The following is a 281,167-nucleotide window of genomic DNA, read 5'->3' on the forward strand; positions in this document are numbered from 1 at the left end:
TCATATTTTAAGTGACTTTTGAATGGCATTACCAACACATCAATGCAAAGGAAACCAGAAGCCACATCGAAGGACTGGTGATGTTTGTACTGTCTTGTGACAGCAGTGCGGAGCGGAGAGCTGCGGCACGCTGTAAACTCAGATTCCCTCCAACTTTCACTCAGTTCATCTCCATCTCTCTGCTCCAGTGCCTTGAGGTGGATTGTTTTGAAGGAGGATTTGACTCACAGTGTTTTTCTGTGTTCAAAAAGGGCATCTATCTATATGAGTCAGAACAGACCCTTGCGCATTGGTGGTCGAGGTGTCAAGGTTAAAAAGATATCTATGATTCTATCTTGTGTGTCAAGACAAGACACAGCAGGATGTCTCTGACTTCAAAATGGGGTTTACTGCTAAAAGGAAATGGTGACATGGGGCACTTCATCCTTTGAAGGATGCAGTACATCAGGACATGTCATCATAGAATCATAGAATGGTTAGGGTTGGAAGGGACCTTTAAAGGTCATCTAGTCCAACCCCCCTGCAAGGAGCAGGGACATCCCTGACTAGATCAGGTTGCTCAGAGCCTCATCCAACATGGCCTTGAACGTTTTCAGGGATGGGGCATCCACCACCTTTCTGAGCAATCTGTTCCAGTGTTCTACCACCCTCAGCATAAAAAATTTATCCCCCTCCATTTTGGAACCATTACCCTTGCCATTTAGTTCCTCTTGATTCTCCCCTCTTCCCAGAACCTTTAAGTCGGTTGCACATATCAATTAAGTACAGCTCACACACCCTATGAGGTAACTAAGTGCTATTTTACTTATTTTATTACAGATGGGGAAACAAACGTGTAGAAAGGCCTACTGACACATGGCTTCAAAGCCTCTGGCAGAACACAAAGTTCGTCTGTCTCTACTGCGTCCCCCAGCACGTCCTCCTCTCATGTTGCTCCTCTGGGTGAGATGATCTTGCTCCAGCACCTTCCCGCTGCAAACCTGCCCGTCTCTGGAGAGTGCTCTAGGTCCTTCTCACATGGCCCTGGCTGAGCCCAAAGCATGCCCTGTGGGGTCTCACACAGTCTGCTTTTGCAGAAAAAGGCAGAAAAGCAGCATGTGCCGGCCAAGCAGCCTGTGCTAAGGTCTGTGCCCGGCTGGGGGCGGGGGACGGAGGGCGAGGGGGCTGGTAAGCACTGGTGTTATTGATAGGGGCAGAATAATTGCTTGTAATGATTAATTCTGGGTCTAGTGGGGATCACATATTAGCGATAAACTGGAAACGCCAACTAGGCTGCGTTCATGCTTGATGGATGCGGCATGTTTTAATTAACCCAGGCTCACATTTGAGCATTGCCCATTAGCATCCAGTATTAAAAACTCTCCGGACTGTCTGAGCTTAGCAGCTACCTTAAGGAAGTTATTTGACTTCTATTCAGGAGATTTAATTGTGCTATTATGTGCCTAGGTACAGCACTGAGTGCCATTTAACCATTGCCCTTGCTAGTTGGCTAATTGCTAGGCTAGGCCTGAGTAAGTGTGGCAGCTCACCGTGTCGTTCTTCATGGCTGAAACAGTGACGATACCATGTGCAAGACAAACGCCAGCCTGGTTGTGGCATGCGATGGATGAGTTGAGATCTGCAGGCAAAACCTGTTTGTAGGAACTGGCATGAGCCAGAGAGGAGCAGCGCATGAGGTAACCCAAGAAGCTTTCCTGCTCCAAGGCTTTTTGGAGAAAGAGTCTCGCACTTAAAATAGCTAATGCAAATGAATTTCAACATCAACAGACTATCCCCAGGGAGGGGGAACATTTTAAACGACATATTCCTGTGAGCCTAGACTGCCAGGATGTCTCTTCCCCCTTTGCTTTCTAGTCCTGGGCTCCCAGGGTGAATGAGATGGCTTCATTCAGCAGCCACTGCTGGGACTGAAGATGCTCTCTGTAAAGTAATGATGGAGACCCCGCCTGGGGAGTCAGGCAGAGGCTCAGCAAGCATGAGTACGGCAGAGGGACCCTCCGGTTGCAAGCCGGGAGCTTTCTTGCCATGGCTGTTATTTCTGCAGGCAGCCCCGTTCTGTGTTTCACCCTTAAGCAACGCAGTTGTAGGAGTCTGTCGAGGCGGTGGCCTCGGCAGGTGTCCTGGCATTACTAACTGCCGCCCAGCGCGGGGTAGAACCGGCTGCAAGGCACCTCTGCCAAACGTAAGCAGGTCCTGCCCCGGGCACGTGGAGGAGCCCAGGTGGCTGCATGGGCTGTGGGGGTGACGGGAGGGAGTGAGGTGCAGCACCTCGGGGCTGGGGCCATCTGTGGAGGTGCTGGACGGCGCTGACAGCCTCCCACTTTGGGCATCTGACCCAGCACCTAATGAAGAAGCACAGGCTGGAGTTGGCGTGTGTATGAGAAAGGGGTGAAATTTAGCAGACTCCTGCAAAAATAGGTACATATGCACGCTCCTCTGCTGGCCTGGACACCTCCTCCCCATGGGGAGAACGCTACTCCTCATTTAATTTTGCTGGAAGGAAGCAGATAGCAATTTGGCAGGTCACAAGAGAGCCCAGCATCTCTGGGAGTCTTCAGCAGCCCGTTTCCGGCTGCGGTTTGATCAGGTTTCTATATTCATTGCTGTGTTTCCTGTGGGGGCCTTTCTGATAAGCTTTGCACTTCGCATCCTGTGGTCCCCCCTTCGCCTCTGCTGCTCACAGGATGTTCGCTACACTACGAGCAGCTCGAGGCTGCTAAATCTTCTGTCAAAAATGAGTAATTGCTGGGTGTCGCGGGCGCTGTCCCAAGGATGGAGTGAGCAGCGTGAGCTGGCAGGCAGGGTGGGCTCCAGGGGCTGGGGGCTGGGGGCTGGAAGCCATGCCAAGGAAGTGCTGGGTATTTAATGACGAAGCCCTGTGGACTGAGTAGAGGCTCGGGAGATGGTGACTTCAGCCCAAATTTTGCTCAGTCTCTCCTAGATATCCCTTTGGCTTGTCTCTGTGGAAGCACTCCACTCCTGCTGCAACTGAGGATGCGCTGAGCTGAGGTTTTCAGCCTGGGCCACTATTGTACAAAGGCAGAGGCAGAGAAGTGCAGGAAACGGGGAAATAGTGCAAAGAGAAGAATTATGACCACATTTTCAGATTAACCCCATTCTCTCCTGGCAGGTCCATACATCACTGAGTACCACTGATTTCCTCTCATTGCAATTCCAGCAGTGATATTTAACAGTGCAGCTAGAAGTCATCTCCAAAGGGAGATTTAGGAAATTGATGTGATTCCCAGATTGAGGACTGGGGAAAAGCATACTACTTGCTCACTTTATTGACTTTCAGTACAAACTTTTAGTCCTCACTGGTCAAAGACTATCATCTTCCTTTGACATCTATTACATTTACATGGTATTTCCTTGCCGCCTTCTTTTTTTAATCAAAATCTGAATTTTGTTCTGTTGTGCCAGTGTAAATCCAGGCCAGCTTCATTAATGCTCCCAGATTTGTCTAAGGGCAGTGGCTTGTATGTCAGTGACTCTACCCATGTCTGCAGCCTTCTGCAAATACTTTGCTATGTACTTTCAGGGTCTGAAACGAGGAGTGGGTTTTATCTTTGCGAGTTGCCTAAGAAAGAGTTTCCCAGATGGGGACCTCAGCAATGGGGCTCAGTTTTAGGCTGTGGCTGGGAAAGAAACCCAGGCAGCAGTTTTGGGTGCCATGCTCTGGGGCAAAAAAGAGCTTAATAGGATGGATGTGACCAGAATTTGCCACAGGCTGCTCTCAGGGGCAGAGGAAAGGGCATGAAAAGGACCTGGCACTTTTTGTTTTATGAGGCTACAAGTAGCTGCCGTTCATCATAGGTACTATGGTTATGGGCTCATATGAGAAAAGTCACGTCAGAATTTGTAGTTCCTGTTAAAAAAGGAAAAGAAGCCTCGTCAAACAGCTTCTTGTTTGCCAGAAGAGATCACGGGAAGAGTCCTGTGAAAACAACCGCCGATTTCCAAACAAATGCAGTCTCCCACTTTTCCAGGGTGTAACGAATAGCTGTCACGCCGCCCAAAATCTTGGCGCAGAGAGCCAGGGACCTAGCAAGTGCCAAATATTGTAAGCATTTGTGGAGGAGTGCACCTTGGCCAAGGGAGCCACCCCTCCAGATGGGAGCTAGGGTGCGGCCGACTCCGGCACGGCTGCGGCTGAGAGGCCTTAGCCACAGCCCTGCCTTGATCAGCACGTTTCCAGCCCAGGCAAACCACTTGCACCACAAACCTGCCAAAATCCAGGAGATGGGACCTGACATGACCCTCAAGCTGGCTCTGGGTCAGAAGAGGCCCTGGACCATGCAGCGGTGGACACGACTGGGCACAGGCAGAGGCTGGATGCCTCGCATATGTCAGGCATGAGCACCTCACCATCCCGCCGGACCCTGCCAGCACCCCGAGCTGTGTCCCACACGCTGAGCAGGTGTGCCCAACCTCGCCTCCCGGCTTGCCCGCAGAGCATGGATTAGTGCGCAGGCACCAGTAATTAGGGCCATGTGCACTGAAAACATAAACAGGCCATTTCATCAGCACCCAGGCCCCAGCCCTCGCTGTGGTCAGATGCCCGGGAAGCCGTTTGCTGGGATGTGTGGCCTCCTTCTCCCACGTTTTACAGCCTGTGGGCAGCAGCCAGGTTATTTGTTTGCTGGCTCAGTTGCTCACAGAGTTGGCCAGGTGCTGTGGAGAGCCAAAAGGAGGTGCCGCTTTACGGCTGCCCTGCTGTAGGGGTCTGGGAGCATATTTGGGGTACACAACGGGCTAGGTATGGCCGTGGACCTTGTACAGCTGTCAGCAGCTGGCTAGGGGAGGTTTTTAAGGCTAATGCTAAATGGCCTCCATTCAGCATGAGCGGAGCTGGAGCTGGAGCTGGGTCTGAGACAACCTGGATGTTGCTCTCTGTGGGACAGGTACTGAGCCAAACTGGGCTTTCGCAGCCCTAAATAGTCCTCGTATCTTTAGCAGTCAAACCCCTTTGAGTCCCCACTTCAGTGGAGTGCCCCTCTTTCCCCTGAGAGCCTCGCCGTGCCCTGCGGGTAGGCTTGGGCTTTTTTGCTGCCCTGCACCTGAACCACAAAGATCATAGCCATTGGCTTGAGGTGTTGAGACGCTTATCTGAATTTGGGATCCAAAGTGAGGGACTGCAACAAAGCCTGGTGAGAGGCAAGCAAGCTAGGGGCTGGACGTAGGTAAGAGGGGCCAGGCATGAGCTCTTTCAGGCAGCCACTGAGATACAGGAGTCAGAGGGAGAGACAGCCACTCAAATAACTCTAAGATAGCTGAGGACGGAGGAACAAGCCCTGCCTTACTGGCCAGCAAAAGGAGGTGAAAGCGAGTCATGATCTGGTTGCAAGGCAAGTCCCCTGCAACATCCTTCAAGATGTGATGGCTGAGAAAATAGGAAGCACAATGAGCTGGACATGGAAAATACAATTGGGATGGACATTTCACCCCTGGGAATTTTCCTCAGGCAGTGGAAAAAAAAAAATTCGTGACACCATCATGCACAAAGCGGAGCAAGCGCATGTCTATTTATATTGCCGCCCTGGGCTGTTCCTGTGCCTGGGATGCTGTTTCTGCTTTCTGCCGCTGATCTGTGTTTCAACTGTGGTTCAAAACACTGCCGCTCCTGGTTTTGGAAAAGGAGAGGTCCGTGTCGGACACAGCACTGTGGAGGCAAACAGGCAACTGGTGGGCACGGTCATCTGAGCACCTCTGAGAGACGCTTCTCTTTCCGGCCGCGCCAGCGTCCTGACTCATGACGGTACCTTTCCACAGAGAGGAGCGACGCAAATTAGGGAGCAGCCTGCTGAAACCCATTAGCAGGCGAGCAGAACGAGCTGTCCCATCTGCTGTTTATTCCTTTTGGCTTCCCCAGGGGGAAAGCTAACGGCTCCACAGCCCAGGACCCCCAGGCTCAGCTTGGAGCTGCAGGGGGTCAAACTTCCCTGCAGCAGCTGCACAGAGCTCAGGCAAGGCCCCCACGACCTCCCCACTGGAGTCTGGATGATGGTGGCCTGGGATGGTCATCATTTTATGCCTTGAAGGGAAGCCCAGGGCTGAAAAGCTCTCCCGCTTCCAGGTTATTTCACAGAGGAGAAGCCCAAAGCGTTGCAGCTCCGCGGCTGTGCGTATGTGCATCCTAGAAACAAAAGCTCTGCAGTCAGCCCCGACAAGCCAAAAGTGGGTCAGGTGGAAATGCGGGAGACCAGTGACTCATCTTGTGGCTGACTGGGCAATTTGGGAGGAGGAAAAAGCGGATGCCTCTAGGAAATGGAGCGCGTTTCCAACCCTTTCTTTCCTCTGCCCCTAATCCTAACATCTCTTCCGCCAATAATAGGATAATGCTGGAGAGTCGGCCCTTAATGCCAAAGAGCACTGACCCTCAGAGGGAGCATCTAAGAGCCCGAATATGCCAGCAGGGCTGAGTATCTGTTTGAGTTGAAGGGTCTGAGGCCCTCCTGCCCCACTCCTGAGTGAGATGGGCATTAAATTGGTCTTGGTGGGTGGGTGTCTGAGCTTAAGCACATGCATCCCTGCACCACCACATGCTGGGGAGTGGATTTGAGAAGCCATGCAGCAGGTATAATAGCTGCTCTGGTTTGGAGGTTGCAGGGCCAAGGGAAGGGGGAAAGGGGCCATATTGGCTGGTGCATCTCCAGAGAGCATCTCTGCTGGTCCTGGGCTGCAAGCACACAGGGTGTCAAAGAGGGAGAAGCCGGCCTTGACACCCTGATGTTGCCTCTGCATGTGGAAAGGGGGAGGGCTTAAAGCCAGGTGATTACAGCTGCTTGTTAACAATATTTGCTCATTACATCGAGCAAGCAGCGGTCACTCATTACCCTGGCCAGCCTTCCCCACTGGGACTTTGTTTCTCATGGCCAGAGGCCACAGCAGCCACACAACCTCCCTGCCAGCACCTGCGGTCATTCCAGAAAACTTCCCACCAAGCCATGGACAATGCAGGATAGCATAGCTTCTGGGGGAATAGGGACAAAGAGGAGATGTTGCCTGCCAGGAATTTCCAGCTAAGGAAGGGATGTGGTGGGAAGGCAGGTGCGCAGCCAGCATTGCTGCGCAGCGAGGAGCTGTCTGTGCTGCTGTGATGGTTAGATGAGGATGAAGTGGGTGTGTTGCAGACAGGGCTGACCCTTGGCGCTGTGACAGCAGGTTAAAAGCTGAGCCTGACATGCTTCGAGCAGATGCTGTGGCGAAGTGGGCCTCCTCTGCTCCCTCCCCTCCGGCCCCGGGGCCCCCTTCACCGGGGACAGCCTTCAGAGAAGGGGATGTGGCCACCACCCACTTCTTCCTTTCCAAGTGGGTAGGAAACAACGCTAATGCAAGACAAATTTCTCCCGTGTCAGGGAAGAGGAAATACCAAACTACTCCATGCTGGCTAAGGCTCCCCATGTAACAGGTACTGGCAGTGCTTAGGCATGTGTGTGCCCCAAAATACTCAGCATTGAATTGGGAAGATTTGAAATCTGAGCAGTGCATTCAGACCTGGGTTGGCTCCACCAGCCTCTATTCCAGAGAGCCCTGAGGATGCTGAGAAGTAGGATGCTCCGAAGGCGGTGGCTGGAGCTGGCCTTCCCAAAAGGGGTGCCAAGTCCCTTCTTTGCATAAGGAAGACTAGAAAATATTGGGAAAGAGGTGGCTATCCCCAAGGGACCCCTGTGATTTACGGACAACCCCCTTCCCTTTGCAGCAAGGTGTGTTGGATCAGAGGCAGGCAGATGGGATTCAGGTTTGTGGTACTAGTGAGGGCAGTGCGTCCCAAAAAGGCTCCCAGAGGTGGCACAGAAGGGCTGGAGCAGGCAGCTGGGAGGCCCCCAGTCACCAGCTGGCCACACGCTGCTGGATAATGTGCTCTGGGGACTTGGTCTTGGACACCTTCCCCAGGGAATGCCTGATGTAGGGCTTGCAGTTCCCCATTTTTTTCTTTTGGTTCCTCTTTTGTGCACTTCGTCACCATTGCTCTGCCCTTTGGAGAGCCTGTGGGGCCACACTGTCTGCACCCCTTCCTCCTCCTCGTTGCGTTTTCCTATGTCAGTCTTTCCTCATGCCCGACACTGTTACTCACCATGCTTTCCCTCAGCCACTGAGTAATGGTCACATCAAGGATACCAAAAGGGGGGGGGGGAACCTCCATTTTTCAAAAGAAAATGGAAAAAAAAAAGAACCCAGGGAAAGTACACCCAGGGGGAACAGCCCTACCGTAGATTCTCCCTGCTAAAATGTAGGGGGTGAAAAGAGATGTGGCTGGGGACCTCTCCTGCCCCAGGACCTTGCTGCCCTGCAGTACAGGCAGGATATGGTGTGAGGCCGGGAGAGCCCAGTGCCGTGGTGCCCACGCTTCCCCTGCCTCTGACCAGGGCAGCAGTTGGCTTTCATCTGGCACAGCTGAAATTGCTTTTGTCAGTGAGTTTGGCGGAGCGCTGGCTCCAAAGGAGGCAAGCTATTCATGCTGGCTTCTGCTAGCTGCCAGCTGTCATGGCAGAACAGATGGCCTTGTCACTGGAGCTGTGTATTGGGGACTTATGGCAGGGATGCTGAAAACAGACGAGAACAACCCCCAGGCCCGACATGCCTATTTGTGTGTGTACACGACTTCTCCTACCCCTACATTTTTGCCTCCTATGCGAAGCTTGCCTTTAGAGGCACAGACCAGTACAAATGGGTGCGGGCTCCCACGTCACGTGAAACTCTGCAAAAACACAACTTCCTCTCTGCTAATCATGCTACACCCCATAAACTCAGTGAGCTGGAGTGGAGCTCAGAGCACAGAATGATGGGGCTTGAGTGACTAGCAACCTGGGGAGCCCTCACCTCATAGAAAGGCTTTCATAAATCATTTCCATCACTTGAGAAGAGCACGGTGCTACATGGTGTCATTCACAGAAAATGATGTCCTGACAAAGTGATTTAGTGAGTCTTGATGGTGAAGAGATGAGTAGAAACCTATCTATGCATCCTTTGTATGACAAAGAAGATGAGCTGCAAAAAAGGCAATATCTTCCTGAATTGGTTGGGCAGAACTACAGTTTGCTCTTATTAGTTAATTCAGGGCAACACTGTCAGGTCCCCAAATAGAGCAGCAAGTAAGATGCCATTTCTTCTGCCCCCGTAGCTGGAGGGAGATGGGATTGAAATGACTGTCTCTTCCAGGACAGAAACGGAGAGGAGCAGTGAAACAAGGAGATGGCAGGTTCAAAGCAAGCCCAAGGAAGTGGCTCTGGCATAATGAAGTAGTGGAACTCCTCACTGCAGGATGCTGTGGGTGCTCAACATTTGCATGAGTTCAAACAGCACCGGGGCCTATTCATGGAGGAAACATCTATTAAGGGTTATTAGGGGCACAGATCCTAGTGCTGGCTCAGGAAGTCCCCCAGGCACATTGGACGAGACGGGAAGAGTTGCCTGGGAAGCGCGGGCTGGCTTGCTCGCTTGCCTGGGTTCGTGCTGTTTCCGAGGTGCCTGAAGCAGGTTAGCTGCACTTGCAGCCGGGTCATTGATCCAGCTGGGCTTTTTACATCCCTTCATTATGGCTGGAGCACAAACATCCTCTCCCGGTGTTGTCGGACTGGCTGGGACATCTACTAAATGCATCTCTTTAGCACGTAGTGTTACTGTTTCTGCTGTTCCTGCCTTTCTACTGCCTCCACTGTTTCTTTTCCCTGATTTCTTCTGAGCCAGTGCTGCTGATGCTCGACATCACTCCTGGGGTTAAGCCCTCCAACTTGGGGGTGGCTGCTCAGAGAGTCAACAGGTCAATGACAGGCTCTGGCTGGCCTGGACAGCGAGGAATCAGTCAAAGTGTTTCCTGTTCTGCTAGGGGTTTTCTTTTCCCTTTAGTGAACTCATTGGGCAAAGCAGAGTGGGCTCCTGGGAGAAGTTTTCAAGGGCATAAACCCTTGCCAGCCAGGCTGTGGCACGTGCCTATCTGCCTGCCTCCCAACTGCTGCAGAAGTTGATTTCAGCCACGAGGGCATCTGCTTGGCAGCAGCCTGAAAGCCTGCGCTCTCTGCTGCTTCCCTCCGTCCCTGCTGGGGCTACCGAGGGCTTTGTCACGACTGCAAAGGCAGCAGGATCAGGCCTTTCTCAACTCAGGTCTTTTTTTTTTTTTTTTTTGCGAAAGAGTCCTCACGCTGGCACAGGACATCACAGAGGAGGCTGGGAGAATTGTCCAGCCCAGTTCCACGTTCCCGTGGAGGCCCAGACCATTGCCAGCAAAGGTCACCAATCAGCTTCCCCCTCCGAAAGAAGGCCCAGCTTCAAAGTTCAGTGGGGACGCGTGGGGCAAAGTCCATGAAGCCCTTCACAGTTGCAACCATCTGACGCATTTTGGATGTGAGTCAATGCCTGATGCACCAAGGCAGGAGGTGAATCAGTCACAGGGCTCTGGTGGGGGTGTCTAGGAAAACATCACGGCAGCTGCGATCACTCCTGACCCCCTGGGCCATCCACACTTGACCCTACGGCTGCTTCATCTCCAGTGGGGGACAGCAGGGCATGACAAGCCAGGGCCACGTGTCCCCCAGGATATGTGTGATCAGGCTGCAGCGGGAGCCAAGATCATCTGCGAAGCAGGGAAGGAAGATTAGCTAGAGGCACAAAGGAGCCCCACAGGGATTTCAGACTTTCTCCTCTCGCCATGGCCTCCCACGGACAGCTGTGATGCTCAGGTCTCCGGGGTCCATGGCTGCTGGCACAGGGGCCAGGAGAGGGGCCCTGGGGGAAGCAGCAACATGCCATTTTTTGCCATGCTGAGACAGTGCTCAAGGTAGAGCCCAGACTGGGAGGCGATGGAGAAAGAAAAAGCCTGGCTTTAAACTTGAACCTGATTTGGGGGTTTGTCTCATTGCAGTTTTGACAACAGCTTCTCTGTGTCTCAGGATCTCCTTGCCTCATAACAGGGCATGATCCTCTTGAAAGAGCCTCCAAGGAGCCCAGCTCCTACCTGGCCCACTGCCTGAGGGACAGGAGCCCAGGTTTGTCCCAGGAAAGGCGGCAGGTTTCCGTTCCCCTGGTGCCCGCCATTTGGGCCTTGGGATCAGGAACAAGTGCGAGGGAGCTGCCTGAAGCCAACTGTGCCCATTGTGCCAGTATAAGAAGTGCCAGACACAAGTCACCCCTCCCTTGGTGTAATTTGGAGGCGAGTCCCAGTTACAGCTGACACAGAACAACATGCATTTCCACTGCTTTTTCCAAACTCAAAAAGGTACTGCTGTTACATTCATAGAAATTAGCGGGAGATTTGTCATTCATAGCCTGATTGTATGAGCCTGGCGCTATGTATAAATAGGTTATAGTCACACTTACATAACGCTGCCTTATTTATGATCTTAAGCCCAAGGGAGAAATGTCTCTTCCCCAGCCCTTTCTTCCTAGCAAAAAACGTCATTCAAAGCTCAGCTTCAATCCTATCACGGAGGCCGGATGCTTAACCAAACACTGGGAAATTCAAGTGAGGCATTTCTCTTTCAACTGGCAAACAGCGATGTCCCCAAAGAAGGCAGCTGCTAGGATCTGCATGCCTGTGATTAAACACTGTGCCAGGGCTGGAGAGCGGTCAGGAGTGAGCTCTGGCTTCACAGCCACGCGGGATCCAACGTGTCAAGGGGAAAATGTCACGGCCTGTGTTAAAGGTTAAAATGCCACATCCCTTACTGGCTCCAAAGCGGGTCCCATACACCGAGTCTGTCTTACAGCAAACTGAGAGGAGGGGATCAACTTGCTCCCACAGATTCGCTTCTCTGGCTCTGCTGCATCCCCAAATCCTGCAGCCAAAGGTATTACTCTAATCCCCATGGCACTTGAAATTTTGGGATTAAGGGACCCAGGTGCTTGTTTTATCCACCTCACTTATACATCTGCTTTATAATCCATGGCTGTAACAGCATGACCACAGACCATATCTGTCCTGACACTCGGGCTGGGGAAAGCTTCAGGGCTTTTGGAGAAGGCAGGAGGCTGGAGGGCATGGGCACAGGCTACTGATGGGGTCTGACAGCTGGCACAGCACCACAGTTGCATCAAAAATGACAAAATATCAGGGACAGCTCATGCAGATTCTTATGTCAGGAAGCAGCTTAGCAGTGTGGCTTGTGCTTGTCCGCCAAGGCTGTGGAAAGGTTTAGCCATGACCTGGCATCCAGCTGGCCACCACTCAAATTGAACCACATGCTGGAAGATCCTTTGCCGAGGGACAGCCAGACTCTACCTGCTGGGCCCTGTATCAAGGTTCTGGTGATACCGAGGGGCACATCCGCCATGTCTGTGGGACCACTGGGCTCCTAAGTCCTTCAGAGCTGGAGTGATGCATCACATCCATGGGCCCTTACCCACCATCCAGTCCTCGGGAATGCCACCGGCAGCTAACCTCCAAACCCTGCAGCTTGTGTCCCCTCACACTACCCTCCCAAAACCAGCCAGGCCAAAAAGAAACAGATTGGGGATTTTGGGGAGGGAGCCTCCCTGTTCCCTTAAGCCTGCTGCGGATCACCCCTCCCCACACCACCAGCCCTAATTAACCGCCTGAGCTAACCATCCAGCGCAAGCCATAGATCTTCTTAAAATCCGGCTCCTGTGCACCGACTGTCCTGGATCAGACCTCACGTTTCTCAATTGGTGTGGTTGGAGACAAGCGGATTTTAACAGGCAGTGATGAGACTGTGGCAAAAGGCAAGGGTGGGGGTGAGGGAGAGAGAGGAAATCAAACCTGCAGCAGAAGATGGCCTGGGCCACTTTGCATCCTGCGAATTTGAGTAGGTCCTGCCCCAATCACATTTGCATGGGCACAAACCAGCTGCAGCTGTCGGGGTACACGGGGCGCCCCATTGCTGTTCTGAAGAAGGGCTGCTCTGCTTTCTGGAATAAAGGCTGCTTTGTCCATCTCCTCGTCTAGAGGAGATCAGGGGCCCAGTGATTAGTCTCCTATCTAGTGATTTATAGCTGATTTCCTCGTGACTATAAACCCTCGCTCTATCTGCCATGGCAGGGCAAGAGCGCTAGATTATTTGTCCTTCTTGAGATAAAATCTGTGGGGCAGCTTGCTGGAGTGGGGATTATAAACTGAGGCCTCAGCAGAGAGCAGAGAAAGCAGACCTGGCAAAGCTCCTGGCGTTTTTCATGTGCTGCCAGAGGCTTTCGGGCTGGTGTTTGGGGCTTTGGGGCAACAAAGATTGCGGCAGGGTTCAAGCACGCGCTGCAGCTGCGTGCAGGCTGGTGTGTAGGAGCAGGGATGGGAAAGGAGGCATGCGTCAGCCCAGACTGGCCCTAATCCCCTTCCCTGCCTCCACTGCCCCCTGCACCAAGCAGAGCGCTGCTGAAAAGCCCTGAGAGATCCTCCTCTCTGGAAAACGAGGTAGGGATGAGCTGCTCTGCTGACGGCCCACCCAGAGCTGCATTTTATCTAGATGCCTCGGGAACAGGGTGATGCTTTGGGACACGCTTGCTGAAACCTGCTGTTGTGGCCCTGGGTTTAAAATAATGTCTGGGCAAGGTGAAGCTTAGCCACGAGAGATACAGGTGGGTCCAAACCTGCACTCAGGTGTTCCCTCCACTCCCAGGGTGTCCCACGCTGGGCAAGGCGCTGCCCTGGCGCGCAGGTCACTCATGTGCTTTTGCAGCTGAGGGGTTGGAAAGCACTGGAAATGAACAGTTTCCCCTCCTCCACCTTCTCAGCCAACCTTGCATAATTTTTCCTTTAGCCTCCCTCGACAGGTTCGTTACAATTCCCCTCCATTAATATGCAAATATGCCCTAGAGGAAAAGAGAGCCTGAATTTATTAACATCAATCGGTTAACTCTTTCACTGCTGCACTGCCCTTTGCAGAGAGGAGGATGCTTTCCCCAGCCTGGAAAGCTGTGAAAAAGAGAGATGCCACGACAGGAGCACCGGAAGGTGCTGCACAAGGAGAAGAAGGGAGCAGTGACCCTGCGGCACTCGGGGAAGGTTCAAGTTTTGTGCGTAAGCGCAGCCTTGCAAGTCATGAAGACCTTGATTCCGCCTTTCATTCCTGCCAAAGGCTTCCCGCGCATGCCAGGGCAAAGCACTCAACCCTTCAGCTAACCGCTGGGAGCTGCTGGGGGAAGGCGGCGGCATTCTTACGCTGCAACCTCTGCCACGCGCCAAGAGTAGCAGGGATACGGCGCTGCGCTTCGTCCACCTGCAGCCGCACGGCCGGCTGACCAGAAGGACGGAGGGCATCAAGCTCTTGAGAAAACTCCAACAGAACAAAATCCTGGCGTGTGCTCCAGCCCAGGTGGCACAGAGGCAGGCACATCTGCCGAGTAGCTGAGACCTGCGGTGTGGCACAGCGCGCCAGGACCCCACGTGTGCACAAAGGATCTGGGGGGGAGCAGAGCCAGGAAAGCCTGGAGGAGCCCAGAGGGCTCGCTGAGCTCAGCAGGTGACCAGCTGCCCACAGCAGCCATCGCCCACCGGGACAGACTCAGGCTTCAGCACTTCTCTGGGCAGGAAAAGCACTTAGAGAGACAAATAAATTGGTATCTATGGGCTGGCCAATTTACAGCCTGGCTCTAATTTGGTTTTCGCTGCCACAGTGAGATGAAGTGTAAATTCCTTTTCCTTAATTCAAGGTACATATTGACATTTAATCATCCAAATATGCGCCTCCTTTGACAATTCATTTCCCTCCAGCCTCCTTCCACAATTACCGCTTCTGGCCAGGGCCCTGTGAAAAAGGATTCTTTGAATCTGTTGTGAAGGAAATGAACAGCTCCTGCTCTCTCTCTCTTCTTTTGGTTGCTTGTTTTCCAGCAGGATATATTTCAGTTTGTGCCATGCAGACACTGTTTGACAGGAATATTCGCTTTCACGCTTCTCCAGGTTTGCAAAGTCAGGACATGAAGCCGTATGGCCTTCTCCCATCCCCATCCCTCCCCCTTTCCCCAGTTCGGGGAGGGCAGGGTTCAGGCACGTGGAAACGCCTGGAAATCTCCATCGGATGCACATGCACACACATCCATCCATGCTCCATCCCAGAATAATGTCCTCCACCAGTGCTCACGCAAACATCCAGTGACAGCAGCCCAAATCCCCCCTCCTCTACCCATGCCAGTGTTGCCTTCCTCTCCCAGTTCAGACTGTTCTGGCCCAGTCATACGCTGGTCCAGAAAGGGAAAAATTAGGATGTCAGGCTGTGCCTCTGAGGACGCTCTGCGCCCCTGGTCAGCACATTTCAGTGTAAAAGCCGGAGTGCACAGTGCAGAAGGCAGCAGGGTAGCTCATCGCCTGGTGGTGGCCAACATCTGCTGCCCAAGAGAAGCAAAGCAAACAGTGTGTTTTGGCATCAGCTCTTGAGTAAAACCCCCTAAGATGTTTTTGATGGTCCAGCTTGAGCTCACCTCACGTAGCTACCAGAGCACGATTTTTAATTAGCTTGCAATTGGCTTCTCAGTTTGAGGTTTTTGGTCTCTGACAGCAGTCTCTAAAGGAAGAAAGCACATGGCTGAGTCTTAGGTTTCATCTTTTCTTGTGTCTGATGCAGGCTGGAAAGGGAGAAAACCAGCCTTCCGCCCCTGTTGTGTTAGGCAGCAGGCTGCTCCAACACATCCACGGAGCGGGGTGTGCTGCACAAATGGTGGCTCTGTTCAACCCGAGCCGGCGCGGCTGGCAAAGAGTTGGCACAGCACACAAAAGCCAGGGGTGCAAAAATCTGGCTAATGCAGACGGTGGGGAGAATTGGGCAAGGTAAGGGAGAGGAGGAGTGTCACCAGCCGCAGGCCTCGACTCTGTGTGGTGGGCTGGGTTCCTCGCAGGCAGGCAGAGCTCGGTGTTACCCTGCCTGGCCCAAATAAACGGGTACTGGGTGTGCAGGGGAGGGGAAGTCTGTCTGGCCAAATGCTGCCCTCTGTGGAAAGTGGTGACCAAGGCAGATGGGCTTGGATTAACCCTGCGTCCAGGTCCACGTCTGGGTGGCCGAGCGCCTTCGAGCCTCCGGAGTGGACCCAGCTGGGCCCGGCCAGCTTCTGTTCGCAGGAAAGGCCCTAAGCGCGCAGCCGCCGGTGCCTGCAGCGTTGCTTTAGTGAACGCAGCCCCAAAGGGGCCTTCTGGATGAAACAACTGCGTGGTGCTCAGGCGGTGGTTTTGGGGAGACCCTCTTAGGGTCACACTTTAGGGCTGTGACTTTGCTCCCTCGGCTTCTAGCCGAAAACAGCGTTCCTCCATGTGAGGACTCGAATCGGAGAGCCTTGCGCGTGGGACGCGGTGGTGCGTGGAACACTCTGCAGCTGGCGAGCTGTCATCCTCTTGTCGGGGAAGCCGTGGCGGCAGCAGACGCGGGGCCCGAGGGGCCCGGCGGGGCCTTTGGCCGGCCCGGCTCCGGGACCCGCTGCCGCCGCGGGGCCCGACCGGCAGCTGAGGGGCGAAAGAGGGGAGAGGAGCGTGTGCAGCGCGCCCGCGGGGGCGCGCCCAGCGGGGTGGGGGTGCGTGTGCGTGAGTGCGTGTGTGTGTGTGTGTGTGTGTGTGTGTGTGTGCGCGCGCGCGCGCGCATATGTGTGTGTGCGTGCACGTGTGCGCTCCACACTCTGTGTGCATGTGTGTGCACGCGAGCGCGTGCCCCGCCGCGTGTGCACAGGCGCGTGTGCGCCCCGCGGACGCCTGTGCTCGCGCGCGCCCGCACGTGTGCCCCGCGGTGCGTGCGTGGCCCGGCGGGGGGGTCCCGGCGGGGGGTGGGGGGGTTGTGACACCGCGCAGGGGCAGGGCGCTCGCGGGCTGCCCCGCCGTCACAAAGGCGCGGCGCCGCTCGGCTCCCCATTCACAAACCCGGGAGAACATGGCCGGCTGCCGGCGACACCGGATTTAAGCTTTTTTTTTTTTTTTTTTTTTTTTTTTTTTTTTTTTTTTTTTTGTGAATGGAGGCGGTGACGTCGCCGTTCCGTCCATTCATGCGGCCCCGGCGCGGGACGGAGGGGAGGGGCGGGGCGGGGCGGAGGCGCGCGCGCCGGGGCGCCGGCGGGTAGTAAAGGCGGCGGCAGTGGCGGGCGCGCGAGCGGCAGCGGGCGCAGGGGGCCCCGCCGCTGCCTCGCTTCCCCCTCTCCGACCTCTTCCCGCCGCCGCCATGGTGGCGGCCGGCGCCGAGGGCCTGCGGGAGATGGAGGGCAGCGCCCTGCGGCGCCTGGTGTGCCGGGAGGAGGGCGGCGCGGCGCGCTGCCTGCTGCTGGACTGCCGGCCCTTCCTGGCGCACAGCGCCGGCCACATCCGCGGGGCGCTCAACGTGCGCTGCAACACCATCGTGCGGCGGCGGGCCAAGGGCGCCGTCAGCCTGGAGCAGATCCTGCCGGCCGAGGGCGAGGTGCGGGCGCGGCTGCGGGCCGGGCTCTACGCCGCCGTGGTGGTGTACGACGAGCGCAGCCCGCGCGCCGAGGCCCTGCGGGAGGACAGCACCGTGGCGCTGGTGGTGCGCGCGCTCCGCCGCGACACGGCGCGCGCCGACATCCGCCTCCTGGCAGGTACGGACCGGGGTGGGGACCGGGGGGCGGGGGGCGCTGGGGACGGGGGCGGCCCGGGACACCTCAGTCCCCTGCCCGGCAGCGCGGCCGAGGGGGACAAGGCGCAAAGCCCTCGTGGCACGCGGCAGCCCCGGGGGAAGCGGGCGGCAGGGGGGTAGCCCCCGTTTTTGTCCGAGTGCCTCCCCGGAGGAGGTGTTTGCGCGGGACCGCGTCCCTGGTGTCACGCCGATGCCCCTTGGCGGTGACCCCCCACCCCCCGGGGCGCCTCTGCGCTCCTTTGGCGGCTGCAGCCGCCGTCGGGGCTTCCCCCTGCCGTCGGCCTGGGCGAGGTGAGGTGCTGCCCGTCCCGGGAGTTGCCCTGAGACCATTTAGGGGAGTGGGATGCTCAGCTGGGCTTCCTGGATGAGCTCTGCGGGATTTTCTTTTTTTTTTTTTTCGTTTTTTTCTATTTTTTTTTAATATGTTTCCAGCCTGAGAGCTAATTTATCCCTCGGTTTGCTTACAGCAGGGGTGAGGTTGCATGTGTGGAGTAGCACATCCGATGAGAGGCTCGATGAGAGGAGCTAGCGCTTCTGTCGTTCTGGATACAGTAAAACCAGCAGGAGCTGTTCCGAGGATGCCGTACGATGCGCTGCTGCGGGAGTGCCTGCGCAGCAGGGGCTCGCTCGGGAACAGGCTTTTGGGTCCTTTGCCCCGAGCTGCGATGGTGCCAGGAGCCACACGTGTGGCAGGAAACGCTGCTGTGCTTCAGGGGTGGCCCTTTGTCAGCCGAGGGCTGCTGGTGCCCCTCTGGATTTCGTGGGAGGCTGTTTGGGGTTTCCAGTCCATTATTTTTAAGGAACAGGGTCCTGGAGACTCAGTCTTGGTCCCAGAGACCTCTTCCTCGCTCATCACAGAGCTACTAAAGTGATTGAGCACGCTCTGGTTTCCCGAGAGCCATGCTAACCCGACACCGTGCCTGTCCAGATGCAGACCTGTTGGGCACAGGCCACGGTGAGGACCCGCATCTGTTTTGTGCAGATCAGCCTGCAGCTGGGTTCTGGGTGACAAGGCCCAGCTGGGTGTTGCTTGGTGATGGGCACCCGCATGGCGTGGTTTGGCCCTGCGCGCCCAGCCAGGAGCTGCGTGCCAGTGGATGGGGCTCTTGGCTGGACAGGTGTTAGATCTGATGAGAAATGTTGACAAGAAACACCTTTGACTGTTGGAAAGGGTCGCTTTGCCTTTCCAAGGAGGGGAGTCCATTTCCCCCCAGCGCCCTGGGCAGCTTCTCCCTCTCTGGGATGGTGTGATGGCCTCTGGAGTGGGATGTGGTAGGCCCAGGGATTTAGGAGCAGAGCTCCTGAAGATGTCTGGCAGGATGGCGAAGGGATGTCAGGTCCTGGAAATGTAGCGTCTGCTAACTGTCCTGCTTATGTAGGGAGGGACAATGCAAATTCAGTGATGAAGCTTCTGCTTCAAGGTACTTGAGCCTGTCCTTGTGAAGGGGGAGGAAACCATAAAGGACACAGTACTGGTGGTACTGGTCTCCAGCTGCCTAGGGATTCCTGGGCTGCTTTGCTGGAGACACTTGCCTCCGCTGGCCTTCTGAACAGCCAGCCTCGTTCAGGGCAGTTTCGGAGCTAAGGCTGGATGAGGAACACGCGTCCTGCTGTGTGTGTGCTCTGGCAAGCCCAAATCTGCAGGCAGAGGTCCTGTGGTTGGGGTGAGCCTTCAGGAGCTGTCCTGGGGGTCAGGGCTTGGTCTAGTTAGATTCCTATGGTGATAGTAAAAATACTTGATTTCCATTGGTTTTGAGGCTCTACAAGGATGTTAGGGTTGTTGATTTGGTTTGAATGAGAGAAGGAAATCTCACCAGAAGTGTTTATGTGCAGCCAACACTACAGTTTCCCCGTCCTGGGAAGTCGATGGGGTTTGCTTTTGTTTTGCCTGCCGTTAGGAAGATCTGAGGGCGCCTTTGCTTATCCCCCTGGCACCCAGTCAAAGGAGGAAGCTGCTTTTCCGCAGAGTGCTCACCTCCACATTCAGCTGACAGCCATGTCCTTGAGAGGCAGTGGACACCTCTCTCTGGAGAGCAGCTTTACTCCGGAGCCAACACTGGGGCTTCCCTAGCCTGCTCTTTTGGGACCTCTGGGCTGGAGGGTCAGGCTGGGAGACTGGGAGACCTCCCTGCGCTTTGTGGCAGGATGACGTGTCTGGGAAAGCTGGGAACTGAAGAGTCTTTGTCCTGGGAGCAGCCTTTCCCGTTCAAGTTGGAGGATGCGCTGTCTTAGAGAGTGGCCCTGGCCTCAATCTGGGGTTTTGGCAGGTGGCATGTGGGGGACTAAACCCTGGGATGGAGACTTGGGGCAGCCAAGAGCGTTGCAGAGCTCTTGGAGCTCTGGCTCCAAGGGAGTGGAGGATTCCGTCCTTGCTGCCGGGAGCCTGGTTGCTCATCCTGGGGCAGGAGACCACGCTCCATCGCTGTAGCATCATCTAGTGGCGAAGGGCACGGTGAGACGTGTCGGCTCGGGCTATGGTGTTCTGTGATGCTGTGGAGGTCGCCTGGGATAACGCTTCGTGCCTCTCTTCTTGCAGGGGGTTATGAGCGTTTCTCCTCAGAGTACCCAGAGTTCTGCGCAAAAACCAAGTCTCTGAGCAACCTGTCGCCCCCCACCAGTGCCGAGCCCCTGGATTTGGGCTGCAGTTCCTGTGGGACCCCCCTTCACGACCAGGTATGTCTAGAAGCCCAGTGCTGAGCAGTTTTGACTGCTCCTTCCAGCACTGCAGCCTGGTTCTGCTGGAGTCTTGCTGCTCTCCCTCTGCTGAGGCCTGCAGAGCCAGAGCCCTGCTCCCTTCTCTTGTGGGAGAGCACAGCGGTCCTCCTGATCCCAGGGCATTTTTGCTCCCTGGGGAGTGGGCAAGCCCAAATCCCGTTAACCACACCTGCCTGTCTGTTCCTGAAGGGGATGAAGACAAGGAGAGCTGAAATGACTTCTATCAGCTCAGAAAGGAGGTGCCTGCTCCCTCCCTCCTCCCTGCACTGCTCAGGGTCTCCAGACCACCTAGATGTGTGTCCTGCCCGCTGCTGTCCCCTAGTCACCCCCACATCTGTTGTTTTTCTCTGTGACAGGGTGGCCCGGTGGAAATCCTTCCCTTCCTCTACCTTGGCAGCGCATACCACGCTGCCCGGCGGGACATGCTTGATGCGCTGGGTATCACAGCCCTGCTGAACGTCTCCTCAGACTGCCCCAACCACTTTGAGGGGCACTACCAGTACAAGTGTATCCCCGTGGAGGACAATCACAAGGCTGACATCAGCTCTTGGTTCATGGAGGCAATTGAGTACATCGGTGAGTGCCTGCGCAGGGGAGCCACGTCCCTGTGTGTGTGTTTCGCCACGGGGGAGGTTCCTGCCTCAAAGACCTGGAGCCTTTGGCTTGCAGGGGACAGGGCTCCAGCAGAGCCCAGGCCATTCGTCACGGTGGTGGGAGGGGGGTAAGCCACCACCTGCAGGTTTGGCACGGGGCTGGGCTCTGTTGGAAGGGCATTGGTCTCACGTCTCATCCCCTGTTGCCCTCCAGACTCAGTGAAGGAGTGTTGCGGCCGGGTCCTAGTCCATTGCCAGGCTGGTATCTCCCGCTCTGCCACCATCTGCTTGGCTTACCTGATGATGAAGCAGCGTGTCAAGTTGGAGGAGGCTTTTGAGTTCGTCAAGCAGCGCCGGAGCATCATCTCCCCTAACTTCAGCTTCATGGGGCAGCTGCTGCAGTTTGAGTCACAGGTGTTGGCCACCTCCTGCGCAGTGGAAGCTGTCAGCCCCTCAGGGACACTGCGGGAGCGGGGCAAGGCCACCTCCACCCCCACCTCCCAGTTTGTCTTCAGCTTCCCAGTCTCAGTTGGTGTCCATGCCACCCCCAGCAGCCTCCCGTACCTGCACAGCCCCATCACCACGTCGCCCAGCTGTTAGCTCAGGGGCAGATAGTGCCAGGCGTGGAGGGGGCAGGCGGGCATGGAGCCCTGGGATGTTAAGCAATAGTGCTGGACACTGCCGTTCACCCTGGACTCAACGTCTTTTTCGTAGAGAAATTTCTTACCTCATCTTGGTTTTTTTTGCTTTTTATTTTTATGTTTTGGAAGCACGAAAGTTGTAAAAGCCACAAACCCTGACATTGTCCAGGCTCTTTGAGGGAGGAAAAAAAACAGTATACTGGCTTTCCTCAAGTGCCTGGTCTTCATTTCTTTCCATCCCTATTTTATTGTCTGCTTTTCTAAAAAAAAACACACCTTCCCCCTATTTCTGCCCCTAGCTCATCTGGGTTGAAAAGGGAGCCCACCCTCTTCTGATGGTGCAGCAGTCTTCCCCCTTGCACAGAGAGCCGGGGGTGTGAGGTGGGTGCTGCTTACCTGAGCCAGTGACGCTGGGAGACAAGCGGAGCTGCAGGCAGGGCCTTGGGGCGAGCAGGGGTGGGGGCATGGGACTGCCTGCAGCCAGCCTCGCTGCTGCCGGTGCTTGGGGAGGCAATGCAGGAGCTGGCAGGGGCTCCTGCCGAGTCACCAGCTGAGCCCGTTCCTGTGAGAGAGAGCAAGCTCTGTGGCTGGGAGGCAGTGCGGAGGGAGAGATGGAGCAGGAAGGAGATTCCAGAAGGAGCAGGATGGGACATGGTTGGGCTGTAATGGAGGAGAGAAGCAGCGGGGTGGAAGAGGGGTTAGCCCAGAAATGTCATCCATCCAGCATTTTTAAACTTCTTCCACCTCATGGCTGGCCCTTCTGCACCTGAGCTGGGTCTTTCTCACTGCTGCAGCTTTTGGTCCAAGCCTAGAAAATGCCTCACCTTCAACCCACCTGGAGCCTTATTTCCCACCCTGCCTCTCTCCTTCCCCTGAGTCCCACCCAACATACAAGATGCCTTTGTGGCTGATGTACATATGTATGGTTTTGTTCCCTTTTTTTTTTTTTAAGAAATTAACTTTTTATTTATTGCCTGAGGGAGGGAGAAAACAAATTGTTTGGAGAAAATAAAAATAAAACAGTTTTCAACAGCTGTGGCTGGAGCAGGTTTGTCCTAAGATCAAGACAGAAGAGCAAGTTTGCAGAAACACTCAGCTTTCACAGAGCAACTGTTAAAAATGTATTTATTGAATTTTAAACTATTACAAGTATTGCAGATCAGACATTTAGCCAAGCACATTTATAGATCAAACTCGGTTGTTACAGAGATGTTGCCTGAAGTCCACCATGTAAGTAGGCTGAGAACCTGCCCATTGTCTTCTTTGAGAGAGAAGGTAAAAGAGGAAATAAATAAATGATATCCCAGCTCCAGGTAATTATCAACCAAGAGAGGAAATGTACAGGGCTAGTTATGAAAACAAGTTGCACTAAAAAAGGTCTAAAAGCTCAACCCCCAGGTACGTTACCATTTGGGTTGGCAGAGAAAGCGATTGCGAACAAAGACGCACAAACTCACGGGACTGTGGCACAGAAAAATTGCCATTTCAGTTTCCAAAGCTGAAGCAAGTTCTGCAGATGTTAAGAAGAAAGTGTCAAAATCACCTTGTAATGCAGAGACTCTAATGGAACTACATTTGTAATTAACAGAACTGACACTAGAACTTGCCACCAACAGGTTCAGTAAGACAGAAACAGACCTATCAAGACCAGTTGGATAATACGACCTGACAGGCATGTATTAGCGTCATGGGAAATGCATCTGTTTCTCATGTTCCCTACTGATTCATGGGCTCATTCACCTTGCTTCAGAAGTTCTAACACGCATATGCTGTCCCCTGCTCCTCTAGGTTTCACATCTACTATGTGTTCAGATAGGTGGAAGCGCTGCCACTCCACCTCTGTGCACGTGTCCTGCCTCTCTGAAGGATCAGGAGCGTGCTCTGGACTGCCAAAGCCACCACCTCTGATCATCACTGGATTCAAGGCTATGGAGGTTCACCAGCCCCTCGCGACCTGTGGCTAGAATGAAATCTGTACTGGCCCATGTCTTCCCCAGCAGGGCTGCAGCATAGCTTAAAATGACCGAAACCTGCATTAGATGCATCTCCTTTTAGATTTCTGAGCTAGATTTTCTGTGGCGAAGCAGCATGGAAAGGAAGAAATCCCATGAAAAATAAATTCACACATTTCTTGACCTTCAGCTCTGAGAATGATTAGCAATTTTCACACAAATCTGTTTTGTGGTTGGATCCTTCCTTTTCCCCCACCTTTTGGAAAAATTTGTCCTAGGTAATTTCTCTAACAGTCCCAGATAGAAATTCTAGGTAGCGCATGTACTGTGCAGGAGTTTTGACTTCACTGCAGGGATGCAGGAGCCTTTTTTGAGAAGATTGCCACTAAGTATTTCCTGCAGGCCATGCAGTGGCATGACGTGTTAGCATCCCTCAGCACTTCACACATTCACCGGGAACAGACGCCTCCTCTAACCTGCATGAACAGTAGGATCGGCCGCTTTCCAGAGCCGAGGAAGCGCGCTTCTCCAGAAGCTACTCAGTCTCAGAGGCCCCTTCTGTGTCTGCTGCCCACCCAAGCAGAACATTTTGCATGGCTTTCTTTTTGCTTCAGGGAAGAATTTTGTTTTGGGGTATTCCATTATCAACAAGCACAGTATAAAAGTTTGCAGGCAAAATAAATTCCTGCTGCATAACGCAGTGGGATTCCATTGCATCACATGCAAACATTCAAAACAGAGGTTAGAAAATACATTGCTTATTTCTCGGACTACAGACCAGTAGTGACGGCAAAGTGGTGGAACTAGGACAAGAAGTTTCTAACAGTCTCTGTGGAGCTGGAATCAAAGCAGACTGGCAGATAAAAATAAGGATGAGAAAATAAGATACACCTTATTAAGGTACTGTACTCTCTGCTTTTAATCCTAACAGAAGTTTTGTTGACAGCGTTCAGACTGCAATGTCACTCTGCATCAGGTACCCAATTCATCTGTCTCATGGAAACAATTTCAGCACTGGAGAGCAGAGCCCCTCCCTTCTCCCTTTTGTGAAGTTTCTTTCTGTTTTGCCTATTAAGATCCTGTCACAAACTGCACAGACGTTTCAAAATGCTGCCTGAAAGGGACCTGGACAAAAATCAAGAGGCCTGAGAGACAACTGTCCCTTTCCCCAGCAGGCACCACGCTTTGTCCTAGTGGGAACAGCTCTTTCTGGAGCCAGTGAGGGTGCCCAGGCTCCCAAGTCTATGAGATGGCTTAGCCCAGCGTGTTCTTGCATCCTCAGCTCCTACTGTGCCCCCACGGGTGACCCAATGCTGCAAATGAGCATCCCATTGTCAGGGGACTGCCCTTCTCAGGAAGCCGAAAAACTTCATTTCTCAGGAGGCAGCAGCTGCCTGGTTATGGCGGCATGCTATTTTTAAGGTCCCATTCTTTAGAACTAGGAGGCATCAAGTTAACTCCTTCAGCTAAAGCGGCAGCATCTGTACCATAACAACCTGCCAACTGTGGCTCGACCACCAAAACCATGACCAGCTTTTTCATGGGTAACTTTGAAAATGATGGGCAGATCCTCACTTTGTTTTAAACTGTAAGAGGAACTACAACAACATATGCCAGGAGAGGAGGATGCTACTCCTGCACAGGTTTCTACGACACACAGATGCATCATCAGGCCTGGGTGTTCCTCTGTGTCTGGCCACAAACGGATATGAGATCGTGTCATTACAAGACAAAAACCACTGCAAAATTATTTCCTCACACAGCACCTTTACTCTGCACAGAACATCAGATACATTAACACTGGCAGTTCAAAGATACTGGACAGTATTTTTATCCTCTAGAAGTTCAAGGCTGCAGAAGAAATCCAGACGAGCCATTAGTTCAATCAGCACACAGGAAACAACAAGCAAGAACAGAATCTGGTGCAGGCTTGATGGGGTTTTTGTTTTTAAATTTGTTCTCATTTTTGAAAGATGTAAAGCTTTTAACTTCCACACCCACATGAGCCATTTTGCTCATCTAAGCAGCACAACTGTTTAACCATTTACAACTATGTCTAAGCGGGGATGGTGAGCAACACTCACTCTCAACACTATCTGAAACCCTAGCGTAGACAGGCACATCCCCCCACTCCATTATTAACTAAGTTAAAAACAAACCCCAAACTTAAGTGATGAATACAAAGCTTCAAAGCCTAGTGGTGATCTTTGCAATCCTAACGCTATTAAACAAGTAGCCAAAATACAAGCACCCAATTTTATCAATGAAATTTGATTAAAAGGACAACTAGGCTAGAGCCTGGCTTGGACTTCAAAGCTACATATTTAATCAGGTCACAAAATGAAGCGAGAACCATAAATCCACTGCCAGCTCAAGAAAAATAAAACCCGAAGTTCAAGATCTGTTGGAGTATTGCTATTTCTAAGGTCGTCTTCGGAGATATTACAAACAGATGATGTGCAGGTAGCCAGATTGCATCAAATGACTGATTTTACAGTGGGCAAAGTTCCTCTGTGAGGATAACTTAGTTCAACATTAATGGCTTAATGTTAAAAACAAAAAATTTGTGTCTTAATGCTGAAAGTGAAAAGCTCTTCAGGTTTCAGTTTGTTTTATCCAAACACATCAGCAAAATCCCACTTGTGGGGAGGACATACATTTTTGTAAACTAAAAGTACACCATTCTATTGTTTCCTTGCTTTAAGAGGATAAAACCTGAATGCATGAACTGGATCATTGGATACTAAACAGTGCTGGCTGGTCGGGAAATGTACTGCATGTTGTGTTGAAAGGAACATTTTTTTCTCCAGTCATTACATGCTCAACATTGAAGCACATCTCCTGGTATGGGTTGTTAAGAAAAAAATTCACACGGCTCCATTTTCAAACTTCCCTGAAGTTGTAGAAACAACACAAAAAAGAAATCAGTTTCTGCTTTTGTTAAATGCATATCCTCCATGAGGGGGACTTTTTGTTGAAATTGTTTGATGCTGTGCTGTGCAGTGCTTAAAATTAAACCTTCTCCTACCCAGTGAAATAAACCTGGGAACTTGCGGGGAAGGGGATTAGAGTGAAAAATCTTAGCTTTGTTCTCTGGTATACCTGCAAACAAATCCACTTGCCAACTGATATTTTAAAAGTTCATCCTCATCAAAATGTAAAATTAATATTTAAAAAAATTATTATTTTTGTAAATCCCTTAAGCTCTTCAACTGTGTTGTCACACAAAAAGACGTGACATGAAACTCCCATAATAAACTCTCCGTTACCAGTTTGAAACCCATTTACTGGGTCTTGTATTACAGAGGGGCAGGAACCAGATATGCCCTCATGTATGCTACCTTCTGACTTTTCATGTGCTATCTCCCAGCAAAACCATAAGCCACTGTATCTGGAGAACATTTCACAAACTGCATGTACTAAATAGGAGCCTTATAAAACGTTCTTTTAGAGATACCAGCAGAGGGCATTGACCTGCTTGACGAAGTTCTTCCAAGCACAAGAGCTGGTTTTACCCTTGCAAATACTTCCTAGGGCTTCCCCCAGAAAACTCAGACAAAGCACCGAACTGACGTATTTGTTTTCACGCTAAAGTTACACTCACTCATATTATCATTTGCTCAGAGGTGTGCAAAAAAAAAAACCCCTGTATTGAAGAACTGGACCTAGCCCCTTCTCAGATGAAATTCATATTGCATTGTTAATTATTTTAGTCAAATCGACTTTGTGCAAAATATCTTTAAGAAGGTTCCGGCTCAACTTCAGAATACAAAAGGAAAATAAATAGTTGACTAGGATCTCTTGAAAACATAAGATGATGTATGCTGAAAAGAAGATTATGGGCTTAATGCAATTTATCTGCAAATAAAATAACTAGAATAGTAGTGTCTGAAATTTTAACACGTGAGATGGCATTGATAAAGATTTCCACTTGCAGAATAATGTTCCCAAAGTCTGGATCAAAACAACATTATTTTACACGTGTTAACTGCAGAGACTAAGAGCCTGAGATATGTTATTAAAAGGCAGTCCCTTGTAAACTTTCCTCAAAAGGAACAGGAGCAGTTGAGTATGCAAGAGTTACTCATATCGTATTCATCGAGAGACCAATGCTTTATAAAAGACATACAGCTTATTTCCGGGTCGTTAAGGATTTTATATGATACTGATTTTATGAAACATGTATCCATCCAGTCCAAGATTGAAGTCATATGCTTCTTCACTGCTCTGTAGCTACTAGGTCTTTTGCTCTGCTGCTGTTGCTGTCTGTGAGGGAGCTTCTGGTTTCACAATCTGGTACGTAATGAGATATTCTGGGTATGCCTGAAAGTTAAGTCAAGAAAAAAAACCAACGTATTACGCAAGGGTATGCTCAGCAAGTTCACATTTTTGATTTCACTAAACAGTCATCAGGAAGAACAGCTCTATGTTTGCAGAGTGCAAAACAAAAAGCAGATTTCAAACCCAGTCAGCACTAAAGTGGGAACTGCTCGATGTAATTAATACCTTTGTTAATAAACTAGTAGAAAGCAAGCTGTTTCTTCCACGTAGACACTGTCAGAAAATGTGTGTGCAACAGGAATTCACAGTTACTCTCCTTGTTAGCTAATTCTACAGATCAGTCAGTGCTTGTAAGTTATTAAAAAATCTCAAAATGACCAATGTAGTCAGACCCTAAAACGCTCACTGACTTGCCATGTGATCTGTAAATGCCTTTACTGGCAGTAAAATACTTGGCACACCCAAAGCGTGGAACCAAGATGTCTTCCCAGTTTTCTCAAGACAGCTGGTAGGAGGTTGAGTCCCAGAACAAAGCTGAAGTTGCTGGAAGGCAGGGCCTCATTCAGAGGAACGCAGAGAGATGAGAGACCAGGCCTACAGAATCCTCATGAATCCAGCAAGGGCAAACGCACCTGGGATTAACTAATTCCTTATAGCATTGCAGGATGGAAAGCAGCTCTGCTGAAAGGTGCTGGGCTTGTTTTGGGCTTTCTAATACAAGAAAGATGGCAACAAGCTGGAGCTAAGTTCAGCGAAGGACCAGTAAGACAGTCAGGGGAAAAGAGTACAGGATACACAAGAAGAAGCTGAGGGAGATGGGCTTGTTCAGTTCAGAAAAGGGAAGGCTTTGTGGGACCTCATAGCAATCTTCCATCATGTATGGAAGGCTACTGAGAAAACAGAACCAGATTCTTTTCTGAGCTATGCAGCAGAAGAATGAGATTAAGAAAACAGGGGAGCTTCCTATTGGATAAACAGAACATATTCTTTGCTCTGAGGGTAATTAAACAAAGGAACAAGAGGGAGGCTGTAAAACACCATTCTCTGAGGCCTTTGAGACCTGCCTGGTCAAAGCCCTGAGCAATCTAGTCTGAATTCAGCATAAACAAGAGGCTGGCCTAGGTGACCTCCTGAAGGTTCCTTCCAACCTGAATTTATGATATAATCTTGGAGGCATCCAGGGTAGTAAGCAAACTGCTTTTCTAGAGTAAGAGTCTAGCTGAGTTACTCAGATTAAAAATAATCTCCTGAAGACTGTTGTGTTCCTTCAGCTGCCATTTAAAGGTAGTCTCTGGCAGACAGGGACACTGTCACTGCTGGGGATCTACAGATAAAAAGCCCAGAATCCTCATTATCTACAAAAGTCCTAGAAATACACATGTTCCTCTTACTGCAGTAATGCCAGTAAAATGCAATGGGAGAACCAGTGCCTCCCGAGAGAAACTACAACTCTAAACAGACTCTAGCAGTGCTGCACAGGGGGAATTAGGCAATTCTGCATGGTGTAAATCAGGGCAGCTCAGTGGAAAGGAGTAGCATTTTCTGGCTTGATACAGTTCCCTGTTTATTTCCACATTAAATGAAAATAAATCTAATCAACCAGCTTATCACAGCACACCTGGTATTGAAACCAGTCATATCCCCTCTCCAGCTCCAAGCTCTGCCCTTCCACAAACCCAGTCCTTGCTAACCCACATACCTGTTCTCCTCTATAGATAACATATTCAGCGTACGCAAGTCCATTCACGCTTGGTCGGCCAATAACGGAATGGTGCCCTGGAGGGGCATGAGCCATTTTCATCGTGCTGAACTGAAGAAAGGATTTTCCAAGGGTCACTCTACAGAAGAGCATTTGTCTAAAAGGAAAAAAAACAACCATCATTTTAAAACATCTTACTAGGAGTTGTATGTGTCCAGAATTATTTCAAGACTTTTAAGCTTAATTTGTTACAATTAATTTCTCAAGGCTTTTTCAAGAAACACTTTTAGAAACCAGTTCTAAGGCTGTATAAAACCTGTCACAAAAAGTCTTCCTTGACACAGGCAGAAGTGAAAACACACACTCTGTTTAGCCCTCATATGGTGGCCTGTTCTACTTCATTTTATATAAAGCTGTTGAATCAAGCTGAAACTCTGTGTTCCTACCAGCAGGGTATGGACAGCGGTCAAAGGGCAAAACGCACATTGATCTACTCCAGTACAAAACAAAGCTGTGATTAAGTCCTGTTCACTACCTCCAAAATTATCTGATCCGTAGTACAACACTGTACCGCTGACCACCACTTTGCACTGCAGCGGTTTTGTTCTGAGAGTGCCTGGAGTTTAATTGCTATTTTCCTCTGACTCTTCATTTTCAAACTTGCTGTTTCAAGCCTCTTTCCTGAGCCACAATTCACTTTGATTTATACTCACTGTATACTTAGATGTAATTTTTGACCTTTCTGTGGGACTCGCTGCATTTATATCCTTTTTGTTCAGCCTTGACAAATGGAAAACTGCATTTTTCCTCCCAGGAGCAAGCTGAAGTGGCTATTCTTTCCCTGCAATTCATCCCGTGCCAGGACCGTAAAAACCAGGACAGCCAGAATTACATACAGGGGACTCTGCTGGACTTATACCTGTGACAGATATAACAGGATCTGTCTTTGTGTGTGGGACAGCCTGTTCCTCCCCCTATCCCATACACATATTGGTTGCTTTTTGAGGAGTTCTCAGCAAAGTAAATTCCAGCTCCAAACATTCCTCCAATGTATGCATGCCTTTCATCAAATCCTTTGTGAATGATAGCGTTAATAAAAGGAGACCCTAGAAAAGAATGACACAAAACAATGTGTTATCATACATACTTATTAAGGTCTATAGTAATACAGGACTCATGTCAAGAGGAGCTTGTGTGCCTCAAATAGACCATTAAATATCAGAAAACGTGCTCAGTAAGCTGGAAGGGGGCGATACCCAGCAGGATACAGTGATGTGTGGGATTTATCGTTATATACCAAGATCCCACGTGTGACTCATATTTCTTACTCATTTCACAGATCTCATTAAGCGGCTTTCCCCCCACTTACATTTCAGCGCAATTTATCTTGTCAATGCACACCTTCTCCAGCAGCCAGTACTGGTTAAGATGGAGCAAGATGTCAGGACAATCATAGCCAAAACCAATTTCCTACGCAGAGTCATAGAAGGATGTGGGGCAGGAAGACCCTCAGGCAACTGTCATTTGTAGGTACTTCTGGATGCTCCCAGAGAACATCTTGCTAAAACTCATGGCCGGTTTTGATTCCTTTCCCTGATGGTTGCCTGAAGCACCAGGGTAAAATGCTTTTACTGTGTGCTGCTCCCCTCTTTTAGAAGATACTCTGTCTTTCTCACAGCAATGTAACATACTCCCAGCAGCCTTACTGGAAATGACTATGATATGGCTTAGCAAAAAACTTTTTTTTTTAAATGTATTTTTTATCTAGCATAGATTTTCGGATTGCAGTAACCACACAGACTAACTCCACCACTCCCACATCCCTGCATTTCTAGTGTTGAAATACAATTACCATACAGGATGGTGACACAGCAACATTAACATTGCCTGTGGGTCCAAAATCTTTTTCCTTTTTAAAATACCAGTACATACAGAGATTACTTCCTTACCGTGAAACAACATGCGCTCATTGTGATGATTATGATTCTCCTCTGAGACCTCCTTCTGTCTGTGACAGAATCTCTCCCGTAACTTCTTGTTCACGACCTTTTGAATCTGCAGTGGTACAACAGGTCAACCATACTTGAATTGGAATTCAAATGGAATATGATTTCACAGAGGGAAACCACGAGTAAGATCAATGAATGGTATAAAGAATACCCATAGCTGTTCTGCAGGCAAGGCTGAAGCCTTTCAAACAAGCTGGTAGCACACACACTTACAGATGGTTAAAACTATCATGAAATTGCAGCCTAAGTTCTCAGGGTTAAGGAAGACTTTCAGGCTTCTTCCCTCAGAGCTTGTAAGACCACCAAGAACTACAAACTGTCTGAAACTCCTTCCCTCTCTGCTTTGACCTCTGCTGAACAATCTAGGCTAGCTTTTTGAAGCTTGCTGTCTGGTTTAGGTTGAGTTTTTATGAAAAGAAACAACTTCCGAGGAAATAAATTAGGAGATGTGCTGTTTAATCTATCTTGAGATATCATTCCAGCCACGTGCTCTAATATCCCTGTGGTTTCTGTAAAGGACTTCACCTTTGGTTGGGAGCAGGATGGAAGTAAAGGTTTCCTGCAGGCCGTATGATCTACTGGGACAAGTTGCAAAGGCTCTGCACAGGCTCACTTTTCAAACAGATACACAGCAGGGGTTTGCTGGAGCTCAGGAACCGAGTTGTGTTCTGATTTCCTGTATTTCCCCCTCCCTCAAAAAAGGAAGCAGAAAGTGTACTTTCCCTCAGAAAGACAACACTCCACTTTCTGATAGGCCAGGCCTTGTAAAAGATATTTCTCTACCTGGCAGAGGCAAAGAAGGTGGTGTCAAGATCCAACATAGCATAGAGAGACAGAAATTCTCAATAAGAAGTCATGCTCATCCTTTCCCTCATCCTCAAAAATCTCCTTTAAAAAGGCAAGAAAAGACTATGCTGAGAAAAAAAAAAATCTATGCTGAGAAAAAAAAAATCTATGCTGCGACGTCAAATACAGAAGTTACAGATCTCTGATATTAAATCAGGCTGGGAAACATAAGTCAGGGTCTTCACCACTTCTGCCTTCAATATCAGTTCTTCAGACTCCTTTAAGAGCACAAGTGGATATTTCTTCCTCATTCCACATGCATTGCACACGATCGGTCTTAATTTTAGCATTTAGCACTTGCTTTAACTCTGCTCCTGATATTATTTCAACAAAGAACTTTAAATATAAGGTGATCCATTAAACCAATCCTGCCTGCTCGCATAAGTACCATCTTATTCTACCACACAGAATTAAGAGGTTTTGAAACTTACCCTGATGACATTGTACCTGTTGAAGATCCCGCCAGCATTTCCACCATCCCTATGCTCCCGGATTGTACTTTGCATCTGTATAAATGAACACAATTGAATGTTCAGCACGCAAAGCTTGCTAGCAAGTCAAAGTATTCATGCACTATCTCAGTATAGCACTGGCAACAACAGACAATCTTAATTGAAAATTTATTTAAAGGTGTTAAAAATAAAACAAAACCAACTCAATTTTAACCTGAGGTACAGCCTCATTACTCAGGCACTTAACGCACTATGCTGTTCCACAATAGATCAGTGGAATGATGCAATTATCTAATCTTGTAACAAAAATCTACATAGGAGAAAGAAGAGTAGGATTTGCTATCAAAATTATACACAACCAGAAAATGTGCTTTAGATTAGAAAAAACTCCAATCTTTGAAAATGAATATACAAAAAGATCATTTTGAAGTAATAACAAATGTGTTTCTAATAAGTACAGTTTGTATTTCTTAGTGACAGGAAAATCCTTGCACTGTAAATTTTCCTATGTCATTAGCAGCCCCTTAGAATTTCAACAGTTTCATCGCATCTTTTCCAGAGGTATTTATAGCTACAGCAACAACCTTTAGTAACAGTTCAAATATCCCAATTTACTAGAGTAGACAAGTGACCCTTTCTGTCAGAAAAGTTTAAACAAAAGATCGCACAAACTCCAGTTTACAGAGCTACTAATCAAAAACATTCCAGGCTAAGCTGGCAGCAATCCTGCATATTTAGACTTTTAAAAAGACTCCAAACACTTCTGTGCTACAGTGTAGTAACACCAGACAAATAGCAAGTGCACAGTAAAATGGAGTTTCTTCCAAACACAGCTCTTTAGAAAGTCTATTTTCTGTTACGATGTTGGTTTCCAAATGGTATCTGCTTGTAGTTTACTTAAATAAAAGAGCACGTGTGTGTGGGAGGCAAAATTACAGTCAACTCTCAATTATCGAAGAGCTGTTTATCTGGGTTACAGATTAACTAAGCCACTGAGACAAGGGAAAACAAGTCGGTTCACATGCAGGAACAGCCTGAGCACAGACAATGCCTACAGATTTGCAAGGCCTTCATCCCTTGGTCTTCACTTATGGCCTTTGATTTCACAGGTCCACCTATCTCCAGAAAGCTGCAGAAACCCTTGCTGTGAGATGACATCCAAAACACAACAACAAAAAGGCAAACTGGGATAACACTAAGTGAGCAAACAGATCACTTATTAAAAAAAAACAACTGGCAGGACAGCAAAATCACTTTCATCATTACTCTATATAAAAAGACAAATGAAAAGCCCTATAATTCATGTCAGATCTATGCAATTCATACACCAAAGCATGCTTTATCACTTCCAAGATGCATTGCATGCTTTAGCTCCGAGGGTTTATAACTGAAAAGAGAAATACACCGCCACTGGAGCATTAAGAAAGGTACTTGCAATACCTCCTCTTCTACGGACTGATACTCCTTATCATCAGGAGCAAGGTCAAGGAGAATGGTCCCCTGACTCACGCAGTGGAAAGTCAAGTAAGGATTGGTGCCTGCAAAGAGAAGGAATTAAAGGAATAAAAATCAACAGGAGAAAATAATATCAGTTCTATTTATATCCAGCATCATCATTATTCTTCTTAAACAACCCCAGTACAGCAGAAAATGCAAAATAAACACAAGGCAGAAGCACAGTCTTGAAAAGATAAAGTGCTTTCGTTAGCAGCAGAGGCTTTAAAAGAGAGAAGGAAAATGCATGTGGGACATAATTGCATTTTATAATTTCTGCTTTCAAAAGAAGCATCTGAGAAGTGTGCGGCAGCAAAAAACTCCATCAGGTCCACCCTTCAGGATACAATTGGCCTGTGGATAGGTACCTAGGGCAAATCAACCCAAAAGCTCCTGCCTGGGTGAAGCCGAGTCCCTGGAAATCAGTGTAGCCTCCACAGCTGCCTCGGAGGCGTCCGTTCTCTGGAAAGGCAAGTGATCACTCAGTTCTGTACCTCCTCCATATATTCTTTACCTGTCACAGCCCACCTAGCCACCAGGTCTGCCAACAAGTACATTTTCCTAACATCCAGATTCTTTCGAGTCCTGATGGCATTGCCTACATTTACAGAAGGTGACTTCTGGGAGCCTGCTGTATGCCACACTTAGACTAACCAGTAGAAGTGTCATACTTACCTTGCTGCCCTCCCAGAAGCCTCTCCACACCTTTTATTAATTTGTGGCGGTGTCCATATGCATTGATCCCAATTTCTTTAAGCTCCTCATGCCCCATGTCTGCCAATACATCCAGGGTTATCTGGAAAGGTGAAAGACCACAAAAATCACTTGCCAACCTGGCCTGATTCCTAAGGGTGAAGACCTATCGGTTCAGGAAATGGAAGGTATTTGTGGTGCAATTAATAGAGTACACATAATTTATGCTTTGCTGCACTTCTAATTGCTGCCACCTTCTGGCAAGCCTCTCCCTCTCGCAGGACCCATACCCAGCTGCTACAGCCTGAAGCTGTGCAAAACTTTTACTTCTCTTACAGCAATTAACAAGAGCTGGCTTTCACAGGAGGTTCTCAAAAATATTTTTAATTTATGTAGAAGGAGGATACATGGAAAAGTTGGGGCAAATCTGGGCGTATTTTTGAAGCATTCAAAGTTTCACATTGTTGTGCAATTCATTATTTTCACTACACAGACAGAAATTAATATTCTACAAGCTCACCAATAAACGTCCCGTGTGTTTCACATAAACATTGTTATGCTGTGTGCTATTACTGTGTGTATATATCCTCCTCTGCTCTTGCACATGTATCAAACCAGTGGGTCAATTATGCTAAGTCATGCTCAACTGTTCCACTATTTTCAGAAACAATTAACATTTTGAGGACACATAGAACTATTCCTTCGGTTGCAATATATGAATACATCTATAATCACCTGACAAGGTTTTAAATTTGAAGGTTATGGAGATCATTGGTGGAAGCAGAAAGGTAAAAAAAAAAGTATCAAATAAACTTTTTTTTTTAAGAACAGGAGACGAAAGCTAAATAAATTACACATTTTTATTACAATAAAACAATTGTGCACTGAGGTGATTCTCTGAAAAACAGAAAGATTTCATCTGGAGGAGACAATTATATAAAATCTACTTCCAGATTTAAACATTAAACTAGAACAGGAATCTCAGCAAATAACAGGAAACCATACAACTTGATTCAAAAGAAACTGGACTGTTAGCACAACTGGACTCGCAGGTACGAACTTTGTCTACTACAAACTGATTATCATTAATTCAAAAGAAAGCAACTTAAGCAAGGAATTAATAGCTACACTGAACATCTGTCCAGTTGAGCAGAAAACAATCCTTCTGGGATTGCTGAAGCCACTGAAGACATTAATCATGTGCAGTGGAACATTAAAAAAAAATACCAAGAAACCCAGATATTAGAAAGCATCAGGAGGAGGCTAGAGCCAAGGTGAGAACAAGTGCACATGAAGGTACTGCAGTACTTGGAAAAAGCAGCTCACAACACTAAGCTTAAGGAAAATGTCCTTGTTTTCACTAGAGAAAAACTTACAAGAGGAGCTAAACAGTTTCAAGTTTATGAATGAATATAGTGAATCCGATTTGCACTATTAAATCTTACTCGCAGGTTAGGAGTTAAGGAAGCCAAAGCAGAATAAAACCAGCACGGTAACAGGAAGATGCGAAAAATAATAAGAAAAAACGAAATGTGAGTAGAATATAGGCTGGTTTGCTTCTTAACAGAAGTAGTTCCAAATTAAAGAAAAGAACATACGCTTCATATACAAGAAGGGAAAAGAAAAGATTATGTAGCATTTTAACTTTGGGGAGATACCTCCTGTAATGTTTAATGGAAACAGTTGGAACTTTTCCTGCAACACATTACATTTCAAACATTTGTTTCTTGATCCCTCATAAAAGATTAGCAGCAGAGGCCTGGGAAAAAAATTACCATCAAATCCAGGCTCTTGTACCTTTCACTTCCACTGCTGTGTCCATCTTGCCCAAGCGAACAAATAATCTATTTAACTGTAACATGTTAAATTCAAGAAATGGTACATAAAATGAGTCTACAATACATTAGAGGTACTTCTGCTCTAAAAAGTAAAATAAGCTTGAGAAACTGTTACATTAGTTATTAGTTATATTAGTATTCTTTTCATATATTGCGAATTATTGAAAAATCTGCAGGGTTTTTTTCCCATCTCTCAATTCCATTTGAAACTTGTTAGCCCTGCAAAATCCAGTTAATGCTACAGTCCTAACCTATTAGGAAATGTGGTTTCTGCATTCTCTTGTGTGACTACACCCTGCTAAACTAGATTTTTATTTCAGCTTACAGTCAAACTGGAGGGTTTCCTAGATCTAACCACAGTGTCACAAGCAGCACTGCAGGTGGTGAAAGGCTTGCTTGCATATCAAGACTGCTGAAGGACAAGTGCAGGTGGTATTCCAGCCTAACTTTATTACAGCCATCATGTTCTAAGTTCACAACTCTCAGAATATAAGCCAAATTGTCAGTCGTCATGTATGTATAAGAAAGTGAAAGACACTAGATATCTGAATCAAACAACAAAAGAGATTTTCACAGTTTCTCAACTTCCCCATAAAGGATCTAGTGACTCATTTGCAGTTTTCTTGGATATACTTGTTTTCATGTAGATGTGAAGTTGTTTTTTTATTTCCCTTTTTCAACTAGGGAATTAAAATGTCACTCAAATTCATTATATTAGTCCATCTTTTAAAATGGACATACAGAGATTAGACTTGCTACTTACCTGTTCCGTCTCAAAGATGTCTCGAAGGTGTTCAAGACCCAGGCTTTTTAGGAACTGGGTAATGTTCATGTCAAGACCAGAAACTATAAGAGAAGAAACAAGTCATTATAACCTACGCATTTGAATTTAAAAAAACAAAACAACCAAACTTAAAAAAAAATAAACCAAGCAATACCACCGATTCTCTCAAAATTCCAAACTCTGACTCTTTTTATAATCCATTTGTCTGTGTCGATAATAAACAATTCACTTCCACTGTGTGAAAGCTCCACGGAAAGCTCACCACTGTTGCCTCCTCAGAATCAACTATCAAAAAGCACAAACGATCTGTGGCAAATACAGGCTCGTATTGCAAAGAGGAAGAAAGGAAGGGTGGGTGTATTTTCGCTATGTAATCACCTAGGAGCTGACACAAAGTATGCATTCCAGATACTAACTGAAGGGTTTAAAAACCTTAGAAAAATCCCCCGGCCATCACAATCATAATTCTTGCATCAAAATAATTCTCATTGGATTTTCTGTATAAAGTCAGCAACAAATATCTGGGCACCTATTCAGACCTGCCTTTGCTGTCAGACCTAATGACTGCTAGCAAACAAAGATGGACAACCAACAATCCTCCTAGCAGAGCACATGGAAACAGAACAGGCATCAGACACTTGAAAACGCAGATAACGGTTCAAGCTGTACAATATTTTCTGGCTAGTCAGAAATGCTTTTCAGATAAAGCAAGGCCTGTTGTGATACTAAGCTACTGTACTTCTGGCAACGAAAACTTGTCCAGCAGCAAATGCACCTTCTCCTTCCTTCCTTTCAGTTCCTGCTGCTCCATCGCCAGCATTTGATGCTCCTCCTACAGCTAGTTCTGTCAGTGGCCCAGTGAGGTTATCTATACTGCTGGCAGCAGAGAGGCAGGATGGCGTAGATGCTGGTGAGATCAGGGAGGCACTAACAACAGTAGCTTGAGGCTTAAAGCATGTAGGCAAAGCTTCTGGAGGCATTGCATCTATCAGCAAAGCTCGGATATCATCAGCCTGAAAAACAGAAAGAACATTCAACATGAGGTTTTATTATAAGAAGTCACCAATCTCTGGAAAGAATTTTTCATTGAATTTGTTTTAACTGATGGCTCTGTTCCTCCATTAAAAAGAAAACTGCCAACTTTTTTTAACATGGGAATTCATGGTTGCAAGGACATTCTGATTCACTGCTCAGACATAGATGAATCATGTTCTCCCCATTTCTAAAGGTATTTAAGAGGGTACATATAATTTCCATTCTGGCACACTGACTTCAGAGGTGTTAAAGCAAGGCAGAGCAATGCAGCAACTTTATCTGAAGTCCTTCACAACCTAGGGCAGGCAATGCCACCTCGTAATTTCTCTGTCAGGCTCAACTTCTGGTGAAGCATTTTGCACTGGATCAAGGTTTCAACGGAAAGACTACCCCTGCCTTTACTATAATCACATCTTACAGTTTTATAATAGGAAAAAAAAAAAGATAGAAGCTACAGGAGAATTATGAACTTACCTAACAAATGGATTTAGCCTTTGTTGACTAAACTAAGCAAGACCTTCATCTTCAAGAATTTCCTCCTTGCACATTCTTGTAGAAAGTCATTAAGACATCCTTATTTTCCCTCAGAGAAATCAAATAGTTTCATATCCCTCATCACAACACAAAGTTTTTTAGACCTCAGATTATTCTGAAGGATATTTCTTGAACTCTCCAGAAATCATTCAACGGCCTTAAAAGATACTTGCACTATAACTAGACACAGCATCCAACTTGGTTTCATTACCTACTCCATCAAGACTGGTTAAACCTGGGACATACCTGTTCATGTAATCTCATTAGGCTTTTTAACCAGTCGTCACTGCCACCACTAACAAGAAAGTTTCCAGATGCCAGTTTTAGAAAAAGTTTGATAGCCACCTGCAAATCTTAGAATATTGTTTTAACGTTAGACAAAAAAGAACCAAGGTAATATGCAGGCACTGAGCATAACCATCCTTCTTTCCTCTAAAGGCCCATCTGATTTTCCTCCTAAGTTCAAAGAATCACCAATAGCACACAGACTGACCATCACTGGGGACATTTCAGAGAGGTTTCTTTCTGGTAATGAGGAGATTGATCCCAGGAGTGAAATCTTAAGCAGCAGCAAACCTTAAGTCACAAGTCATGTTAAGATCTCAGCCAAAGGAAAAAGCCTGGACGCACAGGTAAAAAGTCACAAACAGGCACCCTGGGGATGCTCTTTTCCCTCCACCTCAGCACAGTGAAAACTGAGGAGCGCTGATGCCATGGAGCCAGAGAAAGCTATTTAATATGCAGAACAAATCCTCCAGAGCAGCCTGTGGCTGGCATGCTAACAAGAACTTACCGTTGCCAGGTCTAGCGGTGTCTGACCCTCTTGATTCTTCATGGTTGGATCTGCTCCATGAGCTAACAGCAGAGCACAGAGCTGTGTCCTTCCTTTTTGTGCAGCTTCATGCAATGGTGTGAATGCCCATTTATCTGTTGCATTTACGCATGTGTTGTATTTGATCAACAGCGCTGCTATATCCACATGCTGGAAAACACAAGAACTTCTTAATCAACGTGACATCCGTAAAACACGTATTTCCTTTTTTGTGCCGGAGGAAATGGTGCCTACAGACCGCTGTAATTTCTCTTTCCTTTAACTCACTTCTCTGCCTCCTGTGTCTACGTAGGCACGCATCTCTTCAGGTACCACTTTATACTGCAGCTCCACAGTCACCTGTACCTGTGTGCCACCAGATCATCCACCAGCACATGTATAATTGTGGTCAGGCACAGAATTATATTTCCGCCAAAACACTCCCAGTACATAGCATGAAGTTTCTGTCAACTGCAGAAGACCTGATACTTGATCCAGCATAAAACTGATAAGAGTTAACTATCAAAATATTTGTAGACAAATTTGAGCTGGCAACACAAGTTTACAGGGCTGCAATATTTGTGATGCAATACTAGAAGCTCTAAAGATCAACGTGTTGTACTGCTGAGACGCCACTTAAATGTCTGTACACAGAAGTCTTTGTCATTCTTTCTTTCTAGCAATTTCTTGCAAGACTTTGAACACATCTGTGGCAGCACAAATTTGTTCTTTCTCCAATCACATTCTATGAGTGAACTGTAATTTATAAAATTCATTATGAGTGTCATAAGGGACAACGGTTTTACATGGGCTATAAAAGTCCCACACTTCCATCGATATCCCATCCTTCAAATCTCCCAAGTTAAGAGAATAAAAAATTGGCAAATAAAATTTTTGGCTGCCTCTGATCAGTAAAGCTACTTGTGCAATGCAGCTAAGAAATAAAAAAACAAGTCATCAAAATGAGTAGGAAGGAGCACGAAGCACAGAAATTGTAAGCAGATGCGCAAGGACTTGCCAATGGATTTCATTTTACCTCTTAATGGCAACTAATGACTCTCAGCAGCTCTCGTAAAAGGGCTTGCTCTCTGAATAACTGTGATTTGAAAAGACTGTCAACTTGATTTTTCCTCTATTCCAAACTTTTAAAGCAATTGTTGTTCCTGTGACTTTTCTGTCACATGAAACCCTACTGAGGGACACACAGCATGAAGCGCTGGGTGTGAGAACTAACGATAAATACTCTGTGTGGAAAAGGTTGAGTCTGTGAAACCTGTTAGCTATGAACTTATTAAACCAGCACTCATATCCTCTCTGCCTCCAGTTGCAGAGATCTGGATGGGCTGATGACAGCTCAGAGAGAAGCCTGGTCTGCCACAGGAACTCTTAACTAAATAAGCTGAAGGAAAAGCACCAAACACTGCCGCATTAACTTTTCTTAGGGAAAGTAAGGCAACCAGATTACATTGCCATTATGATTTTTTAGAAGTGATAATCAGCTTGAAGCAATCTCTAACATTTCCCTGTGCCAGTAAGGAATGGTTTGCCTTCACTTAAAATGTGGATTTTGGTTTCCTGTGTTTGAAAAGAAAGAACACAATCTTTGCAACAGAATATATCTCTAGATCTAAGCAGCTTGAAAAGAAATAATGTAATCTTTGCAACAGAATATATCTCTAGAACTAAGCAACGTGCTGGGAATTTAATGCTTATGAACCATATTGCTTGGTATTAGGACCCAGTATCATAAAAGAATACTGTGTCGCATTTCTAAACCTTCAGCAGGATTTGGAGCTTTTGCTCTTCAGAACATTGTGATCCTAGACTCACGTAGAGAACCCATGCAAATGATGCAACCTGAGTTTCACTGATATGTTCTCCTTAAAAACAAGGTGAACACTACTTTTTATTTCATTTGACTCTCAAACAAAACCAATGATGGTTCGATTACAATCATCTCCCCCAGATTTTGCTCTTCTTGTGCCAGGGCCAGTTTCATGTCCTCTGTCTGACCATAAGCACACTGCTGGGAGCTTCTCAAGCACTGTCTCTGTACAATTATTTGCAACAGATGTCTTTCTCACATCATTCACAATTAGCAGCTGCTTATAAGCAATCTATCAGGCATCTGTGCAACTGGTATGCACACAGATGCTTCCTCCTATATGGAGGAAGGAGGGCCTGCCTCATCCAGAATGGTTTCAATCAGCCACTGCACCCCCACTGCAGTAGACAGCTTGCCCAGAAGACACCCACACTACAAACTCAGTAGCCCTTCAACACTTCAGCTTTAGCAACAGCTCCCCACCAGAGACCAGCTGTAATAGATATAATCCCCTGGTATGGTTCTCTTCACTCCACCCAAGTATTTCAGTGACACCTTGAGGCCTTTTCTGTTTCAACAGTCACCCCAAATTTAACAGTGTTCAATGCTGTGCATCTGCTTGCCTGCATAAAAGCAATGGTCTAGTGATCTTTCCAAACTGGAGCCTTTAACTGCTACAGCACACCTGGACCTGTGTCTTATTTAGATCTGCAGGACTGCAAACGGGACTCAGAACAGCAACTTAGCCCAACAAGTATTTCATGCCATCAAAACCTGAACTATGCTCACAGCAAGACAGCTGCAAAATAACTGACTTTCAATGTGACTTTAAGGACTTCCTTGTTGGTTTACTCATGGTAAGAATGTGTGTACCTACCCCATAGGATGCTGCATTGTGTAGGGGGATTAATCCTCCTTTGTCCTGGGCATTCACATCAGCACCATGCTCAAGCAGGTATTCAGCCACTTCCAAATTGTTGTAACCAGCTGTAGAGAAGGCACAGGAAAAGAAATCAGATATTAGGAGAGCTAAACCAAGGAAAAATTATTAGAGAGAAAAGGTAAAGCAATTTTTTGACTGCAAAAGCTCCTCTTTTCCTAGTATTACCTCCTGAAATACAGCTGCCATAGTTAACAACTCTCTGTACAGGACTGTGAAACTCTTATACCAATCCTGGTTTTGGTGATTAACTTCTGTAGCTCTATCATAAATATACAAGCCTGCAAAACGTGGTGAGTCACCCACCTGCAAGATGTAGTGGTGTAGAATTTCTTCCCTGGGTGTCTCTGCAATTGATATTTTCTTGAGTACATAGCTTCTGCACTCGTGCCAGGCAGCCCTTCTTGGCAGCATCTAGCAAGGCAGCGTCTCCTCGCAGTAAGTCCTGGATATCTGTGTCTCCTTCTTTCACCAAATCTAGAGGAGTGTTCCCATCTCGATTCTTTTTTGTTGGATCAGCTCCATGCTACAAAGAGCAAAGTGGAACGCTACCGTCACAACCAGTGCACATAAGCGTGTCACTATTTTGTGGCACAAGATAGGAGGCAGGGCATTTTGCCGACCTGCCATCAGAAAGTAACAACTGCATAGATCAGTAGGCACGTGGGAATAAATCCAGGAGGGTGAGGCCTAAAGTACTAGTATGCAACACAGCTGTGTGAATCTCAACTCCACAGGCAAGAATGGCAGCCCTCTGTGAGAGCTGCCACTGCTCTACTTGCAACTGAAGGAGGTTCAGGAGCATACCCTGCATACAGCTGTACCCTACTGTCACAGCAGGTGCTAAAGACAAGCCAACTGCAAATACCTTGCTGGCTGCTCCTTCCTTTCTCCCACAAACTGGTTGGCAGAGGTTATTCCTCAGCACACCTTTTGGAGCCTTTCTATTGAAAGGCACTTGTTTCAGAAGGGAACTAGAAAAATACTCATTTCTACACTTTCCAATAGATAACAGCACCATCTTAAGCAGTTTACAGGTCCTGGAAAGCAGTGAAAAAAAATTTTGGTGGGCAAGTGGAAAAAGTGGATTTGGATGACCGCTGGAGTACATCTGTGCTGGTAAAACATGCAGATCAGCCACTGCTAAGAACAGTACTGAGGCATGGGATGAGGAAGGGAACAGACATCTACATAGAGCATATGGTGTGAGCCATGTCCACATACAATTTTGTGAGAGGACAGCTCCTTCCCTGTTCCCTCTCAACAGCAGTGGGGGGAAAAAAAAAAAGATAGATAAGGCAGAGGAAGCTGCTGGTGCTATCGGTCTCTGGCTGGGTCCTTCAGAATAATCACAGTGCTCCAACTCCTGCCAGCAAGTCTTCCCCACCATTTTTCACTGGGGATGCCAGCAAAGCTGTGTTAGCGTGAGCCACAAGGAATGAGCTGGAGATGGGGAGAGCAGAAGGAATTTACTGCCTTGTATTTGGAAGCAGTACAGCAATGCTCAGGGTGTAAAGGGTAAGCAGCAAGGGACAGAGTATTGTTTACACAGAACTAGTTCTACAGCTGTGGTGCTTTTGGGAAGACAGCATTCTTTGCACTAAGCCTTTTACACTGCAAGACTTCTCCAAGATAAGATAGGACCTTAGATCCCTTGATTTAAAACTCATCAAAATTGGAACTATTCAAATACTCTACAGAATAAATATTTAAATGAAGAGGCAGTGTCTTGTGAGACACATTCAAAGGCACAGAATTAAATGAAGGCGGTAATTTTAAATAAAGGTGATGAAAAGAACAAAGTCTTTCCAAAATGTCTGTACATTTTTGTTTCATTCTTCAAGCAGAACAGGACAGAAAGAGCCCAAGTCAGGAGGAGTCAAGCTCAACATCTGCAGCTCAGCAGAAGTGACAGCACTGCCAGCTGGCATAAGAGACACAGCAGGAGAAGCCCTGAACAAACTGCAGCGTGAGCACATATCCACGGACACCCAGAGCCTTTACAAAACTGCGTCACCCTAAGGGCACATTCAACTCTTGCGTAAGAGAGATTTCAAAAAGAAAGATTTCAGCACTTTTCTATTTCCTGTAGTACGTTCACTCAGGACCTTTCAAACACAAAAAAAAATGGCTACATTCCCAGTGGAATGATCAGAAAACTCCAGAGACCTCTGGTGTCTATGAAGTAATGTTTTATTTGAGAGATTATGAGTGTTCCTAAAGCTTGAGCTAACATCAGTATTCAGGTGTTACTACCAGGGCCATCATTGTGCCTACTCTGAATATCTTTTAGTTTCTACTGCAGATGTGTTTCAAATTTACATGCTACCCCTTCTGAATGCTTTTATGGTAATCAAGTGAAATAATTAATGACATAGGAGAGAAGGGATTTGCAGCAGCAAATGAAAAGAGAAGTGGATGGGGAAGAGCCTCATAATTTTAAGACTATCCATATTCTGACTTATTCTTATTTTAAATGCTGTGCTTGAAGTAGGCAAGGCTGAAACAGGAGAAAGGATTTGCAAGAAATCATACTCTAGCACCCTCTTTTACCCGCCCACAGCAGGATATGACCTTATATTAAGAAGTCTCTCAGACTCATGTTTCTCGCTGGAAATATGTTGGCATTACCTCATGCTTTTACACGTTCTTTCACTAACTATAATGAATATTTATTGCACAGTATATTAATATGAATTTCCTCCAGGAGCCTGATAAATTATACATTACCATAACAGTTTTAAATTTCTTACATGCCAGACACCATTTAGGACACATGTTCAGTTACTGCTCTGTAATACTCTCGCATAATTATTTACAAAGGTTTACTTAACTACAGTAACTGCTCCAGAAAGTGATGAGTAGGTTAGAGTGATTTTTTTTGTATTTTTACACAAATTCTGTGCCTTTTTCCAGATTGAGAATCTTGTCTTCCTTGGCTAATTGTATTAATACATGTACTAGAGAAAGAAACTGTACTGATGATTCTTTGAACTGACATTACACAAGAAACCATCTGACAATTCTAAGATGAAAATAGATTCAAAGACACTATAAAGAACTCACTGAATGCAATTAACTTTGCATTAATTAATCTTCAGCAAAATTAAACATATACACATTTAAAAACACATCTGAGAACTCCAGATCACATACTTTTAAAAGCAGCTTGCAGATTTCATATTTTCCTTTTGCTGCTGCTTCATGTAGAGGAGTGAATTTCCACAGGTCTGCCACGTTGACAGAAGCACCGTGCCTCACTAGAAGTTCAGCCACTTCGTAGTGTCCATATGAACAGGCATTGTGTAGGGGTACTAAGCCACTAATCAAAGAGAAAGTATTAATAGCTACAGAAAACAAAATTCAATATACAATCATACAGTGTTCCAGTAGATAAAGCTCCCAGTTCCACCAGACATTATTGATATCTTTCAGTCTTTCCAATTTTCACAGCTTTATTTCCCTGCTATTAAAACACCAGTTAATACTTCATTATTCTCCTTCAGCTCCCATCCATGAGACTTTTTAACACTCAACAAGCACGAACATTACTACTTCCACAAGGAAGTAACTTCAGTGCTGTTAACAACAGCCAAAAACTAAATTGCAAGAGTCACTGATATTCCGACTTTGGATATTTGAGTGTAAGATTCAGAAAATGTCTAACAGTATACAATGAGCTTGAAGTGCAGTTACTAGTAAGCACTGCACACCTGACAGATACAGCAAGGTACCCAAGCATTTCTTTCAGGGAGAGGCTGAAAATTCAGTATTGGAAATGTTTCAGTAACAGTAATGTTTCAGCATTGGAAATGAACTAGCCTACACTCTGAACCAATATATTGGAGTGAAAGATCAAACTTAATCACGCTATACTACATGACTGCTTTGCCAATCATGCAAAAGTCTGTAAACAGTTAATATAATTTAACTGAACATTAACTGAATAAATAATTGATAATAAAAGCTAATTAACAGACTTAGAAAAATGGCCAGAGATAATCCCGGTACTTTACCCCATGCAATTCAAAACTAATTATGTATCACCTGAAATAACATGAAGACTGCTTTGAGGCACAACAAAGTTTCCAAAATGGGCAAAAGGGGGAAGAGAAAGATCATGTGTTACAATGCCAGATACCTACTTGACAAGAACTTTGCCAGAAAGCGAAGTATGCCTTAATGGTCTATAAATCTCCCTACAGCGGTGTCATGAACAATGTAGAACAAGAAAGAAAAGTGAAAAATTTTTAAGAGAAAAGAATATGATGGTTGCTGAAATCCGAAGTAAAATGACTAGAGGGGGGTAGAAGTCTCCCAGCAATAAAAAACAACGGAGCATATAATGGACTGAAATGTACCCTTTATCTTTGGCATGCACATCTGCCCCATGGTGCAACAGATACTCCACCACTGACACACGGTTATATCCTGCAGCAAAGTGCAGTGGCGTTGAATGACGGCCTTCCAAATCTCTACAATTCACATTCTGAGGGCTGCAAAGTTGCTGCAAAGACAAAAGAGGAAACCAAAATCTAGAACTAAAACAAACTAAATAGAACTAAAACAAACAAATAAAAAACACCCAAAACCAAGCAAAACCCAGTCAAACAGACAAAAAAGCAAAATGAAACCTCCAAACTACCACCCCCAAACACCCCAACACAAAATTTGATCAATTTATTATTATATACAAATTTTTAGAAGTTAGGTTTCAGGAAAATTATTTCCACTTAGGTGAAGTTAAAAAAAATAGCTGCTGTAAATTTATGGCTGAAAGTACTTCTGTAACAAACAAGACTTAAATGATGGAAGCAGTATGAAGACATTCCTAATGTATTAGAAAGGTTGATACTAAATCATCAAGCACCAGTTTCAAGTCCATGTCACTTTCTCCAAATATATTACCATTTCCAGCTTATGTTGTCTTCAGAAATCTAGAAATCTAGCTTGGCAGTCAAAAAAAATATTGAGCTTGCAGCTGCTGGTGCAAAAACCTGCTGCTGTTTGAATACTGGTATGTATCATGGTGAAGTTCAAGGTGAGGATGCATGCAGAATGGTCTATCTGCAGGCTGTTTTGCCACAGACCAAGTATGAAAGACAAGATCAAACCTTCCTGTGACGCTGCAATTCCATAGCCTGACCCTTCACCTTCAGATTAAGGATGGCTTAAAATGTGAAGTCTGCTACCTGTTAACACTTGTTTGCTTGCCTTCTGATTGAAGCACGCTCCTGAGGCTTGTTTCCACTAAACTGTGATTCTGAGGCTCTACTTCAAAGAATTACAGTTGCATCTGCAACATTGCATCTGAGTCCTCTGAAGACATGACTGTGTGAAGGACTGGGAGAATGAACAACTGAAAACTCAAAGAGAAACACCTCAGCACATCTTAATGCACTACTTTCTAGAAAAAAAAAATTAAGACGTTTGTCTTCTCATTTTTCATGATTTACCATCCACTGGACACTACTTCCAGAACTCTTGTAGCAGAGGCTTCCACAAGCCTTGCACAGCAATACAAAGTGGAAAATTAACATGAATTGCTCAAACCTACCTTCACAGTTTCCAAGTCTCCAGCTTTGGATGCTTCCAACAATCGATAATCCACATCAGATGTGCGCACAGGCGTACTTTCTACGTAGGGAAAAAGATATTTTAGGATTACTTAGGAACATTAAGTTACATTAACTTATGCTCAACATATTTTCCAAACTGGGGGGTGGTGGGGGTCAGGGTGGAAGCCTGTCGTCATTCGTAAAAATGCAGCTTGAGTTGCGATGTTCAAGTTCATATTGCCTAAATGACTGAATAAGAAGCCTTAGTTTCAGTGTAAACCAGACAGATTTAGACTCCAGAGCTGATGTTATTCTGCCAAATGGAATTTCAACGCCTTGTTAATTCTATGTATGGTAAAAATGGCCATTTCTGCATGTAAGAAATCTATATGCTCACTGGGACAGATTCAAAGTTTTCCTGAAGTTCAGAAGTACCTTTCTCAACAATTTCAGCAAACTGCATTATGCAGTTCAGTGTACAGCCAGAGTTAAACGGGCTCAATTCAGCATCTGAATTAGAGGTTTTGCACTGTACTTGTGAGTTGTGAAGCAGTGGCAAGGGGATGGGATTTTTAACGTGGCTCCGGCCACATGGTGACTGCTTGCTGTATGATGCCCCAGTTGCATACGGCACTTCATAGCAATGAGGTCTGTCACTTGTTATAAACACGGGGTGGTTAAAAATAGAATCAGAAGTATGATGTATGATAAAAAGGAAACCTTTAGAGAGATACCTTTTTTTTCCTCTTGAAATGACTGTAAGACAATGACAGGTTTGGCCTCAAAACTCTTTTTTACCCTACTTCTCATTAGAAATATGTCTGTGAGAAAGTAAGCATGCACTGAGACAAGAGGAAGAGGTGGCTGGATAGGAGGAGAGGACTGGAGTCCCTAGAGATCTCCAGTGTTGCTCAGTAAGGAGCTGAAAAGATAATCACTGAATTTTTAATAGAAACTGCTTTCTATTGTAGAAGCCACTCCTCTCAAGCTCAAGGGTTTATGGAACAGAAGTTTCGGCAGCATGTTGCCTGATAAGCAGAAATGACTGCCTGGTGCAAAACAAACGGGGAAAGGTGAACTTGGGGTTGCAATCCTCTGTAAGAAAGTAAGTTGTAACAGGCTAAACTCATTCTAGATGGCCATGCAACTCCATCAAAAATACTTAAAAGACTTCTTTAAATGTAGAGAACTGGTACTACGTTCTGAGAGGAAACTGCAGAGATGTTGTGAGAAGGTGCTTCTTACAGACTAAGACAGTCTCTGCAGAATTCAGTCAATTCCTGACTTTGCAGTGTAATCTGTGACTATATCACAGGAGTGGAAAATGGGTCGAAAGAGATGTTTTTTTCTTAACTAGTCATCATCCTTACAGAAGGACATCAACTTATCAATTCACTTTGAGGTAGTATTTCCTATTACAGCCCTATTTTTCTTCTTGATCGATGTTTTGTGGTCGTCTTCTGCCTCCTTGCCTCCACAGTCACTGCAGGAAGAAGAGGAAGTGAGAAGAAACTCCTACAAGCTCAACTGTTATGTGAATAAATGCTCTCAGTTGAAGGAAAGGCTGAGAAACCTCAGGGAAGAGGGACAGTGGCACCTTTAATACAGCCCAAGCTGTCAGCTCCTTTCCTCGAGTCTACTTCAATCCTCTGGAGCAGTTCCACTAGCTGTCTTCAGAGTTTAAACAGCACCCGTCCCAATACTGACCCCTGAGGAACACCACTTGTCACTAGTCTCCACTTGGATATGGAGCCATTGATCACAAATCTGAGTGCGGCCATCCAGCCAATTCCTTATCCACACAGAGTCGTTCTTCTGTCAAATCCATGTCTCTCCAGTTTAGAGGCAAGGATGTTGCATGGGACAGTGTCAAATGCGTTGCACAAATCCAGGTAGACAACATCAGTTGCTCCTCCCTTATCCACTAATGCTGTAACCCTGTCATAGAAGGCCACCAAATCTGTCAGGTACGATCTACCCTTAGTGAAGCCGTGTTGGCTGTCACCAATCACCTCCTTATTTTTCATGTACCTTAGCATGGTGTTCGGGAAGACCTGCTCCATGACTTTGCCAGGCACAGAGGTGAGACTGACTGGCCTGTAGTTCCCCAGGTCTTCCTTGTTCGCCTTTTTAAAAACAGGGGTTATGTTTCCCCTTTTCCAATTGGTGGAAACCTTCCTCAACTGCCCTGACTTCTCAAATAAGATGGACAGCAGCTTGGCAACTTCATCTACCAGTTCCCTCAGGAGACGGATGCATCTCATCAGATCCCATGGACTTGTGTACCTTCAGGTTCTTTAGATGGTCTTGAACCTGCTCTTCTCCTAGACTGGGCAGTTCTTCATTCTCCCAGTCCTTGTACAATGCAGCTAAAGCCCTCACTGCTGAAGACTTAGGCAAAAAGGTCATTGAGTACCAAAGCCTTCTCCATGTCCTGGGTAATCAGCTGTCCCGTTTCCTTCTACAGCCCATGTTCTCCCTGGTCTTCCTTTTATCCCCAATATACCTAAAGAAACTTTTCTGACCGATGTGCAGGACCTTGCACTTGACCTTACTGAACTTCATGAGGTTCTCACGGGCCCACCTCCCCAGCCTGTCAAGGTCCCTCTGGATGGCAGTTTTCTTGGGCCCCTCTTCCCTCCAGGGCTTCACCCCATGGTACTTTGCCCAGCAGATCCCTGAAGAGGCCAAAGTCTGCTCTCCCAAAGTCCAGGGGAGAGAGCTTGCTGCACATCCTCCTTGCTGCCCTAAGGACCTTGAACTCCACCATCTCATGGTCACTGCAGCCAAGGTTGCCCTTGAGCCCCACATTCCCTACGAGTCCCTCCCTGTCAGTGAGAACAAGGTCCAGCATAGCACCTCTCCTTGTTGGCTCCTCTGTCACTTGCAGGAGGAAGTTATCATCCACGCATTCTAGGAACCTCCTGGACTGCCTGTGCCCTGCTGTGCTGTCTCTCCAACAGATATCAGGGTAGTTGAAGTCCTCCATGAGGACCAGGGCTTGTGACTGTGAGGCTGCTCCTATCTGTCTACAGAGGGCCTCATCTGCTCAGTCCTCCTGGCCAGGTGGCCTGTAGCAGATCCCTGCTATAATGTCACCTGTCCCTGCCCTCCCTTTAATCCTGACCCATAAGTTCTCTGTCAGCTCCTCATCCAACCCCAGGCGGAGCTCCATGCACTCTAGCTAGTTGTTGACATAGAGGGCAACACACTCTCCTCATCTCCCCTGCCTGTCCTTCCTAAAGAGCCCGTATCCCTCTATTCCAACACTCCAGTCATAGGAGCTATCCCACCAAATCTCCATGATGTCAACAGGGTTGTAGCCCTGCAAGCATTCACATATGTCTAACTCTTCTTGGTTGTTCCCCATGCTACGTGTGTTAGCACAGAGGCACTTAAGCTGGTCTCCCATTTTAACTTTGGTTTCACTGGTTTAGCAACTATCAGTACTTTTCTGCCAGTAACACTCGGCTGATGACTGCTAAGTATGGAGTACCTAACAGAGTGGCTGATGAGAGGAAAAAGGTTTCTCACACGTTCAGCAATATTCCATTTGCCTTGGAACTTGTTACCAAAAAATCCCAAACTCCCCACATCTGCCTTCCTACAATCTCCCTGAACAGCAGCATGCTCTAAATCCACAAGATGTTTATTTTCTTCCTGGTTTGCACAAAATCACTGAATTGAGCAGAGCTTTTTTTGTTTTGTTGTGGTTTTCTTCTGAAAAGTATTGCACACTACATACTGTAGATGTGTGCACATGCCGACAGAAGGGAGGGATGATAAAACTCCTGCAAGTCTCTTGCATTGAAAGAGTAGTAAAACCTACAGCTGTAAAGAAAAGGGAGAAGCTGAAGTTCAAATACACAAGCCTTCATTTTTACCCACCACTTAGAATCTGTTGCACTGCTTCATTTCCCATCTGTGCCGCTGTGAAGCCTTGTAAAGAGATGATGGAGGGATCAGAGCCGTAATTCAGCAAGAGTCGGCAGGTTTGCAAGTGACCTGCTAACGCAGCCCTGTGCAACGCTGTTTGACCAAGTGTGTCCAGTGCATTCATCTGAAAAATCAGCAGCAATATAAAATAAAGCATTGTTATAATTAAAAGCCTGCACCTGTCCCTGCCCTTAATAAGAGCAGCAATAACAAGTTTTCTGGCATACAAATTTATTTATCAATCCCTCTGCATTGCAACTAAACAAAACCAAGTGACAAAATAGGTAAACACTCTAACATAAAGACAATTTACTGCAGATGCTCTCCTGTCTTTTAACAAGGCAGGTTATTTGTTTACATGGCTAACATACAGCACAGGATCCCCAAAACCATACTTAAAATAGTGATCAAGCTTTAGACAAATTTGATGAAGATTAACCTTGTGCAACAAAAGCAAAAGTCTCACAGAAGAAGAGAAAGAGGTCAATAATTAATCAAACAATTCAAAGATCTTCCAGCTTTAAGGAAATTACCATCTGTCATCCTCAAAAAGGGAATTAACTCAACATTACTCACTACCAAGAATTAAAGCAAAACAAAGATGTCAGATTAGGAATTCTATGAAGGAGTGGGGGAAAAAAGAAGAGGCTGGATACAAACAGTCCATTTCCTCCTCACTTTTTTGTACTTTTACAGAAATGTTAAGTATACCTGGATAGAATTCTACACAATATAAGACTGTATAAACAGGTAAAATGGAGTATCACTTTCAAAGAGCATGATATAATGGAAACCTATCTGTCTGTCAAGATCTAAAATAATGAGAAGCATCTCCACGGGTTCACTATCAGAGAAAGCAGAATAACAGAGAGCTTTAAAAAGCAGAAAAAAAACCCTCATGAAAATAACCTTTCAAGAAGATACTTTGTACCTAGCAGCGATTCATGACAAATTTAAATGCAAATGTCCAACAGCTTTTTTACCACTTTATGAAATACAGAACTACTCTACATTCTCTGCAAGCAACTCAGAACCTGTTATCTGTTTCCAAGCCTACAGATTGCAGGCTGTGAACCGCATGCATAAATAGACACTGTTACTGTAAAAATCCACCTTTTTACCTTCTCAGAATCTTTGTGGTACCAGTGAACAACGGTTTTGCTTGTTATTTCTCACCTAAAACGCAGCCTGCAAATCCTACTACCTTTCCACGAAAACTAGTGAAAAAACCCATGTTGGTTAAGATGCATATTCTGTAACTAAATAAAATTTAATTAGAAGGATAACTATGTAGAAAATATCTACTACCAGATAGGGTAAAAAAAAAAAAGTAAAATACCTGCAATACAACAGGTATTTGTATATCAAGCCACAGGGAAGAACAAAGAACTACCACACAAATAAGGCAGAGTGTGACTCGATATTGTCTGAAATTCTCCTATATCCCTGAACAATTCTACAGTCTGATAAAGCAGGAATTTATCAGATCACAAACCTCTCTTGCAGGAAGACGTACAGGAGAACAGTTCTGCTTTCCTCTAACCATGCTCAGCTCATGCCACTCTAAACAGGATTTCCCTAAAAATTTTGTTTTAAATAAAAACTTACTTCTATCATGAATATTAACTAGATGCTGAATGTCCTAAATCCATCATTTTGTTCAGATGATGATCCTCATCTGTTTCAGGACACCGGATACCTTTCACCACTGATAAGGGCACAGAGAAAAGCAGAAGTCTCGGGCTGTACAGGCTTAGAAATGGTAAAGGCAGAATGAAATGAGACTTGTGGATTCTCGAAGTAGCTGACTGAGAATCATAACTAATGTCTTCTGTAACACTGAATTCCTATGTTAAACATGCCTGAAAAAATTGTTGAAGAACAGCAGCAAGGCATTCATGCTGCATAATTCGATACTAACTGCGTACCTGGAAAAAATGTTAATATTCATTTGAAATGAATACTAGCAGAGTCATCAGATCCGTCATCTCACATGTCTTACGGAGGTCTCCTTTCACCTCCAAATAATTATCTTTGCCAACAATCAAGTCTTGGGACAGAACACCACCAGTCATTTGAAGAAATGTCTGTTTACTTCTGGGACAAAGAGGGCTGCAGCTGACAGAGGGATGCACACACCAAATGAAGCTGTTCTTTCCCTCTGGAGCAGAATTAGGCTTTGCAGGGCAATTTCATGGGGAATATGTGCACTTTGAGGCAGACCTGCTCTTACCAATCATGAACCACTTGTCTAAAATCAACCCAAGAATGTACTGCACTAAGGCTGAAAGCAACAGGCTTTATTTCCAAATGAAAATAAATTTGAGCATTACAAGTTGAAATATAAACTGAGATTAAACTCAAAAATCAAACCTTGTAAGACATACGCCTGGGTTAACCACTGCTCAATACTAGGTCTAAAAACATATGCCCTTTCAAATTCAAAGCTGAAGTTTAAACTCTTTTTGGCAAGATGTAAAATATCCAAGGTGTAGTGCCTTATTTGTGTGCTGAGAAAGCAGATTGTTCCAGCTGCGCTATTCAAAAGAAATGAGAAATATTCAATTGGTCCTCTTTAGAAGCAGTCTTAAATTAGAAGGTTGCAGCTCTGAATTACTTTACAGACAAGCTTTCTGCAAGGAGTTAAAAAGGACAGATTTGACAGCTTTTATTCCACAGCACACTGGTTCTGAATCTGGTTTCTTCATCTTTTGGCATGAAAGATGCTCAAATTGCAAAATAAAAGGAGAACACAGTTATCAAATGAAGAGTGTTTTTAAGTAAGGATTTTCATGGAAAGATATCGTCCTGTGCCGTATATCCCAATGCAGAAATTCCTTCTGTTCCTTCTGTTATCTCTTTAATTTTCTTTTCCTCATCCTGGATAGATGCACTAGAAAAATCAAAAGGGTCATATATCATCAGACACTGAAGAGATTTTTTCCTCCCTGCACTGCTGCTGTCTTGGAGCAGAGTACACAGTTACAGCAACATTCCCTTGGCTGCCAGGCACTTGTGGCAGCTCAGCAGCTGGGATCTGTTCAGGAAACTTTTTTTCCAAGACTTCATAAAAATATCAGCTTTCTGCTGGTATCAAATGCCCTAACTATCCTCCTACTCCCTGACCCTACAGCAGCACAAAATGCAATAGCTTCCAAGCACTGCAATTTTCTTTGAGAGATCTTTCTAAAAGATACACATTCGAAAAAATCACACGAGAAACCTGTGCTTTGCCAGCAGTTCCAGTACCATGGCATCCTTCCCTGCAATGCAAGTGTTCTAACTGCTTTCCTGCTGCATTTATTCTGAAGACAACTTGCAGTATGTCTTGTGTCTTTGTGCATCACTAACAATAAACAGTATAGGAGTGAAGAGGCACTGGTGGCAATTTCAAGCTGTCAGAAGGAAAAAAAATGAAAATAAAGAAAAAGGTCTGATTTCCCTCTGAAAGCTTCTACATGATCCAGTCATACGTTCCACAGTTGTCCCTTTGCATAAAAGCTTCAAATTAATGTCACTAAGTTGGATGTCTAAGCAGTGAGAAAAGTTGAACCACGCAATTGGAACAGATAACAGTTCTTCACATTGTTAACCATCACAGTCTGAAAGCAAATAAGCAAATTTAATTTTTCAATGCTTGTCCTCTCCTCAGAAAATCATACCTCTATCCAAAATGTTGGAAGCAAATGTATTGCACAACAAGGTTATTCAAAACCATTTAAATCTGTTGCGTGGGTTTCAATAGATGGTGACCATTTTCAAATCCATGATCATGAAAGGCTGGCACAGAAATAACTGTATTATGCAAAGATCCATAAAGCAAGATCATTCTAGCAGAGTAGAATGAAGCCATTTCTGCTACCATCATGAACAGGGACACTATCTGTCTAACATGACCTTAGAAAGGCTCATTTTCTCTTGCAGATGAATAGTTTTGACAGTATCCTTTAGAAACATAAATAGCATTCATGACATCTCTACACTTGCACAAGATACCAGTGAACTTGCATGCTTGCAGGTCTGTCTTTCCAACAATCATTTCAATTCAGAAAAGTGTTTAATCCTTTTACTTCCACACTGCTAGAAAGCCAAATGTCTCTCTGAACATACTAAATTTCCCTTGTATCTGTAAATTCAGACAGGAGCTACTTACAAGAGGTATCCAACTACATAGCAATACAACAAAACAGGATGAAAGCCACTTTTTCATTAGTTCACCATCTTCAAATTATTTTCTTGTAAAACAAAGTATTTTGACCATCTTCAAAGGTACAATCACGGCACCTGAAAATTTGTTCATGGGTCTAATAGGAAGTTTATGTTTAAGGATTCTAAAGATGCTCTGCTTTTATTTTTCATAAGATACTTTGAGGATATTCAACATCAAATAAGCAGTGGTGTGAAATGCTGTCTCACACTGCAGTTCAGGCAAACAAGTGAAAACTGGATAAGGCTTTTAAAACTACAGACATTTATGATAAACATTCTTGAAGAAACATCTAAGAAACCCCAAGGTTTCTCACCTGTGCTTTAGATGTACAGCTGACAGTCCATTTCTGCAAACTCAAGTAACAAGCTAATGAAAATATCTTCACTGACCATGGAATGGGTACTGCTTAGACATAACATGCTGATGTGCAAGTGACGCGCACCAAGGGCTTCTTCACAGCTCAAATTACAAATCTAGTCTGTGTCATCAGTAATGGCCAGCAAGACACAGAAAAATAAGCAATTTGTGAGTGTAGGTTGACTCTTGCCAATACTAATGTTCTTAGAAATATTTATGTAAAATAAGTCTAGATGAAGCATGTTATTCAAGTAGTCCTTCACTTTTTATTACCATCTACCATACTTCAAACAGCAAATTTACACAGTGATAAAATTATGGATAAGTAAATCCAGCTCCAAGACCATGAACTATCTCTTGTTCACACCAAGCAAATTCCCTAAAGCAGTCTTTACCATGCTTCAGCCCATTCCCCAAAACAAGAAAAGCCTACTCAAACACGCATGCTTCATGTTATCTCAGTTTTGCTATCTGACCAGATCACAGCTGCTCCTCATGAAAACAGCACTGTCCTCTCTACTGCTAAAACAATCACAAACAACTTTTAATCTACAAAACTTTACATGATTGTCTCCAAATCCACTACTGGATTTTTTTTTTTTGTGGATCAGCTGTCTGCCTTTCGGCACTGTATTTCAGAAGAAGAAAGTTCCACTTTCTTTGAAGCCCCAGTTACACATCTTTTTCAGATTATTACTCTCTCTATAATCAGTAAAGGTCTCCAGAAGGTAGATTAAAGCTGACTTATACATTACTGTACCTTTGTTAGAAGAAATGGTTGCAAACTAAAGAAAATATGGTAGGTCTCATCCATACACACTTCAGCAAGCATTTGCTATGTGATCACATGGGAAATTTTTATTTACTTTACATGGAAAAATACAGAACGGTTGAAGAACTGAACATATTGAAAGGGGGAGGGCTGCTCAGTGATTGGATGTTGTGGGATAATTTTGTTTTAATATTTTCATTAATGATCCTGGCACAGGAGAATTGTGCTGAAGGTCATGAATACGAAAAATTAGCAAGAAAAAAAAAAATTAAGATTCTCGGTCTACTACAAGAATACAGGAAGGGTGTGAGTACTACTGTGTCATGTCTATTAAAAAAGCAAACGTGATCCCAGTATGCATTAGTCCAGGATTTACATTAGAGATATGGAAGTGTCATCATGTGCCCCCATGTCATCATGGGGGAACGAATTCCATTCTTGTTGCCTGAGCTCCAAGATTTCCTGTGGTGCTAGCAGAGAGAAAGGTTATAAGGGTAATTAGGAAATGGCAATATCCCCTTATGAGGGAATACTAAGTGTTTGAGGCTTTTAGCCTACCAAAACAAACGCCAAGAAGAATCTCTTTGTTCACTGCAAATACCTCAGCAAGGAAGCATCAAAATGGAAAAGTAGTATTTAAACTGCAGAAGAGTGCTGTTTGAAGAACAAATGGATATTCACTGTGGCTGCTGTTGCAAGGGGACTAGATTCATGAGCTCATGAGAACCCTGTCTTGTAAAAAATACTAGACAGGATCAAGGAGCTTAGTACATCTGACTGCATCTTATGAAGTAACTAAAATTCAAGGTGCAAAAAGAGTAAACAGGAAGAATAAGTTTCAACAAATTGGAAAAATAAAAAACCTGTATCATGCTTCATGGATTAAAGCTGCTATCCAACAATCAGAAACAAAGAAATATCAATGTTAAGAGCCTCTGATGAACTGAATGTCTACAGTGAAAGCATGAGCAAGAGGTCAAACGATAATATAAAAGCAAGGGAAACATTTTAGAGTGATTAAATATGCCTAGTTAAGTAACTAATACTCTAGAGCACATCCCATCTGGGAACTTCAAAGTGCTTCATAAGCCTTAATGACCTACCTCTCACAAAAAAAAAAAAACATTATTGCATTAGGTACTGTTTTACAGCTAAAGAATTTTGGACACCCACAAAGAAAGACTTGATCCATTGCAGTATGGAAATATATGCTTAATTTTAACTACCAGTGGTCTCCTGCCATGCACTTAAGTGCTTTACTAGATCATAAATGTGAATGGCTATCCTCAGAATAACACAGCATATACCAGGATATGAACGAAGAATGAGTTTTAATGACCACCATGTACCTCTATTTGCATACTGTTAACAGAAAAAACAATGGAACGCACCACTCAGCACAGTTCTCTAGGTATCTGTGGACCACTCACCATCATCACTCAGTCCACAAGTGACTCATGGGTCATGATTTAGGAACCTCTGTTTCAGGATAGAAAGAATTGCAAGCTATTGTCAGAATGTGCTACTGACACAAACAATAAAACCGGGCCATTCCAGCAAGGATGATGTCTTTGAGCTTACTCCAAACCTGGCTACACAGAGCTGGATTTTCAAGGGAGCACTAATTTAAATACCTACAGTATAGTAGCAGGCTTTTCAGAAACCCTCAGCACACAGAAACTCCTTGTATTTGAAAGCAGGTAGTACTTGGGTATCAACACACTTGAAACTGCAGCACATCCAGTTCAATACCTACCCAAATACCATCAGTACTGAATTCCTGTGCAAAATCAGATCCATAAAACCAAGAGGATCTATTCCTATGGCAATATGAATTTTTTTCACTTTCAGTGCATAGGTACGCCACTAGGAGGGAATCCGGGAAAACGATAATGAATGGTTTTAATGACTATAACTGAGACCTCTGGCCCTGCTTTCCCCTCCCTGGGAAAATCTTGGTATGTAACCATTGCATCAGGATTCTCAAATGTGATAACCTCTGATGTGGTATTGATGTCAAGCTATTTAACGATGCTGTTGAAGTACTATGGAAGTGAATCAGATACTGAAATCTGGCAATGAGCTCTCATCCAGGCTTAGAAATTACAATTCATTGTTTCAAAATAAAAAGACTTAGTATTAACCATGCATATAACTACATTGCTCACACCTCCTAGCACATCAAGAGTGACACGCTAGATTATTATTACAGGTATATATCTTAATTTCTAGCTATCTGAATGAAGATGAAGATGCAAAGAAAGTAATGCAAGCCCCCTTAAAAGTAAAAATATGGAGATAATTTATATTTTAACCAATGCAAACAGAGTACCCACCAAAAAGAGTTTCTGAGAAAATTAATTAGCTAAGTATATCATTACCATAGACATCAAGTTTGCTGCTAAAACTCAGAGAAAGATAATTCTGAAATACTTCTGAGAGATGCTTAAAACACATAATAAATAAAGTTATGCTTTCCTCTGCCTTTAACTAATAACTTGCTGAACAGGCATTTCTAAGCAAGCCTCACCATAGGCTCACAAATTACTTTGGTCAGCACCCATCAATGGCTAACAGGCACGGCAAAACAATTTGACCAAGAGAGTAAGAAGCAAGCAAGGGCTAAGGGATGCCCAGTATTAGATTACTAAACTCAGTGTCAGCAAACTCAGACATTGGATATTTTCAAGCTAACAAGATAAAGCAACAAGAAGCACCTAGATGACCACATTTATTAGAATTGAGAAGCAAGATCCATTGAAAATGAGTAAACTAGAGTCCTAAAACCTGTGTTCAGTTACTTGGAGAGAAGACCTTATTTTCAAATGGTATTCCTGAACATCATGTGCTGATTCAAGACAAACACAATTCAAGGTTAACACGACAAGTACAAGGTATACAGAAGAAAAACCAACAACTATCATAAAAACTAACACTGTACGTGTATTTAACCAATATAACCATTCCTCTTAGCTTTTGCCTTAAATAAAATATACATAAGTATATTTACCTTCGCTCCATGTTTATGCAGAACTTCCATGACATCATTATGAGCTTTTTCAGCTGCAACATGCAAAGGTGTCATGAAACTAGGGGGGGGAGGGTGGGAAGAAGATAGAAAAAAAAAGGAATATATTAATTTTATATTCCTACTACAACACAGTCCTTTGGAAAATTAAAAAATGTCAGAAACCTACTCTTTGTTTTTCTCATTAACATTTGCTCCTTTCCTGAGCAATAGTTCTGTAACTTGCTTCCGCTTGGGATGCACAGCGGCCACAGCACAGTGCTGCAAAAAAGTAAATATAAATTATATTTCAACTACACAGATGACAAAGAGCTTTAAGATCCATGACTTCATCTCCTAGTTATTCTGCTAAACATTAGACTACAAAATTTACAAACAGAAACCATATTTCTGCCGAAACATATAACATACTGAACAAAATACAATGAGCAATGCTAAATTATTCTACTCAGAAAAAAAACCATTTTAAATCTACTTGTCACTTAGAAAAAATGCAGTTTGTTCCCAACTACACTAACTAGATATCAGGACAAAAGCAGCGCACAATGCACAAAGCAGGTAAAGACAAAGGGCTTGTAACAGTCCAGTTTTCTACAGAGGGACTCCAAAGCGGCCCATTAAGATTCTGCTGCTGTGTCAGACTAACGTGACTTTTGAATGTTGCTTCTGCTGCTTCTATCTCAAGGGGTACCAAACTTGTTAACCTCATGGCAATTCTGTTATGCACCCAATTACAGATTATGTAATAAAAATGGGCAATAAAGTTCTCTCAGACTATATTCTTTATTCTATGAGAAAACCACATCTTTCACACAGGGCTTTTCAACGCTCAAGCCTGCCGTTGTGGGAACACCATACAGCCCCTTGCTAGGTAGGTCTGCTGGGGTCTGTAGCTGGGGTCTGCTTGTTGGTTTGTCTGCACACTTGGCACCCAGAAGTGAGTACTTTGTTCCCCCTTTTTTCTTTGATCCTCTGCATAGAGTAGAGTCAATCCGTCTTGACGTTTTCTCAACAGTGGCTCTATCAATGCAGTGAAATTACAAGCATGGTTCCAGATAAGCTGAACACCAGGCTTTAAAATCAGTCCAGAAATGCTTGTCTCAAGTTTGGATGTCTCAAGATAGCAGACTATGAGAAACAGGAGACACTTCTGAATACTTTTGTTTATATTTTAACTCATGTTTTAAACCAGGAACCCATAAAAAGCAAGTAGTCTCCTGGAACAGAGTTCTCAAACTTTGCAATAGCAAAACAACAGCCTTTACAATGAGATGGATCCCAAACAGAATCCTAATAAGCAGCAATAGTACTGATAACCACCTTTTGCCCAGTTTCAGCCTTCACTATGAAGTTACTGCCACTCAAGCTGCCATACTGCTGTTAGTTAGCAGAGCATGTCCAGGTTTTTCAAAGGCAAGCTTTGTAAATAAACACTAAGATCAACTTTTGCTCTGAAGAGTGGCAGTATTTTTGAGGCTTTGCAGATAATAACCTATCTGTATTTCCTGCCAATATGATAAACCAGCACTAAAAGTAACACAAATGCTGAAATATTGCCAAACCTCAGAGCAACACTGAAACTTAAACCAGATGCTTGCTTTGGCCTTTGTGGGGTAACAGCGCACAGACCCCAGCGCCCCATGGTAAAAGACACTATGCTTAGGCCAGGAATAGCTCAGTTTGATTGTATAAAATCTCAACTGATCCTGGAAGCTAAGTCTTGCTACTTGTATGGGAGACCTCCTCAAGTATGGGAGACAAAAATTGAGAAATCAAAAACACTTACTGAGCAGTGAACCAAAGACCCCAATAGAACTAAAATATCCCATTTTGCCTAGCTGTTTCTGCAGAATGAGCAGGCTGAGAAGAACAAAGAACACCACAGGACTGTGAAGCAGTCATTACACAGCTAAAGTGATACCACATATCAGCAGCTGACACATTCAGGAAGAAAAGGATAACATTATCCTAAATTTCCTACTGTCTTCAAATTCAGTCTCTCTTCTCTGTCTTGCTTCTAAGTTCAGGCTAGGATGCTGAGTCCTCCATGGAGAGAACAGAGCATATGGATGCTTGGTACTCAACACAGAGTGTTCTGATCACAATCAAAATGTTTCTAACACTAAATATGCAGTCGTACGCCTGCAGCTGAGACCTACCACTGTGAAGAAAATGTTCCATTGGAATAAAGTATCATAGCTATAATAGTTTTAATAATACCAGCAGTCCCTCTCAACTGCAGCATCTTCACTGCATCTGGGATACTGGCTGGGTTCTTGCCTCCACTGCTTCTTCAAACAATGAAATATGAGCAGGATACTGCCAGGAAAGTCTCAAAGACCCGTGTTTCCATAGCTAATGTGGTATTGTCAGTACTATTCCAACCCTGTAAGATCCTGACATACACCTAGCATCTATTTTCACCAAAATTCTACGTACCCTATGAAGAAAATTTGTAATTCAAGTTTGCCCACCTAAAATATTAAGGAAGCAACAGGCTACTGGAATACAATTTAACACCAGAAAAAACACAGCAACTGACCAACAAAAAAAGAAGATGATGGAAAAAAAGCAGAAAAGACGTGAAAAAATAACAGGGGATGAGTGGCTGGAGGACTTCTGTAGCCTACCAGGATGAAGAAAAAAAGTAATTAAAATATTATATGGTGTTTTTCTATATTGGTGATTTAATTTTTATGTATAAAGTGTTTGATGGCAAATCCTCTATCTCAGTTGACGAATATATTTCCAGTGTAGAAATAAAACTCCTCAGCTAGTACAAACTACCACATTTATCATAAAACAAATGGATTGACTCGATAATCTCACCAATGCAGTCTCATGTGACTGTGGCTGCTTAAAATTAATGATCTCCAAAGCAAGCGTCTTCTTCACTTTGGCTAGGTCTGCCTCTCTGGCTGCCTGCAGTAAAGAGTGTCCTTTGAATTCATCTGTTAGAGGAAAAAGATGTATTTAATATTCAGTAACATGTCACATCTATAAATTTTACTGAAGAAAGGTAACTATACTCAATTAAGAGGAAATAATGCATTTCTATACATCTTCAGATAGTAGCTGCCCTGAGACATAGAACATGAAATGTGATTTACTGAAACCAAAGGGACATTAAAAAAGAGGGGGAATTGATTCCTTGAGTAAAATCCTTATAGCTTTTCTACCTCTTATCCTTCATCCACTTGATACTAAATGCATACACAACCTCAGAATTACTTATGTATGTGTTCAAGTGAGGACAATGTTATTACTTTTTTTTCAGAAAAAAATCATTACCATTGCTTTTCAAAAGCCTTATTGTATTTAAAAGTTCAAATAATTCAAGGTCAAGTCTGAATAAATAGATATATTTTATATGTAATAATAAATATATAAAATAACATATATATACAGATAATTTAAATACAAAATACTAAACTGTTGGTCTTAAAGCCTACTGGCTAAGCATTTGAAGTCAGTCTGCTACAAAGATGAAACAGGTTTTCACGGTAGCTATATCTTTGCAAGTACAGAGAGGTAATTTTGTTATCTTCAGTGTTACATCTTGTTCAGTTCAGCAAACAGTTCATTTCAGTTTTAAATTATTTCGAATTTGAAAAGGACTCTTAAAATGTACAAATGAAAGGCAGGCTAGCAAGAATTACATCTGAACCTGGGAAGTAGAAAAAAAAAAAAAAGCTCAACAATTTCAGTAAAAATATCAGTATTTTTCTTTCACAAGCAAGCTTGAAATGCTAAGCTTGTTAAGATGGGCCTTCTTCTCCTACCCTTGTTTTAACACCTAGTGCATTTGTGGATTTAGAAATAAAAATATGTATAATAACTTTTCAGTTCTCATTGCAAGCAGAATTCAAATTTCTTTGTAAACAAAGTATTACTCAAAGCATAATTACAAATAAATCTTGAAATAACAAATAAATGTAATATTATTCCTAAAGTATAAAACCAAAGAACTCAAGAATGTACTAAACATGTTATTTTGGGTATGCAAACACAGGATGTTCCATCAAGATACTATCAAATTTGGCATAACGCTCACATTTGTGTACACATTTCAGTGGATATTAGTGGACATGAACCTTTCCCCACTCCTCTCCAGGAACTACAAATACAGAAACAAAACAAAGTTTAAATTGATTTTTTTTTTGCTAGCTAATTTAAACAAATGGTAAATTAACCTGCCTCAAAGCCAGAAGCATCTCCCCAGTTAGCCCAGATTAGAGAGTAGAGAAGTAGCTAAAAGATATTAATGCCCTCCTCTTCTTCTACAGCAAAGTTTTCTGCTGGACATGATCACACCATCTTCACATACAAAGAAAAATGACAGATGACAACCTGACTAGCTGTGATTGCTAGTAGTGCAGGATCACATTCGTAGTGTGTCAGGGGGCTTCTGCTATACTGGAAAGGTATAATGTTTTGTTTCCATACTTGTCTCATTTAATTATCTTTTACAGTTTATAACAACGAGAAAACAAATCCCCAAAAGGGGGCAAACAAAGGCAGATAAATTCAAATCAAAGCTGAAATATTGTTTTGTAAGCAGCATAAGAATTGCAAAGACTACAAAAAAAAGGTGCTGGAATTTCCGTCTCCAAGTTTGCACACTGAAGCTACCTACCTTCTGGAAGTTACTCTTCAAGTGTGGTACAGACCCTCAATATAGAGGCTCCTATGTGACTTAACTGAACTTTAAGCATAAAAAAAAAACCCCACTGTTACTGATTCAGCAGTGCCTTAAACATTTTAAACCTAAGAAAACCAGAAAATATCATGAATGGTATATTAAAGGTATTTGCATACTTCAAAGTGAGAGGTACAGCTGCAGTTACTCTGCTGCTCTGCATCTCCTTGTGAAATATGAGGAAGCTGGCTTGAAAGGAAGCACCCCTTTACACCCACTGACAACTGTTTCCAGTCTGAACGCACTTACAGGTCAGTCTCTCCCTTAGCTCAGGTGTTGGAGCCATATCGACCGCACTCTTGCCGTGGCAGTTGACTAACGTGGGATCTGCACCGTGACTCAGCAGGAGGGAGCAGACCTCTACACGGTTCTTGGAAGCAGCTTCATGCAAGGGGGTGAATTGCCAGAGGTCCATCGCGTTCACACAGGCACCATGCTAGCACAGCAAAGAAAACCTTCTATTAGTAAGAAACCATCTTCAACAACCAGAAGTTCACAGATTTTAATTTCATTCTAAAAACTGGTTCCATTCTTTCACATGTGAACACATACACAAAAAAAATATTATAAAAATACTTGTATATACAAAAACACTGTTGAATCCTCAAAAAAAATAAAAAAGGAATTTCTGTATTAGGTAGTTTTCCAGCAGAATAGACTTTTCCACAGAAAAATGCAAAGAAATGGAACTCTACTGTGTCCAAAGAAATTAGGTGGGGGGGAAAGACCCACATTTACTGTACCACAGAAAGGCCTGAAGTTGCAAGCTCCTGAAGTGACACACAGGATGTTTGAAACCTGTTACTATAGAAAAAAAAAAAAAAAATCTTTCTTTTCAACTCTGGTATAAACAGTTCATACCTCACCTAACATCCAAATCTACAGTAATTACTTTCCGTCCTTCAGCTTACCTTAAGCAGCAGCTCTGTAACCTCATAGTGTCCATACGAACATGCATTATGAAGAGGCACAAGACCACTGTATGGAAGAAGGCAAATGATAAATGTATTTAAGTAGTATTTTTAAAGAAGGAGAAACAATTTTCTCTCTACTGAGAGATGAACAGAAATAAAATTAAATCTAAAATATTTAAATAGTCAAAGATTTAAGATTCACAAACTAATGGAAAAATCTAACCTTCCCAAACAACACGTTACTTAAGAGAGGCATTAAGAGCAGCACTAAAATGTCTTTTTTTTTCCTGTCCTAACAGGCAACAGATGTTTAATCTACTACTAAGATTAGCAATAATTGGCTTTGAAATGATCTTTCTTGAAGCTGTTAACGGGAGGGAAGTCCCATTCCACGTTCAATCTGCTTAAGAGAAGTCAGTGTTCTGTTTCTGCCTAAATATGAACTCCTGTTTATTTGAAATGCTATGTGAAAGGCAAAACTCCACAGACAATACTAACCTAACTCCTGGGTATATTATGAAGATGTACAAATATCCATAGAAAGTAGACTGAAATTGTTTCTCCAGACTGTGGAATGACCTGATTTTACTCCGTTTTCTACAGTACAACATATCTAACTGTGCAAGATACTTCTAAGAGAGTCTCTGCAATTTTTGTACAGCTATATTACTGGAGCCCATACTTAAAAATGACACTAGCAAAGTAAATAACAAGGATCTATTTGTAAGCACAAGATGTAATAAAAATGTCACGCATTGAAAAAAAGATGAGAGAGAGAGAGAGAGAGAGAGAGAGAGAGGGGGGGGGGGGGGGAGAGAGAGAGAGAGAGAGAGAGAGAGAGAGAGAGAGGGAGAGAGAGAGGGGGAGAGAGAGGGGGAGAGAGAGGGAGGGAGGAGAGAGAGAGAGAGAGAGAGAGAGAGAGAGAGAGAGAGAGAGAGAGAGAGAGAGAGAGAGAGAATCCAGTCCACAGAGCAGTTAAAAAACCTGCCCTCTTCCCAAATGATGGTCATCTAAGAGGAATGAGGCCTTCAAGAGACAGCCACTGCAGCAATCCACCTGGCCACTTCTGCAGCATACCCTCCTCTTTTCTCTTCCAGTACTGTGTCTTTGCGCGTAATAGCAGTAAGGCAAAGACAGGACCAGTGGAAAAAAGAGCTGCTTCCTTAGCTGTGGTCCTCTTTGGAGAGTAACAAGAAGTGATGACCATTTTGAAGACGCATCACAGTTCCTCAGGACTCTCTCTGAAGTAACCCCATTGAAGAGAATCTAACAGGTCTATAAAATCAATGTAACCTAATTTAGCTTCATAAATGATAACTGACATTTATTTATAGCCTATTTACTTACAAATTATGTATCAATAAGAAACAGCAAGAAAAAACAAAAGACCACACTGACCGTAAACATGTGATGCCGCTAAAGAAAAAGGGGGAGCTTACGGGACTGTCAAACATTTCTAAGTATGTTTGAATTGTTTTTAAGTTTAATACAAACTAAGTGCATGGTTTTCTTTTCCTTCTTTCCCCTCTGCCCCTGGTCTCCTCCCTGCCCCCTGCTCAAGTTCAACATAATTACTTTTCACGCCTTTCATACTTTTCAAATAGACCAGTCAAACCTCATTAAAGCATCCACGCGGCAATTTTCTACCAATTGGTGGAAAAGTCTCAAATGTCAGAAAGGTGTGAAATGCCTAAAACTTGCTTAACTAACAATGCTGCATCTACCTGAACAGATATTACATGCAGCTTTACTGTGGACTTTGTTGACTTACATAATGTGTCATCACGAATTTCACAAAAATTCCGATCAAAAAAGCCATAAAGGGTGAACATATAGACAGAAGTGCTATAATTAGTCAATGTTCAAGAGTTCAGGTATGCTTGGGAGTGGTTTTGGAAAGAAAAAGAAAAAAAGAAAAAAGCTAAGGTTGTAATTTATAATTTCTTTTAACACTAGGCTGGACTCAGCAGAAAATTAAGATACAGGAAGTGCCTCAGGTTTGCTGATGGAGACAGAACACACACTCATTAATACCTCACCTCTATGGACTCTGAATACAAAACGCATGCCTTTAACCAGAGGCCCAATTTCTACAATGTTAGAACTAAGTCCTCCTATCAGACCATCCTGAGAATCATCACCTTAGAATTCAGAAACATATAGCTGAGAACAACATACATGTATTGTTCCAGATTTCTGACTGCTGTGCACTTTTTGCTGTGTCTTATGTAAGTACCATCCTTAATGCAAAAAACAGAATAGTTCAGCTTCTGCTATATCTTGATTTTTTGCTAGCAACATCCATCAAAATAGGTCTCCAAGGACCAGTACTTGTGAGCACAAGTATTACTGATATTACTTGGAATTACATTCATTTATATGCAACAACATAATAAGACTATAGAGAAACTTTTCAGTGCACTTTTTTTCACTAAGCCCATGTAGCTTTTCCCCATTGCCTTCCCTAAAATAATTCTAGAAGACTGTGCATGGAAGCAAAGAATAAGGCTTGGAAAAAGAAATAAAGGTGTAAAGGACTGTAAAATTGTAAAAGTACTATGACAGCTATCTGTTATTAAGGTTCTAATAAAAGTTTACTTATGATGAACCACACTCAGATTTTGGAAGCCAATGTCACATTCTCAGCCAACTATTTGAGATTATGCTGCAACAAGAAACAGAACTAATTCCTTGCCTTGATTAATACAAAACCACCGCTGCAAACAGATAATAAGTCAATTCATTTTACATACCCTTTATCCTTTGCATGAACATCTGCACCATGCTGAAGCAGAAGCTGGACTATTCGAACTCTGTTGTAGCCTGCTGCTAGGTGTAGAGGAGTGGACTACAAAATAAAACAAAAAAAAACAAGATGAAGAATGGGAGCTACATAAACTTCAAGTCCTGCAGTTCATGCCATTTAAGTTTCTCATTTCTCTTAACACATTGAATTAAGACAAATTATGTTTCCCTTCTGTGATTAGCCAAATTACCAAATACACAGCACATGCATGCCCTTCCTGTTGTCAAACCAAATGTTCCTTAACATGAGGAAGAATTCAGGTATCTCCTAAGGCAATAACAAGCTCATGATTTAAAGTTAATTTAAATAACAGCCCAACTTCGTTTTGTTTGGATTTCAGGGATTTTTTGTTTGTTTGTTTTGTTTCAGGTTTTTTGGCCTTTTTAAATGCTAGAATTTTTTTTTGTTTTAATTCAAAAGCAAATTTATGCAGTTCAGGCTGCAAGCTCACAGGTTATAAAACTTTTTGTATGTATGCTTGTTGCTACAAGCGCACAGGAGGCAGACTGCAGAACAAGAAATAATGCATTTATCCCATAGCAGGAATGTTTGTCTTCAGCGCTGCACCAAACAAGTAGTCGTACATGTTCTGTACAGTGCTGTGCTCAGACAGGTGGAGCAAACCGTATGCAGTTTGCAGTTTCCTGCAAAACGCGCATCTTCAGCAGTAATGCACCTTGCTGCATCATAACCCAGTAATAATAGCACCTCTCTCCATAGCTAATTTTGTAAGAATTTTAACTGAAAGCTTTTGAAGCTGACAACAGCAATTCCCCTAGAAATTTATTTTAAAAGCTTTTTATTACGAAACAAATTTTGTATTCCATCTAAGTCTGAAGGAACTGATTTCTTACATGAATGGATGATGATGTTTCCTCCTCTCCCAGGCTGAGAATCAGAGGATTTTACAGGGATCTTTGCTGCAATTTATTTTGTGGAGCACAACCAAACAACACAACTTTATTACAGTAAAACCCCGTACACAAACCAGCTTGAACACACAGGCAGACTCTCATATCTCATAGTATTAAGCCAAGTACAGATTTACCATCAGCATTAAAAGATCATTATACAGTATCAGAGGTGAGACATCATGTTCTCACTATTACCAAGATGTAAAAACCAAAAATTAAGACAAATGATCTCATCTGTAGTAAACAGCAACCGGTGCTATATATCCATAAAAGGTACGGATGTCCAAGAATTAATACATATTTAGTATGACCATAACTTGGAGTAGCCTGTATTATATTTTACAATAGCCTCAACACTTTGCTACTTTGCTCCGGAAAGAGTAACTACTTTGACACCTACCAAGTGTTCTGCATACCACAGTGAGGACACAGCTTGTACTGTCAGAAATGACAGCACATGGCATCTCTAAAAAAAACATCTGGGTAACTCAGTTTATTTAGGGAAGCAGTTATGCAAGTTTTCATAAGGCCCATCTTCAGAATCATCTATACTCAAAATAAGGACCTCCAACATTCCTCCTGAAGAACCCTAAAGTATCTCCAAAGTATAAAATGCCACCACAAATCAAATGGGTCAAAACTTTTAAGTGTTTGGCCTTTCAAATAATTAGTATGTATTATTCTGTTTCAGAAAGGCTTCTACTACCGAATTAACAATTTGGTCTGATCCAGAAGTTATTATACTCTTTCCACATTTGCCCTATTATAAAATAGCTGGCTTCTGCATATTATAAACACGAACGAAAACGTGGATAAAGATTATACCACTATTCACATTAGCAAAATATTTCAGTACTGTTTATTCTGACAATAGCCTTGGTTTAGTTAATCAAGTTTCATCAACTGAACTAGTAACTCAGAAAGCCTGAAAAGAATTTGAAATGGACTGTGGAAAAGTCAGTCTATTGAAAGGTCTAAACTCCAGAAGAAATTGGAGCAAACACTAAATCTTTGGATCACTGCGGGATCCTTTAACTTCACTGCAATTAAAGTACATCCATTCTTGTCTGCATGGTACTTCTAAAACAGTGATGGCAGACTTCCAAGATTATGCTTTAGTCATATTAAGCATTATTAATAGGAATGTTCTCAGTAAAGATACATCAACCCTAAAGTCTTGTTCACTGCTTAAAATTAAAAGAAAAAAACTATTAGGACTCAAGCTGGGACTATGCATTTTGTATTTCTAGGGTTATTGGACCTGCATTTTCCAAATAACTTCATTAAAGAAACCCCAAACATTTCAAGCTTACAGTTGCAAGACAAATGATTTAAGCAAAGCAAACCACTGTCATCCCAAATCTTCAGACAATGTATATCCCTGTCTTTCAGAAAGGAGAAGGATGCACCTCGAGCAAGGCCACACAGGCACCACAGTCCCATGAATGAACACAGAATACCATGCCTTCCCCAACACCCCAGGAATTAGTTATTTAGCTGCAGCCAGGTGCCTGATCTTTGGGATGCGTGCCTTCTGATCCACAGCAGCTTCAGTGAAGCCACATGCCGTGCTGCAGCTGCCTCTCCAAGGAGGAGCTAAAATGATGCTCCCTGTGACCATCCCTGGAGCTGGGGCTGAGATCTCTGCCAGTCTGCATGCTTTGACTCTGCAATCGCAAACTGTATAACCTGGAGGATGACGCACTGCTGGAGACACAGGCAGTTAGAGGGCCAGAGAGGCCACCTGACCGAGGGGAAGCACGACTGAACACCCAGGGCATGCAGAAGCAGAAATCCTGGAGGGCTGCTCCCCCTGTATCCTGGCCCGATGTATCAGAGCCCACAAGCCAGAACTGCCAGTTACTCTTCAGGTTGGCTGAAAGGCTCTTATAAATGCTGCACTTACATACGCTTCAGGAAGGTCCTACCTCAATGATTTTTTTAAGGACTTACTTCCCTTTCTCATGAGAAAGAGCATTCATTAATGCTACAGATTTAACAGTTAAAAATACTAATCTGGCATTACAAGCCTGTATGCTAATTACAGAAACTAAGTACCCAAAGATAATGTTGTGCTAGATGAACTACTCATTATATGAGACTATTAGCTCTAAAAAAAAAAAAAAAAAAAAATCAAGTGAATGACAGTAGTAAAGACACTGCTGTTTAAAATTAACACGCTGTTTATACAGCACTAGGAAAGTGGAAACTAGCTATCACAAACAGCAGTATTGTATACTGCGCCTGCAAGGTATGTCAAACTAATCACTTAATATTAAGAAAGACATTTAATTGAGCTATCAATTAACCCCTCCTCCCAAGTCTTGCAATACCTGGCAAGAGACTTACTAATAAGAATCCCTAGAGGGCACTTACCTTCCAAGGCTCACATTCACCATTACCAAGCCAATCACACTGTCTTACTTGCTGGTGTAATTAAAAAGAGTACAACTCCACTTTTACTAAGTGAAGTAGAACCTCATGTGAGATGCGGACACTATTCTCAAGTTTTATGGCAGCTGTAACTGAGTCAAAGCAGGTACTGTGCACTTCAAGGAAGATCACTGTACACAAGGTGGCAATCAATGTCAACCTGTACACCTACAATTTATACTAAAGCGGGTATTTTCGCCTGCAGTCTTTTTGAAAATGTGTTGCCTGGGAATATGAGAAATGCATTTTTTAGATTTAAAAAACATAGATACAGCAGTTTGATACTATTTTCATGAAGCCTTAGGTATTTTCACACTGCTTGGTTACCAACAGCTGATTTGATGATCCCTGTTCAAAGTCAGCCGCCTTGGACTTGCTGTCCCCTGTTCACTTGCATCAAACAAGTGGGGCCTTGAGGAATCACGAGAGCTGCAGGCTGCTGAGCTGTTTCTACTGAAATCAGAAAACTGATTTCAATAAACTGTCCGCAGGCAACATGGGAGTGCTGGCTCCAAGCACCATTCATTTTCCTTCCTAAAGAATCTTCAGCAGCTCTTAGATGGTAACACTGCCACAGCCTCAGAAGAAAGCTGCATTTTCAGATTCAAATTATGGATTGTCCATTTTATGGGCAACTTTAAACTGAGGGATCTTACGTAAGGATCTTACATCAGGCATTATCTGCATGCTCAATAACAGCTCCAGGAACTGTTTCAAGAACTAATATTACCCCTTCTTGCTTTCCGCTGCCAAAGTCTCTATTGAATGCTATCTAACAACAATCTTAATCAATGTGTTTCTCTCATTTTCAAGCTGTCATCCTGAAGGCTATTAAAATCAAGCAACAACCTTCTTATCACATATATGATGTCTCAACACACATCTAATTCACAACACTATACAGTGCTTTAGAATTATAATTTAATTTCATCTTCTACAGGAAGGGTATTCTTGCAATAAAGAGGCAACACCCTGATTTTAAGAGCCAGCTCTGGCCTTGACATACTATGGCTGCTCTCATGTTCAGAGGGTCCCCACATGGATAGACACCAATAAGGGTGGTTCTTACACAGACAGACAATCAGGTATGACTTGGCAGAAAATATCTAAGAAAAGATGCCAAAAAAAAAAAGGAGGGTGGATGAAGGATTTTAAAATGTTTCATGTGCACTTTAATAAATGGGACTTTTGAGCCTTGTCTATAATTATCTTCAGGTTTGGCAGATTTGGAAATTGCAGGTACGCCGCAAATTCCCATCTAACCTTTGTCAAACAAAACCTTTATTCTAATCAGACCATACTGCCTGTAGAGAGCAGATGCAATAAAAATAATACCAAACCTGTAGTTTGTCTTACAAGCTCCCTTCAAAACAATGTTTCACCTCCGCTGAATTAAGGGAGCAGCAGAGAGGTTTCTAATCGCAGAAGGGGCCATTGTTTCACAGTTTTGCATAAAACTGACTGTTTTGAAAGATGTCCTGACTCCCGGCAAGATGACTATTTGAATCTGGCATACTAAGTAAAAACCTCTGAGCAGGCAAACAACTCTCTCTTCACTGGGTTAGAATTTATGATAGAATCTTTCTTTCCAGTTGCAAAAGTCTGTGTCTGCTTGATACTGCTCTTTTACAGACCTCTCTAAAACGAACTGCATCAATCATGAGCGTACATCGGGAAGACATTCTGGAGGTGAGTGAAATACCTCCTGTCGCCACTTTATCATTCTGATTAATGGGGTAGGAAAACAAGTTGCAACAACATCACCATCTTGAAGAGTCTTTCCCTTGTGGAAATGATCAGGTTTTTCCTTTGCTGCTTGGATACCAACTTGCATTCCAATTTTAAGCAGTATGCCCATCTTACACCTTAATATTTAGACTCAGTTGTAAGCTTTCTTGGGAAGGTATCTCATTGACTTTTGTTTGTATGGTGCCAAGACTGGACATATCATCAAATAAAAAAAAAATTCTAGAAATGCGTATTTCAAATAACGCAAAATAATTATTTTATATTCATGCCACAAATGCTACTGCACACCAGGTACTACAGAAATAAAGGTCCCTAACCTCAGCTACAGAATGATGCTCTTAATGAGCAAGAAAAGGGCTGTGCTTCTGTTCCTCAGCCACGTGGCTTGTAAACTTCAGCCACCCAAATTGTGCTGCTTCCTTAGTCATTTTATAGCAGTACTGAGTTATATAACTTCTCAAGTGACAATTACAGTTCAGGGACAAACTTATAGATGCTGCTCCTGGAAAACAAGTTCTCAGACTGATGACTGTAGATGAGCTAGCTGCAACAAGTTTAAACTCTAGAGACAAATAAGCATAAGGATGAAGAGCTTAAACTATTTGTCTTATGTAAACAAAACCAAACCACAAAAAACAGTTCCTAAGGACAAGGATTACAAAATGCATAAGGGAGATATTTCTCACTCCACTGCACTTTCAGTGGTAATTTAACTGCTTCATCTTCAGAACACAGCCAGTAGTACTTAACTACATTGTTGAAACAGGACAGACTTAGTACAGTAAAATGTAGAAAACCATCGTGTCACAAATTTCACATAATGCTTTCTAACAGCTAATAACAGGGGAAACAAACTGAACAGCTCACCAATTAAAAGCTGCAAGTCACACAGTATCTTAATTTACAGCTTGAATATATCAGATTATCTCTTGGGGACGGGGGGGGGAATCCACTGTTTTGAGCAGTAAACTAGTGAAGACAAAATCAGCTTAATTTCTCATACACAGTAGTGTTAGGGCAGAGCATCATTCAACGAGAATGAGGATTACACGAAGAGTAAAAGAGAAATGTTTGCATTCCTCTTCATTCTGTCACTTGGCAGAAAGAGAACAAAGAAGTAGCCTGCTTTAAAAAGAAATTCTTCCTTGCAATTGAATACCTTTCAGAAATTTATTCAGGTATCGCACCACCTGGGTTGTGGTACAAAGCCCAGAGCAGGTCAGATATCAGGAATGGCATACCTCCTAAAAGTATTCAGAAATGGGTACCAGCTACAAAGCATTGCTTTGTGGAACACAGATTGAGGAAACATTCCTCTCTGTATTCAACTGTGCAGAAACCAGAGCTGGACTATTATTTTCAAATCAGTGTTTGGCATCTCCAGACCAGGCAGATGTTCATAAACTGGAACAAAAGATAAGGATGTATAATAAAGGTGAAAGTGAAAGAATTATTAAAATGGCTGGAGAGTTAAAAAGCACAGGAAGGGCAGAACAAAAATACTGCAAATATACTGACAGAACAAGCCCTCATTTGGAATAGGTTTTCTTGGGTGACAGACCAAAGACTTTTCTATTCCTAATCTCCAGTGAGTATTCAAACTGTTCCTCCTCAGAGGGTTGTAATGTCCAAACTACTGACTACTAAATGTTTCTCTAGTAGATCTGACCTTTCACAGACAATACAAGTTCCTGACTCTACCTCTGAGCCTCAAGACTTGGCAATAAGGCTTGGCACTACTTCTACACATTAATACAGCCACCCTGTTGTACTGCAAGTTGGGCTAAGTGTTGACAAATAAGGGGCAGGAGATCTATGAGAGAAAAGCTTTTTCAATCACATAGATGCCTGGGGTAAGGAAGGACAGAAAAGATGAGAAGCATCACCTTGCACAGAGGCAGACAAAGAAATAATCAGTGTGTCTGTCTCTTAGATGTTAAAAAGAAGCAAGAACAGGAAACAAGTGTTCTCACTTTTCAGCTCAGGAACTCCTGCTAGCATAGAAACAGTGCCATCTCAGAGAAGGTAGGTATGTGGAGGCAAACAAGATATGTCCAAAAGCAGAAGAGGGTAAAGGGTAAAGAGATGTTTCCTGACAGGAGAGAAAATATGCAAGCACTGCAGGGCCACGCAACAAAGAAAGTTTAATCTGCAGAGGCAGGCTTAAGATGGATGCTTGAAGATGACCATGTAAAAGCCTTATTAAATCCCAAAAGAAAAATGTGGTCTCCCTGCCTAGCAGGTGTCTCCAGACAATGACACTTGACTTTCAAAATTATGGAGATTATAATCTTTGACAACAGGAAGGCAAATCCTTAATCCATGTAGATGGCTCTGAAAGCTATTCTCTTAACAGTAGCTATATAAAAAAGAAAATAATTCAAAATTATTACTTCAGAGAAAAGAAAATGAAGCTAAACTTGAAAAAGCATCGTTACCTGCTAGGAAAAGGGCTAAAAGAAAGGCCAGAAGGAAAAAAAAAAAGATACTGTGAGACAGAAGGCAGCAACTATGTTTGGAAAAAACTTTAAAAGCAAAGATCAAAGTCTGATCCACAAGAAAAAGCAGGTATGGCAAAGAGATAAACAGGATCTCAGCTCCCCAGATATTAATTAGGAAGCTTAGTTCCCCAACAACTCCATACCCCACTGCTGCCATTGCTGACCTAGAAGCAGAGACTAAGTGGGAAATGGTAAAGGGCTGGGAGAAACACTTAAATGTTTAAATGGCAACATCACTTTGATCCCTCATCTTAGGATTTCACAAACAGCAGGTCTCATAAATGGGGTACTAGTGATTCTTGACTTCTTCCTAAAGAATAATTAAAATTCAGCACCTGCTCCTCCCCAACTCCTGAAACTCTTTTGTATTTGTATGTATCTTAACCTACCACCCATTTGCTAAAAATACAGAGGATATGTCAGAAAAACTGAGCAACATCTCTCACAAACTCCTGATATTCTCAGAAAACTGTTCCTTACAAGAATCTCTTCCATTTCCACATGCAGGTGAAGGTTTAGGGATGGAATTGCAATACGAAAAAGCAATTTTGGAGCTTCTACCATGAAGCAGCATTTGCAGTTTTCCCAGATTCAGAAGCACAGAACAGATCTCTGCCAGCACGCACTCAGTGACATGAGGAGACAGACTTTGAGATGGATTATCAGAGAAGCAGAAGAGTATACGCTATTTCTTTGGTGATAGATGCTGGCACCTGAGGGAACAGTGGCTTGCTGAGCTGCATAAAGAGGAAATGACAATAAAGACCCACTCTTGTCTCCTACGGGAATGCTGCTAATGTTATTTAACACTGAAAGGAGATGTACACTGCCTTGAAAGATACGGCAGAAGACTACACAGGAATTACTTACAGTATCATTGGGTCCAGGATGGCCATTTTTGTTGCTTCATCACCTGGAATCTGTCAGCAATGCAGCCAAAAATGGACAAGTCTGAGGTGAGGCACTGAGGCACAACTAGCTCTTGCAGAGGCAAAGGCGAGAAGAAACTGCCCCCTTTGACATTATTAACTGAAGTCAGAGAGTATTCAAGCCTCTAGGAGCAGCTGGCAACAGCTGTCAGCTAGAGAACAACCTCATCTGGGCTGCTGGACTGAGCACACAGGCATGTGGAATTGTCTCATGTCAACAGCTGGATGTTTTATCTGTTACATCACAAGCTGGAAGCTGTGATTCAAGCTCAGCACACGATGAAGAACAGATGCTACTGCTGCTGGTCTGAGTAACGGGGCATTGATAGCCAAGTTTCTGCAGAGTTTTGGAAAGCATCCTTGTTCCAGCCAGCACAGTCCACAGCCCAAGACTCAACTTGTCAATCTTGGCAAATTGCAAGCTGCAAATGCTTATCACTCCAGGAGAGCAGGATGAGACAACAAATATTTTTATCTGTCCTGTCAGCCAGTATCAGAAGCTATAGAACCCTGTTCTTTAATTATTTGCTCAGGCTGCTGTTCCCTCTTTTTAATGAAATATTTTGGTGTTGCTCTGGCAGCACAAACAAGTGTTAACAAGAGGCTCCCCTCCAAACAGCCATGCCAGATGACTGGGGAAGGCCAACATACAACATTAAAACAATCTGAAGAGGATGCACACTGGAACAACAGAGAACCCAACCTGCTGGTTTTTGCTGTTTCAGTCTCTTCTTTTTCCACTTGTTATAAAAATATTTTTCCTACTACGGTTAATTAACATTATTTTATGCCCTTCTCTTTTTATCTCTTATTATTTTTATGACTTCTTCCACTCCATCTTTGTATATTTACTTTGCTTCTCCTCCTTCCCCTTCCAAATAGAAGCTTTACAGGCTTCAGTTCATAAGATTTTCACATTGTTAAGAATGAAGAAAAGCTTCTCAGAATATATTAATTTGACTGTTCCCTCTGTTAACATGACATCCAAACTAGCACTTCATTCATTTTACTGAAAGTGGGGTCAGGATGAACTCTGCTAAGAACAATGCTTGCAAATTAATTGCATTTCAGCTCTGGTGCTCAGTGTGAAATAAATACTCTATGCCTTATATTTTGAAATTAAATTAAACCACAAAATATAAAATAATTGACAAAATTAAATATTAAAAATGCTCTTTTTGCATTACAGTGATAATTTGCAAACTGTAGAATTTAATGCCTTTATAATCCAATCAAGTAGACTGCACCGTTCCTTTGAAGAGGAGCCTTGAAAAACACAGGAAAAAAGGCAGAGAATTTATCTTGTACTTTCCTTCAGTATGTTTCAAAATTGAAACGCTATAGTTATTAGAATATGAATATTCTAAAGAATTTAATCTGTAAGAAATAAGTCTTTTTCATAAGTAGAAGTGTATTATGTTACCTAGAAAAGACTAATTGAATAACCTCAATTTTCTTGTTCATCAGTGACACATCCATCATCAATTACAATGCCATATTTTGGCATTTTCTTCCCCTTTTATTGTTCATCTGCTGCCTGCTCAGTCAACTTACACAACAGTGTTAGAAATGGTTATGTAAATATACCTCTCTTTGCATGTAAGTATTTGTGGTTCTTTTCATTTAGAATTAAACTGATCGCTCTGAATTATCCAGCCAGCCTATGAAGTCAATCATGGGGTTGTATTAGCAAGTGGTAACTGATGGGCTGAGAGAAATCAGAGAGGCAGTAAGGGGAGAAAACAGAAGGGCTTGGAGTGACTTAAATTACTGCATATAGACTGGACAAATATCACACAGAAATGTGCAGAGGTGAAATGTTTGGATGCCATCAGGGATTGTTTTACAGAGAAGTTAGCTAGGGAGGCCACAGGAGTAAATGCAACTACTGCGCTGGTACCAAGTAACAAGCAGTATCTGGTGCAAAACCTTGCACTAGAAGTTGCTCTTGCATAGTGACTATAACATACTTATCTACATTGGAAATGCTTGCTAAAATAATCCAGCATGACTGCGCTACCCTTCAGAAAGGGAAGCTATGAAAAAATTGGGAAGTATTTTAACAATTAGCTAAAAGCGGTAGCTAAGGGAATTAAGTCCTTACAGACAGCATAAAGATTTCTAATGGAGACTATACTGGATAAGTCATGCTCACGCATACCTTCTGTCAGGAAGGGCTTGATAAACTGAAAGAAGGCAGTGTGACCAACAGCAAATTAAAAGAGATTACTAGAATTAAGAAGGCGTCATTCTAAAAGATTCATTTACAAGCTGAAGAAAATCACCAGGATCATAAACCCCAGCAGATTAAAGGTAAAAATACAATTAGACAGGCAAAAACAGTTTAAGCAGTGACTAGTGAAAGGAATTGCAACCAGCTATAAATCCTTCTTCCAACCCAGCAGGCAGTCCAGTGGGACAAGGTGATGCTAGGGCAAGAAATGGAGTTCTTGCAGGCAAGAAGTCATGGTGGAGTAACTAAAGGAACTCTTTGCATAGCATACATCTTAGAAGAAACAGGTAATTCTCACCCCAGGACCCTGACGAGTGAGCACGTGAGTATTTGGGAGCACGGTGAAGCTTGGCAAAGGATCTGTCTGAAACCAAATGAAGTATAAAAGAGGTAATGATACCCATAATCAAAATTAACATCAACAAATTGCCAGGATGGGACTCCATTCACCCAAGAGAGCACTGGAGAATGAAAGGGGTGAATTACTATGGATATGTGACCTTCACTTAAGATTATCTTGGTGCATGAAGACACGAAAGTTGCAAACCAATCATTAAAATATGTTTCAGGGAACTACAGGCCTGTAATCTTGATGTCTGTACCAGGACAAATGTAATATAATAACCACTAGAATTAGTGAACCACTGGATAAACATGACCTGCTTGGGAAGAGTCAAATACTGTTAGGGGAAGTTTCACCTTTAAAACTCTTTGAGTTTTCTGAAGCGGTCAGCAAGCATGTGCATAAGGGTAATCCAACTGATACAGTTTACAGGGGCACTCAAGAGGTTTTTTACTTAATCCTCACCAATGGTTTCTACTAAGGAAGATGATATTAGGTCCTGAGATGGATGCACGATAGCATGCAGAGATGGGAAACAAAGGGTACAACTAAATGATAGGTCTGACAACAGAGGGAGGCCACAAAGTACTCTAGTATCACATTCAAAAGTGAAAAGCAACAAGAAAGCAGAGCTGTTTACTTCTCAGTACTTCTTGTGCTCACATGCAGTGATTTTGAGAGGCAAGTGACGTCAAGGACAGAAATGGCATCTACAGCATTCACTGTAGTCAATCATATGCAAAAATAAAAAGCATACAGTCCATGAGCTGCCACCTTTCAACTCAAATATAACCTCAGCAAGCTCTGTGAAGGAAAGGACTCCACTCTCAAGATCACAGTAGAAGAAACATCATCAGTACTCAACTTCCGGATGCTCTGTGAGCTGATAGAGCTAAATCCAAACCACAGCATTTAGTTAACGTGCATAAAATATTAAATGGCAACTCTGTCCAAATCTGCCAGCTTGACTTGTTTTCTCTTGACAGTAGATGGATAGCAGCACAATGTAAGAAGCTGTCCTCTATGTCAAGCTAATTATCAAGGGGAAACAGTGCAGGTATTAAAAAAAAACCCTCACACCTTTAATACCTTTGACATTTCTTGAAGAGCCCATTGATTAACACCTAACAAATGAGATTTCCTGACTTTTAGAGAAAAATACAGAGAGAATTACTACACAGTAAACAATTTCTTTCCAGTCCTTCAAGTGCACAATTTCTATTTGCAGACATGACAGACTACACTTCAAATCACTTCTGAAGAAAATGAAAACAGGTGAAGGGATACTTACTGAAACTTTCTGGGGAAAATATTTAAGATCTCATAACAGAAGCTTATAGCAGGTAGATCAGTTTTACATTTTATTTAAAAGATATAATCTTGGGCTACAGAGGGTCTTAAGTGACACCAGGGACAGAAATTAAGCCAAGAAATCTATACTATACAATGCCAGAGGAGGGATTCCTGTCTCATCCACTCTGACCATGCTTGGCTGATGAACTAAGATGGGATCACAGCATAAGAAAAAGAGTAACTCGTCACTATTTCTGACATATATGAATCCTGGGAACTATCTTTTCAAACAAAAAAAATTATGTTTTAAAGGCAAAATACAGTTGTGGTCATTTTTAAGCGTTCTTTTTGTGTGTACTGCATTGGGCACTTCTGCCCCAAGCACATAACAAACATTATGGCATTTACTTTGTAACCCTTTTGTAACATTGGCAATGTAATCTTTTTCACAGTGCTCCATTACTTAAATCCAGAAGGACCCTTAATTTTGAGTGCAGACTTTGATTTAAAATATTTAACTTAATTACAGAGAAGTATAGCTATAACTAAAAAGAATACAAAAACATCTGCATCTGATGTACAGTACTTATTTTCACCACTGAGGCACATATCCACTAACTGAAGAGATGCTTAGAACAACTTTAGTCCATCATCTTCCCTCGGATCAGTCCCCCTAATTACAGCATACACAAGGATAGGGTCTAAGGTTGCGAAGTCCTCCATTCAAATAAAAGTTGGGAGCATGTACCATACAAGTGTAATGCCGTGTGGTACCAAGGTATCACAGAATAACTGAAGTTGGAAGTCAGCTCTGGAGATCAACTCGTAGTGCAACCCCCAATGCCCTTTTTCATTCAGTTTACTCAGGTACTGTGAATGACTTCATATCTGAGGTGGGATAAGAGCATATTCTGGTCAGTTGTCACGGAGCAGCTGGCATTTGATGATCTGTTCTCCCACGCCCAGACCCAATATGGGTCACTGGTTGAGCTGCAGAAGCAGCACAACTGTAGCACTTGCAGAATGCAGCAGCCATTGACTACAGAAAAGAAGTCTTCAGAATAACATCTTTGTTTTAAAGAAAAATAGATGTGCTCTCCATCCTCCCTCAATCCCCAGAAAATTAGCCTGCAGAAATAGGGGAGTGCTGGCTCATATCTTCTCCTAGGCAAGCACACTACTGAGCTCTATCTTTGAGATACACACACACACACACACATATATATAAGTACACATAGCTAGGTATATATGACAGTGTATATGAATATATATGTGAGCATATATATACTTGTTCATTTTTTAATATATATAAAAACACACACACTCGCACCCCTAGATATACCTTTGATACACATGCATTTCATGAAACACATCCAAGATCAGTGTCAACAAAGACTACAGTGTTTAGAAGCCATCAACCAGGGCCAACTTTACCCTAGCACACACTAGCTAACAGAGTACACTGTTACCACTCATTTCCGTAACTGCAGTTCCAAAAAGCTGTAATCATGCAACATGAAATTTCTGGCTAATCTTTGCAGCACCACAAAGGAGGAGCCCAAAATCTGTACACTTCCCTCCCCTCCCCCAAAAGTGGTTTTATAGTACTTCATCAAAACCAGACTGACATTTTATGGTAGTAAGGAGCAAGTGAGCAGATTCAGCAAGGACTTGCCTACCCAGTTATTCTGGAATAACTATTTTGGATCTACTCCATGTGGAGCTGTCTTTTTTTTTTCCTGCAATAAAATTACATTTTCTAGTTAAACAAATTTAATATAGTTTTAACTATTTTAATTTTATTAGTCTAATCAAAGAGAAAGCACTTGTTCTGAACCAAAAATATACATAGTCAACCATTAATCTGGTTTCAATGTATGATTCCTTTGCTCCTCTCCTCTGCACAAGTTATTTTTTGTTGGAGATAAACCCTGAGACTAGAGACTTTTCTACAAACACCACAAACAAACAATGTATACCAGCAGAAAAAGTTCATAACATTTTTGGGAAGATAAAATGTAAATTGTGACACCAAATATATTACATGTGACCAAAAAAAATGTACATATGTGTAGAGTACACAGAGAGATTCAGACATACCCTTGGGTAGGACAAAAATGCCTTGCATCAGGTATCTGCTCACAAATATTTTGCTCAAATATGCAGCTTTTGTCTGCAGAAAAGCGTGTGTTTTCATAACATTTAAATAACACTTTTAATTATAAGTGAAATTATTTCTCCCAAAAGATGTTCCATACTCATCTGAGTATAATCTGTACACCATACGTTTCTAGAACAAACAGACCTATAGGTTTAAGCTCATTTTTATTACTGTAGCACAAGAAAAATGCACACAGTCGTAAAGGTTTTTAGTGTCACTAGCACACAATTTTTTCACAAATCTTGCAATAGATGGCATTTTTCTTCAACCCTCAGCTCCTAGAGCCACGATTACAAGAGAATCTAAACCTCTGCTTGAGTCTGTAGGTTTAACAACTGTAAAGAAAAAAGCTTGTGAAAACATGGATCGATTGTTCCATATAGACTCAGAAACTGGAAGGCATACCAGTATTCTTTTGAACTGCAGGATTTTTCATGAAAACGCCTGAGAACAACCAGAATTCTGGAACAGAGGCTGGCAAATCCACTTACGAGCAGCAAATTGGAGACTCCCTGGTAACAGGAGACATAACTCACCTGATCTTGTTAGAATTCAATTTCTATTTATCAGCCCTTTGTTTACAGGCTGATCAAGGCCGATCTCTCAAGAGAGAGAAAGAAGCAGAGGAAGTAAGAGAAGGGATCTGCAACCCCATCCAACAGGACATTACTTGGTATCAGAGATGTCCCACAGCAGAAGCTGAAGGGCATGCCACCCTCTCCACAAAATGCACACATGCAAGATCTTGTGCAGTGGCTGCTTCAGGCCAAGGATGCTGGTACTCAGCACTGCATTGCAGACCTTCTCAGAGTTGGATTTCTTACATCTGTACCCTGCATCCATGAACCTGGATGATGCCACGCACAAGAAAAAAGAACATCTCTACGGCACGATGGAATAAACAACCTCAATCAAACCCAAGAGGCAAGTACATCTCCTTTCACTCACAAAGTTTAACGCAAAGGCCTGCTACTGGTATTCTGGATCCAAGGGTGTCTACATCTGGTTTGGAAAGGCATAACGACAAAGACATTGGAGAGGCATAATATCGAGTATTAAGGACTAGTACTGGAAACTGTTAAGGACTGAAAACTGGGAATAAACAAAGAAAGGGTCACTATAAGCCAGAAGACTTCAGTGAAATAAAATGAAGTAGGACCATGTGCATGCTAGAAATGGCCTTTTAATAAATAATTGCCTTTTTTTTTTCCACACGAGATCACTGCCTCATCCACAGTGCTGCATGGTCCTGTCCTAGGAAAGAATGGAGGTGCATTACCATAGAATCATAGAATGGTTAGAGTTGGAAGGGACCTTCAAAGGTCATCTAGTCCAAGCCCCCTGCAAGAAGGAGGGACATCCCCGACTAGATCAGGTTGCTCAGAGCCTCATCCAGCCTGGCCTTGAATGTTTCCAGGGATAGGGCTTCCATCAACTCTCTGGGCAACCTGTTCCAGTGTTCTACAACCCTCACTGTAAAAAATCTTTTCCTAATATCCAATCTAAATCTACCCCCCTCTATTTTAAAGCCATTACCCCTTGTCCTATCACAACAGGCCCTACTGAACACCCTCTCCCCATCTTTCTTGTAGGCCCCCTTGAGGTACTGGAAGACCGCTATCAGGTCTCCCCAGAGCCTCCTCTTCTCCAGGCTGAACAGCCCCAACTCTCTCAGTCTGTCCTCATAGGAGAGGTGCTCCAGCCCTCTTATCATCTTGGTAGCCTTCCTCAGGACCTTTTCCAGCTGGTCCATGTCCTTCTTATGTTGGGGGCTCCAGAACAGGACACAGTACTCCAGGTGGGGTCTCACCAGGCCAGAGTAGAGGGGGAGAATCACCTCCCTCGACCTGCTGGCCACGCTTCTCTTGATGCAACCCAGGATGTGGTTGGCCTTCTGGGCCACAAGGGCTCATTGCCTGCTCATGTTGAGCTTCTCATCCACCAGCACTCCTAAGTCCTTCTCCTCAGGGCTGCTCTCAATCCATTCCCCGCCCAGCCTGTATTTGTGCCTGGGATTGCCATAACCCAGGTGCAGGACCTTGCACTTGGCCTGGTTGAACTTCATGAGGTTGGTACAGGCCCACCTCTCCAGCTTGTCAAGGTCCCTCTGGATGGCATCCCTCCCTTCCAGCGTGTCAACGGCACCACACAGCTTGATGTCATTGGTGAACTTGCTGAGGGTGCACTCTATCCCACTGTCCATGTCACCGACCAAGATGTTGAGCAGGGCCGGGCCCAGCACGGACCCCTCAGGGACACCACTCGTGACCGGTCTCCACTTGGACATTGAGCTGTTGACCACCACTCTCTGAGTGCGGTCATCCAGCCAACTCATTATCCACCAAGTGGTCCGTCCATCAAACCCAAGTCTCTCTAGTTTAGAGAGAAGGACGTCATGCGGGACAGTGTCAAAAGCTTTGCACAAGTCCAGGTAGATGATATCCGTTGCTTGTCCCTTGTCCACTGATGCTGTCACCCCATCATAGAAGGCCACCAAGTTGGTCAGGCACGATCTGCCCTCGGTGAAGCCATGTTGGCTGTCACCAACCATCTCCTTGCTCTCCATGTGCCTTAGCATGGTTTCCAGGAGAATCTGCTCCATGACCTTGCCGGCCTGTAGTTGCCCGGGTCCTCCTTGTTCCCTTTTTTAAAAATTGCGGTTATGTTCCCTCTCTTCCAGTCATTGGGAACCTCACCAGACTGCCACGATTTCTCAAATATGATGGCCAGTGGCTTGGCAACTTCATCCGCCAGTTCCCTCAGGACCCGCGGACAGATCTCATCAGGTCCCATGGACTTGTGCACCTTTAAGTTCCTCCAATGTTCCCGAACCTGCTCTTCGAGTACAGTGGGCGGTTCTTCATCCTCGCAGTCCCTGCTTGTGCCTTCCACAGCTTGGGTGGTGAGACAAGAGCCCTTATCGGTGAATACTGAGGCAAAAAGGGTCATTGAGTACCTCAGCCTTCTCTATGTCCTGGGTAACCAGGACACTGTTTTCCTTCTGGAGGCGGCCTACATTTTCCTTGGACTTTCTTTTGTCCCCTACGTACCTATAGAAGCTTTTCTTGTTGCTTTTTATATCCCTGGCCAGATTCAATTCCGTCAGGGCTTTAGCCTTCCTCACCCGATCCCTGGCGACTCGCACAGCCTCTTTGTAGACCTCCCAGGCTACCTGTCTCCTTTTCCACCCTCTATAGGCTTTCTTCTTCACTTTCAGTTGGTCTAGGAGCTCCTTGCTCATCCACGCCGGCCTCCTGGCCTTTTTGTCCAACTTGTTCTTCATCGGGATGCACCTCTGCTGAGCTTGGAGGAGGTGCTCCTTGAATGTGGACCAACTTTCCTGGGCCCCTCTTCCCTCCAGGGCCGCCTCCCATGGCACTTGGCCCATCAGGTCCCTGAAGAGGCCGAAGTCCGCCTTCTTGAAGTCTAGGGCAGAGAGCTTGCCGTGTAGTTTCCTTGCTGCCCCGTGGATCTTGAACTCCACCATCTCATGGTTGCTGCAGCCAAGGCTGTCCTTTAGTTTCACATCCCCCACCAGCCCCTCCCTGTTGGCGAGCACAAGGTCGAGCATGGCACCCCTCCTTGTCGGCTCCTCTATCGCCTGCAGGAGGAAGTTATTGTCCGCGCATTCCAGGAACCTCCTGGACTGCCTGTGCCCTGCCGTGTTGTCTCTCCAACAGATGTCAGGGTGGTTGAAGTCCCCCATGAGGACCAGGGCTTGTGACCGTGAGGCTGCTCCTATCTGCCTATAGAGCACCTCGTCCGCTCTGTCCTCCCAGCCAGGTGGCCTGTAACAGACCCCCACCGTAACGTCCCCTGTCCGTCCCCATCCTCTAATCTTGACCCATAAGCTCTCTGTCAGCTCCTCCTCCATCCCCAAGCGGAACTCCACACACTCCAGCCGGTTGCTGATGTAGAGAGCGACACCCCCTCCTCGTCTCCCCTTCCTGTCTTTTCTAAAAAGCCTATACCCCTCCATGTTGATGCTCCAGTCGTATGTGTCGTCCCACCACGTCTCTGTGACGCCAATGAGGTCGTAGCCCTGCTCGTGTGCAAGCATCTCCAGCTCTTCCTGTTTATTCCCCATGCTGCGTGCATCGGTATAAAGACACTTCAGCTGGGCCCCCGACAAAGCCAACTTGCTGGAGTTCTTGCAAGGAGTTCTTTTGGACCACAGTTTAAGTTCATTTGCATGTACCTGCGATCCTTCCTCAGCTTCTGGACCCTCGGTGCTGGCACTGGCGCCATGCTGACAGCAGTGGGCTGAACTGTGCTCCCCCTCCTCCAGCAACACTAGTTTAAAGCCCTCCAGACGCGTCTGGCAAGTCTTTGTCCAAACACACTCTTCTCCTTCTCGGTTAGGTGCATGCCATCCACCCCTAGCAGCCCGGGCTCTCTAGTTCACTTGCTGTAGAAACTTGCACATTTCTGGTTTCTAAGGAGTGAGGCAGGCAGGGGAGGCATCGGAAAGAAAACAATGTAGCTGTGGAGGAACTGCATCCTGTGTTGTCTTCTGGTAGTAATTCCTACCTCATGCTGAACAAATACCTGAGACCGAGTTGTTCACAGGCAATGTCATGGTATTGTCTGTTTTTCATATGGTTCATAGAAAATGTAAATACAAAACACAGCTGCAACAGATCAATGAAAACTATACTTTCAAAATAGGAAGGATGCATTTTATTTTACCAAAGAATAATTGCTCTGTGCTCCAGAGAGCTCAAAATCACAGATATCTGCTCTACTTCAGAAGAGATGAACTTTGAAAAAAAGCTGCAAAACAAACTGTTTTTTGAGTAACTCCTGACCGGTGGAGTTGCATTCTCTTGCACGAAGAGAAGGTTTTATTCAAATGACACCTGAGTGTTTTAGCACTGGCATAATCTGAGCATGCATAATGTACTACAGGAGCAGGATACTATACACCAGCAAAAATCTAACTTCAAAACAAAAATGCAGCCCCCCCATCGCTAATAGCTACCATTTCAGCTGGATGCAGTTCACTTTGGAAAGCTGTCAAGAAGTGATGTGGGAAGTTTGCCTTGTAGAGTTCTCCTCATCTGAAGTGCTAAAACCAACATTTCTTTATTACCTCAGATACTTCTATATTTCAAAAATGGAGGCAACATCAATTTCTTCCTGAAACGCCTTTCAAGTGTCCACAACAGCTTTCCAAAGGAAATGAGAGGGCTAAGAGATGGCTTAAACTCAGCCTGCAACCATGGTATTTTAAGCCTGCCCCTTGCACTAACTACTGGATTAGGTAAGCTGTGACTGTTCTAAAAAGTCAGAAATCCACCTTCCATGACAAAATAATACAGCTTTAGCTTACAGTAGGAGATAGGAACCTGTTGTTTTAAAACAGTCACAAACATTTTTTGAAAACTCACCCACAACTGAGTCTTGAAAAAGACACGCCAGAGGAAAAGAATATTTGAAGGAAAATAATAGGGGTTGTAAAGCAAGTCTCCAGAATCTACATACCTTTACTGGCCTTTTTGGCTTTTTAACAGTGTGAAAGTTCAGTACCATCTGTTAACTTGAATACTGTATAGCATGCCTTGTAGAAGTCACTACTTCTATAGATTACTTAAAGACCAGTTTGGCAGAGCTCAGAGCCTGGACACAGTAGGCAATTTCAGACTCACTGGGAATATGGTGCCGTGCATTTTGTCTACGTTCAGTTTCAACAGAGCAAATACTTTGTAAAGCAACCTAAACAGAAGCGATGTAACACACAAATTTTATGTTACACACCATACTGCACGCTAACAATTCTATGATTCTCCAGTTTTCTGTCAAAAAAAATCAAAATAAGACTAATCGGCATGAAAAAAATTACTATTATATTTCAGCTCAGGCATTACTTTTTAAAAAGTAAACAAATAGGACAGAGTTTAATAAAACAAAACAAAACAGTTCTTGTGAAATTTTACCGTTCCATAACACTCTAATTTGCATGCCCTGTACTGCACAGCTCTACACTCTATAGCTCAGTACTTGTGCACTATTATTTGTGCCCTCATGTATATTCAACAGGCACATAAGCCAATACTTACTCAAAAATCAAGCATTACCTAGCTCAATGAAATAATTGTTTCTCTGAAATACTATTGTTGATTTTCCTTTGTCATTAAAACAAAAGCCGATAAACTACCTAGATCTTTGGTATGCAGGAATGCTTTAGCTGATGTATAAAATTGCTCTTTTGCATACACTCCTTCATTTTTCACTCCAGAAAATAATTGTAAGAGTATCAACAGAGAATGAATTCCCTCTTCAGGCAACAGCTGAAGAGCTACGGTAATGTGAAATTTCTACAACGTGCATAATCTATCTAAATTGTGACTTTGAGGGGAAGAAGCAAGTTCAGTTTTCACTCCTATTCAGTCTTTGACCTCTATGCTAAAAAACCAGATGGAGTGATGGTTATCAGCACCAGCTGTAACTGTTTTAGCAGCATAGACTCCTGTCCAGTAGGAATCACACTCTGGCTATCAATAGTTTTCAAAAAGGCTGCAAGCAGCACACAGAATGGAGTTAAGTCTTTGTTATATACAACCCAAGCTGGTTTCAAACCATGAGCTACTGTCAGAGTTTTCCACCTCTTTCATGTATTCTATGAAGCACAACCTCACAGCCAGATGCAGCGTTTGGGAAATCCAGTAACTCCAGAGGTTAGCATGCATGGGACACAGAGGCTATTCAGTTCTAGTGCAACGGGTGTTACCCCAAAGTATGAAAAAACCACTACCACCATCTGCTATACAGAAAAAATAATCACCCATTCCTTACTTGGACTCAATCTCCTACCTACAAAGAAAAATGTTGCCCTTATCAGAGTAATGCTGGACGCCTCAGAAATGTACAAAGCTAAGGAATGCGCAAACTGGAGAAACTTGTACACAGGACGTTGTAGATATGTCTGTATGGCAGAGTAAGCGTGATGCTAAGAATCTCAGGTCACTCCACAGAGTCGGCATTTCCTGGCCCTGACAGCCGCGTTAAGTCTGTGGCCTTAACACAGTGATAAGTTTGAGGCTTGAAAACTCAAGGGATCTGCAAAAAATAACTATGAAAAGCATCAAGGAATGCAAAAACCAACTTCTCAGCTAGTGTACATCAGTGCAAGTCAATCAGAGGCACCTACACCAGTGGAGACTTTCATTCACAAGAGTGCTGTGCTGTAGGCTGAAAAGTTCACTTCATTTGCAGCACAGCTTAGAATGATTAAACTCCAAGTGATCTTGTGCTAGTACAGAACCTGAAAGCTTTGCCTTACAAATGAAATACTTAACAGTTATACAGCACATTTGCTACAGAGATTTACTTCACCTTAAACAGTCTGTACACAAATAGCAGGGGAAAAAAAAATCTAGTAGATATCATTTTTAAAAGGTAATTAATAAAAATGGCAAGCCATCTTAAAAGGAGTTTTAATAACCAAAATGAGTTTTAATAACCAATGCATTTACCAACAATCAAACACACAAACAAATTATCAGTGTCCACACCGATTAGCTTTAACGGCAATATGCTTTCTGAGCTTTTGGCATAAATTTTCAAATTCAGAAGCTTAATAATACATAAATATTTTCTGGTAGCTTAATATGAATTTTAAAAGCTAGGGGTTTTTTTAGTGATAAATATTCTGCATAACGTATCTGAAAGGGGTTATTCGTCTCCATATTGACAGAAATCAAAATCCTGCCTTTGGCCTTAAATCAGTAGTGATGGGGACTCAATTACTCAGTAATGCACTGCTGTATACCACCATGATAAATTATAACAACACAGTGCACTATTGATAACTAAATACAATCTCATTTGAAAGGCAATGTCTTAAGAAAAGGGAAATTAAGAACTATGGGAAATAGATTTAATCTTAAAATATGGGGAATATTTCACCAATTCTGAGACAATTGAACTAAATAAAGCCCTTGTTCATGTGCCTGCCCTCAGATTATAAAATTGTTTTAAAAATCTGTAAATTCATAAACTTTCCATCAGTGATAAATGTAAACGATTAAAAAACTGGCTGGGTTTTCTTTCACATAGTAGGTATCACAGGCATTACAACTAAGAAAACGTTTTAAAATGTGTCTTAAAAAATAGGAATTTTTTCACAATGGAGCTACATTTCTTATAATCAGTAACAACATGTCTTCTAATGAAAAGGCAGCGTAAACTGGTCTATCTTCATTGATTTCAGTGGAACTGGGCTGTTCCACAACAGCTCCAGAATGGGCAGAGGTTTTATGCTATGCTGTAACACACTCCACCAAAAATAAAGAAAAATACAAAGGAAAACACTCCCATGCCTTTCTCTCCAAGAGTGAGATGTACTGTTACATGTGAGAGATGTTTTTAAGAGATGTAGATTAAGAACATTCTGGTACAGAGTTAAAAAAAATTAAAATAACCAACATTTGTAAATCCAACAGTCTAGACAGACCATCATATTCTGTCTACAACATAAAAAATCATAGGCTCTATTTCTCACTCCGTATGTTCTTCCCTCCTCCAGTTTCAGCCTAATCCTTATTTTAACTCATTCAAACATCCCTGCTAGAGAAAGTAAAAACAATAATGTAAAATTTAAGAAAATGCAGAAGCATTTCAATGCAGTGCCAGTCTACGTGGCAGGCATTAGGAGCTAAGCTGAATACCAACCACCTCACCCAGTTAATGTTCAAATACAAATAACAACTTTCCTGACTTAGTTATTTTATTCATCTGCAACAGTATATTTTGGGTTTTTTTATAAAAGGCCTTAAAGTTTCACTTTACGTGTATGCCAGGGTCTGACATTTCAAAGAAAAGACACACGCAAAATCCACGTCCACCGACTGTTGATCTGTACTTGACATTTGCAGTTGTGACAACAGCATTTAATTTTATGGTGAAAAGACATCACGGGTCCGTCCCCGCCCCCCCCCCCCCCCCTTGGTTTGTACAGCTATGCTTCCTAATACGGTTAAATCGGCCTTTCTTGAATAACAGAAATAGAAAGCAGGTATTAACTTACCTTACGCCCATCACTTGCATGGCAGTTCACATTTAAAGGAGTCAATAAAGCCATCAGTTTTTCTTCATTACCACTCCTGTAAATGGAGAGGAGAGGATTACAGAAAAGGGGAAAAAAAGACATAGCTCTTTGCAAAACATTTGCTAAGGAGCTGGATATTAAAGTATAGCATATTGAAATTTGTACTCTGCCAGGGCGAAAGTCAGATGGCTAAAGGATCTTCTGAACATTCCAAAACCAAGGGTAAATACAGAAAAGAATATTAAATTTGCAGTTAAGTGCATTACAAAAGATCATGCAAAACCACTTCTTAATTTCTTTCCTTAACCTCATCTTGTATTTCCTTTATCTAATTTTACAGATGCTCTGAAAGCCCATCTTGTATTTCCTTTACCTAATTTTACAGATCCTCTGAAAGCCATTTGCTGAATTAAATGTTCTGAATTAAATACATTTTCATAGCATATGGCTCATAACATTTGAAACAACTGCATACCAATTTTCAGAAATTTTTAGAAGGGTTAACGGTCTATATAAAATGGTCTTGTGCTGTCAGAAGGAAGGATGAAAGCATCTTTGGAATATACGACTGAACTTTACACCTTTTGTATAGGTTTCCTTACGCTCTGTTCTGATAAAGCCTATTTTCAAGATATATCTTAAGGTAGCAGTAAAAACCAAAAGAAAATAAAAATTCCAGTATTTAAATTGCCCCCAAAAAGAACAGTCACAAAACGATAAAAAGGCTTTAAGCAGCTTAAAGCAAAAACTCAATATTAACCTTATCATCACCATAGTGGGGGATTTCAATTACATAAACAGGCTTTTCCATTTGTACCAGACTGTAAAGTCCAAAGAGATTTATGCTAATTAAGTGGTTTGTTTGCATCATTTCATGGAACGGCAATGACAAAATATTAGTGTTTTAAAAATCCCCTCTCCTCTCCTGCTTCCACCCCCAAAATATGCTTTATATTCTAAGCAGCACTCACCTAGCAGCTTCCAGGAGTTCGTCCTTCTTGTATTCACCTAAATGATTGCAAAATATCATGCTGTTAGCATTTGGCAGAAGACAGATTAAGAAATGCAGTATGAAGCAAATACAGAATTAAAACAGGAGAGGAGAAAAAAGCCCACACCCCGCTGGGTGATGGAGCTGTGACGTTAGCCAGCTTGTGGAGGCAGCATCACCAGTACCTTGGAGACGGGCAGCAAATTGACGCATCTTCTTGTCCAATCCTCAGATGGAAAGGCTTTCTTCGGACAACCAATGACTGCGAAATCTTGTGTCCAGAAACACAGTCCCGCTGATAAACAGCATGTCAGCGGAAGACAATGTCCCCACCCCCTGCCCTATTCAGTATGTCACATTATACTTGGGAAGCATAATAAATTCTGAGACAAAAGCGAGGCAGTGCAGCTTTTTAAAAGGTACAGATTACCGATCTCCAAAGCTCTCACCTGCCTATTTGAATGGTAATTCTGACTTCACCAAGTTCATCAGAAGAGCAGTGATTATTTTACAAATTCCAAATATTATATCATCAGCCACTTCCCAAGCAAATACGCATTTGAAATAAAAAGCACAGACAAAAGAGTATGAACTCTCTGAGAGATTCTGTTACGAGACTCTGAGATTAGAGATAACCACGAGAATGTTAAAGCAACATTTACATTTGAAATTCTGAGTTACAACAGAAAACTCAGGAGGGTTGTTGCATCAGAGGACTAAAATTGCATGTGAGTATCCTAAAAAGAACATGGAACAAGATGACGTGTGGAAGTAAGACGGTATTCTACAAAGCTGAATCATTATGACATTGTACAATACAAGTGTAAGGGAATTTAAATTCAAAAATTAGAAAAATAGCTTTTAGCAGCTTTGTCACAGAGCAGAGGGTATCCTAACAGCCAAAAAGATGCAGGGCTTGAAAAACAGACCATCTACCACCCGCCAGAGAATTAAAGCCTCTAACCACAACGCTTTAAGAAAAAAAGGAAGATGATAAAGTCCTGCAAGAAAGAAAAAACCTTTGTGCTGCCTCCTATGTGTATTTGTTATAAGCCTGCAGTGAAACTCTCATTACAGGTGAAGAAAGCCTTCGGGCCCTGGGAAATGCCAGATTGGACCACAGGTAAACCGGAAGGTTCCTCTGGAGACAATGTCCCTCAACAAAGAGCTTCTCTAGGCTGCAGGCGGAGGGTCAGAGCCTTCATCCATTGCAAACAGCTTAGTACTCCCCCATCATGGCTCCTCCAGTTATCAGCAGGGTGGGGACAAGAACCACAAGAAAACCAGCCCTCTCCAGGGCCCCGAGGAGCCCTGTTTAGTTCAGCATCCTGCCTTCAACCAAGGGCAGAGAGGAAGCAGCCATGCACCTCCCACCCCATCCCCCTGGCTGTCCCAGAGGAGTTCTCAGAAAAAAGCCATATCTGCATCTCATCATACTGGCGAATTTTCCTTTCACAACTGTGCTCAATTGCTTTCTGAAACATATCCAGCTTTAGGAATTCACAACAATCCACAGCAAGGAGTACCACCACACAACTGCCTCTTGCATGACAGCTCTCCTAACTGAGCGAGCTGGGCTGTGTTGCTGAACCCCAGCGATGGAACAGATGAGTTCAACGCAAGGGTGAAGAACTGAAATTGGCATTTCAAATACAGGCCAAGAAGGTTAATTTAGCTTTTGGAAGAATTTATATGTCTGTCTAAATGAAAATGTGATCATGAAACAAGCAAAACGACACAAAAATAAGATCGCCTTTGTCTTGCCCCGACTCTCCAACTTCATCAGAGGAGGTTCCTGTCTACCACAGGCAATTGTCTGTTCAAACCATGGTGCATGTTCCTCTTCTTTTATCCTAATGAAGATAAAATACTGGGCACAATTGTGAGTGTTTCAAATCAATGGTGAGTGAAAAGCTCTGGCCAGCATGCGAGGAGGAAAAAAAAGACACTTTATTACTACTGCATTACTTGTGCAACAATCTCAAACAGCTGGATTTCCCGCAGGAGAGTTATTGGCCTGTATTATATCGACACTTTAGGGACCTAATCAGATTAAAAGACCTGTTTGCACATTCTGGTTTGGCAGTGCATCTAGCAGTCCTAACCCGCCTTTTGAATATTCGGAGGTTAGACAAGTGCAATAACGTTTTTCCTTCATGCTCACTAAGTTGGTATTTTAAAACACAAAAGCCCTTTCCTTAAGTACCTTGAATAGCAAAAGCATTACTGACCAAGAGAAACGGAAGGCTGTAGCACTTGACTTAGAAATGTCCCACTGTATGCCTAAGTAAGTCAGATACTTGTACTAGGTGGTACTTTCAAAAAAAGGTATTTACAGATACTGCTGAAATTCATACAAGCAATTCTTGAAATTTGTCACAACTCTCCCACACTGTGATATGGATTAGGAAAATATTATCTTGTAATTGACTAACTTTATTACTACCTCAAATTATACAGACACGTACAGCACACCATCAGGTTTGCTAAAAAAAGGCAAAAAAAGCGGGCTCCATGGGGCTCTGCTCTCCTGGCTGGGAACCTGGCGAAGGGCAACCCCTTGGCCACTGGAGTGAACAGCTGGTGGGATGCCACAGAGCAGAGAAGGGGCTGGCTGATGGCATCTGGGAGAAGTGGGTGGCACTGCCCGCAGGATCGGCTTGTGCTGGCACAGGCTGCGTTCCCACCAGAGGGCTCTGCCAACACAGCTAAAGCCGCTTGGCTACAAAGCGTATCAAAAGCCATCCTGCAGCATTTGGCCACAGCTACCTAATAAAATATTCATCTGCAAAGCATTTGAAAACAAACCATGCGTGCTCGTGACAGAAATGAATTTCAAGTTCTGCGCTGAAGTACAGGAACACAGACCATCAACCTCACATAATGCTTCTCTTTAAAGAATGTCCAACTGTTTGACTTGAACCCAGCTAGTAACATCACTTAAACAGCTCCTTTGGGTAAGTTAGGATTTATAGTTTTGCAAAAGGGCATCTGCAGAACAAAGCACAGGTAACAGTCTGAATTACTCTTCCAAATCTCTTAGTAGTTGCTAGCTTTGAGAAAAACATCCTTCCAATCACTGTGTCAATACAGAGGATTTTTGGCAGCAATATTTTTGGTTAGCACAAAGCTTGTGTGATAGAGGTGTGAAAGTTAATGTTGGTTGTCTGTGGCAAGGTCTAACAAAACTGAAATAACAAGACTGCAAAAAATTTTCATCTATTTGCTATCTGGCCTTTCCACCATATCTCAGTTCAACCTATCCTTTCTGTGTTTCACGACCACAGCACCAGACACATCCTGCCACACTAGGCAGGTGAGAACTTGCTGGCCGTGCCTCTCTTCTCCATGCAAGAGAGCCCAGAGCAACAGCCCAGAAAGGCTGCCACTTCTCGGCCTGGCAGCCCATGAGAGCAGCACTTGCTCACCTCTACATACTGGGTAGTCCAGAGACAGTTGGTCTGGGAATTTCTGAAGGCGAGGACAGAAAGGGTGTGAAATGGGGAGCAGTGTGCTATACTGAAGCAGTATCCCATACAAAAGCTGGTAGGTAAGCAGAAACCGCTGTATCTGGTGTTCACTGCATCTGATCAAGTTCATTGCTTACAGCTAGCTCAGCATCCTTTAAACCATGAATTTCTCTACTTGCTTCTAGGTCTAGATCACACCACTGCTGCTCCATTTATGCTGGAACTAGGGAGGTCACTGCTGGTAACCACAAATAATCAGGTTTTCAAAACACAGCTACCACCAGGCAGCTAACCAGTCCTACCTCTGTCCCCTCCCAGGAGAAAACCAGTTATCTCCAAGACGTCTGATCAGCTGCTGTCAACTACAGTGACCACAGCTCCACTTGCTCTGCAGCCACTGCTGTACCCGGCCCTTGCTGCATTTTGCAGTAGCTGATCAGCAGCAAATGCTTATTAACTGTCAGACATCAAGTAGATCAGTAGCTGGAAGCTCAATTGATATCTCAGTGGAAAACAGGAGACCTTGCCTTGCACCGAGACAACATGCTGATCAGCAGCCACTTTGAATCCAACTGGAGTAGATTAAAGTAACTGAAATAAGAGCAGAGTATTGAGCTGGAGATATATAGAGGAACACGGTACTTGGGAGAATGAAAGACAGGCATACACCAACAGTGACAGGCTGAAATCTTCATGGGCTCTTAATGCACTCCTTGAATTTGTGCTTTCCAGCTTAATGATAAAAGCTGCAGGCAGAAAAGCACAAACAGCCTGTTGCAGTTAGTCTCTACGATCCCTCCTCTACCATCAACCTGTTCTTACTCCTTCCCATCTTCAGGGTGCCATCTTCCTATGTTTGTGGTTATTAGTGCCACGTGATTATGTGATGTTACACTGAGTCTCACTGAAAATCCAGGTGCAGCATAAATCAATTCTGTTGTTACAGTTACAAAGAATAATCAGCAATCCACTTCTAACTTGAATTCACTAGGAAACTTTAAATTTTAAACTTACTACATGAGCCTGTGAAACATGATTGTTGTGGTTTTGTTTAGTGAGGGGGGCCTAAGGTGGCAGCTTCCGTAGGAAACTGCTAGAAGTTGCTCCTCTTTGTTCAGTGGACTCAGACGGGCCTAGGGTGGACCCGCTGCTGGCCAAGGCCGAGCCAACTGGCAGCAGAATGTTCCATGATAATGCCTCTGCGATAACGTATTTAAGAAGGGGAAAACAGGAAAAAAGAAAGAAGGAGAAGACGTGAAGACGCTGAGCAGGGGCAGAGAGGGGGAGGCGCGAGCCTTGTGGGCCTTGCAGGCCTCAGCCTCTGGCCTCCCGCCGGGCGGCCGACTGGGCCCAGCCCGGCTGCAAGAAGTGGAGAGGAGATGAGATGTGAATGAGATGTAAAAAGATCCTGAGAGGTGTCTACCAGCCTGTTGTGAAGAAATTTTCTTGTGAGCGGAACGGCTGCAGACGCCAAGGTCAGTTCAGAAGGAGGGGGAGGAGTAATGCGGCTCCTGGCCAAGATTCCCCTGCAGCCTGTGGTGACGACCATGGTGGAGCAGGTTGTCCCCCTGCAGCCCATGGAGCTCCACAGAGGAGCAGAGATCCACCTGCAGCCCGTGAAGGACCCCACACCAGGGCAGGTGGAGGCCTGAAGGCGGCTGTGGCCCATGGAGGGCCTGCTGGGACAGCTGTTCTAGAGGGACTGCACCCTGAGGAAGAGAGGACCCACGCTGGAGAGGTTTCACGAAGGACTGTGGCCCGTGGGAGGGACCCCAGGCTGGAGCAGGGGAGGAATGTGAGGAGTTCTTCCCCCGATGATGAAGCAGCGACGTAAAACAACAGGTGATGAACTGACCGTAACCCCCATTCCCTCTTCCCCCCTGTGCCAATCGGAGGGGGGGAAGGTAGAAGAGATAATGTTAAGCTTGGGAAGAGGGAGGGGTGGAGGGAGATTATCTTGTTCTGTCTCATTGTCCTGCTGTTTTTAGTAATAAATGAATAGTTTTCCCCAAGTCGAGTGTGTTTTGCCCGTGACAGTAACTTTAAGGATTTCTCCCTGTCCTTATCTGAAACCTCGAGCCACTTTTCCTTATATTATGTCTCCCTATTCTCTCGGAGGGTGGGGGGAGTGAGAGAGAGACGGCGTAGTCTGGTCCCGATCAGGGCTGAACTAGGACACATGATCATCATATACGCATGTGTATGAGACAGAAGAAAAAATCCCAAATTCTGGAAAAAACTAACATAATGAATCAATTCTACAGCATACTTTAAAGACTTTTAAGGTCAGCCTCACCTCTGTGCCTGGCAAGGTCATGGAGCAGATTCTCCTGGAAAACATGCTAAGGCACATGGAGAGCAAGGAGATGGTTGGTGACAGCCAACATGGCTTCACCAAGGGCAGATCGTGCCTGACCAACTTGGTGGCCTTCTATGACAGGGTGACAGCATTGGTGGACAAGGGACGAGCAACAGACATCATCTACCTGGACTTGTGCAAAGCTTTTGACACGGTCCCACACAACATCCTTCTCTCTAAACTAGAGAGACATGGGTTTGATGGACGGACCACTTGGTGGATAAGGAGTTGGCTGGATGACCGCACTCAGAGAGTGGTGGTCAACGGCTCAATGTCCAAGTGGAGACCGGTCACGAGTGGTGTCCCTGAGGGGTCCGTGCTGGGCCCAGCCCTGTTCAACATCTTTGTCGGTGACACGGACAGTGGGATAGAGTGCACCCTCAGCAAGTTCACCAATGACATCAAGCTGTGTGGTGCCGTCGACACGCTGGAGGGGATGGATGCCATCCAGAGGGACCTTGACAGGCTGGAGAGGTGGGCCCATGCCAACCTCATGAAGTTCAACCAGGCCAAGTGCAAGGTCCTGCACCTGGGTCATGGCAATCCCAGGCACAAATACAGGCTGGGCAGGGAATGAGAGCAGCCTTGAGGAGAAGGACTTAGGAGTGCTGGTGGACGAGAAGCTCAACATGAGCAGGCAATGTGCCCTTGTGGCCCAGAAGGCCAACCGCATCCTGGGCTGCATCAAGAGGAGCGTGGCCAGCAGGTCGAGGGAGGTGATTCTCCCCCTCTACTCTGCCCTGGTGAGACCCCACCTGGAGTACTGTGTCCTGTTCTGGAGCCTCCAACATAAGAAGGACATGGACCAGCTGGAAAAGGTCCAGAGGAGGGTCACAAAGATGATAAGAGGGCTGGAGCACCTTTCCTGTGAGGACAGGCCGAGAGAGTTGGGGCTGTTCAGCCTGGAGAAGAGGAGGCTCCAGGGAGACCTGATATTGGTTTTCCAGTACCTCAAGGGGGCCTACAAGAAAGATGGGGAGAGGGTGTTCAGTAGGGCCTGTTGTGATAGGACAAGGGGTAATGGTTTTAAAATAGAGGGAGGTAGATTTAGATTGGAAATTAGGAAAAAATTTTTTACAGTGAGGGTTGTAGAACACTGGAACAGGTTGCCCAGAGAGGTGGTGGATGCCCCATCCCTGGAAACGTTCAAGGCCAGGTTGGATGGGGCTCTGAGCAACCTGATCTAGTCGGGGATGTCCCTGCTTCTTGCAGGGGGGTTGGACTAGATGACCTTTGAAGGTCCCTTCCAACTCTAAGCATTCTACGATTCTATGACAAATAACCCTATTTCTCTCTCTCCCAAAAGTGTTGAAATTTCATCTGAATACCTGTATTGGGCTTGTGTGGCAAAGTTTTGGTAGTGGGGAGGCTACAGAAGCAGCTTCTCTGAGAAGCTGCCAGAAGCTTCCCCTGTGTACAACAGATCCAATGTCAGCCGGCTCCAAGATGGACCTGTCACCAGCCAAGGCCAAGCCCATCAGTGACAATTGTAGCACCTCTGGAATAACACATTTAAGAAGGAGGGAAAAAGATTCCTGTGCAATCACGACTGCAAATAGAGAGAGGAGTGAGAATAAAGAGGAACGGCTGCAGACGCCAAGGTCAGTGACGAAGGAGGTGGAGGAGTAATGCGGCTCCTGGCCAAGATTCCCCTGCAGCCTGTGGTGACGACCATGGTGGAGCAGGTTGTCCCCCTGCAGCCCATGGAGGCCCACTGCAGAGATCCACCTGCAGCCCATGGAGGACCTCACAAACCCCACAAAACCAACTAATAACCAAAAACACACCACAACATTTTTCTAGCAAACTCAAATTTTATTTTCAATGTGACTGCTTTTGGAAGGGTCCAATCACTCCATTAAAATACTCATCAATTCCTTTTTCCCTCATTTAACTTCTCATAAGCGACAGGTGAGATTAAAATAGGGAGTTAAATCAGAACATCCAAAAAGCACAACGTTGTGGGAATAACTGTCTGACACAGCAAAACAACTTCAACAATAAAAAAAAAGATATGTTGAAATAATGTCCTTTGGGGAAAGGCATTTATAACTAAGCAGTACAAGGAAACACAACAGAAAAGAGAAACAAATACAATAATTTCAGATATTATTATTGTACTCCTTTACTCACCTCTTGGTTGGGGTAACTTCTTTATGCTCTTGCATTTCTCCACTCAGCTGTTTTTTATAAGTAAATGCACCGATTTTATAAGCTACTAGGCTTGACCGGGAACACACCAAGACCCTAATTTTAAGCTCTTGTCACAGAGCAACTCTACTATATGCAAGAGTGACAGAAAAGCAACTCTGCAGATAACATCTCCAAGAACAAGTTGCAGATAAGGGGAAATGCTGCCAAAGAGAAAATGGTTGGTACCTTGACTCTGCCTCTTGTGTTGCAGATAAGTCAGGACCTGTGCACACAGATTGAAGTCAGCCATTTGTAGCAGAAATTTAAAAAAAATTTTAAATGGCTCAGGTAACAGGGAAGTGCTTTTAGGGAGATGTTTTGGGAGTGGTGGGAATTAAAGAAATAAGCAAACATTGGTTTTGGCCATAACTCTACCAAACCACTGAGCTAGCAGCATCCTACCTGGAATAACTTTCAGTTAAGTGGACAGAGCTCGGATCCAGAGCATTTCTGATTTAGTCTAGAAAGAGAAAGCTGGATCTCTTCCAAGGCCTGGCAGGAAGTGGCACGTCAGGAAATCTGCAGCTTTGTATAGCGCAGATTGGCAAAACCTCTGCTAGGGTCTGAAGTGTTGGAAGAAGTTCTTGTCTATTAAGCCACCAATTCAAAGCACATATATTGTATAAGCATATATAAGATAGACCAGTTCACATCTTCACATCTAAGTATAAACTGCATGTACATTATGTGTTTTGGTCACTATGAAGGATTAGGTGGTATATCAAAATGGGTTTTCAGTGTATGTGCAATCATAGCACCATTAAGTTTACATTTGGCACAGAACATACTTCTGTTTCGCAGAGGAGCCCTTTTCAGTGATGCTGACCTACTTGTTAAAGAAATGCTATCAGGTTTCCTTCACCATACAGTGGCAGGAAAATTAAAAAGTCCCTTTGTCAGAGGGTTTCAAATTTCTTAACTCTTAAATCATAAGATACAACGATGAAGCTAAATCAATCACAGGGGTCAAACAGGCATCTTCCAGAATGTGCAGGGAAAGGACACAACACGTACTGCAAGATCATAATAATTTTTAAAAGCCAATAACCCAACAAATCAACAAGAAAGAAAAAAACCCGTAAAACCATCCGTCATGTGGTAATCCATATAATCACCTTACCGTCAACAATGCTATCATAACCTACAATCTCATCTCTTCTGAAATACATTTGACAAATCTTCTAAAACTCATTCTCTTTAGTGTACAAGTCATTTGAATTTCTTCATATTAGTGGATTCTACTCATATAAACACCATGCACACACCCATGTTTTATTTGTAGTGTGAAAAACATTATTTTCAATACAACTGCGCTATTTCCGAATGCTGTACTTTTCTTGAAGACACACCACCACTCTCATCTGTCATGTCTTCAGGTTCAGACTGGAAGAAGAAAAAGAACCATAGAATTTCAAGAGACTGGGAAGAAAATCCAAACCTTCTGCAATTAAAGTCTCTCTGGTGAGAGGGAAAAACTGAAGGGGATGAGGCTCACCTTTTCAAAGTTTAATATTCACAAGATCTCTTGTGAAATACACATGGAAAAGGAAATTTCATTGTTTTTTTTTTTTCCAGAGCTGTTGAGTCTTCCCCATCATCCACCCCTTCACGCCTAATGCAAAGGCAACATTCCCATGGCTCTCCCTCATCCCTTCATTTCTTGTATTAAATCCAGCTATCAGCAAAAACAAATCTCCACGGTAATTCCCATTACTCTGGCCATGCTCCATATTAATAACTAAAACTGTGCTATTCCATTTTTCCAGCAACTGCTTGTTTCTCATTTCTGTAATACATCTGCATATGTATTTTCTCTCCAGGATTTCTAGGAAATCTTTCCACATGAAGACAAAGGACTAAAAGTCTCTGTCAAAGACAAGTACAGTAGAGATGGATAGATAATCAAGTAGTATATCCAGCACTGAGCAGAAGAAATAAGCTGCTTTCATATTAGTGCATCCTTTTCAAAAGCCAGCTCCCTCCCCTGTCCTTCCAAACAATCTCCCCAAACAAGGAAATTATTTGATGCCCCAGAATATTCTCTGAAGAGAAACCCCATAAATGCCTGTTTATAACTGACACAAAGCATGGAAGAAAACTAGCAAGAACAAAAAAAATATATATAACCCTCAGGAAAGCCATATTTTATAAAAGTAAGCTCCAAAATTATGCTCCATCATCTAATATTTCTCTGATAATAACTCCAGAGTGAATACGAGCAGACTAAATTTTGTAATCTCTCCAGTTTTCCCATTGTAGATCAAACATGCTAGTAAGCTGGGGACACTGTCTGTAAATCTATAGCTGGTTTCAAAACTGAAGCATTTATTTTAAGCAGAAAATCTATACTCTCTTAGATACAGCAAACATGATGGATTTTGTACTAACAATTTGTACAGATTTAAAGAAGTGAGTTTTCTAATGTTTGCTAGGAAATGAATGAGAGAAACAAAATGTACATATGTGCCAAAGTATTTTTTAACTGACTTCAAGAGTTTTTTACTGAACATTACAACCCTTCCTCTGTACATCTGAAGCTGCCCCAGGTATCTAAACTTACCCTACCAGCTTGAGAAAACAGAGGATGCCACCTCACAAAAATGCACCTGTGTTGCCAGGCTTGCCCTGCAGCACATACCCTGGAAGGAACTCAAATCCAGTTAAACCAGTTCTCTACCTCCTAGACGAAAAACACAAAACATTTCCTATGCCTACTTGGCCATAAAATAGCAAGCAGAAGAAACTCCTTTGGAACCGGAGGAAACACAGGGCAAACCTGTCAAATACACAGCAATAAACCACTTAGCTGTATTTTGGAAGTTAAAGAAAACAATGCTGCAAAATTATCTTAATTACCAAGAGCAGATGTATCATTAAGGGGGGAAAAAAAATAAAAGAAAAATGGCGACTAACTTTTATGCAACACTTAAGCCAAGTACAGCAAGTAAATCCTTACCAAAAGGATGTCAAAATAGAGGTAATGGATTTTGTCATAATGAACAATTCTGTCAGCCAAAGAGAAAACTAATCTGTTAACAGTTCAATTTAAATATTTTGAAAAATAGACATTTTCCCACACCAGAAAGAAGGCAACAAAATAACCCAACCACTTTTATAATTATATTAAAGCCATATAACTGAAATAATTTTGCCTTGCTGCTGTGGGCAAGTTTTCCCTCCCTGTGGGTTTTTGTTTGCCAGTTAAGAGTCAAGACAGCTGGAAAATATGGAAAAGCTTGGTACAATCTGGGGGAGAGAGGAGACAGCAGCATGACAGGAAATAGGGTACATGGATTGATACGAAAGACTCATGCTAGCACCCCAGAGTACAGAACAGCTGTGTTTGACTTGAATACATCCTTCTGCTCCCTTATCCTTCCCATCAGATCTTATGATATAGGGAACATACATTTAAAAGCAATGGTTCCCTTTGTTTTGTCTCATTTTTTAAAATTATCTTTCATACCTTTTCTGAACACACATTTGCACATTCAGCGGTCAGTCACAGTAACTCAGATCAAGCTTTGCCTCATGTGAGTGGTGGTGTGGTCTCTGGGTACTTGGGCAAAGAGCTGCTCCGTGCCCCCTGTGACCAGGGGTGTGTTGTAAGAGGAAGGAAAGAAAGTTTGGATTTACAGAAAATGTTTGGAATCTAAATCTGCAAACTGTTGCCCTCAGTAAAAAATTTCTACTAAAACATCAGCTGGGGGAAAATGAATTTGTTATTTACATTCAAGCACTTTTTGCTACTCCTATTGGCATAACATACCACAAGGTGGAAATATGGCAATAATAATATCTAATGCCAATATGCAGGAGGTCTTGCTGTGAAGGGTTACATTATTTATGAACAATGAAAGAACTATGAAATATTACATACAAGTCAAGTTTTGTAAACATTTTAAGTCTCTTATACTAATCTCACTTTAAATCCTTTGCTAGTTAAATGCATGATAGAACAGAACAGTACAGTTGGAAGGGACCTACAACAAGCATCTAGTCCAACTGCCTGACCAATTCAGGGCTGACCAAAAGTTAAAGTGTGTTGTTAAGGGCAGTGTCCAAACGCCTCAAACACTGACAGGTGTGGAGCATTAACTACCTCTCAAGGAAGCCTCTTCCAGTGTTTGACCACCCTCTCAGCAAAGAAATGCTTCCTAAAGTCTGAAGCTCCCCTGGTGCAGCTTTGAACCATTCCCACATGTCCTGTCACCAGATACCAGGGAGAAGAGATCTGTACCTCCCACTCTACTTCTCCTCCTTAGGAAGTTGTAGAGAGCAATGAGGTCATCCCTCAGCCTCCTTTTCTCCAAACTAGACAAACCCAGAGTCCCACTCCTCATAGATAATAGGATTATACATATGACTTCTTAAAAAACCAAACCAAAACAAACAAAAAACAATAAAAACCAAACCAAATACCACAACACCCAAAAATCAAAACAAAACAAAAAAACAAAACAAAAAAAAAACAACCGCTCATTGCCCTAAATGATAATGTGGTTCACTACAACAACTGGAAACAGAATAGCACCACAGGAAAAAAAGAAGGCAGATAGAAGTAAAGAAATACTAACTCATTAATTAAAGACAAGAACTTTAGCTCACCAGACTGCTGTCATTATGTTTCACCTCCAAAGGCGAGCATTCGTTCTTCAGCTTTTCATTTATGCACAGGAAGTTTCATCTGATGCAATACAGGGCTGCCCGTTCAAGAGATACCCTACACAAGATGACTATGGAAACCAGTCACCAGTTATGTCCAGCCTGACACTGTTGATACACCGTGCACACTATTTCTATTGCCCTGGAGAGCCAAGTATCAGGATTTCACTGTCACAGGTATATGCAAAAATCAGATTCCAAATCAGATATTCTTTCTTCATTGTCAGTCAAAGAAAATACATAAACTGCCTGTACCCTTGGCACGACAGCTCTGCAGGTTTCTGCATAGACCTGCAGTTATGTTCCGGATGAAGCAGGGAAAAATACTGCTTGCCATTCTCAGTTACTTCCAGTAATTCTCACTAGATTTAAAGACTCCGCTTACCTCAAGTAATTCAAAATATAATTGTCAAAAAAGTATTCCTACTTTCCTTATTCATCACAACCATTAATGATCTTAAATATCCCCAAGAAAATACATTTAAATGATCCTCTTATTAGGTAATAGGATTACCAGCAGCTCCTAAACCAGCCTATTTTGCCAATGGCTTTACTTCAAAGTTATTCTGAGGTACGCTTCATTTTTAACTTCCAAAAAAAGAAGTATTTTAAACCTCCATTTTATCCAAAAGGAAAGAGGACCACACAAGAGTTAATGCAGGTTTTCTTTACTGTGTCCTAAGTGTCCAGTGAATACTAAGTTCAGCATGAGCTAACTTAGTATTACCACTTCTTCCAGAGAGTACACACCATCAAGGAGAAATAATATAGTACGTTCCCCTCCACCAGCTTAGGATTCCTGCTTATCCATTTCTTTTAGAGCCCAGTAACTGATGCAGGAGATGGTGGATCTATTACTGAGACATCTTGCTTCCCGATGCTGACTCTCCTTTTTGCCACCCTCTGAGCACACCTCAGCAGAGGAGAGCAAAGACAGGTCGGAAGAGAACTGGGCCTGCCTTCAGAGAGCTGAACAATGAAAACTGCAGGGAGGAAGAACAAACTCCCAGAGAAAGGACAGCTCCTGCTGGATCACAGTGTGCCATTAAAACAGTTCTAGCAGCATAACATCCTTTACTACAATCAAAACGATTTTGTATTTGGATGGAGGGTACAAGGCTGAAAAGGAACAGGCAAGGAAATATTCAAAGAGAGAGAGTACTAAAAGTTTCTGGTTTCCCTCTTTCCATTCAACAGTCAGACCAGCAGTTTTAACTCCTGGCTGTGGGCTACCTGGGAGTCATCGAATGGTGTAAGATATCTGTCTGACTCTGTTTTTTGTCAAGACAGTTTTTATATTTACCATTTTGGCTCAAATAGAAGGCTATGCTTAGATATGGAAGCCCTCATCATTCCTGAACACACAGATGGTGCTTCACAATAAAATTTCCCTCTAAGAATCAGTGGTGTCCTCTGGCAACTTGAACCATACTTGGAAGTACGGTGCTTTCAGGGAGGGACTCCTGGCCAGCAGCTAAGAAGCAGGGTCTTAGCAGACAGTCACACTCCTCTCCTTCCTTCCCCCTTTTCTCACCCTCTCCAAGATGCTGCTCCTAACCTTAGTAAAAAGAGAATGTCCTGTATGGGAAGGTACAGCCACACGTGGTAAGAGTCACATTGCACCTAAGCCATAAATTATTTGCCCTCCAACTTGCTAGCCATGCTGAAGGAAAACACTCATCTACCATCTTGCAGTTGTGCGGACAGACAAAAGTCACCAGATTCTTGAGATGGAGCTGCATTTTCCCTGCCAGTGATCAGGAACAGGTTTCCCTGTATAGCTCAATAAGATTTCAAGAGGAGGGGGGAAAAAAAAAAAAATTCCATGAAAGGCAAGATTTACTGGGTAATTAGACCAACAATTTCTAGAGTTCTCATCTAGCTCCCACAGGATACTGCATCATTTGAAATGGAACCACTTAAAATATCTGTCTTTCAGATTTGCCAGGAATGCCAGCACGAGTTGCAATGCAAACACAGAAATGTTATTCTCGCTATTCTTAGACAAGTATCGCATTTAATATATGAATATGCTGCTGATTTTTTTTAATGTCTTACTTTGCTCTTTCCATCCCTCTAGTTTTAGCATCAAACTTTTTTTTTCTTTTTTAACATAAAAGAAAAAAAAAACCTGATTGCCTTTTATCTACAGGAAACTAGAAAAGTTGTACTCAGAATATTTTTTTTTGCTATGATTGCTAAAAACTAAATAGAATCTGCACAACTCCCTTCAAAGGAAAGGTTATTTTTGTCTTGTGTCACAGAAAATAAATCTTGTGCTTCCAGAGCAATGGACAACAAAAGACTAACCAGCGAACTCACATATGAAACAGTGTATCACTGAGAAAATAACATCTCTTCACTGATGTCTGATATTTTTAGAATGCATAACAAGAACAAAAAAAAAAAAATTAGTTTCTCTACAACTCCAAAACGGTCACCCAGGTTTTTGGACAGTTCTGCTAACCGGCCAGAGTCTCTCAGCACCAGCTTATCTGTTCAATTCCAGCACAGAATTGCCTTTAACAGGTGAGATTTACCCTGCAAGCAAAGGAGAGCTGAAATTTTGACTCCCTGCATTCATTCCTGCAATAGCCTGGCCACAGAAGGAAGAAGGTTAATTCAGACTGACCACACACACAGGTGAGGCTGCTCTTGACCAGGCTGTTTAACAGTGGAGGGAGAGCAATGCGCCAGGGCAGCCTACACCCTACCTCACGCCTGGGACAGAGCACCAGAGACTCCACCATTCCAGTGAAGGCAGCAGCAGGAGTTCAGGGAGCAGCAGAACAAACACCAACCTGCTTACGACTTTGGGCATGTCACTGACTGCAAATGAAAGTGACATTTAGCTACAGGAGGGATGGTGCTTAATCCTCTAAGCAGACTATATTGCAGTAGTAATCATCATTATTATTATTACTACTACAATAAAGTAGCAAGAGCAATATGATCACCAAGAAATGGCTTTTTAAAAAATATTAGTAAAGGCTGGAATTTATTAAGAAAAAAAAGATTAAATACAGTCAGTTTTCAGCTCTTCACAGGTGAGGTTCTCAAGGTTCTGCCCTCTTCCACTGCTGGTAGAAAAAGAGCTCCTGAAGCAAGTGCGTATTTTACTGAGTCCATCTCTCTGCACAAGTCTATTCAAAAGCTTTTCAGAAATGAATAGCCCAATTTACCTGGATTTCATGCCATCCCATGTCTGTTTTTCATTACTTCTGCCCCCTCCTACGTCACCTTCCGACAAGCAAAAGCAGAATGCATCTAGAAACTTGGGGGATTCTGCACAGAATCAGTCATTCACCATGGGAAGCAGCTGCTTTAGGGCTGACAGTGGTACATGTGAGGATCCAAGAGGTATTCAAAACTACTGACCGGCATCATAGTTTTTTTTCCTGCTGTCTTCACAACAGTCATACTGACAAGCTCTTCTCCCTACAGTCACACTAGGCTTATTCCCCAGAACAGCTGGCAGCCTCATCAGCCACTTGGATCAGACACATAAGCATTGCAAGAGGTGATGATTTTGTTGAAAATGGGAGTCAGATGAAAGTGGCTAGTAATGCTGCAACTCCACGAGTCTGCTACTTATCTAAGGACAGAGCTACTCCCCTGCCCAAATTGAAACAATAAACTGAATTCTGAATCTATGCCAAAATATTCTTGCCATGACACAAAATCAAGTTCAAACAGACCAGAACATTGTATTCTTAAGAGCCAAGCAAAAACAAATTTGCAGAGCACAAAAGGAGGTGGATTGTGATGCTCTATGGCCACTAAATAATCAAATCAAGTTATACGCTGAAAATGCTGCTGAAACAGTAGAAAATGCAGAAGGTTTCATTTCAAAACACAAGGAAATGTCCTCAAAAGATTAAAGTGCTCACTTCCTAGGTAACTAAGGGAAAGATTACAGAAAGGAAACATACCATTCAAAAATCTGCACCCTACAAAATAGGCAACATATTTCAAAATATGTTCTGATGACGACATTTCAAAATACATGCTTGAAAATGCTATAGCATCAGTCCTCTTATCTCACTGCAGTGCAGTACTGGATCGTACATAGCTTCTAAGCACAGAATAAATACCTGACAAAAAAGAAGAGTCTCCTAGAGATATCTTTTGAGTACATTTTTTTGGTTTGTAAATTATTTCAAATGGTCCTTATTTATTGAGACATCTATATCACCAGTCCCCTTCCCTGCAGCCTCCAAAAAGCCTCAAATCATTGCTTGTACTCTTTGCAGAGTAAAATTCCATACTTGTCTTCCCCCAACACCTAAAAAACGATACTGTTCTCTCCGGAATATAACACCTTGCTCTTTTGCCAACAAAGCAGCCATCAACCACTAGTCAGCTTTCCAGCTTCCCTTGGCTCATTCACCGACTCTAGAGCATCTTAATTTCACTCTTGAAAGATGCTTAATCTGCTAAGTACTACAGATATTTCATTGCTACAGACAACTAGCTGCAATTTATGGAGAGAAAAGAAAAGCTCCTTTGTGAAGAAATAATGTGGTTTTAATTTTTTACTTATTCTTGCCTTCAACGCTAGCTGACTAGGTGAGCTGACTGAGTTCAAGCTGAGTTTGAACACCATTCTCCACTTCGCAGCACTGGTTTTCATCACACCAGTTTTGCCTCAATTTTTAGTAAGGACGGTAATACAGAATATGGACACAACAGAAAAACAGCAATAAGCATGTAGAAATGGAAACTGCACAACATCACAAAAGGAAAACAGAGTTGAATGCGCTCCTATCTGTCACCATCCAAGAACATTGAAGGAACCAGCACATCATTTTTATTGAAGTCCTCGTAAGAAATTGTCATAAATTTACAAGATGGGTGACATTGCTAGTTCAGTGTCTCCTTTTAAGGGGAGATTGATTCACACAACTTCAGATCTACATGCTTGACCTCAAAAGCAAGTACAGGTCAAAAACAATTCTCAAGGAAAGATGACAGACACAATATGTGACAGTGTCAGAGAGGTAAATTACCCCAAACAAATCTTTGATGCAATTACTGATGGTTAAAAGGAAAACACAGGATTTATCCATGCAGATAAATGGGGAATTATTAGTTCAGATGGGGATTAGTATAGGTATTGTGGGAACGTTGAAGAATCTGAAGGAAAGACAAATCAGGTTATCCTTGAAAGGCAAACCACTGAGCTGAAAGTAAGGGGGGGGCAGCCTACTGTGTGGCTTGAATTATTTATTCCTAATAGCTTCAATTCCACAGGAATACCTTCAATTCATGCAGTGGTCTGGCAGGGCTGATCACTACATTAGCCACAGCAGTGTCAAGGTTGCCATTAGATTGAATTACAAACTGAAGTACAATAATAAAGGAAAAAAACCTCATTATGAACCCAGCCAAACCCCACAAAACTGTGATATGACAGAGGAGAGACAAGTAATCCAGAACAATCAGCATCCACGTTGTCTGTCCCCATGGGAGGAACCGAACCAAGTCAGACAAGGGGATTCTTCTCCAGAGGTAACAATGAGCAGCCATGCTCGTTCTGTAACATTCATTCTTCTTCCCATGATGCAGCCTGCCAGGAAGCCCTTCACATATCACAATTCTCTATTAGTCCTTGTAACTTCTGCATATTTATACTGAAGAGCCAATAATGAAAGTCCAGTAAGGAAAAAGTAACTGTTCAACTTGCTGCAATAGCACTATGCCATTAACTCTGATTATTATTTACACATACTTGAAAAAAACCAAAAAAAACCCAACAAAACCCAAGCACCATTCATAATATGCTTTTACAAATTTTGCTGAACAGTCAAGTGCAGATCACAAGGTAAGGCATTTTGTATGCTCTGCTACTTTGACTTAAGGGCACTTATCTGTCTTTACTTCGCAGTTGGATTTAAACCTCCCTCTAAATTGGAGACAGAGGACTGCAAGATCTCTGTATGCAAAGTGTCATTGCTGGCACTGGAACTAGTAACTATTAAATGACAATTAATACCTTTATACTGGAAATTATTAGGTTCATAGCTAGCACAGGAATGATTTTTGAACTAGACTCTCAGCAGATGTTTTGTCCTCTGTACTCTCAACAGTTGCATGCCAGAGCACAATAAATTTGTTAAGCAGGTTGTATGTCATGATCATCTGTAACAACACAGGTCTTAGACTTGATGATACAGAAAGTTCCATGGAGCTCAACCTCTTCTGCTTCAACTTTAAGAACTGTCCTCTGTTTCCCTGATTTTCATAGATCTGATCCTCACAGGTACAAAGACTCATTTATTCTGGCCTGGCAGTGTAAAAGAATCCTGAAGGTCAGATTTGATGATCCTTTAGGCCAAAGTAGTAACAAGATGACTTTAAACAAATTAATGAAAAAATCAATTCACTCTATATTTGCTTACACCTTTTATCTTCAGTCTTTCAAGCTTATTTCAGCTCTTCTCCTTTTCATTTTAACTTTTCAAATTTTGTGGTTTTCCACTACTGAGAAGCTGTAGATTACAAAATGTCTATTCTGAGTCCCCAAAACAGTATAGTTAGAACACACTAAAGTATGCTTAACTTTAAACGTGCACGTGAGCACTCCTACTGACCTTGATATGTGCTTTGCTGAACTGCAGCTACAAAGAAGGGCTATCATGTTTCTCTACCACAAAAAAAAAATTCCTTGCTCTTCAGCTCAAACCTGCACTGGAATGACTTCTGGCTTGCTGCCCTGCACTATGCTGCCATGCTCCACGGCAAACATACAGCTATTCCAATAAATACCAGATTATCATTGCTCTCAAGGAAGACAGCACTACCTGCCTATAATATCTCTAGATCTATTTTTGCATTACTCTGTCGCCTTCTTCAGAATGCGGAAACCAAGTGTGCACACTACTTCATTAATCTGTTGTTCAACTCATCTCATTTTGCCTTTTCAGCAAGGCCGACGGAGCAGCACAAACCCCAAGTAAAAGATAATTCTGCAGCCACATAATCAATTGTTCTACCTGGTGCCATTACCACAGCCAACCCCCCTTCCTAAAACAGTTTACACATGCATTGTATAACGGTGAGGCAGAAAATAATAGAGTTATCAGTCTAGATAAAGCACTCAGCAGTCTACAGGAACAATAAGCAACTGCAAGTACTGAACTATGAAAATTTGGACTCTCTCTGCATTGCATGGAGTGCCAAATCTTCAACTCAGACAAGCTAGGACAAGTACTTCTTCCAGCTTCCATGTGATGCAGACTTGATTCTGTCAGGCAGTTTAGTATCACTCCAAACCTCTCTAACCTCTCCTTGACTACCATGGAGAGGTGTACTTCAGCTCTCTGGAGGCCACTGGAGGAGGAGGAAAGGAGAGGAAAAAAAAAAACAAACCAACTTGTTTCAGACACAACTTTCTCAAAGTACAAAGGTACCCATAAACATGGAAAGAAGCCATTCTAGAAAGAAGTATGACAGGCAGGGAAAAGAAACTAAACAGGACAGAGAGAGAACTGCTCCAAGACAAGAGAAAGAAGAGTTACAGACAGGAATTATTTTAATATTGAGAGAGACACTAAGAATCCTCCAGGTGAATTAAGGTGTACAAATATTTCTTTGGTGTGTAGCAAACCTTACTGAATACCATCAGCATACATACAAAATAAAATGTTAAAAGTAGCGACTTTCCATCCAAATCCATTCCAAATGCTTAGACACCCTGGACTGTCCTCATAAAACAGTGGCCACTGGTAAGTGCGTTGTTACAGGTAAAAAAATAATTCTATCTGCCTTCACCAACAGTCAGACCGCGCTCAAGGCAGTATTTCTCTCACAAAACTGTACCTGAGAAGCAGGACTTTTAAACCCTATTGATCTGACAGCTATGATACATACAAGCATACACTCATTTGGCAATGACAACATCACAAGGTGAACATATTCAGGATCTGGTGACATTCTTCAAAACCTTTACCCCTCTAAACAGCAGCAAGGTTCATAGCACCTGTCTACATACTTAGCAAACACCTGAGGAACAAGAGAAACAGCAGTATTGCAACCTGCAGTATATACCTGTGTTTATGCCATACACAAATGCCAGCAAATTCTTACTGATGCCACTCCTCAATTTGTTAAAAAAGTTTCAATTGCTTCAATAACATAGAATAGCATTAAAAATAGCACGGTGAGATCAAAAGAATTAGGGACAATAAATCAGGCATTAATAGAATGAAAAGCAATGTGACTGAAAAAAGCTAATCCTGCAAGAAAATACGTTCGGCCATGCAGAGAAATACCTCTCCTTATTTTTGCTAAAGGCAATGCCAATCCGTCAAACTACTGTAAAAGTCTGGGTTAGCTCAGTGACCTGCAAGAGTGTAACCAGAGGGCCGTAACAACAGGGGCTGACAAAGGTGCCTCTAATACTTCTGAACTCTGGTGTACTTTAAGTATTTTATTCTAGACCTGGAGAAGGCCTTCAAAGTAATCTCCATCATCTTGACTTACTGCAGTGTTGTGCATATACTGTATCAGTCCTGGAGTGCACCACATGGATGTATTTCAGAAAATCCACAAGAGGCTGCACACTCCAGACCCTTATCTTAATACACTCTGATTGCTAGTGGGTGCTGAATCGATAGGACTGGACTAGACTAGAGTTATCCTGGCCAAAAAAAAAAAAACAAAAACACACACACACAAAAAAAAAACAAAACCAAAAACTACCCAAACAAACAAACAAAAAACCACCAAATAAAACCAAAACAACTTTAAAAAGCTATTTAGAGTTATTGACAGGGGAGTCAGCAAAGGTTTCTAAGGCTTTGGACTTCCAAAGCAGGGAACTGAATCTGATTTTTGATAAGTCTATTTGACAATTTACAAATTCAGTATACTAAAAATCTAGCTTGAAGAAAGGCAAATACAAAATAGGAGGAAGTGGAAAGAAAATGAAGGGAAAAGGAACATGAATTACAGGAAAAGTACAGAAACAGATTCCAGGCATGTTAATACTTCCTACACAAAGGAAGAGCTGTCATTTAAACCTCTCAGGCAAAGCAGCAACAAAAGCCAGAAAGACCTCTTCAGTATTTTATATAATATCACTCTGCAATAGGAACAGAAAGTACAGAAATAGCCACTTTATTAGTAGAGGAGGCAGAAACTAAATTTCACTGGTATAGAGGTGAGGGATGCTACTGTCTACTCAAGGCAGCTCTTCTGACATGCCCAAGAGAGCCAACAGCAAAGCACGCTAAGGGATTGTTTCAAAGCTGTCTCCTAGTACTAAGAAACTTAATCTTTATCGAAAGCTCCTCCATGGTATACCTCCACTCAGCACGTCAGAGTGAGAAGTCTGGCAGTATTTAGCTGTCTTTCCCTGCCCATTCTGGTAGAGTTCAACATGCCTCTTGGAGCTATGATTGAGAAAAGAGTGATGTTTCCAAATGCTGAAATCACCATTTGGAAATGAAATGCCTGGGACAAAGGCAGGAGCCTTGGCATTGCAATAGCCTTTGTCAACACCATATTTACAAAGCCTGGTTACTTAAAAATAGAGATGATGCTTCTCACTCCTGCTGCATCTTAAATCAAAAGTGCCCATCCTATAACTTACCATTCAGCAACTGAGTTCTTCTCTAGACCCAATTCTTTCTAGCCCAACTAAGATCTGGTGCCATCAGCATATTAGGAGCTCCAGTTATTGGCTAGGACAGAAAAGACCACAAGAGACCTGGGCCCAGGTTGCCTGTGCAACTTCAATTATAACATTTCTGAGCATTTTCACATCCAACTTCAGATAGTTCTGTAATTTTCCTGCCCCCCACCCCTATATGCACTTCCCTAAGACTCAGTTTGGTTTAATTAAAGCAAAGCTATAGGCTTGCTTTCCAGAGCAGAGGTATAACAAGTAGCAGCAGTCTTGGATAATTGCTACTAAATCCTGTGATTGACCAAATGTCATTTGCAACTTTCAGTGTTTTTCCTTAAGTGGAGAAATCAAGAAATGGCAACAATATCTCAGCTTACTGTTTTCAAGAGAGAAGCTGCTAGGGGCTATCAGGAAAGAAATGCAAAGCAAAGGCATTTAAAACCCTGTCTGAGTCTACACAGAACATGAAACCCACTTTAAGTTAATTGCTTCCTTCATTTCAACCCCTCAGACAACATGGATTCCTTGAATATCATCCTTGTGAACTGTTCTATGGCTCAAAGCACTTCACTAAACATTACTTAACTCTATACACCCTATTTACATTCAATGTGTATTTTGAAGAGGTCTTTAAGAACTCACAGCCATGCTGAAGCACTCCAATGTCATTTGCTTTAAAAAGTTTGGTAAATACAACTTAGATTTAAAGCCAGTTAGTGTGTACTTGCATGGTTTCCTCAACCTCCCACCATTTCCAGACCTGGTAGCACATTCTGGTGCTTAACTGTTACCTAAAGGAAGTAAAGTGGAACAAATACTTCCTATGGCAATTAAGTATCCAACTTTCAGCTGTAACTCAATAATAAGTTCTTCAGAGGTTTCGCAAATGAAAATTTTCAGAAACTTAACAGTTTGGTCAAACTGAGGACTACCATAAGGGTAGCTAAAGGTACACCTCTGAACCCAGCATGAACACCTGCCAAATCTGAAGTTCCTGCTCCAATCACAAATATATTGAAACATTTCAGCAGAAGTACTTGGTTTCAGACACAGAGAAATACTTGTTCTTCTTACTTTGTAGTCATTAAATCTTTTCTGCCTTTTTTTTTTTAAAAAAAAAAACAAAAAAACACAACAACAACAAAAAAACCTGTAAGGGTAATCAAACACTAGAACAGGCTGTCCAGAGAGGCTGTGGAGTCTCCATCCTTGGAGCTTTTCAAAACCTGACTGGACATGGTCCTGAGCAATCTGCTCCAGCTGACTCTGCTTTGAGCAGTGGGTTAGACTAGACTATCTCCACAAGTCCTGTCCAACCTGAGAGTTTCCGTGATTCTGTGACACCAAACCAGTTTTTACATCTCAGGTCAAAACTGTAAAGTACAAAAAATAAATAAACCCATTAACTGTGATGGAAAGCTTAAACCAAACAAGAGTAAATGAATCACAGACATTTCTGGTTCTCAGGCAGTTTAATTTCTGTTAAACCCAAAAGCAAGTGACAACTAAGAAGGAAGAAATGAGATCAAGCAGAATTGTTGAACTATCATTTCAGTGCCTCTGTTTAAGCAAACTTGTCTGAACAGACCCATAGCAAATTCAGATTTAAACAGCACGGCCCAACAACTCTTCCTTGCTTTAGCTATCAAGTGCAGGAAAGCAAGACAACCATGTATGGGGTCAAGAGCCAACAATCAGAAAACACAATAAGAACATCACAGCAAGAAGAGACAGGCTCAAACAGAGAAGACATTTTTTAGAAGCTTTTGAAAAATACATCTTTGTAGATCACGCAGCAGGCTGGCATGAAACTGATACAGCAGCCTCATGCCAAATAATGCCTTTACATGCCCATGACATTCTCAGAAGGATCACCTTGGGCAATAGTTAACTGTCCTAAATAACATTTTTAAAAACTGACTCAAATTGTCTTGTATAAGTATTCAAATAGTGCACCCGGCCTGCAGCAAGGCTAAAATATCTACACCAAGGGGTAGATACCTACCCTGTACAAATCTTCCCAAGACTTAACACTTTTGAGTATCTTTGAAGCAAGTTTACCAGGCTCAATACATAACACATAGAATACTATTAACACAGGGAAGGGAGGAGTGACCTCCTGTTAAAAGCATGCCACCCTGCAGAAAGAGGCAGAAGATACACTGGCAAAAAAAAGGAAAACACAAGCAGTAACACCACCCTGGGAGCCAAACCTGAAAAAAAAAAAAAATTATATTTCAGCATCCTTGATGGTACCTGATGTACTTTTGAGGACAACTTGCTTCTCAGGTCAGGATAGGTTTTGGCACACTGGTAATTATGTATTAACTGGTGCCATCTCCACTGCAAATACGCTGGTCTCTGTCTCCTGCAATGGGGTCTCTTCTTGCACCAGAAAAAGCCACAGGCGGTTCCCTCTGTGCCTTCTGCATCACCACAGATACACATTATGAATGGCTCTCTAGCACTGTTTCAAGATCCCTATCCTACTAATCCTAATAAGCAGAATGGTCATGGAAATGTCACAATAATGGATAGGAAACTATGTGCTTCCTAGGGATCTCCCATGGAGAAAGAGGGAGTAGAGAGACTATTTAGAAGCATACCTGTGAACTTCTAAATGATTACTCTGACTGTAATGCCAAAATAAAAAAAAAATTATTAGCTAAAGTACTAACTCTGAAGTTAGAGACTCACTTGGCAGGACGAACGCCAGGAAATAAAATTTCTGGTAAGCATGACATTTTCGTTACCCATTAAATGCAATGCTTAATATCCTCAGTTTCATCTATATTTACTCTATATAGAGGAGTAGATGCTTTCTTTAAAATAGAAAGTGTTATCTTAACTAGTATAAAATGTTGGTTTTAACATTATAGAGGTTTTTATTTAGATAAATACTAAACACCATCACTGCTGCAATGCCAAGCGAAATCTAGGTACTTTAAAAATGTTTACCTGACTTACAGCTGGCACTATAAAGTAAAATGTAATAGAAATTGCTAAAATTCACAGCAGTCAGCTATACCAAAAATGATAGCTGCTCTTGATGCACACTAACAAATCACTATTACATTCTGCATTTATGTCATCTTTGAGGAGCTGAAAGATCATGCTACTTGAAATGGCACAGACTCTCTCTTCAATTGCAGCTAAAACTCTCAGGAAAATCTTATTAATTACTGCAGAAGCAAGATATTTACATTTTTTAGAGTAGTATATATTTCTTCCAAGGACATATAAAGCTTGAGAAAATAGTATCATTACTTACATTCAGAAGTAATTCTTTTGAGGGCTCAAATCACAAATATTTAGATAATCTTTCATGTCTAACTTCTACAAGGGCAAAGTATTTTCCAGGACAGGTAACAAACCTGAGTCTTAACATGGTCAAAAGGAGACTTCATCGGTCTAGCTTTCAAGTTGTATTGGGTGTGCGTGTCAAGGTTTTGATAGCAGGAGTTGCTGCTGCAGTGGCCTCTCTGATAAAGGACCGGGGGTTGCCCTGTGTAGGACACAGCCACCTACAGCTGGCTCCAACAGATGCACCACTGGCCAAAGCGGAGCCCATCAGCAACTCTGGTGACACCTCTGTGATAACATACTTAAGAAATGGTAAAAAATGCTACGCAGCAGTTGTGAGAGACGAGTGAGAAAATGTGAGAGGAACAGCCCTACAGACACTCAGGTCAGCGAAGAAGGAGAGGGAGGAGGTGCTCCAGATGCAAGAGCAGAGATTCCACCTGCAGCCCACGGAACACCATGGCATAGGAGATATCCACACTGCAGCCCATGGAGAACCCCACACTGCAGCAGGTGGATGTGCCCTGAAGGAAGTTGCACCTCTTGGAGAGAATCAAACAGAAGCAGATTTTCTGGCAACTGTGGCCCATAGGGGACCCACACTTGGAGCAGTCTGCTCCTGAAGGACTGTACCTTACATGAAGAACCCACACCGGAGCAGTTCTTGAAAAGTTGCAAGTTGGGAAGGACTCACATTGGAGAAGTTCATGAAGGACTCTAACCTGTGAGGAAGGAACTCACACTGGAGAAGTAAACAAGTTACTAAGGGGATGACTAACAGGTCTTGGTCAGTCTTTCAGATGTCCAAGAAACCCTGAAACAGACAAAGAACGTAATCACATAATTTACATGTAAAGTGAGCTGAGTGTACTGGATCAGTTTAAGAATTCTTCTTAAAAAGTAGCATGCCCAGTTTTTAGCTTCCTTTTAACTTTAGGTTAATAAACATCTCCAGAGTTCACTATCTGTTACAACTCCAGGATTAAACAAATGTGAGACTCATTCTTCAAACAACTGGCAATACAAAGAAAAAAAAATCTACACGTCCATTAGCACTGTGCAGGTTTTCCTCAGGTCTACATATTTGCATCTGTTTATTCTTAAGACGACTCTTGGTTCACCATTTTGACAAACAGTACAGAATATATTAATTCCTGTACTGGTTAATCTCATTATTCAAGGCAATAGAGACTTTTTTTTTTGGATTGGTCAGAAGACGACCAGCTTCCTTATGCTCAATGGCTCCTTTCTCTCTTTTCAGGAGCACAGAAAACTGTTTCTTTCTACCAGAAATAAATAATAAAGTTGCTGGCTTTGTATAAAACAGTATTTTTCTGAAACGTCGAGATAACAGCACTGTTTAGTGATTCTAATTAAATCCACTGCTACTTTGCTGAAAATAATATGCTTATCACAACATGAACTTCATAAATCTTGGGCAAGCCCTGTATTTTTATCTTCTGGCTTGTCAGGTCTGCCTGCCTTTTCCATGTGTCAGCAAGTAAAATTGTCTCTTGAAGGCAAAAAAGGCACCTAATTTTTGGAGGCATCTTGTCCAGAAACAAAGTACATCAAGTAGAAATGTTAAATGAAAACAAGGAGGAGAACAAGCAGAAGGAATGCAGGGAATAGCCTCAGGGTCCTCCTGCCATTTCTAACGAAGTTAAGTCTGTGAAAACAATAAAGGCACTGCAGGAAACTGAAGAAGGTGCAGGGGGAGAGACTTGCTGATATGAACTTTGTTGTCAGTTTGCTGCTTGCATGGAGCCAACCACTCATGTCTTCCAAGGTCTGGACTTTGCTATGATGATAAAATGCTTGCAAGTTTGATTACTATGGGTGTAACTCTTTAGTAACTACTGACAAGGACAGCTTTGTAGAAGCTTGCTTGAAATAACTGTATAAATAATAATTGACCTGAGGTTTTAGTAAGGGAAGTTTCAGTTGATTTGTGGAGGCGGACCATTACATCTATGGGTCAATTAAAGATCAATTCCATTTTATTTCTACTTCTAAAGACTTTGTCCAGACTTAACACAGGCGTTGTTGCTCTGTGTTCTGTAGGGCCTCGGGCACGCCTCCCACAGACCCAAGCTATCCTAACTCCCTCAGCCACAGATACGTAAATTGCTAATTCCAAAGGAATAAGCTTGGGGATATGAAAACAATTTCCCAATGAAGTGCTAAAAGGAGACAGCTAAAAACAGCTTGCTTATTGGCAGAGTCTTCTTCAACCAGCAAGGCACAGAGGCAGGAAAATTGGAACAGGAAAGAGTCAACTCACAAGCTCTCTTACATGTCCTTGAAAAGGGAGAGAAAGTATTTTGTGCTCCTTTTATCTACTTGATAAATGTGAGGGAGTTAGTTTTTATTTTACAAAACTGTTCTGATCCACTGAGATAGCTTGTGTTCCTTACTGCTAAACTAGGCCCTAACTCTGCTCCTTGTGATCAGCCCTCAAAGATGAATCCTAGCTGACCTAATCACAGAATTTCTGCTGCCACAAGTCACCTCCCAAGTTGTTTAAAAAGACCAATATGTGCAACAATGAAAAATACATGAGTCATGTAGGGCCTAGTAAGTTCTCAAAATTATGGAAACACTTTTATCACCCAAAGCAGCAGGACCTGTGGAGTCTGGAACAAAGCAGCAGAGAAATAAGCTTATCATCCATAAAGAGGGAAGCCTAATCTTAAAACATTGCAGACTAATAAAATATCAGGACACAGCCTGCTTTTGTTATAAAAAGGAAATTATTAGACTAAGGGAATCACAACAGGATAAATCTTCTTTTGTCCAAGTTTTGGGCCTGTAAGCACTTCCAAGGAACAGGAAAATTACACCAATGTCTATATATCTTATCTACAATAAGTCTCAGCTACACAGTCTCTAAATTACCACTGAAGGCTATTATTATTCTACTCTGAACAAAAATGTGGCTACCTTTGTGAAACAGAAATAGAAAAAAGTATCATGGAAAATAAAGGTTTCTGATACTAGCTATTTATGAAGGATAATTGATAGCATAGAGCACATACATTCATACTTTATGGTCTACTGTTTTTCAGTTCTAGTTCTCAGTGTTACAACATAATTGAGTATGATTTATCAACGCATTTCCAAAGTACCAAAAGAGTTTTGCTTAATTTATGTTTTATCTTGCCAGATACATTAAAATTTTCCATTAATAATGTGGTACCAATTCAAAATTTTGTGTCTTGGGGAAAGAGTGACAATAGATTAACTCTTATGTTAAAATTAGAAACCACTCAATGCCACCAACCAAGTAAAGCAGTTAATCATATAGTTCTTTTAAGCATAAGAACAGTCCCATTGCACTACAGGGGAAAGTTATAAAACATATGATTAAAGGGAACTAAGTTAGACACAAACGACAAAGAAAAACATAATTTTGAAAAATCTCTAAAGCATACTGGAAACAAACAGGCTTGTGAGACTGGGAAGGCTGAATCCTTGTTGCCAGAGTTTCTCTTTCATGTATGAAAAAAGTAACAGTAAAGAAAGAACATAGCTGATGCATTTTCAAAGGCATAGATGACTTGTTACCTCCCAATGAGGTCATGCTTTTTAAAATCACCTCCAGAGTTTGTTTGTTTATATATATATATATATAAGTTTAGCATAAGTCTTAATATAAAGTAAATTTTTGCTGTATTATAAATTGAACTTTGAACCTTCATGACAGTCTGACAAAGAGCCATGTACAAATGACAAATTCAATCTAATTTCGGAGAAAAATCCTACAGCCCTGAAAGTCTCCACATAGTACATCCACAGGAGTCTGACAATAGTGCTGATACACAGGAAAATCCTCTTCCTTCCCTACCCTCAGAAAAGCAGTACAAAACAAATAAACAAAAGCAGCAATTAGCCTCATCAGCTGGGCTTTGGACGAACAGTAAGCATGGGAAGAAAGAGCCCACCACATGGCAAAATCAACTCTAGTAATGAAGTCAGAAGGAAAAAAAAAAATCTTTTGAACTGTAATAAGAAAAAGTAGCAATGTTCGCTTCTACAAAAGGGGACCAAAGATAGATACAGACAGTTAGAAAAGAATATTGTTCTGTGTCTCCCTTGTGCCACGTGCACTACAGAGAAATCAACACAGGAAGATTTCCAAGGCTTGTTATGTGCCCTTGAATTACCAGACATTCCTGCCAATGCCACCGTGAAAAACCACACCCCCAAAGCACAAGACTGCACTGCAGTGACTGCAGGAGGCTGTGGGAGAAAGCTAAAGAAGAAAGAGATCCCGTGTCAACCTCAGGACTAAAGGTGTTTGAACTGTGAGGCCCGCTTTGTACAGAGAGCACCAAGACAGGTATCTTGTAGCCAGGAAGTATGTTGGACACACACAAAAAGCGCTGACTCACACAGAAGGTTTGAAGGACAAGTCCAGCCTTTTCATACCTGAACAGAACAGTTTTATAAGTAGCCATCAGGGCTAGTGCTCACAAAGTTATGAAAACTCAACCATCACATTAAAAGACTGATCTCTCCACAGCTCAAAAATTTTAACTTCAGTTTATAAAGAGAAGAAACCCACCTGTATTCCTTTGCCCAAGACGACAAAAATAGAATATGCAAAATAATGGGTGTGACTTGCATTATTTCTCTATACCCACATATTAGGCTTCTCCTGAAATAACTGCATGCAGAAAAAAAAAATATATACTCTAAACAAGTACCTTGCTTTATTTTATAAAATCTGGAACAAGGCTTTATTTGTCTTTATTTGATGCAGACCGCAGCCACTGCCCCCAAGTCGCCCATAGTGCCCCAGAGCAGAACAGCACCCCATGAGAGCTCCATTGGAGAGGCCTCCATCTTCACTCCAGAGACTGTGAACATTGTGGCCCTGCTTCAGCAAGCAACATTTAAATGTCTGAATAAAGCCCAGTTTAAGCCCAGATCTTTCCTGGATCACAACTAGAAGGCTCAGCAGCTGGCAGGATTGAGCCCTAAGGACATATGCAAAACAAATCAGCAATTTCAATTTAAATGCTAATACTTATTCTTCCCAGTGAAAACTGAAGTATAACAAGTGATCCTCTCCTCACACAGAAACAGCCTTGATTGTTATTTAATGATCACAACAAATAGTTAGAAAGCATGAAATGAAGCTAATAAATCTTCTGTTGAGCCTGAAATTTTCAAACAAACAAAAGTACTCAAAGTTTTCAAAAACAGTTCAGTCTGATTTTCTTCATCTTAAACTAAACTTTCCATGTTCTTCAGCCACAGATCCACATACTGGCAAACGCACCATTAAATTTAGAAACTGAAACGCCCAGCTACTTGAACGTTTTTAAAGAACTTTTTTAGTGCTAAGCACTCTAAAATATATAATATTCTATGAAATACAAGTTTGTGCGTCAGCATTATTTACCACAGGATCTCTTTGCCTTCCTGTCATAAAATAAGAAATAAGACAAACACTATGGAAGTAGTTTTTCTCCTTTCTTATTCTAGTCTCCTGGAAGAATATAAATACAGTTTGGTTTGTTTGGGTTTTAGCATATCTAAGCTATGCTCTGTTTTAAGTGAAGGTAAGTTGAAGATAGGGTGGGGTTTTTTTACTATTAAATAATTTTAACAATTAAACAATGTAATAATTTCTCAAAAAAATAGTCATTGAGGCTGGGTGGGGTTTTTTGCCCTGGAAAAGGGAAAGATGAAACAAACGCAAGCTCATGAGACTCCAGACCCTGGGACTTCTGAATCTAACTGCTCAGTCAATACTTAGATTGTTTGTGATAGCTTGGATGAATTAGTCACCACTGAAACGGGTACTTAGTTTAGCAGAAACTTATTAGTTTATTCAGAAACTTGTAACAGTAAAACGTCCATTCACTGAGAAGCATCCATTCTAGAAGCCTTTTCAGGCACCAAGGGAAACAACTTCTGACAGTAACTCTACATAAAAATTATACTGTCATTACCTAACACGAGAACTGCCTAATTTCTATTGATAATATAAACATACATATGCACGTGTACACATGAGAATAAAAATGCTCCCCCCACATCACATCCTCAGCATAAAACAAAATAAACTTTCTGCAAAAGTAAAAAGCATGTGTAAAGTAAAAGTAATGCAGTTCTATTTCAGTCTTAGGTGCAGTGTACTCTAAGTAGAGACATATGTACCTAACCTCCACATTCAGACTCCAAATGGTGCTATAGTCAGTTGTAGAGGGACATGTGGAATATTTTTAGAAAGAAAACTGAGTCAAACTATTCTTTGCACCCCGTCCAATAAAGAGGTTACAGGTATCTGCTGTAGGTTACCTTCCTCCCCTTCCCTTTTCTGCTCAACAGAACAAGTTGGGTGGATGGCCTCAGTGTTGGGACATCGAGCTAGCGTAAAGGCTCAGATGAGCCACATCAGACCTGTGGCCCTCAGCCCATCAATACAGGCCAGTCAAAGCGATGGTGTAAGTTACATGATACTAAGTATAAGCTTCTTTTATTTCCTTATTCACCCCTGGAAAGTTTTGTACAGCACAAAGAAGAACTAATCCATGGCCACATGAAATGTAAACTGCATCTAAGCCTGCTGAATCAGATCATCTCAAAAAAAGGCAGGTCAATTCAACTTCCATTACATATTTCTACAATTATAGAAATCCCCCTACACCCTGAAATTCATTTGAAAAGACTTCAAAGTAGGTGGTCTAAACTCAGAAGAACATGAAAGCAAAACAAGCTGCATCCAAGAAATTTGACTCTCTACAATATACAGAGCTAGTAGCAAGTCTGATAGCTGCTAGGAAACCAAAGGTTGCTTAACAATTATGATTTAAAGACTAGTTTTCATTGTAATTCTGCCAACTTTGAACCCTTCAGGCTGAAATACCTCTTGCCCATCTCAATCTAATATTTAAAATTATACTAAAGGAATTGCACCACATCTACAAGACAGAGTGTTTGTGCTGTCTACAAAACTCACTCACTTTGCGTATTTGAATGAAATACAGAACTTTTTCTAACTTTCTTGAGACGAAATTTTAACATCAACAAATATCTAGATGTTAAAAGTCAGGACAATATTTCAGACTTGAAGTGTGACAGAACATCATCCAAAGTTAGAAGAAATGTGTAGTATGGTCAGTCTGAAGAATCCAAGCCCGTCTGCCTAAACTGTAGGTTGCTGAAGACTGCAGCTCGGATCAGACACGTCAGACACCTAGGCAAGTGAGGGACTAGAGTAAAGGAGAATGTTGGGCGAAGTCTGAAAAATGAAATGCTACAGGGAGCCTATTTATATTAAGATACACTCCTCTCCAACATCTGGTTGTCTTCTCGCTCATCCGAAACTCAACTCACATGTATGTGCATTGTGCTATGATCATACCACACCTTCCTTCTCACAGGATCTCTGACTCACTCTCTGCAAAATGATGGCAAATATTTAGCATACGAATAAGGACAACAGAACAAACGAAATTTTAACTGCAGAACACCTGCTTTATTTACTGCATAAATGGGAAAGCATGTATGAACTGTTGGAAGCAGCAAGTGCAGCAGCAGAGTCCAGTTTACATCCCTGTTCCGTTTACAGTCGAGCACGCTAGGGTGAAATGGGATATCAGAGATAAACTACACGATGCGCTTCCAAACCTGCTACGAGAATGGCAGTATCAGCAAAACGGCAAGACAAAATCTGGGGCATGGAAGTTTCAAAGAGCTGCAAATAAACCCACAGAGGACTGTCACAACCTTAAGTATAAATTGTCTGATCTAAGGAAGAATTTTCAACGGACTGTTAAAAATTGATTTCCTACTAAATGAGAGCAATCACAATCTTAAATCCTAGGTTAATGAAGCCACAGGGACTTGAACTATCACAACAGTTTTCAAAGAAATAAAAATTACACAAGCAATAGGTGAAGACACTTAAAAACATTTGCACAAAAACTATTTTAGACATTTAATGCCTTGTAAGGAAACAACGGAAGCAAAAAGCAATTTTATTTGTCCTTTCTAAACATTGCTCTAAAAACACTTGATCATTTACATTAACAAAATGTAACTCAGGAACCCAAGTTCCTTTAAATTTCAGGAGTATTAACTACTTCGTAAAGTCATATCCTTGAACTTAAATCACATTTAGCACGTGTGTAGTAAAATTAAAGGGAGGGGGGAAGCTTCAGACCCAGCCAAGTGCCCTGCACCAGAGAACTCGGGATGCACGCCATGCTCGGCATTTGGCAAGGCAAGAGCACTTCTCAGCTGGCAAGAACAAGCCTGCTCTCACCAGATCAAAACTGGTGCAGCAGCTCTGTTCAGAAAGTGTGCCCAACACAGCCACAGTGCTTGGTAGCAATGTGACCGAACCAAGAGCTTTAAGGACTTACTTTCAGCTCTTTTTCACTTTGAAAGAATTGGAAGAAACTTTCCCCTACCATATCCCTACCAATCAGAACAATTCACAGCTTTAGCAATATTAGGTGTACATGCATAGCAAATTATCCTTAAATGCATACCTTCAAGTTTGATAAAACCTCTTACTAGAAGACCGTAGCTGAGTAAGGGCTTGCAAGTAGGGCATCAGAACCATGCTCCTTACTGAGATTATTCCAATATGACCTTTCAAGCCACATGCACCTGGCTAGGTTAGTCATTTTAAAAGAAAGAAATCCTCTAAAATAAAATAATTCCAAATTTTGCATTCTCCTCAAAAACAGCTCCTGCAGAAATGAAGTATGGAATAATAAAAAGTGACTGGCATAAAAGGAGGAGGTTGGAAAGCTACAACAATTAAGAATCCCTACATAGTATTAAAATTATTTTGAAATCCAGGCATGTATTTAATGCTCTGAAATGAGTTATCTTGCTAGCTCAAGAAAAGAAGTCATACCAGAAATTGTCTGGGAATAGGTAGATGAGAGGAGGAAGAGGAGAATGGGATGTAGAATTAGGAAGTTAGCCAGACAGAAGAGCTGAAGACATCGCGGATTCTGGATGAAAAATTTAGAAGACAACCAGGATTAGGAGCCAGATTGGGGGTGGTGGGAGAATAAAATAGAGGCCTAGTAAGAGGCAGAGTAATGGATGGAGATCTCAAGTAAGGGGTGCACATAGATGCACTTTTGAATGTGTTGGCAGGAAGTGGGGATCAAGATAAGAAGTTTAACAAGGACAAGATTGGGTCCAGGAACTAGGACCAGAGGTTGGACAGCGTAGGTAAGATCAGTGCAAGAACTGTCTCCATGAGCCAGTATCATCAAGTTTGGAAAGAATGGGGGAAACAGCCTAATACTTCTACCACACACTGCCTTTTATTATAACAGTGCTTCCTTGCCTGGGAGACAAGTAACACAAGCCACTTCAAGCCTAGGTGCTTTATAGCAGGATGCAATTAATCTTTACTCAGTTGCTAACAGAGATGAACCAGAACAGCAAAAGCCACTGTTCTTCAGCATGTTAGTAAGACATTCCAGACCATGTGGAAATACTGGTCAGAACCAAGAAGAAAATCCTGTTTCCAAAAGAAATATTTAGCTGCCTTAATCACATATGCAACCTTCCCCCCCCCCCCCCCCCCCAGTCTTGCACCATTCATTCTTGCTTTCAACTTTTGCAGCAAATGAAGCAGGAGCCTTATGGACAGCATTGTACTTCACTGTGCACTCTTGATTCCTCCCCAGCGCACAGCCATTTGTCCTGCTGAATGAGGCAACGGGGAACAGTAAGCAGTCTCGTAAGCAGCATCTGTGTCCTAATATGTGCATTAAAAGGTAAAATTAAGATTGTCTGCCTCTCCCACTTCCCAGTCAGTATATTTTCCTTATGCAACATTAACATTCTTTCAGATTCATCTGTTCAGTCTGGAAAAAATAGTCTTAAATGATTTGCCCACACATTTCACAGTTGTGAGTGGCTCATCGCTTTCAAAATTGAAATGTGGCTTTACTTTCAGAAGAAAACAGTCCAAGTATGAAAGACCACTCTTGAAGTTACAGTACAAGAGATAAAAGCAATAGGAGCTTTTGTTTGCAGGAATTATCCAGTTGGCTAGAAGTTTTTTTCCAAGAAAATTCTATGCTTGCTTACAGACTAGATTACAAATCAGAATTAAAGATAATACACAAACACTACATTAAAAGAGTTTCAACTGCAGCACAGCTATCCTACTTACAAACAGAACCAAACAAATGAGAAGTTGTATCACAACATTCTCCATCCACGCATTTCTTACCACTGCACTCTGGCTTACTATGGCATACAGTACACAGTGTGAAACAGTCATTTTGGTACAACAATCAAGAAAAGTTATCTATGGACAATAGAAAAATGCTGTAGACATCATAGTAGCATCTGGTCTCAAAATTGGCAGAAGTTGAAATTAATAACCAGAAATATACAACATACACTATGCAAAAAAGCAGTAAGCAAATCCTGAGCTTAAAAACAAAATTATCTAATCAATATTTAGAGAAGAAGAAAAAAATTTCAGTAAAGTATAAGATTGGTCAGTGCTCAAGGCAAGGAAACAAAAAGAAGATGAGTGCTCCGATGCCCTACAGAAATAGAAATGCTTCTTACACATTTCTGCAATTATCTTTCTTAGGGCACAGAATACATTCTTGGCTCCTTTACTTCCCAGGTTTAGAGATCTTATTTGTTATTCTGTTCCTTCGAATAACAACGAATCTTAGGAAGAAAAGCTTCTTCTGAGTTTGATGTTAAATTTCAGTGTGTAGTATAGGCTAAATAAACTTGTGTACATCTGAAAGCTGTACACAAAGCTGGTTTCTGAAAGCTTTCAAAGCATGCAAAACTCTATACAATAGTAGAACTGAGAATCAGAGGACTGAAAGACTGCACTCAGGTGCTTCGTGAAAGCTTTGAGAGAATAATTTGTTCCTTTGACAAGTTAAGAGTTTGACTCCATTCCAAGAGCTCATACTAAATATTCCTAAATGGATATTACATAGTAAAAAAAAAAAGAAACCAGAGAGAGTGAAAAACCTGGCAAAAGAGATCGTGTAAATCAAAACCATGCTTTTCGTAAAAGCGTCAATCCTGAATCCCACAGTGCCCCTTCTTATTTGGCCACCTACACAACAGACTACAGACTTTTAATTCCTTTCCTGAACAGAGGATACAAACAAGAAGGAAAAGTCATCAGATCTTGCCAGCCAGCCACATTCCAAGGAAGCCATCTCAAGACACACAAGTTAGTTGAAACAAAAGATGAAGATGATAGCGCTCATTTCTAAAATAAGGACCAGAGGTAAGAGAGGAGAAGCTCTCATTATCCTAAAACTAAGCCCTATGAAACAAGAGCATCCAGAGCTAGTTACACTAGCAAGAAATCCAAGCACGTTAATACATGGAAATGGAAAATTTAGGCAGCAGAAGATACATACTGACTTACATAAATCCTTGAACAAGTCCTTCAGTAAGAGATAAAAAAAAATTACATAATCAGGGAATCAGAATCAGAGTAGTTTCAAGGATTAGACACTTAAAAGCAGGAGTAACTTGTTTCCTTTATGATAGAACACACTGGAACTTTGTGTTAAATAATCTACCACATTGAAGGAAACATTTAAATTATTCACTTACCAGAGAAAACTGAAAAAAATTAGAAAGACCTAAAACAAACTGAGGGAATGGGCAATAAAATGGGTAGGCCAAAGGGGTATTGACAAATTAAAACAATAAACACTGCATGCATAATATAAATCATCTGGAATTACACTGGAATCTAAGCCACAGACTTAAGAATTCAGAATTCCTTTAGAGGCTCCCATAAAACATTTAGCTCTTCTGCAGTCACAGAGGTAATAAAAAACCAAACTTAGCCTGAATAAAATCTGGAATTAAAAAATGCCATGAAAGCTATTAAATCATCACTACAGAAGTGAACTGAATGTTATACCAGAGCACAGTACTCAAATCTAGATATACTGTCTTGAAAGAATAACGCAGTGCTGGAAAGTGGGAAGAGAATCAGTGATACCAGTAGTGACACCAAAGTGAAACTTCATTTGTCACTAAAGTGAAGCCTTCTATGCAGACAGTCTGAAGAACAAGGACTGCTCTTCTTGAGGTGGAAACAAAACAGAAGTGCACACAAAGTTTGGTGTGGCATTTAGAATGAAAAATAGGACTGTTTCTTTCTCTTTCCTCTCAATGTGTGAAAAGAAACTGAAATGTCACCATGTCAGAAGTGAGAAAGGAAGGCATTTCACTCCTAGCCTCCAAAGTAACCAATGCATTTCCTTCAAAAAGGAAAGTAGGAACTATGCCACATGTTAAATGAGATTTTAAAAAATTATATACTTGCAAATATAACAAGACAGTTACAATTATAATACTCTGTAAAAACAGGAGACAAGATTTATATGTCCATATAGTTACAGCTTCTAGATGAGGGCCATCTAAATGGCAGACTTTACATCAGGTCTGCGTGACAAGTACATTTTGCCCATATATGTTTCCAAAATACTGGACTGAGCAATGCCCCAGCATTCCCAAAGGAAAGCTAATATTCCTCATAACTCTCCAGAAAGTAAAGCATGCCCATAGACTCCAAACGTAAAAGCACCACATGACATCCATACCAGTGAACTAGAGAAGATGGCTTGTTTCCTCCTGAGACAGCCTTGGTAAAAATGAGGAGAGCAGACTTATCTGAATGGTAAGCAAATAATTATCACAAAAACATACACTCAAAGCACAAACAAATGCTGGAAAAGACTCTTCAGACTTTTTGCCTCAAGATGTATGTCAACAGCCTACATGAAATCAGGTGGCAGTTTCTGCAGGGCAAGCATATTCCTCAACTGCTGAATTTCTTGCACTTTTCTTTAAGGCAGCAGATCCCAGTGTCACCGTCAGAAAGGACAATCACTCAGAGGAACGGATGGCCCAAACCATCTAGTAGCAGCTGCCCCCCTTACTGTTAAAACACTTCTCCTTTTGCACTAACGTTTATTACGCTGTTCTTTGAAAACAGAAGCTACATCTTGCCCAAATGGCCCGATTTCAGAGTACACTGTATAAGAATTAGATCAATAAAAGGAAGGAGAGAGGAAGCTGGCACCTCCCAAAAGGAAGTGCTAGTGTCTGTCCAGAATGCCTTCAAAACCCTAGGAGTACCTGAAAGGAAATACCACAAGTCCAGAAGGAAAGCGCTTGGGTTGAGACAGTCATAGAACCATAGAATCATAGAATGGTTTGGGTTGGAAGGGACCTTCAAAGGTCACCCTAGTCAAACCCCCTGAAGGAGCAGGGACATCCCCGACTAGATCAGGTTGCTCAGAGCCTCATCCAGCCTGGCCTTGAACGTTTCCAGGGATGGGGCATCTAAAGGTGCCACAGTAAAAATGAAACGAACTTAAAGTAAAATAGTTTCTTCTCTTCCTGCTAATTTTAAAACCAATGAGTTGTACCTAGGATCCACTTGCCATTCTCTAAAGTTCAGTAAACTTTTTGTAGTGAAATAAGAGATTTTTCCCCTTCTTTGCAGGCAAATTATGCATAGATGGCAGTTCACTTTAAAAAAATTTTGCAAATATATTTCAATAAATGGACTATGCTCCCCACTTAAATTAAAAAGTTGACATGACAAATAGATGAAAATATGAATCCTCATTAACACTTCTGGTAACCTTAGCCCAGCCCTACTTTCGCTCATCAAGCTGTCCTTCACATCCAAAAAACCGAAGTGAGAAATGCTCAATAGGACCTAAGCACTTTGTTTGTAAAAGACTTTATTCCCATAGTAAATAGGAAGATCATAGTCTTGTTTAACTTTGAAAATTGATTCTATTAACAAACAAGACATTATTTCATAGCCAAGAAACCTTCCTTTAATCTGGAGATGCAGCAGTTTCCAAACTTTTTCCGTTTTGACCTGTTTCAAGGAGTAATCCTTGAAACCAACCAAAACCAACCTTGCAAAACAGTGGTGCAGAGCAGTCAAGAACATAGTATACAACCAAAGTGCCTTCAGCTCCTGCTAACAGCTTTAGAAACCACGCAAGTACAAAGAATGATCATTCACATAGAGAAAGCATTTCCAAATAGCAGGTACATAGGAAAGTGGCAAAATAGCACCTCTGTGTGAAATGTCAAAATAAGTCATTCACATAAATCATTAACAATATTGTTGGCTCTTCATACACTGCACAGGAAAGATATAAAGGGATATTAATGTTTAAAGAGGCAATAAGCAGGGTAAGAGAATAATGAAGACTAATATCATTTGTAGTGCAAAAGCTCCCAAAGGCCCTGTTCTGGATGGGAGTCCCACAGTGCTGTGTACAGCAACAAAGATGAGTCCCCATCTCAGAAACCACACACCCCAAAGGCAATTCAACTAAAATAAAATTAACTAGGATATTAACCTCATGTGTGTAACACCTCTGTTTTTAAGATGCAATATGTTTTTGGAGTCTGCACTACCAATTTGGCCTACAGAAAAGAAGAATTACAACCCTTTTCTGACTACCTGATTCAGGAACAGTAAGGGATGCTAAGGAATATGAAACAAAAAATGCACACCCTCTCAATCAGTAAGTGCTTGGTTCACACAAATGCTGCTTATTCTGCAGAAGGGGAAAAAAAAAAGACTGCTTTCCTGTTTCAGTAGTAAAAAGCAGATTCCTCAATTATATAACCTTTTAAATATGTTTGTTTTCAGTTGTTTGTTCTTTTAAAAAAAAAAAAAAAAGCTGGAACTCAGTGTTTAATTTCTATAAAATTTACTTTAATCTACAAAGACATTTCCAAAATCCATTTCTGTCAAAATATTAGCCTTTCATTTGCATTATGTATCATACATAAAAATACACATTTTAAGAGAACATTGCACAAAAATGACTGGAAGTCATCCCAGAAACTACTGAATTATATATTATTTCTGTAATTCAGGAGAAAAAGATACTATACATTATTCTAGACTGGGAGACAGAAAAGAACAAATCATTGTGGATTCAGCATTTGCTGCCAGAACACCAGAAATGCTTTTTACGCAGCAGGAATGTCCCTTTTAAAAAACACATACAGAATTATTTGTCAAATTGAAAAGATTTAATCAATTACCAACACGTTTTCTGTTCACTTTTGCTAAGTTGGAGGTCAAAGACAGACTACAATCACAGTTCATTTGCAAAGCGATTAAAGTCAATGCATGAGCTAATGCAAATACTTGATAAAAAAAGTAGTAGGAGGAAGCTTGTTCTCCAACAATCAATATAGCAGCAACGTGGAAAAGTCTATCTGGTCATAGACACTGACAGAAAAAGGAACCCAAAATAATATCATGAGAGCAGCCTTGACATGCATGCCGTTTAAAGATGCAAATACAGTAACAATTCTAGATTGTACTTTCAGAATCACTCTTTTAAAAGCTCTAAATATGAGCATTTCTAAAATCCCACCACTCAAACATGAATACTGAAAATTAAGTTAATACATCCTACTCATCCTTAATCCAGTAATACCTTTACATCCTGATGCACCTAATTGCAAAGCATTGCTGTAGATAAAGATTATCCCAAGCCAGATAGATCCTAAGAAATCCCTTAAGCCCCCTTCTTCCAGAGGGAAGAAGCAAGACCAGAAGGTAACAACACACGGAAAATGCATGAGAAAGTAGCAGCCTAACAGAGGTACTAGAAAGCAGGGCAGCGACCAGAAAAATTAAGTGTTTAATAGAAAGCTTCAATTTAAATAGCATCCAGTGTCTGCTTTTTTAGTTATTGTGAATCATAGAGCAGCTAAAGCCTGAAACAAACCCTGTTTACACAGCTTGGAGCTCAGGTGCACAGCATACAAAGAGCCCAGTGTAGCAAAGAGCCACCTTGAGGACAAAGCTGGTAAAACCAAAAGTTGACACTCGCTAGGAGGAATAAAGATATTAAAAAATTACCTCTTTTTATGAACAATAAAACACCTAAATAGCAGCAGAAGTAGCTCTGTGTATGTGCGTTTATATGCACAACCTGGTAGCATCCATTGGTTGCAGAAGCTTGCAGTCACTGGATGCTCATGTGCATCCAGTGGTATTGGGGGCAAGGCCAGGGATGCAGGGCGCTTGCTGCACTCGACACGGCATTCTCAGAGGGCTGCTTCTAATCCATCTCCACTTCCTTGCCATTACACATTGCCCTCTCCATCGCCTAAAGCACAAGGTGGTGACCTACTGCCCAGAGAACTCAGTGGAGCAGATGTGAAGCCACCATTACAGACCTGCCTCAATCTTCTACTATCCTCTGAGTTCGAGCACAGCCTGAAGAGCAGCTTGGAGCCTGGAACTCCCAAACTGCACATATACCAAGTTCCCCACAACTAAATGCCGAACGTTCATTATAGCTTTGAGGCACCTTGACTCTCTGGTGCCTTTTCTGTCCTCAGTGTCCGTAGAACTGTACCCATCAACAGCCAAAAGTCAGACTAGCCTGCTTAGCACAGCTAACATTAGTATTAACACTGTGGGAACGTGTTTAAATTTGACACTGAATAATTAAACTAAATCATATGTATTTAAAGAGCATTGTTCCAAAGGCACTCTCAAATCACTGCAGAGCTGTAGATAATTATGTATAGCAGTCAGCACACTGGAAAAAGAAGATGAGGAAATGTTCCTGACAAAGTGCAGGGAGCTAGTGTGCTCTGAACGTAATCTGAAGAAAGAATATGGGTGTTGCATAGCACATAACCTACAAATTAAGCTGTCAATAAAAAGAGAGATAATAAGGGAAATAAAGGTGAAAAAAATAGCTATTTCTTCAAATGAAGTTCAGTTGCTGAATCCCTTTCTATAAATCTAACTGTACATATTTTAAAATCCAAAATGATTTTGTTCTAAACATTATTTCCTACATGTTAATATCAGCACAGAGGACCATGTATTTCTTGATACTGATTTGACAGGCTACTATATTATACTTTAAATGCTTACTGGTATGCTACAACAGTTAATTTATTAAAAAAAACCAAAGCTGTATAAAAATGAAGTTATATCTGTAAAATATTTTCATTAAGTATATTGTTTGGCATCTAATAGCCCCTAAAAAGGAAAAAAATGGTGGGTGAGAAAGAGTTCTACCTAAAATGACTGATGAGGAAGAGGAAGGAGAGGGTAGCATGTGAATCTGCAGCAAAATATAACGTAACTATTGATCCCTGCAATCAGAGGCAGGTTGTCTTTCAGATCACAGGTACTTTTATAGTTACACAAATGTCCTTGCTTGCTCAACAGTGAAGGTCTTAAAACAATTGACCTGATTTTTTCTTTTTTTTTTTTTTGCAGGGGTTGGGGGTTCCTATTCAATCTGTATATTGGGTAGCAATTAAAAAGATAAAAACCCCACAGAAACACAGTGAATAATGAATCATGTTATAACAGAAAATTACAGTATTAGCATAAGTAGAATAAGCAAACCTATAGCAGCAGAGCAGATTAATAACAGCTACATCAATATGAAGTCTGGTAAAACACAGTTTCTAAATGCTGTTTCACAACAGAAAATCCAAAAAGGCAGAAGGCTCTTGCAATACTGAACTTACACATACAAAATGAACTACAGGTATCACTGCTAAGAGATGTATGCACCTTACCCGTGAGTACAGCTTTTGCTGAAGGGTCTGCCAGATCCAGTGCAGATTTCCCATCGGTGTTCCGAATGTTTGGATCAGCTCCGTGCTGCAGCAGCACTGTGCAGGGAAAGCAGAAACAGTATCTTACCTCAGGGATACACAGATTATTTACTGTTAAGTGTCTCCTCGGCATGACGTATGCATAAACACACATTGCACAATTTTCTTTTTTTCCTTCTGGTTTTTTTTCTCCCCCTCTCTCCTTTTTTTTTTTCTCCTTTTTTTTTGTTGTTGTTGCTGTTAAGCACTGCAGCAAAGGATCTTCTCCAGAGTACAGCTAAGTTGGCAAGTTAAGATATAGTAAGATCACATGACTTCTCTTGATAAACATGAACCCTGAATCTCTTGCAATACTCAGTTTCGGGTTCCTCCTGATAAGCTAGCTGCGAAGCTGTGCATTCACTGACTCACGCTGGGAAATCTGCTAATTGTGGAACCTGCTCCTGCCTTCTCTACCACTACTGCTGCTTGTTACCACTCCTGCTCTTTTTCCTGCTGAATATCCCAAGTCACTCCGCCTCCGTAAATCAGTAACACTCTAGCCTTTCAGTGGCTCGTCACTTGCGCACAAAGTCTTAACCGCAGCATATAAGCTTGCCTTCACGAAGCGCAATAAATAGGGTAAGATACATAACCTGGTACCCTGCAGTCTGGATGTTCAGAGGCTATTATTCTCCCTGGTATTTCTTCTTCCTACCAAACCTATTAAACAAAAATACTCAGAGTGCAATATGCAGCCGCATAGCTAGGAAGGCATCAATACAGTTAATTAGCATCTAAAAAAAGCTTATTAAAAAAAAAAAACACTTTCACCTGTAAATTCTTTTGATCAGAAGAAACATAACAACAACACAATTCAGAACACCCCCCTCAAGATCAACGTATTTTCTACAGAATCGGAAAACAAAGCCCACAGCAACATCAGAGGGCTGACAAAAAAAGGGCCTCAATTCTCCACTTCCCCAAGTGCTGTGCAAAATAAGCACAACATTACAAAGTCAGAGCAACAGTTACACACTTCGCACAAGTGTGAATAATAGGACAGTGTACAGAAGTGCAGAGACTCAATGTCAAGGAGACAAATAATAAAAACCAGCAGACATTTATGGTTGCTCATGTAACCACATCTGTTGAGATACAGCTGGACTGAAGGAGTCAAGACAAAAAATACTTGCAAACACTTTTTTTTGTAACTACAGTTACATAACCACTTCATAGACAGGATCCTCCAAGAAAAGAAAAAGCATAACCCAATCCAGAACAACAGTAATTACCAATACCATACTGCATGTATCACTTTAACAGCAAAAGGCTTTTCAGAAATAAACTTTTTTGTAACTTAAAATGTTAACTCATAATATTGTTTTTATTCAAACCTCTTCTTATACAATTCTGACTTTAAATGCTTTTAACACTGCCAAATTTCATATATTTGAGCTTACAGAATGCTATGCTACATGCTTGCCCTAAGCTGATGTTTTGCAGAAGTTTGGTGCTTCAATGAAGTAAATTGATTTATTTTATGCTTTGACAAGAAGGTGCAGTTGTCCCATGTTTTTGAAAGAAGATTCAAGTAGGCAGACTGGGCTTTCCCATAGGAGGTTTTTTGTTTCATCGTGGGTTTTTTTTTCCCCCGCTCTGTCAAGACAAAGACACCAAAATGGAAAAAAAAAAAATAATTCAGCTAGCACATGCTCACAGAAGCTTGTTAAGATCTTGCACCTATGTTTCTGAAGATGCCATCTGTGCCACACATGCTACCACCCCCTTAGAGATTTTACTCATGGACAAGTTTGACTCTGAGCCAGGCTCACAAGCCATTCAGGCACACTCCAGCAGGAGGTAGTAAACACAACTTTTTGCAGATTTTTCTAAACACAGTAGACAGTACTGAAAGTAACTATGGAGAGACAGATTCAGTATATCCCGTCTCTTTCCTCTTGTATCCTACTGGAGAACCTATATTCCAGAGGAGAGGGAAGCCATTTGTCCCAAAAGGCATCAGGGTAAGAGTGAGACCCTAAAAGAGGGAGGGAACCAGCAACTAAGTGTCTATCAAGAGAAAGCAGGCAGTACAAAATTATGAAATAGCACAGACAGGACGAGAAGACAGTGAAGGATTCACACAGCAAAAAGTCTGGGAAAACGAGCTAGGGGAGTGAACTGAACAAGAAGATGTGGCGGGCTAAGAGATAATAGCTCAGATAAAGTGTCCAGAAAGAAAGATCAAGAGAAAGGAATGACTGGGATTTGACCAGAGCTTGAAGGTTTGGATCAGCGTAAAAAGCAAAGCTGAGGCAGGTTAGGATGCAAGAATGGTGACTTTGAAAAATGAGAAGTAACAGGTGTAGAGATGTCAAAGGGATCTGCAACTGCCTGAGCCCGATGCTGAAACAGAAGCACAGATTTTCAAGTCTCTTAATTCTTCAGTCCTGTGCAAACCAAGCAAGAGTACTCCCCTGCTACTTCTGCCGGCACACAGAGAAAGATGCCAACACTGCTTTCAGCTCCTCTCCCGGCTAAAATGACAAAGGATTATGCAGTGTATCTAACCTGTTCAGTCATGCTAATGAACCATGAAGGGTTTTGGCATGGCTTACAACATACAATTTCTGTGTCAGGTTTTTAGTTTTTTAAAAACATAGGGAAATACATTAACAATTGACTAACGGTGCTTAAGCTGGTTGCCTGCAAAAACCCTGAAATAGTGACTGCCTGTGGAACATGCACTTGAAGTGGCCAAACTAGGCTCAGAAAAAGAACCTGTCAGAACTCCATTGCTGTAACCAGGAGATTTATCCTTCTTGTTTCTGTGATCACTCATCCCACTCATCATAACCCTTCCAGCCTCTCCAACAGACAAGGGTATAGTCCAGCAGACAGCTCCCTTATTCAGTCCTACAGACTGATCTACACTGTGAAATGAATGCAGTAGCATCTTGGGAGAAGAAACAAATCATACAAATAAGGACTGTATTAGAATGCTGATGAATAAAGGAAGGAAATTCAAGTCACAAAGGCAATCTTATTCTTACATTTCCTCTATGACTAATTGATTCTATCCTTTCCATTCTTTTTTAGTACATAATCTCACAAAAAGATATCCAAGCAGGCAATGTTGTCATGAATGTGAATTAACAAAAGAAATGCGGCATTTGATGTTTAGCCTATCCGTGTAACGCAGCTGTACTTTCATACCCAGCAAACCACAGGTAGCTTCTAATTGAATGTTCTCCTACTTGTTCAAAACCTTTAACACTTTAGCCCAACAGAAAGTCTCTTCTAACCACAGGGTATTTGAGATCTAGACACAGCGTGTCTCTCTAAATTTCCTTTTCAATGCACCAGCGATGTGTAAAACAGCAAGATAGATCTCTGTTTCAAAAAAACATTCCCCTTATAATGAAACACAACAGAACAAGTCATTCTAGCTAATTGCAGCTATTTTGGATTTCATAAGCTGCACACAGGTTTTAGAGGATGGTTTCTGAGTAGTCTGAAAAGGAAATGCGGCAATAGTTTCTATCAAGAGACCGCTGCTAACAGGCAAGCATAAGCACGGTGTGCACAGAAATTCGCTCCTGGAACCTTGGCAATTAGCATATTTTGATATGCTGGTTTATTTCCCCTGGACAGTGGGGACACTGGGGTATGTTATTTTTCTGTACTGCAGGCAGAGCCCTTAATAACCTAGCAATACCATTACTGGGCTACCCTCGCCTTTCCTACAGACCATGTTGTACAGTGCAAGGAAGCTCTTTTTTTAATTGAATCTTCATATTGTATATGGACATCAAAGTCTTGTAAGCTTAAATATAGAACAAACATGGACCGGTAGGGAATTATATTTTCACTCTCACTGCAACTGCTACAATACTTCAGTTTCTGATCTTCACATACCACCTGAAATGCTTTATTTAATTACACTATTATACAGATCAGTACTAAAAGGTAAGAAAGGCCACATTCTTCCCATCAAATAAAAAAAAAAGTTATGGTATTGCACAGAGCATGAGCTACAACCACTACTCATTTCAGATTACTGCCAATGTGCTACAGCAGGATGAATCCTCAAATTAAGCACTTGGCCCACAGCCTCCTGGCATAGGTATCTCAAACTGTGAAGCTAACATCACTACTGTGAGGCTACCTCACTTGCCTGTCAAATTATAAGCCCCCCAAAGAACAAGTATTTTTACTTTTGGCAGTTTCAACCTTCACATTTTCACAAACAAGATATGGCAAAAAACTTCCCTGGTAGTTATAGAGCAATGATGGAGAAGTAAGTTTTGTCAGAAGGGGGGGAGGGGGGACAACACGACAATCTTTTGACAGAAATTCAATGGGGATAGAATAGGAAGAAAAATCAACTTGCTTGTTCCAATATTAGGCATGATAAAAGATCAGAATATTTCTGTTATAGTTTGTCTAGGCCCAACATCCACAAGCTTCCTGAGTATATTTACAGGAATGCTGATGGAAAAGTTCACATTTAGTTTTAGATCGATGCAAGTACAAAAAAAAGGATACATCCAAATCTTTGACTGTTCAATGAAAAAACATGCAAAAACAATAGGCAGACCTTCCAGAAGTATCTGTACTTAAAGCTGTCTACTGCTTTTAATTACATTTCCAGAATCTTCAGTTCCTCACAGCTCTACCGTTGCCTCCTCTCCCCATCAGTTCTTTTATTGCTGTGTCCCACTGGCTTGGGCTTGAGGTCCCTTCCAGCGACCCCAGTTCATCGGCCATTTGAATACAGGTGAAAACGTGAGAGGCAGTATCACTACTGAGGCTGCACGCAGATCTAAAGGTTTGAATATAGCTACTTGACCTGATGACATCCATGACCTCAAACATCACTGCCAGATCAGCTGAGAGGAGCTGGAAAAAAGGAGGTGAGCAGGCCCATGCTCTTGACTGCCCCTCTATAGCAAAAGCCATCAAAGCCAAATGAAGGGAGGATTATGAGGCAGAGAGGCTAAACACACTGAAGGATTTAGTTCAGAGTCAGGGTAGAGGTGATAACCAGACACATCTGGGAACACAGCAGGTGGTTTACTGGTAAGAAGAGCTGACAACTAGGTGGCAGTTCAAGGACAGAAGGACAGAAATGCATTTGGCAGAAGAGAGACAGACAAACATGAAAGAGCATGCAGAAGCAGCAAAAAGGAAGAATAAACTAAATTCCTAAGGGAATTCAGGGAGAAATACAGTAGAAGTCCCCATGAGTACAGGTAGGGTAAGTAAGCAAAAGCTGCAGAAGATTGGATCTCCTGCAAAGCTGTCTGCAAACAGTTAACTGCTGAAGACTTCAAAGACCTGCATTACCAAAGCTGCTTTGTAGGGTTTTATTGCTCAAGTGGTAGACTGGAGTGGACTCTTCCAGGATGAGAGTTGCTTTTTCTGAGGCAAAGGCTAAGGACCCTCGCTAATCTGAGAGATTATGTCCAACTATTCTCGACACTCCTGGGACAAAGGGGCCGTGCAGAACAATGCCTAGCTTGAAGGAGAGAAGGGAGAGTCCAAACACCAAGCTCCAGGGGAATAAGGAACATCTCTAGTAAGACAAAAACAGACAACACTTCAAGGCAGACAGCAGGAGAGCAGCCTTTATCCTCCATCCCAATTAACAAAAAAACCCAAACAAACAACAAAAAAAAAAAACCCAAAACAAACAAACCAACCACACAACCCCAACCAAAACACACCTCATTAAAGGATTACAAAGAATTGTAAAGCTGCCCTCCTGCAAAACAGCGCTATTACAGACTGCAGTTTCACCTAGACCAGGCTAGCAGAATCACTATCCCCAGCCCTATGCCATCCACCTCTCTTTAGGTGGCTGCAAACATTTGGTCAGGCAACAAGGCAGATTAGAAGAGGGATCACTTGCCCAATTCACTTCATCATGCAATGACATGACACGCTCTGGTTGGCACAAGAAAGGACAGTACAGGGACACGTGCCAGCGACAAGACCTGAAAAGGATTATTTTGTTGTTCTAGTTAAGAGTATATTTAACATTGACCCACCAGGACTTTGGCTGGTAATGTCAGCTCCAAACACTTTCCATCATTTTGCCTTCCCCACTCCCCTTGCTCAGGGCATCCCAGTTTTCCATTTACCCCAGGCAATGGTTTTATTCCCAATGAACCAGCGTGTTGGTTTTGTTCTTTGTTGGGGACAGACAGAGCAAGAGACAAATATGCCAACCACAATAATATGAAGTAGATAAATAGAAGCTTACAAAAGCAACACTAGGCCCCACTATGCTGAAACAAAAAATCGTAAAGGGAATTAGAACAGTGCTTTCCAACAGCATAGACAGAAAGGAGAGTTTTGACAGCAGGAGAAAACAGTAGACAAGTGGTAGGGGAAAGTGACGGAGTTTTGAACAACAGAGAAAAGCCAAAAGCCAGAGACTGCTGATATATTAGTTTCCCAAGTGGAAAACATGTGAAATGCCTCAAAGGAATCAGGGCCTTTTCCTCTAAAAAGCTGACACAGCCAATGACCCAGCTGAAGTGCCTCTATACCAGTGCACACAGCATGGGTAGCAAACAAGAGGAGTTGGAAGCCACTGTGCAGCTACAAAGCTACAATCTAATCACTGTCACTGAAACATGGTGGGAAGGATCACACAACTGGAGTGCTGCTACTGATGGCTAGAAGCTGCTCAGAAGGGCAGGCAAGGAAGGAGCAGACAGTTGCCATCTATATTAAAAAAAAAAAAAAAAAAAAAAAAAGGATTCACTCCACAGAGCTGCCTTTGAAAAAGAGCAATGACCAAGTTGAGAGCTTATGGGTAAAAATTAGGGGGCAAGCCAAAAAAGGAAACCTCATGGTTGGAGTTTACTACAGGTCACCCAACAAAGGGGAACTTGCTGATGTAGAGTTCTTCCTTCAACTACGGAAGCATCACGCTCACAGACTCTGATCTTGCTGGGGGACTTCTGTCACTCTGATATCTGCTAGAAAAGCAGAACAGCAAGCCCTAAACAGCCCAGGAGACTCTTGAAGTGCATTGAGGATAATTTCTTAATCTAAATGATAGACAGTGCAACCAGAGGAAAAGCATTACTAGACCTGTTGCCTACCACCACAGATGAACTAATCAGGCATGTCAAGATTGGTGGCAGCCTGAGCTGCAGTAGTCATGCCCTGGTGGAATTCACAACCTTCAGGGATTAAAGAAAACATACTCCCCTTGAGAAAAAGGCATGAGAACTAGTGATAATCAATATGGAGAAGGTTGAGGTACTCAACATTTTTTGCCTCAGTTTTCAATGGTAATCTCTCTTCCCTTGAGGCTCTCAAATCCTTGAGCCTCAAGGGAGGGACTATGGAATGAAGTCTCTCCCACTGTAAGTGAAGGTCAGGTTCAAAAACATGTGAAGAACCTGAACATACATAAGTCCATAGGACCCAGTGAGATGTGTCCCAGGGTCTTGAGGGAATTGGCTGATGTAGTTGTCAAGCTATTCTCAATCATATTCGAAAAGTCATGGCAGTCAGGCACATCCACAGCGACTGGAAAAAGGGGAATATCACGCCCATTCTTAAAAAGGGTAAAAAGGAGGACCCTGGGAACTACCAACCAGTCAGGTTCACCTCCATGCCCAGTAAGATCATGGAACAGATCCTTCTGGGAGACACGTCGAAACACATGGAAGACAGAGCTGACTAGAGACACCAAGGGTAAATCATGCCTGACTAATTGGATAGCCTTCTACAATGGAGCGATTGCATCAGTCAACACAGGAAAAGCTACAGACACCATCTACCTGAACTTCCATAAGGCTGGAATTGCCCAGAGAAGTTGTGGATGCCCCATCAGTGGAAGTGTGTTCAAGGTCAGGTTGCACAGGGCAGGGCTTTGAACAACCTGATCTAGCAAAAGCCATCCCTTTGGAGTTGGACTACATAATCTTGAAAGCTCCCTTCCAATCCAAACCTTTCTGTGATTGTAATCCTGCAGGCCAGCTCCTGGAGATACACAGTTTTAAAACTGAGACAGAAACACGGTCTTAAATAGTTGTTTCTTAGTAAAAGAAAGCTACCTCTAGTAAAGAAATGGTACTTTGGCCAAATGTGACATAATCTAGATAAAATCATAGCACCTGCTTACAAGTTTTATTACATTGTCATTAGATAGGCAATAATAGCAAATGCTGGGGGCATCAATATCAGGTAGGAGACTATACACTCAGACAGCTTGGAATATGGCTCCTAGCAGCAGCAATTCTTGTTTTATGGCTGAAATGACCATTTGGTCCACCAGGGACAGACGGAAGCCATATCAGACATCTCACTTCCTTGACACAGATCTGCTCTTTGAAAGGCAAGTTCTCACGCATCCATATGCTGCAGAAACTGTTCCAGTTCCTACAGTAACAGGATGCAACTACCAAACTGAGCAGAAGTCCAGTAAAACATGAAATGGAAACAATGCTTAGAGGTCAGACTTTCCTTCAGCTTAGGTAAACAGTTCACAGAAACAAGCTTCAAGGCAGCAATAAGAAATCATCAATCAAGCAGCATGAACAAGGTCTCCCAGTACCAATTTCTGTTTATTTGTTTTGAGGGGAGAAGGATCTATACAAAAAGAATATTACAAAGTATCACTTTAAGCAGACTTCACCCTATTTTCATGCAAGCTCTAATTTTTCAGAAAGACTCTTCTGTCTCAGCCTTTTCATTCTCTGTCCCAGAAGTACTTTTGGACTTTACTCACTGAAGTTTCAAACTCTTAGCAAAACAGCCCAACTCCTGGTCTATATGTACATACCATAAACCTCACTTCCAATGCACTACAAAATACCTCAATGCATTCTAGAATGAAGGTTGCACTAGATGTTCCAGAGATCAGATTTATCTAATCAAAGTAAAGCAGGGAAAAAGGATCTGAACCAGACAGACAACCAAAACCACAAGCATCATTGCAACAGTCAGAGCTCTTCCAGCAGGGCAAGAAGATACCTTTCTAACAGGCTCCCTCCTTCCTTGGTAACTGCCCACAACTGTTTCCCCATAAGTAGATGCATCTTAACTATTATTAGTTTTTTATGTGCAGGAAGCACTACAAAAATCACTCCCTGGTACACCAGTTCTGCCTACCAGTGATTAAATATGCACAAGGAGAGAGAACAATCAGAAAGTTCCAGAGGCTGTAGGCAGCACAGCAGGCTGATAACATCCTTCTGCCCTCAGAGAAAGAGCCAGAGCTGGTAGATTGCTCAGCCTACATGAACAGCCTGGACTTAACGAAATAAATATTCCCGTTTCCTTTTTTGGATGCAATAGTTTTGAAGTTAAAATTTTCCATTTCAGCTAACAGCAAGAAAACAAAAGTATGCACAGTTTATGCAGAATGCAGTCTTCTAGAGAGCAGCCTCAAAACCTTAGTGTCACTGCAGTTTTTTGTTTGTTGGGGTTTTTTTAGCATCATGTAAGAGATGGTTCCATCATTCCAGTACACTCCCCTCAAGCACACAATCTACACCAAGAGCTGTGTAGCGTAAAGGAAGCTTTGGGGCTTCCACAATGAACTTGCAAAGTGCAAGAGCTCCAGAAGCTTCACTTAAGAAAAAAAAAAACACAACAAAAAAAAAACCCAACAAAAACCAAACACCTTTCTTTGAGCTAACAAGCAGTAAAAGACAGTACACTAAGCATTTATTTAATCACATTTACTTGCAGGCATGCACATGCATTCTCTTTTTACAAAATCACACTGAATTGCAAAATGGCTGAGGTTGAAGGGATCTCTGTAGATCACCTGGAACAACCCCTCTGCTGAATCAGGGCCACCTACAGCCAGTTGTCCAGGACTGTGTCCAGATGGCTTTTCAATATTTTCAAAGGAGAACCCATAACCTCTCTGGGCTGGTGATTAATCACTCTCATAGTAAAAAAAATGTTTCCTGATGTTCAGAGGGTACCTCCCATGTTTCAGTTTGTGTCTATTTCACACAGGGGCCTAAGAATAACACCTAAGTGCGTTCGAGTAGTCGCATGGAACACGTATGTTGTTAATGTGCAAAATGGAATAGAAGACTCTTTAATGAAAAGAGCTTTAAAAAAAAAATTTAGCTCATTTGTAGATGGTATGGATTGAAGTCTCCTTATGCCACGACTAAATCACATCCCTTTTCCTTGCAAGCAACAACTCTGCAGCAACTCAAGTTTCTAAGCATTTGTTTTAGTATACTATTTATTGAACAGCTAAAAATCTCAACTGCTGCCCTACTGTCTGAGCAATTTACATTTTAATCTATACCCCAAGCTGAAAGTTGCTTTAAGGACAAGTCTTCATTGCTTGGTCCGAATTTTGCTTTTCTCTGAATGAATTCACCTTTCTTCAAGTTTTATTCAAATGTCAGCTGTAATCCTGATATTCCACTTGACAGATTAAGAGCTCTGTTTTCAGTGTCCTTGAAAAGCAAAAGCAGCCACTGAGGCAAACCAGGCCAACAAGCAGGATCCTAAGAGGAAAAAGAATTGAGGAGAGTTAAGAGAAACCAAAGATCAGTTCCAATCTCCTTCTTCATATGCTAACCATTTCTTCCAGTTGAAGTTTGGGGGAAAAAAGTCCTAGTGGAAGTTTAGTGAAAGATTGCATGCGGAATCAGCTATGTGGCTATCAAAAAACATTATTTGACAGTGCGCTAAAAATCTAACTCTCGGGAAGCAACATAAACTGAGGACTCTTAAAAGTTTCTTAGAACTTGTCCTGCATCTACCATTTTCCTGAAACAGAAAAGGTGCATGCACAATGAAAACTAGTTTCTCTTTTCAGCACCAGAAGAAATGTGCATTGAAGAGATTCAAACCCTAGCAGCAGCTCTCAACTCACCAGTGAAGGGAGCACAAAAAGAGAAAAAAAGAAAAAAAAAAAACCCAAACCAAAAGAAAACACCAAACAAACTGTCACAATCCAAGAGCATAGCCTTTTCCAGGCTTTTCCAGAGGTGAACTTCAGTGCCTACCAAGCTTTCAACAGCAGACGACTTGGAGATGGTATCTTAATCACACACACCCTATGGAACACACACACAGTAACGTTCTAATATGATTAAGAGATGAAACTCTTAAGATGAAAGAAGCTCCAATATGCCAAATAACTTTTGCATATTTTGCATAAAACTTGAACCTTGTGCCAATTTTGTAAACTCATCATTAGTCCACAGCATAGTTACCAAATATTTAAGAAATATAAGTACATGAAATCTTAGGGATACCAAGCTGATCAGTCCATGAAATCGTGGCTAAAGCTACAGATTGTCCAGAGGACATGGGTATTCTCAAAAATTCTATATCTGAGGTAAACATCAGGAAGCTAAGAACACATTAAGTTCAGGCAGATATAGAACTCTAACAACTGACTGGCTAGCAGTACTACATGTATCAGCCTTGGAAATTTTCCCCAGCCACTATCTTAGATCACATTACTATGTAAAGCAGTCGTATTGCTTTCTATTCTGAAAGGACAGAGCTATATCCATTTGATCTCCAGTCCCAGAACTGCTCACTGCCATGCCCTGTGGCTACAGAACAGTGCAAGTCTTATCGTATTTAGCATTAGCTCCTTGACAAGCAAATATTCTATGCTGCAAAAACCCTCCAGTTTGTCAGATAAAATATCACTATTGTGGGTCTCACGCTAAAGAAGCACGTGTGTAAGGCCAGTCTGAGTGGATTCCTCTCCTGGGTCACACCTGCATCCCATGACATCCTTGTATCACCCCAAATAAGAAAATAAAAACAAATTGTTGCAGCCAGTTTCTCTTGGCTCCCTTGTGATACGAGCTCAGTACTGAATACCATAGCTAGGTCAAGAGCACAGTGCCTAATCAAGGAATTACTCATACTGCTTCCTTGAACAAGACATCAGCAAAACATGAAGACCACACACAGCAGCATGAACAGCAGCAATCACATCAGACACCTCAGCCCTTCCTAGAAAGGAACAGCTTTAAGATGCATGGTGCATTTGTATAAACATGGAAAAACAATTAATTACTGGAGTGCAGGAGTCTATGTTCACCATGAGTCCTAGTTGCATGAAAGACTGAAGACCACACAGAAGGAAGAGGCAAGTGCTCAGTATGTTCACTAGGCTTCAATCACTCACAGTTCATTTTGTACACTTGCTTTAGGTTGTGGAAAGACCAAATCATTAGAGACACCTTCCTTTGTTCATTATATGACATATTTAATTGCCTGCACATTTTTACAACAAGACCTTTATATCCTATAGTAATACTTAAATCAATGTTTTCCATTAGACTAAGAAAAAAATCTAAGAACTCTGCTAGAATTGGCCCCACTCATTTATGCCTTAACAGCTACACATATATCTAGAGATTGTTTTTAAACCACACACAAACTGCATTAAGACCACATAGCTCCTCTTCAGAAGCTAAAAGCAGATATGCTACAGTAATCAGAAGCATAATCCCATAAAATCAAGTACTTCTGCAAGATCTTTAGAAAGCCACTGTAAATTGGTGTTGAACACCTGAAAGCAGTTTCGGTGTCTACAAAAGCAGTATCTGTTCCATTACTCTGTTCTGGATAATATGCAACTTCCCCTTCCCCACCCTCTTAATTTGCTAATTGTTAACATCAGTATTTTTGAAGACCTTATATCCCATAAACACCCTACAGCAAGTTTTCCAACAGTTTTGCATGTTATCATACCACCTCTTTTGCTGGAAGTAACCAGATTCTGATTTAATCAACATTTCTAAAGAAACATCATAAAATAAACTATTCTTCTTGTCCTCCACAGATTCTCCTGTACCAAGCTGCCAAACAAGGCAAAGAGACCAATTTTCATGATACCTGAATTTTAGGAAAGAAGAAATAGAATAGAGGAAAAGTCTAAAACCCACAGATAAGTTGTAACATATTAACTGTCACTGCAGTTCAAACTTAACAGAAAGACATACAGCTTCCACAATATACACAGTGTATGAAACCCCAGACAAGGCAATCCTCCTCAGCCTCATCAAGTTGAATTTCCGTCAACTTTTCGCAATACAAATACCATAATCTAAATGATAGCCTGAAGGACTGTAAGCAATACAGTAACGTGAAATTTTTTTACCAGCCATCAGCACCGCTAGTTCCAGAGATGAAAACAAGTTATTTTACTGGCATAACCCTGCACACAAGTCTTCCTCACCTGAAGTAAGGCTCATTTTCACCTGACTCGTACAAAGCATCATCCTCCCTGCTATCGAGTTTACTACTGATTTTGTTTCTGAAGAGGATTTTACTTCTGCATTAACCTAGCTCAATGCTTGCTCCTCTCACAAAAACGTTGTAGTAGGGCACTTCCACTTCATGTCAGTGACCCACTCATTTCAAGGCTCCTGGCACTTCAAGGCCTTTGTCAGGCACACATGGGTGACTGACACTGTTCACAGATATTTTCTTCTTAAAGCATCTATTATAGCTACATGTGGACAGCTGCAAAATGCCAGCAGAAAAGATTCCCTGGAGCCTCTACAGCAAACAACCCCATCTCGTTTTGGCAGCTTTTCCCATAACAGGAACTCTGCTGTAGACTGCACTACATTACCAGACCTGCCTACACATACACGTTGCACTGAGGAGGTGTCCTTCACATACAGCAACTGATCATCGACCTCCCTCCCAGAGTCCACCAGGGAGCACTGCAGTTGTAAGTGCCATGGTAGAGCGTCCCAAACCTTCTTCTGTAGTCACTTTTGACAAAAGCCCCATTGTCTCATAGTCCAGTCCATTGTTACTATGCCAACAGTATTACAATGCCTCCAAGTTATCAATGTATGATTTCAACCATGGGTTCCTCCACCCCCACCAGCTCACACAGAAGTCCTTATTCTCAGGTCCCTTTCAATAAGGGAAGTCTGAACTACAGACTGACACAGTGGGAAATGTAGCCAAGATTCAGCTGAAGCAGCTCTCATTTCTATGATGAATATTAACGTTTAGAAGCTGATGTAGCTTAAATAAGTGGTTAGAGAACATGAAACTACTTAAAACCATAAACAAGAACTCCAGTGAGAATGCAAAAGCATTCTTCCACTCAACCTAAAACATGGAATTTTTATCCTATGTTTGCTATCAAGCAAGCTTCATTTGAGAAAGACCCCCATGAAGAAACAGTACCAGTAGACTTAAGCATATCAGGTCTTTGAGCCACTGTGTATGCACAGCATTTAAAAACATTTGCTGCTCAAAGAAGCAGAGTTACACACACACACACAATCACTTACAGAGCAGAAACAGACCAAAAGAATTCATAACTTGAATAGTCTGAGGAGTCTGCTTCCACAACAACAGATTCAGCTTTGATCAGAGAGTATCTGAGTAATAAATATTACTAAGAATAGTCAAGATTTTTACTTTGCATATCTGGACAGGCAATAGATAGATGCTGTTAACCAGGTCTGCTTGGCCTTAAGCATATCAAATCACAAGGTACCTTTGCTCTGTATGTCAACGTCAACTGCAACCAACACACAGGGTAGATCCTCTTCATTCCTCCTAATGGAAATTCATGTCCTCCTAATGGAAAAAACCCTCATGTTTCTGGTACACAAGAACAGTCTAGAGTTCTTTAGATTGTTCTGCAGCTCAAAAAAGTTCAAATACAAGTCACTGTCTCCCCACTGCACACTATGAGAAGTCAGTAGCAGTAATACTCCAACTCTGTTGTGTGTTCCTCTGCAGTTGTAGTAAAAGCAGGAATATTAACAGTATTCAAGAATCTTCTAATGTAAACAGCAGCAACAGTTAAACATTTTAGACAAAGTATTTGGAAGTACTCACTTGAGAACACTTTCCAATGATTTTACAAGCCTCTGAATATCAGATTCCTGAGATGCCTCTTTGAATCTAAGCTTCTCTCCAAAACACCAGTTCTCCAAGAGAGTCTTTGTGAATTCAGTACATCTCTCCAACAAACAACATGCATAACCAGCTCCCAATGTACCTCAATTACCAATGTTCCCCTCTAATACTTAGTAAGAAGCTACTAGTCTTCTTACAGGCTTCTGTTAATCCAGCAGCTAAATCTATAGTCATTGTAATCATTTTTCAGTTAAGATGCTAAAGCTTCTCCTCCTCACATCACCCCACCCCCAAAAAAGAACTGACTACTGCACTTTTTTAAGTTTTCAGGTAGTAAAATCAGATACAGCTCTAACTTTAGAGCAATACAGTTCCTCTGCTTGGAAGGCAAAATGCTTTGAGCATTCTAAAATGTCAAGGGACAAAAATATCATAAATTGTAATAATTTCACCATTTGTTGTACGTCTTCTTTGCAAGGTACCCAAACAGACAAGCAGTTCAATGGTTGGGCAAATTATCATTTCTACAATTCCTTTAAGGTTTACTGTGCACTACTTCTACTCATAAACTACCTTTCATAGATTTTATTTTTTTTTCCCATCCTGACAGAAGGTTTATCTACCCTGCAGGAAGGGGTCACATTATATTCCCTCCACATATTTCAGTCTAAACATATGTAATAGCTAATGAATTCTCCTTCTCCGGTAGTGAGGAAGCACTGCAGGGTGAGCAGTGCTTTGACATGTTAACAAGGAGACATTTAAATAACAGTGATCCCTGTGCTAAGGGCAGGACCTGTATGTTGGAAAACCTGCCAGCTTAAAAGTGTTTTCGTTTGCTTGCTTGCTGTATCTTTCAAGTGCAAAAAGGGTAATGGGGGAAAAAAAAAATAAAAAACATCTACTTCCACAGAAGTTCTCTTGTCAAAAAGAGACAAATGCACCTTGACACTACCATTAGAGATCACTTTGCAGCACTGCGACAGTAAATCCATCATGCCACAGGATCTTTGCAGGAAATTTTACCACCAGTCCAGAGGAAGCCAGTAAAAGCATTGGTCTAGTGTCATATAAGTAATTCTTGATGAATCCTTAGCACTACATGGACTAAATGTAATTTTAAAAAACTTTTACACTTTTGTACAGTGTTGAAGGGAGCTTTTCAAGTAGCTAGTATTTCTCATTTCAATAAAATTACTAAAATACCCCCTATATTCAGATCCATAAATCATGGCATCATCATAGAAGATTCTCATAGTCTGCATATTTGTGAAGGATGCCCTTAAAAACTAGGCAGGTGTACAACAGCTGAGATCACTCTTAGGCTAGCTGTCCTATAGTTCTTACCACACCTAACCGGAGAGCCATTTGGGAGGTGAGAGGGGCAGAAATCTGCAAGTACAGCTACAGCCTCTGCAGAAACACACACAGTAGAGGACAAAGCAACCCTGGACAGACTGCATAAGCACAGCTTCTGCAAGGTTATTTTTAGCCTAGTTTTTTTTTAACAGAAAAACTGTGTGTTGCACAAACATATAGTTTAAAGGAGCTGTTACCACTCAGGAAATACCTCCCATTCAGTGCTCAGCAACCAGAAAACCAAAACAGAAAGAACACTGTTACCCTATAAATTTACTATACTCAATTTTGATGTCTGTACCTCCCATACCAACCCCTCATCCTAAAAAAAAAAAAAATTTTAAAATACAAGCCTTTAAAATCATTAATAAAGGCCTAAAAGGCCTATAAAATCAGGAAGGATACGCAGAGTGCAAACAGAAATGACTGTTGATTATTTCTCACAAAAGTCCTGAATGGTTTGCAGTAAAAGTCATCAAGAACAACGTTTTAATGAAAAGGAAGGGTGGTTTTCTTCCTGTAAGACTATTAAATTGTGACATTATCTTGCCACAGGACACCTTCAAAGCCAAAAGTATAGCAACATTTAAGAAGTTATTAGATCTCTCCTTCAAGAAGTTTGTATACCAATAGCTATGCAACACAGTCCAGATGCAGCCCCTAATTTATCAAATTCCTAAACTGCTGATTGTCATCAGAAAGAAGGACACACTCAAGCCACTCATAGTCTCTGAGCATCTGCTACGTGTCAATGCTGGAGAAAAACGTGAGCTACATGGATCTTTGATCTGGCCACAGTATAGACTTTCAGATGAAGAAATCTATCATCCTTTCTCCCCAGCTTGATCTCCAGAACAGACACTACCCTGACTTTGCCGCATTGCTCCAAACACACTTTGCAGAGTTCATTCCTTCATTCATTATTCCATGAGCAAACGTGACACCGAGGAACAAAACCACTTTTCATTAGCTCTAGAAGCAGTCCACAGGCACTGAAAATGCATCTTCCTGACAGATAAAGCAATCCTGGAAGCCATAAATATTGGAGAACACTATCTAACAATTGGTTTTAATGCCTCAATACATTCAGTCCAGAAATTGATTACGTATAGCAAACAACACTTTCAAATTGATTCAATTACTTAGCAACTAAACAAATCTGCAGTGACTAAATACATCGTAAAAGAGAGTCAGCAAACCAGCTGACCACTGCTTACCATCCTCCAAGATCTCCTACACTTCCAAGCGCAGCACATTTGCATTCTCTCCCTTTATGTTCCTACACTGTCCTAGGATTGTAATATGAAATCAGTAAAACAAACACAAGAAATCATATCACTGTCATTTGCTGTCTTGCAATTTCCTGGAGTAGAAGTTTGTGCGCAGTCTGATGAGTTTTCATCAGTTCATACACACTTATTTCCACATAAGCTTCCCAGTGGCAGGGTTTGTACCTAGCAGTTTAAACTCAGCTGTACAGCTGAGCATTCACAGAACTTTTAGCACAACTACGCACTCCATTCCAAGGCCAGTGCTAGACACAAGAGTGTTCTATGTAGTGCAGTCACTACCCAGTTTTTGCTGGTCTTCCCATTCTGCTTCAATGCCTTGAGTTTTCCTCCAAAAAATCATGATTCATGGATGTGCTGCATTTCCATGCTCTGTTCAATTGCTGAGTATTTTATATATATGTATTATCCCGTTAGTCTAACGCCTAACTTTTAGAGTCACAGATCTAACCCGTGCACGGAACACAAAATGAAGTTCTGTGTAATACAAGCCACAAATATGATTCTGTACTTCGTTCATCAAGCCCGCAATTTCTTCCTGAATTAGAGTATACCTTTAAAGGCATCAGCAGCTCTTCAATTATGGAAATTAGATCTGAATAATCTCAAATTACTGCCAGTATTGTATATAAAAATTGATGTACCACATAACCTGTCGCCTTGATCTGATCTGCCCATCTCCTCCAAAGAGTACTACAGAGTCTTTAGACAAACCATTCAAAGCTACACTACCGATGCTGCCCCTCTAAATCCTAAAATCTTCTGTTGCAAACATCTTCCATCCTGTCACCTACAAACAGAAAGCTGTGCTGCCGCATCCCCCTCCTGCTTTATAACGCTGCTTTAAAAGACTAAGCAAGACAAATCTTTTCCAAAGCAAACAAGTCCTCCTTTACAGGTCACATTTCTTCTCAGCCTCTTACTGTCAACCTTCTCCCATTTAATTTTTATTTTCAGCCAGCAGTTCCCAAAGCCTGGCAGACTCCAGCAGACTGAACAGACCAAAGTAATTACTTCCTTTAAGTTACATACAAAACTTCAGTTACAGACTGGAATTAAGCTTACTTTTCCATTCTCCATTGTCACAACCAACTGTTACTGGGACCCACTGTATTAATGGATCTTTTCCCACAGTACTGCTGCAACCAACTATACTGAGTAACTTCTGTAGAATGTTCTCCAAATGTTTTACCCTGCACTCAGAGATAAAAAAATAAAGTCCATCACATCCCTTGTAAAGAGAAGAAATAGACTAAAAAATGTATATTTTTGTGTTTCCTCCAATTTTCTTTCCCACAACCTTTGGTGTTGTTCTCAAGCAATGACATATGTATCGGAATAAAGCTAGTGCAAGAACTTGCCCTGTAAGTTTTGTATCTTTCTGTCGTAGTTCAGCCCTGATCGGGACCAGACTACACAGTCTCTTTCTCGCTCCCCCCACCCTCTGAGAGAATAGCAGGAGATGATATAAGAAAAACGGCTCAAGGTTTGAGATAAGGTCGGGGAAAAATCCTTAAAGTTACCGTTACGGGCAAAACAGACTCGACTTGGGGAAAACTATTCATTTATTTCTAAAACTAGCAGGAGAATGAGACAGGGAACAAGATAACCTCCCCCCACCTGTCCCTCTTCCTGGGCTTAACATTATCTATACTACCTCCCCTCCCGAGCGGCATGGCGGGGGGGGAAGGGAATGGGGGTTGCGGTCAGTTCATCACACATTGTTTTATGCCGCTGTGTCATCGTCAGGGGAAGAACTTCTCGCATTCCTCCTCTGCTCCATCGTGGGGTCCCTCCCACGGGCCACAGTACTTCATGAAACTGCTCCGGTGTGGGTCCTCTCTTCCATGGGGTGCACTCCCTCTAGAACAGCTGTCCCAGCGGGCCCTCCACGGGCCACAGCTGCCTTCAGGCCTCCACCTGCTCCAGTGTGGGGTCCTCCACGGGCTGCAGGTGGATCTCTGCTCCTCCATGGACCTCCATGGGCTGCAGGGAGACAACCTGCTCCACCATGGTCTTCACCACAGGCTGCAGGGGAATCTTGGCCAGAAGCCACGTTACTCCTTCCCCTCCTTCTTCACTGACCTTGGCGTCTGCAGCCGTTCCTTACAACAGGCTGGCAGACGCCTCTCAGGATCCTTTTTACATCTCGTTCACTTCTCATCTCCTCTCCACTTCTTGCAGCCAGGCCGGGCCTAGTTGGGCCCAGTCGGCTGCCTGGCGGGAGGCCAGAGGGTGAGGCCTGCAAGGCCCACGAGGCTCGCGCCTCCCCCTCTCTGCCCCCCGCTCAGCTGCTTCACATCTTCTCTCCTCTCTTTTTTTTTTTTTCTGTTTTCCCCTACTTAAATACATTATCGCAGAGGCGTTATCACGGGACATTCTGCTACCAATTGGCTCAGCCTTGGCCAGCAGCAGGTCCGCCCTAGGCCCGGCCGAGTCCACTAAACGAAGGGGAGCAAATTCTAGCAGTTTCCTACAGAAGCTACCACCTCAGGCCCCCCCTCACTAACAAAACCAGAACACTTTCTCTGCAAGAATTCTACGTAGTAAGTCTTTAAGCAACTAGATATTATCTGAAATTCTGAATATTGTGTCTTGTTAATCTGGATAACATATAAAACAAATCTCACGTTCATAATCTTAACTGTGGTTCCTAAAAATCAGGCTTTTCTTTCCACGTTTGATAAAAACGATGTTCAGCAGACCATTTTATTCAAGTTAGTAGATGTGAGAAGAACCACAACTGACAAGTTCAAGGAACTGATGAGTGTAAAAAATAAAAATAGAAGTTCCCATTTAGAAGAAAAGTAACACTAAATACACTGAGAAAAACTGTAAAAGTTAAAGACATCCTGACTGAAATCTCTTTATATGTTCCAGATACATTTAAAATTATTGAAGTGTTCAATTTTATTTGAAATTGCTTTGGCTTCAGGCTGCAGCACACACACTGAAGATACATAACCACTGTGAACAATGGTGTCCTGTAGCTTGTTTTTGAAAGCTCCAAAGAACTGGTGAGATGTTTCCCTATACTGTACAGACTGAAAGGTTAACCATCTTCCTAACCACTAAGATGACGTATAGAGCAGCCCAAAAAGCAAACACTTTACTTTATGAAACTAGTTTTCTTGAGAGTGACCAACACAAACTTCCATATTCAGAACTTGAATACTGTAATTTAACAGATGAGGGACGAGACTTTCCCCACCCTCCCCAGGTTAATTTTCCAGACGCAAGTTCAGCAAAGCTTGTATTATACACCACAAAAGAGTTAGTCATAAATGACCTTCGCTATACCTACCTGCTAGTTTAAAATAAGTTAGCTGTTAAGCACAAGCAATACCGTTCATCTCAAGTCCAGCACATTAACAACTACAACTGCACAAAGACACATATCTGGTAAAGTTTCAAAATGAGAAGTTATGGACACTTACCAATACACACGTCTATCTTCCCCTTGATAGCAGCTTCATGCAAAGGAGTGTAGTTCCAATTGTCTCTAGCATTTGGGTCTGCCCCTTGACACAGTAACAGACTAACCACTTCAGCATGACCAAAAGAACAGGCGTTGTGAAGGGGTATCAGCCCTCCGTCATCACGAGCGTGGACATTGGCTCCTGTCTGCAGCAAGTGCTCTACAACATCCTTCCTTCCAAAACCTGTAAGAGAACATATTTTGGTTCATTTGTCCAGTAAAACAACATGATTCAGTTATTTAAAACTGTTGACTCTTGGTCCAGTGCACAGACAGCAAACAATATTATTAATGTCCATCTTCCACTTTCTGGTCCATTTCACAAACAAGTGAGACTATTCACCTGCTGAACCAACAGCTGGAAAATTCACTTACGCTCACGACAGAGGTGAACAGTGTTGTATTATAATCAGCCTGACTGGCTGCCACTCTCTCATGAAGAAGTTCTACAACAGGCTTGCCAGTTTTTCAAGAAAAGCTTTTTATTAACTTTTAAAATTACGTGTAATCTGTACGTATCTAACGCAAGCATCTTACACACTACCTCTTGATCTACGTTTCCATCTTGGAGAAGACTTTAGACTAACAAACACTGAAGGACACTGACAGTGCTTAAGCGGAACAACCTTGCTCAACACAAACTACATTCTCTTTTACAGAGTCTGACTACCTCCAACTGACAAACTCACAGAGAGACTAAGAAGTTACAGATAAGTAGAACTGAGACTCCAACTGGTAAATAATGCCTCAGGAAGGTCTCAGCCTCGGAACACAGCCTCTGCTATGGTCAGGGAAAGCATCACATAAAGCCAGCATCATTAAACTAATACGCTTCAAAATCCTGCATCAGCATGCCAGGCCCTGACACCTTTAGCTTGTTGTCCACAATGACCCTAGAAAGGTTCTAGTGCCTAAATGTGCCTCCTATTGCTTTAAATGCCTTAGAGCAGCAGTCTCCAAACTTTTTTGATTGTGCACTCCATCAGTAACATTTTTTTGAGCATGCACCCTCAATATATGTATATTTATAATCATATACATGCACTACTGTATTATTACATAGATTATAAACATACACAAAAATAGAGATTTTTAAAGGCTGATATAAGAATTAAATAAACACCATTTTAAAACTTCCATTGTATTTATTAATGGTACAAAATAGATTTTCTTCCTGTGCTCCAATTAATTATCTTGCACACTCCTCCTTGGAGACTACTGCCTTAGTGGACAGGTACAAAACCACGTATAAGGCTCAAGAGGGACAGTTTAAACTAAACCACAACCACTCATTTTTTTTTTTTACTAGGTTGCATCTCAAAGGTTGGATTGCATTTCTTAGAAAACTTAGAGCTAAAAGCAGTATCACTAGAGATTTTAAAAGACTACCACTTTAAAAGTTATTGTGCCTTCCGGTAATCACGGGCACCAACCAGATTAAATATGAAGAATCCCTTATATGAACTATGTTTTTGAAATAGCTGAATTAAATACTGCAACAAGAGAAATTCCATCACAGTGGTGCTCACTGATAGTTTATAGATTTTATTAACTTCACAGATCATGGATCAAAAACATAACTGAAAACATTTCCCTTCTACAAGGCTCAAGAGAAGCAACAAAGAAGCTGTCAGTTCTCCCACAGGTGACGATGTAACTCACCTGCAGTAAAATGCTGCTAAAACAGTGACAGAAATTATTCTCAGAAGTTAGCATCCTCTGTGGGAGGCAACTCATGCATGAAAACTTCTCAAATTGGAATGTTTTACCCCAGAGTTGCAATCTCTGGATAAGACCTCCAGTTCAGTGAATTAAAACTTCTTTTTTTGGCCAGAGTTATGCACCAGGTACAAGCATGCAGCCTTACAGTGCAGAATTAACATGCATTTCACCCACAGGTGAGATCTCTAAGCCAGATCTAGCAGCTTTGTATCCACGCTAGCTTATCCAGTAAGCCTAATGGTGTAACTCCACATCCAGCTTTCAGTCAAGCTGCAGGCTAGCCATTCTGCAGGAATTTACACTGTCTCCTCAGTGGGTACAGAGTCCTTCAACAGCCTTTCTTGAAGGACAGAAGTTTCCTGGAGGCTGACTAATGCTATGGTTAAGACAGGCAGGCTCAAAAGAAAAAGCCCCTTGAGCGAGACTTATCGTGGTTTGAGAGTTTCGATGACAGTTTAACAATAGCTTCATTTTTGCCTAAAGGGGTATTCTTCTGCAAGACACAAGCAAGCAGGTGGAAGAACAGTCTGGGGAAGACATCGTGGGTACACACACATGCTCACACCTAGTACAGGCTGTAGCAGTTCACACCTCGGTTAATCCTGTACGGTAACACAGTTCAAGGCTCCAGTTAACAAGTACAGCCTGGTTACTTTTGGATGTAAGGATTCCCCCATTCCCATGGTATAGAGCCCTCAGCTGCCTACAGCGCAGATGCTGGACCACTACAAGTTACAAGTCTGAGCAGATACCAGCATGGGTTTTCTTTAACACATGGGGCTAAACAGCAGTTCAGCAGCTGCTCCACAAGCTGCTGAACCATACCAGCTGCAAGGAGGGGCCCACAACCAGACTGGCACCCCACTCAGCAATCCAATTTTAGTCCATGACTGAAGATGAGTCAAAGTTTCCTGGTACATTATACACTGACCACGTCACGTTAAAAATTACACTACAGAAATGGAACTGTGTGAATCAAAACTGGTATTATTAAAACTGATGCTTATTTATGGTGACAAAATTGCTACCAGAAGATAAATTTTTCTTACTGAACTGTCAGCGAGGTCACTGCTAATGTAAATCACTGTAGCTTCTAACATGAAAACTGATTTGTTTGTTTGTGTTATAAAATAGCCAAGGAAAAATCACCTGTAGGTTTTCAAATAGAAAATGACAGCTTAAACAGGTACAACAGCAAGCAAAAGATACCTGGTCCCACAGCAAAGCTAATAGGCCTGGGACATAAATATCAAGAAGCAGGCCCTCAAGGTTCCCACATTTGTATTGTTCACTTGACTGGCAAAGGAAAATTGAGCAAAACAAGAATTGGAAGGGGATGCTTTCGACTAACAGTACATCAACAGATTCTACAAGCCTTTTGTTTTTATAGACTGAACTACTATACAAACAGTGCTGAAATTGCACAGGCATTTCCTTTACATATACCTCTTTGTCTATAGAGGAAAAACAACCAGATAGCACCTGAAAAACCCAGATTCCTTTTAAAATTGTTCAGTGTTGTGATTTCAGGACTACACACATACTTCAAAGTATTGCTGGACATTAGGTCATTGACAAAGGTATCTTTGGAAATGCCAGCAATAAACACTTTACGGTTTTTGGTGAATTAGCTCTTCTGTTCAGTCCTCAAAAAATACAGTAAAGGTTACTGTGATTTTATCCCACCAGGTCACCTACCTTTCAGAGAAAAAGTAACCAGTTAATAGCTTCCCCCACCACAGGTAAACCTGTAAAAACTTGAGTTGACAAAGTACCAGTAAGTCTTTAAAATGATCACACAATCCAGCCTGACAAAGCAGTTGTAATTACTGAAACTCTCAAAGTGTTGGGGTCCCTTTTCGTAAAAAACACAGACACATGCCAAGCCATTTGTGACAGATGGAGCACACATAATTTGGTTTAAACTGAATAAACTGATGTGATGTCATTTAAGACAACTTTAGAAATCCTATGGTTGTATATTTCCAGTGCAACTTTAATTTATAAGGTATAAGGTCTAAGGAAGAGTTCACAAGAAAGGACCTGTAAACAAAGATCCCAAAAGACAATCAAATCAAAGGTTGCTACAGAAAACATCCAAAATTAGGGTAACTATGGAGGAGAGTCACATTGAAAGGCCCAGCACACAAGCTTGTTTTGATGAGATTCGCCTGTAAGCTTCCAAAGCACACTTGTGGGCAGGGTCCACAAGGTCAGCTTGACCTGCGTCACACAAGTGAAATGCAGGAGCTTTGCCCTCATTTTAGCTTCCTCATACAATTTAAAAGTTTCCAGTAAGCTGCAGTACCTCAGAAAATATTGCCTGGAAGAGAAAGTAAGTAGTAATCCCATTATAAAAAGGCGGCAGCAGCAAGAGAAAAATCTTACATTTAAGGGTGAAACACTCATCAGTCAAACCAAATAAAAGGCAAAAATTCAATGACTGACAGGCTTTTCCTTTCTCCAGTCACCTCACAGAAACAACCGAAGACTAAGGCTTGGCAAAAGCCAGGAGATGGACATAGCTATGACAGCTTTACATAAATCAAGAGACAGGCAGACAATTCAGAGAAAACACCACTTAATTAGTTCTTTGACAATGCTGTATTCTTGCCTTTTTCCAATTTATACCTGTCACTTTAGGCTGAAAGTGAGAAAAAAAAAAAACGCTTTACCTAGTAAACTAGCAGTTTGAAAATTAAGCTAAATAGAACTTTTAAATGCTATCAGACAAGATGGTACACAGAGACAGCACCAAATGCTTACTACTACCGCTAAGATGGTCTGTCCTACTCCCCCCTCACATCCTGCTCCCAGTCTGCAAGCTCGTCTTGTCCCATCTCTTCCTGTGGTACTGGACCTAAGCAACAAGAGGCAACAGGGTGAGCAGGTTGAATGACTGATGAGGGACACAATGCAATGAAAGCAATAGGAGCATCAGTTGATATTCTCGGTCACATACTTTGGTAAGCCTTCCATGCTAAACCTGAGTCCAGTTAGTCACAAGCTTGCACATGGTAACAGTTTACAGATACTTAACTACTAATACTCCCAGAAGCCGTATAATTCATTGCCCAATTTCAAGACTCATTTTCAGAAAGTTTGGCAAAATCCATCCAAATGAATACATGGATTTCCCATTACAATTGGAATAATTCTTCTCCTAGTGAGTACAATACATCAAGTAATCAGTTTGATCAGTTTAAGTACAGCTGTACTGTTTCACCCACTGCCCAATTAATGTCACTTGATCACAACCTAGCATGAACTCTTCCAAATGTCAATTCCAGCCTCTGAAAAGCTGCTGTTACATGCAGAGTTTAACTTAATCACATGGAAGACTTCTAGGCATTTTTCTCTCTCATTTCACCTGCTTGCTCTTAAGAACACACTGACGCCAAAATTAGTTAAGTCTTACAAAACTTAAAAAAAAAAAAACTTGTGTATAATCACAGATTAAGCACATCTGCAGGTATTACTGTAATGTTAGGCAAAGCAGGAAAGATTCTCTTATTAAATGTAATCCCACTTGTTAGAGCACTAAACATAGCTCATATGAGAATACAAGCCCTCAAAGTGTCCCTTCTCTCTGATCCCTTCATGTCCCTGCTAACTGCAGTGGGTTTGGACTAGATGACCTTTAAAGGTCCCTTCTAACCCAAACTATTCTATGATTCTATGAAACAGACAAGCACACATCTTAGAGATACATGACCTTTTGAGAATGGTTTTAAACTGTAAGCAAAGGGTGGAAAAACTTCAAGCTAAGTCATTATATGTCTCTGTGCTTTAGTAACACATGTTCTTGGACCAGATTTCTCCCCAAGACAGATCTTCGAAAAGCCACCAGCATTTCTCCCACTTCACTAGGCAGAACACAATTAAACTGAGTGATTTAATTAAGTAAACTGAAGAGCCTTCAAACTAGGAAAAAGGGAATCTGGTTATATATTACTGAAGGTGTGAGATTTTGCATTCCTGTTTTTTACATTACTCTTGTAAATTCCTTCAAAGGTTTTTAAATGGGAAGGTGATACAATACATTGCACAAAGCACTGCAAAGTCATTCAAGAGAACAAGTTACCAGTCACAAAGAAAGCAAGCTGAAACTTCCTAGGAAGTAAGACGCTTGTGACACTAAGAGTTCATGTACTACAAATGCTACAAAAATATAAAGGAGAGAATTCCAAAGTTAAGGCCAGTAATTTATGAATTCATCTCTTCACATGAAAAAGCCTGCGTTTTGCAGGCTCTGAGCCTGTAAGGCTGCCAGGATGTTTCCTAAATGACTACACAATCTGCACTCTTATCTCTATCCGTATGAATCCACCTGAAAATTGTTATTACCACTGCTTTAAGTTGTACAAGGCAGAATTAATCAGTGACTTAGCTTTACAAACAATTTTGAGTAAGGTCAGATTTTTCTTCTTCTGCAAGGATATATCAGCCAACTGCTACAAAATGAGGCAGAGTAGTTTAAGAACGGTATCTCAAGCAAGGCTTTCCAGGGCAATTTAAGCTAATCTGTTGTACATTGCACCATAGATGAAGTGGTCAGTTCAGGTGTCTCTGTACAGAGCAGAAGTGTGTGATAAGTGGCCAAGTACTTCTTGCTGTTTCCTGGCTCTCCCTCAAGGAACACTCAGTTGCTGGTTGTATTAGTTCTGCCTTCTCAGTTGCTTATCTGACCTACACATGTTGAAGCAGCTTGTATTTTTAGGACTAACAGCTCACTAGTTGACAAATCAACTTGATCAGCTCTCTTCTAAAACTCTGACCACTGACTATTTTTCAACCCAAGTGACATCCCTTTGCCTTCTAGATTAAAGCTGTGTACTCCAGAAGTTTTCCAAAGAATATTTATATATGCTAGCCCTCACAAAAAGATCTGACATCCAACAGTTATTACTATGGATATTAAAAACATGCTTACAGAAAACTACTTCCCCAAACAGCTTTTTGCCATTACTATAGACCCAAATAGAAAGAAAACAAGGAATATCACTGATGCTCTAACAAGTCACCTTAAATCAGGTTTCTCTAAGACTGACTTCGGGCTGATACCACCAAGAGCACTTCACCCTGTGATCCCAAGTCCATACCTTCCAAAAGACACTCTGGAAATCTCTTCCTCAGTACAGAAGTGGGTGTTAAACCACAGGTCAGCAATTATTAGTAGTATTCTCTACATCCTCAGGTTAAATACTAGAAAGAGAATAACTGTAAGGCTAAAAGAATATGTTGCCTAAGAACTTAAGGGTCTAACTTCATGATCAAAAACAGGAAAAAAAATTAAACGTCTCATTAAATGGGTGTGGAACTGGACAAGTTATGACTGTGGCTATTTGAAGAAATTAGCTAGGACTCAGCTTATTCCTATCAGGTCCATCCACCTAGTCACTTCTGAAAGAGGTGCTATTACTAATGATTTACCAGCAAGGCCTAGACTTAAACATATGAATCAAGGTGTCAGCAGTAAATACACATATATCCTTTTGTAAGGCTAAATCTTGTCTCAGAAGGTAAGAAGCAAGTTCACTACCAAACCAGCTCCGACAAGTTCTTGCTGGCTCCTGGAAAACACCGGGTTTTCAGAAAAAAAGGTCACCAGAGTCCTCCTCATCTAGGCCTATTAAATGCTATTAAATGTAGAAAAGTCCTGGAAAGCCAATGCGGTATGCAAGTGCTGTAAAAGTAGGATGATACACAAAAAAAATAGCCATGAAAGCACCACTGCCAATCTGGTTCAAACACAATGGACCAGTGCAGGCATCCCCACTGCAAACCACATAATGATTCACAGAAAATACATAGGCTGAGTCCCACACTACTCTACACAAAGTATACCTAAAATGAAACACATTATCACATAGACCAAATCATGCAACATTAAAAAAAAAAAAAAAGTCAGTAGCATTCCCCAAAGCGGGGGGGGAAATCTACCTCACACACATGCAGAACAACCCACTCATCTGGTTACGCAGGCTAAAAAGGTATTTTGTCAACTATGTGACAATAACATCACCAAAAGCAGGATTATGAAGCCAGTTTACAAGAACAGACAGCACAGGCATAACAAAGCTTTCCAACTAGTGAGGGACACGTAACACAGTAAAGATGTCCACAATCTGGTGAAATCAACGACAGTTAAGATCCTTCTCAAGGAAGAGAGGTAGCACATCTTTAGGTCAAAGAAGTAGTACAATGGAAAGGCAAGGGAGTGGAATAGTTTGTCTCATTCAATGTAGTTTGAAGAAGAAAACCATTAAGTAAAACACAAGATATTCCAGTGAAGATGGTGAAAAACACAAGAGGAAGCAAGTTATTTATAATACCAGTTAACACTCCAATTATTCAGTGGAATTCCTTACCACAGGATGAGCTTCTACTAACATGCAGAAACCGGCTCTTGCTCAAATAGCTGCTGAGCTACAAACTGCAGGGAGTACTCAGAGAGGTATCATATACAAAGAGGGCAAGCATATAACTCTTCCCGAGACATCTGCTTTTGGCCACAAGTATGGATAAAAATTCAAGCCAAACACACCTTTGTTTGCGCCTAGCACAGTTGCTTTTTTTTTTTTGTTATAAGCAAGCTAGTTTTCATGGAAAAAAACAATGCAAAAATCTATGGATACATTCATAACTCCACTTAATTTCTTGTTTGTATTTTAAAGTCACTCAATCACTTCCAAGTCTTTAGAGTCTGATTCTTGGGTGCTGCTGGACAATATCCAAAGTCTGCCCTGGTACCAGAGACCCAAATATCCTGCAATCCACACAGCAGTCGAGACACTACTGAGTTTTCTTCTTTCCAAGCACGCGTATGTCCATAGAAGAACCCCTCAAATCACTTGCAAAGGAAAAGCCGAACACCACACATTCTGAAAGATTCAAAATTTCAAGAGAGGTTCTGCTAGAATAACAGTCCAGTTGGCAGATGAAAGGCAAATGCTCAGCCTCTTCCTGCTTGACAAGAGAAAGGTCTCTATCACACTGATATTAATTTCTGCCTTATTAATAGCTAATCAAAGCAGGTCATATTCAGCACACTAGCTGACATTTCAACCCAGAGCTGAAGAACTGATTCCCCTTCATTCAGATCAATCGACAATTCAGATATCCCAGATAAATAAAATCTGGTTAACACTGTTGCCTCAGCTTGATGAGGCCATGTACATTTTATCAGGAAGTGGATAATGGACAGATGACTCCAGCTTCTAGAAACAGATTTAGATCTCTCCCCAGCTAGTTAAATAATTGATTACAGAGATTTCAGTTCCAACCTTATCCCCAGCTTACGTATGTGCTAAGGATACCGAATGCTCTCGGAAATCACCCCTTCTATCTTCCTTCTGCCATGAGAAAGGAGATAAAGCTGATTTTGAAACCAGAAACCTCACAAAGCTTAAGGAAACCTGAACTTAGTGGTTTTTACAAGAAACTGTAATTAGGGAAGTTGTCCTTCTTTATTACAGTAAAAGTAACTTAACTGCCAGGGGTCGCTGCCAAAAAGAACGTCTGAGAAAATCAGACTGAGCTAGGGAGAAGGCAAGTCCTGGTGCGGGGGGAAATCCAGCTACCCCCAAAACTGGGAAATTAAGAAGAAATTAGAACTCCTCCTCTATCACAAACCACAAGACTGGAAGTGGAACACTCTCTCTTGTCATTTAAAGGTTTAGCTTCAAGAGGTTTGAAATAAGCAGTTTAAAACATTGCATATTGCCTTCTCCCACTCCTATTCCCCTAGTGAAGGCCATACAATCCACATTTAGGTATGGCTCGTAAACCATGAACTATTATCCATAACACAGCTTCATATACGCAGCAGACTCCTATACTAATAATCAAATAAGTTTTATTTCTCCTTTTGTCCACAAAGGAGAAGGACATAAAATCAACACATTGCATCACTGGCAGATAGGTACTGCCTAAGATCAGCTGCATTCAAGCAAATCCTACCAAAATGCAGGACCCTAAATCTGCCTACTATTACACGTCAAATCCATTTGGATCAGACATACCGCAGTGATTTGAGATAAAATACGTATAGTAGCTAAGGAAAATCCTTAAATCTAGAAAAACAGATACAGAGATTTGTTAGGTATGAGGACTTCATCTGCTATTTTCCTCATACTATAAGGAAGCACCTTCCATTGCTATTACAGTAACATCTTATTGACACTATCAGCTTTCAAAGCCTTATCCCCTTAAGTAAGTTTTGTTAATTTCTTCCTGAATCAAAGTAGAAGTTAGCACTGCAGCTTCAGCACTACAGCCTGTATCAGCACTGAAGTTACTCAGAGTTCAAGGGGAAGCAGCAAGATTCCCTAATTTTAAGTCTGAATCCAGAACAAGCAGAGCAGACTCAAGATGAGCCTTCCAAAACATTCAGAACTTAATGCACACACTTGCAGTTGTACCAGCATTATGCTCCAGGGTTCACTAAAATTGTCTGTCTCTGTACTCCAGAAGTTCACCGTGTTTTAAACTCCACTTACATAAGGTTGTGCTTTACCGGTAGAGCTCAGGGATCAGAGAAGAATGAAAAGGAAACAGCTCAGGACCAAAAGTTCCCTTAAGGGCATTATGAAATGCCATTTGTACTTTGAAAGTGAAAACAAATCCACACAACCTCAGAGAGTATTACCCGACTGATAAATTGAACACCACTGTTCAGAGTTCCATGCAACACTGTGCCATAAAGTGTTTGTTTTTATTATCAATTTCAACACAGTGCTTTGGAGCCATATGCCAGCATTTAAATACTAACCACTCAACACAATCTTGTTAATTATCTTAATTTGTGTGTATTAGTGCACCACTTAACACTAAAATGAGATCTATGCCCCTTACTACATAAAGTCCAGTCCCGTAACGCCGTGGCACATGTCAGAAAGCCCTCAGCCTGACCACAGACCTAGCAGTTGTGCAAGTCCTGAGTTAAGGCTGATGATTTAAAATATCTTCCTCATTTTTATCACAAGCTTCACGTGCCCTGTGCCCCCCGTGAAGACTACATCCTGTACAAAGTGTTCTCTTTATAGGTTATGCTAACTGTAATAGCTATATTTGCTAGAAGGTAACATTTACTTCCAGTTAATGCCAGCCATTGGACCTCATTGTTAACTGCTTTTATGAAACTACTCCTGATCACAATGTTGTCTCTGCACTAAGAGGTATGTTTTCTCCTGGACACATCCGTGACTTCTATAAAGTTCAGTTGTTACACTCCACCTCTTTCCCCAGCCCACTCAGACCACAAGAGATACAGAGAAAAATCAGCAGCTATGTCCAAATAGGAGGAAAAAAAAAGTTACAAAGCACAAGGCATCAACTTTGATTCCCATCAAGTCTACATGTATCACAGGGGTCCCTGACTTTCAAGAGCTACTACAATACAGGTGAAATCCTTAACATCAAGCCAACTCTGGCCCTGAATTTCAGTCTCTCCCTTCCCAAGCATACGTGCACAAGTTTGCAGCAGCCTGTGTGTCAAACACAGAGAAAAACGTCCATACTTTTAGCCCATACAGTCTTCCTTATGCCTCCAGGACCTCCTCTCCCACTCTTTTCACCCGAAGGAAGGATCCTCTTCAATTTTATGAGGGAGTAAATGACAGATTTAACAGCCGTCTCCGCACTACTTGCAGCGAAACGCTGCCGAAGAAGTGCACTCACACTCCTCCTCAGCCCAGACGCGACTCCTCCCGACTAACCGAGATGCTGAGGTCCGCTCCTGGGGAGCCAGGCCGGGAGCTGTACCCTCCCCTGTCCCGACGCCCTCGCTGTCACTGCCCTCGGAGGCAACAGGAGGCCGGCCCCGGCCCCTCCCCGGTCCCAATACCCACCGGCAGCGAAGTGGAGCGGCGTGGACTTGCGGCCCGCCATGTCCTTGGCGTTCACGTTGCCCGTGTCCACCAGGCGCTTGACGCGCGTCACGTCCCCATTGCGGCAGGCCTCCAGCAGCTCGCGGAAGGCCCCGCTCGCCGCGCCCGGGCCCGCCGCCTCGGGACTCTCCGCCGCCGGGCTGGACGCCACCGACGACGAGGCAGACGAGGAGGTGGAAGAGGAGGACGAGGAGGAACCACCGGAGCTGCTGCCCGAGCCCGGCGGTGGGCCCGGGGCGGCGGCGCCCGCACCCTCGGAGCACTCCGGGGCCGGAGGCCGCTCCGCCTCGGGGGGAGCCTCCCCTTCGGGGCCGGCCAGGCTGTGGCGCTGCGCGGCGGGGGCGAGGTCGGCCGGCGCCAGGCTCAAGCTGAGGCTGGGGCTGCGCGGCGGGGAGGCGGCGGCCGGCGGCGAGGCCGGCCCGGGCGGCGGCGGAGGGTGATGATGGTGGTGGTGCTGGGAGCGACGCGGCGGCGGCGCCGCCATCTTCGCCCTCCTCCGCCGGCCCCCCGGCCCCCGTCACTGCGGCAACGGCGGCAACGCCCGCCCACACTTCCGCCCGCACCCGGCCAATCCCAATGCGCGGCGCCCGGACGTGACGCCCGCGCCGCCGCGGCGGGGCGAGGCGGGGAGTGGGCGGGGCCTCATCGGGACCCGCCCCGCGGCGGGGAAGCGGCTCGCGCCTGCCCCCTGGGGGTCGCCATTTTAGTCAGAAAGGCCCGGTGACTGTCACCGAGAGAGGCCTCCGGTTCACCTCCCTTAACTTTAACCTGTGAGCACACGGGGCATCCAGCTGACGGGAGAAACATCGACAGCTCCTGGAGAATTCCCCGTACACCGGGTACTGGGGCTGCCAGTGCTGGTGGGGCGGCGGCCGCAGGCCAGGGAGGGCGACAAGGAATTCCCCTAACGCCAGCCAGCCTCACCCCAGCAAACCGGTCTGCTGTGGTTGTTTGGGAAGTGGGTGAGGAAGCCCTGACCAGGCCTAACGCTGGGGCCAGAGAAAATCAGAAAACAGGAATTCAAAAGAAATTAGGATCTGGTCTCATGATGCCGAGTACCTTTGTGCCAGTGATGAGGAGGCAGGCGTGAAATCAATCCCCGTAACTGGTGGAGCCAGAAATGAAGGTCCACTTAAATGTGCCCAGCTCAGTTCTTGTTCGTGCTGCAACTTTGAAGCCATGGGCCTTGACCAGGCACTGAGAGAGCACTGAGTGTCAGACTTTCCTGACACGTGAGTCTAGATTGCTGCTGCTTTGCAGCCTTTTCTCAATTCAAAACTCCCAAAGGACTCTGCAAGCTAATTACAACATCCCCTTTGTGAGGCCCAGGCTTTGCAAGGCATTTAAGAGGCCAGAGCATCAGTATAGATTGGTTCAGCTCACTGCCGGCTTCCCGCAGTCTACATTTCACCAGCCAGTTGCTTTTGTGGCATCGGCGGTGAACAGATCACATTGCTTTACCTCTCTTTCTATTTCCCATAAACAAAGGGTACAGACAGCATCACTTTTATGAAATGTATCAGTAAGCAAACACTTGTTCTACTTCCTGAACGATTTTTAAATATACAAATAGTATTTTTTAAAATCTGGGATTCATTGTGGTCTTAAAAATTCATTGTTCATTGTAGGACTGAGTAAGAAATGCTACACTTTGGGTCAGCCTTTCCTGAAGGTGCTGTGGAGAAGGACTTGAGGGTACTGATGGACAAGAAGCTCAACATGGGCCGGCAATGTGCACTGGCAGCCCAGAAAGCCAACCACATCCTGGCCTGCATCAAGAGGAGCGTGGCCAGCAGGTCAAGGGAGGTGATTCTCCCCCTCTACTCTGCTCTGGTGAGACCCCACCTGGAGTACTGCGTCCAGCTCTGGGGTCCTCAGTACAAGACAGACATGAACCTGTTAGATCTGTTGCAGACAAAGGCCATGAAAATGATCCAAAGGCTGGAGCACCTCTCCCAGGAAGAAAAGCTGAAAGAGTTGGGGCTGGAGAAGAGAAAGCTCTGGGGAGACCTTATAGCAGCCTTTAAATATATAAAGGGGTCTTGTAAGAAAGATGGAGAGAGACTTTTCACCATGGCCTGTAGTAACAGGAAAAGGTACGATGGTTTCAAACTGAAAGAGGGTAGGTTTAGATTGGACGTAAGGAATAATTTTTTTACAATGAGGTTGGTGAGGCACTGGAACAGGCTGCCCAGAGAAGTTGTGGATGCCCCATCCCTGGCAGTGTTCAAGGACAGGTTGGGCGGAGCTTTCAGCAACCTCATGTAGTTGAAGATGTCCCTGCCCATGGCAAGGGGTTTGGACTGGATGATCTTTAAATGTCCCTTCCAACCCAAACCTTTCTGTGATTCTATGAAAGCTGTGCCTGGGAAGGAACAAGTAAAGGGATTACAACTCATAGTTTGAGACCTGCCCATGGGGAAGTGGGGCCCTGGGTTTCACAGGGTATGATGCCAAGTGGTTCTCGGGATGCACCTCCTCTTCAGACCCTCACCTTTGGGTGGGGGTCCCTATCCCATTGCAGCCCCTAGTCTTCCCAAGCCTCCACCTTCCTGCCCCAAATGTACAGCAGCACTGCTCCCCTCCAGAGAGATGAGGCAAGCAGCAGTGCTGCCCACCTCAACCCTTCTCTTTCCTCTGCCCAAAGCATGTCCAGGATCCCTTCAAGTGCTGCCATCACCATTTGTATCTGGCTTGATGTGCCTTGGGGTAGATTCATATCATTCCTGCAGAGACAGTGGGCAAAACAGTGTGGGGAATGCAGCTCTGGGCAAAATTTCCTCATCCTTACAGGACTTCTACTTTAGGTCCAGGAGGAACATTGAGAGGATCTTTGAAAGCATCAGTCAACCCATTGCTTGTTCCCTGGCCAGCCACAAAGCCCTTGGAAATACGGCTTCTTCAATTGCTGCCTAAGCAGGAGGCTCGGGTTTTTACCATCTGGGCTGTGTGTCCGGTGGTGTGGAGGGCAAGCACCCTCCCAAGGGGGTGCCAGCCTGGCTCAGTGCTGGCGCCAGAGCCCGTAAGCTTTGCCGTGGCCCACACTGCTCCCCGCATCCGCTTGCTGCAGCGGCTTGATGCTTCCGTCGAGCTGATTTAGGTTCATGTCCTGTCACAAGTGGCGTGACAGGACGTTTGCACCTCTTGTCCCATAAAGCCCGGAGTCAGGCTCTAAAATACTGTTGATAACTCAATGTCTTTTACCTGACCCAGGAGGGAGGTGCTTTAGATAGAAATCTTATTAATGATGCAGCTGCAAGGCTCAGTAAAGTGGAGGCACCTCAGACTTCAGCTAAATAATTAAATCCCATCAATAGGACTTTCCAGGGCCACTATTTAAAATTAATAACTCCAAATGCAATTCTGGCATATAATGGAATCCACTGGCATGTAATGGAATTCATTTCTTTTTCATTTCTTTTTTTTTAAAAAAAACAAAACATTATAGCATTGCTGGCAATTTTACAGCCACCTGCCTCTCAGCCCCAGCTGATGACAGCTAGGAGAGGGGTTTGGGGTGGTTTCTGAATATTTTTAAGCTCCAACAACTATGAAATGGCTACAAAACCAGCATCCAGCATGCTGGTGTTCATGTTTAATGGACTTCTAGTACACTGACGAGTAAATCAAGAGGCAATAAGGAAGTCCTGCTTGGAGAAACACATCTCCTCTGCCTAAGCAGATAGGAAAACAAGGGACCATCTAGGTCTCTAGCAAAAGCTGCATTTTCTGAGAGACAAAATCTTCCCTTTCCCCAGAAAGTATCTTGCTCTCAACTGGCAGCTTTAACCATGGTGAATGTGTTGAAGAAGCCAAGTGACACCATCCCTGGCTGTTTGAAGTTACTCCCAGATTTGCACACCCGTGCAAATATACTAGGATAAAATGTAAGGTTTGTGGAAAAGCACCAGAGCTTTCCTCCTTGGACAACCTCTGAGCAGCATTGTGGATGTCTTTGTGGCAGCACGCTGTTCATCATGGGTTTTGTGGCTTAGCTTCATTCACCACCTACACAAGCTCACTGAAGTTTGACTAGTGCTGCATGACTTCTCTCCCCCTCCTCATCACCTTGGGGAGGCATTCAGCTCCTGCTGAATTTTGATAAGCAAAACTTTCCCTGCATAGGCCAGTTCCTCCCTTGCTGTCAGAAGGATGTTTTTAATGCAAGCCATGACCTCTAGTAGCAGGCAAATGGAAATAAGCATTTTTCTCCCTGGTATTTTTCAGCCGGCGGAGTCAAGCAGCTGCTTGAAGTGTCTCCGATGCAGGAGTTTGTCCGGTTGTTCCATGTGAAGCAAGAGGATAGTGCAGAGTGGCAGCCTTTCAGGTTACACTTGCTGCAGATCACAGAGCAACTGGGAGCCTGCCCTGGCTTCAGAGAGGATCTGCAGTGCCCACAGGCATCATGATGCTGTTTTCTTTGTATTTACCTCCACAAGGCATGAGGAGGAAGAAAATTAGCTGCAAATTTGATGCCAGAGTCAATTTTCCCTGCAGAGATCCTTTCTTCCTAGGGACACCATCTTGATTTTAAAATATTATTTTGGTAGCGACAGGCTGAGCGGCTTTGTGTGTAGAGAGGTGGAAATGAAACCATTGACCTGGTATCACAAGAGCAATTGGGTAAGAGGGTGGGAGAAGAGAATTACTCTTTCCCCAGGAGGAACTGAATGTGCTACTTTTGAAATGGGGAAGGAGAGTGCTCCTTTCGGCATGCAGAGAAGGGCTGCTTCCCAAGCGACTTCCAGGAAAAGCAAAGACACAAAAACTGGGTTGGCCCAAATAAAATATGTGCTTCCCCAATGCAGGGATGCTCTGAAAATAAACGAGTGCAAGCCTGGAAACTAGCTCTAGATGGGCACACTTTACCAAGAGGCCATGAAGTATCTCTGTTTCCCAGAGTCAGGATCTGATGCCAGCCACGCAGGAAGGATGGGATGAGTTTTATCCCCAGGTTTAGTCCCTCTCAGCAGAGCCTCCTGGATCATGAGTATCCCTGCATGCTTGTTCCCTGCTGAGCCCAAGCGATAGCCCTGGAGCCAAACCACGGGCCCAGACCCCAGGACTGCCTCTGCTGGCTTTGGGCAGCTCCTGAACTCTGCTTGGAGCTGAGTCTTACCTTCACACAGCCACGCTTTCTCCCAGGCCAGTGCGCTTTCCTCTCTGTTCTTCACAGTTTGGCTTTACCAGCCAACACTGCAATTTTTTCCCTACCCGGGGGTGACCTCATGCTCAGAAAGGCATTTAGCAGAAACTTAGTGAAGGTTTGTTATGACTCAGGGGGCTTGAAAAGATGATTTTACCCATACTTGTCTGTTATTGAGGGGAAGAATGGCAACTGAACCCGAGCCTTTGCAATCTGTAGTGTTAGTAATTAGTAAATTTAGTAATTTAGTGTAGTGACTATGGCTCCACATCGGGTCAGCTCAGCTCTCTCCTTCTCTCCAAGTGGGAGAGCGATTAGATGTGCAGGGCCATCTAAAAGAGAAGGCTTTTTTTTTTTTTTTTGTGAGGGCTCTCCACAATAAAGAAGAAAATAAAGACTATGAAACTGGTTGCCCCAGGGCCCACTTTTCATTTCAAATGCTTTTCTTTCTCATAGTGGCTCTGAAGTAATAGCTTACAGCATGTTTTCGTGATAGCTGTTACAACAAAACAAGGTGAGAGGAAGCGACTGCTCTCAAGCCCCCAAAGCGTGCCGGAGTATTCAATGCTGTACAAAGTGGCATTTCAAAAACCCAGCATCACTGGCATTTGTGAGGGCGAGGTCGGGAGATCCTTACCCTTACAAGGCTCGAGAGATCCGAGCGTCCCCAGCCATAAAATGGCCCCGTTTCTCCTCTGTAGCAACGGAGGGTATTTCCAGGAGCAGTTCTCTGAGCCCGAGGAGCACAGCTTGGCTGAGGATCCTGACGAAGGCAGTGCTTAGGAGCTGCTCAGATGCCTGCAGCAAAGGGAACAAAGCGCGGCAGGAAGGTGGCGGAGTTGCTCTGGCTAACCACAGGGTCACGGGCTTTCGCCCCCTCCAGCGCGGAAAGGCGGTCATTTCACGGGAGGGAAGTTAAATCTCGGTTTCTTGCGGGGCTGGATGCGAACCCAGCGTTTGCCTGGTGCAGAAACGATGCGGGGATCAGCACTACGAGAGGGCCGGGCGGGCTCACTCCCGAGGCGGCGGGGCAAGGGGCAGGAGCGGCAGGCGGGGACCCTTTCTCCCCGGGAAAAGCGGCCGGTGCCCGGCGACCTGAGGCTGGGGTGGCCCGGCGCCGGCCGTCCCCGCGGCGCGGGGACCGGCTCTCGGCGGCGCGGGGGCGGTGCAGGCTGCCCCCAGCGGGCGGCGCGGGGCGGGCCGTGCCCGCGTCCCGCCCCCGGCGGGGCGGTGGCGGCGGCGGCTACGTGCGCGGGGGGGCGCGGCGCGGCAGGGCTGGCAGTGCCGGCGCGGAGCGGCGGGGAGCCCCCGAGCCGGCGGCGGTCGCGGTGGCGCGCAGCGCGGCCGCGCCCATGGCGAGCAGCAGCGGCGGCAGGTAGGGTCGGGCGGGGCGGGGGCCCGGGCCCGCTCCCCCGGCCATGGCGCAGACGGAGCCCCCGAAGGCGGTGCGGCTGTGGCGCGACGCCGCCCTGCGCGCACGGAAGCTGCGGGGCGGCCCCGGCGAGCCCGAGCCCGAGCCGGAGCCGGACGCGGGGCCGCCCGGGGGGCCGCCGCCGCCGCCCCCCGCTGCCACCGCCGCCTCCGCGCCTCGCCGCCCGCCCCCGGCAGCGGCCCTGGGGGAGCTGGAGGCGCTGAACCTGAGCGGGCGGGGGCTGGAGGAGCTGCCCGAGGAGGTGGGCGCCGCCCTGAGCGGGCTGCGGGTCCTCAGCCTGCGGCGCAACCGGCTGTGCCGCCTGCCCGCCGCCGCCCTGCGCCACCTGGGCCGCCTGGCCGAGCTCGACCTCAGCCACAACCGGCTGCGGGGCCTGGGGGACGGCGGGGCGCTGGCGGGGCTGCGGGGCCTGCGCAAGCTCAGCCTTAGCCACAACGAGCTGGGCGCCGAGGGCCCGGGCCTGCCCCCCCGGCTCGCCGAGCTGGGCCGCCTCGAGGAGCTCGACCTCAGCTTCAACCGCCTGCGCCGCCTGCCCGAGGGCCTGGGCCGCCTGCAGCACCTCCGCGCCCTCGACGTCGACCACAACCTGCTGCCCTCCTTCCCTGCAGTGCTGCTGGAGCTGGCCGCCCTGGAGGAGCTCGACTGCTCTGGCAACCGCCACCTCGGGGCCCTGCCCGAGGGCATCGCCGCCCTCCATCGCCTCAAGATCCTCTGGCTGAGTGGCACTGGGCTGGCAGCCCTGCCCGAGGGCCTCTGCCAGCTGAGCGCCCTCGAGAGCCTCATGCTGGACGGCAACCGGCTGCGGGCCCTGCCCGCTGGCTTCGGCAGCCTGCAGCGGCTCAAGATGCTGAATCTCTCCTCTAATCTGCTGGGGGAGTTTCCTGCTGCCATCTTGGCGCTGCCCAGTCTGGAGGAGCTCTACCTGAGCCGCAACCAGCTCACCCTGCTGCCCCCTCGCCTCTGCCAGCTCCGACAGCTCCGCACACTCTGGCTGGACAACAACCGCATCCGCTACCTGCCTGATTCCATCGTGCTCCTCCACAGCCTGGAGGAGCTGGTCTTGCAAGGCAACCAGATTGCCATCCTGCCTGAGGGCTTCGGGCAGCTCTCCCGCGTCACCCTGTGGAAGATCAAAGACAACCCCCTCATCCAGCCTCCCTATGAGGTGTGCATGAAAGGCATCCCCTACATCGCAGCCTACCAGCAGGAGCTGGCCCACTCCCAGCCTGCCCTCAAACCCCGCCTCAAGCTGGTCCTCATGGGCCTAAAGGATGCGGGAAAGACCCTGCTGAGACGATGCCTCATGGAGGAAGATGGGCAGAGGGGGGATGTGGGAAGTCTGGAGGCAGGGACTGCCCAGCCCAGAGGGTGCCCTGGGCAGCAGCAGGACACGGGGAGAGTGCCGGTTGGGTGCTGTGCCTTCCCGGAGCCTCAGGATGCTTCCTCAGCGTGGGTACCAGCCACGCAGCAGTTGGAACATCTCTCTCCTGAGCGGCAGGACATTCCTTCTCGCGTGCCCTCTCACCGATTGAAGGGGGAAACACCATGCCCTGCACCATCACTGCCGCCAAATGCCCCCCAGGTATCATCAGGACCAGGACTGTCAGGAGGCAGCAAGGGCATTGAGGTGATGAACTGGACAGCGGATGCAGAGAGGGGCTTGACATTCATTGTGTACGAGCTGGCGGGGGACCCGAGCTATGATGTGATCCAGTCTTTCTTCCTCTCTCCCGGAGCCTTGTACGTGCTGGTGGTGAATTTGAGTGCCTACGTCCCTCAGCACTTCTACCCCTCTGTGGGCTATTTCTTGCACTGGCTCGGTTCCAAGGTGCCCCATGCCGTGGTGTGCATGGTGGGAACCCATGCTGACCTCTGTGCGGAGCGGGAGTTGGAAGAGAAGTGCCTGGACATCCATCACCAGATCGCTCAGCAGGAGAAGAGGGATGCTGAGGGACTCCAGAGCTTGGTCCAGCAGGTGGATGAGGCTCTGGGACAGGACTTTGACCTGCGCTGCTCCAGCCCGCATGCTGCCTTTTACGGGGTCTCGGACAAGAACTTGCGGCGAAAGAAAGCCCAGTTTCAGTTCCTTCTCAACCATCGCCCACAGATCCTCTCTCCAGTGCTGCCTTTCAGCTGCCGGGACCGTTGCCAGGTGCGTCGCCTGCGGGACAAGCTCCTCTCAGTGGCTGAGCACCGGGATATCTTCCCGAACCTGCACCGGGTGTTGCCAAAATCCTGGCAAGTGCTGGAGGAGCTGCACTTCCAGCCACAAGCTCAGCAGCTGTGGCTAAGCTGGTGGGACTCTGCCCGGTTGGGCTTGCAGGCGGGGCTGACAGAGGATCGGCTCCAGAGTGCCCTGTCCTACCTGCACGAGAGTGGAAAGCTGCTCTACTTTGAGGAGCACCTCACCTTGCGGGAGTATGTGTTCCACAACCTGCCACGGCTCATTGACATCCTCAATGTCTTCTGCCAGCGGGATGCCACCGTGCTGCTCCAGAAACTGCTCAGTGACACCCACATTGACGAACTGAGGGCCACTCAGCTCCATCATTACGTGGAGGGCTTCCTGCTGCACGGCCTCCTCCCTGCACACGTTATCCGTCTGCTTCTTAAGCCCCACATCCAGAGCCGGGAGGATCTGCAGCTCATCCTGGAGCTGCTGGAGAAGATGGGGCTCTGTTACTGTGTCAACAAACCCAAATGCAAGCCCCTAAATGGGGCAGCCGCTTGGTACAAGTTTCCCTGCTACGTGAAAAATGAGGTGCCCCATGCGGAGGCGTGGATCAACGGCACCAATCTGAGCGGACAGTCCTTTGTGGTCGAGCAGCTGCAGATTGAATATAGCTTTCCATTCATTTTCCCACCCGGCTTGTTTGCACGCTACAGCGTCCAGATTAACAGCCATGTGGTTCAGCGGTCGGATGGCAAATACCAGATCTATGCCTACCGGGGAAAGGTGCCCGTGGTGGTGAGTTACCGGCCTGCCAGGGGAGCTCTGCAGCCAGATACTCTGTCTATCGCTAGTCATGCGTCCCTACCAAATATCTGGACAGCTTGGCAAGCTATTACTCCTTTAGTGGAAGAACTGAATGTCCTGCTCCAGGAATGGCCAGGCCTGTACTACACTGTGCACGTCCTCTGTTCAAAGTGCCTTAAAAGAGGGTCACCCAACCCACACACTTTTCCAGGTAAGGCACAGCCCAGCTTGCCTTTCATCTCTTCTGGAGCTTTGCCCCTTCTAGAAGGGACTTTTACGGTATTAGTCTTAGCTTGATATTTTTTTTCTTTTTTTTTTTTCTTTTTTTTTTTTCTTTTTTTCTCCTCTGCTCTAGCTCCCTTCGCTGGTGACTTGAGTCATGAGGGAAAATATTAGGCTAGCTCCAAGGAGACAGGCTTAAAATACCCCTACTCTGAGATGAGAGGGGTGTTACGTTTCCCTTTGTCCATGCCTTTTCTCCCTGCTTTTTGGATTTTGGCCCTGAGCGTTGGCAGTGCCATTGTTGAAAAGGCCCTGAACTGTCCTTCTCCTTGTTTTGATTCCTTTGAATGGCGCTGCATTTTTTCCTCATTCCCTTTACGCTGCAGCTCCCCCTTCCTTGGGACTGTTTGTAAATGCAGATAGAGATACCTGAAAGATCACAGGTGTCCTATGCCCCCCCTTCCACCCTCCACCCCCGAAACCTGGGCTGTGCTGCAGCCTCTCTGAATGCAGGAAAGCTCCTGCTGGTAGACAATGGGTGTGTTGCTCTCCGTAGCCCTGTATAAAAAGCGCTTTCTGGTGTGGGAGCCCTGTCTGTAGCAGGAAGCGTTCCTCCCCGAAGAGAGAGGGATACTCCTTCTTCTTTGTTTAAGTGTCTCACCTAGAAGTGATTCCCAGACTGTGCCTTTTGGAGCTGTTCTTGAGAGCAATTATCTTCCTTCCTCTCTCCTCCTTCATCTAACGAAAAAAGCATAATCTCTTTCCTCTGGAATGTGACTAGTTGTGGTGCTTTTTAAAGCTGTCTAAAGTCGTTAATTTATCGGAGGTGCTTTCCAGCAGCATCTGTTTTACTCTGTATGTATGCAGGTGCTGCCTCCTAACCTGTGTCCTCCCTTCTCCGCTGACTTTGCTCTGGACCTTCGGGGTGGGGGGGTATGGGAAAGGTGCTTTGGTGTGTAAATCTGTGTGAGCTGTACAATACACTCTGAGCTGTAGGCAGCGTGGTAGAAATGTGCTTTTTTTTTTTTTTTTTTTTTTTTTTACACACGTATACACCCGTGTTGGAAGTATATTGGAGCACTTTTTATTTACAGGTAGCTTGAAATTGTGAGGGAATTGGAGTATGATTTCAGTTAAAGCAAGCACTGGTGCTGAATTAGTTCATAGGCAAATGTGAATAATAAGGTGTGTTTTGGGTGTTTGTTATTTTCTTTTTTTTTTTTTTTTTTTAATTCCCTGGACCTTGAAATAAGGAGTTGCTGTTTGTTCCTCAGCCTGCGTCCTGGCTCTGTCATCAGTTGCATTTCCCTCTAACTGTGCTGGCTTACATAAGAGCTGTTGGTCTGGGGGAGGTGAACCCATGCTGTGTGAGTTACTGAGCGGTATCTGCATGCAGGGTCTTGCTGCTGACATAGTGCTTGGGGCAATGTGATCTGCTTTCCGAAAACACATGAAGACCAAAAAGCCACAGAACCTCTGGGGAAAAAAAAGCCAAACCACCAAACCAAAACCAAGCAAACAAACAAGCAAAAAGCCCCCACCAAAATTAGCAAGACCGGAAACTGTATGTGCAGGTATGCTGGGTGGCTATTGAATAATATTTAGCTTGTGAATAATTCAGATATGCAGTCATAGTCATATAGCTCCTTTTTTTTTTTTTGGTGTATGTGTGAATATTTTGTAGCTGATCCTTTTTTTCCTAGTGAGTAGATGATGCTTTGAAAGTGAAATGTGAAGAGGAGCCGGACTGTCTGCAGATGATTGGCATCTTTGCTGACCAGTGACAGTCAGAGCAGGTCTGGAATTGTCAGGGGGGAATTGAAATCAAAGGACCTTTTCCATTGGATTTGGCTGTGCCATATATGTTTCCCTAGAGGTAGGAAAGGATTGCTCTCACCTGGGAGGCAGGCCTGGTGTGCTGGGTAGGGGAGGCGCAGGTAAGCAGTGCGTCATTGGACATGGGAGGAGCAGGGGGTTACGTGCCAGGCCTCTGAATGCCACCTGGGTGATGCTGCCTTTGGAAAGGGGGTTGCAGCATTTCCGGAGCTCTCCAGGGGAGAAGCCAAGCCTTGCTGCCAGGGGCACAGGACTTAGCATCCCAAGTGGCCCTGCCACGAGCTAAAGGGTGACGGTCTTGATGTGAGTACCATGCAAGTCTAGCTGGGAGAAGAGCGTATTGAGAAGACAAATGTGTTTGAGAGCCAGAGGTGATCTATGGAAGTCCTGAATAGTGGTGAAAGGCAGCACTTAATCGAGAAACCTGCTTATCTTCTTGGGTGATGCTTATATCTAGCCCAGCTATGACCTGGATTTTATGAAAAATGTGAACCATGGTTTGGTTTGGGGAGGCCTGGATGTCTGCATTTAATCTAACATATTTCTTTGCTGTGTATCTGCTCTGTGAATAAAAGACTGTTTAGGAGCCCCTAAATGGAAATCGTGCAGCTGGAGACTTTTTTTTTCTCCTGATTTTGTTGATCAGGAGGTGTGTGTGTTTGAAGTCACGCTGCCAAGCTTGTTCTCATGCAAGGGAGTTGTGGTTGGTGTAATTTTTAACAGGGTGTAGGAAAGAGATGGGTGTAATGTTACGAAAATGTGTAGCGAGGGAGATCTATTTCTTTCCAAGCTCTTCCAGCGGAAGTCCCTGGCAATTACAATGCTGCTAATTCTTAAATAGGGCTGTGGTCTTTTTAGGACTGCACTGAAGAACTGCCTTGCAGCCTGTTGACCTTAATAAGGGAGATATTTTTGTGGACACACTGCCAAATTTGTGTTCAAAAATGGAAGTGCAGTCTGGCTGTGTGTCTGGTTGCGCAATCTGTGTCGTCATTCATGAAACCGACAGTGCATTCTTTGGTCATCCAAAATTTTCATTGGAATCTCCTTCAAAGAGAGGACTTGGTTGTTCATGAGCTGAGTTTGATCCTTGCTTTTCCTCTTCTTTCCTTCGCTCTTCGTCTTGTGCTCACACTCTATAACTTCTGTTGATAATGTGCAGAGAAATTATCTAAGAGCAAACTAGTGTGCACAGAAATGGTTAATAAGAATTGAGTTTCTGGATTTAGTCTTCTGAAGGTTTATTGCAAACAAACAGTAAAAGTGGTATAAAAGTGCTTTGATAGGGTCCTTTTAAGGAAGTATTTGTTTGAAACAGTTTTGTAGCTGGGTGAAATAGTAACTGAATTGGCATCTGAGCTGGAATCTAAGTATGTTTTGAGACTGCAGTCATCCTCTCTGCTGATAAGTGGTGTGTTGTATTTTTTTTTTCTTTTACATTTGCACTGTATATAAATAAAAGTGTCCCTACCAGGCTAAGAAAGGCTTATCCCTGCTTGGAGTGACCAACAAGAATAGTTCACTAAGATGATGAGACCTCAATTGGGTTGTCTCAGCTGTTGTAAAATGCTGTGATTTTGTACGTGATGTTCTCTTAGCCCCTGGACTGAAGGGCTTTTAGGTTGTTCTTGTCCCATAAGCTATTAAGTAACTTCGGATTGGGAACATGGAGCTGGTTTGCCGTCTGTCTGACAGGAGACTTGTGTGGTTTGTTTAGACAAATGTACTGGATTTTCCTTGCAGTTAGCAGGTGCTTGCCTTCACACGCACCTGCTACTGCTCTGTTGCTGTCTCTTTTTGCCCTACGCTGGGCTGGGTCTGGGCCACCCGGGTCTCTTCCAGGCTCTGGTCTGCACAAGGTGTCCTGATGTCCAAAGTGTGATCCTTTTGGTGTTTGGAGTGGGAGGGATTGTGTTTGACCAGTGGTTTTCCTTTGTTCCTGCTCATGAAGTTACCTGTATGAATGCAGACATAAGAAAGCCAGGGGCTCTGTCCATTGCGGAAAACAGGCAAAACACTGTCACAAGCAGAACAAGATGATCTGGGTTTTCACAGATTGAAAATGTGACAACAGACAGAAAGCCACAGGCAAAGATACTGCGTGTGAGCCTAGCAGTCCCTCTCCAAAAGGACACCGCAGAGCTATTGGGAAGTTTTGAGAGATGCTGGAGGACTGGCAAGAGGTCTCCTGTGGAGAGGAAGCGCACATCTCCTGCCTGCCTTGTGCCCTCCTTCCGAAGGTATCAGAACAGGGAAGAGATCACGAGCTTCTGCTCTGCCCATCTCCAACACTGAAGGTGAGCAGAAGCAAGGACTACGTGCCAGTCACCTTCATGGGTACAGGTGGAGGTATCAGTTCTCCTGTGAAACTGTGGAACCACGCTGGCTAATTCTAGTGTACCATGTTCACCATCCCTGCCTTGGAGTCAAAAGCAAGCATGAACTCCCTTGGCGGCTGAGATGGAGTCAGGAAATGGAGAGGTGGAAGATCCCATGATGTGTCATGCTGTCAAGTCCCATGCAAGCTGAGGAGGCAGCAGGTGGGACTAGTTTTGTTGGAAGGGCTCTGAAGTTGCTCCAAAATCTCAGCTGCCTCTCAATGAAAGGCTACTGTCAGGTGTCTAATTGTTCTTTGTCATTAAATCGTAAGCAGCTGTTTTGTGGTTTGTTTTGTTTTGTGTTTTTTTTTTTTTCCACAGACAATGGCAGTGGAGCAATACCTGCTTGTTTTAGAGCCTGATGCTAGCATTTGGCAGCCTTTTATTTTCCACATTTGAGGGTGGATTCTTTTGTGCCAGATGGTGCAGCTGTTTTGGGGCTGTTGTCATGTTTTCCTGAAGGTTGTGGCTTCAGCAGAGTACTGTGGCATAATTGGAGACAGTAAGGCAAGGCTTGAGCACAGCAGGAGCACTGGACATGGGTGATCTGGGTGGCTGGAGAAAGCTGAACAGGGCCCTGTGATTCAGGAGAAGAGAACAGATCAGTTGCTGAACGTGGGGAAGCTCTAGGGTTGATTATTTGGCTTACCAACAAGAGCTGATTCTTCTGAAGTGACAACCTTGAGTGGTATGACTTGCTGTACGTAATTGTGTAGAAACACAGTCTATTTACCACCTGGGGTTTTTAGAGACTTCCTTCATGTTAAGCTGTGCGTTGCATGGGGAATGTTTGAGGTCCTCTTGCTTGGTGGCTGTGGTAGGGCACCCTCTAATTTAAACGACACATTCAGGAAAGAGACAACAAACGTTTCGTGATCTCGGAGGAGGCAGAGAAATTACTAGAGGGAGTGTGGTCTATAGTGTGGATGGCTGCCATGGGACCGTGCCTTGGTGGGGCGTAGATGTGGGAGAACTTAAGTAGCCAGCACAGAGCTGGGCTCGTGCCTGATGGTCTGGCTTGGGATGACACAGGATTGGGAGGAGCAAACTCAACTGTGGATGCCAGAAGAGAGGCTGGGGCTTTGAATTGCCTTCTTGAAACTTTACTTTGTATTGTGTGCATTGCTTTATGTGTGTTTGGGGACTTTTTTTTTAAGGCTCCTAATGTGGAACTTGCTAAAATTACTTGAAATTAGAATGGCAACATGCATCTATTTGCAGGAATCCTCTTCCTATGTAAAAAGTTCCTATGCGTTTCTGCTAGAGGAAGGGTTCGTTGGTGTGTTGGCTTGGTACAAGAAAGCTCTTCTGGTTTGTACCTTAACAGCTTGTCTTGCCCTGCCCTGTTCACTGTGGGAGTCCTCTCTGGGCTTTGGGCCTCTGGACTTTAAGCTGCCATCACTGAACCAGGAAAACTCTAGATTTGGTTGCGTGGATCTTTTTGGTTTGGTTAGTGAAGCAAAGCAGAGTTCTTGGCCTTTAATGCATTACTTTTTCTGTTTGTTTGTGGTTTTTTTTTTTTATCTTTGCAGTCACTGAAATTTGTCTTTGCAGGAAATGACCTATAAAAAAGATGCTTGGTACCAAATGATTCTTTGTTTCATTGCATGAGATCTATTTAAAAGCTACTGACTGAGAGGGTGAGATAAAATGTTTTAGTGGGTTTTCCCCTCTCCAGAGTCAGTAAATTGCATGAGGACTGATTTGTGCTCTCCTTCAGCACGTTATGGACATGGTTGTCACGAAACTTGCTTTGCTTCCTGCTGTGTGCATGCACTTCTGGTGGTGTGGTGCCTTTTTCTAAAAACAAGTGTGAAAAGGTTTCCCATGTAAGTTTGGCTGAGATGTACCATGTGCATGATCCACATGCAAATCTAGTGCAAGGTCCTATTCCTTTTGCATCTCAGAAGAGGATGGTGGGAAATTACCAACAGTGATGAATCTTTGTTGCCTTTTGGTGATGTTGTGAACATGTTACTTGACATTGGGATAAAGCTCTGGAACAACACACATCAGTTTAAAAGCAAAATGTGAGTGCATCTGGTAGGTAATTCTCTTGGATGCTGTGGCATCTTGTCTCATTTGCGGTATTAAGCAGGTCGCTGGTAGCCTAGCGTGCTCTCCAGTTATTGATTTGCTAATAAAAGTGCAGGCTAGTTGTTTGGCTCTTGAAAACAATTTGCTGGGGAGAAGGGAGAAAATTTATTAAATAAGGAGTTCTATGTTGGGTTTGAATTCTTGGAAATAATCAGAGTACAATTTTTTTTTTTTTTACTCCTCCCTCCCCGCCTTCTGTCCTGTGTAGAGGAAGAATAACCTCCGCAGATAAGTAAAGAAAACTGTGGTCTAGTGAGTGAATACAAGATAATCAGTTACTTCTTTTTATCTCCCTCTCCTTGCTTGTCGTGCTTGCACTAGCTGTCCAGATGTGGGCAACTGTGAGAGTGAGCCGGCTGGCTGGTGGCAAGTGAGGTCACCTCTTCTCAGGTGAGCTTGTGTGGTGCCAATTTAAGGATGTGCTATTTAAGGGGGCACCTTGCAGGGATGGGGAGTGCAGAGGGAGTCCTTAAAGTACCTTGTCAGTTATAACAGTCAAATTCCTGCTGCTGCCAAAAAAATGTGTTGGTACTTTTAGCTAGCTAAGAACATAAGTGGGTCTGAGAAAGCACTGCAGCTGGTTTGTAGGAGCCTCGGCCTGCCTCCTTGGTCTGCTGTACTGTGATCTGCTTGCCTACAGCAGGAGAGCTGATGGGGGTGATCACCGTGTGAAGGAGCTGCGTCTCATACTGGAGATGAGGAGGCTGTGGCGTTTTTAGAAGCTGTCGAATGGATGCAGTTTACAACCTGTAGTGGTAGGATGTGGCCTTTGTCCAGCGGAGCAGCTGGGAGAGATTTGTCCGCCAGCAGTTTCTTTGTTGGGAACCAGATGTAAGAACTGGGATTGGGGGTTGCAAGACCTGTAAAACAACAGGTTGGCTGGTTGGCTTTGGGGGAAACTTCATTTGGAGTGTTCAGCTGGACCATCTTTGAGGGCTTATGGTTCTATCTCAGCAAGCTGCTGGAAGCTGAAGCCATACTGTACTTGTGGTATTTTCCTGGCTAAAGCTTGGTCCTGACTGTGCTGATTGGGCTGCCAACGTGGTCAGTGGCAGCGTGGTTTAGGACTGATGCACGCTTGTAGGCCCCGTGGTTAGGGGTGACTTGCCTGTGGCCAGTGGATGGAGGCTGTGTTTGGACTGGTCTGTAATTGCTGGACGGCTTGCCTGCTTGAGTTGGTTGTGGTTTAAAGCAAAACCTTAATTTCAGATTTGTTAGTTGTTTTTTTTTTTTCTTTTTTTTTTTTTTTTTTTTCCCCAGTGGTCATTTTCAGGAGCTCTGTGCTTCTCTCAAAGATATCCTGAGTACACCTGCTTACTGGTTTTAGCTGTGGCTAGGTTGGGCTCCTGGGGGCGGGTGTGAAACTAGCCGAGGACCTACAGTCTGTACAAGGTAATGTTAATTTTGAACTGACAGTTCAGCATGGCAAGCTCTGCATGAACCGGATGACAGCTTTGAGGAGAGCTAGGCACTTCTGTGGGGAAATCCATTAACCTTAATGCTTTGTGAGGATCAGGCTAAACTGAACTGTGAAGGCCAGTAACCTTCAGAGCAAAACAAAACTGCATCTCAAATCCTGTTCAGACCTGCCCAGTTTTACCATGTGCTACTCGGAGGTGAGCTTTCTGTGGCGTTTTCAGGCTCTCTCTGTTAACAGGGTAACAGGAAGGAAACAAAGAAAGGTACAACATGGTAAAACAGGGATTTGTGGACCTTGTGATGCAATTGATGATAAAATTAGTATTGTAGGTTTTCAGCCTAACAATGCAAGATTGTGGCACACTTCGCTAAAGACATGTCTCTTGAATGGTCTGTACGCAGTAACTCTGCAATTTCTGTGTGGTGAATTCCTCACGGAGCGTGTTCTTTGCATTTTTAGCAGGTGTTTTCATCTCCAACAATACCGAGAGAGCAGCGGCATGTGATAAGGGGCAGATCCTGCCTTGCAGGAGGGTAGGGTTGTTGATGAGCTTCCTAAAAAATGAGTTGTCCATGGTTTCCACAGCATCAAAATCTACAGGGTTTGGCTGGAGACGGAGGTGCTTGACCTAATTAGCTTCTCATGTGTCTAGCTGCTGTTTCTGCTGTGTGAAACAATACAGTGAAAAAATATTGAAGGTGAACACAGTGACTGGGTCTCGCTTGACTTTGAGAGATGTGTGCAGTGCATTTGGTGCCTTTGAAATGCCTTTGCTGCATCTGTGAAAGGCTGGCAGCAGAGGACTGCTGGAGAGGCTGATTTGTCCCAAACCTACCCCAAAACAAGTATCCTTACAGCTAGTACGGCCCTTTGCTACATGGTCAAGAAGTGGAGGGTGACCTTTCTGCGGCAGAAGAAACATGCATCTCTGTCCTGTGGCCTCTGAAACATGGTGGACATAGCAGAACTGCAAAATTGTGCTGCAGCACAGACCATGAGTGCTGCACGGAGCAGCAGCACCCAGCTGCATCTCTGGCTGTTGTTGTGGAGCTCTGTTGCTGACAGTTTGATACGTTTCTTCACTCACTGTGGCCTCTGTCTTAGATGAAGCAGTCGGGTATGGATGGCAAGCAATTTTTCGCTGAACAGATAATGTTGGAAAGCAAGGACTTGGCAATGCCCATAGCTGAAATGCGCAGGCACAAAATATATGGTGTGGAGCATGGAGAGGCAGGGAGCTCTGTCTGAGGCTGGCTGCCTGACATCGGTCTTTTACTGTAAGTGTTCCCATTTCCTGTGTCTGAACAGTTGCATTTTCATCACTTTCATTAGATTTCTCAGATAAATCAAGAATGAAGGAGCTAAAAGCGGGGTAATGGCTGGGTACAGTGATTTGTTCTGAAAAGCAGTCATCTTGTATTGACCATCCTGATATTTGCATTTGTATCTTTCCACCGTCCCTGTGTATTTATACTGTGTGTAACTGACTAGTCCTGTACACATGTTCTCCTCTCTACATTATAGGGAAAAAATAGCATAATTGTCTGTCAAATTGCTAATCATTACACTTCTCAGGATTACATCCTCAAGAGATAGTGAGATGCAGCTGTATTTATTGCAGTGTGTGATAGGGAATATTTCAAGGTATTTATGCTCAGTTAATTTGTTTTTACCTTAAAAAGGGCTGAGCAGCTGGGGACCTTGTCTATATGGGAGCAAAGGGGACTTGGGGCAGCTACAAAAATTAGATGTCCTCTTCCTCTTGTAATTTCTCATCCTTTTCTCTATCTGTGAAGTGGGGAGTGGCTCACAGGAGTGATGATCTTCCTTAGCAGAGGGATTTAGTTATGATGGGACCCATACGAGCTGGAGCAGAAGAGATGGTAAGGAGGCAGCTGAGCTGCTTAGCACACGTTGGGAGATCTGTAGCATGGAAGGCGTCTTGCAAATTGCAGACTCGCCCAGGAGTTGCCCAAGGGCACGAGGAATTGTAAATCCAGACAAACTGGTGTCAGACTGAGCAACAGCTGTGTGAATCCAACTTTCACTCAATGACGGGGAGCTGTTCCTGGGCCCAAACTGGCTTTAAAGAGCATTGCAGGTTGAGGGTACAGCTGCTGGCTTGGCCTCCACTGCCTTAATGTGGGCTCTGTCCCACTGTTACCCCTTTTGAGTGACTCCATTTTGTACCACCACTTCTCTGGGCAGCCTGGCCAGGAGCAAGCAGTGAGAGCTGGAATGATCAGTGCTGGCTCAAAGTAGTCCTTGAGTAGTCCTTTGGATGGGTTGGCTTTCCTGGGGAAGCCTCATCTGGGCTGTATTTTCAGGAAGCCAGCGTGCTGTGTCCAGAAGGAGCAAGCAGGCTCTCCACGCTGCCGGGACATGCCAGGTCAGGAGAGAGACGCAGACTTATCCTGTTGATAAGTCTGTGCTGCTGCAAGGAGGGGAGGAGACGGAGGGTTTTGCGTGCGTTTCCTCTCCTGGTCTCCATGGTGCTTCTTACCCTCTTGCTGTGTGCGGCTCTGTCTTACAGGCAGAACTGCTGGATGGGGTTGAATGTGCTGAGGCAGAGGGTGCTTGGTGGCAGGTTTCCAAACCAAGGAGTCAGCAGCAAGTACCAGGCCTACTTACATGCGTTGTGTAACCAGATGAGTTTTCAGCTCTCTGGGTGTTTCTCTAAATCTTCCTTTTGAACAGGCTTTTTCTTTGTCGGAGAGATTTTGATGCTCTTATTTCAGATAATGGATATAGAAAAGTCTCATGTCCAAATGACTCTGGTTTATCAAAGCGGCTAAATTTAGGAAATCCATCAAAAAAGAGCTTCCCCTTCCTGTGATCTGACATAATATTTCTTGGTCGCTGTTATTTTTACTGTGGAACAGCTTAAATCTATTTTGGTTGGGCAGTAAGTGACAGGTACACTGTGAAAGAATACGTTTGTTTCTGTGAAGTAAGGGGGCCGTGCTGCAGCTTCAGGGCTCTGGGGGCAGTCTGCTCGCGCTGAGCTTGTGCCAGCGCTGTGTCAAGGCCCCTGGCAGTCCTGCTCGGCTCTCTCGAGCCCTGTCTGCTCAGCAGAGGGTCTCTGGGGCTCAGAGCTCTGTTTAAAAAGGTAGCAATGCGCTCTTCACTCTAGTAGCAGTCAACCTTTTCAGCATCTTGGAGGTGTACTGAGTGGCAGCGGTGATAGATTTTAGCATCCACCCCACTCTCCATCTTCCAGATTCTAGAAGGACAGCATAGGGAAGATGGTGTTTCGCTGTCCCCAAAGTAGGGAGACAACTGCATGTGCAATGGGAGTTTATGTAGGAACCAGTCATGCAGATCTCTTTAATACATGGACTTCACTTCACTGTACCCCGTAATGGACCAAGACTGAGCCATCTCAGGCTTGAAAAAGCACTGCTGCAATTATGGCCTGATGAACAGCACCTTGAGCTCTTGGTGTCAGGAATATATAATTCTTCTGCCTTCTGACTTGTTTCCAAACATCCCACACCTGCTTTAACACCGAGATGGGAGTGAAGACAGACAACTGGAACTTTGGGAAGAGATACCGTTGCTTGCTGGCTACAATATCCCAGAGATCTGCTGAGCAAGAATTTATTTCTTACTTTTTTTTTTTTTTTTAAAGCTTCTGGTTGACAGTTGTACAGAAGTGCTCAGTGGGTGAAAATGGAGATGATCCAAGCCTTGCTCTGGAACTTTAGTTATCTATCTCCAGGTCCATTTGCCTAGCTCTGTGACAGTGCCGGAGGGCTATGTGGGGAATGAAGCTCCCGTGTGCTTTGTCCTCACTTACAAGTCCAGTCAGATCTGTGTACCTGAAGCTGTACTGTCAGGGGTTTTGGGCAGGGAGTCTTACTCACACCGGTGAAGCAGAAGCCTGTCATCTAGCCTTGATGACATCTTCATACCATCTTTAGTAAGTGAGAAGTTTCTCAGAGGAACATGTGTGTGCCCAGGGGGAGACCTACAGACTCTGCGGTGATTGTTATTGGACTTTTGCAAGATCTTAACCGATGCTTGTGTGGGCAAATAATTCAGCTCAGCACGTGGCTGCTGTGGTCAGCTTGGAGCCTTCCTAGGGTGAGATGCTGAAATAAATGATCAAGAGCTGAGTCTTGTGTGCATCTTTTCCCAATCAGTGCATTTGTGCCTCAAAGATTAGCCGAAATAAAGACTTTTTTTTGGGTAAAGAAGAGTTTGGGAACCTTCCTTTAGGATCAGAAAAAAAAGTACCTTTCTCTGTCGTCTTTTGTAACAGAAAGCTACCACAAATCTTTTTAATCTGCCTGTTATTTTTTAACTTCTTCCTTGTCCTTCTTCAAAATAAATCACCTCTTTCTTCTACAGCAAAAGAGAGCCTAGCACAGTATGTACGTGCACAACATGCACATTTTTGAGTGCTTGCAGTGAAGCTAAACACAATATTAAGAAAATGTTGCCAAACAAGGCCAGACCATACTCAGGTTAATGATTCACACGGAGATCTGATTTTTTTTTTTTTTAAGTTAAGTTAAAAAAAAAAAAATCCAAACCATTGTGCTGAAGAGAGTGTGATGAGAGGAGATGCGTGATGGGCTGGTTTGGGGAACGCAGTAGGCTAGCTCTGACTCGGATTTCTGGCACAGCACTTTGCAGGTGCTAAAAATATGCTTCCCGTTAAAAGCTATCAGCTGCAAGCGTGGCTGGGTGTCTTCAGCCAGGGGAAGCTGAGCCGCACGGCGGTTCACTCGCTGCGTGGCGGCTCCTGGATAGCAGGGTGGATGCGGGCGGCGTGGCCCTCCCCATTGCAGGGAGGCTGAGCGGCTTGAGTGCAGTTCTTGCCCGGCCTCTAGTTCATCGCCAGCACGGCATGACAAGTTATCATGTTTTATGGCACACCCACGGCCAGGCTCCAGGTCAGAGGTCTGTCACTCATACCTGTGTTTCCTTAAGTATTTAATGGCGGTATTCCCCTGAAATAGCACCTCTGATTGAAAGCTATGTTGCAAACCAACAACTGCTCTTTATCTGCTGCGTCATACAAGTCTTGCGCATGATTCTGCTTCCCTGTGTTGTACCAAGTGTCCCCAGCCCCACCTGAGCTTTGCAGGTGAGCGTTGGGGCTGGGGGCTGCCCACAAAGTTGTGGCTCTGCTGGAGACAGTGCTTTTGCCACTTGCTGTATGCTGCTTTATCCCTAGTTGCATAATGCAGCGTGATGCGGATAATCCGGTCATCATTACAAAAGGATTTAAAACTCCTTTTTAATCAGAAGTCATTTTTAATAAAGCTTTGCTTGCTTGGAGGACTGTTCTCTTGTCTTGTGTGTTTGAGAATAATGCAAGGGTGGGAAGGAACCAGATCATGGAGAAGGGACGCAGGTGCCTGTGGCTGCTGGTGAAGTCCAGAGCTGTGGGACATTTTTCCGCTAGCCTACAAAATCCTTATGTGTGCAAACAGGAGCAGCCAGTAGGTCTGTGCTTTCTCTGAATTTTTCTCTCACAGAGCAAACTTTTGGTGGTGGTGGAGGGAAGGAAAGAGTCTTCCTAATCCGGTCTGGCTCGTATTCCCCCTTTAAACTCTCTATGTCCAAACCACTGATAATGCTCCAGGGCCTCCTGCATCTTGGAACAAACTATGATCCTGGACAAAGTGCAGCAGAGAAGGGCATGTTCTTTGCTTCTCTTGTAATGGCTGTTTGTGCATGATTTCTTTGGTTGTTGCTCTGCCATTATGTTCTGGAAAGTGCACTGTCTAAATTAACGTGTGATCTCTGAGTAGCTCTGAAATGTACTGTCTTCTCCTCCTGTATGCCAGCATTTTGCCCACTTTTTTGGCAGAAGCCATCTCTTGAGCTGCCTCATCTGCTTCATCTCCCCTCAGAGCAAGCCTGGTTGGGGCCTGAACTCCAGTGCTGAACAGCGTTTGAGAGCGAGAGTCCTGCTGGTTCCTGCTTTTCCAGCCACAATTGTCCTCGCTCATTGAGTATTTAGACCATATGCTTAAGATCTCTCTGAGTCTCTCCTCTTTGATCAGCCCAAGTAAATGTCTGGGAAGTTTTAGAGTTATTTCTTCCTAAGACAGATCCCGCTGAGGGGATCGGTGCTAGGCACGTCCAAAGGAGAACCAGCCAGCTTCCAGTTCAGGTGAGATGGCGAAACATCTGAAGGAGAGGGGGCCAGGGCTGTGTTGCAATGATGCTGGGGAGTAAGTACCTCAGAATCATCCACCTGCTGGAAGGCTGCCTGGAGCGAACCTGGAAGTAACACAGATTTACAGCACAGATAGTTAGGGGGCCAGGAAGGAGCTCAGCTCTGTCCCAGAGTCACATGGTGGAGCAGGCAGCTCCTGGGAAGGTGCAGGGGGGTAGAGGAGATGATGGAGGAGTGAAATATTCTCCTGGCAATGCTGCTGCCTCCCCGGGAGGCTGATGAGTTCTTTACACCCCCCAGGGCTCCTTCCTGTTTCAGTAGCAAACATGACTGCTGTAGAAGTGATTTTTAAACAGCAAAGATGGATACTGCAGTTTATTTTTGGGCACTGAGAACCCCAGACCAGATGGCATTTAGCAGGCAGTGAACTCTGCAGGAGTTCAGTAGCAAAGCTATTGTTTCTGAACTCGCATGACTTATCATTGTGGAAGGCAATCCAGTGGCAGAATAAGAAGTAGTAGGAATTGGTTTCGGCACAGGTAGTAAACCAATCTATAATGCTAAGTCCATAAATAATCACTTTCCCATAGGGAAAAGGTGTTGTAAGCAAAAACTAATTATTGCCTTGATTTACAACTATTAGTTGTCACCTGTTTGGATATTAGGGAAAGAGAGGGTTCAGAGAAAAATGGTTAAATGATTGGAAATGCTGAGAAATCATTGCAAAAAAAAAAAAAAAAGATATGAAAGATTAGTTCTCATTCCCTCTGGAAAAGAGGACAAGTAGAAACAGATTTTGTAAAGCTCTTCATAGTAAAAGAACAGACAGAGCTTTGTTCTTGACCATTGAGCAGTGCAAAGCCTGCAGCTCACTTAGACTTTAAAGACAGCACTTTTGGTAATAACAGAAATACTTTAAACCAAACGAGTGGGGAAGATTTGAAACAAAAATCAGTTCTTCACCTCTGTTGGCATAGGGGAACTCAGGCTCTGAGCTCTGTGGAGTGCTGCTTGGGCACTGCCATGTGCACCAGCAATGTTTCTATAGAAGACACACGAGCCTTACCCATGAGACCAAGAGGAGAGCTGGCTACTGGTCTCAGTGCTCTGCTTCTCTGGTTTCAGCCATATAGCTTCATGCAAATCTACATCACACTCTGTCTCGCAAGGAACAAACACTTGACTTAAGGATGTTCTCATGAAACTTCAGTGTAAAGGGAAAAAAATATATGCAGAGAAGCAAGGTAGAGCTGATGCCCTTGCAATTAAGGAAGCTTCTGTGATCCTGCAGGTTCCTGCTCAGCTGAAGCCATACCTGTGGTCAGCACGCAGTGTGGTGTTAGTTATTAACCAGCAGGAAGTGGGTAGCTTTGTAGGAGAAGCACCAAGGACGTGTTTTTCTCTGATTAAGCACAAACCTAGAATAAATTCTGTGATGTACCTGCATAGATCAAATGCCACAGTTAAAGTTGCTTCAATAGAAGGTCATGTTAATGGATTAAAACAGGGATGAGTTCAAGTTGGTTGAGTTAACAGATAAAACACTTTATTTAATATTTGAGCCTTAGTGGGACTTCATGGTGTTTAGACTTTGCTCCTTAAACCAGTTGATGATGAAGAAGGAAAAAAAAATAGTTTGTTCCTTTGCTTAAGTGGGCTCTGTGGTTGTCCTTCTGAACAGGGAGGGTTTTAGAGTGACCAAAATAGCTTTTCAGAGGAGTATTGTGCATGCATCTCACCTTAAATGATCTGTAAGAGAATACTTACCACACAGGTTTTGAAAATACAGCTCCCTCCAGTTCAGTTTGCTGAACCCACTGAAGCCTTGGAATAGCCCTGAGGCAACAGCAACTCATGGAGCCAAGTTACTTTTTGCCCAGGAAGGAGTTTATTTAATCTCAGGGAAAACTGTTGGGTAGCACATGTACACGCATGTCTTGCATGCGTGTTTTGGTTTGTTCTTTTTCTTGGCTTGTGAAAGGCAGGTAAATTAAAAAAAAAAAAAAAAAAAGGGAGAGATGGTTGTGGTAGAATGTAAAAGGCTACTACAAGGGAAAGGGCAGGATTTTTGCTCCCAGCTGGACTTTGCTGAACGCTTGTTCCAGAAGAGGGGCTGCATAGCCAGGATCCTGCCTTCGGCTGTGGCATGTGTGGACATCTTGTGGGGAAGGAGCCTAAAAGCCAAGTGGGGAAAAAAACTTGTCCCAGGTGTTCTCCCAGCCTTTGTCTATCTTCAGCACAGGGATCTGTCTCTTTAAAGACACTTTGCCAGTTACTGCTCAGGTCTCTTTGTGAACCCTCATCAGCTTCTTGAATCTACAGCATGTTGCAGCAGGAAGTTCTGCAGCCTGGGTCAGGTGCTGGACCACTTCCTTTGGGGTTTTTTGAATGCAGCTTACAGTACCTGCATCGAGGCTTTTTAGTTCATGTGTTGGAGCAGGCAGAAAAATGATCAGCCGGTTCTGGGTGCAATGCCGTAGCCAGACTATTGTGAGGAGCAGGGTTGCCTAATTATCTAAATTTAGCAGAGAGACAGACTGAGACTTGGCCCAGCATCATCGGTTGCGCAAGGCTGGAAGTCCATGGGACCCCCTCCAGGGGTTGGCTTTTCACATGGCCAGCTATTAAAATGTGTTATAACCCAAACACAGAGAGCCAGAGCTAGCAGGATGCTCACCAGTCCTGGTAGCTCCCTGCAGACCTCGGTGAACCCTGCCTGTTAACTTTATTTGTCATAGTAATGGCTTTGGGAGCTCTTTTAAACTCTTTTTTTTTTTTTCCCTTTAGTGGGACCTGCAGCATGCTAATCGTCTGGATGAAAGAAGGCTCAGCATCTCCTCTGTGATGGGGGTGTAATAGCTTTGGAATTACTGTTTGGAAAGGTGGGCTCACGGCTGGTGGGAGTTGTTGGCTGCAGCTGGCAGTGTCTAGCGTTCGGGTGGATGTTCTGCTTGAAGTTGTGTCTTGCTGTTACTGGGTGAGAGCAGACTGGTTGGGGCTGGCTGCAGCTTTCTCTCCAGCTGATGCCTTGCCTTGGCAGAATGAGAAAGTGCTCATGGCAGATATGGCTAAAGGGATGAAATTTAAAATAACCAAAAGGTAGATTCTGCCCTTGGTTATTCAGTGACAGGACTGTTTCTATTCTGGGATGAGGATAATTCGCATTGAGCTTATTACACCGTGAGTCTTCCTTAAAATGCTTTGACAGTCAATTTTGTTCCAGCTAATAAGGTCCTAAAATGTTAATGAAGCAAATAAATTTTTCATGGCTTTGCACTGCAGTTGTCTGAAATTGCTGTCTTGCAACCTGCCAGTTCAAGGAGCTTTTAGATATCAGAAGGGCAGCAAAATATTCAGCAATTTGGACAATGCTTTGTTTTCTATTTCAGCTTTTCCCCAGTGCCTCCTCTCATTTTCCTGAGCCTTTATGCTGTGCTGTTTACTTGTCCCCTTTGGTCACTTCCTTTCTCCAGTGTCTGCTCTGGTCACCTGTGGGCGCAGGTGAGTTGCTCCCACCTTCCCCATTGCACAGGGAGAAGAAGGATGGAGTGCCTGACGGAACAGGTAGAGATGAAGCTGGACAAGGGAGGCTACTCATGCTGAAATACTGTTTGAAATAGATGGAGTTTGACGAGACAGGGTGAAGAAATGGCATCATGTTCCCACCCCCACCCCCCCCCCAGCTTTTTTGCGGGGGGCGGTGGTGGCAAAACTCACAGCCTTCTCTCTTGGAAGGAGAGACAAGTCTTTTGCTGAGATGTCCATGTTACCTGGCTTAAGTACTCTCTGTGCTCGGTATTTCATGAGCTGTGGAAAGAAGGGAGAGATGTTGCATCGTGTAGCCACACTGATGGTAGGTCAGTTACCCGCACTGGCTTAGAAATAAATTAGGTGCCAGCTAGCCTGTATTTCTCCGAGCTGCTTATTTCATTCTGTCAAAAGGAAACAGGAGGCCTCAAACCTTCATGACTACTTCTGGATGTATTTTGATGGAGCTGTTTTGATGATTTCCTACTGCTCTCTCAATTTTGTGAGCATGGAGGTAGGAAGTACTAAATTACGTGATCTGGGGAATGTGTGGGGTTTTTTGTTTTGCTTGTAAATAAATTCCAGTTATAACTATAATTAACTTCTGTGTGCCTGAGAAAAACATAATTAACTAATGTTTTGGGACAAACATAGAGTTTTCCAAGATTTATACTTGGAAACCTTGTACTACCACACTGTAAGGGATGTAAGGGATGATCTCAAATAACTCTTGTTGGGGAAATTAGTGGATGAGATGCAAATTGGTATCTTGAATAATTACCCTCCTGTAGCTGCTGAGTCAAGCATCCAAAATACTTTCCACTCAAGTTCTCCACCCAGAGGTACGCTTGGTCCAGTACCAAAGGCTTCCTCAGAGCTTTTGCAACTGCTGTGGTGTGTCAGTGTCCTCTTCTGCTGTGACAGCAAGGGATTAAGAACCAGCTGACGCTGTCGTGAAGGAGGAGGGTGTTTAACCTCCCTAAGCCTTCCAGTCTGGAGCTGGTGTTTGTGTGACCTCTCCCCTTCCCTAAGTGGCTAAAATCAGAGGTAGTGATTGCCAGGTACAACATCTGTCTCCCTGTGTCTCCTGGGCAGGCCTTGCAGGGCATCTTATCTTTTGGCATGGCCCCTGGCTTCCTGCCAGGGTGATTAGCCTGGTAGCTTCTTGAGTAGGAGGTAGAGTGCAGGGTGATCTCTGCTGCGGTGAGGAAAGCTGCTCGGGCTTGAGCTGAGTGGAGCACAGCTTCTGCAGTGCGTCCGGGGTTCCTGGCCTGGGGAGCTGCAGCTCTAGGTCCTGAGGTTTGACCTAGACCTCTCAGTTCCAGGATTAAAAGCACTTCTGCCTGTTTCCAGAGATCCACCACAGAGGTTGTTTCATGTTTCTGTCATCTGGAATGAATTAAGAGCCTTGAGAAATCATTTTCCTGTGCAGCCAGCCGGGGGAAATTTTCAAGGTGAGCCATATACATGTCCTCAGCCAGAGCTGTAAGGCCTAGAGATGAGGTGCTGGCTTGAAAGGCAGCTGGTGCTGTGAATGTGAGAGCTGGAAAGCTGTCTGGTGCTCAGGTCAGCCAGCGGCCCCAAGGCCGAGCCTGCCCCTCAGGAAGTTATGATGCTCTGGAGTGGAGGTGAGCACCCACAGGAGACTACTCTGTGTTTGAGGAAGGTGTCACTGCTGACATTTTTGGTCTTGAACCCTTCAAAGGAGAAGTGGCAAATTGCCGTAGGTTCCTTTTGCATATTTTGGAAAGCTCTAACCTTCTTCCTTCCTCTCCACATCCTTTTCTCTGTGCTCTCAGCTTCTGGTTTTGGGGACTCATCTCTGCAGACTGGTCCTTTGCCTTGTGACTGGCCGCCTTTCCCACTCTGCATTTCCAGAGCAAGCTTTGCTTTTTGTTTTAAAGCCTTCTCTTTCTTTTTAAACTATGTTTGATCCCAAGTTGATTTGTTCCTGAGCATGTGCTATACCTGATGGGTGGCTCTGCTCACCAGCCTGCTGTTGTGATCGGTGCTTACCAACAGAGTTTTCTTCTCTATTGCTTTCTTCCACAGTGGTCTCTCCCAGCCGTTTTCACAGGCTGGGATTTTTGTTGTTGCTTTTGTTTGCTAGTTTTAAGCTCCTTTAACCAGGACTGCCACGTGAGGCTCATGAAACTTTCTGTATGTGGATATCACCCTGCTTTGCTCCTTTTTGTGATGTGTCTGCTTTCAGCTTCTTTGTTTTTGTTGTGTTTGCAGCCAGGAGAATAGCCTCAAGCGAGAACAGAATTAACTCCTAACTTGGAGGTCTCTATCCAACCCTCTGCGCCCGGCAGGCGAGGTAGATAAGGTAATTCAGGACTCCAGAAATAGGTCAAGGGAAGTGCAGAGTTCTAACTTCTGGGGAATATTTTTGTGCGTGACATGCAGGCACTGCTGTGAGGAGCATATTAAAAATTCATACCCATACAGAGCAATATTTTCTGTGTGCAGTGCTTGAGAATAAGCTTATGTCTCATGCATAGCAACATTTGAAGCAAGCAACCCATTCATTTCATCCACACAGAGTGGTGAAGATAAAATTTAAATGGCGTGGAAGCAGGCTTGGTGTGAGACACCATCTCCTTCCCCCTCCTTCTGCCAGGACTCCTGACAGATTTCTCGTCTACTGTAGGGCTGGCTGCAGAGTCCCAGAGTGTGAGGGCATTCCCTGTGCTTAGAGCAGAGGGGGAGATCTGTGCATGTGGCTATTCAGCTCATCCTCCCTCTGCGAGAGGTTTCATCTACCTGTGTAAGTGCTCCAGCTGTTGAACCTCAAAACAACTAACAGAAGCTAAGGCTTCTCCAACCCCTATCTCTTTGCAGTTGTATGGATGAAAGGTGATAGGACTGCATGCAAAGCAGAGGGATGTTCTGGGACCTGAGGCTCACTTGTGAGCCCTGCTTTCTGATTGCTCTTGGAAACTGAGCATTGGACATGTGCTTTTGGTATGCAGGTAGTGTTGGAGTGTTTTATTCTCTACTTTTCTGAAGGCATGACTGCTGGATGCTGTGCTGAGAGATGTCATGAGCAAGGATTAGTCAAAGGAGGCTTGACAGAGAAGCAGTTGAGGCAGAGGTGTAAAGTCTTATCTCCTGTCAACCTCACTTGCAGTGGCTGGTGCTTGAAGGCCTTCAGCAAGAAAGAAGAGTGAGAAGGGATTTGGGATAGGAGAGCAAATGAGCAGTAGGGCTTCAGAAAACAAGTGAGTATGTGGTTGGAGCAGGTCTGGGGCATGGGGTGGAATGAGTGTGTCAGTGCTGAGACAGGGCAGGATACAGAAAGAGCTTGGTTTTGGCGCTGTCATGCTCCTGATGTGAAGCATGGACAGTGTATGTTCAAGGTCCCGAGAGAGAAGTAGCACCACAGAGCCAGGGCCAGAGTCCTGCTCATCCTCTTGCTGATTGTCCCAGTGGAGCCCAGATCCTGACAGCATGAAAATGAGAAACACCATCGGGCTGACACTGTGCAGATGTGTTCTTCTGGGAGCTCTGAGAGAAAGGAGATGGCATGGCAGTCTGGAGCAGAGTCTCACTCCTCTGCCCTTGCTGCAGATTGTTAACACATGAACAGGGAACCTTGTGCCACTTAGCACAGCCGTGGCAGTGGGACTGTGTGAAGGCAAATGGTCCTTGTGTGCAAAACCCTTCTCTCTGTTAGGCAGCCAAGTAGGATTACAGCTGGGCTTGTCTGGCTGCCAGCGTGGAGTAACCAAACACTCCTGCAAGTACTTGCTTTTCTTGCTGTCAGCCTCCCTCCTGACTCTCTGATTTGTCATGGGTATCTGGCATTTCATGGGTATTTCCTAAAGGCCGGTGAAGTGTGCTTTGCAGCACGCATGGGTATAATTGCTGGCATGGGCTCAGAGGGAGGCATCCCTCCCCAGATCGCAGTAAATCAAGGAGCCTAACTCTGTACCTGACCAAAAATTGTACACCTATGCTTTTCTGTGTTCCTGGGCAGATATGGCAGAAGGAATGTTGTCTTCATGCACCAAGTGGTGATACACAGTTGAGCTCTCTATTGCATATGCAGTTATCCTTGTGTGCTGCCGGCGCTGGCCCGGCCTGGGAACCCAGCACAAGCAGCTCAAAGTTGGCCGTTCCTCTGTTCTGGGATAAAAAGGTGGCAGTGAAGAACATCTTGCTGACATAGAAATACCTGCTTTGGGTGAGCTAGCTAATGCTGAGAGGAAGCAGACCCTTCTGGTACAGCTTTGGGCATAGCTGAAGGTTTGCTCTTACCTTTGCCTGTGACCACTCACGTGTAGCAGGTTTCTTTTAAGTGGTGCAGGCAACATGACTTGCTCAGCACATCTACCTGGGTGGGGGTTACAAAGCAGCTTATTCTGCAGCCAAAAGCAACCATGGTAGTTTCATGGCAGTCTCAGTCTGTATCTCAGCCTTAGCTTGCTGTACAGCACATTTTACCCGGCTGTGGAGACCTGTTTCTGTGCCAAAATGCCAGGAGGGTGGCCATGGGATAGATGCAACTCCTCTGCACCATTTGAGCCATTGTAAACAGGCAGCAAAGGAGCATCTTCTAAAGCATCTGCTTCTCTGTTTGCAGGTGCTTTTGACCAGGCTTGGTGGGTGCCTCTTTGCTGCCACCTGAACTGAGACTCAGATGCATCTAAAAATCAGGCCTTGGTCAGCAAGTATCAGCGTTAAAGTGCCTTTGCAAATAGGGCTTGTAGTCCTAGATCAGCTGAGTAGTGTTAGTGATGCAGATTTGTCTCTTGGAAAATGGGATTGTTCTTCAAAAACTCAACTGTGTTAGTCTTCAGCCTTAAGACAAAGTAGCTGGAGTTTTGGTTAAAACCTTAGTGGCTTCTGTGGAAGTTAACATTAAAGCCAAGGCCGGGTCGAGACTAGGATAAGCTTTGTGGTTTGTGTGTGCTATTGCAGGGCAACCTTTCAGAGGAGGCAGGCAGAACTGAGGTTTCCAGTAAAATTTGTGACATGCTCATGAAGGAATGTGCAATCAAAATACAGACTGGCTGTTCTTGTACATAGGGGAAGAACAAGTGCGGCAGACATGGGCTGCTCCAGCTACATTTAAACTTAACCATTAAACCAAGCAAACAGAACCACATGCCAGGCACTCAGCTTTTTCTTTTGTATCAGTGCAATACTTCATTTGATCTCCTCTTTCCCACCATGCTGCAGCCCTGTTTCTTATCTCCTGCAGTTTGGATAATTTCTGGATGAAACCTCCAAGAGATGCCTGGAGAATCACATCCAAGCAATGTCTCAATGCTAGTTTGTTACAACTCTGAAGATTGCTTGTTGCAATGGGATTTGCACTGGCTTTTATTTAGCAGTGATGTGAAGCATGATTTAGATAGTTATGCCTGGGTTAGCACTGCGGTGAGTTTGTGCAACAAAGATGAGCAGTTTGCGAAGACAAGGGAACAAGAATACTATGGTGGGAAGGCAGTGGGACATCCCTTTGCTGGGAGGGGGAGGAGTAGGAAGGATGCACAGGTGACCTTCTGCCCACCTAGTGCGTGATGTGTCTCATGGAATAACGGCAAGAAAAGTCTTTCCTCTTGGGAGCAGCATATATGTCAGCAGGAAACAAGAGTGGGGCTGGCAAAGGTGTGGATAGAGTTGGGGACAGAGTGAGGTCAGCTTTGTCCCAGAGGCAACCTAAAGGGGAAGGTAAAACCATAAAGAAAATGAGGGTTGACTGAAGAGCTGTTGGAAGGGGTTTGCCTACAAATCAGACATCTATTTTACCCTGCAGCAGTCTCCTCTGCTTAAGAATTCTCCATCTGAGCATACCTGAAGTGGGGAGATGGAAATGGGAATGAAGACTCAAGCAGACAGGCCAGTCTTATTGCACTCCTCTGGTTTAAGATCTAATGGTTATTAGCCCTGTCTTTAAAGCGCATAATGGTGCACTGATTTTATGACTCATCTTTCAGAGATGATTAGCAATACTGCAGTTTTGAAGTCAACCTGAGGTTTGAAACCTAGGAATCACTGGGACACGGAGCCCTGTGGCGTACGTGCTTGATGGGATGCAATGCTGCTCTGTGTGTGACAGCTCACATAATTGAGGACGCTGCCTTCCAGATTTAACTTTGAATTGCAAATACCATCACGATTCTTCTGTTTTGGGAGACATGTCTGCATGTCTTTAAAAGCTGCTCTGCCACTTCAGGTTTGAGTGTGGGTGTGAGATGAGGGTCGATATTCAAACCAAATGTGAATTCAGATTGTGGACCATTGGGGCAAACTGGAATTACTGGCCCCAGAGGTGGGGTATCACTCGAGGAACTCATGTGTGTGTGTTCCCTGCCAAGCCCTCCCCTCTGCTTTCACTATACCAAATGAGGTGTTCTTGCTTTGGAAAAACCAGAGGGCGGTTAGATCTGATTTTTCATGAAAGTGAGAAGAGAAACAGTGTGAGGAGGAGAGGAGGGAAAATCAGCATTTGGGAGGCTTCAGGCACGATGAGGCTGACTGTTGTGCCAGTGCTGCATAGGCTGGGCAGTACTTCTTCGAAGAGCAGTTTCTTTTCTGGTTTTCCTGGGGTGCCTGGCAATCACAGCTAGATGCAGGGAGACATTTTTCTGATGTTCTTTGTTTCACAGCAGAGGAATTTGTTGCAAGTGCATTTCAAAATAGAGGAGTCCAAGGACCATCTGTCTTGAGTGTTTTAGTAGAAGTGGGGATGGCTCACAGTGGATGCTTGATTGATGGGTACAGAGAGTTTTGTGTGGACCTGTGACTGCAGCCTGCTTGCAGCTGGCCTGCCTCTGTAAAGGAAGTCCCTGACCTAGCTGGCATAAGCCAGTTGTGGCCTGGTGCCTCTCCCTCAGGTAGGGCTGTGTGGCACCAATGTGGGCATGCTCAGCAGAAGAATTGAGCCCTTGCTGGACATTAATGCTGCCATCGCATATTGCCTTTGAAAGCAGACCCTAACTGCCAGACTGATATCAAGAGGTGCTTCTGGTGCTATTGGGTGTCTAAGGTGTGGCTGGACTATGCTGAGGAGATGGCATGTCAGTAGCCAGGGAATCTGCCCTGCAGGGGCCAGTCATGTGTGGAGTGGAGCCATGAGGAAACTTGAGTTGCTCTGAGCGAGCTGTTGGGGAAGTGTTCCTCAGAGCTGGGCACATTTCAGGACCTGGCTTTCCCCTCTCGCTATGCTGACCCGCGTCTTGCCCTGGACTACATGCTGCCAGGGTGCCAGCAATGGGGAGCTGCCAACTTGGCACTTGAACAGCAGAGCTGACACAACTCATTTAGCAGAGGGATGCCATGTGGTGGAGAGCCCCCCGCTGCTATTGACTCTCAGAGCTGGTATTGCCTCCATTAGGGAAGAGCTGATGACAGCTGGGAGCTGGGATCAGCATGCTCAGCAGAGTATAGTGTGACCCAGAGCCCTGACAGGACACAGCAGTGGTCCTGTGGCAGCTGTAGCAAGCGTGCCCAGGGAGAGGGGCATTAGGGAATCCCCTGAAGTATTTTTACCTGTTTTTAAATAGTGTTTAGGCATGTAAAAGAGGCACCCTGCAGTTGGCCAGCCATGGCAGGACAGCAGAGTCTCTCCAGCTCAGAAATTGCAGTACTGGAGCAACGGCTGGACAGCTGCAATGGGCAGAGTTGCTCAGGGACAGAACAGGAGGTAACATACGGATTCAGAAAAGGTCAAGCACACTTGTGTGTATCTGGTTTGAGGTCTTCCCTAGAATTTCTTAGAGGAGAAATACCGAAGTGATGCAAAAATCATATCTGTGGCACTGCTTTCAAACCATCTTCTTTCTGGTTCATACCAAAGAAGGTGGTCTTGGCAGGGTCCTTGTAGTATCCTTCTGCTTGAACTGAAAACCAGCTGCTTTTTGGGTAGCTTTGTGGGTGTGGATGGCTGTCATATGCAGATGTGAACGATAAGGCTTGCAGGTGTGAATGATAAGGCTTGCATCTGTAGCTTTCTCTGGCTGTCTACCAATTATCCTGCTGATGCTACAGGTCAGCTTCTTCCCTTTCGTGGAGATTGAATGTAAACTTCTGGATCTTATCTGCCCCCAAAGCCTAATTAAAACACCTACTCGTAAAACCTCCATCTCATTAGACTCTATCTAGATGCTATGAATCCCTAAGGAGCTCTCAAGTCTGTGTGCAGTGATTCAAAGCAGAGACAGGAAAGATGGCAGATGTTACGTTTGTGTGGAGCAGCATGTCTCCAAGCTGTATTCACCAGGACATTCACCATGGTTACGTGGATGAGACCTGTTTGGGTTGCAGGACCAGTAAGCCCTCTTAGAGTGCTCACTTGCATTGGTCATGGATATTCACTTGGTGAGGGGGCAGGGCAAGGGCATGCTAAAAACAAAAACTGCAAAAAACTGCCTTGCCGATGCTTAAATGTTTTTATTCTTTTCCTTTATTCACAGGAGAACTGCTGAGTCAGCCGAGACCAGAGGGACTGACGGAGATCATCTGTCCCAAGAACGGCAGCGAGCGAGTTAATGTTGCTTTGGTTTACCCCCCCACACCTACTGTGACCAGCCCTTGTTCCAAGTGAGACCTGAAAGCAGACCCCCATTCCCCTGTCAGTAGACACCAAAAAGCCTATGTAAATCATGCTCTCACTAAGCATTTTTTCTGAAAGGTAGCAGCCCCACAGCCTGGGGACATTTCTGATTATTTGTGGAGATAGACAGCCCGTTCAAAGGGTGAGAGGTACAGTGAAATGAGTTGAGGTGTTTCCTGAGCTGTGTTGTGGCACGTGCAAGACACACATAGTGGGCAGGACAAATCAGGAGATAATACAATCATGGTCAGGTTTAGGTAGGACGAGACCTCAGGAGGTCGAAGCAGGGCCAGCCTTATAACCAGGTCAGGTTGCCTGGGACCTTGTATAGGCAGGGGTTGATGACTGACAAGAACGGAGATGCTCCCACCTCTCTGGACTCTAGAGTTACGCTGCTCTCTTGGAGCAGAACCTTCTTCCTTCTGTCCCATCTTAGTCTCCGTATTACAGCCTGGCTTTCCTTGCCACAAAGATGCACTGCTGCCTTGTGTTCAATGTGTTCTCCACCAGATCCTAAGCCAGCTGGACCCCAGGCTATGGTGCTGCATGGGGTTGTCCTGTTCTGGGTGTAAGGCTATGCGCTTGTCCTTGTTGAATTTCACAGCACTGCTGTTGGCCCAGTCCTTCAACTTGGTGAGGTCCCTCCGGGCAGAAGCCCTGCCCTCCTGTGTATTAATAGCCTACATGTCCTTCACTCCACGGAGTGGGGATGTGCTTGGAAAACAGAGCTGTGTTGTGGTGGGAACAAATGTGGAACAACACTCACAAAAATGGGCAGTGCCTTGGCTTTTTGATGTGTAGGTTTTCCTGCAGAACAGAAATGCAGCCATGGCCTGCTCTCCTTGGAGTGGCACAAGGGAATTTGGCAGGGAGCTTAGAGGAGCAAGCCAAGTGTCTCGCTGGTGGCTGTGGCTGTGATACGTGTTGATGGCTATTACTTTCATTCACTTCAGTATCTGAAAGTAACTTTGGATGCTGTTCTCTCTGCTCAGTACCCTCCCACCCCAAAATACACTCATCCTGCTGGAGAATAGCTTCGGTGATGGGTGGCTGTTGAGCTGTGTTTGTGAAGGTGAAGTGCCCACCTGGGGCAGGAAACAAGGGAGGTGCCCTGATACTGAGCCACAGGTCATGACTGTGTATTCATTTGGTCCTCCTGTGTGTGTACTTGGCAGAGCACATTTCTAACCTGAGGTTGTAGTTTTTGTGGTATTGTGCTGTCAGGCTGTGCCTGTGCACTCGTCCTCCTGTCTTCCAGCCTGCCTTCCACAGTGTCTAACAACTGTGTCCCAGTTTCACAGCCACTCTGCTGGCAGCAAACTTGTGTCCTCAAAAGGCCTGTGTTACTTTTAAAGACCTCACCCTCCCTGTTTAGAAACCTAGAGAAAAGAGTGTGTCTTAGGTTATTCATTACAAGCACTATGAACCCTGCTGCTCATGCTACATTACTTTTTCTTTATCCTTTCATCTTCCAGATAAATCATCAGTGCTGGTGCCAAAGGTTTTCCGCCAGGCAGAACGTGGCTGATGCTCTGCAGTGCTGCCATCTCTCTAATTGTGGAGTTGCATGCTGACGGGGATCGATGGGACTTTGGACTCTGAAATGCTGTGGGGCGGAGGCAGCTCCCAGGTGGGGGCCTTGTGGCTGGAGTGGATGCAGTCACCTGGAGGTCGGGGACAACAACGAGGCATGAAGCAAAACGATTGCTGCAGATGGCAGGGCCACTGGCCGGAGGGGAAGCACTGGGGATAGGATTCTGTGGACCCATTGATCGCATGTTGAAAACCCATTTGGATCTCATGATGAATGTAAAAATGTTCTTGGTACCATTTAATTCAGACCTACTTGGAGGAAAAGTATCTTGGAATGAGCTGTAGCGGGATTCCCTGGATTTGTTCCTGGACAAGTGAGTTTTGTGGCGGTTGGCCAAGGCTTTATTGGGGAGGGGGTTGATGCTGTGAAGCCTTTAAAATTGCTCCACTGCAAAACAGTTGGCTGTGTCCCACACAGCAGGCTTGGGTGGTGACCGGCAGAGTGGGAGGAGAAGCAGGCTGGGAAACCTTTCCTGCCTTGTGCGTTGGCACACACTGTCCCATGAAGCAGTAAGGCTGAGCACTGGCATCACAGTGCTGGTTTCTCTCCTGATTAGGTGGTTTTAAGGACTTCTAAGATGTTGCTGTCAGTTTGTGCCTTACAGCTGAGCCCCGGTAACTGAACTGTATGAGTTTCCTCCTCCATGCAAATATTTGATTTAGAGTAAATCAAATAGGAGGCAGGCATTTCCAGAGCCAGGATCCCTTCACCACATGCTAGTGGAGGTCTGAGAGATGGGGGACTTAAAATGCTTTGTATTAATGTACAGCTCTTAACCTTTGAGGCTGTGATGGCTGCCCTTTCCGCCAGACCTGGGGTGGTTGATACTGGTGAGCTGGCCAGGCCTGCAACCGGTGCAAGACAGTGACGTGCATCCTGCTGAGACCTGCTGCTGTTGCACAGGTGACATTCCCCTGCCTTCTGGTCTTTCAAGGGCTGCAAATATCCTCTTTGGCAGGAACTTAACACTGTGAAATGAAGGGTAGAATCCACTCTACTGGGAGACTGCAGGGGCCAGGTGGAAGAAATCAAGCCATTGTGCCTCACTTCAGAGGGGAAAGCTGCCAAATAAATGCTGGCAGCTCAGTCAGCTTCGTGTCTCTTCAGGGTATCCTTCCAGCTGGGGAGAGAGCTTGGGCTCAGATTTCATGTGTCGACCTGCCATCTCTGGCAGCTGGGCATTTGAACCTTTCTTATGTCAGTGAAAAGTGTTAATTGCTGTAGATAAATTGAGGGCTAGAAATGGCCCGGGATGGCTGGAGGGAGTGGAAGCGAGGTGGGATCTTTGGATGGTGTCAGGAGTAGTGCTAGGAAACTCCCTCGTCCCAAGTTTTGCTGCCCATCAGACATGGAGGGCCCTGGTATAGTCAGAACTTATGTTAGAGCATTCCCTACTGTCACCTCCCGTGCTGGGCGGCCTTCTCTTCCTCTCTTTGCTGCTACTCACCTCTCTCTGTTCTCCATAGGAAGAAACTAGCGATTTGTTGCTGTGACATTGCGTGGAAACCACGTTGTAAAGAAACCACAAACTGGAATCCTTTTCCAGCCGGAGGCTTGTTTCCCAGTGCGCCCATCTGGTCTGGGACGTGTGAGCGTTGAAGGAGCGAGAGGACAGAACAGACGTCTTGCAGCCTGCTCCTTGGGACCACAGCCCTCCTGCCAGGGCACACCACCTCAGCGGGAGCACGGCAGTACCTGGCCTTCGCAGGCACTGTCTGCTGTGCGTGCTGAAGCTGTAATGCCAGGAGTGTGGCAGTATGCAGATCAGTCTGGTTGGGTCTATTTAATATGAAATGGTGATCACTCATCCGCCCACTGTTGAGTAACTGGTGTAACTATGTTTTCATCTGTATTTTTTTAATATGCAAAAGCCATTTAATTTTCTATGCAGTTCGAAAACGTCTCCCCTTTGCAACTGCCACGTGGGAGATCTGTACAGGAGAACCAAGCCAAGTGGCTGATAGTTTTGATTTTGCTGTCTCTCTCTTTTAAGGGTGCATCCTGGAGACCTCTGCACACAGTGTCCCTTTACTGAGCTGCTGCCTGTTAGACCCCACTTAACATCCCTGAGCCCCAGGGGTGAGAGCCCCCTGTTTTTGAAGGGTCTGTCATTTTTCTGAGTCAAACCACACGGAATGAGGGCTTGAAGGCAGTGCCCTAAGAGCAGATACCTTAGTTCAGAGCATGTGTTAATTCCTGTTCTTGTCCCTGCGTGGTGAGTTACTGAACTGTTAGAAATGACTAAGGCCTCTGCAGAGCACCCTGCAGCCTTTACTGAAAGTGTACGAAGAAGGCAGAAAGCACTGGGACATCAATTGCCTCCCCATGGAGCTGGCAGTGAATTTAACCTCTTTGGAACAGAAGGAGAATCTCCTGCTACTTCACTCAAGAGGACTGCGCTGGTTTTGCTTATTGGTTTGCAGACCTCTTGCTTGTTGACCAGTTGATTTCCTACTGAAACTGGTGCAGACAGGCTTGGAAGCAGAGCTGGCAAGTTGCTTTGCACTGCAGGAATTTCAGCACCGGGAACGTGTCCTGGAGTACCTTGTTTTATGCTCTGAAGCAAAACCTGGGATTCAAACCTGCATCCGTCCAAGTGAAACTCCCAGGATAGCACCTTTGCCTTCTGCTGGGTCTGTGCAACGTGAGAAATTGCATGTCCCTAAGCAGCACACAAATCTTGAGGTAGAATGAGAGAGAGCCCGAATGGTGAAGCTGCAGATGTAGCTCATCTTAAGGCTTGCAGGGGTACTTGGAGGCCTCTGGCAACTGCAGAGGGTCCTGGGTGATGGGACTTCTCTGCTGTAACTGTCCTAAAGGCAGAAAGGTCAGAGAAATAAGATTGTTTCCAACTGCCACAAGGCCAGGATACGTCTGACTAGTCTCCTTTTGTGGCAATGCTGTTTTTTTCTGCATTCTGTTGCTGCTCTGAACTTGGGGGATTCAGCTTTAAAGTTAAACAGAAATAGAGATTAGAATGAGATTTAACCTGCCTTGAGGTCTCTCAGTTCAGATGGAAGAGACTGGGGGCTGCAGGAGCACAGTCCATCTCGCTTGCCGCAATCCCCATGCCACAGTTCCACGGTGGCTGTAAAAACTCAGTAGCGTGTTTGGGTGCTGCTTTCCCAGGAACATAAGATGTGCTTGGCTGCGTTGTAGCACCAGCACTTACATGGGGTCCCTGTTCCTTTCCCCTTTGTACCTCTGAGGTGGTTAAAATTTGTCAGAGCAGTAGGGGCTCCTCGCTGTGAGGAGACAGATATGGTTGTGTTAAAGGGAGCTGCAAATGGTATTCAGGAGCTCACTAAGTGAGGTGGAAACCCAGCAGCTCACTCCTGCAGAGCCAGATCCTGGAGCTCAGCTCCTCCTGCACCCTTTGGATGGGATCTTGGGCTGGCATCCTTGGAACAGCAGTGCGGGGAGGTGGAGATGCTGCACTGCATTAAGCACAAGAAGAGGCAAGTAAGTGGGCCTCAGTGTAGCACTCATCATACGCTTCATGGCTCAGTTCATGGACTGTAATTGCAGGTATTCATATATTCTACATCACTGGGCAGGACTCTGCGCACACACACATGCATGCCCAGATGTACACGCACCACACCCACACTTGCCCACACATCCTCGCCAAAACGACTGAAAATAAAAGTGATCTCAATCTCAAGGAGAGGCCTGGCTGTTTGATTTGTTTTTCCTGTTGCAATGCTGCCATGGGCCCTGCCTCTGGAAAGGTCTGTGCCTAATTGTAGATCTGGAGTTTACTGAATCCAGGAGCCACAGGGTTTAGGAGCACTGTTAGCAAATGACTCGCAAAATCAGCAGGAGATTTGGCATTGAATGGATCTTGAGCCTGGAGCCTCTTGTTTGGATTAACGTCTGTGAACCATTGCCCACTCCAGCAAGGCAGCTGCTTTCTGGGGAACAGCTTTTCCCCTACTGCATTTAGGGTCTTTTGTGAGGCCAGCTCAGCAGTTCTCATCGGTACCATGTTGTTTGCTGTCCTGTATAGCTTGGTTCCCTGTGGACCTTGCTCAAGCGCCATGTTGTTCAAAGGTGAGAGCAGTGAGACAGATGGCCCTCTGGCTTGGCAACATGAGTGTTAGCGGGAGCATCAGGAGGGTGAATTAAATCAGGGAGCAAGTTCCCTCCCACACAGCCCTGGGCAGCTGTGTGTGACCCCACTTCCATCACCACCATTCTCTAGAGGAGAAGACAAGACAGACCTCCGTGGCAACGTTGATGAACACAGCGATGCTGTGTGGCACGTCTGGGGGGAGGGGTGGCAGCATCTGCAACAAGATGGTGGTGTGCCAGGGCAAGACAGGAGGCAAGACTGAGGGCAAGTGCCTGGGCCCCAGCCGCAACAGGACAGATGAGGAGGTGCTGGGCTGTGCGGAGGTGTCAGGGTGGTTGTGTCAGTCAGGTGGGTGCCACATATGCATCAGCCTCTGCTGAGGGACAGGAGGGAAATCTCCGAGATTGGGCCCGGACTGCGCTCCAGAGCTCTGGGAAGCACCAGCAGAAAATTAACTGACCCATGATGGACAGAGAGGCCTCCCCCCCTTTGCCTTCCCCCCCCCCCGCCACCGGCCGAGAAGATCCCAGTGCGCTATCCACCCTACTTGTTGACTGTCGCTTAAGGGATACAGGGAAGAGCACGAGGCAGCTTCCCTGGGCAGGGAGGGATGGAGGCCAGCGGAATCACTCGGGTGGCTGGGACCTGGCCACCCACACCCCACAGAGGCCCCAGACCCATGTTTAGGATGCCCTGTGCAAAGTGAGGAGAGGAATGCGGAAGCATAAATAAGGCGCCTGTTCCGTGCGTCTTTCCTGTAACCTGGCCAGAGCTTCCAGAAAGCTGCTGTGACCCCAGACCCAGGAGGCCGCTCGGGAGGGATGCGGCAGGAGCCCGACAGCAGAGGTGCTGCCGCAGGGAAGCGTAGCCCAGGGCTGGCGGGAGGCAGGGAGCGAGGCCGGCCGGTCACGCGTGGCACATGCCCACGACAACTTTTATTTTTTATCCCGGAGGCGGCAAGGTGGAGCCGGAACCCAGCAGCTCCTCGGAACTCCCGAAGCGCGGCGGCCGGGAGCGGGAAGCGGCAGCGCCGGGGCCGCCCCACCGCCCAAGGGCGGGTCCCGCGCTCTCCCCGCCCCGCAACGGGCGGCCGTCCCGGCGCAGCCGCCGCCGCCGCTCGCCGCCATGGAGGAGCAGAAGGAGAATCGCCCGCAGGCTGGGCCCAACCGGGCGCCGGCGCCGCCCGCCCCCGCCGTCTGCCCGCCGGTGAGTGCGCCGGAGCGGCGCGAGGCGCCAGGCAGCCCCGCCGGGGCCGGGCGGGTGCTCGGGCATGCGCCCGCGCCCCCGCCGCCTCCCGCGCATGCGCCGAGGCCGCCCCGCGGCGCGCCAGTGGTGGCCGCGCTGCCTTTCTTCCCCAGGCCTCGGCCCGCTCCGGCCTTCCCGTGGCGCTCGGTGGTTCCCTGGGCCAGGCCGGCCTGGCGAGCCGCAGCGCGGCCTACCCGGGCGGGGCCGAGTGCCACCTTACCGAGGGGGCGCCTCCGGTGCCACAGGCCCTTCCGTCTGCGCCCGAGGCCCAGGAGGCCCCGGCGGGAGGCCTGGAGGAGGCCGGCCCCGCCGAGTGCTTGCTCCACAAAGACTGCGAATAATCGGTTAGAGTTGCAGTGCCTTTAGTTTTTCCTTTTAGTTTATTTTGCACGGCACTGGACGTCTGTTTAACCGTGTGTCTCAATCGGTTCGTATAGATCCTGGCTAAGGTACTGAGAGAGATCTCTTCCTGCTGGCCTAGCTTTTGCCAGCTCACGCCAGAGAACTAACTTTTTCCGTTGAAACTGGGACACACGTTCAGGTTTTGTCCCTCGGAGCTGCTGTTCACCATGTCTTCAGACACCTGCGTTAGTATCCCTTTATTCTGTCTGTTGCTTTTTATGAAAGTGAGAAGGAAAATGGTGTTTTGGCGCAGGCTTCCGTGTTGATTTTCTTACTGTCTGTGAGCTACTTCACTCAGTTTGATCATGAGTGAAACGGTGTGATGCTTTACTGCATTTTGTCGCCAAGACAATGTGTGAACTTTAATATTCTGGCTTCTTGTTTTGACCTTCTTAAATGACCTTTGTGTTTGTCTTTCTTGTAGGGCAGGCAACACTGTAGGATCAGTGATGAAGAAACTAATGAGAAAAACTCAACTGCCAGTCCGAATGACTTCAGTGATCCGGTTTACAAAGAAATTGCTATAACCAATGGTTATATCAACAGAATGACCAGAGATGAGCTCAGAAGTAAACTTGCAGAGTTCAAGCTTGAAACCAGGTTAGGCTGATTTGTAAATTTTTAATTGCTCTTTGAGAGCAGTAGAGACATAAGGGATGATTATTTTAAAATTTAAAAACACACCACATAGTTGTTTTATGTGCAGTCTTGACGCAGCTTTTGTTGTAGGATTAGTGCATGTGATACTGCTTAATATGTTGTCAGAACTATATGCTCTCTCAACTAATAACGCAAAGAAACAAAAGAATGTGTAACTGCGGGTTACTTCTCAACACGTTTTTGGTCAAGGGGGAAAGACAGATCTAAAGAACTGCAAGGGTTCTCAGGTGGTGGTGTAGGCCTTCAGTGTATAGAAACTCTCTTCAGAACACACATATTTTCCTTTACTGTACCCAGTACAGATCTGATACTGACTAGAACCTCTGAGGTGATAGGGCTCAGAATTTGGTCAATGCAGAGGAGAGGTACCTTTAGATGGAGAGTTTGCTAATCTGAATAGATGAGATAGAATAAAGTAAGTAGGTGAATGTATTATAAACTGGATTTGTGCTCATTGAGGAGGAGGAGGAAAGAGCTAGGTATACAAGAGAATGATACCTGCTGTATTGGAAATGACCCGCAAGACCCTCTCATATTGCTGTGGCCAGGCCAATTTGAGATGCTGAGAAGAAGGTCAACTGGGAAAAACAAAGTGTGTTGTTTCTATTGGCAGCAGTAATGAAGCGGTGGTGGTGGTGAGGAGTTAGCAAAGTGTGAAGCTACTGCTCTGGAGGAAGAGAGAATATGAAAGGTGAGATGGAGTCTGAAACGAGAAGTCTAGCTTTCTAGAGAAGAAGATGACTGTAGTGCAGAGGATGTTCAGAGGGAAAAAAAACCAAACCACAAAGGAACAGAAGTTCATTTGAACAGAATAAAAGAAAGAAAAAATGGTGTGGGTGGGAAGTGTAGCCTGCCACCTCCAACCTGTCTGTCTGCAGATGTTCTGACTGAATGGTTTAATTCCTCCTTTGGTTAAATGAATTTGACTCCTCAGGAGGAAAAATTTTTATCACTGCCTGATACAATTTTTAGTAAAACAGATTAGATTTGTATAGCTATTCAGCAGTTATTCTGATTTAAAAATAAAAAGCAGAATTCAAATAGTAAATGATGAGTTTGTGGTTTCCTCCTTGGTTATTGATTTTTCTGTTTTGTGTTTTTTATTCAATTGTAAGTGCAGAAAGTTTTAAACTTTTCTTTTAGTTAAGCTAGACTTCTTTTGTCAGTATATTCCATTAAGTTGTTCAGAATATGTCTTACATGTAAACAAGTAGTGCATCACCTCTAAGGCAGTGAATTGAGCAGATTGCCACACACCGTCCTTTCCCTTGGGGTTATTTTGATGGCAGTTCATCTCCTCCTTCAACTTCTTTTATAGATTTTATGAAGAAAAAGGTAATTTTCCCATCCATCAGCTTCCATACTGTTTCAGCTTTTAATGGACTGCTCATTGAATTGAACTAGATTGGTAAAAACCAGAGTGGAAAAAGTTTTATCTGTTTGCAGAAGAGGCTGATGTTCTCAAATGCAGGTTTAGCAGCCTGATTCCAGTTTTTCCATGTGGATCAGTAGGCTGTTTTCTGCTTGCTACAAGTAGCTCTTACGGCTTCTCTGGTTTCATTTGCAATGTGTAAATTTAAAAATAAGTTCCTTCGAAGAGTAAATTAGCCTTGTTTATTCAGCTCTGGTTTGGTATGTGGCAATTCTGGCACCTGCACTTGCATTTTATAATGGTTGTATTAAAAAGATGCAGTAAGTAACCTTAATCATCTGTCATTGTGAATTTGTGTGTTAGCCACAAACCTCCTGAAAAGCAGGATCTTAACCAGGAAGTTTTTCTGACAACTGAAATCTTGAATACTTTCCTTTCATTTACTTACTCACGCTTAATTTTAAATTTAAATTGAGAGAAATTTAAAATGTGGGCGTTTTAGCTGGATTCTGCATTATCTGTGCCACTGATAAAGAAATACCTCGGGCATCAGTTGCTTCAGGCAGAGGGCACAGGGAAGTACAAGTGAAGCAGTACTGCTTCCAGGGCCAGAGGTCGTCTAGCAGCAATCTACAGACTTGGGCTTTGCAAAGGCTTCAGCTGCTGAGTCTTGCTGAACTGGAGGTGACTGCAGAGTGTCTCTGCGCTGTGCTTCCCAGTCTGTCCCCAAGTACTGATACTACCTGGATGTTTTAGCTGTTGGGGGGTATCTCAGCCTCTGCATTATCCCAGATAATGGAGTGTTAACCATATGATAAAGTTGAAGTCAGACTTCGTAAGTGCGGGTGTTCAAAATGAGGTTAATAAATGATGAATTTTCAGATGTTAACTATACACTTCAGTTCTACAATGGTGAAACAATTAAATGAGAGCGTGATCTTTGTCACTTTCCTTATCTCTTTAAGAGGAGTGAAAGATGTGCTTAAAAAAAGACTGAAAAACTATTACAAGAAACAGAAGCTGATGCAGAAGGAACCCATTAATGGAGACAGCTACTATGACTACATCTGTGTTGTTGACTTTGAAGCAACATGTGAAGAGGGAAACCCACCTGAATTTATACATGAAATAATTGAGTTTCCTGTCGTGTTACTAAACACGCGTACTCTGGAAATAGTAAGTGATCTAATTACTGTGTCAATATGCTGTTCTTCAATATAACTTCTTTGCTTCAGAAAGTCTAGATTAGTTTTTAGATAGATGTTGAATTTCATGGAAAATAGTGCTTTTTTTTTTTTTTTCATAAAGACCTATCCTCTGTGCCTCTTATGTACAGACAAAACTTACTTTCTATTCTTAAAGTATCTGGAATAGATCATATTCCTGCTGTTGACTCGCTCTGCTGATACGAGGGACTTTCAGTTTCTCAGTCGTTCCCCACCCCCCACTTCTGAGATCCATGCTTTGAGATCCACAAAACTATTTATAGGATTTATCATAAACAAGAATTAGCAAATTCTATGGTCCTGTGTGAGGCAATCTACAAGAGACTAACGCAGAGGTCTAGAAAGTGGGCTTGAGTAAACCCTGCTTCTTGGTGGGCTGGATTATTTCCACAATACGCCTGACAAATTTACAGCTGTGTAACCTGATTTTAAACATTTGGTAGGCTTTTGGCGGCCTCAAGTGCTCCATTCCAGTACAGTTTTCTTTAGGCCTAAAAACTACTTGCTGTCTAACTGAAACTGAGTGACTCAGTGCAATGGAAGAAGTTAATGCTCCTCTGTCTAATGGTTCATTTATCAAGAACTTTGAAGAGGAGGAGGATTTCCAGTAATCACTGTGATGCTACATTAGAGTGTAGCTACATGTATGACTAACTGCAGAAAGAGGATTGTGCAGATTAGCAAGAGTGTTTTGTTATCGTTAGAGTAAGTAGTAGGAAACAGTGTGGGTTTTTTCCTCACTCCCAAAGGTTTTGTGTAGCAGCCAGGATTTGAGGCTTTCTTTTTTTCCATGAAACTTGTGTGTAGTCTTCACAATTGTACTGCTCAGTTTCCCAGAGTGAGGTTGTGTTTATCTCTGGCTGGCATTCAGAGGTGTATGACTTGCACGCAGCCTTGTGGGATGTGTGGCCGGTTGCCCTCCTTGAATTACAGCTGAGTCTCTAGAGATACCACCTATAAACCCACCAGGCTTTGCTCATGCCTCTCACTTCTTTTTTTTTTTTTTTTTTTTTTTTTCCTTACTCATGCTCTCCTTTTCCCAAATCTTCCCCTTTATTACAGTCTGTCCTTCTCCCCTCTTATGCCCACGTCCCTGCTCTTTGATGCCTACTGGCTGAGAGGAAGGACGTGTTCCAGTTGGAAAGCCAGCCATCCATCCCATGGGGAATCTCATGGTGGCCAGTCAGGAGGCTCATATTGGCTGGGGAGGTACACGCTCCTTTTTGCCTGTGGCAGGACAAGTAGCCGCTGTTGCCTTTTGGCTATGGGCAGGCCAAAGAAGTTGCCTTGCAGGCTACATAATGTGCTGCTGCTGAGTGTTTTTCTCTTATTACAGGAGGATACCTTTCAGCAATATGTGAAGCCAGAAGTTAATCCCAAGCTTTCAAACTTCTGCATCAGTCTGACAGGAATCACTCAGGTAATTTGCACTTCTGTTTCTTCAGGAAAAAAAAAAAAGAAAAAAAGAGATGTGGTATTTACAAATACCAGTAAATATTCCATGGTATTTTTTCTATAAGGCTTAGTCTCTTAATCCTGTTTTCTTCCCCTTCTCCCAATTATCACGGAATTTATTTCACCAAGTTGGTCATTTAGGTGTTTGTAAGGAACTGTAGAGAAAAGCATTGACTTTGTAATCCATGTATAGAAATCTAATCTTTAGCAGAGGAGAGCACCTTTTGAATTGCATCACTTCCTCTTCTAAGATTTTTATTCTAGGCCCCCCCTCACTAACAAAACCACAACAAGAGTTTAGAGTCTTAAGATGGCAATGGCTTGTGAACAAGTGACTTGAGCGGGAGCCTGGGAAACAAGCTCCAAGGTTTTAATCTAAGTTCAACAGCTGACTAACCTTGTTACTTTTATAGATGCCATTTGGAGGTTGGCTCTTTTAGTGGTGTTTTTGTGGTGTTTCTTTCAGTTTAGAAAAATCTGTCTGATTGTTTGCTTATTTTAATGTGCAATCTGTTTCTAAAGATTTTTGGGAAGCCAACTTAGTGAGTGAGTGATTTAGTGAGTGCCTATATACCAATATAATTCTTCACACTTCATGCTGGGTTTTTTTTTCTGAAAAAACATTCCTCTCTTGTTTTTCTTTGGTTCTCTTAGGACATTGTTGATAAAGCTGATACGTTTCCTCAAGTTCTGCAGAATGTCATAGAGTGGATGAGACAGCGAGAACTGGGAACAAAGTATAGCTATTCCATGTTGACAGATGGGTATGTCCTTACGTAACGTTGAGCACAATCAGACACTTCAGCACTGCAGAACAGTGTTTAATCTTTGTGAGAGTATTGTCAAAGGTGGACCATGACAGTGCCATTTTATTACAATTTTAGCTTTTGGGAAAATCAAAAAAGCTGAACTAAACAATTTGAAATGAAGCTTAAATCCATTAGATGGCACTGTTTCTTTCCTAGCTTTCTGTGTGCAACTAAATGATATAGAGTAGACTTTTTATCCTGGTTTTTTTTTTTTTTCTGTAAATATGTTTTTACATCTAGTTTTCATATAGCACATAATACCTGAAAATAATGTGCGATTTAAAGTCTAAGCAACTCCCATGCTCTTCTGAAACCAAGGTTTCAGAGGTCTGTGGTGGTTGTGTTGCATCCTATGTGTGTTAGTGTTACTGTTAATACATCCTGCATATTTTAAGCAGAAATGGCTAACACAGAAAGCTCTCTGCTTTGGCTTGGAGGACTGTGGCTCTGGTGGGTCCCAGCTCTGACAAGCTTTGTGCGTAAGGAATTGACTAGTCCTTGAACTGCCACCTGAACTTGCTCTCTCACAAGGTCTTTGTGGAAAGTCAAGTTCCCTAATGACTGCAAAGTAAACAGATCTTGAGATCTAGATATATCTGTGATGCAACATTGTTCTTGTGATCTTAGCTTTATTATACAATGAATGATAGTGTTTGCGCCTTATATAGTGCTGGTCAGGGAATTTTTCTGTAGGTGATGGTTGCTTTTTAGCTGTGAAACATTTCTATTAACATGTTAGCTTTCCTCCTTCTCTTGGAATGTGGGATTTAAGTAGGACAGGGAGTTTTTAACATTAGTTGTGTTGAGTTGAATTATATATTTGCATGTTCCTCTGCCTGTTGTTTGTCTGGCCTAAGTCTTCTGCTATGCTGGATTAAAAAGACAGTTTTGTGCCGCTCTGTTACAATGACTGTGTTGAACCAAAGGGAGATGAATCCCAAAACAAAACTGAGGTTTACGAAAAAAGAACATGGAGGATCTTAGTATAACTTCCTAACACTTCTGTCAAGTAAAACATAGATAAATATTCTAGTCTGTAATATCAGTGGTTTGAAAAATACTGTACCATAGAAGATAAATGGATACATAACAAAAGCTTTTTTAACTAATCCAACTTACTGAGTGGGAAATTTTTTTTTGGTCCATGAGACTTTTTCTCAAAATTCCTGAAGATTTGGATAATGACTGTAAATCACAGATGTTTCCTGTGAAGAACCTGTATCATTGAAATGTGATTGTGTCCAGTGTGAACAGTGAAGCCATTTAAAAGCTGTCACACAAGACTTAAGGTGTATAGTTAAGGTGTACACAGATCTAAACACCTTACAAATAAGGAGTTAAAATCATGTCATTCCAACTTTAATTTAGGGAGCTCTGGTAAATACTGCTGTTTGACTAATTTTTTACCTATGATTAGATTTCTATCTTTGGAAGCAACAGTGCATTAAAAAAAGAAAATGCTGAAGCAAAACTGGTTATATTACTGGGCCTAGAATGTGTCTGGAATTCCCCCCCCCAGGAAAATCCCCTTAGTGAAATTCCTCAAGGAAAATAGGTGCAGTAAAATCTCTCTGTCATATAGGTGAGATTGCGTAGACAGCTGCAAGAGAGGGGGGAAAAAAGGCCTTATTTTAGCTTGAAGCTTACAAACTTGTTGATGTAGTTCCCTTCAGGAAGGCGGGCTAAAAGTGCATAGGGTTATAGTTTCATCTTCATAAGTGTCTGGTTCTCCTAAAACTAAGTGCAGTCTTTTTTTCAATAACCTATGTTAAGTAGAGAGATGCATGTGTACCTAAGTAATCAGGAAAACTTACGGTGCCACTTGCTTCCTCAAAGGCTGTTTAAGCATCTCATTTATTGGCAGGTTTTGGAGTACATGTGGAGAAGCTGGCATGCTATTTTTTAGCCTGGACCTGAAACCATCCTAGTGAAAATCTTGCTCGTGTCATTATTTGTTTTCCCCATGGTTAACAAATTCATGTTAAAAAATTCTATACCATGACTATAGTAAAAGAGCTTTTCCTAAACTGTGTTCCTTCTACTGATCACCAAAGAAAAGACCGCTGTGCAATATCTAGAAGCAGGGCATCTGAATTGTATATTACTAATGTTTTTCTCATTTCTCTTTTGACTTTTAAAGATCTTGGGATATGAGTAAATTTTTGAACATCCAGTGCCGTATTAGCCGTATCAAATACCCTTCTTTTGCCAAAAAGTGGATCAATATTCGCAAATTATATGGGAACTTCTATAAGGTTTGTACAGATTGTTGTTTCTCTTGTGGGAAAACTTGATTTAAAAGTCTTGAATGTCCTGTTGTGCTTGTCATCTTGCCTAGTGTATTATAGTATGTGAACTAGTTGCCTGCTTTTCAAATGTGCTTCACACTGAGATCTCACTTTACTACTTGAAGATCGTATAATCTACTGCATTTTGATTTTAATCTTGTTTTTAAGAATCAAGAGATGCTCCATGAAGGATTGTCTGAAAATGTCGTACCAGTGCTCTTAGATGAAGTGTATCTTGAAGTAGTTCAGCTGAAAAGACTCTGTATTGGTTTTCCAATTATTGTTTCCTGTTTTCACATAATACACTACAAAACTAATTTGCACCACTACCTTTAGATATTTCCACTTTTGACAGTGTAATGGGGACAGAGAAAGATTAGGACATATCTACAGTTGGACCAAATTGTCAAGAGAAGAGTAATACCAAGTTCAGTGCTGGACGTTGCTGCTTTCTTTCACTATCAGATTACCATAAAACAGCTTATTGGAGATTCTGGTGAATTCCTAGTCAGTCTGCACTAAGCCATTTGTTTGAACGTGATTTCAGCCTAGCTGATGATCTTCTTTTGAAGGACTTTTTCATACTAAATGTAACCTCTAGGGAAAAAAAAAGAGGTTAACGTTTAGTAAGAGAAGAACTTTACTTTGTGCTGGGCAAATATTACAGGGTTATTCCATTTCTCCCTCTGTTATTGTGCTTCTCTGCATGACTGTTTCTGTTAGAAACATGCTGGAACACAGAACAGTCTTGTTAGTCCTGATAGCTTTAACCTAGACATACCTTCTTTTTCCTTCTCTGTTGAGCAGTAAGTGCTTTTTCATCAAAGGCAATGAAGACAGTAGCTTAGAATTAATCAGGTTTTTTTACTTTGTGTTGTTTTGTTTTGTTTTTTTTTAAATAAATGTCTAGTTTAGCTATTCTGGGCTGCTGTTGGATCTGTTGTTGAGTAAGAGTAGTAAATATAACATATTCCTTGTCATTAATTTTAACTTTCCTGTGGAATGTCCCACAACCTGCAGGTATGTCTCCCCTGCCCAATTTCTGGGTGTTATTATTGGAGGTTCTGGCAATTTTGGCTATTAAATCCAGTAGTATAGTGCAGTATCCTGGAACTTGTCATGTCCCATTGTTCCCCTACCCCAGCCACCACCACCAAGAGAGCAAACTAAAGTTTTCCTTTGAAGTTATCCTTTTGTTTTTCTTTGACCTTTCTAAAGAACAAATGCATATTTAATAGTTAACTAAGAGAGGAATGGGGCTTTTGCTGGTGTAGTACTTTGCATGGGTAAGTCAGTTAAGCTTCCTTGCTGTTCATGCTCTTGGTCATCCACGTAAACATGGGCTGCTGTAGGTGTCACTGATCTGTTCCTGTGGTGTTCAAAGGCATTCAGAAGCTTGATGTCAGTGAGAGTCAGGAGCCTGGTGCTTCTTTAGTCGCTTAGCACTTAAAAGGAAAACCAAAATCTGATTCCCTCTGCAATGCCACTTTGGGTAGTAATTGTTTTGGTTTTTTTTGTTTTTTGTTTTTTGTTTTTTTTTTTTTTTGTAAAGCCTGTTAAACCCAGCTAGGCCATGGCTTCCACTGTTGCCAGCGCTGGCACATCTTGAGCTGGTGCTGGTAATGGTGAGAGACTCTTGACATTATCCTGAGTCTAGACAAGCTCCTATGGACTATGTCTCCTCTGTAAAAATGAGAGTGTCTCACCGAGGTGCTTTGAAGTTAAATTGTTAGTGATCTGACAAAAAGCAACATGAAAGTAGTATGTGACTTAAGTAGACTTAAAATCTGCATATGTTTCTACTGTGTTAGATTAAAAGGACTTGGTACAAAACCTAATTTTTGAATGTGGTTCACTTTCTCCATCAGGTTCCTAGGAACCAGACCAAGCTGACAATCATGCTTGAAAAGCTGGGCATGAATTATGACGGGAGACCTCACAGTGGACTTGATGACTCTAAAAACATTGCAAGGATAGCTGTAAGGATGCTGCAGGATGGCTGTGAACTGCGGGTGAATGAGAGGATGCATGCTGGACAGCTTATGACAGTCTCCTCCTCAGCCCCCTTAGAGGGAGCCCCTGCTCCACAGATGCCTCGCTACAGAAACTAGCAGTTCAGGGGTTCTGCCGTAGGAACTGCTCTCAGATGTCCTCTGAAGACTGTTAACAGCTTATTAAACAGCCACCTCTGCCAACCTGTCTGCAGTGCAGAATTTGAAAGCACCTTAACTAATCGTCTCTGTTGGAATAAACAGGAGTGCGGAAGCTCTTCAAAACCTGTTTTACTTTTTTTTTTTTTTTTTTTTTTAACTGATTGTTGTTGTTTGCAACTTTTCTAGCAGTAAGGTTGATATGGGGAATCCAGGCAAAAGGTGTTAAGCTTTTAGGAACATGTAATCGTAACACAGGCAAAGATCGATTGGGCCTGTGTGCTGCTGTTTCACCCCAGCCTGTGGGTAGTATTTATTCACTATGCTGTACTCTAATGATATCTAGCATCTAATTATTCATTGCACAAAAGTGAGACATTGCTGGAAGAACTGAAATAGCAAGTGGTCAGGCTGGCCTTTCCTGATAAGGCACTCTTCGATTCCTGCTGGTAGTTTTGTTTTTTTTGGTTTTTTTTTTTAATAAAGTCTAGAAGAAATGGGAGCATGTTCATCAGTTCTAAAGCAGTAGAGAAGTACTGTGTTGTTTGGGTTTTTTTTTTTTTCTTTGAGGGATATGTTTATCTGCTTCCACATCAAATAGAAGAGCTGTGTATTGAATAAAAATTCAGTTAATGCAGTATGATAGTAATTTTTTTAACCTGTATTTAAAAAACAGAAAGTTCTTCAGATTTTCACTTTGAGAATCATATCTCCTAATCCTTCTACACTCATAGCTGCACTTCATTTAATGTTGCTTTTAGACACTCTGAGCCATTTGGACTTGAAAATGAGTGAAGTAAAAATAAGTTCAAAACATGCCAGATCGTCAAAATTCTGTGCTATGTGATTGTTACGTAAAACAAAACAAGAAGCTTCTCGTTTACAGTTAAAGACATGCTCAACTATTTTTGGTACCTTCCCATACCTCTGCTGCCATGAAGCTAGGCCTTTATCTCAAAATCTAACATTAAAAGATTAATATAGTTTTATTAGTAAAGGCCACATGTAGTTATTAACAACTTCCTCTGCTTTCTTCCTAAGCCCCACATAAGATGCTATTCAAAAGAGGCCTAAGTGTTGATTTCCTTTGTCTCCATGGGCTGTTAGGAAGTACAACATTATTGTGATCAGCTTTGCATCAGAATGCCTTGTTCTGAAAAGTGGAATGATCTATTTTGGTTGATCTTAGTAAAAAAAAAATGTTTGTTTGGTGTATCTATATTATAATTCATTCATTCTTTCTGCCGCTTACATTCAGGAAACAAAATAATTAATAATAAAGCTATGTTGGGAATATTCACTGCTTGGCTAACCAAACTCCTCTGAGCTCCCCTTGCTCTTCTGACTGTTAAATGGGATCAATGGAAGTGTGAAAACTTGAATTCATGTAAGAGAGAGAGGTATTGGTCAATTCTCAGTTGCTTCATATGTAGGAAGGAAGCAGTTTTCTTTTCAGAGTCACAGATTTGGACAGCCACAACAGCTTTAGAATGATGTTCATTTTTTTTCCGGAAATAAATACTTGTTCTACTTGTGGAATTTTGTTGAACTTCACAGTTTCCTTTCTTTGTGTAGCAATACTTGATGTAATTTCAGAAGGGTAAAATCCTTTCTCTGAAAATACCATTTATTTGTCAGCCCGTATTTTGTAAAAAAAGGTTAATTATATATTTACTTTTCACTGTAGCAACCATAGTATCCTCTTTCCTGAACAACCATGATAATTTACTTTTTTTTTTTTTTGTCTCTGAGTTACTGTGGTGCAGGTTTCTATGATAAAATTGAGTCTGGCTCAGCAGATCTCCCCTTGGGATGCTGGTAGTATCACAGACTTTGTCACTCGTCTTTTATTTACAGGTCTGTAACCAGACTCACAGTCCAATGAAAAACTTTGTTACAGATTATACTACAAGTTTCGTAAGTGAAAAGCTGTGGTAATTTTACATCATTTATTTTAAGTACAGAGTTGTTTATTTTTGTTAAATAACTTCAAAAAGATATTTTGAGATAAGGGTTAAATATTAATAATTGTTTTGCTTGCTGCTTGAGTAGTTTTTTTTATCAATGAGTTGCAGAAATCAGTAGAATCATTCCAGATACTATTTTACCTAAGTTGGATTAATGTCAAAGTGTAAGCTGGAACTGTTTTCACAGAATGTTTGATTCTGTGATTTTGAGATGAAGTGAATTTTATCAATGTTTGTGGTTTACTTGAGAACAAACTTATTTTAATAAGTTGGTATTTATTAATATGTAAGGAACTGCATTCACTCTGTAAAGCATGAGATTACTTCGGTCTCGGGGGTCTTGGTTTCCACATGCCCCATGATTAGTCTTCTCTGGTGGACTAGCAACATTGTCATAGCTAGGTGGCTTAAATCTCATGAACATAACTAGTTCACAACGCTCAGTAAAGAGATTAATTTTCCTGGATGCTTTCATACTGAATGGGAAGGAAGTATTTGGGGAGGGGGGGAAAGTGGTATGGTGATTTTAGTAGTGACACTTGTGTTCAGACAAACAATATTTTTTTCAGGTTGATCTCATTTGTTAGTCCAGAGAAGCTTGATGAGTGCACCTCTGCTGAAATGAATATTTCTTAGAGGAGTCATCCCATGCTGGAAAAATTCATTGACAACTTTGTAAGAATCTCCTTCTTATGCAGGAAAAAAACCATGCAGACATCATCCTGCTGATACAGTAAGAGGCCTTGTTTTGTTGTTGTTGTTATTTATTTCACATTTCAGAAGCTGTACTTGAGCAATTCTACCACTACTGCAGACAGCCTTTGTAAAACGCTAGCAAACTTTAAACAAAGGAGTTGCAGACAAATTTCAACATGAGCACTTTCAAGTAGATTTCTTAATATATATTTATATGAATATGCGAGGGATTCACAGAATCTTGGTGTTGTGTTAGAGAGGAAAAAAAGAGGTTAAAGAGCAATAACCTCTGTCTCGATGAGTAAATGTCGCTAGCTGCATGGGGAAGAAGAGGTCACAACAGTTTGTAGCCTCCTGTCAGCCTCCTAGCAAGGTATAGCTACAGGGGCAAGTCTCAGCAGGTCAGTTGTCCATAGAAACTGCTCCTGTCTGTGCTTGTCTTATAATAAGGTAGTTTAGTTTAAAAAAGTAGTTGTCGTTTCCATATTTTGTTGGAAATTAATATTGCAATGAGGAAGGGGCTGTTCCCAGGGGTGGAAATAAGGAAAAAAAAAAACCGCTCAGTTCACCTTGAGTTGAGGTTCTCGTGCCTTTGGACAGCTCTCAGTGTTTCACTGCAGGCTTTTGGTGACATTGCGGAAGCAGTGTTTTTTCACCACAGTTTTGCTAAAGGACAACTCATTTCTTTCACCCTACAGTTCCCAAGGCTAAGTCCTCTCTTTCCCTTTTTCTTCTATCAGTGAACTTTTGCCAACCCTGGGAAGAAGTTTGTGCTAGGTAAGATCTTTGTATGCTCTTTTTGATCGGGGGGAGGGGGGGAACAGGCTCTTTAAAAAGAAATCAGAAGTATTTCCTGCAGATGATAGGTGTCAAGAGACCCAGTTACTGACTGCAGGCTTTTGAAGCAGGCAGAATGTACAGGGCATCATTCTGTTGCAACCAGGACCATTCTAGCTTCCTCTCAAGGACTTAATATTTGACAGCTTCATGGATAACAGTGACAGCTTACCAGAAGGATTCGCCTAATGGCAACAGGTGAAGTAGCCAGGTGATGGTCAGTCCATGCTTCTGCTCTACCTTGTATTGAGCTGTGGCCTAGCGGAACAGCTATAGTAGAGAGCAGGCTAGCACTTCATTTTAGAAGACGTTTCTGCTCATCTGATGAAGAACAGGGTGCTGATCTGCAAGTATGGATGCAGATAAGGCTTTGGGAGGATGAGAAGTCACTACTCTCTTGGGTTTGTTCTGGTTTCGTCTTTGCACATTCACAGCCTCCAACTCTGACTGGCTCTTTAAATTCGAGGACTTTGTGTTGTGGGAGAAAAACCTGAAGTAGCTTTGGAGATATGAAATATTAGAGTGTGGCTGCTTTGCACTAAGTGGCTTCACACAGAGGAAAGGCTTTTTCAAACGAATGACAAGAGCCTTGGACAGCCTTTCATGGCAGAGGTGACCTCTGGGTGTGATCTGATCAGGGATGCGATGGCATGGCTCAGGCAGGTGTCTCCTCTGTGGCCACTCAGTTCAGGGGTGCCCCGCGGGTAGTACCATGCCCTGTTCCTGCAGTCTTAACTCGGCGTGATCATGACTGCACGTGTTAATTCTGAATCTTGTGATACTGCTTGCAGATACACAGTGGGATTTTTTTTTTGCCTATTTCCCTGGCTAAGTTATTGCTAATCATGGGGGTTTTTTGCTGTTTGAAGTGAATGGTAATAATGATCTTGCATTGGTAAAGTGCTTGCAGGTGATTCTGACCTTTGTTTATGTTCCCTGTTTCAGCGATGTTGATTTTTTAAAGAGCACACGTAGCCAAATGGACCTCTGTGGGACAGAGATGTCCCAATAAGCAGGAATTGCTTCATCGTGCTTGTGTTCAGCTTTGGGGTGATGTGCAGGTCCTGGGAGGCAGGCTGGCCCTGAAGCGTGACACACCTTCCCAGACAGCGACATGGTCAGCAAAACACCATGCTTGGGCATTGTTTATTCTTACTTGTGACTGCAGTCGGTGTGATTTGGAGGTCTCCTTGCTGTGTTCCTTTCTTTATTTCATAATAATTCATAGTTTTAATTAATAAGTAGTTGAATACTTATGCTCTGAGCAGCATGAAAGCGCTTTATATGTAATTTAGAGATAGGTGTAGCAGCCAGCAGAATGAGATTCAAGATGCCTGCCTTTCTCACTTGAATGTTTGTGGTTAATTTCCATTCATGCAGATATGGGCTAAGATGATAGGGACCTAAAAAGAAGGGAGAAGTGACATGTTATTAGCTGATCTAGGCAGGGTAGGCTGGGTGTGTGCTTATACCTATCCGTGTAGTTTGAGTGTTTAATACGGTTGATGAACTTGAGAACAGGCTTTTTGGGATGCCTAACGCCACGTACAGAGGGGATGACTGGCTGCTTCTGCACTCAACTTGGCTGTATTTAAGCAGAATTTGGCGTATAGCATGGTCATATATTGCTGTCCTCCACAAACAGAGGGAACAAGGAGACAGCCCCCTGACTGCCTGTTAGTGATAGCTCTGCTCCAGGTGGGATGCTGGACAAGAGACCTCCTCACCTCCTTTCCAAACACCACTCCTCTGGTTCTGTGAAAGCCAGTAAAGGGGAAAAATGAGGTCTAGATTATCCTATAGCCTTAATCTGCTGCTGGAATCACTTAGTTATCAGGCAATTTTCCATGTGTTTTTTGCCACAGACAAGGCCTTCAGACCAGCTTTACTCTTCAGAGGACTCTCTCTCTCTCTCACTATTGATAGAGAGCTCTTCTTTCATAGCAACGCAGTGTCTTGTAATGGATTAGGTTGGAAAGTTAAGCCATCTCCCACTGAGAGTAGTATCCATAGGGAGGTCACCACACTTGGCAGTCCTCAGCAGACAGGCAGCCTTGTAGATAAGGGGCATGTATTTGAGCTGAGAAGCCTGGATGGGGCATGGCTGAAAAATAAATTGGGCATCCTTATCTGGTGTCAGAGGGAATTGCTGTGGTGCCTGCAAAGCCCATCTGTTGGCGTGCTGCAGATCTTTAGGAGCAGTTTCCTTCAGCTGTACTGGTGCTGTGTTTCCCCCTGTTAACCTGTGGAGTCACAGGGGCGTGTTTCTTCTTAAGACCCGTCTCAAACACTTCAAACTTCCTGGGTTTGGGGCTGGCTTCTCTGGGATTTACTGGCTCGCTCCTTGTTCTTGCTTGTTTTGCTTATGTGAAATAGTCCTTCCCTGACCCTGCTTGTCCTGATTTTCGAACAAGCCATGTCTGGAAGCAGCTGTACTCTATGCTGAAATCCCATCTGTGCTGCTAGCCTAACTGTTACGAACAGGTCTTACAGAAACCTTATCAGATCAGGGACTGCTGCCCGGTTAGGAGCCTGTGTAGTGTGGTGTTGCGGTTCCTGAACGCTGCAGCCATTTAACAGATACTAGCAGTAGTGAGGGCAGTATGAGTAAATGGAGAACCTCTTGGCAAAAAGCTTGTGGCAAATTTTCGTGTTTTAACGGTGCTTTCATTCATGCTTGCTATCACATGCACATCTCCTCTGGGGCTGCTGCCACCATTAGACATTTAAAATCGTGGTGAGGACAGGGTGATTTTGAAACTGCCAGTTAATTGAGATATGTGATGGGTATTTGTTTCTACGCTAGAGCTGCATTGGTAAGTGTAGCGTCGTGTAGAGGAGATAGAGTGATCCTTTACTAGAGTCAGCGAGTAAGCCCGTTCAAATGCCTTTGATTTTTCTGACAGATTATCATTAGCCTTCAAGCATGGAAAACTTCTGTTGTATTAGCCTTGAAAGAGGAAAATAATGTTGTTAAACTTTATAAAAATATTTTTAAAGCTTGTATTTGAGGGACTGGGGAGATGAAGAGATCTACATACGGTTTCAGGAGGACTGGGAAACTGGAAGCACTTTAGAAAAACACAGTGGTGCTGAGAAAGTGTTTTTGTGCTGTTGAGTACAGGAGTGTGTGACAAGCAGAATGGATTTTGTTCAGAGCAAGACGTTCTTGTGATAGTTATATAGCATTTAGCATTGTGTAGCTGTGTTTAGCACTTTGGAGTGTGGCACCATGGAGCTCTGCAGGACCTTGATCAGCCTCGCTGGCTGTTTTTGTGCAGCAATCCCAGCAGCGGTACAGCTTTTAGTACAGAGCAAGATATTATCAAGCTGAGATGGTGGCAGCTTGATAGAGGAAGTCAATTGTATTATAAACACTATGGCAACATATGGGCAGGAAGTTTTTTTCCATAGTTTAGCCTGAGAGATATTATTGTAAGTGTTGAATCAAGACTTACAAAATCCTGAGACAATGCTCTTTCGTTATGATAACAGAATCATTGTGACAGCGTATGATTTAGCTCCCTTTCAGGCAGAAAATAGAAATTCCCTCTTTCTGTCCTCCAGCCAAGAGAGCTGCCCATGTTGGTGGATACTGATTGACACAGACATGGGATTTTTTGGTTGTTTAATGGAGTGATTTGGCAGAGAGTGAATGAACTCCTCTATTCTTGACTGATTCTGTCTGTGTGTGAAACATGTACGTAGAGGTTGCAGTAGATGTGTCATACAGGATGGAATTTCTGTCTTAAACCTAGGTAGCCATGCTCAAGGCCGTTGAACTTCTTTCCTGAGCCAAGAGACCACAGACCTAATTCAGGTCCCTCCTAGTAGCTGTGGTAGTGAGCAAAATACTCTGTGGTGGAACCATCAGCTCTGGTGTCTGAGAGGTGGAGAACACAGAGCTTGACTGTGTGCCACTGAGTATATAGTAAGCTCATCTGACTGTGAACATACCGTATATGAAAGCTTCACAGCTTAACATCTGAGCTGGTGGCTGCAGCCACCTGGCCATTGCTGTGGGGAACTTCCTGTCTGTTTCTTCTCTTCTTTTCTGCCATCTGCATAATTTTTTTAAAATTTGTATAACATCTCCTCAAGCACATCCTGCAGCTCAGCCATTTCCTCATGCTCTAGAGCCCTTTGTACATACAGTCATCTCTCTCTTAGAATATAAATGTCCTGAAAGTGCTTTCCCCATTCCCCCCCCCCGCCAGTCTTTGAGTTCTGAAGCATGTGTAGAATGGACTGAACTGTCTTCATGTACTCTAGGTGACCTCTGTTCCTCTGTCCACACCAACTACCCTTCAGCCTAGCAGACAACCACTGCTGTGTTTGCTTGTGGTTTTTTTTTTTTTGGCAGAACTGTGTCTGTAACATACCTTGAAGTACAACTGACTGCTTTCTGTCCCCCTTTTTCTTTTCCGTTCAAGCTTTCCATGCTGTCCTGCACCAGCTGTGCTGTGCATGTCTGGACTAAGGCTTACCTTTCCTTTATTTCTTTCTCCCTCTTATTTTCTTTTCCCTGTGCTGTGATCCTGACTGTGGCAACTTATCATAGTTCAGCAGACCCTCAATGTCAAGAATATAACCTCCCAAAATTATGTGGAGTTGGGCTGAGCCCTATGCTTGCTTCAGGGAGAGGGACAAGTGTACTAAGTTTTTCACCCTAGTTGTGGTTTACAGTAAAGTTACTAGTCCTGTCCTAAAGAGGATGAAATTCAGGCATACAATTAAATTGCTGTTCAAGTTTATGCAGTAAGTATAGTGCTAGAAATGGAAATCAGTCCCTTGTCTCCTCAGCTGCTGTCTCCTCAAAACCCTCTACTGTTTCTTTTCAGTAGACAGCATCTTAATGTAGTTTGCCACTAGAGGAAGAGGCTGTGCAACGGCTGTCATGATTTTGGCTGAGCTCTTGGGGACAGGCCCTTAACTGAAGGAATTCTACTCAAGCTCCTGGTCTCCAAAGCAGTTGGTTTTGCATCTCATCTCTGGACATGCAGGATGTATCTTCTGCAAAGGCTTTCTTGACATTGAGGTCTGCCTGCGCTCGCTCTAGTGCTGAGACTTCCAAGAGCTTTGAGTGCATGAGATCCCTTGGACTGACAGCATAAAATGCTGTAGACTATGTTGTGATGACTGCAAAGGAACCAGGAATTGCTCTTCAGCTCTTTCATGCTACCAGGAGTTACTGAGATTTGCAGTAGACACATTGATATGAATGGAGAAGGAATAGGAGTGTCTAGAAGCACCAGAAGGAAGGCTTTAGAGGTGTATGAGGTGCTGATGGTGCATGTGTTGGCATGTCATCAGAATTACAGCACACCTACAGCTCCCTAGAATACCTAGACAGGATGAACAAGGGGAACCCTAAACAGACAAGGCAAACCTGAAATCTCAAGACATAAATATATGCTGGTTGGATGATAAAAGAATGGGATTGGAGTAATTAGTCATTGAGATGAGGAGACAAAAGACAGCAAGTATATCCTAATGATTCAGAAAGATAGAACAAGATTATCCTAATCATGGATGGGACTCCTACAGGTACAGAGAGCACATCCCAAACCTGCGTATGTTCACCAGCCTGGGAGTTCAGGAGGGTGGGGGAAGATAGCTGGCATCTTTTTTCTTCCATTTCATTCCAAGTAGTCCTGGTAAGAGCATGGAGCCTTGGTGCTTGCATTCTGGACTGACGACGTGGAAACATGTCATAGTACTTGTGGTTATATATGTATGTGAATATGCATGAGCATCATCAGTTTGGGGGTTTTTAAACAAAATCACTTTCTGTAGCCTCACCTTGAGCTTCGCTACAGTTGTTGCTGCAGTGGCTCTACTGATCCATGTTGTTGGATTTATTTTGGCTTCCTGTGAGTGCGAAAGGTCGTCTTGGGAGTATATATGCAGCCATAATCCTTGGGTTGCAAGGTGTCTGTGGACCACTTAGCACACTTGCTTAGACACCAGTAACCTACTGGACTGTTGGGATTCCACATAATGCGGAGAGCAATTTGTCTGTACTTGGAGCCATCCTTCCAGGATCTACCAATATGAGGGCAAACTCAAAGGATAGCAGGGAACTGCAGTGTCCCACTACAAGAGGTTTGGTGATCCACTGTGAAGGCTACAACCTCAAATGATGGGCCTTGAAATGGAAAAGGAGTCTGAATCTTTCCAGACATAGTCTACAGAACATCTCAAGGAAGCATGGTGAAGTGTGCGTTTTTTGGCAGAGTTTATTGAACAAATGGAGAACAACTAGCGGGTTGTTTTCTCAAGGAGACAGAAGGATGCTTGTTGATTAGGAATGGTTCCTACTTGCTGGGTTTGCCATGGATTTATAGTTTTCACTCTAGTCCTGCTTCCAGTTCCACTTTATTTCTTCCTCTCTCAGAAGACCTTGGTGCAAACAGCACATAATTCACCCTATCTTAAGCTCTTTAAGAATTAGACCTGTAGGGCCTGCTAGGGGAAAGATTTAGTTACCTAAACATAGCTGTCTGGTGCCCTCTGGTATCTGAGCTGTCTGCACAATGCTTGCAGATACTGTATGGGACCTGCAGGAGTCCTCCTGTCTTCTGAAGCAGCAGCTGGAGGCCAGGCTGGAGACCTGAGGTACCTCTAGTAGTGCTACTGCTCATACCTGTGTGTGGGCACTGGAATGGTGCCCCCAGAGCAAGCCCATGGCCCAGTCTGCTTAACAGGAAGAGACAAGTACCTCCAGAGGATGAATTGTCCCGTTGGTCTTTGCTGCCTCTTAATGTGACTTAGCCGGAAGGTAGAAGCTGTGCTGCTGCTGTGCAGCACACGAGCTTCCACAGACCCTTTGGTAGAGAGAAGGGGATTTCAAGCAGCCAGGAGAGGGAATGCAGTTGTCAGGCCAAGACATCACTTCCCAAACACCATAGGCTTTGGGAAATGAGGACATGTTTCTCTTTTACGCACTCACTAGCCTTCCCGAAAAACATGGGAGGAAGATGGCTAGATCTGAATTTAGTTGTTTTATTTCTGCACTTCAGTGAAGATGAATAGTGATAGCTGCTATGGGATTGTTAAGGTTGGGATCTCCTTCTGCTGTACCACCTGTTTGCACAGGAGTAGTGGAGGAGCCGACCTTTGTGTATTACTTACCATCTGTTACTTGCCGAGGTCCTAAATTGCAGATCAGGGTGCCTAGCCTTTTAGGAAGTCTTGAACTCATTCAAAGTTGGGAAGAGTCTCTGAAGCACTTGCATCGCTCTTTCCTCACTTCAGCTTATTTTTTGGTAGTGGTTTGGTGCAAGTGTTCAAGCTGGGATGAAGGGATTTCTTTGAGCAAAATGCTGCATTTGGGATGCCTTGTCTTAGTGCTTTCAGGATTAGGTGTCACTCCCTCCTAGGGCAGCTTTTTCCTGCCAAACTATCTCTGTGGTTGTCTGCACAAACCACAGAGCCTGGAACTGTTGTCTCCTTTCTGCTGGTAGAACACGAAACGGCACTTCTTGCACAAGCAGGACAGAGCTGCTTTCTGTGCAACTGCTTGAGAACAAGCGGAGTGAACCGGAGGGCTAGGCAGTGAACCAGGCCTCGCAAGATGCTGCCATAGCTGAGCACAGGTGACAGGGTTTGGCAAGAGAACTGACCCTTCCTTCCAAAAAGGAAAATGCCCCCCAAAAAGGAGGAGGGGGGGAAAAAAGAAAAGTATTCTCGCACTTTCTTTTCCCTTCATAAGTTTGGAGCAGCCAGTCTTTCTGGGCTGCCTTCAGCCCCATCCTTCCTCCTCCCAGGAAGCAGTTCTTCTGTGCTACAGACTGTCCCTGGTAACGGAGCGCTGCCTCTGGGAAGGGCAGTGCAAGGCTTCAGAGGGATGTGCCTGCAACGCTGATAGAGCAGCACTAGCCTCTTCCACAAGCACAAGAGTGCTTTGCTTACTGATCTGGTTGAAGATGTCTCTGCTCCTTGCAGTGGGGTTGGACTAGATGGCCTTTAAAGGTCTCTTCCAACCGTAATGATTCTATGATTTAGGTAGGAGAGCTGAGAGATGGTTGAAGGTAGAATTGGCTGGGAGACTGTTGGAGGTAGAAAGGGACAGAGTGCTAGCTGCAAACAGAGGGACAGCAGCAGAAATGCATCTAACAGCGCACTTTCAGCACTGTCTCTGGTCTGGTTCTCCAGACAGGCAAAAAGCCCCGCTGGAGAAAGAGGATAATCTCCCAGAGGAAAACAAGATAGAGTGGAAAATGGATACGAGCAAATACATGCATAAGCAGCTGCAAAAAAGGATGGTGAAATCTACCCACGCGCTTCACAAGCAGAACACTCCTCCTCCCTGGGCTGCATCTCTCTTCTGCCCATGGGTAGGACTCACAGGTACCGCAGGCAGCAGGGATACGTCTCTGTCATCAGAGACAGCTCATGGGCAGGGACGTGCAGAAGTATGGGCAGACAGCTCCTAGGCTGCAATGTGTTTTGCATGAACAGTTCGTAAGCTTCTGTATAACATACATCTGTAAACAGAAAGGCAGTTTGCCCACAGCCTGTTAGCAGGTAGCAGGGCTAAGGTTTGCCAGAGAGTTTGCTTGCAATGAATAATTCAACCAGTCCTGCTGCCTTTAAATTTAGGTAATAAGGCTGCAAACAAAGGTTTTCTGAGTTTGGCAGCTAATACTATTGTGGGCTTGTCTCTGTGTCTGGCCTGGGGCCTGCGCTGTTTCACAGGTGACTTTGACATTGTGTGACAGCATCACTGCAAACTGATCCCCTTCTACCCGGCAAATCAGGCACAAGTTCTTTCACCAGCTTGCCAATACCAACCTTGTACAGCAGCCAATGTTATTCTAGAGGAGACCGAAAACAGAGCTGGGGAGGGAGGATGTGCTGGTTTCAGGTTGCCATCTGAAACACCTTCACAGAGATAGGCCTGGTGCCACTTGTTCTTCCCCATCACCATCTTGCCATGGGTTGTGGTATTCATTCTGGGTCCACTGAAAGCTTAGCTGGCACCCACTTCTTGGCCTCTGAATCCTCTCCAGGTTTCTGTAGGTAACGTCTCCTCTCTCTTAGCCTCTTCTGATGACTGTAGGACACCCTCTGTCCACAAAGCTAGAGGTTTCATTCCAGTTCATCTTGACCTCAACACTGGCAGGCTCAATAAGAAAGGGAGTCTTCAGTGAGTGCTAGGGGACTCAAAAAAGATAGCACAGTCTTCTGAATAGATAATATGCAAAGGTAATTCTAGCATAAACTCAACACCCAGATGCATCTTTGCCAGTGACTGAGCCTTTTCTGCAGTCCATGTTCCCAGAGGTTCGATGTCCACAAGAACACCCTCTCTCCCAGCTGCTGCCCTGACTTCTGCAGAGATTTTCAACTTTGAGATGTAACAGTCTCAGAATAATCACACCTCTAAGCACAGTTCTACATAGTGCTCATCCATCTTCACGGCAGTTTTTGGATGAGTCAAAAGGTATCCTTGATATTCTGGAGCTACACGTCTTCAATCCTCACGGGTTTCTCCTGCCTGTCTTGCAGCAGAGAGATGAATGGTTTCCCTCTGCTTAGTGTTCGTGGGGTTTTATCAGAAGTGCTGTGAGCCAGGTAGTGACTATATATAAACAGGCCCAGAAAATAATAAGTTGGCAGAAAACCACACTCCTCACCAGTAAGGTGGGAACAGTCCTTGGACAGAGTGGTTTCTGTTATAAATGGCATATGTGTGATTGACAGAGACATGCCTTTCTCCTGAGCTATGACTGTAGGGGAGAGGCAGGGTGTGGGGAAATAGTGCTGCTCACATCTTTTACTCAAGGTACTTCTGAGCTCTGGATACCTGGGGAAGTGTCACGTCAGCCAGGGAGGGTCTGAATGTGCTGAGAGAGAGGCAGGACTGGGGAAAGGGTCAAGGCAGGACGTGGAACTTAATGGTTTTGCTTAGTGCCTATATCTGGCCCTTTTTCAGGTGTCCAAGGTGACCCCAAGTACACTTCCAAGATCACCCAAAGAGGAGTCAGAGGTGAAGGGACCAGTGGCTCCCAAGTCATGGCCAGTGCTAGTGGCCAGTTCTTCAGAAAATGTAGGAGGGTGTGTGTAGCCATAAGCATTACTTGAGATGCTCAGGCCAGTTTTAACTTCTAGCCTTTCCTGAAGCTCCTAAAAAACCACCAGTTTTTCCCAAGTCGCTTATGCTCTTATGCTTTTTATTGTTGTGTTTTTGTTTTGTTTTTTTTTTTTTCCCTCCTCAGCCCGGTTCTGTTCTGAACTTGCCAATGTTTGATACCATGGGCTCTTGATTGGTCTGTGGACTATGGAAACAAATATAAGAAAGTACCAAAGTAGTGTTTACCCCACACATTATGCCAGTTTTCAGGTATTTGCAGTCCCCTGAGATGCACCGGTTTTGCAGAGGTATTTTGTTCTTTCTTGTTTACTTTATAAGATTCAGCTGAGGATAAATTTACACATTGTGCATGCTCAAGAGACTGCCCTGTTCTTTAATGTTTGTTTCTATTTTGCAACGACCTTTCTCAAGATGAGACCTTCATCGCCCCTGAGACATTTTCAGATGTCCTTCTTTCCAGTTCTAACTGGAGCAAAATGTTGGCCAGGTCAGTTCAGACAATCTTTTGCAGAGGGGCATGCACAACTAGCAGTCGGGGATCAAAAATACTGATATATCTGAGGGCAATAACCTCCAGAAAATAGGTCCCAATGTACTTGCACCATTATAGGCATTTTCACAATGGTTGTCCATCGCTTAAGCCAGCTGCATTAGTTTCTACTTGCACTGCTGAAAACGCTCTCTGTTAAAGGATTGTGCTTCACAGAAAATAACATCCAAGAAGGGAGCTTTGAGTTTCAGGTTTGAGAAATTCAGAGCCAGTCCCTTGTCTGTGTCTGTCCAGAACTAAGTCTTCTCTTCAGAATTTCTTTTCTTGGTGTTGCCATGCAAGGATGTAGGGCCCGAGATATTTTTGAACGCTTTTGAGAGCCTTTTTCTGCTTGAGAAGGCCTTCCAGTTGCTGGCGAGCTACTCTCGTCCTGAGTTCTGCTTAACATGGTCTGCGTGCAGCCAGGCATCTGACTGAAACGTGCTCTGTACACTGCTTGTCCTCAGAGCAACATAGGAAAGGTCTCTGGGCGGGAAAACGCAGTGAGGTCACCTTGCCTGACTGCTTAGAGTTGAGAGTAGAGAGCACTTATTCTGCCAGAGGCGAGTTGTTGGTCTTACAGCTTGGACACACAGTCAGCTGCGTGCGTGGCTCCTTCCTGGGGGCCTCGTGTTGTGTGATCCTAGTGCCTTATGGTGGACGGAGGCCTGGCCACAGCAGCCCAGCTGTGTCCCACGCTGGTACGCTTACCTGTGGTGTTGCTAGCCAGTGTTCACCCTACGGTCACTGTGGGGCTCTGGCACTACATCACGTCATCTCAGATTTGGCACTGGGACCCAAAGAACCTGCTTCCTCCCCTGCCCTCTTCCTTGGAATGGGCTGAAAACTGCTGCGATAGACTTGTCTGCTTGCCAGGTGGCACAGAGCAACATGAGCATCCTAGATCTCAGTACCTCCAGCCTGCCTTTTCTGCTTTCAGGAGCCAGCAGTGACAGGGAAGCTCTCACCACCAGTGGTCCTGCACCAACGCACGTGGAGTGTTGAAGTCCTTAGAAGAGGATTCCTGCTACTGCTATATTCAGCTTCGATTTTTGCTTTGGAGGAGAAGTTGCATGGGTGTTTTCTGCTGCAGCTTTCTGCAGCAGTTTCCTCCTTCCTGCACACTTCTGACCTTCCTAGGAGCAATGTTTGACCAAGGCAGATCTGACTGACGGAAGAGATGACAGATAGCTTATTCAGCTACTCTGTTCCTATCTCACAGCGCCACAGGCTGAGAAACCACCCAGACCTGATGTCCCTGTGCTGCTGGAGGGAGAAGGGAAGGAGAGTGGAGCACAAGTGACCATGCTGCATGCTTTTCTTTTCTGTTGGTTGATTGTGCAAGTATAAATTCATGGGAGGCAGTGCTCCTGCGGAAGCAGTGACTGTGGAGTTTTTTCCTCATTAATTTTGCAAATGCTGGCCCTCTTCCCATGTTTGCATATTTCTCTCTCTCTCCTAAGGTGCACATAAGCCAAACATGGCAGGGACCCATTTAAACACAGACTGCTGGCCTTTGCTCTTTTGCATGGCAAAGATATTTTTTGAAGGAAATGTAGTGTGCTTGTTAAAAAAAAAAAAAAAAAAGCAAAGATGTTGAACTTCAGCTAGCTTGGTATTAGTCTACTTAATGACTTTGAGGGCCAAATAATTAAAAAGCATTTGTCTCCTTTGGCAGGCACTGGCTGAGAAAGCAACACGTTTGAACGAAGAGGGAGTAATTTTGCAGCCATTTCTACCTCTCCTGAAGTCACTGGCTTTCTGCACTCCCCTTTTAGTCTTTCGGTGTACACAACTCCTGACAACACTGTTTTGGATAGCAACTGTTCCTATGGTTTTCACTAAGGGAGGCTGAACTGGGAAACGTCCTATTTTTAAACAGGATTTAGAAATGCAGGGGTGGAGGGGCAGGGAGTGACACAAGGCTTGATTCCCTATATGGAAGATGGTGAAGTTCTGGCTCCAGCACGGGTCTATCAGATGACTTCACAGGGAAAATTCCATGTCTGGAAGCCTTGCCAACAGGCTTAAAACCTGGTAATCATCACCAAAATGTCCACCATGGCCTTCATCTCTTGTGAATGCCTTTGCTTCGCAGCATTCCTCTACGGTCACGTTCAGGTCTGTCAGCGTGGGCTGTGCTGGGAGCCTGTCACACACTTCTCACTGCAAGAGCAAACCCAGAGAAGCAGTGCTGGGCCTTGGAGCTCTGTGGGACCAATCTTTCCCAGTCAGGCTGCTCCTCGGTAGTCTTGGGCAGCTGTCCAGGCTTCCCTCTTCTCTGTGTCCCGTTTGACCTTCCTTCTGTCTGCATTCAGCCATTTGTGCAAAAGGCTGCCTGGAACTGCACTGGTGCTTTCTGCCAATTTCCCTTTCCTGATCCCTTGATCTGCCTACTACTTCTTTCATCCTGAAATCCTTTGAGATCCTCCAGGCTGGCTCAAAGGGCAGGCAGTCGGACACCTCTTTTCATCGTGAGGCTTTTGCTGTCTGTAGGAGTGTTGGCTCCTCTGCACCATAGCCCAGCACTGCAGATCCCTTCACATCTTCGCAGGCTGCCCTCTCAACCTCCTGAACTCACTGAAGAGATACGCCATTTCTTCCTCACCTCTTGGGAAACCACACCTCCTCCGACTTTCCAGGCTTCTCCCATCTCCAGGTCCCGGCATTGAGTGCTGCCTGACTTGTTTGGATCAGTCCTTGCCGTGGAAGGGCTGTGAAGCCGTGTTGGTTACCTCCACACAAGACAATGGTTTCAGCATCACTGATCTGACATTGCTGGAGAAGGCATCCCGTGTCTGCGATGGGCTCTGTTCGTGTTATCTCAGAGGAGGGAAGAGCAGGCGCATATTCTTGTTAGCCCATGCCATGGAGACAGTAAGAAGGAGGGCCGTCCCGGGAGAAACCAAAGAAATTTGGGTTTCGCACCAAGGGGGAGGAGCAGGTAACATGTGAGCTCACGCCTGTCTCTGGTGGGAGGGTTAACAGCTGAGGAATGGAGACTTGCAGCAGCAGGAGAAAATATGACTGCTCTCACCAGAGGAAAGGTTTGGAACCAACAAGCAGTAACAACCCTGCCCTATGTGAGGAGGAGCAGGCTCGGAGCCTGGCAGACAGCCTGTCCAGACAGCAAGGCCCAAGTCCCACTGGGATTTTAAGGTCTCCGAGGCCTGGATCCAACTTGAAATTTAGCTTGGGATGCTCTGCCAATGCTATGAGTGAAGGAAGCCACAGACTCCAATGCCGTACCCGCAGAGTAATTTTTTCCATGCTAATCCTTCTTTTTGGTTAAAAGCCTCCCTGAAGAGCAAATGTGAGGCCTAAGTTGAGTGCCTGGGTTTCAGTGGGGAGAAAGCCATAGCTGTGCCTTACACAGGCACCGCTCCCTGCAAGCCTTCAGGCCTCTCACAGTAAATTCAGACACCCTTGTAGGAGGGGTTTGCTTGTGCCACAAAAACTACAGAGTTTTAATTCTTTCCTCACCCCAAACGAGGATGGAGAGTAAAAGCAAATGTGAATCAAGGTTCAGGGGGATACTTTGATTTGGGTTTCTCCAAATGTTTCATTACACAGTTTTAAAGCACTTGATGTTTGGCCTTTTCAAAATTTTCCGGTTTCCTCTTAACTGAGTCAGTGCTTGGCCCAGCCTTTTCTTAGGAAAAGCTTAGTCCTAAACTTCTCATTTCGTTATGAGAATTTTTCACCTCCGAAGTCTAACTGGCTCCAACAAAATCACAGCTGATTCTGCTACCCTGTGCTTAGATGACCATTCATGGTGATCTACAGGAGGCCTTCTTAACCTACCCTACAAGCAACTTTGAGAAAACGCTATGTCTCTCTTTTTGGGTGTTTCCCATGGGCCTTCTGACTGGAGTTGCATATGCTTTATTTACTACATTAATTTCAGAGCAACAGGGTTTGGCTTGGCTAAGCCACGAGGTTATTTTGCAGGTTTATGACAACTGATGTGACTGTGAGCTGCTGGCTGGCTTCTGGTCAGGGTGTGACACGCATTTTTCTCCTCCTTTCCTCAGGGGAATCTGTTGGGCAGAGCTTCTTGCTGGGTGGATGAGAAACGTGCATCTTACCTCACCTTGAGGTGTCCTTGTCTGTGGTTGCTGCTGTGTCTTGGGCAGGGGAGTGATGTCTTGCTAGTTCCTCCCTCTCCTCTACTGTGGAGGAGTAGGATGGCCCTGGTGAGCCCAGGGAGCCCTGCACGTGGTGCAAACAGAAAAGGTCTTCCACTGCCATTTCCTTCAGTCTCCCGTCATTCCTATTCGGCAGTGCTGGGGTACTTCCACCTGCCTTTCTGGCCTTGGGGCTCCTTTTCCAGGTCCCTTCCTCCTCCTCCAGACCAAGGGCACCGCCTCTCACCAACAGTTGCTTTCCTGGTGGCTGTGTATTGGAAGTGGCAGGAGGGGAGAGCAAAGCCACCGAGGAGGAACGGGGTGGGGTTTCTCCACCTTTCCCTATCAGCCTTCTCCAGCCTCTCCCAGGCTGCCCTTCCTGTCCTTCTGCACGGCTGCCGGTCCCTCGCAGATCATTGGCCTCTTTCCATCTTCCTCTCCATAAACAGGGAGGTATTCAGCTGTGCCCCGAGGTGTCTGGCCTGTGCAGAGGTCCATATCTCAGCAGAGTGGACAGGTGGATGCAGTCACCCCTGAGGCCGTCCTCACTCTTGCTCTAACACTGGGGCTTGGTCCATACTTGTGGTTGGGGTCTTTGCTGGCCTGTGCCCCTTGGCTGGAGATACCTGACAGACATGAGGAGCAAGTAGCACTGGAAGCTGTCCTGGAAGATGGTTCCCATGTGGGCAGTTGGGCTTTCCCTGGGGGCTACCCCATGAACAGCCTCAAGAGCTGTTCCCCAGGACAGCGGTCTCCAGGAGGCTCTGCAGGCTCTCTAGGCAGATGTGTTTGGTCTCGAAGGCAGCCTGGCCACTGGCAGATATGCCCTGCTCTTGTGTAACTGCCATGCTCTTTACTTTAGCTGCATGCCAAACAATTCTTCAAATAGATTAAACTAGAGCAGCATCTTCCTCCCGTTCCTGGTCATAGTGAGACCAGCGAAGAAGGATATTTTGGTAAATACTGTGAAATAATTTCACTTCCTAGTAACACAGTGAAATAGAGAGGTCTGCTTTCGCTGCTGTAAAGTAGGAGCCAGCTGTGGTTTGCAGACGAGAAAATACTGCTGGGAAGGAGCGAGCCATTGTCTCTGCATGGTGCTGGCAGGAAAGGGAGACACTCTTACTCCACGGAGGAATGGTTTGTGCTGGGTATAATATCACCAGAGGTCCGTGAGGTGTTGGATAGGAGGCTGGAGCCCATGGAAAGAGGGCTTGGTCTGTGTGCAAAAGTGAGGGTTGTGTAAAGGGGAGCTTGAGACTGCACAACTGCACATCTCAATGGCAAGTGAGGGCACTGGCTTGCAGTAACTTTCCAGGATTTTGAACGTAGTATGAAATAACAACCCAAGTTGCACTGGAAAAATTACGAGGGTAGCCAGAAAACAAGGCAAGGAAAATTCTTGAGGTGCTACAAATAAATGCAATATCTTCTGGGGAAAAAGCATCTGGATCTGCGTTCCTGAGGATGGAGGGACCTCCACGACGGCGAGCAGCTGCAGGGGATGGGCCAGCAGGTCGCCAGCCTAACACATTGTGTCCACCGGGGCCAAGATCCACGTGCCACAGAGGGAAGCCCAACTTGCTGTCTGCTGGATTTGCTGCCTGCTTTGCCCGGCCATGCAGCCACCAAGTGCTCCTGTAGCATCCTGCGGATTGAGCTGCCGATGGAGCTGCTGGGGAGCAATTGCCCAGAATGAGTCAAAGGCTCTTCTAGTCTGTGTCTAGGTACAGCAGCTCAGCTAGATGAAGATTAAGAAGGATGATGCCTGCCCGTTGTGACATCCTGTGCAGCGATAGGGGATGTGCACAGGACCAAGTGAAGGTCATTCATAGAAGGGAGAAACACTCCTGGGGGTCCTGAGGTGTTTCCCAAGATCACAAGGCACCAGGATATTCAGTGTAAAGACTGAGATCCACAGGAGTGAGGGTTGCGTCTGCCTCTCCATGAAGGCACATTGAGTTGCACATACCACACGATGGCCTCACCATGAGGCCCCGTGACATGTGGCCTGCAGGTTATGTCTCGCCTGTTATTAATAGCCCTGTCTTGATGTCTCTCCATGATACTCTTGCAAACAATTCTTTTCTCCTTCTTCTTCAAGCCAAATATCGGGCGAGAAGCCAGACCCTTGAGCGGCATGGCTGTCACGTTTCTCACGTCACGGCATGGCTTGCTGCTCAGCCTGCATGGGCAGCAGGAGCATCCAGATGCCCAAGTGCCACTTAGCTGCGGACATCTCGGGAGAAACCTGGGCTATGGCTTGGCCCCTGGTAGAAGTGAGGATGATATGATGGGCTCCTCTGTCAGCAGTGGGTTTCCAGAGAGAAATAGAGTTAGGGAGAGGAGACCAGGAGGGGAATGGAACACTTGCAATGTGGGCTTCTATCAGGGAGATTGCCGTGGGAGTGCAGGGCAAGGAGAAGACGGGAGCATGAAAGAGTGGCCTGGGAGAGACAGACACAACCTGAGCTTCTGTCTGGCCAGGAGAAGATTTGTCTTTACCCCGCAAACCTGTTCCTGGCATAGTGTCCTTTAAACATTCAATTTCTTCTTAGGTGTGAGCATTTTCAGTGCCAAACTGTATCAAAAGAAAACACAACCACCCTCTCTCTCTCTGTCTTTGCCTCCCCTTCAGCTTGTCCCCTTCCAATAGACAAGCAGCAGCAACCTTCATTCCCTTGCTCATCTTTTCATGGAGGGGTCGTAAGCCACATGTCATGTGTGTCAATTTAAAAGTGTAAATAAGGCTACGACGTAGGGGGGTGGAATTCTAGAATCTAGGTCGGATGAAGGAAATTGAACTTGCCCTTGAAAGCAGGTGGTTTTTCCAGCCTCCCAACGATAAGGCATTGGGTGGAACTCTGTTAATAATTCACGCTGCAGACATTAAACAGTGGTATCAGCTTACATTGGAAAGTCAGGTGCTGCCGGCTTTTTGTTGCTAAACTGATGGACTTTGGCTCCAGTGCAAACTATGCCTTGCCTTGTCAAATACCTTGGGACAGAAACGGTGGTAGCTGTTTCTTCTTCCCACTGGACTGATTTGCCAAAAACCCACGGTCATCCCGGGAGAGAGAGGCTCTGTCCTTAGCCCTTGCTGGGTGGAAATGTTCTTGTCCTACTGCTCGGGCAATTCTGTGCTAGAAATTATTCGACGGCATTGCCAGATCTGGTTTATTACTGACTGCTCTAGACAATATGTAAGACCTACAGGGGAGAGGGGGAGTTAGGTACCAAAAAGCCTTTGTGGATCAAAAATCACCTACATGTAAAAGAATGTCAGTGGGGAGACCCTGATTCACGCTGCTCCATTTGGGGAACTTCTTCCTGCCATACCCGCAGATGGAGATCTCAATCTTAAATTTTTGGCTGCTAATCAGCATAAGCTGGGTTAGAATCTGTGCTGGGCTCTGAAACTCAAGCTTGTAATTTCTTTTTCACCCCTTGCTTATAATCAAGTTTCTCAGCTCCAGCCAGGCCATGTTCTGCAGTGATGACCTTTCGGCTAGATACTGTGGTTTGCACGTGCCAAGCTGATGTAGGTAATTAGAAAATCACCCAGAATAAAACACCTGCTCCCTTTGCTAGACTGGTTCTTCCTGGGTTCAGAGGAGTAACAAGGAATAAACCCATATGAGAGCCGCTAACCTCAGCAGATCTGGCTTAGATCTCGCACAGGGAACAAATTTCCTGTGTAAGCAAATACAGTTTCACAAAGTCATTTCTCAGAGCTTTAACTTTAAACTGCTTTAACTTTAAACCAGCATAAAAGGAATTTAAGATTAAGGAAGAGAAAAGCAAGGGAAAGAGAGGCTATGGAATAAAGATAGAGTTGTTTCCAACGATTCACATGGCTTTGAAGGACAAACAATGGGATAAAATTGGTGTTGACATTACAGGGAAAAAAGCACAATTAACTGACATGGGGTGGGTCAGAGTTTGTATTGCTGCCTGAAGGTATATCTATCTGTATCTAAGAGGCAGGCGCTCATGAGGTCAGCAAGTCTCCAATGAGAACGCAGGAAGCCAAAAAGTAGCTCATCACCATCGTGCTTTGTCTTGGGTGAATTTCTGTCCTCACAGAGTGCCACTCAAAAATAGGCTTTCATCTCAGTTGGTTTGGCCTTGGGTCTAAAATCAGGGGCATAAATCTGCTCCCTCAGATACCCTTCTTCAGCACATAGGTCAGCCAAGCTTCAGTGTGTGTGTTTCCCTCTGGCTCCGCAATCCCAGGTGGGCTGCTGGCACCTCTGCCCTCGCCTCCCAGCTTCTGTGTGGGCAGTGCAGCAGAAGATACAGGAGAGGTCTCTGGATGTGGCAAAGATGGATGAATGTGGTGCAGCACCGAAGGCCCATGCCCACTGCAGGGCCTTGCTTAGAGGTTGTCTCCACACCAGCATTTTGGAGAGGAAGCGAGAAGCAGGGAGACCTCTGGGTCCCATTTGCCACGTGAAGTCTGGATACGTGAACACCAGACCTTTGTGCTGTGGGTCTTTCCCTTGACTCTTCCTCCCCTGTTTTCGTGGAGTGGATGCTGAGGCTCTTTTCCAGCACTCTGAGGGAGAAGTAATAATTACCACGTAGGCCACCGTGCTGGGATTATGTGCTTAGTGCTGGCTTACTGCATCCATCTCATCTGGGAATGCTGCTCCAGGCTGGCTGTGCAGAACATGCTAAGAAAGCGATTCCAGGAAATTCAGAGTCATCATCAGAGGAAGTTACTCGCAAAAATGCATCTTGGCAAGTTAACTGAAGTGGGTAGGACTGCCTGGCAGGTTAGCCTAAGAAGGGAGCTATGGTCTGCCCAACTCTGCAGCCCAAGGGACCAGGAGTGGTCAAACAATGGAGCTTTTGCTCACTTTAGGGTGTGGGGCTTGTGACACCAAGTTGGGGAGGGCTCTGCAAGCCACACAGGAGAAAACAGAGATGGTCCCAAATCTGCTGAATAGGGGAATGCCATCCCAGCCATTCAGAAAAGAAAAAAAGAATGAGAAAAGAAAATGGAAGTGCTTTCAATGTAGCACAATGCCAGAGAAAGCCAGTTGAGAAAGATCCCAGAGATCTAATTATAGCTTGCCATCAATGCTGCTCTTATCCGGGCTGCTAATGAACATACACGAAGCGAGCAGTTTTGCTGCTCCAGGGCTTCTTGCAGTAGAAATAGCAGCTTGGTAATAACTAGCTGCCTTGCTTGATTAGGGCTTGCTTTGCCTTCTCCCAGTTTCCCAGCCTTTGGTGCGTGCCCTAGGGAGATGCGGGAGCTGTAGACGAGGCTGTTCAGGACAGGGTTACCAGGCCAAAGCGCTGGGGAGGCACATGTGGCTCTGTTTCTGGCACACAGAGAGACGGATGATGAGGGATGGGCCTCCCAGGAGGTGGAAAATGCCATCTTTCAGGATGTGAAAGAACCCCGCATACCCAGAAACTAATTGCACAGTGGGAGAACCCCTTTCAGGTGCCGGGTTGTGTCTGACAGCTTCCTCACGGAAAGAAAAAGCAACGATCGCCCTGCTTCTTCAGAGCATGAAGCACAGAGAAGGGTGGCCAGCACCTCTGTGTAATCAGATCAGTTGTTAAAGTGCATAACAAGGTGTTTTCTGGCATGGGCTGTGCCAGGCAACTGCGTCTCCTTTGCATGCTCAACAGAAAATAGATCTTGCATCTATGGCTCTGGTCCAGACAACACCTGCCAAGCGGAAGGAGAGGCTGCTGCCGCTGTGGAGGAGTTGCCTTCCTGTGCAGACGGGGGAGGCCAGAGGCAGTTCTCCAGCATCTGTTTTTTTTTTTCTAGCATTCATTTTTTTTTTCCAAACAAGCAAAACACAAGATCTGTCTTGGCCTTGAAGGACTTGTAGCCTTTCAGTAGGTAGTGCAGAAAATTAGGCATGTCTGCAGTGAAAATAATGACCAGAGCTGGGAGAGTCCCTGGGACGAGGAGGGACTGCCTTGCTGGGGTCTGACCTGGGAATCAGCCTTCAACTCACTTCAGCTTTGTCAAGCATACTCCTCTCAGAAAGCATCTTAGAAGCATATGGTCTCAATTTTCACATAGTTGGTGACATTTCTTCCCTGCATCGCTTGGAGAGGGCTGTTTGGATGATTATTCATCCCCACAGTTCAATAATTGCACCAGTTTGGAGTGGTCTGGTTGCTGGGGCTGTATTTAGAGCTTGGTCTGCTGGGACACAGAGCCACTCCTCTGTACCAAACAGTTGATCCTCTGAGGGGATCACTGTCTCCAATCAATGGAAAAGTTTGAGTTTGGAAGATCTCCCTAGGGTTCAGATTTGCCAGTCTTGTCTTTTCTCAGGGTCTGTACTACAGCTGGGAATTCCCCTTGGTCACTGCTCACCCATTCCTCTCACTGGGTCATCTGCACCTTGGAGAAATCTGGCTACTGATTCGAGTTCAGGTGTCTTTGAGGCTCTGAGTTGTTCTCAGTGTCCCCTAGGTGCAAGATGCTATAAATTGCATCTGCTCTTTTCCTGTAAGACCATATCCAAACTTCTTCCTTCTTCATATCATTAAAGAAACAAAGGCAACCCACCACTGGAATTTAGAAAGGGGGAAGCAGCCAAGCACGAAGACAAGCAGCAGAGCTGCAACGTCAGAGCTGAAAATACTGCTCCAAGCTATCTCATGACCTCCTGTGTATTTCAGAAGAAAAGAGCCTTTGCTTTATTTTGGCTGCAGCTAGAGCTGGGTGGGGCCTTATTTGTGTACTTAAGTTGTACAGAAGTGGCTCAGGGTTTGCTTGCAGCCGATCCTGGAAGTGTGTTCTCTCAAATAGGCAGACTGAGTCTCAGAAATGCAAATTCCTGAGGGTGGAGCTGCAGGGTCCTGCTGGATGGGTGCTTTTTCCAGACTCTGGCAGATCTTTCATTTTGTTAATTGGAAAGCTGAGCTGAGGCCTTCTCTCCCCCTTGCTCTTCCTACCCATGATGGAGGAAGATGCTTGTCATTGCTTTGCTGTAAGGAGCTGGCTGATGGCAAGAAAAGACAAATAACTGTGCTGTGTCAGAATGCCATCCTGTCTCCATTCAGCACAGGGACCGCTGCGATGGAGCAGCCCAAGAGGATCGGTCAGGACAGGCCCGTGAAAAGCATGGCTCAGGTTGACAGGTAGCTTAGGGGTGTTCAAAGGAGCTGCACTTTCTGCAGCGTGGCTGTGCAACTGCAGTGTCGGGGGATCTAAGCAGTGTTTTAATGCTGAGTGTGAGCTTAGCTGTATTAAGACAGAGGGAACCTAAGAGCCGGTGCTGGCTCAGCTTAGCATGGTGGCACTCTTTCATCCCAGACATTTATCCATGGGGCAGGATTTTCCCAAGCTGACATACTCCAGCCGCAGTTTTGATGGACTTAGCCCTTCCAGCACTCAGTAGGCAAGAGGAGTGGATACCTAGTTGTGTAAACCAGCACAAGGGACTTGTCCCAGCCCCTACAACGTGAGACCACATTCTTCACTCCACAACAAGGGTCAGAGATGGCCTGGGCATGCCATCTCCCTGGGACTTGTCTGTCTCCTCAGTAGGAGTGTAGCCCATCCTATAGCAAGGTGTTTAGCTTCCTTGAGATGACCTGGAGCCATGGCTTCCTACATCCCATTGTTTTGCTTGGGAAGGGGGTTATATAGTTATTTGGAGGTTGGTTAATGTAGACAGAATTTGGCCACCTCCAGCTTGGCACCCATAAGTGAACCTAGCAAGTCATCTTTATAAGAAGGGCTATTTTGCCAGTTCTGGACAGTGCTGCTGCTGGACCAGGCAGACCATATCAGAATTGGAGCTTGTGCTGAAAGGACCCCACTCGATTCGTGCTTTCTGAGACACATCCTACAAGACACCAATGCAGCAGCAGGACAAGTTACAATGAGCACTCAGAAATAATGCCTGGTCTAGTAGGCACCTCCAGGCTGCAGGCAAGTGAAGGGTTGGCTTTACCAAACCAGCATGGAGCCAGCCTGGGGAACAGCACCAGACCTACTTTGAAGGATGTGCACGCCATGAAGCACACCACCCTAAGAGTAACTTCAACACTACCTTCTGCCTGTCAATGGTTCTGCCTGGCTATTGAGAGGTAGGTCTATGCTCTGCTCTTGGGACAGGGGACATTCCTGGAGAGGAGCAGACAGTGTTGCTCCTGCATTACCTGAGACTGAATCTGGCAGGGAAGGGGACAGGCACACTTGGTGGACCACTGCTCAGCTGCTGGTGGGTAGCATGGCAGCAAGAGATGTAGGTCTCCTGTAACCAGTTGGTTGGCCCCACATCCTGAAAAAAGCACGCTGTGTTTTTAATGTAAGCTCAATAACTGCTCATCAGTATGAATTTCTGTGCCTTCTCTGTGTGACTTCCGCATGCATAAGCATGGGCTGTGGCGTCCTCAGTGAGAGAGCTGAGGGGAAGTGGTGAGGAAGTGGGTATGGGCTGTCCCCTGCCAGGCCACCTCTGTGCCACACGGCCATGTGTGGAACTGAATACTGGGGTCCTGAGAAATTGCTCCAGGAAGAGGAGAGGAGAGGCAAGGGGCAGAGGTGGCTGGAGTAGCCCGTGTCCTGCTCGCCCATCCAGTCACCTTAAGGCCAAGGGTAGACTTTTCCCAGCACAGCTGAGTTGCTCTGTGTTGCCAGTCCAGGGGACGGCCAACGCAAGCTCCTAGTCCCCTCACCCAGGGCACAGCTGCATCCTGCAGGCATTACTGTGGCCAAGACAAGGCCCATGGAGATCTTCTCTCCTTGCTAGCACATATTGCTCTGATTTCAGAGGGAGATAACTCTGCTTTCCTTTTGAAAGTGACCCTGAGTTGCTGGCTGGAGCCATCTCACATGGTGCCCAGCCCCAAAGACAGTTCTGAGGGTCCTAGGCAGCCTGAGACTGCTGTGGGTCTCAGAGCTGGCCACCAAGTCATGTGTGCAGTGCCTCTATTTGTTGAGGTAAGAGGTTAAACACCAAATGCAGATTGGTGCAGATAAGTAATGACAAAAGCTTTTTGTGCTAAACTGTTAATAAATACTCAATTTCTCAATTTTAGACTAAACCAGGGTACGTGTTAACAGAAACAACACTCACCAGACAGCTTGCCTGAACAAAAGCCATGTTTCCTTGCAGTGACACCAAAACCAAAAAAGGAAAAATGACTAAAATGCTCAGTCATCCTGCCATTAACCCCCAGTGAGCGCATCCCTGCTGGCTTTACGGCTTGCTGTTTACCAGCACTGGGCAATTGCAGGGCATTTGGAAGCACTGAAAGATTTCTGTGTAGATTCATTGGTTGTCTAAGAAATCTTGTTGACCACCAACTTAAAAGTTAGAACATGTCTGCTATAATTGCTTGCGTGGCTATAAAGCACTCAAGTGGTAATTGTTCTGGTCTCTGAAGTGAAGTTCTCCTGCAGAAGCTACTATGGAGAAGTGGAGGGTTCAATAGATTTATTTATTTTTAGTTTGCCTCCTATTGTGAGTTGATGTACTTGGAGGCAGCTTCTTGGAGAAAGTAAAGCGGGGCTGTGACAGTTCTCAGCCCAAAAGGGAGACCTGTGCCAACACCTCCTACCCCAGTGACCGAGCATGCTGTTGAGTGAGGGGTGGAAGGTGCCTCTCATGGCCTTTGTCACCGTGTCACCTGCAGCTGCCCTGAGCCCTAGCTTGCAACACCATAAGGGCACATTCAGCTCAGCTCATAAATGAATAAACACTCGGCATTTCTGATGGATGCCAATAAAGCAGCGGAGAGGGAAATGCAGGAGACGCAACACCTGCCAGGTGTCCACGGGAACAATGTGTGAAAAAGGAACAGTCGTAAAACCCTGGAGTGGGGCTGGAGAGGCCTATTACATGTCTTCCCACAAAAGTGCCTGTCTCCATAGTGCCAGAGTGTCACCACACAAACACTGAGGAGTTACACTCCTGCTGACAATGCTCCAGTTTTGTTCTGGCAGGGGCCATAAAGATGGAAAGTAGGCGCAGGAGATCGTGAGTTTGCTACTGCTGAATATTGAGTGCTGGCAAGGAAACTGGGGTCTGGTTTGCTCAGATTTACCTTGATAGGTATCATTGGAAGGTGGGCTGTGGGTCCATTTAGGTCTTCAGCTCTTGGCAGCAGTGTTTTCTAGCAATTGTATTGGGAATATGGCTCTACCATTTATTGCAGGATGCCTTGGGGAATGGCAAGTACCTTGCCGTATACAAATAGCAGCTGTTCCCTTGCTCTGAACTACACATGGCTTAGGACTTGCCAGCCCTGAAATATTTTTGTCCTGTGGCCACTTACCTTGTTCCCTCATGTCTATATGTCCTGATTCTGGCCAGAAGCTGGAACAAACAGGGTGCTTTGGCAAGACTGCAACATTACTCAGAGCTCCTTTGGTTCCTGAGGACCATGTCTTTTCCCCAGGAGAGCAGTGCAGCCCTGGGATAGGGCACAGCAGAGATGTGGTGGCATCTCCATCATCAAGGTCATCAGCATCCACATGGGCGATGCCTTGAGTTGTGGGCTGAAAAGGTTCACTCAGCTAGTTGTGAGAGTGGTCCTGCTTGGAGCAGGCATCTAGAGAGCTCTTCCCACCTGAACCTGTCTAGGATTCACTAAATCTAAAGACATCACCATGGACTTAAGACGACTCCCACACCAGAAATAGCTGGAAGCTATAAAAGCATTTATGGAGATATCCTGAACGTTTCACCCTCTTCTTATGCTCTTTGGAGCATACTTCTCCTGGGTTATGGAGTTTGAGCCTTCCCTCCCCACAAGACTACATAGCAACATTGGAACAGAGATGAGATCGGTGACTAATGCGTCGGCTGGAAGGGCTTGCCCATATCCCTGTTCCAGCAGCCAAAGTACTTAATTTGGTGACTGCTCTGACTTATCTGTACCAAAGGAACATGCCAGCTGCAATTCTTTTTCAACAAAGACACCCTTTTTTCAAACCTTGTGTAAATGTCAATAACAAGTCTCTAAAGACAGCTAACTGTCTGGCACCGTACACCTCCAAGGGGGAGGATAAAGACAGGCTGGGCAGCTTCTCTGGCTGCAGTGTGGCAGCATCTTGGTGGGCCAGAGCAGCTGGTTTGAAGCTTAGCTCTGGCAAAAGGAAGACAACAACATAAATACATTTAATTGCAACAGTTTAGAGCCAGCCGAACTGCCCAGCAGGACCAAGTCTGTGGAAATAGCAAGGGAGTTTGGGAGCATCACAACCCAGCCCCAATGCTGCTGGCTTTGTGGCAAAGGGGTGCAGGGTGCTCTCGGTGCTGCTGAGAGCTGTGACCTTAGCACAGCCTCCTCCCCCTACATACAGATGCCCTTCCTGTCCCCCCAGACCACGCACAAGCTTGCGGAAGACGTTGTGAAACCAAGCTCACCCTTGAGTTTGGTCGTGGTTACACTGGCAGCGGTGGAAACAGCGTCATGGTGCATAAGAGGGAAGAGAAAAGGGCAATGCCCTACTGTAAAGCACAAGGGAGAATGACAGAGCCACAGGAAACCCTGTGGTACGTATCTAAAAGGAAGTATCGTTTATCGCTTGCCTTACAGGCAAGAGACGTGCCCCCGAACACGCAGTCAGGATCTTAGTGAGGCCCATTTGCTGACGGTTTCTGGAGGGGAAACCGAGGAAGAAATGCTGACTGTTGTTGGGAAATTATGCGCTTTGTCTTCCTCCCCTCCTACACTCCTGTTGCCCTCTGTTAGCAAGGCAAAGCACATCTTCCACGGGTCACTCTCCACTTTGAGAGCCTGTAAGAGCCACATTTAACACCAAGAAAAATTGGCTCCAGCAGCAGAGTACTATCTGAATGCATTTACACTCTCATGGTGTGGCAGAGACATTTTTCCTGCCCTCTGCATCTTAGCCCACTGTGGGCAGATTTTTCACCAGAGCATCCCTGATGCCGAGTCTGGCCTGGCAGAGAGCTGAAGCGAGAACGTGGGGTGCTCACACAGCCTCTGTGCAGAGACACAGACAGATGGCAGGCTGAGCCACCCTCGCTTCGTTTGAAAGCAGTCAGCCCCTCTTGGTTTTCCTATGTTTTTGCTCATCACCTCCCCACATTCAGGCTCGTGTGTCTCAGCTGTTCCTCTGATCACACTGTTGTCTGGTGCTCAGTTAGCAACAGAGCCTCACTTTCTGATTGAGCGGGGACACGAGCTAAGCATGTGTTGAAACTTGAACTCAAGGATCATCTTCAATATGTGAGCAGCCTCAAAGAGTGAACCGTTTCAGCCCATTACCAGCCCTGCTCTGGAAGCTGGACAAGGTTGGGGACAACTCTGGCAGCCCACATTTCCCAGCAAGGACCCTGTTGGCAAGGATGAGAATGGGAAGAGAGCAGCAAACCCTCACCCGTGCTCTTGGGGTGGCAGATCTACTTTTAACAAACTTCTTAAACAGTTTTGACAGGGCACAGAGAGCCCACATCCTGCCTTTTTCACTGCATCCAGCACTTGGAATCCTGGGTGCTCTAGATAAGCCTGTCACAATGGCAGTGGTTCAGCAGAGCTGCTGCCATGTAGGACAGCATCCCTGGCCCAGTGGGAGGTTGTGCTTGGGAAAGGGAATTGGATATGGACCAAGGGACCACCTGCCCCCTCTCCCCTTTACAGAGCTGTTCATGGAGCACAAACTCAGGAAACCTGAACCTCCAAACACCTCAGCTGAGATCATGACATCCCAGCTTAATGAGCTCTGCCAAGAGGTGCCACCAAAAACCCTAAGGATACAGAGGTTTGGGAACCTTACAGCAAAGCTGGGGGGAGGATGCCAGGAGCACTCTAAGAAATCTTTGTATATTAAACAGCAAGTGCACAGTCACACCTGCCACCAAGGGCTTTTAAATGCAGTGATTCCAATGCCTGTATCCTCTAGCAAGTTAACACCTGGGCATTAGGAGAGAAACCCAAGAGCTCTCTTGGCCCTTCTAATACTTGCACATCTCCTCGACTGCCCCAGATGTCAGCAGGCTTAGCTTGGACTCCCGTAACTCTCAAACAGAAACTGTTAGCATGCAGGGTTTTCAGCCACAAAACCATTACAGGAAATGGCTGACTGCAGTTATCTCACTCATGAGCTCGGGCCAGTGCTGGGATGCGAAAGCAGCCCTGGCCAGGCCACCCAAATCACCTGGCCATGTGCTGAGGCAGGGGGATGGGCACAAAGAGCTTTCAAAAATATGTATTCTTTATCTCTTGCAACCACAAAAACAATCAGCCTTTTAAAAAGAGATCCATGTTGTGTATTTGATTAAAAGAACAGTAGTAAAAAAAAAAAAAACAACTGAAGCATTTTTAATGGTGCTTAACAGCAGTTGGTTAGAAGTGGAGGTAACAGAATTTGGGGATAAAAGAGAGTGGTAAATGGTTGCCAAGAAAGTAAACTCCTTTGCATCATGCTACATCTCATGGCATAACTGCTGTCAGGCAGAGGATTACATGCAGGGTTTTACCTCTTACCCAGCCATCCCACACAGGTAACTTTTCTCCCCCACCTCAGCAGGTGCTGTTCCCTTGCCCAGGACCCAAGCAGTCCTGCTGTGGAGCAGCTCTCAGCTGCCTTTGGGCAGATCTGCTACCCCTAGAAGAACCCCACCACAAAGACAATTCCAGAAGGGCCTCTGGACACAAACAGCAGTGTGTGACAGCCAACACAGGCTCCCCTCAGCCACAGGAGAGGGAAACATCACAGACCAGCAAGAAAACAGCATGCAATGCCCTTTTCCCAGGTGCATGCAGATCCCATACTCCTCTTGCAAGGGGAGCTGCTTCATGGCTTGATGGAAGAGTTTGCACCCCACTGTGCCAGCATGCTTGGGTTTGTGATGCAAAGACTAGGGGGGGAGGAACCTGAGAAACCAAAACTTTACCTTACCCAGCTGCTGTGGAAAGCTAAACATCCTGGAGAGACAGTTCATGTTATGAAAGCAAGAGACTCAGAAACAGCCACAGTCAGAAGGTGCTCAGTTATATTTCTGTACAGAGCAAAGGCTAAGCTGGCTCTCTGGCAAAGTTTTGTAGCCAGATGGAAAGTACTGCCACACAGCCCCTCAGGCCAGCTCACACCAAGACTGTCTGTGCTTTTTCCCCCCTCCTCCCCACAGCTTTCCTTCCTATCTGTAAGTGGCAAAAGCCACCCCGCTCAGGAGAGCTGATTGAAAGGCATCACCTTCAGGGCATCACCAAGACCTGTCCTTGTGGTCAAAGCCAGGCCAGATCCTGGCTGGCATTTACACCAGAGTTATTCACTCTGCAAAGGGCAAGTTTCCTGCCAGTGCTTTTTATTGCAGTGACAACAGAAACAACTAGTTTGAGGTGAAAAGGAGTCTAACTTTCACTTGATTAGAAAAGAGCTTGACCCTTCTAGCACAACACCTCTCCTAACACCCACCATCCCACAGTACCAGGCAGAGAGAAAGCATTGATCCCAGATCCTCACCCTCCACCAAAGCCAGATGGGGGGGGGGGGAAAGGACTGAGACTGACTGAAAAAAATAAATGCAGAAAAGCCTGAAAAGGCTGTTCCTGGCACTGCAAGCGGGGGAAGAGTGAAGAGTAGCTCAGGAACGCAGTGCTCAGTGGAGAAACTTCAGAGCACAGAGACAAGGGCCTGGCTCCTCTCCTCCTTCCCCCGGCTGCAGAGGCATTCGTGTTGGCACAAACAGGCAGCTCTTTCCTGTTTCAGGCCTCAGAGTCCACTGCGGACGTGTGCTCCTCCCTGCTCATGGCTGCCTGCAGGAAGTTGGTCCCGTGTCCAAATCACCTCCCCAGCCCCATGGGAGTTTAAATAAGAAGATGGCAAGATACACAGCCAACGTTTTGTTCCACCTTTATTTTAACAATCAGATAAAAACAAACAGTTTTAAAAGAGTCATTACATGGCAATTATAAAGTGCATTTTCCACTTGAATGTTGTGTACAAAAATATCTTTTAAAAACAAACATGCAAAACATCCCACAAGGCACTTCCAGGCACAGAGTGAGGAAAATGACCCATCACTCCTATGTTCACATTGGCAATGGAAAAAGGGAAAAGGAGAAAGGCCACAAGTAGTATTTTTTAAACCACTATTGGTCAAATAGTCAGTTCCCAGCCTAGTTTTTACTTGTGGCATTGCTCTTCTAGCTTATCTTCCGTGTTCCTCTCTAAGCACATCCCATCCACAGCCTGAAAACAAACAGGCCCCATCAGGAGATACCACCCTCCGCAGCACCCCAGACATACATGCCTTGTTTCGGCCCACAAACAGCTCTCCACAGGCATGAGAGCATGCCAGGAGAACATGACTTTTCTACAGTCAGTGTCTTACAGTATTAACACCATACACTAAAAAAAAGTGTCACTCAGACTTGCTTTAAATTTAAAACCAGGTTCAAGCCAAGCTAGGCAACAGTCCCTTCAGGAGAGACCAGATGCAAGCTGTAAGAGCTGACTCAGGAAGCTGCTTGAACAGAGGAGCCAAGCCTGATGAACTCTGGGCTAGCAAGCAGATTTACCACCTGGGCTAAGTGATCAAGCACAGTGATGACAGGGGTTTTGAAAAAGCAGCAGCTGAAGGCTAGCTATTCTTCCTACAAGCTCTTCTTGTCCCTTTCGGCATCCAACAGTGATTGTAGTATCCCTCCTAGGTTCGGGTAAAACAGCTTGTAAGTATTTTATACAGTAGTCTCCAGAATTAAAAGCTCAGTTTAAAAAGTTAAGTAGTCTAGCCCATTGCTTCTCTCTAGCCCATTCAGAGGCTATTATAGGCACCCAAAAAATTATATAAAGCTTATGCACTAGAAGAAGTAACATTCCCTTGACCTCTACAAACTATTCAGCACTCTCCCTTTGAGGGGAGGGAGGAAGTTATTCTGCTCAACTAGCATGCAAGCAGCTTTGCAAGGCTGTTTGGCACTGCACAAGCCAACCACCTCACCTCCACACAGGCCCAGAAGACAAGCCACCCTTTGAAGACAGGGATGGCTCACATCAATAATTTGTTTCACATCAGGGTGGTATCAGAATAACACTGCATCTCACACTCCTCACAGCTAGTTCTGTGCACAGGTGGGGTGAGCTGCTTTTTAAGGACACAGAGATGCAAATTTTGGCATTTACAGTTTGAAATGGCAGCAAGTGCTACAACAGCAAAGGAAGCCCAGCATGTTGATGTTCATCCAGATCAGCCTCAGCACCCTCACATATCAGCAGTGCATTAGCTGCCAAGTAGTCTATGGCAGAGAGTAACAAACCATTAGGAAATCTTTTTTAAAAAGCAACATCATTTCCAAAGCCTGTTTATCCCAAAGCATTCCTGGGATCACACATACTACCCCTTTCTCAGTCACGGCACTTCCACCACGGTAGGTACACAACAGTCACCTTATAACAGGACACAGCACAGAGTAGCTGTGTGGTCCGTTCACATTTAGCTCCTGTAACACCCAGGCACAGCCTCCTGCACAGAACTCTGGGTCCTAGCTGGACAAAGCCCTGTTTTACAGTCCACAGGAGGAAGAACTGCATTTCTGGGGCCCAGCATGGCCAACAGGTGACTTCAGATGTCCCTCAACAGGTAAAAGCATCATTGATCCCTTGTATTTAAAGAAACAGGATGGTTTTGAAGAAGGCAGTCAAGGCCGTCAACCCATGGCTGTGTTACAAGCACCACACAGCTACAGCTAATCTCTATTTTTGGTAACACCAAGGGTATAATGAGAGTTTTTTCAAGATCAGCTGATAAAACAACTGGTGACTAAGCATATCAGATCCTCTCCCACAGGCACATGCATCTCCTAATATGGCAGGCTGTAGGGCCACATTTCCTGTCAGCACAGTTGCATTTTCATTTCCAAAACACCCCGTCTCCTGTAGGAAGGACCTCACACAAGGACATGTGAGAAGAGGACTCCGTTCCCTGCAAGCCAGCCACTCCATTTCCCAGCAGGCACAGGCCAGCTTTGCAAGGAGAACCCTGCAGCTGAAGTACAGCCCACTAAAAAAAGCAATCCTCAAACATATTTTGAAAAAGCCTTTTAACACTGGACAAGCAATACAAACCAGCCACCGCTACATAGCTCAGACAGACGATATAAGGACTGTAGTGTTTCCCTGGAGACTAGCAGCTTTGTAGAAGAGGAAGGAGTAGCAGCACTGAAGAGACACATGAGCAACAGCTCCTGGTCCTCTGAGCATCCAGAGAGCCAGTTATCGGAGCTGAGGCAGGGAAGGCAGCCCTTTATGTCAGAGATGCTTCCCAGACTACAAGCCCACTGCTGCAGAGCTCTACACATCTGGTTTTGCTGGGAGGCTTATGCAGAGCTGCATGGAGTCATACTTCTTCCACCTTTCCGTCTGCCTCATGTTCAGACCAGCTCCCAGGCCTGCGGACATGCCAGCAACAGTTAGTCAATCAAGACTTTGTCCTTGGGTCAGTAGTAAGGCCCTAGCTTCTCGTAGCCTGAATAGCTGGGCCACTCAGCAAAGAGGCCATAGGAGCACCGAGGGCTCCCGAACTGGTCAAAGGCACTGCTGAAGTCAGGGCTCCGCGGGGGGCGGACAGCTTCCTGGGCAGACTTCAGTTCTGACCGTATGATCCGGTAATTTGTGCCCCTGTTGCTGTCCCAGTACACCTTCCCCTCGCACTCAAAGGAGACTGCAAACTCTACTCTTTCATGGGATTGAATTCCCTCAGGCAAGGTGATGTCAAAGGAAAATGTGTCCCGATCTGACCCTCCGTAGGTATCCTTGACATACTGGCATGGGTAGTCTACAAAGTTTTTCCAGGTGTCAAACGTCATCCTGATCTTCACAGTCTTTTCAAAAGCAAGGTTCTTCACTTTCACTGTTCCCACAACAGAGCGCTCCTTTAGCATACAATTTTCAAGACAGACACAGTCTGCCTGGAGGCGATTTCTGAAGTCCAGGTAGTCGACAGAGGGCTGAACAAAATCCAGGACAAAGCTGTCTCTCTCCACTGTTGTCAGGCCCACAATGTTGTCTATCAGCTCAGTGATGTTGAAAGGGATATCTAGTGGATCATCAAACTCTGAGAACACCTTCACCATTGTCAGAGCAAAGCCCCTGCTATCTGCAAATGACACCCTCTTCTTCACTTTGTTGTGTGTGAAGGAGTTCTCTGCCTCTTCTGGTCCGTTCAGCACAGTCTTGCTGCTCAGCTGGATGCAGGGACGCAATGGCTTGCTTGGCTTCGGAGCAATTTTGCAGGCACACTTCTCTCTTCGCAAGGGTGAAGAGCACAGGTATAGCTGCATTGCTACGTCCACAGCCATTGCTTGTTTGTGAGGAAAATAGTCTAATACTCTGGAAGATGAGAGGAAGAGTCAGTTGATGTTAGAAAAGCATTTTAATGTGACTTTTGTTAGACAAATGCTACACCACTTCTCCTCCCAGCCATCCCAAAGAAACTTGCTTCTATCAACACCACAGATCACTCAAGCTTAACTAAAGGCAGGTACTTGCACAGTGTGATTTACAGACACAGTGAGAAAGGTGCTACAGCATAAGTGGCAGGACCAGAGCCTGTTGTGTCCTTGAACAAGATCTCTTCCAATTGCTACAGGGACAGAGTCACCATTTGAAGACACACACAGGCACTGCCCTAGTAGGTGAGCAACAGCAGGCTCCAGAGCATTTCTGACCCAAAGCAAAACCCATGGCTCAGTCCTGCTGATGTCCACAAAATCCAGAGATTATCAAATTCAATGCTACGTAAAGCAGTATTCCTGCTGCGCTCTCTTCCTCCTCCCTTGCAGGAGAGACTCTCCCCAGGGCATCGGACGTTTTTGTACGAGCAAGAACTCATTTTGCCACAAGCTGCTGTAGGCAACTGATCTCACCTTTCATAAAACCCTAAATATCTGGTATTTTTAGAGGCTAAAAAGCACTTGCTTGGTTGAGCTACATACTTTGCTCATCACTCTCTCCCAGAATTGCTCCATCTAAAATGCCTGCGAGTGGTATTGTAAAGATAGCGACAGTCTGATACAGCAGCAGGGTAGAGACGCAGCTGACATTGCTCCACACCTACAGACGAGCCACTTTCTTCCCTCTCCTGCACTTTAAAATAGAGGTCAGCTCCAGTGGTCCAGCAGGTTTTGCCTCCAGCACAGAGCTCACAGCTTAAGCCTTCACAGTGCCTGTGCTGAGCCCCTGGGAAACACTCATATAGCCACAGGGTGCTGCCAAACACAACTCTCCTACTGGAGGTTGACCAAGCCTTTAGAAACAAGGCCTTCCCGCAGAAGGTGTGGGCTGTGTACCCCTCCACCACAGCCTCTCCTCCGCCAGCATCCAACCAGTTTCTCCAGGGATGCAGCACTGTCCCAGCACCTTGCCAGGTGTAGCTCTGGAGTTGCCTCTGCATCCAGGCAGTTCCCAAAACATCACACCTATCGCTCCTGCCCTTACACTGAGGCTGGATGCTTTGGGCAGACTCTCTCCAGCCTGGCTCTGAATAAAACCCCTGGACAGATTTATCACACACATCCTCCTTAAGGCTACTGCCTTGCAGCCGACCTTAAACACAGAGTATTCCCTTAATAAGAATCCCATTTGGCTGTAGACCAGGCTCCAAAGCTGCTCCCACCGCACAGAGCACGGCGAGCCAGCAGCGGTAGCAGCGACTGCCGGCCACGTGACGTGGCAGAGCTCTGTCTGCCAAAGCCACGCACAGCCAGCTCTAGTACTCGATCACCATCCCTGTGCCAAGAAAAACCTGAGAGCTACGCTCTCCAATTCAGTGCTTTAACTCCCCACCCTGCAACACCAACAGAGCAGCTCTGAGGAGGCTTTCACAGCGTTCATTCAGCAAGGGCATCTGTTTACTCAGAGCACATGTGCCAAGGCTTGCTTCCCAACACACCCACCAGCTAACTCCTTCTGCACTCCCTCCTTCAGCCTCCCTGCAGCTCACAGGCAGCTGTACAAGACAGACAGCAGATCCACCCGCCTGCCAATGCCATTCTGCTCATCTCTACCTGGTTTTGCCAAGTCTTTATTCATGCACACTTTATATAGGTCATTTTGTCCTTTAAATTGATGCAGCCTCCAATGCTTCTCTCTTACTTGGGCCAGTTTCATCTGCATTGCATCTTTTCCCCAGGAAATTTATTCAGCTAAATTCCCATAACTGCTGAGAACTCAAGTTTCTTAGTAAACCTTGGTTATTCACCAGTTTTAGAAAGAAGAGGCATGAAATATCCAGCCTGAGCTACATTACTCTGAGCTTTTTTCCAAGCTAAGAACTATAGTAAAAGCTTTTTGTACCTACTATTAGGCTGAGCTGCATGCTTTTACAAACTTTTTCAGCTGGTTTGACACCCAGACATCTCTTTCTGCACTTGAGAGCCTGCTGACACCCAACTCCCAGCCACAGAGGAAGGTTTCCCTTTCAGGGCAAGCCCTGGCTCTCTTGAACTTCAGATCCTTCAAAGGCAGGAGCAGGGAAATAGCTTTGAAAGCTCATCCAGGAAGCAAACAGCACAAGGCAGGCAGCCCTGCAGAGGCACAGGGGCTGATTCCTCTCCCTCTCCTCTCAAAAGGAAGAGGTCAGATCAGATTTTGGACACCATCCTGCAGTTTCACCCTCTCCAGACAAGGATGTCACCACTCAGACTTCCCTCCTCTGTTTCTAGGAAGGAGGAGGACAGCACAAAGGAATTACCTACACCTGCATTTATCAAAACCCTTGGATGACCCCCACCCCACTTCCAGCACTGTTTGCAAAGGGGCAAGCCCTTTCGCAGGGGGCTCAGCATGCAGCAGCACATCTGGCCAGAGGTTTTCAGACATGACACGCTCCTGGAACGGAGCGGCGCTGGACTTTTCTGCCCTCCTCCCCTCTCCGGCTCAGGCAAGGCCGAGCTGCTCCGGGGGCACGGCCTAGGTCTCACCTGAGGCCCGGGCGATACCTCAGCCCTGCCGCAGCCCTAAAAGCAGCCCCGAGGGGGAGGCGGCAGGACAGAGCCTGGCCCCACTGCCCCGGGGGGGCGGCACGGCAGGTACCCGGGGAAGCCAGACAACAGCGGGAGAGGGACCCTACCTGGTGCAGTACATAAGGCCGACGCCCGAAACCCCCACCAGCTCCGCGCCGCAGCCGCCCGGGCAGTGCTGGGCCCGGCGCCTTAAAACCGACCCGGCCGCCCCGCCCCTCCCCGCCACGGCCCGCGCCGCAGCCAATCAGCGCGCCCCCAGCGCGGCGGGCGGCCAATAGGGCTCCGGGAGTCCGGCTCGCGGAGGCGGGGCGGGGGCTGCGTTTGAGGGTCCGGGGCGGGCGGGGTGGGGGGGAGCAGCGCTTTCCCCGGGCCTTCAAACCTCAGGGCCCCTCTCCCCTGAGGGGGACAGGTTTGCCAGGCCGGCCCCTCCGGCTGTCCCGGAGCGGGGATCGGGAGAGGGTACGAGCTGGGTGCCAGGCCGCGGGTGCGCCCAGGGCCCCTCCGTCCCGCGGTGGGATGGGGCTGCAGCGCCGCGGTGCAGGCCCTGCCCGCCCGGGAGGGCACAGCGGGGCCTGGTGGGCGTCGCGAATGAAGCAAATGAGGGCTAAGCCCGCAAGGACCGTGTTCTTGAGGCAGGAAGGCTTTTTTTGGGGGCGCTGAGCCTCTCGGTGTTTGGGTGGGGAGGAGGGTCACTCGCACACCCCCCGGCTTGTGACCGTGGCTGCGGGCTTGTGCTGGCACTGGGCGGAAATCTCCAGAGGATGCTACAAAATCCTCTTTCCAGACAGCGCTTCAGGGTGTGCGAGTGGAAAAAGTGACCTTCTCCCTGAGGCGGCTTACGGTAGGAAAAAACAGCAGCTGGCACGCAGACCCCGTCCCACGGGTGTCCCGATCCGGGCACAGGCGCACAGCTGGGCAGGGGTTTCCGACACCGACACCCTGAGAACATCTGGCGGGCAGATCAGAGGCGATGCTCTGGCACAGATCCCCACTGCTCTGCGGGGCCGCTGGGGCAAGGGGTCTTCCCAGCTGCCCTCCTGCCAGTTCCCATCTCTGCTCCCCCGGGGCTGCTCCTGAGCCCACTTTGACGCAGAGCCTGATGTCCTCAACAATGCAAAACGTGAGCACGGAGCTGGCCGCCCTGCAGGGAAGTGGCTTTGGGGACAAATCCCACCTCTGTGGGCAAGCAGTGGAGGCTGTAAGGCCTGCTGTGAGGTGGGGATGGTGCATCTACCTTCTCCCTGTGGTAATGGTGGGGATAATATTTGCCTCTTTTTGTGTCGCATCTGGCCTCTAACGGCACAGCTGTGAGCGATGCTGCTCCCTCTTGCCTCCCTTACAGAGCATAAAAGCCGGATTGAAGTGTCAACATTTGTTTTCAATTAACTTGTGGAAACATACAGCTATTGTTAAAGCCAGAGACTTCCTGTTAGAAGCTGCCATTTCATAAACTTATTACTCTGTAAGGCAAAAGGGTTTTGTTGAGGGAAAAAAACCCACATTGTTTTTTGTTTTATAAACCCTTTCTAGATAAAGGTAGTGATGAGATTTAAAGTTGGGGAGAGAAAGCTGAAAGATATACGCACTGCAGGAGTCTTGCAGGCTTACAGTAATATTTTATGTGCTGAAGGTATGGTGGGATTTCAGCACGTGCTACTTAGTGACGGGGGTTACAGCAGGCATGAGAGAAGCCATGTTCAGATTTCCCTGGGAGCAACAGGCAGAGACCCCATAAGGTGGTCACAGCCCATGGGCCCTCTCCACTGCTGCCTCCCCTTCTCCAGGCAGGGCCACCACAGCCTGGCTTAGTGTCACAGACCTTGGGACACCAGAGAGATTCAGGTGGTAAGCTCAGTGGGATGAGCCCAAAAACCAGGAAGCCCTGACCTGACTTACACTTGTCATTTTGCTCTGCCACAGGTTTCTCCTGCGCGTTGCTGGCTGCTGAGCACCACGGAGGTGCCGAAGGAGGTGTTGGTTAGCTTCTGAGCCGTGTGGGTTTTGGCCAGCCGGCCCCCAGCGCTGGGGAAGGAATGCCTGTGAGGTGGCGTGGGGCGCGTTTCAGCCCTGCGAGATGAGCCCTGTTTGCCGTGAGCAGAGCAGGGTGTTTCACAACTGCTGCTTGGTGTTTGCCCCCAAAGCAAAGGTAGGTGGAAGTCGGGCCAGGGCGTTGTGGTGGGCTGTGGACACAGGCTGTTATCTTTGCGGAGTGGAGATAGTGGCTATATTTAGCCCTGTGCTAGGCCCTTGCACAGTGGTCTCTGTGATTTCCCCACAGCTTTCCACTCCTCCCTCCTTGCTGAGGGACAGAGAAGAGCTTGCTCCCTGGCATGGTGAGGAGGCTACAGGAGTGTTTCTCCCTGGGGAAGCGTTGCAGAACCAGTCCCATCCATGACAGACAGCTCTGGAAGGAGGGTCTTACTCTCCCACCAGGTCTTATTCCTAGTTCAGCTGGAGGATTTACCCCAGGGCCCCCTGGGACAGGACGTGGTGGCTCCCGCACCCCTGGGGTGCGGCCCTGCTGTCTTGCTGCGGGAGGGGAGGCAGAGCAGCTCTGTCCCTCCTGCAGGAGCAGTCCTGCAAGAGCCACCAGCAGGCTTGAGTAGGTCCTTGGGGACCCTTCCTGGTCCTGCCACCTCCTCTGGTGCCCTGCTAGAGGCAGGGGTGGATGGAGCACCTTCTCCTCCCTGTCAGGAACTGGCAGGCTGCTGTGACAGCCCCCCAACACCTGTCTGCCAGGCAGCCTCGGTGGGGAAGGGGAGTGGGGCCAGGGGTGTTGTGCAACGTGTCCACAGCGCAACAGGCTGTGGGGCCAAGGCTCAAGGGCGAGTGTTGTAAACTGCTGGAGCGGCTGATGTAACAGCGCTGCCCAGGGAGCCACGGCGGGGCTGCCGCCATGGGACACCCCACACCACACCTTGTGCCCTCTGCCAAATCAGCAGCCCCCTTCTGTTACCTTCTTCTCCCTACCACCCCAGCTGCCATCCCCCATCACTGCCAATGGGCACTAGGGCTCCAGCCGCCTGTATCTCCACACCCGACTGCAGCCCCAGCCTGACCAGGAGCACCCCACAGCGTGGTTTGGGGGAGGTCTCCATCCCTGGCTGCTGGAAGTCCTCAGGGCAGCAGCGAAGATGCCACGCTCCTTGTCCTCACCGCAGCAGCCTGCAGAGGCATACAGTGCCTGCCGTGGTGCTGCAGCTCATGCTGTTGCAATGTTGGCGCTTGCCAGCAATTTCCAGATCATCAGTGCTGAGAAACTGCTGCTGCCTTTGAGCCCAGCCACGATGTTTGCACCAGGCAGGGGAGGGTTTTTGTTAAAGTACACCTGCCTGTGACAAGACTGTGAGGGTAACTCTGAAGTAATTTTAATCAGAAGTTGTGTCATACCAAAACGCTAAGGGAGAAACGAATTTTGGAGTAATTTTTGTCATTGAGGGCATGTGGTCAGAGAGGAAAGCGTGACGGAAACAGAAGAGGCTATTTTGGGCAGCACTGGGGCACTGTGGGAGAATTGACCGGGCCAGTGCAGAGCCCCAGGAGCGGTGGCAATCGTCAGCATGACGTACCATCCTGCAGAAAGGACGTATCCATGGCTGAGCTGGGTCTCTGTCTGGCCCTCAGTCCTCCCTTGTCCCTTCTTGATGTGCCGGTGTGTTTCAGCCACACTTGACAGCAGGGTGGGAAGCTTACAGACCCCTTTTAAGTTTTGTGAGAATCAACAGCTGGTGGGGTGAGACCCAGTGAGCATCCTTGCTGAGCAAAAGCGGAGTGGGGCTTGGCTGCAGTGGCTCACTGGCAGTCGGTGTCTGCACCAGCCGGCCAGCCAGCTCTGACAGCCCCTTGGCCAGCTATACCACGTGTCATGGGGCTGGTCTTGGAGCAGTGGAGAAAGCTGGGATAATGGAAGCGGGAGAGGGAGAGCGTGACAGAAATCTGTAGGAAGCAAGGCTTCTCTTGCTCTGTGGTTCACTAGCCAACTTGGTCTTAGCTGCAACTGCATGCTGAGGTCTCACATGTGTTGCTTGGGAGCTCCTTGTGGTCCCAGGCCCCTGTTCAGCTCCTGTAGGGTCACAGCAAACACAGCTCCACCAAAGAAAAGACTTGAGAAGTCCTGCCAGGTGATGGGATAGCCCTCTTTTATTTCCATAGATCTCAAACTCCTATGGCCATCCCAGGAAATGAAGCAAAGAGCATTCAGTGTGCCCCAGTATCAAAGGAAATCCTGCTCTTGGTTAAGGCTCTTGACTGCACTTTGGGGAGCTGTGCTCCAAGGCAGAGGCCCCACTGCTTCTCCTGGCTTTGTCCAGAAATTAGGAGTTACTTCAGTACATTGGGTGCAGGCCTGAGGTAGGATATTTACCTTGGCGTGGCTCCCTCTGGATCTCGTATGCGCTCACAGTCAAGCACACTGAGGAGAGTGTACTCTGCCCTGCCGAAGACCACGGCACCTTCCCTTCCAGCCCAGCATGCACAGAAAAGATAGTGTGAGGCCAGATGCAAAGCCTGGCCTGGTACTCTGTTGTAGAAGAAAACTATGGTTCTTAATTGTAAAAATGCCCAGCACGAGAGACCATGAAAACCCTTGCAAAAAAAAGGAGGTTGTAGGGAAGAGAATGAATGCAAATTAAGTCACTACAAGTGCCTTAAGGAAAGCTGCTACCCACAGAGAAAAAGAGAATGGGCTTCCAGTGAAGGAAGAGCCCAAAGGGCAGCACAAGGAGACAAAATGACAGTAGAATGACCAAATCACAGGCAGGTAGGAAAAACAAAGAGGTAGGTCCTTGGCCAGGTGTACAATGTGCTTGTCAAAAATATTATTGCGGTGCTAAGATGAGGAACTATATGCAGGCTGCCAGGTTAAAACAACCTCTCCCCAGAGATTGGGACTCAAGAGTGGGCGAGTCCCTCCAAGAAGAGAAGCGCACCTCCTGCTTTCTCAACAACTGTGATGTTCTGTTCAGCGAGCTGCTGCAAGACCTTGCCTTCATGCAGTCTACAGATTTCATTCCTGTCAGTGAAGTCGTGGAAAAATCATAGTTGTCTGCCCCAAGATTGCACAAAGCAGTGCAACAACTGTGTACCCATCCTTACTTTTTTGAGATCATCCCTTCCCCTAGTGAACATGTACTGTGGAGATGTCTGGCTTGACCTCCCAGAAACTTTTCTTTGTTACACTTCAGTTGATGCAGAGAAACACGGTGGCTTTCCATCCCTTCTGCTCTTTGCTTAAACCCAGGAATGCCCGGTTGTGCAGAAACGGTATGTTAAAAAAAAAAAAAAAATCATCTGTAAGCAGTGTATGCTCTCCTACATGAAGGCAAAAAGGAGCATAAAGACACAGCCTGGACTAGAACCTCAAATCCTCCAAATTCCCCATGTGCTTTTGCAAGAGAGGGACAGTAAGGGCTGGGCTGGAGGCGCAAGAGTGTGAAAAGGAGTCGGGGCCTTTTCCATCAATACACTGATGTGATTTCAGAGGCAGAGGGATGCTGAGCTCTTCTCGGGCAGGCTGAATCAGTCCAGCTGCATTGACAGCTTAGCTTGTTTACACCGTACAAGTGTCTGACTGGCTGGACTTGTATCTGCTCTAGATGCAGAAGTTATAGTGAAGCAATGTATATTTTAACTTTGGTGCCCTAAAAAGACTTCAAACTGTATTTGGTGGGGCAGATGTCATGGAAACTTGCATGTATGCAAGTCTGGGGACTCAGAGGGCTTATCTTTGTGTGAGAGAGTGTGCTTTGCCTGAAAGTCACTTGTATGCTGCCGAAGGCTGAGAGAGAAAAGGCCAGACTGAGGGGTGCGTGTAGTTCTTGATGATAAATACGATCCTAAGCCTCTTGCAGGAATTCATACCCTTCAGCTGAGCCTCTGTTCATATTCAGGCGCTCTCTGCTGCAGCAGAGTCAGTCCCTCCATGAAGCATTTTGTCTCATCCTAAGATTAATGTCAATGAAAGATAGGATCTGTTGCTTTCTGGACCTGTCTATCCCTGTGTATTCACTATAGAGGGAATCTGAAAATCAGGAACAGGATGTGTGACTTTTAAATGGTACCTCAAGCAAGTACCAAAGGCAGTGTCAACAGTAAAGGCAAGAGCTGAGCAGAGGGTGCTGGGCAAGGTGAACAGCTGGAGCTACTCCTGTCATCAGCTTTTGCATTCTTTGAAAATATTTTTCAAGTATAGCCTGGCCTTTTCATTTGGAAGTTTTCATTTAATCCCAGGGGGAAAAAAAAACCCAAAACGGATGATATTCAAGGATTTACTCAATTAACCAGAAGCTTGAAGTTTCCTTCTTGCAGAAACTGCTAGCAAAAACTACCTCTCTCTGGGGTTCTTCTACTTTTGAAGTCACACCTTAAATGCGGCTAAGTAGATCACTTGAGATCCCAGGTTTGGTGCTTACAAATATCTCCACTTGGTAGCTTGGCATTGCCTCCTCCCCTGACTGCTGAGGATCCTGCAGCGACAGCTCTTTCCCTGCCTGATCTTGCAAGATCTAGCTGATCTCATCTGCACCTAGCAGGAATCGTTTATGCACAGCATCTTAGCACCAGAGCAAGGACTTCTAAACTTGGATTGGATGAGGCAGAATTTAGGAAATGTGCCTGCAGACAAGAGACACACCCAGAGCAGGAATAACTCTGATGGGACCTGGAAAGCAGGCTAGTTATTCATAGGAAGCCTGCCGCTGGCTCTGGTCAGGGAGGAGGAAGCCAGGCCATCAGATGGTATGCTAAGCAGCGTTCCAGTGCTGGCAGCTGGGAATAGCGCATGCTTCAAGCCTATGGAGCCTGCAAGCATTTTTGGCTGTTTCCTTCATCCCTCCTCCTCTAGTCTTTGCTCATCTCCTATTACTGATCTGCCCAGCTTCCCTCTGCTGCATGAGATGGCATGCAGAAGAGGAGGGCAGTGCCCGCCTTGACCAGCAGGCACTGGGATCCTGCAGTGGCTGAAAACCAACATAAAGAAAATGCAATCCCCTCCCAAAAGTAAAACAAAGTGCTTGGCGTCCACCAAGTTTACCCGGATGGCACTAATCCCTGAGCAGAAGTTAAAGTGCTGGAAGGCAGGTCAAGGTGGTGCAGGAGGTCTTTGGGATGACCAGCTATAGTGATCTGAACCAGTTGGTACAAGAAAAGCTGAAAAAAAAAGCAGGAATAGCCAGGGGCTGTAGGAAAATCAGTACATTGAAATCAATATGATGGTTCTGAAAGTCATCACAAGCAGACTGGGAATTTGATTTGCTGACTTATCTGCTGCTGATAAAGGAGAGAAAAAATCTAAAAGAGCTGCAGTAGTGCATAGCAGCTGAACTAGTAATTTCAGATGACTTTTGAGAAGGGAAGTGAATGCAATACTGTTTTTTCTTGTCTTGTGCAAGAGGAAAGCAATGAGGGCATCGGTGTGACTCGGTAGACACACACATACACATGTACCGGCATGGACATACTCTTGCACAAAGATGTGCATGGCAAGATGTAAGAGTTCAGTGTTATGCCCTATGCTCAAATAAGCTCGAAGAGCAGAACATCATCTACTGTTGAACTTTTCAGTTGCAGATAAAAAAGAAACCTGGTCAGACAGATTTCGAGCTGTCTTAGATTTTGATTTTTTTGTCACCTCCACAACTGCAATGAAAACTCAGGTGTTTTTCCTGAAAGTCTCTACTGATAGGCAATCTCTCCTAATCTTTCAAAAATACTTTGACCCCCACTGCATTAGTCCAATTTTGTGCAATACCACTCCATCAAAACTCATAGTGCAATGCTGAAAAATTACAGGCAGTACCAAACACTCTGCACTAATTATTTCCATTTGTGTAAGGGTCACTTCAGAACACAAAGTCTCCTGCAATGTTCAGGCTCCCAGATAGCCTGGAAAAGACCAAGCACTGTGTTTTCTAAAGCTGGTTGCTGTAACCTTATCATCTGAGATTCATAGAGCGCTTTGGATCTTGTCGTCAGCCCGTCACAGAGACAGGAAGGGACTGTCACGTCCCTCAGAAGGGCTGGCTGACCCACCTCAAACCCTGCCAACTTTCTCAGCTCTCTTTGATTGCGTGGTCTTGAAATGATTTCAAGTCCAGTCTTCCGACTTCTCCTCCTCCAAGGTAATTGCTGGCTGGATCCTCCATGGAAGCCCTTACAAGGCCTGATGTAGCTCAGGTCATTGCTGCTGTTAGCTGGGCTTGAGCTGTTTGACAGTTTTGGGACAGCCTTTGTAGCCCTCGGTCCCACAGCCAATAGAGCTGTGGCTGTGGTGGGGTTTACTCAGGTGAGAGGTTTGCTTAGGTCTTCTGAAGGGTAGCCAGAGTTAGCTCAGTCGAATAAAATAATCAAGTACTATTTGATTGACAGCTTAATCCAAGCTGTTTCTGGCCTCCCTGACAGCCAGGGCCCAATCCAGCCTGTGCGACAGCACAACTGGGCTTTGCACCATTCTTGTGCAAGGAACCGTGTGCCACACATGCGGGACGGAGCTACCCTGGCACCCAAACTGCCTCCGAGCTTTTTAAAGCCTCCGCTTAAACGTGAGCGAAGGCAGCTATAAATAGCAGTCGGTGGCCCCTGGTTAACCCAGGGGCTTTGATCGCGGAGCTGGCTCTGCGTGTCAGCGGCTGGCTGCTCTCAGCCTCAGCTCTCACAGCAGCTGGGGGCCAAGTTCATCGCTACTCCTGGCTCATTGCTGCCTCCTAGTCTGGGTGCTGGGGGGGTGGGCATATGTCTCAATAGACACCTGTAAATATGAAAATGCATCTTTATCTATTATATGGCCATAAATATGCTTGTACGTAACTACAATATACAATTTGTAATAGAAAATATAAAGCATAAATTACAAATTAAGACTTAAGTGCAAAGCAAACTGTAGAGATTTCTAAAGTTAAATAATATATGTAAAATAAATCTCTAAATCAAGGGTTGGAGGGACACCAACATTGCAAAGAAGGCAATGTCCCCATCCCGTAGGGATGCTGCAGTGGGCAGTCTGTCACGAGCCTGACCGCTGCCTGTCGTGGTGCTGCTGGCCCCCAGCATTTCTTATCTGCACGAGCACGCATCCTATTTATTGAGTGGATTTCCTCTGTTTTGCAGCCCACTCTCCCTTATGGGTGTGTTATGGCCTTATAGTCGGGCGGTGCGATCGTGGTATGTCAAAGGCATTGCGCCGCACTCCAGCTTTAATTGCCTTTTCCGGGTCATTCCAAAGTTTGAGGCTCTTCAGTCATCGTCAGGGCTGTGTTCCCCACTGCTGAGGCTGTACGTGGAACGCTGTGCCCCCGGGATGAGAGATATGGTCTGTGGGAGTTCACAGACCGATCTCAGGAGACCAAGGCTTTTACAGGAATAGGCAGAAAACCATAGTGTTTAAGAGTATGTGATAATAATGATCAAATACAGAATGATGAGCGGCAGATTAGAGACGGAGAACTCCTGTATCAGTGTGGTATGAAATACAGCATTATGTGGCTAAGAGAGGAGAAGGAAAACAAGGATGACTCTCAAAATGGTTTAGTAAAGGACTCAAAGCTTTTGCAGATAGGAAGTAGTAGATGAACATGAGCTCACTACGCTGTCTCAGAACAAACCCCTTCCTTTAATTAATTTGTTACTAACATAAAATTGTCCTAATCTGTAGGAAACGATCAAATAGGCAAAAGCCAAGTTGTCCTAATCTAAGGTAAGCACATGCACCTCTTACTAATACAGAGGTATCTGGTTCTGTATAAAGCAAATACGCCTATCTGTGGGCTGTGTGCGAGCGATCTGGCTTGCAGACCTTTGCCCACAGCGCACGATGTGACTGTTGCACCTCTGAAGATTCCCGCTTGCCTTAGCTCCCGCTGCAGAGCAGAGGGGCTCATGCTGCCTGTCGCTGTCACCCGCAGCATGCTCAGCTGCCAACTGCACTGTGGTCTTCAGTAAGTTTGGCTGGTTTGTTTCACCGCTCACTCTGGTCTAAACTTACTGTGTGAATGAAGATTGCATCAGGGATCCTGTCATCCCATCAGCTGCTGGCATCAGACCACTCTTTTTTTTTTTTTCCATTTGTAAAGGGGGTGTATTTAAAATGTGCAACTCTCTGACCTTGTGGATGCTAAAAAAAAGTGAGTTCAAAAAGGGACCAGACACATTCACAGAAGAAAAAATGCCACTGTTGCACACAAAGACACTGCTGCCTTTTCAGGGTATCCTTGATCTGCAAATTGAGCTGGCTGGGAAAGTAATCCGGAGAGGAATCACTACAGGCTTGTCCAGCTCTTCTCTTCCTCAGGCATCTGCCATAGCTCCCTACCAGACAGGGTGCAGGGGGAGACAGACCACATTTAAGCCTAAGGACTCACAAAAAAGCTCGCTCAGTGTCACAGACACATTGGAATTTCTTCTTAGAAATCTTTGCAGAAGGCAAACTCCTACGGGCAGAGGGACAGCTGTGGAGCAAAGAGCAAGGCTGCCCAATTCCTCCTCGCAGTCCAAGGGCTCAGGAATAGAAATGTTCCTGGAGTTTGCAAATAGCTTGAAATCACTTGTGGGGACAGTGACGGCCATCCCGAGATGACGCTTTGCCACCCACATGCTTCAGCTGGGGAACCCGGGCAGCATTGGTATCTCCAGCCACCCTGTACTGGGAGAGCCGGGACTGGCAGCAAGGGCACTGGTGAGCATCACTGGTGTCAAACTCAAAGGTGCCTGCCCTGTGGTGGATGAAATGGGTCTCTGCTTGATAATAAACAGGGCCATGAGAAGTAGCAGCCTGAGAGTCTGTGATTTTTGCGATCCTCTGAGCAAAAAAAACAGTTTATCATCCAAAAGCTGCCCTTTGTGTCAACGCTGGCACACCAACTTCTGTGCAGCTGGCTCAGCGCATGGGCAGGGAGGGGCCCAGATGTGGCTTAGTGGCATTTGAGCTCAGGGGCTCACGTGTCTAGAAAAAGCTTGATAAGAGCCAGGAATTCAAGTGGTCCTGAAATAGTGATGAGGGCAGCTGGGAACTGCCTCATATGGACACATGGGCTGGGGCAGTGGGGCTTGGTATGCAAGGAGGTGACACCTGCCTTACACACTCAGTGTCACATTTCACTCCTGAGGAGACTCACATGAGGCAAGTGACACATGCTGCATCTCAAACCCGCTGTGGGGACCATCCTTTGCCTGCCCTACATGGAGCTGCAAGAGTAGAGGGGTCGTTCTCCCAGGCAGTCCCTAGAGCTTGAGCTGGCCTCCAAGGAAGCCCTGGGTGATGAGAAGTGGCCCTGCCTGCCAAGCCACACATGCCAGGCAGCTTTGCCCAGTCCAGCTGCCTCCCAGCTGTGTTTCTTATTGTTTCCTAGAGTGCCGGGCAGCCCTTCAAATCGTGTGGCACGTGCCCCGTGCTTCAAATGCAAAAGCATTGCTGTCAGAATGTCATCCAAGAGGTCACCAAACTTGGCCACCAAGATAGGACCCCAGAAGCTGCACAGCCCTCCCTGGCTTTGGTCTGGGACGTCCCAGGCCCCGTGGTGGGGCGCAGCACTCCCTGCCCTTCCAAGTTCCTTGGCCTCAGCCTTTGCCTCCCTGGTGAGGTTTTGGAGGCACAGCCAGCCGTAGCATTCTCATCATGGGTTGCTACTGTGCTGGCCTGGTTTAGGGAACATCACAGGGAGAGGGGAAAACCTGGTTTCTGTAAGCTCCCGTGTCTCACAGGACGCTGTGGTGGTGCTCGTCATTGTCCTGTGGTGCTTATCATCGTCCTGTCCACAGGCAATCTCCTGGAGTCCGACCCGAAGCCAGTGCAGACGCTGGTGTCAGGGCAAGGTGTAAATTCAGGCGCAGATCAAAGCCAGGTTTCAGCTCCAAAAACTGGAGTAGCAACTGGAGACTCTCTTTCAGGTTGCCTTTCCCCTGCTGGATGAATTTTGCTCTTACCGGAGGCTGTGACCCAGTTTCTGTTTCAGTGACCAGGTCCCACAGTGACCGAAGGTCATCCAGAAGAGGCCCCTGAGATTTCCGGAGGTCCTTTACCAGGTATCTTGATCTAGGGGCCCCAGCATGAGGTAAAGCACGCTCCTTTCCAGGGTAAGCTGGAGACTGCAAGGGACAGGCGTGGGCTGCCAGCCGGGAGGAGCGTGCTAGATAAGCCCAGTGCCAAGCAAAGCGGCAGCCAGCTACTGTGTGGCCATGTGATTCTGGCTTTTTGGAGACTATTTTTATAACCTGTAAGTAAACTGTGTCCTAACCGTGCTTGCCCTTTCTTCTTGAGAAAAGGATATTCAAACTCCCTCCAAATTTTTGCAGTTGTTTAACGGCTTTCAGTCTCAGCCTGGGCTCAGTTTGGAGGAAGAAGCAAGCAGGCACTCACGTTGAGGGAGCCGTTGTCACCAGCAGAGATGCATTGTGCATGTATTGTTGTGAAATCCTCCGTGTTGGTGGCAGGTGCTTTTCGGGGTACACAGGGCTAAACGTCTGCTTTGCTCAGTCTCAACTTCAGGCTGCAAGCAAACATGGTGAACAAACGCCTTCCAGGAGATGCCTCCAGCAAGCAGCCCCGTGGCCTCCCTGTCATCCCCCGCTGGGTACTGCGAGGTTTCCCTTTCCCTGGCTGTCTGGAGCCCCTGGGAGGTCGCTGCTGATCCGCCGCAGGCAGAGGCAGCTGCATCTTATGCGAGTGCCTCTGTGCAGCCCTTTCCTCGGGGTCCCCATCGGCACAGGGTTCAGTCTAACCCAGACTTCTCCTCTCGGCAGGCCCGGGGTACGGCAGTGGAAACCTGTCCTTCCCTTCTTGCGAATGCAAGAGGAACGCAGGAGTCCTAGCTCTGCAGAGATGGCTGAAAGGCTGGCGAAGAGTCCGTTGAGTTGAGGCGCCTGTTTCACATCCAGCGGAGATGCCACGTAAACACGCCGAAAATCCTCTGCCGGCAATCCTCTCCCCGAACTCATGTGGAGTTGTTGGGAAACCAGCTGCAGAGAGCTGCCCAGCCTTCTCCTCCTTTCTGCTCCTGGCCTGCTGCATTTCCATTCTGCATCTCTTTACCCTGTAGTGGCCTTCAAGACCAAAGTGAAACGAGGGCTGAACGTAGCAGTATAAAGCTTGGCTGTCTCCACAGAAATGCAGGAAACTGAGCGTGGCCAGGGATTAGGCTCCAAAAGACAGAAATGGAGCATCAAGGAATTTCAGACTAAATCACCTTAGCTCCACCCAGTGCTAAGCTGATGGGAATAGTTCCTCTGTTTTCCTTGGTGGCAGGACTGTGACAGTGAAATAGGAGACCTGAGGGAGGGTCTTGAAGCTCCCCTCTGGTAGGTGGCACATGTTACAGGGGGGCCTTTCCCTGCCTGGCTCGGAGCATCCCCTGCCCTCATTGCATGGGGAGCGGGAGGGCAGCTGTGGGCTCTGTGCTGGTCCCTGATCACATGGAGGTGGCGTGCTGTCAGCGCTGCCAGCCTCGGCTGAAGTCCCGGATTTATTCAGAGAAAGGCTCCTGTGCTGGGTGGCGAGCTCTGTACACGTGCTCGTGCAGCCGTGGAGCACAAAGTCAACACAATACCTTGCCAGGCCTTGAGCTGCAGCCGGAGAGAGAGGAGACACCAGGCTCCCATGTCCCTTCCAGGTGGCTTGGAGGGTCACATTCCCCTCTGGGAAGAAGCCTTCCCCCGGAATCCTGCTGGGACATGGCCAGCCCTTGTCAGGTGCTGGATGGCCTCTCAGGTACCTTGGCACATGGTCCAGATCAACATGCTTGTGCCCTGCGTGCGTAGTCATCGCTCAGCAGTGACTACGTTAACACCAGCCACCCCCAGACAGGCTAGACCCCGGGGGTCTGCACCGAGACTGAGTGTCTTGCTTCGCCCCTTCCTCCAGAGGCAGGCAGGGTGCTTGAAGAAACATCTGGCGGCTGGTTTCGTGGTAGTCCTGCAAGGCCGAAAGCTGCCAAAGTGTCGCTCCCGCTCTTGTACCTTTTGATGCCGGGCTAGGGCTGTTGAAATAAGCCACAGTTACTTACCATGCCCTCTGGTCCTCGTGCTAGGCTGGGCTGTGCTCTGCCCCGGAGGCTGCCTGGGCCTGGGGCTCCCACCGAGGCTGGGAGGCACTGGCAGGCTCAGACAGACTGTGCTCCTAAGCGTGTAACCCCGGGGTTATCTCTAAAAAAAACCAAACAGCCTGGCAGGTTATATGCATGGGTGGCTAATGGGGGAGGAGGTTTCACAACCCTTGAGCATGTCCCGATTACCTTTCATCTCCTGTAGCCTTTATCATATCCCCAAAGGGCCTGGGACAGCCTTAATTGGAGATGGGGGCTGTGATGGTGGATGCCAGGTTAAATATGTGTGTTTTCTTCACGAATAAGGCAATCTGCATCCTGACATATATTAGATATGTGAACGGCTCATACATGCTGAAGATTTTGGGCTGCCTTGTCTTCACCCCAGTATCTCCACACCACACAGCCTGTCCCAGACAGCTTCTCCCCCAGCCATGTGGGATACAATGTCAATCACACCCAGTATCTCCTGCATGACAGCATCCCCTGCACCCTCCTCATCTCCCTCCCAGACAGTGAAGGCAGCGCTATCTGCTCACGTTCGTGTCATCTGCCCCTTGGTTCTTCCCAAAAAGCCACAAGGCCACAGGGAACATGTTTGGCTGGCTCAGCGCAGCTCCACTCCTAGGAAGCAAGAGTCATGGTCCCAAGGCTCACAGGTCTTTGTTTCCCAGAAAAAAAAAAGTAGCCGGGCCATGCATTTGTGCTAGGTACTGCAATCTGTGGCTGCCCAGAGCTCTAGTTTGCAGTAGACATGCTGCCACAGCCAGCCCCAGGGCTTTCCAAAGGGACTGTCACTGCAGGAAAGATGCACGCTGAAGGTCACAAGCCTACCGTTCCCTGAGAAGCTCTTCCTTTGCGGTGGCAAGAGTGTATCCCGAGGGTGCTAAGGGCAGGAGAAAACCAAGTGGTCTTGTGGAGAGCAGAGCCAGCACCCCACGTTGCTTTGTGGCTCCATGTCTTTGGCTGATGGCACTGCAGGCATGAAGGGAGGTCTCTTGCCTCTACTGGGCTTGATTTTCCTGGAATAGGATGTATTGGAGACGTCTATGCTTGGGTCTGATGTTGACTTATGGCTTGCTGCTGACCTGTGGTTTCAAAGATTTTGGGAAGGGGACACACAGACTAAGTGGCCAGTATCAAACAACCTCTGCTTGTAGGTAATGGGGTTAAACCAGAGTGAGCTGGGAGGAATGAAAGAGTGTGCCACCCTAAAAGAAGAAAATGAATGCAGTGCTTTATGTCCCAGGACTTTGTGCCACAGAGCCTCCAAGGGACAACAAAATGCTCAGCCCCAACACTCCCACATTGCTCTGATGGGAAGATGAAGAGACCGCTCGCTTCCTGAGAGATGGCTGTGCTCCGGAGAGTGGACGTCAGCACTTTCCATGCATTTGGGCACCTCCCGGGAGACTGCCAGTCTCTGAGAAAGGCCTTGCACACCTTAAAAGTCAGGACTTCAGTATCTCCTAGGCACCCTGCTTGAAAAGACAGGCCAAATTACAGGAGATTTAAAAATCTTCCCTCAAGTTTTCCAAGGAGAGCTGGTGGAGCGTCTCACCAACAGCCACCCAAGACAAGATAAAGTTCCAGCAAGCAGTATTGAGCGTGTAGGCAAATCTTTTGCATTTATTCATTCAAAGCTGATTAAAATTCTGGCACTAAAATGAAAGAACGGCTGCATCTTGGAAAAGGAAACCCTGCCCTGAGATGGGAGACTAGCCTCCGAAGCAGTCTTGGCAAGCCCATTTGAATAGTTCTTATATGAAAATCGAGGCAGTGCCAGAGCCGTAGCTACAGGGCTCTGTCCTCTGCTTGTCTCCCAGTCTCATCCCAGCGAGTTTGCCACGTCAGCATTGTCTCAGATGCTGAGCTCCAGAAACGATGCGCTAACTGCAGGGCCCAGTGGAGGTTTAGGATTGTTTTAAATAATGTGGGCTGCTTGGTGAGCCTCTCTCTGCCAACACACTTGCTATGTGGAACAAACACGCTCCGTTTTTGGCTTCAAGCACGCCTTCCATGCCATCAATGCAAAAAATAAAGTGGGCGCAATGTGTCGTTAAAGGTGAGGAGATACTCCAAACTCCCTGCCTCCCCAAAAGACAAAAAAAAAAAATCCCTCAGTTAGTTAACATTACAAGAAAGAAACCATTTAGTCTGCCAGCCACAAAGATAATACTAATTTATCTTGGTTGCTGTGAGGGCTAGAAACTTGATACAGAAAGCTCCTCTGTGAGAAGGCGATTGTTTCTATTTTTGTGGGGACTGGTATTCGTGGGATTAAGCAAGAGGCTCTGGACACAGCCCCAGCTCCCCAGGTGCCTGCTTTTAGGCAGTACGGCAACAGCAGTATTTTGTGTGGGGCTAAAAGCCCAGCTCGTGCAAAGCAGCGTGCGGGGCAGTTTGATCTGGCAGAGAGCAGAGCTGCCGTGAGTCATGAAATAAAGCCGAAATGCTCATCCTGCATGAGACTTTTGCAATCAGTAGGATTTAAGCAGCGTTATTCCCAGGGTGGAATACTAACCCTGCCTACATCTCTTGCTCCCATCACACCTTCCCAGAGTGCTCCTCCCCTTTGTTTGAGTGTTGGGATCTCGATAGGATGAGGGTTTTAAAACAGAGGGAGGTGGATTCAGACTGGATATAAGGAAAAAAATTTTTACAGTTAGGGTGGTAGAACACTGGAACAGGTTGCCCAGAGAGGTGGTAGCTGCCTCAACCCTGGAAACATTCAAGGCCAGGTTGGAGTGGGCTCTGAGCAACTTGATCTGGTTGGAGATGTCCCTGCTCACTGCAGGGGGGTTGCCCCTGCCTGCTCCTGGAGGAGTGGTGGACTAGATGACCTTTGAAGGTCCCCTCCAACCCAAACGATTCTATGATTCTATGTGCTTGGGAGGTGACACCAGACCTCAACCAAGTCCAGCCAGTGGTTGACACAATGGTTGGGTCTCCTAGGCTAATGATCCGCAAGGTCCCAGAACCCCACACCAAAAGGTGTCTTCTGTGCCCTTGCAGTAGGAGAAGCAGACAGCAAGGCACATAGCCCATGCAGTTAATATTGTTCCGAGTCAAGAAGGAAGACATGAATGGGCTGTGATGAACAAAAACACATGTGCATCTATTGTAAAGCAGTCTAGGTCTGCAGCACTTGCCATTCTCTCCCTAGGAGTGCACCATGCCATCTGCTCCAGTATGTGCAAGCGCTGATGCTGAAGAGCGGCATCGTGCAAGGCAATGGGAGAGCTTTCATGATTGATGCTAAGCTGGCTTTGTCATCTCTCTCTCTGTGGGCCAGGTTGAGGTAACTTGGTTGGTTAGCACAGCATACTCATGGCTGCCTCTGGAGAGCTTTTGGAGCAGAAGAATTAGCCTGGAAATCCACAGAAACTCACTGCATGGTAGAGGCAAAGATGCAAAGGGTGCCCTGTGAGGACACTTGCACATAAAATTCTACATCTGGGATTCACACCGGGTTTGTGCTCAAATCCCAGCTGATGGCACAAGGTGAGAAGCTCTGCTTCCAGCTGAAGAGTGAGGGTTGGCCACCCCATGTCCCAGCAGAGCACACCATCAGCAGGGAGCCATGCTGGTACGTGCCAGCAACTGGGACGCCCTGTTTCACAGGCACCGTTTGCAGCAGTGTATCTGCAGCCAGGGTGTGCCCACATCTCAGATGCTCTGCACAACCATGGTTTCCCCAGTGCCAGAGGAAAGCATCAAGGATTTTTAAAGGTCTAGGGTGGTTTCTACACCAGGAACGGGCTAGGGTTATTTGACCTTGGAAGAACAGATGAGGTACAGCTGTGAACAAGGAGGAACTGTCTTTCGCCAGGTGAAGCTCTTGAGTGTCCTGTTACAGGGAAGCAAGCGGAGGTGGTTTCTTTCCACAGTGCAGAGCTGAGAGGAGGAAGTTCCTGCTGTGGGACATTGAGGTTTGCAAGAGTTCAAAAAGGGATACCTTGAAGAAATAAGCCATTGAGGGCTATTATATGGAGACACCTTGTCTGGCTCAGGAAATGCTGATCACTGGAACCTGGGTGAGGTTTCAGGGAGAACTGCACATTTTCCCAGTCCTCTTCCCTCCTCAAGCATAATTTCTTGTTTCTTTGTGGCTTTTTTTTTCCCTTAATTTTGTTGAAAGCTCCTTGGGGAACAAGAAAGGGAGGTGATGTGTGGAGCACAGGCTGTCCCAGGGTTATAATGCTTTATTGCTCACTGACAATAAATAAGATCTGCTGTGATAGTCTGAGAAGAGGGCAGATTGGCCCGTTTTATGGCCTCCTTTGTCTCCCTGCAGCTCTTGGTACCGCTTAGAGTCATTAAAGTGACCCTGGAAGCATTGGCAGAGGATGAGGTTTGCTGTTGCTTCCTGCATGAGCTTCTTCACAGTGTGGGCTGCACTGTTACCCCAGGTCTGGAGCAATCAAGGTAAGTGCGGTTTCAATGCAAACACTGAGAGCAGACAACCAGGGCAGGCATCAGTGACTCCAGGGCAATATCACGTGTCAAGGAGGACAGCCTGGTCCAAGACACCAACTGTGTTGCTGGTGGTGAGGACTGAGTGTACCCAGATCCCAACCTGCACCATGATGCTCATGGAGGGAATGCACACGGGTGGACTGGATGAGAAGCCATGATGTGTATGAGCTGGTTGCTGCTCTGGCTGAGCCTAGCTGCAGTGGCCAAGAGCAGATGCAGGCTTCAGTACATAGAGAAGGAAGAAAAATCTGCTGACTGTTGGAAATTGGAAAGGCAAATTCTTCCAAAAAAAAGAAATCCTGTCAAAGCTGGGTGGGGAGGAGCTGTTCTGGGGTCATGTTAAAACCAGGCTAATTTTCCAAGCAATGATGACTCATATCTTTTCTTGTGAAGTTACGTGCATCTAGACAAGAGATGATAAAGCCATTTATTTTTCTTTATATGCCTTATTAAGCAGCTAAACCCAGCAATACGATGCTAGTGGGTACCTGTGATGCTGGAGCAATGCTTCTGTAATTACTTCTCAGTAAGTTTGCAGATGACATCAAACAGAGTGGGAGTGTCGATCTGCTTGAGGGTAGGAAGGCTCTGCAGAGGGATCTGGACAAGCTGGACCAATGGGCCAAGGTGAACTGTATGAGGTCCAACGTGGCCAAGTGCCAGGTCCTGGACTTCAGTCACAACAACCCCATGCAATGCTACAGGCTTGGGGAAGAGTGGCTGGAAAGCTGCCTGGTGAAAAGGGACCTGGGGGTGCTGGTAGATAGCTGGCTGAACATGAGCCAGCAGTGTGCCCAGGTGGCCAAGAAGGCCAACAGCATTCTGGCTTGCATCAGGAACAGTGTGGCCAGCAGGAGTAGGGAAGTGATTGTGCCCCTGGACCCAGCACTGGTGAAGCCGCACCTTGAATACTGTGTGCAGTTTTGGGCCCCTCAGTACAAGAAGGATGTTGAGTTGCTGGAGCACATCCAGAGAAGGGCAACGAAGCTGGTGAGGGGAGGGAGAACAAGTCTTATGAGGAATGGCTGAGAGAACTGGGGTTGTTTACTCTAGAGAAGAGGAGGCTGAGGGGAGACCTCATTGC

At 44.9% G+C, this 281,167-nt stretch overlaps 5 protein-coding genes and 1 long non-coding RNA gene across 10 annotated transcripts; 4 read left to right on the top strand and 2 right to left on the bottom strand.

Annotated features, from left to right (window-relative positions):
• Nucleotides 1–17,049: 17,049 nt before the first annotated feature.
• Nucleotides 17,050–22,491, top strand: DUSP4 (dual specificity phosphatase 4). Its single transcript, XM_086747787.1, has 4 exons — nt 17,050–17,472; nt 20,047–20,183; nt 20,582–20,801; nt 21,033–22,491. Exons 1-4 carry the CDS (start codon nt 17,082–17,084, stop codon nt 21,416–21,418), a joined length of 1,134 nt encoding a protein of 377 aa, XP_086603913.1. The 5' UTR covers nt 17,050–17,081; the 3' UTR covers nt 21,419–22,491.
• Nucleotides 22,492–22,567: 76 nt separating this feature from the next.
• Nucleotides 22,568–169,861, bottom strand: TNKS (tankyrase). Its single transcript, XM_086747786.1, has 27 exons — nt 169,339–169,861; nt 157,725–157,949; nt 136,754–136,849; nt 93,509–93,545; nt 92,517–92,592; nt 68,880–68,974; nt 66,124–66,190; nt 65,462–65,648; nt 63,343–63,464; nt 60,683–60,774; nt 60,496–60,574; nt 52,099–52,270; nt 48,210–48,289; nt 47,014–47,159; nt 45,809–45,974; nt 42,959–43,178; nt 42,590–42,699; nt 39,870–40,058; nt 38,283–38,520; nt 37,487–37,569; nt 34,868–34,988; nt 34,139–34,236; nt 32,678–32,752; nt 31,341–31,446; nt 30,311–30,497; nt 29,392–29,548; nt 22,568–27,734 (listed from the first exon to the last, which is right to left on the bottom strand). The coding sequence occupies exons 1-27, from the start codon at nt 169,859–169,861 to the stop codon at nt 27,648–27,650; spliced, it is 3,834 nt and encodes a 1,277-aa protein (XP_086603912.1). The 3' UTR covers nt 22,568–27,647.
• A 5,967-nt stretch (nt 169,862–175,828) lies between these two features.
• Nucleotides 175,829–210,373, top strand: MFHAS1 (multifunctional ROCO family signaling regulator 1). Of its 3 annotated transcripts, XR_015258508.1 has the most exons (5): nt 175,829–179,143; nt 204,976–205,102; nt 206,591–207,022; nt 207,479–207,612; nt 208,176–210,373. XR_015258508.1 is itself a non-coding variant. In XM_086747293.1 (2 exons), exons 1-2 carry the CDS (start codon nt 175,942–175,944, stop codon nt 205,104–205,106), a joined length of 3,333 nt encoding a protein of 1,110 aa, XP_086603419.1. In that variant the 5' UTR covers nt 175,829–175,941. The 3 variants fall into 3 exon arrangements, 1 of the variants encoding a protein (XP_086603419.1); XR_015258507.1 differs by lacking the exon at nt 207,479–207,612; XM_086747293.1 differs by lacking the exons at nt 206,591–207,022; nt 207,479–207,612; nt 208,176–210,373 and having other exon boundaries at nt 204,976–205,106.
• A 1,516-nt stretch (nt 210,374–211,889) lies between these two features.
• ERI1 (exoribonuclease 1) lies at nt 211,890–223,209 on the top strand. Of its 3 annotated transcripts, none has more exons than XM_086747427.1 (7): nt 211,890–211,990; nt 212,856–213,031; nt 215,429–215,639; nt 217,026–217,109; nt 217,799–217,908; nt 220,094–220,208; nt 222,110–223,209. In XM_086747427.1, the coding sequence occupies exons 1-7, from the start codon at nt 211,910–211,912 to the stop codon at nt 222,350–222,352; spliced, it is 1,020 nt and encodes a 339-aa protein (XP_086603553.1). In that variant the 5' UTR covers nt 211,890–211,909; the 3' UTR covers nt 222,353–223,209. The 3 variants fall into 3 exon arrangements, with proteins under 3 accessions (XP_086603553.1, XP_010121709.2, XP_086603554.1); XM_010123407.2 differs by lacking the exon at nt 211,890–211,990 and adding an exon at nt 212,121–212,616; XM_086747428.1 differs by lacking the exon at nt 211,890–211,990 and adding an exon at nt 212,565–212,616 and having other exon boundaries at nt 212,861–213,031.
• Nucleotides 223,210–257,291: 34,082 nt separating this feature from the next.
• PPP1R3B (protein phosphatase 1 regulatory subunit 3B) lies at nt 257,292–258,952 on the bottom strand. Its single transcript, XM_010123408.2, has one exon. It carries the CDS (start codon nt 258,911–258,913, stop codon nt 258,053–258,055), a length of 861 nt encoding a protein of 286 aa, XP_010121710.1. The 5' UTR covers nt 258,914–258,952; the 3' UTR covers nt 257,292–258,052.
• Nucleotides 258,953–261,949: 2,997 nt separating this feature from the next.
• On the top strand, nt 261,950–272,299 carry LOC147600940 (uncharacterized). The gene is made up of 3 exons (XR_015258562.1): nt 261,950–262,036; nt 263,498–263,723; nt 271,976–272,299. It is a non-coding gene; the product is annotated as an uncharacterized LOC147600940 (long non-coding RNA).
• Nucleotides 272,300–281,167: the final 8,868 nt, after the last annotated feature.

This window comes from Chlamydotis macqueenii, chromosome 4 (assembly GCF_036417535.1).
Source record: "Chlamydotis macqueenii isolate bChlMac1 chromosome 4, bChlMac1.mat, whole genome shotgun sequence".
NCBI lineage: Eukaryota > Metazoa > Chordata > Aves > Otidiformes > Otididae > Chlamydotis > Chlamydotis macqueenii.

Coding starts and splice junctions, on each gene's coding strand:
- MFHAS1 (XM_086747293.1), top strand. CDS start 175,942: ATGGCGCAGACGGAGCCCCCGAAGGCGGTGCGGCTGTGGCGCGACGCC. Junction 179,144..204,975: donor CAACCCACACACTTTTCCAG/GTAAGGCACAGC, acceptor CTTTATTCACAG/GAGAACTGCTGAGTCAGCCG.
- ERI1 (XM_086747427.1), top strand. CDS start 211,910: ATGGAGGAGCAGAAGGAGAATCGCCCGCAGGCTGGGCCCAACCGGGCG. Junction 211,991..212,855: donor CCCCCGCCGTCTGCCCGCCG/GTGAGTGCGCCG, acceptor TCTTTCTTGTAG/GGCAGGCAACACTGTAGGAT. Junction 213,032..215,428: donor GAGTTCAAGCTTGAAACCAG/GTTAGGCTGATT, acceptor TATCTCTTTAAG/AGGAGTGAAAGATGTGCTTA.
- PPP1R3B (XM_010123408.2), bottom strand. CDS start 258,913: ATGGCTGTGGACGTAGCAATGCAGCTATACCTGTGCTCTTCACCCTTG.
- DUSP4 (XM_086747787.1), top strand. CDS start 17,082: ATGGTGGCGGCCGGCGCCGAGGGCCTGCGGGAGATGGAGGGCAGCGCC. Junction 17,473..20,046: donor CGACATCCGCCTCCTGGCAG/GTACGGACCGGG, acceptor CTCTTCTTGCAG/GGGGTTATGAGCGTTTCTCC. Junction 20,184..20,581: donor GGACCCCCCTTCACGACCAG/GTATGTCTAGAA, acceptor TCTCTGTGACAG/GGTGGCCCGGTGGAAATCCT.
- TNKS (XM_086747786.1), bottom strand. CDS start 169,861: ATGGCGGCGCCGCCGCCGCGTCGCTCCCAGCACCACCACCATCATCAC. Junction 60,775..63,342: donor AGTCACATGAGACTGCATTG/GTGAGATTATCG, acceptor ACTTTTTTGCAG/CACTGTGCTGTGGCCGCTGT. Junction 47,160..48,209: donor GAGACTTGGAAACTGTGAAG/GTAGGTTTGAGC, acceptor TTGTCTTTGCAG/CAACTTTGCAGCCCTCAGAA.